The sequence below is a fragment of the Mustelus asterias genome, chromosome 5 (genome assembly GCF_964213995.1).
Source record: "Mustelus asterias chromosome 5, sMusAst1.hap1.1, whole genome shotgun sequence".
Lineage (NCBI taxonomy): Eukaryota > Metazoa > Chordata > Chondrichthyes > Carcharhiniformes > Triakidae > Mustelus > Mustelus asterias.
Window position 1 is genome coordinate 40693153 of NC_135805.1, and position 284842 is coordinate 40977994.

The 284842-nt window shown below is 43.7% G+C and overlaps 1 protein-coding gene across 5 annotated transcripts; it reads left to right on the plus strand.

The window, feature by feature from the left end:
• Positions 1 to 115552: 115552 nt before the first annotated feature.
• Positions 115553 to 235700, plus strand: cyb5r4 (cytochrome b5 reductase 4). 5 transcript variants are annotated; one of them, XM_078212453.1, is made up of 18 exons: positions 115575 to 115787; positions 130766 to 130919; positions 146982 to 147082; positions 169567 to 169651; positions 173903 to 173953; positions 175871 to 175922; positions 178243 to 178300; positions 182245 to 182338; positions 184170 to 184202; positions 184997 to 185119; positions 187572 to 187712; positions 189027 to 189176; positions 203091 to 203238; positions 207917 to 208003; positions 229136 to 229300; positions 230292 to 230325; positions 233058 to 233131; positions 235024 to 235595. In XM_078212453.1, the coding sequence occupies exons 1-17, from the start codon at positions 115728 to 115730 to the stop codon at positions 233118 to 233120; spliced, it is 1599 nt and encodes a 532-aa protein (XP_078068579.1). In that variant the 5' UTR covers positions 115575 to 115727; the 3' UTR covers positions 233121 to 233131; positions 235024 to 235595. The 5 variants fall into 5 exon arrangements, 3 of the variants coding, with proteins under 3 accessions (XP_078068581.1, XP_078068580.1, XP_078068579.1); XM_078212454.1 differs by lacking the exon at positions 230292 to 230325 and having other exon boundaries at positions 115564 to 115787; positions 235024 to 235700; XM_078212455.1 differs by lacking the exons at positions 230292 to 230325; positions 233058 to 233131 and having other exon boundaries at positions 115553 to 115787; positions 235024 to 235700.
• The last annotated feature ends 49142 nt before the right edge of the window (positions 235701 to 284842 follow it).

Genomic DNA, 284842 nt, shown 5'->3' on the forward strand with positions numbered 1-284842 from the left:
GCCCTTCCTCTGTCATCCTGAAAATCTTTTCTTTTACAGTGTTTGCCCATTTCCCAATGATTAGCACTGCTGTCTCACAGTGCCAGGGATCTGGGTTCGATTCCCGGGCTTGGGTCACTGTCTGTGAGGAGTCTGCATGTTTTCCCTGTGTCTGCGTGGGTTTCCTCCGGGTGCGTCGGTTTCCTCCCACAGTCCAAAAGACGTGCTGGTTAGGCACATTGGCCATGCTAAATTCTCCCTCAGTGTACCCGAACAGGCGCCGGAGTGTGGCGACTGGGGGATTTTCACAGTAAGCTCATTGCAGTGTTAATGTGACACTAATTGAAACTGCCTCCACCACACTCTCAGGTCATGCAATTCCAGATCCTGGCCGCTCACTGTGTAAAAAAGTTCTTTCTCATGTTGCCAATCACCTTAAATATCTGTCATCTGATTCTCAACCCTTCCATCAATGGGAAGGGTTTTCCCTCCACTCTAGCGGTTTCATGATTTTGAACACTTCTTTCAAATCTTCTCATCACCTTCTCCTGTCTCATAAACACCCCCAGCTTTTCCAATCGATCTGCATAACTGAAGTGCCTCAACCCTGGAATTATTCTGGTAAATCTTTTCTGTACCCTCTCCAATGTCTTCACATTCTTTCAAATATGTGGTCCCCAGAAGCGCACACAACACTCTAGTTGAGGTTGAACTAGTATTTTAGGGATGTTCAGCACAACCTTCTTTCTTTTTACTCTATGCTACTTTTTAGGATCCTTCTTAAACCACTTTCTCAGCCTGCTCTGCTGCTTTCAAGACGCGTGCACATATACCCCAGGTCTTTCTGCTCCTACATAAAGGAAGGATGTTCTGGTGAAACTTCATAAAACCCAGTTCATCCTCAACTGTTGAATTATGGGCACCACACGTTAATAAGGATGTGACACAATTCGGGAGGTTGCAGAAATGACTTCGAGGAATGGTTCCAGGGATGAAGGACTTTAGTTACGTTGATAAATTGAAGAAGCAAGGGTTTTTTTTTCCTTCGAGAAGGGAAGATTAAGGGGATATTTTATAGAGGTGTCCAAAACATTGAGGGTCATGGAGAACGTAGATTGGGAGAAACTGTTCCCTTTGGTGGAAGAGTGGTGAGCCCATTAGATGGAAAAACAAATATTTTATGCAGCAAGTTGTGGAGGCAGGTTCAACCATAGCTTTCAAAATGGATAATTATCTGAAGAGAAAAATAAAAGCAGGGCTATGGAGAAATAAAGTAAGAAGTCTCACAACACCATGTTAAAGGCTGGACTTTAACCCGGTGTTGTGAGACTTCTTACTGTGTTTACCCCAGTCCAATGCCGGCATCTCCACACTATGGAGAAATGGCAGAGAGTGGGACTTGCTAAGTTGCTCTTTCAGAGAACTGGCCAGGACACAATAGCCCAACTGGCCTCCTTCTGTGCTGTAATCAATCTAGGATTCTATATTTCCATGAGATTATGATAGCTGCATGGAGATAAAAACAGTACTAATCCATCAAAAATCAAAGGGGAGATTTTACCAAAAAAATTCTAAATGTTAAACGATGTTAAATTCTAATGTGAAAATTAGAGAGAATCGCGTCCATATTTTCATCAAGCTCTCAGACACGATCTTATACCACTTAGTGCAAAAAGAGAGGCAAAGTGTGATTCATGCCAGCAGTGGAACGGGACAGTCTGTTCCCACCAGAAAGCCACTGCTCAAAGCTACTGGGCACCATTGTGCATGTGGTGTCGATCTCTCAGTGTTCTGTGAACAAGTATTCATAGAATCCTGAAGATCTGTCACTCCCCAAGTCCCCTGGACATCAACCCCCACCTCCCTACCTACTCCAGATATCGGATATCACCCCACCCGCCTGGCCTGAAACCATGGCAGCCGATTGCTGCCCCGATCCCTTCCACACTGATCACCACCCCCATACCTCCCCACCTTCCCACCTGGCCGATTGCCGCCCCAGCCGATCCCCGATTGCAGAGTGCGCAGCTCCCCCCACCCCCCCCCGACCGCCTGCCCCCCCTTAGGCCCCACACCCTTCAGGCCCCGACCCCTCCCCTTAGGCCCCGGCCCGTGGTACCCCCAGTGGGCAGTGCCAGGCTGGCAGTTCTACCGACCACCTAAGGGGCCTGAATGACCTCTGGTCCCACTGCTGAGACCATTAGGACAAGGACCATATGTGATCCTCTCCGGTGAAGGCCTATGCCGGTGAGGCCACCAAGGCAGTGAGCCTGGAAGATTCCGTCCCATGTTGAAATTCAAATTTAAATATTTAAATCAGCTTTGCACACTTCCCGGGCGGAAGCTGATCACACTGGCTTCACAGTGCTGGTAGTATTGTGAGAGGTGAGAGACTGGGTGCAAACCTAGTTTTTCACCTCTCTCGCAATTTTAACAGCTCACCATGCCGATTGACCGGTGGGGCGAGCCAGTAAGATCATCCTTAAAGTATTTACATTGGTTAAAAACTTTAAAAGGCTACTCGTATTATGTAATACCAGATGATTTATACAAGAGTATAATAAATAAAAAGCTAAATCTGAAACTGTTAACTCTGAAATTCCTCTGATCACTTTTTTTAGAAATAGCACTGATTGCAACAAATCTATGAAATTCCCACATGCAGGCACATATTAGAAGTGCTGTCCAGACCCTACAGGAGAAAGGATCATCTTTTAACCCACTAGAGTCTCTCCCGATTGATCGTTTATAATTGGTTATTTATAATATCGCTTCTCCCTCCTTTTAAAAGGAGTATCGCAGCACAAGTATCTGGAATAATTTTATGCCAGGGTTTCCCTAGCCGAAACACGGGCCTTTTCTTAAATTCGCTTCTCTTACTTTGAACTTAAAATTTGACTTTTGATGCAAAGTGACAGGTGGCTGACCTTCCGATAGGGCTGCTCAATACTGATTCACTGGTCCAGATGTGCCGGGCATGACATTGCAGGCTAACTCACCGCTCTTCCTCCCACCCCTCCACACTGATCAATAGAGTTGCCAGGCAGCAAGAGTCAATCATCAAAGCAACCACCTTAAAACCTATCTTTATACACAAAAGAATGGAATTTTCAGTCACTCTGCTCCAGATGAAAAACAGCGTTTGCAATCCTTTGTACTCCATCCACTCAATTGATACAGTGAAGATCCATTTGACCTCTCAACTGAAGTTGAATGTCCATCATGATTTTATTCTTAATATGAAAAACAGCATGCTGATAACCAATCATTGCAGAAACAGCTTTCCAAATCTGTTGCCACTTAATTGTATTTATCATAGAATCCCTATAGTACAGAAGGAGGCCATTCAGCCCATTGAGCCTGCACCGACAACAATCCCACCCGGGTCCTATCCCCATAACCTCATGTATTTACCCTGCTAATCCCCCTGACATTAAGGGGAAATTTAGCATGGCCAATCAACCTAACCTGCACATCTTTGGACTGTGGGAGGAAACCGGAGCACCCGGAAGAAACCCACGCAGACAGGGAGAGAACATGCAAACTCCACACAGACAGTGACCTAAGGCCGGAATTGAACCCGGGTCCCTGGCGCTGAGAGGCAGCAGTGCTAACCACTGTGCCACCGTGCCCCTACAATTACCCCTTAGTGTCAGTGAGATTAGCAGGGTAAATACATGGGGTTACGGGGATAGGGCCTGGTGGGACTGTTGTCGTCTCCTAATGGAATGACTTATCAGCAAGTTAAAAATCATATATACAACATTTTCATCAGGCAATCTCCAGAAAGAGACAAGCAGAGAGTCTTATCCTGTTACATCCCTTTAATACTGTCAATTTAGGTGGACAAATTTAAGCATGATGGACAAGCAAGTTTACACAAATCATTGCTTGGTCTTGATTATATCATATCATTCAGAACATTTGAAGTAGGTTTGATTGTTCTCTCTGGTAACTGCAGAATCATTGCAACCAAACAAAAATTGCAACGAGATTCCAAGGAGCTAATTTTCACCTTCAGCATGGCAGTAGACAGATATTGCAGGTCGACCGCCCATTAAACAACTTGCCCAGTCAATGAAGAACTAGGTTGGGTGGGTGAGTGGAACATATAGTGGATAATCAATCAGAATTCACCAGTGTGCTGCCTGCACCAGAAGGGAAATTTAACCCCTCCCTCAACATGTTCCAATTACTCCAAGCAAGCTGGATTAAAATGTTCACTGATTCAGGTCACGTGTAGTGGAGTAGGCACAAAGGGCTGAACTGCCTACTCCTGCTCCTTTTTATGTTTGAATAAAACATTTTGCCTTGGATTTAAATATTTATTTGCAACATTTATCACAGTTATTTACTAGGATAGCTCAAAGTGATGAAAGATGTGTTTGTCCATCACCCTTGTGCTCAGTGACCTATATTGGCTCCTGCTCCAGCAACACCTCAAGTTTTCATATTCCCATCCCTCGGGAGAATTCTCCGGCCTCCCAGCCACGTGTTCTTCAGCGGCGGGAGGTGGTGTGCTGTTCATTGGCGGCAGGATTCTCTGGTCCCGCTGCTGTCAATGGGATTTCCCATTGTTGTCACTCCATGCTGGCGGGAAACCCACAGGGAAAGGTGCACTGCCAGCGGGACCAGAGGATCCTGCCGGAGTGAACGACCAGAGAATTCCCTCCTGTATTTTCAATCCCTCCATGGTCTTGCCATTGTCTTAAGTCTGTAACTTCATCCAGCCCTACATCTCTCAGGGATCTTTACTCCAATTATGGCCTCTTGTACATCTCAATTTTCATTGTTCCATGACTACAACAGCCTAGGCTCTGGGTTCCAGAAATCTCTACACAAACCTTTCAACCTCAACTCTGGAATTCCTCTTCACTTCTTTCCTCCATCAACTCACTCTTTAACACCCTACCTCTTTGACAAAACTCTTGGTCACCTGTCCTATCATCTCTTTATGCATCAAATGATTTGATTTGATTCATTACCGTCACATGTATTAGTATACAGTGAAAAGTATTGTTCTTGCGCTATACAGACAAAGCATACCATCCATTGAAAAGGGAACGAGAATGCAGCATGTAGTGTTACAGTCATAGCTAGGGTATAGAGAAAGATCAACTTAATGCAAGGTAAGTCCATTCAAAATAAAAGAAATTACTGCAGATGCTGGAATCTGAAACCAAAAGTGAAAATGCTGGAAAATCTCAGCATGTCTGGCAGCATCTGTAAGAGAGAAAAGAGCTGTCGTTTCGAGTCCAGATGACCTATTGTCAAAGCTTTGTCAAAGGTCCATTCAAAAGTCTGAGAGCAGCAGAGAAGAAGAGATTGAATTAAGGCATTGTTGGAGAGTTTAAAAGAGTTAGAATGAAGTTTTAGAAGCATCGAATGAGAGTAAAAGATAGAATTAGAAGGTATGCTGGGCACAGCTTGCAGGAAGTCGCCTCACTCTGGCACCATCTTGGAAAAAAAATTAGTCTGATAATGCTGCAGCCAAACATCTTGCGGCATTTTTATCAGGTTAACATTGTTATATAAAAGTTGTTAGATGCAGATTTTCTGAGATCTTGCATGTTGAAAGGAACCTTGTCTGCAGCAAACAGGCACCAGTAAATCACCGGAGTGAGGGTCACACACTGTGCATGAAAATAACCATTAATGGTTTTTCAATTCTCCAATCTACTTTTCCTAATAGGAGACCAATAGCTCACTGTGGAGGAGTCTAAAAGTAAGAAAATCATTGGCAATGCTTTAACTGGCAAACAACCTGGAATGTTTCCCCACAGCGAACATTTCCTTTGTTTTATTTGTTTCTCAGTACTTTCCCTAAATGAGCTAAGTTTGTGAAAGAAAGAAAACATTGCACTTTTTTGAAGTTCTGTTTTGTGGGCAAACCCATTGCCAATTTGCACACATCAAGGTGTCCCCTTCTTAAATAAGACAAATGTTCTGTTAATCTGTTTCAGTGATGCTGGTTGGCCAGATAACCTTCACTTGCTCTTTTTCTTCAAGTACTGTAGTGGCTTGAGATATTTTAGTCTTTTACATCCACGAGGTTAGGCCTTGTTTTAATGCCTCACCTGAAATAGGGCACCTCTGAAAACATAGCAGTTCCTTAGCACTGATTAATTCAGTCTAAATTATGTGCTTAATTGCAACAATGGAGTTTGAACCCATAACTCACAAATGAGAAGGCTACCACTGAGTCAAGCTTATCTGAGCACAAAAAGGAGTCAACTTCAGAAGTGTTCCACAAGAACACAACAACACAAGAAGTAGGTGCAGAAGTGGACAGTATAGCCCGTCAAGCCTGCTCCACCATTCAATATGATCATGGCTGATCCTGGACTGCCGCTCCGCTTCACCACTCACTCCCTGTATCCCTGATTACCTGAGAGATCAAGAGTTTGTATATTCCAGCCTTAAATGTATTCAACAATGGAGCATCCACAACTCTCTGGGTAGAGAATTCCAAAGATTCACAACCCTTTCAGTGAAGTAATTTCTCCACATCTCAGTCCTAACTGATCAGGCCCTTACCCTGAGATTGTGTTAAGAAAACATCTGTCACTGTGTCACAGATATAAGAAGGGAGTATGTGTTATATTCCAATGAAGATTTTGTACTTATGATTGGGTTAGGAATAAAATTACAGCAGGATGAAATTGGCACGATTTGAAAGTTTCACAATTTGACATTTGGTTAAGCATTCACCTGGAAGCAAGAGATTAATGATTAACAAAATATATCATCAGAGGAGTGATGGCGTGTGTCACAGTTCACATCAGGGAGTCTAAGTTGCTGTAGCAACATACACTTTAATGTGGATTTTTAAAAATGTACTAGTTACAAGTAAGCTTACATGAACACTGCAATGAAGTTACTGTGAAAATCCCCTAGTCACCACACTTCGGCACCTGTTCGGGTACACTGAGGGAGAATTTAGCATGGCGAATACACCTAATCAGCATGTCTTTCAGACTGTGGGAGGAAACAGAGCACCTGGAGGAAACCCACGCAGACACGGGGAGGATGTGTAGGCTCCGCAAATACAGTGACCCAAACTGGGAGTCAAACCTGGGTCCCTGATGCTGTGAGGCAACTGTGTTAACCACTGTGCCACCATGCCGAGGTATGAATTCTGATAGTAAAACATTCTTTCCAACACATGGCTGACTAGGAATCTCCCCCAATTGTGCAGCCCATGTGTTGGAAAGGATTTGCAGGTTGATCTCCCATTGGCTATAGAGTCCTGGGCTGGGATGCAAGTCCTGATGTGGAGATGCCGGCGTTGGACTGGGGTAAGCACAGTAAGAAGTCTCACAACACCAGGTTAAAGTCCAACAGGTTTATTTGGTAGCAAATACCATAAGCTTTCGGAGCACAGCTCCTTCGTCAGATGGAGTGGATATCTGTTCTCAAACAGTGCAAACAAACACAGAAATCAAATTACAGAATACTGATTAGAATGCAAATCTCTACAGCCAGCCAGGTCTTAAATGTACAGACAATGTGGGTGGAGGGAGCATTCAACATAGGTTAAAGAGATGTGTATTGTCTCCAGACAGAACAGCGAGTGAAATTCTGCAAGTCCAGGAGGCAAGCTGTGGGGGTTACTGATAATGTGATATAAATCCAACATCCCGGCTTAGGCCGTCCTCCGGAATCGGTTGCATTCTTGGACACACGCATCTCCATTAAGGACGGTTACCTCAGCACCTCACTGTACCGCAAGCCCACGGATAACCTCATGATGCTCCACTTCTCCAGCTTCCACCCTAAACACGTAAAAGAAGCCATCCCCTACGGACAAGCCCTCCGAATACACAGGATCTGCTCGGATGAGGAGGATCGCAACAGACACCTCCAGACACTGAAAGATGCCCTCATAAGAACAGGATATGGTGCTCGACTCATCGATCAACAGTTCCGACGCGCCACAGCGAAAAACCGCACCGACCTCCTCAGAAGACAAACACGGGACACGGTGGACAGAGTACCCTTCGTCGTCCAGTACTTCCCCGGAGCGGAGAAGCTACGGCATCTCCTCCGGACCCTTCAACATGTCATTGATGAAGACGAACATCTCGCCAAGGCCATCCCCACACCCCCACTTCTTGCCTTCAAACAACCACGCAACCTCAAACAGACCATTGTCCGCAGCAAACTACCCAGCCTTCAGGAGAACAGTGACCACGACACCACACAACCCTGCCACAGCAACCTCTGCAAGACGTGCCGGATCATCGACACGGATGCCATCATCTCACGTGAGAACACCATCTACCAGGTACACGGTACCTACTCTTGCAACTCGGCCAACGTTGTCTACCTGATACGCTGCAAGAAAGGATGTCCCGAGGCATGGTACATTGGGGAAACCATGCAGACGCTACGACAACGGATGAATGAACACCGCCCGACAATCACCAGGCAAGACTGTTCTCTTCCTGTGGGGGAGCACTTCAGCAGTCACGGGCATTCAGCCTTGGATCTTCAGGTAAGCGTTCTCCAAGGCGGCCTTCATGACACACGACAGCGCAGAGTCGCTGAGCAGAAACTGATAGCCAAGTTCCGCACACATGAGGACAGCCTAAACCAGGATGTTGGATTTATGTCACATTATCAGTAACCCCCACAGCTTGCCTCCTGGACTTGCAGAATCTCACTAGCTGTTCTGTCTGGAGACAATACACATCTCTTTAACCTGTGTTGAATGCTCCCTCCACCCACATTGTCTGTGCATTTAAGACCTGGCTGGCTGTAGAGATTTGCATTCTAATCAGTATTCTGTAATTTGATTTCTGTGTCTGTTTGCACTGTTTGAGAACAGATAACCACTCCATCTGACGAAGGAGCTGTGCTCCGAAAGCTTACGGTATTTGCTACCAAATAAACCTGTTGGACTTTAACCTGGTGTTGTGAGACTTCTTACTGGGATGCAAACCCAGAGCTTCTGGTTCAGAGGCAGGGACACCACCCACTGCAACTCTTATATTGATACAATAGGTTGGGAGAAATGCTATTGACAGGAGAGTTGGTAATCAGAAGGGAATGATTTAAATTAATTGGATAAAACAAAATCCAGCAGGAAGGGAAGAGGAGTTTTTTTTTACACACAGCCATTTGTTGCAATCTGAAAGGGTTGTAAAAATAGATTCAGTTGCAAATTTTAAAACAGAATTGGATGCATATGCTAAAAGGAAAAAGATTGCAGGGCTGAGGAGGAAAAAAAATCAGGGAGTGGGATTAAGTGGATAGCTCTTTCACAGAGCTGGCACAGAAATAATGGGCTGAATGACCTCCTCCGCATTGTTCTATCATTCTATGATCTTGCTTGATTTCTGGGCCATGGTAAACTAGCTCAGATCCATTCTACGCTTCACTGCTTTATTGTATTTTTCAAATAATACTTGCATTTATAGAACACCTTATCACCTCAAACACTTCAAAGTCTGCTGTGAAGAAGAGTCATACTGGACTTGAAACGTTGGGTGGGATTCTCCTGCCGTTCACGCCAGTGGGATTCTCCCATCCCACTGCAGCAAACAGAGAAGTGGCTGAGCACCAAATTCTCAGCCCCCTCTGGCAGCGACAGCAGCACGTGAACTGCCAGAGAATTCTGGCCATTAACCCGCTTTTCTCTCTCCACAGATGCTGCCAGTCCAGCTGAGTTATTCCAGCATTTTCTGTTTTTATTTCAGATTTCCAGCATCCGCAGTATTTTGATTTTGTTTACCTCAAAGTCTTTTGTGCAGCCTTTTGCTTTTTGGAATGCAGTAACTGTTGTTAATGTAGACTGACACTGAGCCACTTTTCTGAATTGTAACATTCCACAGACAGCAGTGAGCAATGCATAGTGGCTCGCCACAGGGCGAGTTATGGCCCCATTGTAGAACTCTATAGATGTACAGCAAATGAGCAATTGGTCTGTCACTCCACCAGCCAAGCAGTGAAAGTGAAAATTACACCAATTTTTTGTTGTTGTTAATTTTGGCCAGGACAGAAAATGGCCTGTGGGAGCTTTAACATCCATTATAACAGTGACAAACTTGGGCTCTCATTCAAAGGCTAGAACCTCCAATAATTACAACATTTCTTCGATCTGCAATGGACTATCAGCTTGGATTTTACATTCCAGGCTTGGTGTGAACAGGGTCGGGAGAGATGGTGGGGGGAAATGGGTGTATACAGTGTTGATCTCTGGGGCTCAAGCCCTAGGGGGAGCCGGGCTCACTGGATGAGTAACCTGCCAATCTGGATGGTCAGTGTCCCTAGCCAATCTCAGTTGACAAGATGAACAACAGCAATCCAAGTAGGATGCACCAGATTCCCAGTCCCTTCTTTCTTGCTTACCTTGTGCTGGGACACATGTGGGACTGTCCTGTTTCTTCACGAGCTTTCTTCACTTCAGACCTGGCTGGAGGCTGCCAGAGTGCAAAGTAGAGTGCCTAGTTCCTCACCTATACCCCCAAAAAGGCCTTCCTAGCCTCCTCCCTCAATGGGGTATGACCCTGGACTGGATTCTCCCTTACCTGACCACCTCCCCCTTGAAGGTGTGTGGCCTACTTCGGAGATAAGCCTTGCTGCTGTCCTAAGATGGCAAACAGGGAAAAAGCAGACATTTTCCACTGTACTGAGCTGATACACGGGTAAAGCACGGTGAAGCCCATATAGCTAGCAACAATATGATGAATTAGACTGCAGCCCACATGGATATCATAGAATCCCTACCGTGCAGAAGGAAGCCATTCAGCCCATCGAGTCTGCACTGTCTCTTACCCAAGGCTTACCCCATAACCCCACATGTTTACCCTGCTAATCCCCCTAACCTAAACATCCTAGAACACTAATGGGTAATTTAGCATGGCCAATCCACCTAACCTAATCTTGAGATTGTGGGAGGAAACCAAAGGATCCTGAGGAAACCCACCCAGACACAGGGAGAATGTGAACTCCGCACAGACAGACAGTCACCCAAGGCCAGAATTGAACCTGGGTCCCTGGTGCTATGAGGCAGCAATGTTAACCACTGTGCCACCAACATTTAATACCGAAAGCCGTTAACCTGACAGCTACACAAGGATCCTAACCTTAAATAGCCTCACTTTAATCTTGGACATTGAGCAGAATCCTGTAGTAAGTGGAGCCCAGTTGATGTTATGTTTTTGTGAAACATTAAAGCTGCAATGATTTAAACTCTGTTGGTTCATCTCTACCTACCAAGCATTTAGTGAACTGGGCCCGGCCTTCCCAGACCTCAGCTCCTCCCTCGACTATGTGGCCCTGATTTCACCTTGCCTGCCAATTGGTTCAAAGAGTGCCTTTCGCAACCTTATAAATGTGATTCTCTCAGGAATCTCAGCTACTGTGAAGTACTTTTCAAGTCAATGTTTTTATGTAGGGAATTCTGACACCTAATTTGCACTTGGCAAGATTCATAAATAGAAAGGACCAGATTCTGGGATTGGAGGTTGCAATTGGATTATTGGGTACTATGAGGTACCTTATAGTTCTGAAATGGAGTTTGTGGCACAATCACACACTTCTGATGCAAAGAGTGCCAGTCAGCAGCTGGGTACAATATTGGTGAGGGAGTGAGTGGCACACACCTGATGGTTCCCAGAAATACGCAGAGTAGACAGATTATAACTTCAGTCAGTGAGTAACATTGATTTGACACCAGTGTTGCCTTTTAGAGCAACAAGCTTTAACCTGCATCCTCTCTTAAACTTACGCACTAAACATGTATTCAACATACATGATTGAGGGGGAGGATTAGTGTGACGGGTGGATAAGGGGCTCAGAAACAGGAGGAACATTAGAACTCATGATTTCTCTCCCTGGCCCTGAGTGGGAGGCTTGAACCTGTGGCCATATGTCACAGAAGGAAGAGTACTACCGACTGAGCCAATCTTACATTCTTTACAATTTGTACTTTTATCTTGAGAACGAAGATTATTGTCCAGTCCAAGTAGAGAAATGTTTTTAACCTTGAAACCTATCTAAAGAGTCTCTGCTGCATCCGTCACTGGAAACAAGAACTGGCAATGTTTCATCTTCAGCACTGTGCTTCCTCACTTGGACAAGTTCAAACTGCTGAACATGTCATATATTTTAGTGTGAAGCTGAAAGTTGGAATCACAACAAAGTTAATCAGGGCTCGATCCCAAAATTTCATTAAGAATTCCATTTGTTTCAGTGACACCTAATGCACACAAGTCTGCATTCTGCCCAAGGGGCCTCCACCAGCTGATCAAAGATAATTACACCTTGTTTCAATTACGAGAATTGGTTCTGACTGTAGATTGCAGATTTATAACAAAGAACAAAGTCTAATGCTTTTTGAAATGATACATATATGCATATACATATATACATATACATATATGTCATATCAATATTGATTTTAGTTTCCTCATTTCATATATTGATGGACAAAGGCTGTGCATCCTGATAAAATTAAGCAAATTCTCAACATTCAAAGCTGGCCGGCATGGTCCCCAACCCCCAGCTCAAAGGTCAGGAGAGAACATGCCCAAGGGAAGAATGGCTGCCCCGCACCATTCATGGGCTGCAAGTTGGCAGTTCAACCCATACCGATAATGCCAGTGGGAGTGGTCACCATTGTAATGGATCTGTGCATGGTTGGAGGTTGGCAAGGAGGGCAAGGGCTGGGATTTGAATAGCCATAGAGAGGAGGAGCCCCCACCAACTGCTAACAGAGAAACCTGCTGGGCTAGCCAGCTGGCATGGTAAACTGGTAACAGTAGGATGAGAACCTTAGGTGGGCATTAATTGTCCTCCTAAGCACCTCAATTGACCTGCTGGCAGATGGGATGTCACGCCACCTCCACCACTGGTAGTATTGCAGTGAGGCAGGGGTAAGTGGATAGGTGTTGGGCATGCCGCCCACTTGATTGAATGAGTTCCATGGTTTTCAAACCTGTCAACGAGGGAGCGTTAAATTCAGCCCTAGGAAACAGATAGGTTTGGGTCAAAATATAAACCGGTGCATGCATGTATGGAACTTGCTTTGAAGAGCTGCCAGGAATGTCCATAAAGTGGTGGCTCCCTTTATAAGATCGGATATCTTTCAGGTGCAAATTGGAACATTAATCCCTGAAGAACAAGATTAAAATTCAATTCCAAATTTTATGCCCCTTCCTGCATTTTGCTCCTGTTCAGTGATACTCCGAGGAGAATCGCATGGGTGAAACCACAACCAAACAATCCGATTGCCTGTACTGTTTGTATCACCAAAACACCATCTTTTGGTTGTTTACCTGGAAACTGCAAAATTGTTCCATAAATCTCAAGCAAGAAGAAAACATCAGGAAAATAAAAACTCACCAAATATGCTGCCAATATGTGACTACAGTAAGTAGTTTCACAATACCAGGTTAAAGTCGAACAGGTTGATTTGGTAACACGAGTTTTTGGAGCACCGCTCCTTCATCACCTGATGAAGGAGCAGCGCTCTGAAAGCTCGCACTCCAAATAAACCTGTTGGACTTTAACCTGGTGTTGTGAGACTACTTACTGTAGTAAGTAGTCTCACAACAAAGTCCAACACCGGCAACTTAACAATATGTGACTAACAATTCCCCGAGTAGATAGGCTGCAGTGGAGCATTTACACTGCAATTGAAAATGGAATCTTCGCTCCCTATATTAAAAGTATAAGCTGGAAAGGTAAACTAGGGATCAGATCAACTATGGGTGAAATTTAAATGGAAAGTCTGAGAATGCATTTCACATCCCATGATCATCAATCATCAAAGTGTAGTGAACGCAATCATCTTTTTAAGTTATATATACACATTTAAAAGTATTCTGCATGACTGATTCTATGGTGTGGCAAATTTACGAAATGAAATTGGATAATAATCCCCTCAATTTAGAAAATAATATGAGAAGCACTTTCCAGCAGAATAACTGATTTTTAAAAAAAGTTTAAAATAAAGCCTTTGATTTGGAATGGAATGCAGGGAAGCTGGCTAATGCAAATGGCCCCTTGGTGATGAACAACAACTCACAAAATGTGTTACGAATTAGGAGCAATTTATTTTTAGGCAAGGCTAATCTTTATATAATGATTTTTCCAAAATCAAGAATAGATGATTGTGAAGCATTTTTTTTCTCTGTTCCAGTGTATTACATTCATGATTGTCAACCTTTCGAGTTTATTTCGCCTAAAAGTACTGAAGCTAGGTTAGGTTGGTGAACTGTCTTTCTAAGTCATCACAGTAGAACTTTCCCAATGATTATACCATTTCAGTGAGATATCTCTGTCCATTTTGTTATGGAGGTCACATTTAAAATAGATTATCAACTCAACAGCAAAGAAATGTCTTTATTTTCTTTCCTTCTCTGCCACTGCCTCTTCCTTATCATTATTGTGCAGTATTTGTCCCCTTATTTGCGGAAGGATATATTGGCCTTGGAGGGAGTGCAGAGAAGGTTCATCAGGTTGATACCGGAGATGAGGGGTGTTGATTGTGAGGAGAGACTGAGCAGATTGGGTTTGTACTCGTTGGAATTTAGAAGGCTGAGGGGGATTTTATAGAAACCTATAAGATAATGAAGGGGCTGGATAGGGTAGAGGTGGAGAGATTCTTTCCACTTAGAAAGGAAGCTAGAACTAGAGGGCACAGCCTCAAAATAAAGGGGGGTCCGTTTAGGACAGAGTTGAGGAGGAACTTCTTCTCTCAGAGGGTGGTGAATCTCTGGAATTCTCTGCCCACTGAAGTGGTGGAGGCTACCTCGTTGAATATGTTTAAATCACGGATAGATGGATTCCTGATCGGTAAGGGAATTAGGGGTTATAGGGATCAGGCGGGTAAGTGGAACTGATCCACTTCAGATCAGCCATGATCTTATTGAATGGCGGGGCAGGCTCGAGGGGCTAGATGGCCTACTCCTGCTCCTATTTCTTATGTTCTTATGTTCTTATATCATTAAGATCATAGAATCTCTACAGTACAGAAGGAGGCCATTTGGCCCGTCGAGTCTGCACCGAACACAATCCCACTCAGGCCCTGTTCCCACAACTCCACACATTTACCCTGTTAATCCCCCTGACACTAGGGTCAATTTAACATAGCCAGTCAACCTAACCCGCACATCTTTGGGCTGTGGGAGGAAACCAGAGCATCCGGAGGAAACCAACGCAGACACGGGGAGAATGTGCAAACTCAACACAGTCACTCGAGGCCAGAATTGAACCTGGCACCCTGGCGCTGGGAGGCAGCAGTGCTAATCACTGTGGCACCATGCCACCAAAATGATGAGACTCAAAACTTGATCCTTGATGGACAAGTTGTGTCATTCTAAATGATTGAGTAGCAAGCTCCTCCCAGTCATTAAGGTCAATGCTGCCGCATTTCAGGGAGAGTTTCTAGTTTAAGTTTATTTATTATCACAAGGCTTACATTAACACTGCAATGAAGTTACTGTGAAAATCCCCCAGTCGCCATACTCCGGCAGCCGTTCAGGTACACTTCAGAGTGTCTTTGAAAGGTTTTTTTCCTTCTCCCCTGGAACATTGGCTATTTGAGAGTGGAGAGAACAGGACTTGGTGGGGGAGACAGTTTTTACTATCTGGACACAGTGTCCAGCCTATGAAGTTGATTCTGCAGATGTTTTGCCTGAATACTTGTGGATCTGGCTCCAAGAAGGACACTAGCATTTGTGTTATGTTTCTCCCATTGGATCCGGAGGCTGCAGTGGAGGCATTGCTAACAGAATTCCTCTGGTTTTCCTATGTGTTGCTGATACACAGTCCAGGTCTCATTACAGTACAGGAGTGTGGTCATGATAACTGCTCTGTTGACTTTTGTTGACTCACTGAGGTCTTTATTGTCAAACTCTCATCACTGTAGTGCATATAACTGGTTAAAACTCAACAAATGCAATGCCGCGTTTTCTTATTTCATTCAAGGGTTTCCTGTCTTTAAGCTTTATAGAAGAAAACTGTTCAATGCTCCTTTCAACTGTCTGACTTTTCCCTCCTAAACTCCAAACATGATATTCTATCTAATAAACTTCGAGAGACAGGATCTACAGGCATTTAGAGATGCAAGGACTGATTAGGGACAGTCAGCATGGCTTCGTGAGTGGAAAATCATGTCTCACAAATTTAATTGAGTTTTTTGAAGGGGTAACCAAGAAGGTAGATGAGGGCAGTGCAGTTGATGTTGTCTACATGGACTTTAGCAAGGCCTTTGACAAGGTAACCGCATGGTAGGTTGTTGCATAAAGTTAAATCTCAGGGGATCCAGGGTGAGGTATCTAAATGGATACAAAATTAGCTTCTTGACAGAAGCGAGAGGGTGGTTGTAGAGAGTTGTTTTTCAAACTGGAGTCCTGTGACCAGCGGTGTGCCTCAGGGATCAGTGCTGGGCCCACTGTTATTTGTCATTTATATTAATGATTTGGATGAGAATATAGGGGGCATGGTTAGTAAGTTTGCAGATGACACCAAGATTGGTGGCATGGTGGACAGTGAGGAAGGTTATCTCCGATTGCAGTGGGATCTTGATCAATTGGGCCAGTGGGCTGACGAATGGCAGATGGAGTTTAATTTAGACAAATGCGAGGAGATGCATTTTGGTAGATTGAACCAGGGCAGGACTTACTCAGTTAATGGTAGGGTGTTGGGGAGAGTTACAGAACAAAGAGATCTAGGGGTACATGTTCATAGCTCCTTGAAAGTGGAGTCACAGGTGGACAGAGTGGTGAAGAAGGCATTCGGCATGCTTGGTTTCATCGGCCAGAACATTGAATACAGGAGTTAGGACGTCTTGTTGAAGTTGTACAAGACATTGGTAAGGCCACACTTGGAATACTGTGTGCAATTCTGGTCACCCTATTATAGAAAGGATATTATTAAACTAGAAAGAGTGCAGAAAAGATTTACTAGGATGCTACCGGGACTTGGTGGATTGAGTTATAAGGAGAGGCTGAATAGACTGGGACTTTTTTCTCTGGAGCGTAGGAGGCTGAGGGGTGACCTTATGGAGGTCTATAAAATAATGAGGGGCATAGACAAGGTAGATCGTCAATATCTTTCCCAAAGATAGGGGAGTCTAAAACTAGAGGGCATAGGTTTAAGGTGAGAGGGGAGAGATACAAAAGTGTCCAGAGGGGCAATTTGTTCACACAGAGGATGGTGAGTGTCTGGAACAAGCTGCCAGAGGTAGTAGTAGAGGCGGGTACAATTTTATCTTTTAAAAAGCATTTAGATAGTTACATGGGTACGATGGGTGTGGAGGGATATGGGCCAAATGCGGGCAATTGGGATCAGCCCAGGAGTTTTTTTAAAAAAGGGCGGCATGGACAAATTGGGCCGAAGGGCCTGTTTCCATGCTGTAAACCTCTATGACTCTAAAGCTTTGCATTTATAATACTTCTCACAACCACCAGATGTCTCAAAGCACTTTACAGCCAATGTTGTATTTTTTACAAATCTAGTCAGTATTTTTATGTAGGAAGCATGGCAGATAACTAGCACTCAACAAACTCCCACAAACAATGTGATAATGAGCAGATAATCTGATTTTTTTGTCACGTTGATTGAGGGATAAGTTTTGGTGGGGTAAAGCCCCCTCAAATTTCTTCAGAATTGCATTGTTAGATCTTTTACATCCAGTCAAGCAAAAATAGATGTTTAACATCACATCCAAAAGACGACACCACCAGCTTTGTAATGCTTATCTAATACGGCATTGCAATATTAGCCTTGAGTTTTGTGCTCAAGCCTTGGAGGTGAATCTTGAACCCAGAAGCGAGTGAGTTACCAACTGAGCCTGCGGTTGACACACAAAAATACTTTTTTGATTTGCTTTATTATTGTCACATGTATTGGGATACAGTACTGTTTCTTGCACACTATACAGACAAAGGATATAATTCATAGAGTACATAGGGGAGAAGGAAAGGAGAGGGAGCAAAATGTAGTGTTACGGTCATAGCTAGGGCGTAGAGAAAGATCAACTTAATATAAGGTAGATCCATTTAAAAGTCTGATGGCAGCAGAGAAGAAACTGTTCTTGAGTTGGTTGGTGCTTGATCTCAGACTTTTGTATCTTTTTCCTGACGGAAGAAGGAAGGTGGAAGAGAGCATGTCCAGGGTACGTGGGGTCCTTGATTATGCTTGCTGCTTTTCTGAGGCAGCAGCAAGTGTAGATGGAGTCAATGGATGGGAGGCTGGTTTGCGTGATGGACTTGGCTATGTTCACAACCCTTAATTTCTTGCGGTCTTGGCCAGAGCCATACCAAGCTGTGATACATCTGGAAAGGATGCTTTCTATGATGCATCTGTAAAAATTGGTGAGAGTCATAGCAGACATGCTTAATTTCCTCAGCCGACTGAGAAAGTAGAAGCATTTGTGGGCTTTCTTAATTATAGTGTCGGCGTGGAAGGATAAGGACTTTTACTATAACATGCATGTATAATATTTCCCTTCTCTCTGTGCCATTATTGCACAATTTCATTCTCCTCTCCTCAAAACCCTTCCTTCCCCAGTATGCCCTAGCTGCGGATTTCCCTCCAGTGTGCCTTCCAACTGCAATATGCTGAATTGGTTAATCTTAGGTTTGATTCATCGAGAACTCTTTTCAACATTAGTGGTGATCCATGTTAATGAGCCACCATTAAGCTTCTAAATTTAATAAAATGGGCTGTCTTTGGAAAGAAACAAGTAATAATCCTGCCTCCTCTGTCCGCCTGCATATTCACCTTCTAATGCTGATCAAGAAATGGCCACTATGTCATCTCAATTGCAGTGTGAGTCCTCAGCTGTATGCATATGAACAAGGAGCAGGAGTAGGCCATTCAGCCCATCAAGCCCACTCTGTCATTTACTAAGAGCATGGCAGATTGGGTAGTAAAATTAAATCTGCATCCCTATTACCCCCCAATAATCGATCACCATACCCTTGCTTACCAAGAATCTATCCACCTCTGCCTTAAAAATATTCAAAGACTCTGCTTCCACCACCTTTTCAGAAAGAGAGTTCTAAAGACTCACAAACCTCTGAGAGAGAGAATTTCACTTCTCTGTTTTAAATGGAGATCTCTTATTTTTAAACAGTAACCATTCATTCTAAATTCTCCCACAAGAGGAAACATCCTGTCTACATCCACACACTGTCAATAACACTCAGGATCTGTCAATTTTTATTAAAGTTTCAGAAGAAGCAAAGAACTGCCTTTGTGGAAGTGTCTTATCTGAAGACATTGGCCAGAATTTTACACCGCCTCCCTCCCTACACCCGCCCTGGGAGGTGGCTGGCAGGTGGGTGCGCATAATGTCAGGTGGGATGGCAGAATGTGTCATGCCCACCACCTACCTGCCTTTGCTGATGCAGAGTAGGTGCTGGGCTGCCCAGCTGCCCTTGACCTAACTCCCAGTGGCGCTGTTGCGAGAGGTGAGTTGCCAGCCGTCTGATTGTGGCGACAGGTCATCCTTCCATATACAAAGGAAAACACGACCTGAGCCATTTATGTAGTACAAGGGTCTGGCATAGAAGGAGTTAATGTGGGATTGGGTGCAATACCGCAAACATCAATGTAAAGGAACACATGACCAAAGTCTAGAGAGCTAGTTCTGAACTGGGACGTGTGTGGAGATAAGCATGGAGACAGCTCGTAACATAGACCACATACTGTATATAGTTACTAGTGGTTAATAAACACATACTGTTAAACTATACAAGACTCAGAACCACTTTGTGAGACCTGCCAAACTACATACAACACCTTATAATATGGCGGCAGCCATCAGAACAACTCAGGCGGCACGGTAGCACAGTGGTTAGCACTGCTGCTTCACAGCTCCAGGGACCTGGGTTCGATTCCCGGCTTAGAAAGAACCATAGAAACCCTACAGTGCAGAAGGAGGCCATTCGGCCCATCGAGTCTGCACCGACCACAATCCCACCCAGGCCCTACCCCCAGATATTTACCCACTAATCCCTCTAACCTACGCATCTCAGGACTCTAAGGGGCAATTTTAGCATGGCCAATCAACCTAACCCGCACATCTTTGGACTGTGGGAGGAAACCAGAGCACCCGGAGGAAACCCACGCAGACACGAGGAGAATGTGCAAACTCCACACAGACAGTGACCCGAGCCGGGAATCGAACCCGGGACCCTGGAGCTGTGAAGCAGCAGTGCTAACCACTGTGCTACCATGCCACCTGAATATGCTACACAGTATGGGATAAATTTTCTAAAACTCTATTTTCCAGGCATTCATTTCAGTGGACAGAAAACGTGAGCCAATCACTCACAGCATTTCAATCAATAATGGCTACCGTGCCGCTTGGGTCACTGTCTGTGGGGAGTTTGCACATTCTCCTCGTGTCTGCGTGAGTTTCCTCCGGGTGCTCTGGTTTCCTCCCACAGTCCAATGATGTGCAGGTTAGGTTGACTGGCCATGCTAAAATTGCCCCTTAGTGTCCTGAAATGCGTAGATTAGAGGGATTAGTGGGTAAAATATGTAGGGATATGGGGGTAGGGCCTGGGTGGGATTGTGGTCGGTGCAGACTCGATGGGCCAAATGGCCTCTTTCTGCACTGTAGGGTTTCTATGATTCTATGAACTCAGAACCTCACAGAAGCAGAGGGAGAAATTTAAAAATTGGAAAATTGAAAAGAGTAACATTCTTACCTGACAAAGTACCAGAAGTGAAGGCACAGAAAGAAATTTTAAAAAACTCTTCCCTCTGCACTTTGCAGAAGAGTCTATTTGATCCAGGGAATCGCTGCTGAGACTTTTCAACATAAACATAAAACACCACTACTGCAGGAGCCCCCCCAAAACCAAAGATTTCCCTTACCAAACCAGTTTTAACTTTTTTTAACATTTTAAACAGTTTTAACATACAAGGACCAAACCTAACCCAGAATTGGGCATCTTAGAAGATAAAATGTTTTAATTACAGGAGTACATCAGGTCAAAGTAGGAAATCAGAAGAAGTCAAGATTAATACGTTTTTGAATACATTTGGTGAACATGCTGATGAAATAATCCTAATGCAGTGCAATGATGAATTCCTAACCAGTTTTGATGAAATATTAAAAGCCTTTGACAAATACATAAACCTTCAAGCTGTGGAATGCACAGAGCTTAAAAAGAGATAGAAAACCCCAGTAAAGCTATGAAAGGAAAATAGGCAATTCGCAAGCTGACCACACAATGTCAACAGAGAGGCAGAGAATATTGCAGAAGGTTTAAAAATAAGTATTTCTGAAAATCCCAACATGTTATCTGAACTGCAATAGTAGATGGCACAGAGCGCCACCTGACTCTGATTGAAGGTAAATTAATAGGGAGAGATTTTCCTAGTAATTGGCAAAAGCTGATAGTGGGCGGGAAAAACAACGTTGAAGCCATCGGTGGCAGTGACGGCTTTCTGCACTATACAGTGCAACATTTTGAAAAAAGGGATCATGTCCCATGATGTATTACTGATAGAACAACCTCTTATTCGCCCACCCCACCAGCAACTTAGAAGTGGGAGGATGAGGGCACCATTTTTTAAGGCTGCCCCAGTGCACAGTGACAAAACCTGTTGACCCTGGAACCCTCAAAGCACACCCCCTGGCATTGCCAGGACATTGCCCAGGCACAGTCTGGACAGGGTCAGGAAGTGCAGGGAGTGCCCAGGCAGTACCCAGGCATGAGCCCCCCCCCCCCCCCCCCCCCCCCCCACCCCCCGAGCACTGCACTCACCTGAACTGCCCTCAGAGACCAGTGGTGATACATGCCATTCTGCTGTCACACAGCCGTGAATGGATTTTTTGATGCTCGGTGTGGTGGGAGGGGGAATGATTCTTGTGTGGGGTCTGATAATGATATTTTCATTCATTATACTTGAACATTGGGAAACACACTCCGTCGCTGATGGCGGGAGTTGTGAAACAAGTGGTTCCATTCTTGAATAATAATCTCCTGCATCAGAGTAGGACAAAATACAGAATGAGCACTGTAGATGGGCTGAGTTTGCTCACCACATGAGGAACAGGATAAACCAATGACCACTGATAACACCAGATGGGGAGTTGAGATAGAATGGTTCAACACCAGAGAATGAAAAAGAAAAATAATTAAAATCAACCAAATGTCAGAATGACCACATCCAAAATGACCTCCTTTCAACAAGTTTACCAAGTACAACAGAGTCTATCACTCCTCCAATTGTTGTAAAGAAAAGATCTGGAAAAATTATAATGCCCCCAGACTGATCCTGTAAACACAGAGACTTGAGGGATTTGGGGGAGGTGGCAGTGGAAGGAATGTAAATATGTTGGATAAACAGGAATACATTTTAACTACATTGGATAAAGACTTAGAGGGAGACGTAGTATCAGGGTCTGGAATAGAAAAGGTTAAAGTGAGACTGGGTACATTACCACCCACCCTGTGATATAAACATGTTGACCTAAGTCTAGAGGACAGTCTTGAACTGGACAAGAATGTATATGGAGGCAAACATGGAGGCAGCTCTGAACTTAGACCTAATACTATACATATGTATATAGCTACTAGAAATTACTTCCTTGACAGAGAGGTGTGTAGAAGCAAGCATGGATTCGGGTCCAGGTTTAGACATAATACTATATCTATTTATATAGCTGCTAGTAATTACTAAACACTTCCTTGACAGAGAGGTATGTAGAGGCAAGCATGGAGTCAGCTCCAACTTCAGATCTAATGCTGTATATATTCATATAGCTACTAGTAATTAATAAACATTTCATGTCAAACTATGAAAGACTCAGGACCTTTTCATGAAACTTACTGAACTATACACAACATTTCACAGCTTGATGATCATAAAACCATGTCTTGGCTTTCTGGCCCTGCGGAGGTGGGCTCACCCCTGCTTATTATTACTTTTATTTTCAATTTAGAACCTTAGAAGTACTGAATGCAGTGTGGTTTCCAGGTTACAAAAAAATATTGAAGCGCTGGAGAAAGCGTGGAAAAAGATTTAGAAACATGCTAGCAGCACGGGCTACAGGGAAGATTGAGCAAGCTGGGGACCTTTACCCTGGAATAAAAATCAAAGACCAAGAGGAGATCTGATGGAAGCATTTTGAATTATGATGGATATGAAAGGATGGATGTGGAGAGATCGTTCTCACTTATGGGTGAGTCCAGCACAAGGAGACATATAAAGATTAGCCACTTAAATTGATCAAATGAAGATTTCAGGAGCATTTTGTTTTTACATAGAGCATTGTGAGAATGAGGAACACTCTTCCACATTCAGTAGCTAATGCAGATAATATTGATGCATTTTAAAGGAGACTTGACGTGTATATAAAGGAGATGGAATAAAAGAAGAATGGGGCAGTGACCAGAGACACTTGTGGAGTATTAATGTTGGCAAAGACCAGTTGGATTGAATGGCCTGGTCTGTGCTATGTAATTCTATGAACATTTTCTTTACCTTTCAAAGCATATCATTTTCTCAGAAGGGTTTGTCCTCATAGAAACAAGAAGCAGGAGTAGCTCATTCAGCCCTTCGAGCCTGCTTCACCATTCATTTTGATCATCAAATTTAATATCCTGCTTCCTCCCCCCACTTCCTCCCAAACCCCTTGGTCCCTTTAGCCCTAACATTTAGCTTCTAATATTTTCTCCATGACAAAACTAAAACTAACTGGCCTGTAGTTTCCTAAGTTCTGTCTCCCTCCCTTTTTGAATAGTATCCAATGGTGGAGCCTAATCATTGCTGAAGAATGCATCGTAATTGTACCAAACCAAACTGTGTACTGAAATCAGCACTACACTGCAGCCTGAATAGTTGCGCAGTTCCTACATTGTGTAGCTGTTTACTAAAATTGTCATCTAAAATTAACCGAGTTTCAAACGTAAGTTTTGACCTGTATTTCCAGATACAGATTGTGCGATTAATTTAAAACTGGCAAGTTTTCTAAGTGGTTTAGCAACTTAATGAATAAATACATAAATGCAGAAGTGAAGAAACAAGAATCTAATTTGCATTGCTTCTTACGGAGAGCGAAAAAGTATATCAACTGTTCCATCTAATGAAATAATCTGATGCCTGCAGTATATTGGGCCACCTACAGGCACCGACTGCATTTTCATTACTGGCTGCACTTGATGATTTCTGAAACACAAATTAAAGGAATTAGAGATAAAATCAATACAAATCAAGCACAACCTGATCCAACAGGAAAGGAGGATTAGAGGTCTGAAATGACAGTATTTATTTCCTTTGACTTATGTGTTAGTGATACTTTCAAAGGGATTAGAAAAAATAACAGTTTGTTCTGCGTGACAGTTTTTTTCTGATTGTTATGCACTGTGTGTGCCTGCCTTGTTTTTTTTTGTTAGTTATTTATGAACAGAGTATAATATAAACTATATATTTATGCATCCGATAGATTTGCTGTCAGTATGTGCCATCTAGGCTTGCAAAATTTAATTTCCTTTCATGACAGGAAATATTGGTCAACTGATTATTGCAAAGGTCTGCCATCCTATGTAAATCTAGAGTGAGTCCTTGACTGCCGGCAATGTCAAAATAAGCCTCCACCTTCTGGCACGCCAGGTTATAGAAAAGGATGCACATATCTAGAACAGCTCTACAAAAGAATGAAGTGCACGGAATTAAGTTACTAAAGAATTGCTCATGCAAATTTTGCCAGCTGCGTTGTGCTACACACAGATGAGCTCATTTCAAAGTCAGAGAGGGACGGTCACGCAAAGCGGAAGAGAAGATATAGTTGCAACAAGATTAACAGCAGATTTTTATGTGAAAGATCTTTTATTCCTAACACTTTGTCGAGACTCTGTCCCCAGTTCCAGCACAGGGAATTTTCCCAGAATATTTTACAATTTTCTGTGAGGTTGTGCTTTTCTTTCTCAAGGGTATAGACTGGTTCTGCATCGCGTTAAATGTTTCTTTAAACATCCTCCACTGTTCTTCAGTTGTTCTCCCCAACAGCAGATTTTCCCAGTTTACTGTGGACAGTCTCAAAATTTAGTAGCTTAATTCCGTGCACTTCATTCTTTCGTAGATCTGTCCTAGATATGTGCGTCCTTTTCCGTAACCTGGCATGCCAGAAGGTGGAGGCTCATTTACCCAATAGAAGATTTTCCCAGTTTACTGTGGACAGTCTCTAACTCATCACATTAAGGTCAGCCTTACCCAAATCTAAAATTAGGTTACTAATTAAATCTGGCTCATTACAAAATCCAATATTGCTTGTCCCCTTAAAAGTAAAGTTTATTTATTAGTCACAAGTAGGCTTACATGAATACTGCAATGAAGTTACTGTGAAAAACCCCTAGTCGCCACACTAGGCCATCACCTCCCCTTGATGGCAGCAGGGAAGAAGCTGTTCTTGAGTCGGTTGGTACATGACCTCGAGCCGAAGTTCCTTGAGCTGCAAGCACTTTCTCCAGATGTGGTCACTGTGGCTCGCAATGGGATCCACCAGCTCCCACATATCACAGGCTGGAAGGGCCAAATGGCCAACTCCTGCTTCTAGTTTCTATGTTTCAACACATCGCCTGCACTGCCATCTCTGATTTAGTTATTTAATTTTTTTAATATTTAAAATATTATTCTCAGGTAGTCCCTTAATTATAATACGCTTTTCTAATACTCTCCCCGCTCATTATTGAAGTCTTGCCTTTCTCTCACCCCAAAAAACACACAAAATGACCAATTCAATGCAGCAAAATTAATTCTAATCCAATTTATTTGGAGCACAACAAAGTACAAAAGATATCATTTTGGCACAGCCTCATAAGAAAATTTCAGCCTGCATTTAATTCTGAAGAGTTCTCCGCGCTCCCCCCCCCCTCCCCGCCGCCCCCCCCGTTTTCCCTTAACTCTGCCACATGTAGCATTTCCCTTTTATGGGTTTCATAATGAGACTGTACAATTTATTTCAGGAAGTCCAAATCAGCCTTAACACCGAACACATAAGCCTAACATTCTCTATCTATTAATATATAAAAAGAACAAAATTAACTAAAGTAATAAATGGGAACAAGGGCATTCAGAAAAAAATCCCAAAACTAAAATAACTTTTGCCAAATACAAAGCAAAAAGACTTGAGCACCTCTGAATGCATAAACTGCAGCAAGGATTGGTTAGGCCGAATGGCTTGTTCCTGTGCCATATGTCCATGTAGCAAATGTTTAAGAGAAGAGCAATATATTGTTTTACGCATATTTTATGAGCCATATATTCAGAAACCTGTTTTCCCCCTTGCTCCCTGCTCTTATGTCCCTATGTTAATGCTGATTAAGTGGACTAACTTGGGATAATATATGATCAACTCAACTTAGGAATGTGAGCCAGCCATTCAGCTCCTCAAGCCTATTCAATCATTCAAATCAATCAGATAATGGGGAAACTGCATACCTTTGCTCCCGATCTCAGTCTTAAAATCTTCAATTCCTCTACCATCCACAACCCTGTAAGGGGAAAATATCAGATTTCTACTACTACAGTGAATCTAGCAATGTTCCTCTAACTTCAATATTGTTCTTGATCTCTTCACCAGAGGAAGTAGTTTTACAATATCTACCATGCCAAACCTTTTTAACATTTTAAATGCCTCAATCAGATCACCCCTCAGTCTTCTATACTCAAGGAATGTAAGCCATCTGTATACATAACCTGTCTTCATAATTTGATGCTCTAAACCGACAGCTTATGTTGGTGAATTTACACTGCTACGCCCCCTTCAAGGCAGATGTGTCCCTCCTGAGTTGTGGTTCCAGAACTGAACACAATACTGTACAAATATACTGTGCAAATAAAGCATAACTTCCAAAAGTTTGCATTACAGCCCTCCTGAAAAATAAAGACCATTTTTGGTGACTTTTCTAACCTGTTTGCTGGCTTTAAAAGAATTCGTGTACTCGGATACCCAAATCTTTGTTCCTCAAATGGTTGTGGTTTCTCACTATTTAGAAAATGTCCTGATATTTTTCCTTGTCCTGATGTGCATGACCTCACACTTGCCCACATTGAATTCTATTCGCCATAGTTTTATCCATGCATTTAATCTATTTATATCTCTGCTTTATTCTCCTAACTTAATGTCATCTGAAAACTTAGATATATAACTCTGCATTCTTTCATCCAAGTCACTAATAAATATCAGATCATCACTGCTGCACGATGGCAAGCAGTGCTGCCCCACAGCTTCGATTCTCGGCTTGGGTGACTGTCTGAGCAGAGATTGCACGTTCTCCCCATGTCTGCATGGGTTTCCTCCGGGTGCTCTGGTTTCCTCCCACAGTCCAAAAGACATGCCGATTAGGTGCATTCGCCATGTTAAATTCTCCCTCAGTGTACCCGAACAGGCACCGGAGTGTGGCGACTAGGGGATTTTCACAGTAACTTAATTGTAGTGTTAATGTAAGCCTACTTGTGACACTAATAAATAAACATAAAAAAACCCTCGTCACATCCCATCAAACAGTGCATGCAGTTTTTATTCCCACTATCTTTCTCCTTCCTCCCAAAACCCAAGTCAAAAGGCTACTTCCAATTATGAGTGCTCTCATTTTTATCAGTGAGGTTTCAAGGTAGACAGAAAGAATTAAAGCCTTTTAAAACTGATTCATTTTTTTCATGGACAGGGGGGTTGCCACAACATTAATGTATGAGTTTAAAAATGCCATATTTGTTGATTAAAGGCAAGTTTTTCGTGCTCATTTGTATCAATCAGCTTCTAAGCAGTCATGGAACGAGCCCAACCATGTTTCTGGCTTAGGGCTCAAGAATTTCTTAACCTTGCATTGGCACACATATGTACTTCATGATCTAAAACCTACCTATCCTCTATCTGTGCTACGTTAAAAATCTTGCTTGCTTTTGAGATGCGAATTGGACACCTAAACTTCCAGTTCAGTAAGAACATGTAATCACTGCAAAATGAAAAGGTGCTACCTGCCACATTGGTGTAGGCAAAGAAAGCTATTCAGTGCCCATGCCCAAAATCAGGTCCTTTGCATCCGCAAATATGAAATCTAGTAGGTACTGACCTAGTGACATCCAGGAAAATGAAGTCCATATGGCAGTGAACTGAAGGTGCTTAAAGGGACCTCTGCAAGCCACTACTAAAAGATACTTATCTGAGTGTGGAACCAAGAGCTGAACATAAAACTATTAGCCACTGTTGGTCTCACATGCCATACTTCTCATCTAACCCTCCTCCGCTCCCTGTTGCCTCAGTTAAATTGCGTTCCCTTACATTTTAAAACAGTTAGCAGAGCGTCTCTGTTGATAACACAACAGTCAAAATTCCAAGCCCCTTCCCCGGTCTCATTGGAACTGGATGTGCCTCAGGGCTACCTGTCCAGGACTGCAGGAACGGATTTTTACACAATTATGTCAATATTTTTATTACTGGGGTAAGACTTTCCTGAAAGACATTCTGCAGTTGCAGTACTCTTGCCACAAGGTGGAGCTTCAGAACTTGAGAAGTGCATGCAAAACAGCCTATTTTTTAAAATGTTATTCCTTTATGAGATTCAAGTGTCGCTGGCAAGACCTGCACTTATCACCCATCCTTACTTGCCTTCGAGAAGGTTGTGGTGAGCTGCCTTCTTGAACTGATGCAGTCTCCGTGCTATAGATACATCCACAGTGCTTTTAGGGAGGAAGTTCCAGGATTTTGACCCAGCAACAGTAAAGGGACGGTGATATATTTCCAAGTCAGGATGGTGAGTTTTTTCAGGTGTTGGTGTTCCTATGTGACTGCTGTCCTTGTCCTTCCAGGTGGTAGTGGTCTTGGGTTTGGAAGGTGCTGCCTAAGGAACCTTGGTGAGTTCCTGCAGTGTGTCTTATAATTGGTATGCAATATTACTACTGTTCATCAATGGTGGAGGGATTGAATGGTTTGTGGTAGGGATGCCAATCTGTCATCCAGACTCAAAATGTTGGCTGTATTCTCTCTCCACTGATGCTGACAGACCTGCTGAGATTTTCCAGCATTTTCTGTTTTTGTTGGAGGTATCCACTGATATATCCAGATCTTGTGATGGTAACCTTGCCTGGAGGTTTCTTTAACTGCTCACAGTGATCTGTGGGATTGTCATTCTTGGTTGCATTTGGGATTTTGACCTAGATGCAATAGGACTGCACAGTAGTTGGGAAGCTGGAATTAATCTGATTTGTCCTCGGTTATACTTCATTGTTGCACTTTTGTGTGTAATGACTTAAACGGATCTTGGTTCAGAACACATTCGTGTCACCTCAGCTGATCGCCACATACCTTCTTTGGGATGCTGGATGTGATCATGTTGTCCCAACTATAAAGTTGGCAATTCTGTGCTTCCATTTTTATTGTGCACATTTAAAACTGCAAGAGCAGATGACCAAAGTTGCTGTCTATTCTCTGACTGAATAGAATGAATAAGAATAGGGAGATTAGTATCCACTGGTCTGTCAAACATGAGCTCTGCCAGCGATCGGACAGTTGCACTTAAATGGCGTTACTCTCAGATGTAACATTGCAATGTGTAGATCTTGCTTGGTCTGTCTACAGCTGAGAATTAGGGATTTCACTGTGCAAATCATTCATGCCGCAAGGCCGTTAGATCTACAGCAAAGAGTAGTAGTGTGATCAATAGCCCACTTCTCACACCAACAAATTGTCCATAATAATCTCTAGAGGCACACCAAATAAACTGAAAATAGAGTGTGCTTGACTTATTATGCAATTATCAAATAATGAGGTACTTGGTAAAGTAGTCGACAATAAAGTCAGTGTCATGGACATGAAAGAGGTTGGATGTGCCTTTGGACCAAGGGTGGGAGGATCTTTATGTGAATGAGTGATTCTTTATGCTTACTTGGCAGGTTCTCTTGACATACCTCACACTTCTTGATGACAACTTTAATATTACTGTTCATACCAGACCAATAGACTGCCTCTCTTGTGAGTCTTCTCATCCCATCTATGCCCATGTATTTGTGGTAAAGTTGTTGAAGAATATCAGGTCGCAAATATTCCATAACAATTATCTGCCTGCCTTTAAAAATGATTCCCTGGGACATGCGTAACTTGCTCCGATAAGGCCAAAACTGACTCACGTGTTCATGAAAAATGTACCAGATCAGTTGATAGACTTACAGTCTCTTGCAAGCATAATGTAGCAGCTATCTTAAAATGCAAATTTTGTCAAAACATTGAGTAATTTAAGGTTAAATCATGAATGTGATAGGAGTAGTTTCTGACTTTGATCTGTCATATGAAGTCCAATGGATTCCAAGAATTGTCACTGGTGACGAGGCATGGTTTTCTATAAGAGCCAACCACCTCATTCCACTCTCCTACCTTTCCTTGTAGTCCTGCAATTATTTGCTCTACAGGTGCTCATCCAATTCCCTTTGGAATCGCATGAATGAATCTGTTTCCACCACTCTCTTTGGCAGTGCATTCCTGATCCTAACCACTCACTACACAAAAACTTTTTTCCTCATGTCACCTCTAGTTCTTTTGCCAATCACATTAAATCAAGTCCTCTGGTTCGCGACCCTTCCGCCAATGGGAACAGTTTCTGTCCAGTGCCCTCAGGATTTCGAAAATCGCGGACAAATGTCCTCTCAACTATTTCTTCTCTGAGGAGAACAGCTCCATCTTCTCCAGTCAATCCCCATAAACTGAAGTCTCACAACCCTGGAACCATTCTCTTAAATTTTTTTTCCACACCTTCTCTAATGCTGTAATAAGTCTTCGGAGCTAGAAGTCCCTTTACCAAAATCCCTTTATTTACAAACTCTAATAGCAGTACACAGAGTGCTTTCAGGTAGCAGTCTATCTCCAGGGGTGTCAGAGGAACTGACACTCCCAGTTAAGTACAAGGAAAAATTTCCCTGATTGGCCCAGCAATTGGATCCTTAATCAGTGAGTTCATACTCCAATAGGCCAATCCCTATGGCCTGACTAAAATCATTACAAATGCTTTCACATCTTTCCTGAAGTATGGTACACGGAACTGGACACAATACTCCAGTTGAGGTAGAACCAGTATTTTATAAAAGGTTTACCAGAACTTTGTTGCCCCTAAGTATATTGTATATCCCTAATTTGATTAGGGATAATCAGCACGGTTTTGTGAAGGGTAGGTCGTGCCTCACAAACCTTATTGAGTTCTTTGAGAAGGTGACCAAAGAGGTGGATGAGGATAAAGCGGTTGGTGTGGTGTATATGGATTTCAGCAAAGCGTTTGATAAGGTTCCCCATGGGAAGCTTTTGCAGAAAATACGGACACATGGGATTGAGGGTGATTTAGTGGTTTGGATCAGGAATTGGCTAGCTGTAAGAAAACAAAGGGTGGTGGTTGATGGGAAATATTCATCCTGGAGTTCAGTTACTAGTGGTGTACCGCAAGGATCTGTTTTGGGTCCACTGCTGTTTGTCATTTTTATTAATGACTTGGATGAAGGCGTGGAAGGATGGATTAGTAAATTTGCGGATGACACTAAAGTCGGTGGAGTTGTAGACAGTGCGGAGGGAAGTGGCAGGTTACAGAGGGACATAGTTAAGCTGCAGAGCTGGGCTGAGAGGTGGCAAATGGAGTTTAATGCGGAAAAGTGTGAGGTGATTCACTTTGGAAGGAGTAACAGGAATACAGAGTACTGGGCTAATGGTAAGATACTTGGTAGTGTGGATGAACAGAGGGATCTGGGTGTCCATGTGCATAGATCCCTGAAAGTTGGCACCCAGGTTGATAGGGTTGTTAAGAAGGCGTACGGTGTGTTAGCTTTTATTGGTAGAGGGATTGAGTTTCGGAGCCAGGAGGTAATGCTGCAACTGTACAAAACTCTGGTGCGGCCGCATTTGGAGTATTGCGTACAGTTCTGGTCGCCGTATTATAGGAAAGATGTGGAAGTGTTGGAAAGGTGCAGAGGAGATTTACCAGGACGTTGCCTGGTATGGTGGGAAAATCGTATGAGGAAAGGCTGAGGGGCTTGAGGCTGTTTTCGTTAGAGAGAAGAAGGTTAAGAGGTGACTTAACAGAGGCATACAAGATGATCAGAGGATTAGATAGGGTGGATAGTGAGAGCCTTTTTCCTCGGATGGTGTTGGCTAGCACAAGGGGACATAGCTTTAAATTGAGGGGTGAGAGATAGAGGACAGATGTTAGAGGTAGGTTCTTTACTCAGAGAGTAGTAAGGGCGTGGAATGCCCTGCCTGCAGCAGTGGTGGACTCGTCAATGTTGAGAGCGTTCAAGTGGTTATTGGATAAACATATGGATGATATTGGAATAGTGCAGATTAGAGGGGCTTTAGATTGGTACCACTGGTCGGCGCAACATCGAGGGCCGAAGGGCCTGTACTGCGCTGTAATGTTCTATGTTCTATGTTCTATATCGCTAAAAGATCCCCTGTGCCTTAGTAAACACTTTTCCAACCTACCATGCTGCTTTCAGCAATTTGTGTACATATACGTACATGCACATATTTGGTCCTGCTCCCTTGTGCTTCCTACCAAAATGTATCACCACGCTAGAATCATACAATGCAGAAGAGGCCATTCGGCCCATCAAGTCTGCACTGACACATTGGAAACATCTGAACTCCCACCTAATCCCATCTGCCAGCACTAGGCCCGTGGCCTTGAATGATATGATGTGTCAAGTGCTTATTCCGATACTTTTTAAAAGGATGTGAGGCAACCCCCCTTCACCACCCTCTGAGGCAGCACATTCCAGACCATCACCACCCTCTGGGTAAAGGTCCCAGCTTTTATCTTGGCATTAGGGTAAGCATAAATTATTGTGCTCCAGGTATGATTCAGTTGACCCACTGAAGCTTTTATGAAAATAAAATTTAAGAACGCAGTGAGAATATAACAAAAATTAACATAACTTTTACCTATTTAAACATGACAAGTTATAATTAACAGCTAGCTATCTATATAGTTCAAATGCAAGCAATATCCCAATAGATAAACATCCTTTTTCAGAACCACTTAGCACAAAAAACAGATAGCTCATGTGGATGCTAGCTTTCCAGCCTTTTAACACGTCTGAACAGAAATCCAGACAGACACCTGTCTTCTGACCCTCATACAGCAACCTCCAGAGATAGATCTACCCCCAAACAACGGAATATCATAGACAGAGACTTATTTCCTGACAGATTCCAGTTCCAAATCCAGAGAGAGAAAGAGAGGCACTGGACACTAACAATTCCAAGCAGCATCTGATTTGATACCTCTGTGTAAGCCTAATCACCTGATTTTTCTGTCAACCAACTTAATCAAGTCCTACTCTGCAAAACCCCAGGGGGAAACACTCAAAACAACAGAACAACATTAGTCTAGATTAAAACAAACATTATAGAACATAGAACAGTACAGCACAGAACAGGCCCTTCGGCCCATGATGTTGTGCCGAGCTTTATCTGAAACCAAGATCAAGCTATCCCACTCCCTATCATCCTGGTGTGCTCCATGTGCCTATCCAATAACCGCTTAAATGTTCCTAAAGTGTCTGACTCCACTATCACTGCAGGCAGTCCATTCCACACCCCAACCACTCTCTGCGTAAAGAACCTACCTTTGATATCCTTCCTATATCTCCCACCATGAACCCTATAGTTGTGCCCCCTTGTAATAGCTCCATCCACCCGAGGAAATAGTCTTTGAACGTTCACTCTATCTATCCCTTTCATCATTTTATAAACCTCTATTAAGTCTCCCCTCAGCCTCCTCAGCTCCAGAGAGAACAGCCCTAGCTCCCTCAACCTTTCCTCATAAGACCTACCCTCCAAACCAGGCAGCATCCTGGTAAATCTCCTCTGCACTCTTTCCAGCGCTTCCACATCCTTCTTATAGTGAGGTGACCAGAACTGCACACAATATTCCAAATGTGGTCTCACCAAGGTCCTGTACATTTGCAGCATAACCCCACGGCTCTTAAACTCCAACCCCCTGTTAATAAAAGCTAACACACTATAGGCCTTCTTCACAGCTCTATCCACTTGAGTGGCAACCTTTAGAGATCTGTGGATATGGACCCCAAGATCCCTCTGTTCCTCCACATTCTTCAGAACCCTACCTTTGACCCTGTAATCCACATTTAAATTAGTCCTACCAAAATGAATCACCTCACATTTATCAGGGTTAAACTGCATTTGCCATTTTTCAGCCCAGCTTTGCATCCTATCTATGTCTCTTTGCAGCCTACAACTTCCCTCCACCTCATCCACTACTCCACCAATCTTGGTGTCATCAGCAAATTTACTGATCCACCCTTCAGCCCCCTCCTCTAAGTCATTAATAAAAATCACAAAGAGCAGAGGACCAAGCACTGATCCCTGCGGCACTCCGCTAGCAACCTGCCTCCAGTCCGAAAATTTTCCATCCACCACCACCCTCTGTCTTCAATCAGATAGCCAGTTACCTATCCAATCGGCCAACTTTCCCTCTATCCCACACCGCCTTACTTTCATCATAAGCCAACCATGGGGGACCTTATCAAACGCCTTACTAAAATCCATGTATATGACATCAACTGCCCTACCTTCATCAACACACTTAGTTACATCCTCAAAAAATTCAATCAAATTTGTGAGGCTGGGTGACTTGCCCTTCACGAATCCGTGCTGACTATCCCGGATTAATCCGCATCTTTCTAAATGGTCGTAAATCCCATCCCTAAGGACCTTTTCCATCAATTTACCAACCACCGAAGTAAGACTAACCGGTCTATAATTATCAGGGTCATTTCTATCCCTTTCTTAAACAGAGGAACAACATTCGCCACTCTCCAGTCCTCTGGCACCATGCCCATGGACAGTGAAGACCCAAAGATCAAAGCCAAAGGCTCTGCAATCTCATCCCTTGCCTCCCAAAGAATCCTAGGATACATTTCATCAGGCCCAGGGGACTTATCGACCTTCAGTTTATTCAAAACTGCCAGTTCATCCTCCCTCCGAACATCTATTTCCTCCAGCCTATTAGCCTGTAACATCTTCTCTTCCTCAAAAACATGGCCCCTCTCCTTGGCGAACACTGAAGAAAAGTATTCATTCATCACCTCGCCTATCTCTACTGACTCCATACACAAGTTCCCACTACTGTCCTTGACCGGCCCTAACCTCACCCTGGTCATTCTTTTATTCCTCACATAAGAGTAAAAAGCCTTGGGGTTTTCCTTGATCCGACCCGCCAAGGACTTCTCATGTCCCCTTCTAGCTCTCCTAAGCCCCTTTGTCAGCTCATTCCTTGCAAACTTGTAACCCTCAATCGAGCCATCTGAACCTTGTTTCCTCATCCCTACATAAGCTTCCCTCTTCCTTTTCACAAGACATTCCACCTCTTTCGTGAACCATGGTTCCCTCACTCGGCCATTTCCTCCCTGCCTGACAGGGACATACCTATCAAGGACACCCAGTATTTGTTCCTTGAAAACGTTCCACTTTTCATTAGTGCCTTTCCCTGACAGTTTCTGTTCCCATCTTATGCCCCCTAATTCTTGCCTAATCGCATCATAATTACCTCTCCCCCAATTGTAAACCTTGCCCTGCCGTACAGCCCTATCCCTCTCCATTGCAATAACAAAAGACACCGAATTGTGGTCACTATCTCCAAAGTGCTCTCCCACAACCAAATCTAACACTTGGCCCGGTTCATTTCCCAGTACCAAATCCAATGTGGCCTCACCTCTTGTCGGCCTATCCACATATTGTGTCAGGAAGCGCTCCTGCACACACTGCACAAAAACTGCCCCATCCGAACTATTTGACCTACAAAGGTTCCAATCAATATTTGGAAAGTTAAAGTCCCCCATGACAACTACCCTGTGACCCCCACACATATCCATAATCTGCTTAGCAATTTCTTCCTCCACATCTCTATTACTATTTGGGGGCCTATAGTAAACTCCTAACAACGTGACCGCTCCTTTCCTATTTCTAACTTCAGCCCATATTACCTCAGTGTGCAGATCCCCCTCGAAGTGCCTTTCCGCAGCCGTTAAACTATCCTTGATTAACAATGCTACTCCTCCACCTCTTTTACCAGCTTCCCTACACTTACTGAAACATCTATACCCCGGAACTTCCAACAACCATTCCTGTCCTTGTTCTACCCACGTCTCCGTAATGGCCACAACATTGTAGTCCCAAGTACCAATCCACGCCCCAAGTTCATCTACCTTGTTCCGGATGCTCCTTGCATTCAAGTAGACACACTTCAACCCACCTTCCTGTCTACTGGTACCCACCCTTGACCTTGATACCTTCCCCAATACCTCACCACCCTCAACATTGACTTCTGGACTACAACTCCTTTTCCCACTCCCCTGACAAATTAGTTTAAACCCCCCTGAAGAGCCATATCAAATTTCCCTCCCAGGATATTGGTGCCCCTCTGGTTCAGGTGCACCCCGTCCTGTTTGTACAGGTCCCACCTTCCCCAGAATGTGTTCCAATTATCCATGTATCTGAAACCCTCCCTCCTACATCATCCCTGCAACCACATGTTTAACTGCACTCTCTCCCTGTTCCTCAACTCGCTATCACGTGGCACCGGTAACGTACCAGAGGTGACCACATGTTTTGTCTTGGCTCTCAGCTTCCAGCCCAGCTCCCGAAATTCCTGTTTTAAATCGCCGTCCCTTCTCTTACCTATGTCGTTGGTACCAATATGTACCACGACTTGTGACTGTTTCCCCTCCCCCTTTAGAATCCGGAAGACACGGTCCGAGACGTCACGGACCCTGGCATCCGGTAGGCAGCATACCATCCTCGAGTCTCTTTTGCTGCCACAGAACCTCCTATCTATCCCTCTAACTAACGAGTCCCCAATAACTATTGCCCTCCCGCTCTCCCCCTTACCCTCCTGAGCCACAGCTTAATTATAGCAATTAGGACCAATTATGCCGCCGCAGTAGCAGCAGAGGCTACCAGCTATAGGCCCAGCAGCACCGGTATTAGAACAAACTGTTAAAAATAAATCCTGAACAGAACATGACTCAAATACATTTCTTAAAGGCACAGTACCATCACACTAGACCCATTCAGAAATGGGAGGGTGTTTCCCCTCAGTGTTTGAGATGATGTGCTGACATTCAATAACAGGGCTGAAATTCTCAGCTTACTCCTGCTGAGACAAGAGTACATATGGAAGTATCAGAAAATAGACTGGGATTCTGCCACATGTGGCATTTATTTTTTTTGTGGGCTTTGTAAGGGACTGAGTACCCGCCCTTCCCTTCCAAACCAGGAGTTGCTGGGGCAACAGATGGGACTCTGCACAAATAGTAGTGAAAATCTGGAACCCTCAAATCCCCATAAGGTGGGGGATTCTGTGTCAATTTAAATTTTTAAGATGGCAATCAATAGTTTTTGTTCAGTGAGGTTAAGAGATATGAAGCAAAGGCGTGCAAATGGAGTTGAGCTACAGTTCAGATATGATCTGCTTGAATAGTGGAACGGCCTCAAGGGGTTACTCTCTTTCTAATATTCCCAAGTCAGAAGTCCTCTTTTGTATCCCTGGAACATTGCGATCAACTTCAGGGCCGGTGATGATCTAGTGGTGTTGTCGCTAGACTATTAATCCAGAAGCTCAGCTAATGTTCTGGAATCCGGGTTCAAATCCCACTATGGCAGATGGTGGAATTTGAAATTACTAACAAAATATCTGAATTAAGAATCTACTGATGACAATGAAACCATTATTGATTGTTGGAAAAACCTATTTGGTTCACTAATGTCCATTAGGGAAGGAAATCGGTCATCCTTACCTGGTCTGGCCTACATGTGACTCCAGAGGCACAGCAATGTGGTTGACTCAGCTGCCCTAGGGCAACTAGGGATGGGCAATAAATGCTGGCCAGCCAGCAACGCCCATGTCCCATGAATAAATAAACACAGCATCATGTTAAGATCATCCACTCAGTAGATACCTGACTAGACCCTGAACCTACACCAGGCAGTACATTTACCCATTAAGTTGTGTGAAAGGTCAGACAGAGAGAGAGAGAGAGACAGAGAGAGAATGGACTGCTGTGATGTCTTTCTTTCCAGCAGTTTCAGAATTGTACTGATAGTGGCCTCAAAGTGGATTGTCCACTTTCCCTTTGAGCACCAGGTGTTGTATGTGGTATGAAAGATCCCAGCTGTGAGATCCAGAGAAAACGCCACCAAAAATGAAAATAAAAGTTAGTGAGAATGTTATACATTTTGGGGCTTTGCATTCATGCTCTGTATTATTTTAATTAATGTGGGTATTAAAAACAGGCCAATACGTTTCAGTTAACGCACCCTGTAACTTGGATGCCAATAATGACTGATAAAAGCAAACAATGTCTTACTGTTTAGGTGCCCTGGTAACTGTAATCAATAACAGTCACTGAATAGATTTAATACACAGGTGCCGGGGAAAATCGCCCTGAAGCCAACACGTTTAAATGTTGTATGATGCTTCTAATTCATCAGCACAAATTGCTCCCTCCACTAGTTGAAGACGTGCAGCCATTAATACTTCCCCTTGGAGTGATGTAGCTCCAAAATCCCCTTTCCACACACAACCCAAATTTGGCAGGACAAAGTTTGCTAATTGCACCGCAGGCTGTTTTTCACAGTTCAAGTGGTCATTGTACAAGAATTAAACGTCTGCCATTATATTTTACTAAAATCCTCGTGAACTGTGAAGTACCTCTTAATCTTGGCAGTTAATTAACTATTTGAAGATATGCAAAGGCCGGAGTTGTGTTTGACTCATTGGCTTGGTAATTGTTTTGCCACACTCGCACGACATAACAGAATTTCTTGCAAGCAGTGATATTTTAAAATTCATTTGATGGATGCGTTTAAACCAGTGCCAAGGAAAGACAATGTAGTCAGCTCCAAAAGGGTTTAGGTTGTGTTAGTCTTGTCCTACAGGGCAGATCCCCAGGGTTTCTTGGCTGACCTGCCCTCTGAAGGCTGAGTCAAAGAAATTCCTAATGGAAACCATGAACTAACAAGACTGATGATAGCTTCCATGCTGATTATTACCCTCTGACAGCTTTCAGGCAGGGATTTGGGAAGGAATAAAAAAAAATCCCATTCTTTCCCCCTTGAAGTTTCATATAATATATTGCAGTGTAACATTTCAGATCATTAATCTTCGGAAATATTTCAGCAGTGCCAGAGGACACAGTTTTATTGGATTGTAATCTTCTATGACATAGCTTGCATGCTAATTTTGATTGCTACTGTGAGGTGACACTAACTGGCCTTGACTAGAAGCCAGGTTAAATTTATAAGCATGTAGGCTACTGGAAAACCTTGATAAATGCAACATATATTTGGCAATCATGGCAATGAAAAATTTGATGCAGTGTGATAATCTGGTTCTTCGTAGCATCTGTGATCTGATTGCTTAGGCTCCTGATGGGGTATGAATGCTGTTTACTAAGGGTAGATGGATAAATTAGCCATAAGACTCGATGGCATCTTGCATAAGCACGTGCAATGATAATATTGCTGTAATGTTTATCAAATAAATTTAAGCTGGGTGTTTTGTGTGTGAAATGAAAAGGTTTTACAGAGCGAGATTTAGGGGCACTGATGCAAGGTGACAGTGTAAGACGGGTCTCTCTGGAATTTACATTTAACTCGGACAGCACAGTGGCAGAGTGGATAGCACTGCTGCTTCACAGCACCAGGGACTGAGGTTCAATTTCGGCCTCGGGTGACTGTCTGTGTGGAGTTTGCATGTTCTCCCTGTCTTACTGTTTAGGTGCCCTGGTAACTGTAATCAATGTAAGAGTTTTAACAACACCAGTTGAAAGTCCAACAGGTTTATTTGGTAGCAAACACCATTAGCTTTCGGAGCGCTGCTCCTTCGTCAGATGGAGTGGAAATGTCCAACCTGTTGGACTTTAACCTGGTGTTGTTAAAACTCTTACTGTGTTCACCCCAGTCCAATGCCGGCATCTCCACATCATGACTGTAATCAATAACAGTCCTCTGGGTGCTCCGGTGTTCTCTCTCACTCCAAAGATGTGTGGGATAAATTGATTGGCCATGCTAAATTGCCCCTTGGTGTCAGGGGGATTAGGAGAGTAAATACGTGGGGTAACGGGGATAGGGCCTGGGTGGGATTGTTGCCGGTGCAAGCTCAGTGGACCAAATGGCCTCCTTCTGCATTGCAGGGATTCTATGATTCTAACTTCAGGCTGTGTTTCGTTTTACTGTTTTAATCCCTCTACCATTGCAGCCTTAGAAATCTTAGAAACCCTACAGTACAGAAAGAGGCCATTCTGCCCATCGAGTCTGCACCGACCACAGTCCCACCCAGGCCCTACCCCCATATCCCTACATATTTACCAACTAATCCCTCTAACCTACGCATCCCAGGATACTAAGGGCAATTTTAGCATGGCCAATCAACCTAACCTGCACATTTTTGAACACCAGGTTAAAGTCCTTGTGATAATGGCCTGGGGGGTGGGATGGGGCGGCGGGGAGGCAGGGGGTGGGGGGGGGGGGGCGGTGCTGGTTTCCAAGTGGCACTCAAAAACAAGGTTGGCAGAGTGGGCGCCCATTGTTGCCAATGTCTGGCACTGAGCTAACCAGCCCGCTGAGGGAGAACCCCAGCCCGTGCTGCCCCCTACCCTCCCCCTGGAGTTAGGTGGCTGTTTGGCACTTAATTCGGCAGGCCATTTCGAAAAAAGAGGCAACACAAGGTTCTTGCTGGCACTCCAGCTAGGTGAGATCTCTGTTGCCCCATTGCCTTCTCTAAAATGCACCCATGTAGCTGAAAATTTGCAACCTCCATCCGTGCCTTCCTCCGCCATTGGTGTGTACTAGCATATGAATGAAAGGCATTAGCAGAGTAGCCACAAGAACAGGCAACAATGCTTGGTAGAATCTTGCATTCCTCGAATAAGCTGAAATGTTACAACTTAATGGAAAATCAAATTAAATTCTGACGTAACTAACAGTTAGAATGAATGTTCCAATGTGCCCTGTGCAAGGATAATGGATGTGGAGCTGATTAAGACACGAGCCACAGCAGACTACCTTAATCAGCCGTCAGTCCCCTATTCCAGCATTATACAAAGTGCTGGAGTATTCATTCTAACAAGGCAAATAGATGTGGCCACTGAAGGAGTGACTGTAGTTTGATTTTTCCACCCCTTAGTGTATTGCTGTTGTTTGTAATTCCACCAATATCTGCTATATTACTGGTCACTGCCTTCCGAAATGTAATCAACACAAATTATCTGCAAATCCCTCATCTGCTCCGTAGCCTCGGACCTTTGCGTTCACTGAAAATGAATTGGGAACGCTTTTGATCGATATGTGCTGATGACACAAACGGAAACCAATTTAAAATACATTTGCGGCAATTCACGAAAGAAAGCAGAATAATTTGTTATTACAAACTGAATAATCACACTTTTGTGACGGTATGTTTTGGACGCCTCGCATTCATTACCTGCCACCTCCTTTAAAACAAATATGCTTGTTAAACAAATTTAAATGTGGTCACAGTCCACTGACTGAAATAAACTTATAATCAGCAGCAGAATTTTAAAGCAGGAGATATAATATGCACTGCAGTTTGCTGGGAGTGTATCACTTAAAGATTTCAAACATTATTAGCAACTGGTGTACTGCACAAAGACAGACCTCATTATCGTTAATAAAGAAATACATCTGAAATTGGTATCCTTCGATTTACTTTAGTTAACATTCACTACCATTTTCAAAATAGAGTTGCCAACTGTCCAAGATTGGCTTGGAGTTTCCACAAATTAAAGATTAATCTCCTGGACACTGCTGTGAGCAATTGAGGAGAAAGATTGTGCAGGAATTAAAGAAATGGTGTGATTTTTTTTAAAAAATCACATTTATCAGTTATAAAATGTGCCGGAGATGGCTATTCAACTGGGCAGTTGAACGCAAGAGGTCACATATAGGTTTCATTTTACTGTCCCCGCTGATACGCACAAACTTATACACGCACGCATCAACAAACATGGATTTAAACCCACACACATCAATCTCTTCCTTCACTCAGAGCTACTGTGTGTTTACTTTCTCTAATTCTTTTCTCAGTTCCCTGCTGAGAGCATGGACATTGCTGGATTGCAAAGGGTCCATATTTTTTTATTCATTTTGTTTTTTGGGACATGGGTGTCGCTGGCTGGCCAGCATTTATTGTAAGGAGTCTAACAACACCAGGTTAAAGTCCAACAGGTTTATTTGGTAGCAAACGCCATGTTTGCTACCAAATAAACCTGTTGGACTTTAACCTGGTGTTGTTAGACACCTTACTGTGTTTACCCCAGTCCAACGCCGGCAAGTCCACATCAGCATTTATTGCCCATTCCTAGTTGCCCAAGGGCAGCTGAGAGTCAATCGCATTGCTGTGCCTCTGGAGGCACATGTGGGCGGCATGGTAGCACAGTGGTTAGCATGCTGCTTCACAGCGCCAGGGACCCGGGTTTGATTCCCGGCTTGGGTCACTGTCTGTGTGGAGTTTGCACGTTCTCCCCGTGTCTGTGTGGGTTTCCTCCAGGTGCTCCGGTTTCCTCCCACAGTCTGAAAGATGTGCTAGTTAGGTGCATCGACCCAAACAGGCGCTGGACTGTGGCAACTAAGGGAATTTCACAGTAACTGCATTGCAGTGTTAATGTAAACCTTACTTGTGATGAATAAATAAACTTTTTAAAAAAAGACCAGGTAAGGACTGCAGATTTCCTTCCCTAAAGGACATAAGTGAACCAGATGAGTTTTTCTAACAATTGACAATGGTTTCATGATCGTCAGTAGATTCATAATTCCAGATTTTAAAAAAAAAATTGTATTCAAATTCCACCAGCTGCTGTGATGGGATTTGAACCCGGGTCTCCAGAACATCAGCTGAATTTCTGGATTAACAGTCTAGTGATAATACCATTAGGCCGTCAGCTCCCACTATTCATGTGCCAACCTCGAATATAACTGATCTCCAGCTTTCCAAGCGTGCAGGGGAACATTGCGGCTTCGCCCCACACTGTTTACATCCAAACCCAATTCAATTTCACTTCCAAGAGGAGGTTTCTGGACTACGATCATGATCGGGAACATAGACCTACTTTCTCCTCGAGAGGAGGATGTCCAGCTGCTAACCCCAGCAGCTCACTTCAGATGTGGTCATTCCTTTTCTAATTATTTTCATTCGCTTTCCTTTTCTTCATGGATCTTCCTCCTTTTGGCCTTTGTGGTTTCGCGAGTCCAGCATTTTTCTCCATGGCTGCTCTAATATGTTAAGTCTTGTCTGTGCTCTTGAGGCTGGTACGAGAAATGGTGTGACTTGAATATTTCTAGCCTCTCATCCTATCATACTGCAGTCTCTACAATAGAATGGGGTGGCATGGTGCCACAGTGGTTAGCACTGCTGCCTCACAGCGCCAGGGACCCGGGTTTGATTCACAGTTTGGGTTACTGTCTGTGCAGAGTCTCACGTTCTCCCCACGTCTGCGTGGGTTTCCTCTGAGTCCTCCGGTTTCCTCCCACAGTTCAAAAGAAGTGCTGGTTAGGTGCATTCGTCATGCTACCCTCAGTGTACCCGAACAGGCGCCGGATTGTGGCGCCTAGGGGATTTTCACAGTAACTTCATTGCAGTGTTAATGTAGGCCTACTTGTGTCACTAATAAATAAACTAAAGTAAAGCATGAGAATTCGAAAGAGCTGAAACAGCCTTCAGATGCCTGCCATTGCAGCGGGAATCTCTCTGTGGCTGTTGTAGTTTCGGTCATTACGTATTTGTAATGATTCTCGAGCCCTATAAGTTAGGGATCAGGTGCGATTTTGCTAGGTAAAGAGGGCTATTGCAGGCTAATACCTAAAACATCAGATTCCTGCAAACCCAATGAGATGTTGGTTAATTTAAATACAGTGCCTATAAATACAAGAAAAATTTTAAATATTTGTGGTGCATATATACTTCTCAGTACTTAAGGTCTGAACACTAGCTCAAAGGGAACAATCAGATACAGGGAGATGATATATAATTAGAACATTTTTCAATTCAGGCAAAAATATGCCATAAATTCAGAATAAAGGACATTTGTGCAGCATAAAGGTTAAAAAGTAAGCACTGTTATTCTACTTAATGGTAGAGAAGGAAAAGCAATCTTTTTTTTTAATCTCGTAACTCCACCTGTTCAACTTGATCAGAGACAACATTGTGATGTTTGAGCAGAAGTACCGGGGTAACCTCGCTATCTTTGCTTCCATTCTCATCTGAAAAGAATATAACTTGAAATTCGTTCAGCCCTACTGATTGAGCTTTCGCTCCTCTGCAGGGCGATAGGTCAAAGGGTTCACGTCTGCTGTTAGTTCACAGAGAAATGCGATCACATAGCAGATGATGAATATTTCACCCGACAGTAACCATAGAAATAGGGAGCGTTGCTGGCATTGCAACCCCGATTCGAAGAAAATAAGAGCTGTGATACTTTGATAGCTTTAAGCAAAGGGAATACATGAACAATTTCGGTTACAGTTTTGCTTAACCTGTAAGGAGGTTTGTTTCTGGTCCTGATGCTACGGTGGTGGGATCAGAGTGCACTTGTATAGTTCCCACTGTGCCAAACTCCTGGGCCTGTCCTAATTAACAGGAGATTTATGAAGCTTCTGCCGCAGCCTGGCTCTGTGAGCTCACCACGGGAAAATCATGGGCAGTAAATTGTGCATCAACAGCCCTTAAAGCCAGATCTTAAAGAGATGTAACCACATTAAAGGCAAGTGACCACATATTAGTGTAAACATCATTGCAGACCTAACAGAAAGTGTAAGTATTTTTTAAAATATGCTTTCATCCTTCTGAAGGTTGGATAATAAAATACCTGGCTAAAACCAGTGAATGACAAAATAATAGGGGAGGAAGGGATGGCATGGTGGCACAGTGGTTCGCACTGCTGCCTCACAGTGCCAGGGACTCAGGTTCAGCTCCAGCCTTGGGTGACTGTATGGAGTTTGCACATTTTCAAGAGGCGGCTGGTGTAGCACTTGGGGCGAATGGGATTAAAGGTTATGAGGAAAAAGCAGGATTAGGCTATTGAGTTGGATGATCAGCCATGATCGTAATAAATGGCGGAGCAGGCTCAAAGGGCCTAATGGCCTTATCCTATCTTCTATGTTTCTATGTTTCCATGTTCTCCCTGTGTCTGCGTGGGTTTCCTCCGGGTGCTCCGATTTCGTCCTACGGTCAAAAGATGTGTAGGTTTGGTTAATTAGCTGTGCTAATTAACCAAACCCTCGTCAGACCCCACTTGGAGTACTGTGCTCAGTTCTGGTCGCCTCACTATAGGAAGGATGTGGAAAAGATTGAAAGGGTGCAGAGGAGATTTACAAGGATGTTGCCTGGATTGAGTGGCATGCCTTATGAGGATAGGCTGAGGGAGCTCGGTCTTTTCTCCTTGGAGAGACGAAGGATGAGAGGAGACCTAATAGAGGTGTATAAGATGTTGAGAGGCATAGATCGGGTGGACTCTCAGAGGCTTTTTCCCAGGGTGGAAATGTCTGCTACGAGAGGACACAGGTTTAAGGTGCTGAGGGGTAGGTACAGAGGAGATGTTAGGGGTACGTTTTTCACACAGAGGGTGGTGGGCGAGTGGAATCGGCTGCCGTCAGTGGTGGTTGAGGCGAACTCAATAGGGTCTTTTAAGAGACGCCTGGATGATAACATATAGCTTAATAGGACGGAGGGTTATAGGTAGGTCTAGAAGGTAGGGATGTGTTCGGCACAACTTGTGGGCCGAAGGGCCTGTTTGTGCTGTAGTTTTTCTATGTTTCTATGTTTCTAAATTGCCCCTTAGTGTCACGGAGATTAGCAGGGTAAATATGTGGGATTATGGGGATAGGGCCTGGGTGGGATTGTTGTCGGTGCAGGCCCAATAGGCTGAATGGCCTCCTTCTGCACTGTCAGGATTCTATGATTCTATGAAACAGCCCTGGCCCTGGACTTCCTTGGATAATTTTCTCCATCTCCCACCATAGTGTTATTGGGAGATCAGTGGCAGTTTAGGGCCGTAGTGTTTTGAAGCATGGAATAACATTTAAACTTCCTGCTTCACAACTAGCAAAGTAAAATGACCATTGCTAGGCGAGGAATGGGAGCAGGCTTGTCTTGCAAATGCAATGTTAGCATTCATGTCGAGAGGGCTAGAATATAAGAGTAGGGATGTACTTCTGAGGCTGTATAAGACTCTGATCAGATCCCATTTGGAGTATTGTGAGCAGTTTTGGGCCCCATATCTAAGGAAGGATGTGCCGGCCTTGGAAAAGGTCCAGAGGAGGTTCACAAGAATGATCCCTGGAATGAACAGCTTGTCATATGAGGAACGGTTGAGGACTCTGGGTCTGTACTCGTTGGAGTTTAGAAGGATGAGGGGGGGATCTTTTTGAAACTTACAGGATACTGTGAGGCCTGGATAGAGTGGACGTAGAGAGGATGTTTCCATGAGTAGGAAAAACTAGAACCAGAGGGCACAACCTCAGGCTAAAGGGACGATCATTTAAAACAGAGATGAGGAGGAATTTCTTCAGCCAGAGAGTGGTGAATCTGTGGAACTCTTTGCTGCAGAAGGCTGTGGAGGCCAGGTCATTGAGTGTCTTTAAGACAGAGATAGATAGGTTCTTGATTAATAAAGGGGATCAGGGGTTATGGGGATGAGAAAAATATCAGCCATGATTGAATGGCGGAGCAGACTCAATGGACCGAGTGGACTAATTCTGCTCCTATGTCTTATGGTCTGGCAGTTGAGGGCAATATCCCTAGAGGATAAGAGTGCAGCCAACCTGGCAAAATGTAGTAGCCAGGGTCAATGCTACAAACAAACACAACAATAATGATATATACAGTGCTTTCAGAGCTAGGGGTAAGTCCAGAAGCTAACTTACCTCAAGGATGTTGTCAACAGTATCAGTTATCATATTTGATGTAAAAGTACACACACAATTCTTATCAATATAATACCACATTTACTGCTGGCCCATACCAAGAACCCTTACAGCTCTTTTATTCCTCTCCTCTTCATTCCACACTCCAAAGTTACTTGGCAAGGCAGAAGCAAAGAGCAAAGAGAAAAGGGGGAAAAAATCTCTGTGACATAGGCAATCAAGCAAGCTCCTGGAGATCACCGTAAATAGTATTACCCGTCCTCCATAATCCATTTGCTTTTCATAACTCAAAGTCTCTGCCAGTCAAAAAGAACTCTTCCACTTGCAGAAAATCCAAACAAATTGCTCAAACCCATAAACAACATGAATTTCTATCACTTCTTTTTTATTCATTCATGGAACATGGGCATCGCTGGCTGGTCAGCATTTATTGCCCATCCCGAGTGCCTTTGACAGCAGTTAAGAATCTACCACATTGGTGTGGCTCTGGAGTCACATGTAGGCCCGACCTGCTAAGGACAGCAGATTTCCTTCCTTAAAGGACATGAGTGAACCAGAAGGGTTTTTCTGACAATCAGCAAAGGTTGCATGGTCATCAGCAGATTCTTAATTCCAGATATTTTTTATTGAATTCAGATTCCACCATCTGCCGTAGCGGGATTCAAACCTGGGTCCCCAGAACATTAGCTGAGTTTCTGGATTAATAGACTAGCGATAATACCACTAGGCCATCGCCTCCCCTAAGGAAGTCCATTATCTGTATTATGGAACCAAATCACCCTGTAGAACACAACCAACATATTTAGATCTAAATTAAATAATAATCTTGCCAACACTGTATAACATAGGGTAAAACAAATGCCCCAGAATTTACATTAGCCAGTGGTGGCTCTTAATTAGAATTGCCCTTGCCCATTTAACTTCCATGGACTTTTTCACAGCACGTTGACATTAGTAGACGGAGGAAATAGTGCAGCACCCTCCACTGGGAACCTGCATTTTTAAAAAAGTAACCGTGTGTCTCCTTAACCAATCAAATTGAAGGTCTGTTCATGAATAACACAGAGTCTGAACCAAGAAGTGTAAATTAGAATAGTAAATTCAAACTCAAATTAGGTACAGGAAGCAAAATTAAATTTGGAAAAGAAATGTTGAATTGCAAGGGAGGGAAAAATGAGATGGAAAGAAACATTTTTTAAAAAAATTAATTTATTTTAAATCTCCAATGACAATTAAAAGTGAAGGGATGAAGCTCTGCACTTGGAATAGTCAATTTTTAGTGCCAGAGAGGCTGTTAGGCAGTAATTAAGACTTAACACATGCTAAAAAAAAAGTTACTTAGACTGAAATAGAAATGCCTCAATTTTCTCTGGTGAGTTTAAGCTGTTCCTACTACAGCAGGCATTATAGTGACATCATCACAAAGATGGAATACAACAAATAATCAGTTGGGCAGCACGGTGGCACAGTGGTTAGCACTGCTGCCTCACAGAGCCAGGGACCTGGGTTCAATTCACAGCTTGGGTCACTGTCTGTGTGGAGTTTGCATGGGTTCCCTCTGGGCGCTCTGGTTTCTTCCCACAGTCCAAAGATGTGCAGGTTAAGTGCATTGGCCATGCTAAATTCTCCCTCAGTGTACCCGAACAGGTGCCAGAGTGTGGCGACTAGGGGATTGTCACAGTAACTTCAGTGCAGTGTTAATGTAAGATTACTTGTGACTAATAAATTAACTTTATTCAGCAAATGAACAATGTGCTCTATAAACTTGTTTTTAATCACATTCATGAAAATGAATTGATACTAGTAAGTACACAATAGAAGTGCATGGTTTGTGGTAAATGGAAGTTAAAGGAGTCTTACGATTTTTTTGTCAGTTGAGTATGCAAAAAAAGACAGGTAGGAATGACTTCTTGCCTGCTCTAAGTATCTTTTGCCTCAAGCACAAAGAGACATATCCTGCAGACATGTTATCCCATTGGTGTTACACCAAGCGTCTCGGGCCACCTGTATGGCATAAAGAGGCCTTTCAGAATTGGGACAACTGAAGTATGCATTTGTCTATTCCATGCCGTGGCATTACTATGCCTCAGCTACAGAACAGGCAGACTTATAATGACACACATTGTTCTTCTAACACAGAGATAATGAGTGCAACATGCTAAGGATGTTTTGGCAAGTGTTTTCCTCAGATAGGGTCTGATCAGCCTCAACCACCTGTGTCTCCTCTCGTACTGACAAGCAAGGGTTTTTTAAGAGAATCCTGCGGTGCACAGCAGGAATCAGCAACACAACCTTGAAAATAGCGTTCTTGGTGATATACTGTCCGAGAATAGACAAGCAAGCAGGAAAAAAAAGGGAGCAAGGGAAGAGACCAGCAAAGTAATAAAAGCTGTCTGGGATTTGGATTAGACACTGTGAAAACATTGTAACAAACTTCCTCACTTCCGCCTACCTCCCAGCTTTCCTGTTTCCATCAGAGTGAGATGTCGGTGCAAGTACATCCTCAAACTGAATCCAGTAGCTCTGATAATCAGATTCACCACTTATGTATGCTCTTTATGCAGATTGGATTGTGTGTCCAGAAGCCTTGTTTATCCAACACAATTTGCCACAGGCTTTGTGCTCTGCTTATCCAGAAACAACTATATGAGGGATTTCTGTCTAATCCATTCTTTTGCATGGTGCCAACAGCTTAAAGCCCCAATTATATGGAATCAGTCCAAATTAAGGGCTCATTCTAATTAACTCACATTGTGCAAACATCATGGAGCTCTTATTCAAATCGAACCCAAATTAAAGCATCCCTCTGCAAGCACATTTAAAACCATTGCTGTTTCATTTTTGGTCATGTAAATAAGGACAGCGAAAATGAAACTGGTTTATAGATTCCATGGTTATTTGTACTGGGCTCCGTTAATGTCCAAACATGTTGTACAACAACAGCTATAGTTAATCTTAGACACAATGCACAAGTGTTAGTCTTTCACTGAAATTGTGGTAAGCAAGTGCACACAAGTAAGGGTTGCATGGACTACTAATGGGTTTGCATAAAATCACATGACGGATATACCTGTGATGAGTAGCATTTTGTTTAATTATCCTGTCCATCACATCATTTGAGAATTTGCTTAAAATAATAGTCTTAAACTAGATATACAGTATTCATTCCTTGACTTTAATTGCTCCAGTGAAGCTGGGTCTAAGAATCCATGGCCAGTGCAATCTTCAACTATGACTTTGTGCAAATCAAATAATAAATCCAGAGAGTTACAGATTGATGTTTAGAAAGGCTAAATTTAATAATCTGATGCAAATTTAGACAGGGAATTGCCAACCCTTTCTTTTTTACTCTGCAGAGAACAACTTTGAAAGATTAAAAAGAGAAATTGTTGGAAATAAGCAGTCAGTACTCGCAAAAGAAATTAGGTCCAGGGCTAACACTTTAAAAGGCAACCATTCTTCAGGCGGCTTTCTTAAATCGTTTTAAAATATTTGCGTTTTAAATTTCATTTACTGTTATTTTTTTCATTTCGAATTTCCATCGTTCCTCGTTTTGTTTTAGCTGAACAGGGTGAGATTTTGGTGCACTGATATTGACTGTGTCCGATTGTTACCCAAACTATCCAATGATAAGTGTGTGCAGAAAATGGATTGCCTGAATAGTGATGAATGTGAAGGAACACAGATTGTTGAAAGAAGATAGCGAGGAAGGACAAGTTTGCGACACATGCAGTACCAAGAATAAGAGTCGATGATTATTTTTTTAAAAACAAAATAATCTCTGCGGCTTTGTTTCATTTTAAAGTCCAAACTGTTCTTTGATTTTTCGGTTAAAAAAAAAGCCGATCCCTCCGATCTCAGTGTAATCGGACAGACAGGTCTGTCCCTCTCCTCTTGAAAAGACCACAAAAGAGGCTGGCGTGAACAGCAGGCAATCTCCCAGCCATGTTCTGACTTCATGTTGGCTGACCACATTTTACCATCTAACCGATGCACATTCAGTGCTGACAAAAGCGTGGAGAATGCTAGTTGAACCTGAAACTGGTGGGGGCCTGACTGTGACCACCGTCCTGGATTAAGTGGGTTTAGTGCGCAGCCAATGCAGCAGACTGAAAAATAAAGTGATGACAGAGGCTGACAGTTACAGTACCTTTTTGGGAGGGGGGGAGGTGGGGGGAGTGTCATGTACAAGTAAATTCATGAGTCAGTCTCTGCTGAAACAGACACAGTTTTGTGACTTTTTCTACGTCCCACTTGTTATTGCAATGCAGGCTGTTCAAAAGGTAAATGTGGTTATTTTTGAAGCCTGGATTTTTTTTTCAATACTATATACCTACACAGGATGACGTTTGTGCTTCTTGATATGTGAGGAACATACACATGAATAGAGATGTGTTTAGCACTGTTGCCTCATAGTGTCAGGAACCTGGGTTCTATTCCCGGCTTGGGTCACTGTGTGGAGTTTGCATGTTCTCTCCATGTCTGCGTGGGTTTCCTCCGGATGCTCTGGTTTCTTCCCACAGTCCGAAAGATGTGCTGGTTAGGTGCATTGGCCATGCTAAATTCTCCCTCAGTGTATCCGAACAATCACCGGAGTGTGGTGACTAGGGGATTTTCACAGCAACTTCATTGCAGTCTCAATGTAAGCTTACTTGTGACTAACAAATTAACTTTAAACTTTAACTTTAAAATGACTCAATTTCATTTTTTGCTACCAAATTTGATCTGTCTCATCTTTTTCACCTCCCTTCCACCGTGAAGTTGTGTGTTCTTTGGAAAGAATGATCCAGGAAATTTTTGAAGCTGGGTATAAGTTTGCAGAAATTGTTTTTTGCCATCAAGACTGAACACTGTCTTTGAAAGTAAATTCTGCAGCCCACTGAAAACAGTGGCACAGTGCTCCGGTTTCCTCCCACAGTTCACAGATGTACAGGTTCGGTTGATTGGCCATGCTCAATTGCCCCTTAGTGTCAGGGGGATTAGCAGAGTAAATATGTGGGGTTACGGGGATGGGGCCTGGGTGGGGTTGTTGTCGTCGGTGCAGACTCGATGGGCCGAATGGCCTCTCCCTGTACTGTAGGGATTTTATGATTCTAAAACCTAAAATAGGAGGACCGACACATTATATTGCAATTTGACCAATCTTTGACACGTCCTTTTGTGTCCAACCATGAAGAGAGGTAGACTGGAGTCCAAAAGCACCCAAAAAGGCAACTATAGCTAAAGTTTTAAAAGTTTATTCATCAGTCAGAAGTAAGGCTTACATTAACACTGCAATGAAGTTACTGTGAAATTCCCCTATTCGCCACACTCCAGCACCTGTTCAGGTCAATGCATCTAACCAGCACGTCTTTCGGACTGTGGGAGGGAACCGGAGCACCCGGAGGAAACCCACACAGACACGGGGAGAATGTGCAAACTCCACACAGACAGTGACCCAAGGTGAGAATTGAACCCGGGTCCCTGGCACTGTGAGGCAGCAGTGCTAGCCACTGTGCCACCGTGCCAAGCTGCGATGTGCAAAGAATTAAAATACTTCCTTTTTATGGAGAATGAAGCTTGAATTGGCGCGATTTAAACATACTGTTTTGAGAACATACCTGAGGCAGTTTGAGAGGAGGAAATCCGTCTCAGTCCACATACTTGAATAAATTTCGCAGATGAGAGACTTTTGAATAATAGAAAGATATTCAGTGATCTATATCACTGAGTGATGCAGCAACAGTTTATATTCCAGATAACTATTTATCTTACCAATTAACCTCTACGCTACCATCCATAAGTTAAATAAAAGTAAGAATATTCCCAATTTTGTACGAGCAACAATTCTGACTGAGTGGAGTGCAATCGTTATTAGCCAAGCTTATGTTATACTCCATCTTGTGACAGCACTGAGCAATGTCAGTTGATATAATATTCGTCAGAAGATTTGTTGTGGAATTTCCCGGTCCCACCAGGGGCGTGAATCAAGGAGAGCAGAAGCGCAAAATTGAGTGTGAGGCCAAAAGTCAAATATCAACTGGCGGGAAAACCCGCTGAAACTTTCGCTTCAGGAATTATATACCAGCTTAATGGCAGGTTTCTGCTGATCCATGTAGCTGATTGACACTTATATTTACATAGAACCCCTGACTCTTCAAAGAGCATCCCAGCCAGGCCAACCCATCCCCCACCCTTCCCTGAAACCCCACACACCCACCATGGACAATCCACTTAACCCACACACCCCTGGACCCCAAGGGGCAATTCAGCATGACCAATCCACCTAACCTGCACGTCTTTGGATTGTGGGAGGAAACCGGAGCACCCGGAGGAAACCCAAGCAGACACGGGGAGAACATGCAAACTCCAAAATTATAGTCACCCAAGGCTGGTATTGAACCTGGATCCCTGATGCTGTGAGACAGCAATGCTAACCACTGTGCTACCCATGTATTAACATATCATTGATGCTCATTAAAACCACAACTCACTGGAATCACATTCCGCCTCTAAGTTAAGTGCCATGCCAGTGGGCGATTAGACCAGTCTGCTTTCTGACCAGATATAAGTGGCATACACCTATCCTCCTTCACTTCACACACAACTTCGAGGTGTGTACAATATTCAAAGCCTACCTTGCAATGCCATCTCTCGCTGCGGCTCCAATTCCTGACTACTGGCCAAGCTGCTCTCTCAGGTGAGAAACCGTTGGGGTTCACAGACAGGGCTGCACTCTGGTGCCCTGGATGGTTGAGGTTCACATTCATAGGCAGGGTTGGAGTGTCCCAGGCGAAAGTGTTGCGGCATGCAGGTAAGGTTGCACTCCACCAGATGAGACCAGGGAGAGGGAGGCAAGAAGGAATAGGCAAAGTCATGCCATGTTGGGAGAAAGTGGATGTGGGTTTGAGGGACATGGAAGGGTGGGAGGGGATGGCAACCGCAGGAATGACTGAAGCTGGCGGAGCTGGAGCCAAACATGGAAGGGGTGCACATAGACTAGTGAGGGGGTGGGTGGAGGTTACTATTGCACCAGAGGGAAGGGGTGCACAAAGACACATAACTAGGGGAGGTGCTGGTCTGAACGAAGTGGGGGGAGTAAGTGTCAGTCAGTCAAGTCTACCAGGGACTGTTGGCAAATGGTCAGGGTTATAAATTGAAGCTAGTCCTGCAGCCACCCTTCTCAAAGCCTCTTTGTGAATGCTCTGTCATGTTGGTGGGGGGGTTGCTCAGGTACCTGCCATCCTTCAGGATGCCCCTCAGCTGGCAGTTGCTTTGGCTCAGTTGGCTGGATAGCTGGTTAGTGATAGCGAGCAACACCAACAGTTTGGGTTCAATTCCCGTTATTCATGAAGGCCCTGCCTTCTCAACCTTGCCTGAGGTGTGGTGATCCCCAGATCAAATTACAGCCTATGATCATCTGGGACTTTACCTTTTTACCATCAGCTGCAAGGGCGTAACTGGGGATAGTACGTATGGCATGAGCACAGTCCAAAGGCTTCCTTTGTTTTTTTATTTATGGGATGTGGGTTTTGCTGACTAGACCAGCAGTCATTGGGTATCTCTAATTGCATGTGAGAAGGTGGATGGAGTGCACTATAAGACTCCTGAGTCAATTCAAGTACCACCCAAGCTGCCTTCTTGGAGTGCCACAGTGGATGTGGTGTAGGTATGCTCACATTGCTGTTAGGGAGGATACTCCAGGGTTTTGATCCAATGATAGCAAAGGAATGGTGATATATTTCAAAGTCAGGATGGTTTGGAGTGAAACTTCCAGGTGGTGGTAGACCCAGAGGCTGAGTTCATATCCATTACAAGGATGTGGCTAGTGTGACCAAAGATCTACCAAAGACATCTCTTGTTTTTGGAGATGAGCGAGAGAATGTGTCGCAGATGCCTTACTTGTCAGGGGATGTGGTAGCTCACAACTGCCACTTTCTTTGAGAGGATCTGATGCACGTGGTCTGGGAGACCATTTCTTGCCAGTGGCTGCAAAGGGGCCCACAACACGGAACCTTTCTTGCAAGTGGCTCATTCCAGGGAACTACTGGGGACTTATCTGACATCTCTCAGTCCTTAACACATAAATACGGATGGGAAGTTATGGGTGCCCTTTACAGTAAGATGCATCATTAAATCCAGTTCACAATGGATGAAGCCAATCAATTCACTGGGTTTGTGGGATTTGTGGCAACCTCTGGCTTTGTGTGAGTGCAGGCTACTATTGATTGTACACATGTCGCTCTAAGAGATTTTTGGCAGCAGCCATTGGCCTTCATCAATAGGAAAGGGCTCCACTCCCTCAACGTGCAGCCGACCTGTGATCAGCAGAAGAAGATCATGCATGTTTGTGCCAGGTTACCGGGAGGTCTCATGACTCCTACATCTGGAGTCACTCCCAGGTACCTCAGATCTTCAAGGGCCCATGGCGCTTACAGGGGTTGGCTGCTGGGTGATAAGGGGAACCCGCAGGAGACTTGAGTTATGACACCAGTGCATTGTCCTCAGAATATCGCGGAGAAGAGATACAAGCAGCATTTTCTGTGACAAAGTCCATCATAGAGCAGGCCACTGGCATCCTGAAAATATGTTTCTGATATTTGGAACGTTCTTATGGAGCGCTGCAGCACTCTCCACACAGGGTGTTCTGTACTATTGCCGTCCGCTGTGCACTGCACAACTTAGTGCCTCAATGGTGAGATCATGGAGGAGGCAGAGATTTCTTCAGATGAGGAGGAGTTGGAAAGGCTGGAATCTGAAGAGGGCCAGAATGGAGACATTCCATGTGAGAATGTGATTGTAGTGGCATGACGCTGAAGACTTGCCAATGACACGCTGATTGCCACTCAGTTCCAGCAGGAGTAAGATCCACACAAGGTGCCAAATATCCTGTCCCTTAGAGGCATTGTAGTGAACAGGACGTCCTTTCCAACCATTGAAATCTCCAGTAAACTCATCTTTCAGCCTGGGACCGGTAATCCTCGTGGATACTAGAGAAGCCGTGTTGGAAAGGTCAGCACCCAAATACTGCATGTGGCACCTGTTCAGCGTGAAAGGCAGCTGTTAGGGAAAATGAATAGATTTAGTAAAAGGAAGTTAGAGCTAATACTCCTGACTCACAGAAAGAGCACATGCTTGTTAAATGTTTGGAGAGCCAGTGAACGTTGTACACAACTGAACCTTTGCACTGACAAACCTTGTATTCCACAAGGACCTAAGTCAACAGAACTCTCCAGCAAGGCCTTGGGAATCAATTTTTTTACTGTTAAAAGGACAGACATTGAATCAGAGTAGATTAACTGTAGCCTCTGCGAAGATAGGAAAACACAGATCATACCTAGCTAGGAGACACTCTTCTTGGTGAACTCTGTACCCGGAACCAAAGACATCCACAGACAAGATTGGAATTTAAACAATGTTATTTGTATCTGAACAACCATGTATAAATATAGTGGAAATCTGTGACATGGCAGAGTGCTGTTTTAGGCGCCTCTTAAGACAGTGTTCTTCCTGCATGCTGAAATAAATGATATTAGCCTGTACCTGAGTCTCCTATCAGTTCATAGACTCCACGACAACACAGCACACCAGCGTGCAAATTGGGTCAACTACACATACCAGCACACGACACTGTCAGCAGCCATTGAAAGGTGGACATGGTTGCAGTGGACATAATGGATTGAGGACATGTGTCTTCACACTCACAAATAACGCAGCTCGGAGCTGATGCCACAAAGTTACATGTCACCCTCTAAGACATAAGAGCACACATCATTTAATTGCCTGTTGATAGACTTAAAAGATTTTTCCACCTAAATGCATGTTCAGGTTCTGACTTGACTCATCTCCCTTTGATGACTCAAGTGGCGAGTGACTAACATGAATTTGCTAAACAGAACATGACCCTGAAATACACAAAGGCAGACTACTGAGCATTGGGAGCGTCGGTCACCCTTGAAATAAGATAGCACATAGAATTACATGCAAGAGGCATTCACGTCCTGAGGCTCTGGGTCATGAAATAAAACTGTATTTACAAATGTTTTGTACATACACAGTGAATGAACACCGATGTCACCAGCGTGCAATTAGAATGCTTTAATTTTATGCACTCTATCATTATGCCTGGATACAGCCTTGACATCCAGATGCACCATAGAAAGCATTCTTTCTGGTTATATCACGGCTTGGTATGGCTCCTGCTCTGCCCAAGACCGCAAGGAACTACAAAAGGTTGTGAATGTAGCCCAATCCATCACGCAAACCAGCCTCCCATCCATTGGCTCTGTCTACACTTCCCGCTGCCTCGGAAAAGCAGTCAGCATAATTAAGGGCCCCACACATCCCGGACATTCTCTCTTCCACCTTCTTTCGTCAGGAAAAAGGTACTAAAGTCTGAGGTCACGTACCAACCGACTCAAGAACAGCTTCTTCCCTACTGCTGTCAGACTTTTGAATGGACCTGCCTTGCATTAAGTTGATCTTTCTCTACACCCTAGCTATGACTGTAACACTACATTCTGCACTCTCTCATTTCCTTCTTTATGAACGGTATGCTTTGTCTGTACAGCACACAAGAAACAATACTTTTCACTGTATGTTAATACATGTGACAATAATAAATCAAATCAAATCAATCAAATTAAATCAAATAGCTAAGGTGGAGGCAACCTGCTGTCTGCTGGGTCTATCTTGGCTGAGTTGACTTTGGCGGCTGTCCTCTAAAGGTCTGGGGCTTATAGGGCCTCCTGCTGTGGGACAAGTGCACCCTCCACAACTTGAGCAGCTAAAACTGATGGGGGTCACAGACAGAGGGGATTAGGATTAGCTGGACACCTTGGCTGTGTCCTGGATGGATGTCTTCAGGGCGTCCGGTAGTTGCTCCACCTCCCTTTGGGCACCTAAGCGTCCTTCATTGACCCTTTGAGGAGGAGCACCTGGAGGGAAATCAAGCTACCCTGCCCCCCTCTCGCTGAGCCACTGATGGATCCCACATATGTCTAAAGTGATGGAGTGCAGGTCTGAGCACAAAGCCTGCAGAAACTGCTGGACCAAGCTCTTTAAGGTAGCTGCCACCCTTCCCATAAAGACCTTGAGGTGCTCAAATGCCAGAGCAACAACATCTGAGAGAATGCAATCGCAGGAACGGTGGCCTAGTGGTATTATGGCTAGAATATTAATCCAGAAACTCAGCAAATGTTCTGGGAATCCGGGTTCGAATCCTACCATGGCAGATGGTGGAATTTGAAGTCAACAAAAAAAATCTGGAATTAAGAAGCTACTGATGACCAGCAGTGGACTGCAAAGTGGAAGTTCTTGCAAATATCACCTGTTTCAGCGTGGAAAGAGATAGATCATGGCCATGATCACCTTTCCCTGGACTGGCAATGCAATTCTCACCCTGATTTGAGGCTGCAGTTAGTGCCTGAATTGGATGGCAGATTGCAAGAGGATCTCCCGGCAAAGTGAAAATATCTGTTTCTCACTGAGGTCCCTCCCTCGACTTCCGACTTCCAGCAGCTAGTGTCATCTCTGCCCATTCTGTCCATCATGCTGTGAGTCAAGTGATGCTGTGAGTCAAGTGGAGAACACGCCACCTCACTCATGACTGGGGAGTGAATGGCTTGTGCAGAAACATCAGGACCAAATTCTTCAACAAGTGTTGCATCACGTCTTGACCAAATCTGGAGAATGCCAAACACTTCAACAACAGACAGTAGAAATCAATCAGTAAATGACGTGAAAATAGTTGATGATCCCTTAAAATGGTGTTGGTTTGGAGACCTTCTTCCTGCTGAGTGTGTATTGAGTTGTGCAAAATTAAGAGAAATCATAGAATCCCTACAGTGCAGAGGGAGGCCATTTGGCCCATCGAGCCTGCACCAACAACAATCCCACCCAGGCCCTATCCCCGTAACCCTACATATTTACCCTGCTATTCCCTCTAACCTAAGCAACCCAGGACGCTAAGGGGCAATTTTAGCATGGCCAATCAACCTAACCCGCACGTCTTTGGACTGTGGGAGGAAGCCGGAGCACCCGGAGGAAACCCACGCAGACACGGGGAGAATGTGCAAACTCCACACAGACAGTGACTCAAGCCGAGAATTGAACCCAGGTCCTTGGAGCTGTGAGGCAGCAGTGCTAACCACTGTGCCACCGTGCCGTTAGGTGTTGGCTGAGGTGTTGAACTCCAAATTGGCAACGCCGTTGCCAAAACAGAATTACCTGCTGATTATTGTTGCAATCTACCCATTCTGCAAATTTCCAGTGAACACTCCATGTTTACATACAACCACTTTACCCAAAATGGTGTCTGCTGCTGCTAGCACTGGAAGTGTGCACACACATTAGAGACAAAAGACACTCATATTGACAAAAAGCCAGGAACTATGGTAACAAATTATGCCGCCATTTTAAGAATGCGAGTTGGTATTGTCGAAGAATCCTCAATGAATTGTCTTTTTCATATAAATAACATAATATTGCAGGAGTTTTACTTCCCTCTAACCTTTGGAACCAAGTTACCGTGTTCCATGTAGAGATTTTAGCCAAAGAGTTTAGCTGTCAAATGCTTTAACTTTTATATGCTAATTACACATTCACTTAGCTAATACCTCACATATGGAAACTTTTTAAACACGGCACTAATACGTGGTAAATTTAGAGACTTCAATTAGACGGTAGACTGTTATTCACCATGGGATGAGTGAACAACGGGTTATTGTTTATTGTCTAAATGCCGCATTGTGGTTACAAACTGCAATCATCTACTATTCCCCATCATTAAAGCTCATTTCATTACAATTCTCAGTAGGTTGTGTGTAATGGAAACGTGGTCAATGGTGCCAGGATTTAAAATAACAGCCAGCGAAAAAAGAAACTCCATACAGTCCCAAAATTGTGATCCACCACTGCAGGGGTGATGGGGGAGTTAGGGTGTTTTGAATTTTGACCATGTATGTCCAGGTGACCATGTCACTGAACACGACAATTTGCAGCAGGAGGGTATTAAGAAGAATAAAGTGAGACTGTGGCGCCAACCAGAATTAGCCTCCTTGTGAAGTAAGAGTTACGTTATGATGAAATTCACGTCAGGCAAAGAAATTTCTGCCCAGCCATCACAGAAGTGAAATTTATGCTCCAACACAAATCTTCGGTTTTAAGCCAGTCAGTGCTGGGAAAAGAAACATTTTACACCTTTCACACACTCTTAGTATCAAAAGCAGTTAGCTAGAGCCTGCTTATACTTAGATTGGTTATCTCTCCAAACTGGAAATGCAGTTTCCTTTTTTCGCCTTGCTCGCCTGAAACATTGATAGTTTCTATGTCATTTCAGAACCAGAAAGTGTCAGAATAGAGATTACGTTTTTAGCAGGACTGGAGGTGATATAATATATAATATTAAGGGGGTTATTTGGCCAAAGGTAGAAAACAAGTGCTTTAAATGTATGTAGAGTGAATCAGACACCCTAAATTCAGATTTAGCACATAGTTTCAGTCTTAAGTTTCAACTCAAGTTTATTTATTTGTGTCACAAGTAGGCTTACACTCACACTGCAATGAAGTTACTGTGAAAATCCCCTAGGCACCACACTCTGGCACACTGAGGGAGCGTTTAGTATGGCCAATGCACCTAACCAGACTGTGGGAGGAAACCGGAGCATCCGGAGGAAACCCACGCAGACACCAGGAGAACGTGCAGACTCTGCACAGACAGCGAACCAAGCCGGGTATCGAACCCTGGTCCTTGGTGCTGTGAGGCAGCAGTGTTAACAGCTGTGCCGCCGTGCCACCCATTTCAGATCACCATAACTTGAACTTGCCCAGATGTGCTGACCATGCAGCTGGGATAGAAATTAGATCAAGCTAGAAAACAGAGGCAGTGATTGGGATGCACAATTAACCCATGTCCATTTATAATGGTGCAGGCAACATGTAACATTTGCGTAACCTGTCCATTTGAATGAAAGCGGTATGCCACCTAACAGATTGCACCCACACTCACTGGAAAGGCAGTGCACAACCAGAGGTGAGTATAGGCCTGGTTGCAAGCCCTCACCCTCACGGCAGATGTGGCACTAGTCATTATTGAAGTTGCCATGACTGAGGCCAACAGTGGGGCTGGAACCAGAGATGATGACAGTGTGTTCCTAACTAATTCACCTCCCCACACTCCACGTTCCCCCTCATCCATAATCTCTCCTGATTTACAGGCTGGAATCTTCCATTTTGAATTTTAAGTTTGGTGAAGGGTGTAGAAGTGAAAGTGATTTCAGCATGAGGGTGGGGGAGAGGGGGGGGGAGGGGGGAAGGACATTAGACCATGCATGATCTTGCACTGTTCAGCTCATTAAATATGCTTCTATGAGGAGCTTGCCAATTTTTACACCGGAAGCAGGCATGAAGTTGCCACCCCGCCGTTACCTCATGGGGTTAAAGTTCCAGACACCTCATTTAAAGGGCACCCTGACAGCTTACATTATCCCTTCCACCTTTGCCCAGCCACTGCTCTATCCTCCCTCTCTTCCTGAGTCTTCCTTCACACAACTTGCACTTCCACCATCCTGTCTCAAGCATAGGCTGCCATTTACAGACACTCTCCATAAAGGACAATGCAGTGCAAACTCATCGTTAATCATGGAAGTCTACCTCACCAGGTGAATGCAACTTATGTGCAGTTGTAATGTGATGTTACTGTATCTTTAAGAGATTTTCCAGTTTCATCTCACAGTCCAAAGATGTGCAAGCTAGGTGGACTGGCCATCCTAAATTCCCCCATCGGTAGGCGGAGCGCGCTGATAAAATCACTTGAGAGCCGAGAAATCAGGATCGCGCCCGATTTCGCGGCTCTCGCGATCTTACCGGAACTGGATTATCCGCACGGTCAGCCTCTCGCCCATTCCGGTGAGAGGTTGAATATATTATTTAACTTTATTTAAATGTTAATTTGCTTCTGCTTAGCAGACTGGCGCTCAATCGTCCTGACTCACTTGCCTTTCTGGCCTCGCCGGGAGATGTTCTCTCCGGCGAGGAAAACACCTGCTTCCCATGAATGGGGAACAGTCGTGTTGCCCTCACCGGTAGAACCAGAGGCCAGTGAGGCCCCCAGGCAAGGGGGAGGCCCCTCGGGTAGTGTCAGCATGGCAGTGCCAGCCTGATAACTTGGCAACGTCCACTAGGCACCTTGGCACTGCCCACTGGGGCAGGGCCTTAGGGGGGTGGGGCACAAAGGGGTGGGGTCTGGAGGGGGCAGGGCCTATAGGACAGGACTTAGAGTGGACAAGGCCTATGGGGGTAGGGCTGGGAGGGGTTGGGGCCAATTACGGGGGGGCAGGGGGGAGCAGGGCCTGGAGGGGGCAGGGCCAGGCCGGGGTGGCCCAATCAAGGAGGAAGGGACAGAGGACTGCTGTGCACTCTGCCTGCGATCAGTGGATGGGAGATAAGGGCCTGATGTCGCTCTGCCTATGAGCGGTGGAGGGAGCGGGGTCTGCTGTTGCTCTGTATCAGATCGATATGGGGAGTGAAGGGGGGCCCCACTGCCTGCAATCGGTGGATGGGGGGGGGGCACACGAACGGGGGTGGCAGGGAGGGCAGTGGGGGCTACCTAAGAATGTGAGAATAGGAGAATGGAAGAAAGTTGCAGAATTTCAGGACCAGCATTTTTATGAACAGTTATTCGGAAAGGCTAAAATAGAAGTGAAAAGTCATCTCTTTCAGGGGTCCTCTCACACATTGGGGTAACTTGGCAATAGAGGATGACGCAGTCGCACAGTGGTTAGCATTGCTGCCTCATAGAACCTTCCAGCCCTGGGTGACTGTCTGCTTGCAGTTTGTACATTCTCCCCGTGTCTGTGTGGGTTTCCTCCGGGTTCTCCGGTTTCCTCCCACAGTCCAAATATGTGCAGTTTAGGTGGATTGGCCATGCTAAATTGCCGGTTAGTGTCCCAGGACCTGTAGTTTAGATGGATTGGCCATGGGTGGGGTTACAGGGATAGAGCGGGGGAGAAGGCCAGGATAAGAAACTCTGTCAGAGAGTTGGTGTAGACTTGATGGGCTGAATGGCCTCTGCTGCACAGTGGGGGATTCTATATGACAGGAATAGGAAAATACATAGACATTGAGGAAGTCTGTAATTTCACCACATAAGCATGTTAAAATACAGGTAGTGAGGTGAGGTGAGGCAAGGGTTTAGCTGTAGGCTGTCATTGTCTTGGTTTTATTTTTATTCATTCATGGGATATGGGCATCACTGGCTTGTCAGCATTTACTTTCCATCCGTAGTTGCCCTTGAGAAGTGGTGGTGCGCTGCCTTCTTGAACTGTTGTTGTTTATGTGGTGTACATACGCCCACAGTGCTGTTAGGAAGGGAATTCCAGGATTTTGACCCAGTGACAGCGAAGGAATGGCGATATATTTCTAAGTCAGGATGGTGAGAGGCTTGGAGGGGAACTTGCAGGTGGTGGTGTTCCCATGTATCGACTGCCCTTGTCCTTCCAGATGGAAGTGGTTGTGGGTTTGGACTGAGTTTAGTTCTTGTCAAGTGCAAAACCAGAATTTATGTTCATGCTCCTTGTTAAAATGAATGAAAGGAAAATGATCGGAGGAGCCAGTGCCTGAATTCCCAGTTTGCAAGTCCAGTCTGCAAAGCTCTGTTGCCAGGAGTGTTGAGTGTTGGAAAAGTCGGAGCCCAGTCTGGGAACTTTGAAATGGGAATACTGATAAGGAAACCAGGCAAAACTACCTTTATGGAAAATTGTGTGTTATTGTGTTCATGTTTTAAACATGGCAAAGAATGGTATTAGTTAAATGCTGAAGCACGCATATACAGCACAGTGTATTGGTGTTAACTATGTGATGTTTGTTTTGTTTGAATGAGATGATCGCCACAAGGAGTTGGTTATAGGTTTAGGTCAAAAATTTTCTTCATTCTTCCCTGCCACCGCACCCACTTCCCCTTCACCTGGAATATTTGATTATGGTGTTTGGACCGAGCAAAAAGAAAAATAAGCTTTTCTTTTGGATCAGAGTATATTTCCTTTCCAAAACTGTGAGGCAGCATTGAGCCAAGATTTCACATTGCAATTGAGCTAATGGAAAGAGTAAAACCACTCCATTGTAATTATAGTGATCATTGCAATTGTAATGGTGAAATAATGTCTGTAATTAACTGTGAACTTTCAATTGGATAAAGGTCAGGATCACCAACCATCAATAGCCAATGAAAAGATTTAAGAGCTCTCGTTATGACTCAGGCAGCATGTGATGGAATGTTGTGTTGTACACAGCTCCCAGAGTCATGTCTTTCCTTCCAGTGCTGAATGAAGGAGCAGACACTGAATCACTTCAGGGCGCTCACTGAATTAAAGAATGCTCAAGTATTGCTGGGGGAAAAAACATGCTAATTGCCCTTATTTCTTAACAGTTTTGTCTTCTCATGTGGCATACCTAGAATAATTGAGAAGGGAAATGTATTACGTGGACTACAGCTCAGCCTTTAACACCATTATTCCTACGAGACTCATCTCCAAACTTCGTGGGTTGGGCTCGGCTCCTCCCTCTGCAAATGGGTCCAAGGCTTTCGAACCCACAGCCCGCAGTCAGCAAGGATAGGCAACAACACCTCCTCCATGATCGTCCTCAACACCAGTGCTCTGCAAGGCTGTGTCCTCATCCCCTTACGATACTCCTTATACATCTCTGTATGGCCAAATTCCACTCCAACTCGATTTTCAAGTTTGGTGATGACACCACTGTTGTGGGTCGGATCTCAACAATGACAAAACACAGTACAGGAAGGTGATAGAGATTCTGGTGAACTGGTGCGACGGCAAGAATCTCTCCCTCAATGTCAACAAAACGATGGAGATAATCACCGACTTCAGGAAGCATAGTGGAGGCATGCCACTGTCTACATCGATGTGGAGATGCCGGCATTGGACTGGGGTAAACACAGTAAGAAGTCTCACAACACCAGGTTAAAGTCCAACAGGTTGATTTGGTAGCAAAAGCCACTAGCTTTCGGAGCGCTGCCCCTTCGTTAGGTGAGTGGGAGTTCTGCTCACAAACAGGGCATATAGAGACACAAACTCAATTTACAAAATAATGATTGGAATGCGAGTCTTTACAGGTAATCTCTCCACTCACATTGTCTGTACCTTTGAGACTTGATTTCTACAAAGATGCAAGAAGGCAGACAAGATACTGAAAGGACGACAGATCACGAACCCACTCAGGTCAACCAATAACACAGACTACGCTGAGGGACTTTGCCGTCGCACCTCTCTCACACTCCTCAACCACCTCATACACCAGCTCTACAGCAAACGCCGCATCCTGGAAACCAATATAGAGTCCATATTCTCAACTTGCGCTCAGAATGCAGACCAGCTGCGAAACTCTGCCAAGCAGATGAGACAACGGAACTACGCCATCTACATGCACACCAAGAACAGGAAACTTGAGAATCTCGGCATCACCACCAGCAGCAACCAAGCCTCCCCTGGTACCACAGTAGAAAACAGTACCACTGCAGGGAAGTCCATTGTCAACTTGTCGGACTTCACACTTCAACCAGATGAAATCGAAGTTCTCAGCCGAGGGCTCAATTTCTGTCCCACCACCAAAATCAGTCTCGCAGCAGACACAGAGGAAAACATCAGGCGAATGAGGCTGCGGGGGTTCTTCCACAAACCCCAAGAGGCCAACAGCGAACACAATGAGACAGCCAATGAACCGGAACAGCCGACAGAGAGATCCACAGTTCTTCATCCAGACACATGGAACAGCCATGGGGACCAAATTCGCACCTCAATATGCCAACATCTTCATGCATAGGTTCGAACAAGACCTCTTCACTGCACAGGACCTTCAACCGATGCTATACACTAGATACATCAATGACATTTTCTTCCTTTGGACTCATGGTGAACAATCACTGAAACAACTATATGATGACATCAACAAGTTCCACCCCACCATCAGACTCACCATGGACTACTCTCCAGAATCGGTTGCGTTCTTGGACACACGCATCTCCATCAAGGACGGTCACCTCAGCACTTCACTGTACCGCAAGCCCACAGATAATCTCACGATACTCCACTTCTCCAGCTTCCACCCTAAACACGTTAAAGAAGCCATCCCCTATGGAAAAGCCCTCCGTATACACAGGATCTGCTCAGATGAGGAGGATCACAACAGACACCTCCAGACGCTGAAAGATGCCCTCATAAGAACAGGATATGGTGTTCGACTCATCGATCGACAGTTCCGACGCGCCACAGCGAAAAACCGCACCAACCTCCTCAGAAGACAAACACGGGAGACGGCGGACAGAGTACCCTTCGTCGTCCAGTACTTCCCTGGAGCAGAGAAGCTACGACATCTTTTCCGTAGCCTTCAACATGTCATTGATAAAGACGAACATCTCGCCAAGGCCATCCCCACACCCCCACTTCTTGCCTTCAAAAAACCGCAAAACCTCAAACAGACTATTGTCCGCAGCAAACTACCCAGCCTTCAGGAGAACAGTGACCACGACACCACACAACCCTGCCACAGCAACCTCTGCAAGACGTGCCGGATCATCCACACGGATGCCATCATCTCACGTGAGAACACCATCCACCAGGTACACGGTACATACTCTTGCAACTCGGCCAATGTTGTCTGCCTGATACGCTGCAGGAAAGGATGTCCCGAGGCATGGTACATGGGGGAGACCATGCAGACACTACGACAGCGGATGAATGAACACCGCTCGACAATCACCAGGCAAGAGTGTTCTCTTCCTGTTGGGGAACACTTCAGTGGTCACGGGCATTCGGCCTCTGATCTTCGGGTAAGCGTTCTCCAAGGCGGCCTTCACGATACACAACAGCGCAGAGTCGCTGAGCAGAGACTGATAGCCAAGTTCCGCACACATGAGGATGGCCTCAACCGGGATCCTGGGTTCATGTCACACTATCTGTAACCCCCATGATTGCCTGGGCTTGCAAAATCTCACTAACTGTCCTGTCTGGAGACAATACACATCTCTTTAACCTGAGCTTAAAACTCTCTCCACTCACATTGTCTGTACCTTTGAGACTTGATTACCTGTAAAAACTCGCATTCCAACCATTATTTTGTAAATTGAGTTTGTGTCTTTATATGCCCTGTTTGTGAACAGAACTCCCACTCACCTAACGAAGGAGCAGCGCTCCGAAAGCTAGTGGCTTTTGCTACCCAATAAACCTGTTGGACTTTAACCCGGTGTTGTGGGACTTCTTACTGTCTACATCAACAGGGACGAAGTAGAAATGGGCAAGAGCTTCAAGTTCTTAGGTGACCAGATCACCAACAACCTGTCCTGGTCCCTCCATTCGAACACCATAGTTAAGAAAGCCCACCAATGCCTCTACTCTCTCAGAAGGCTAAGGAAATTTGGCATATTCGTGACAACTCTCACCAACTTCTACAGATAAGAACATAAGAACATAAGAAATAGGAGCAGGAGTAGGCCATCTAGCCCCTCGAGCCTGCCCCGCCATTCAATAAGATCATGGCTGATCTGAAGTGGATCAGTTCCACTTGCCGCCTGATCCCTATAACCCCTAATTCCCCTACCGATCAGGAATCCATCTATCCGTGATTTAAACATATTCAACGAGGTAGCCTCCACCACTTCAGTGGGCAGAGAATTCCAGAGATTCACCACCCTCTGAGAGAAGAAGTTCCTCCTCAACTCTGTCCTAAACTGACCCCCCTTTATTTTGAGGCTGTGCCCTCTAGTTCTAGCTTCCTTTCTAAGTGGAAAGAATCTCTCCACCTCTACCCTATCCAGCCCCTTCATTATCTTATAGGTCTCTATAAGATCCCCCCTTCGCCTTCTAAATTCCAACGAGTACAAACCCACCATAGAAAGCATTCTTTCCAGTTGTATCACAGCTTGGTATGGCTTCTGCTCTGTCCAAGACCACAATATGCTACAAAGGATCATGAAAGAAGCCCAGTCCATCACTCAAACCAGCCTCCCATCCATTGGCACTATCTTCACTTCCTGCTGCCTCAGAAAAGCAAACAGCATAATCAAGGACACCACACACCCCGGACATTCTCTATTCCACCTCTTCCATTGGGAAAAACCTACAAAAGTCTGAGGACAGGTACCAGTCAGCTCAAGAACAACTTCTTCCCTGCTGCCATCAGACTTTTGAATGGACTTATCTCACATTAAGTTGATCTTTCTCTACACCCTACCTGTGAATGTAACACTACATTCTGCATTCTCTCTTTCCTTCCCTATGTATGGTATGGCTTTGTCTGTATAGCACGCAAGATACAATACTTTTCACTGTCTACTAATATATGTGACAATAATAAATCAAATCAAAATATTAAAATGCAGCTCTGCTGTAATGACATGTCCGATTGCTTTCTGTTGAATGACTGAGAAAGAATTGATATTTATTCTGATGTGGATGCAATGAATGAAGATGTGATCCGTGCAAATCTGCAACTGACCCCCACAAAAAAGCTGTTAAGTGACCCTAGACAAGAGCATTAAGGGTAATGGAATCAAAGTGGATAAATTGAATAAAGATACAGATCAGCCACGTTATAATTAATGACAAAATGAGCTGAAGGGTTGAATGATCTACTCCTGCTCCTGTGCTCTCGACCATTTCTACTTCATCCCCATTGATGTAGACAGGGCCATGTTCCCCACTACGCTTCCTCAAGCCGATGACTATCTCCTTCATTTTGTTGACATTGAGGGAGAGATTATTGTCGTCGCACCTGTTCACCAGATTCTCTATCACTTTCCTGTACTCTGTCGCGTCATTGTTTGAGATCCAACCCACAGCAATGATGTCATCAGCAAACTTGAAATTGGAGTTGGAGCGGAATTTGGCCACACAGCCATTGGTGTATAAGGAGTATCGTAAAGGCCTGAGGACACAGCCTTGTGGGGCATCAGTGTTGAGGATGATTGTGGAGATATGGGAGGCTCTAAGGTCATCTCATTGCTTTCTTTAAGTCTACTCTCTCACAGATCAGTGGGAATGATAAGACACACTCCACTAATAGGACCAGTGTAGAATTGGCACGGATGGTGGACTGCCCTCAACAAATGCCTTCATGGATACCGGAACCTTGTCCTGCAGGAATTAATGTGGCACAACCTGTTGATGTACCTTCATAGGTCTGTGCTTGAAGAGGTCACAGGGGCTTTGACTGAGACACAACTGTGAATTCTTTCCTATATTCCAAACATTACCAGCGTAGTTCACAGAAGTATTAGATTGGGGAATCTGTCACCAAATCAAATATTAGAGTTGAAACCAATAGAAACAGACCACAGTCAGAAATTAAAGTTAACATTGCATCCAGAGAGTGTTCCTATCACTGAATTATAGATTGGGGTCTGAGATGAGATGTATCTTTTGTTTGACACTTGTGAAATAGTTGTTGATTGTGACGCCAAGGGTAGATATTTCCAGAGAGCAGTGGAAGTGGCTGGAAGCAATGTTTATTCCTGAACGAATAACACAGGGAAACTTTAGTTGAAGCACTCTCTAATCATATCTAACGAGACAAATCTGGAAACTGAAGTCTTCTCAGCATCCATAATGTCACGTATTTCCAGGTCAACTTTTGGGGAAATGATTAAGATGTTTGTTCAGTCACCTGCTAATACTTTTACAGATTGACTAATATTACTGATACATGCTTGTGCAATAGGCAAAGAAAAAGGGGTGATTTTTGCTGCAAGGGGGGATACATACATATGCTGGAGCATGGTGGTTTATTTGTTCTCAGGGTGTAGGCAACCCAAGTTGCCTAAACAATTCTGATAGGCTTCTGATTTCTTGGTACAACTGAGTTAAAGTTAAAGTTCATTTATTAGTCACAAGTCGGCTTACGTTTACACTGCAATTAAGTCACTGTGAAAATCTCCTCGTCGCCACACTCCAGCATCTGTTTGGGTACACTGAGGGAGAATTTAGCATGGCCAATGCAATTAGCCAGCACATCTTTCAGACTGTGGGAGGAAACCGGAGCACCCGGAGGAAACCCATGCAGGCACAGGGTGAACGTGCGAAATCCACGCAGACAGTGACCCAAGCCGGAAATCGAACCCGGGTCCCTGGCGCTGTGAGGCAGCAGTGCTAACCACTGTGCCACCATGCCACCCCACTGATTGGCTGGCGAGGGCACTTTGGGAGGTACAAAGAGCAGCAACAACTATTTATGCCACATTTCTCAGGGGTTCTGACCACTCTCCCATCAGACAGAAGCCTAAGAGGATCCCAATGGAATTTAAGGGCCAATGTTTCCACTTAGTTTTACATTGCGTCCTTTAATGCACACCGGCATCATTAAAATTACCCATGTATGAGCTAATTTTAAAATAATTTTAGTGAAAGTAAGTTGCAACATAATCACAATTAAGCTGTTACAGGCTATAATTATTAGATAATTGAACAATGTTTAGTTGGGCAATTTTATGTTTCAAAAATAGCTGAGAACTTGTTTGAAAATAATGGGCATTTAAATCTTAATTATTTTAAATAGCTTAATGGAGCAATCTCATTGGCAGGAATGGCAAAGGAATTTGTATTATAAACTGGCTAATTTGTAGTCACTCGTTCATCTGAGGTTGCTGAATGAATCCACCTGAGACATTGCAGACATTCCCGTAGAGAGGTTCTGGAATGTAGACTCAACAAACTTTGATGCCTCGGGCATTCTGTTCATTAGAGCAGCTCCAAAATCAGTCCAAATTTGGTCGCCGATGTGAAATGAAGTCCATCCAAACTGTGGCAAACTGGAACAAAAGGAAACTGTGTTTCGCACTGATTTAAGTCCAATTGAAATAAAGCTGCAAGGGGTTTCTGTTCTGAATTACTTGGCTCACACTGCATCTTGTAATGAAGCAATCGAAGGAACATCTGCTGACTGACAAATTTTCGTGGGTTATCTTAATTTGTATATCTTAGCTGGATCCTTGCTGGTAGGACACCCCCCAACAGCCTGTCTCCCCACAGAACAACCCCCCACACCCTGCCCCCCCCCCACGCCCCCCCATCACCACATCCCAATCTCCCCCACCTCCCCGCCCCCCCATCAACAAAAACCTCACCAATCCTCATGGGACCTCCTGAATACATCCTTACCCCGACTACACAAATCACCCTGACTACCAAATGTTGTCTGCTGGATGGTAAGGTCATAGCAATCTGTACCTGCTCTATAGGTTCATTGCTTCTTCTAGAGCTGAGCACTGGGTCAAAATAGTGAAGCATCTGAATGCTGTCATTCAATACAAAGCCTGGATTCGATACTCACCATAATATTTGGCAGGCCATGCTTGCTAACCAAGGAAAATTTAGAAACACAATTGGATTCAAATCCAACCCAGACTGATTGAAGTTTCCTTTGTCTGCTGGTGACAGGGGTGGTGATGATATGTGTCCAATGTAAAATGGGTTTTCTGTCATCGTACAACACGATAATAGACAATTTTATTGAGAAATGTCACAGGGTAGCTGATTTGATATGATTTATTATTGTCACATGTATTGGGATACAATGAAAAGTATTGCTCTTGCATGCTATACAGACAAAATATACTGTTTATAGAGTACATGGGGAGAAGGAAAGGAGAGAGTGCAGAATACAGTGTTACAATCATAGCTAGGGTGTACAGAAAGATCAGCTTAATATATGGTAGGTCCATTCAAAAATCTGATGGCAGCAGGGAAGAAGCTGTTCTTGAGTTGGTTGGTATGTATTCTCAGACTTTTGTATCGTTTTCCCGATGGGAAGAAAGTGGAAGAGAGTATATCCAGGGTGTGTGGGGTCCTTGATTATGCTGGCTGCTTTTCTGAGGCAGCGGGAAGTGTAGATGGAGTCAATGGATGGGAGACTGGTTTGTGTGATGTACTGGGCTATGTTCACAACCCATTGTTGTTTCTTGCAGTCTTAGTCAGGGCTGGAGCCATACAACCTGTGATATATCCGGAAAGGATGGTGCATCTGTAAAAATAGGTGAGAGTCACAGTGGACATGCTGAGTTTCCTTAGCCTTCTGAGAAAGTAGAGGCATTGGGGGGCTTTCTTAATTATAGCATCAGCATGGAGGGTCTAGGACAGATTGTTGGTGATTTGGACACTGAGAAACCTGAAGCTCTCGACTATTTCTACTTCCTCACAATTGATGTGGACAGGGGCATGTCCTCCATTACATTTCCTGAAGTCAGTGACTATTACTTTCGTGTTACTGACATTGAGGGCGAGATTATTGTCACCGCACCATTTCAACAGATCCTCTATCTCTTTCTTGTACTCTGTCTCGTCATTGTTTGAGATCCGACCGACTACGGTGATGTCGTCAACAACTGTTATATGTCAGACCTGGGATGCTTAATTCTGAGATTGGAATCAAGATTTATCTTTCCATCAGAAGTGTGGTAGGCAGACATCATTACTGACTCTGACAATTTTTTGTGGGTTATCTTAATTTCTATTTCTTAACTGGATCCTTGCTGGTATTCCTGAACTAACTGGGAGCTTCTGCTTTTGGTTTTAGAGGGTAAGGGGTGGTAGCAAAAAATCCACTCCTGTAGAATTTTTAATTGATGACTGATAATAATGTTCAGCGTGTGCATTGTTCATTGGTTTAGGTTCTGAGCCATCAAATTGGCTGAGGATCCCATAGAATTGAGACTAAACCAAATATGGAGTGAGGAAGGAGACCTTCCTTGAGGTGGCGGGTTGTGGGCTGGCGAAGGAAACTGACCAAGCACAATGTAACCTCCATAATCTTATGTTCAGCTTAGTGCTGCAAGATGTTCAATAGTCTTTCTTGGTCAGTCAAGGTAAGACTTGCTGCCGCACATTCCAAAATGAACAAAGCATTTTTATATCTTAAACCATCTTACCACTCATCTTTGATGAACTTAAAGTGCTTATCAATAATATGAAGGCACTTCCATCTCAGCATTCACAAGTGTTACTTAATTTGTAGCCTTGCATGCAATGCACCCAACGAAACAATATAGTATTCTTACTTGTGTAATAATCACCCCATTATGGTCTGCCCACCTAGCATTACATAACAATCAGAATTTTGTAGAAGATGGTTTAGATCACAAGAAGGGAATTGGTCATGGTCAAGGTTGCTTCCCTCAACTCTAGATTTCTCAACCACATGGGGCAGAAGTCCTTTAAGCGCCCTGTAAGGTTAGTAGAAAGGAGAGTTGGAGATAGAGATGTTGGTAGACATGCTAACTTCACTCATGATGGTCTGATTTCCTTCTTTATCATGCTTGTAAGATCCCACATTATGTTTAACATAGAATGACCCATAACCTCTGAGCTCTAGGGTGTGATTTCTGGAGGGTATCCCAAAGATGCACTGAGGAACCTCCCAGAAGTTCCCAGGTAAGGATTGCATGGCAATTGCCCGGGAAGTTCCAAACTTTCAATGAGCAATTTCCTGCACTGGGAACCATCCAAAAACGTGATTTAAATCACAAACTTCACAAAAGTAGGACCATCCCACAACACACTGTCTCCCCACAGAACAACCCCTCCTCCCACCCAGCTCAGTATTAAACTGTCTGCCCTTCCTGGAATGGGCAGTCGGAGCAGCTGCCAATTTCAAGTGGGAGTCTAGTTCTTAATACACAAATCAGAGTCTAACATAGTTCAATACCATTTCCACCTAATAGTTTTGTGGAGCTACTCTGGTGGAGTATGAATGTTCTACTAATCACACAAAAATATTTCTGTTGGCCTTTTGTGTGCTGTCCCTACATCCACCTCCATCAACCAGGCAGAAGGGATTAGTTTAATTTGGGGTCATGTTCGCACAACATCATGGGCCAAAGAGCCTGTTCCTGTGCTGTACTGTTCTATATCCTAACCCTGACAAATCACTGCCTTCCTCCCAGGCCGGGGCTGTTGGCCAGCTTCTCATAGGAAATGACCTATTTCCCCATCCAATGAACTCCATCGGATTACTGATTTGACATGCTCAGCTTTCCAGATTCACGCAAGTAAAGGCCCAAGCCTCGAAATATCTTAGGCCCCTCAACAACCACAGCAAACGGGAGGCGATAACACCCTGTTCACCGATCGCCCATTTTGTTTCAAATGGTAAGTTCGCCACCCACCTCCCCGTTTCAGTATAACAGAAATCGTTTCTTTCCATCCTGATTAGCAAGCGATTAACCTATATTTTGATGTCACCTTCCTTTAATTATAAATATAGACTAATTTTACTTTAAAACTAAGGGTGCATTTCAATGCCTGATAGATGGAGTGTGAAATGTTAAGTGCCTCAGCAATAATTATCTTCAATGTTTCAACATTAGGAAATTGAGCGTATCATCCTCAACTTTGAGCAACCTTTAGCTAAAAGCATTAAACATCTCCAAAGACACTTAATCAATTGTTTTTGCTCTTTGTGTTATTGCAGTCACTGATATTATTACTGGGCTGTGAATTAGCATTCATTGACATCATTGATCTGGCATGTTAAATTAACAGCAAAGCCACCTGTAAAGCAATACAGTATTCTCTATGCAGCTAAGTCACATTCCTAGCAAAGGATATTAGGCTTTACCTATCAGTTGTGAAGGTTCTTTGACTTAAAATGAGCATCCTAATTTCTCCTTTTGATATTATCGTTGGAGGATTTGTGTGTGCCTTTAATTATTTTGTCCATTTTTTTAACTGCAAGGCCAGTTTTATTCATTCCCAGTTTTGATACATATTCTCATCGCTTTCTTTTTCCCTATTTAACCTTAATCCCATTATTGTTTCTTCTCTTCCGCTGGTCAATATTGTCGATCTATTGAATGAGCAAATTTACCACCAGTCACCAAAGAGATGGACAAATACCAGTCCTGCATACTGATAAAGCCAAAGTCGATGATGCAGAGCAAAGAAAACAAAAAAGAAATTCAGGATATTGAAAAAAAGCAAACAAACATTCCATCCTGATGTGTTTGAACTTATAGTTAGAAACATATGTTCAAACGGTTTGAAAGGGGGGATTGAGATGTCTTGAATTAGATTCACTTGGGCAGTGGACAAACTACTCCAACCAATAATAAGGATGACATTAATAAACACTTAGAGGGGTATAGACTAATTAGTGGCTGTCAACAAAGATTTGTGAAGATTATACTCGGCTAACTTAATTAAACTGTTCAGAGAAAGTACAGAGTGCTGAGGTCAGGGTATTTATATTCTCTCTACGTTTTTTTACAAAATATCATCTTCTATTCAAATGTAATTAGCACACATCTGCTGACATCACTGATGTGTTTGTATACTCCCAACAGCCTTCAGAAGAATGAGGGGGCATCTGATCGAGGTATATAAAATGCTAAAGGGGATTGATAAGGTGGACGTGAAACAGATGTTCTCCCTTGTGGTTCAGTCTAGAACAAGAGGTCATAGATACAGCGTGAGAGGAAGTAGGTCCAAAACTGAGATGAGGAGAAACTACTTCTCTCAGTGGGTTGTGAATCCGTAGAACTCATTGCCTCAGAGTGCAGTGGAGGCAGAATCAAGAAAGAAATAGATATGTTTTGGATGAAAAGTGGCTATGGGGAGCAAGCAGGAAAGTGAGTTGAGACCAGGATAAGAGAAGTGCATCTGGTGTGCTTCTTTGAGCGATCCCTTGGGCCCAGACTCCCAGAATAAGAGCACTGAGAACCTTGGTGATGAAGCCATGATCACTTAAATGGTGAAGCAGGCTCGAAGGGCTGAATTGCTCTTAATTCTTATGTTCCTATATCTTCCATACTATTCCTCAGTTTGCTGGAGCCCTTAAGTATCATTGTTACATTTTGGTGCTCATAATGTACTTGTGTTCCTTTGATATACTCAGAACAAACTATTTGATAATGTGACAATTGTTGCCAAGAATATATTCTCCCATTTTGAGACTAAGTGCGGTGGTGGATGACTCCGGTGGAGTCTTTCTGATTGGCCAGAATGGTGGGATCCTGCACCAGGAACGTCATTAATTATGCACAGACAGGTTCCCCTCCGAATCACCTGGCAGGCTGACAGCTGGTTTGTCTGCCTGTCATCAGCTGGTGGGTTCAAAGGATCCAGCACCATAGTTAAACACCAGTCCATCACACTCGTATCATTCTCTCCAACCCACTTGCCTTCTGGAAAAACTCCAACATGTCAGAAAGCCAGAATCAAAAGGCGAGTAGCCTCAAGAGGAAGGCAGCACCTGCATTCACCACCAAGGTCCTTAATGCTCTTATTCGGGGAGTCTGGGCCCACCGGCATGTCCTCTATCCAAGGGATTGCTCAAAGAAGCACACCAGATGCACTTCTCTGGCCTGGAAAGCTGTTGCCCAGGAGGTTAGCGCAGCTGTCGCCTGCTCACGAAGCACCAACTCGAGTAGGAAGTGGATTAATGATCTCATCTGCTCTGCCAGGGTGTGTCCTCTCTCAGCTCTCTCCAATATTAAACTCTCTGCATGGCATCAGGTACTCTCTTCACAGATCTCACACATTCGGTCACGGGGGACACCTATCAACACACACACTCTCAACAAGACTTTCACAATGCCACCATCCCATCTGTCTTGTTGCTCACACTCCAACCTCTGTCCCTTCTGTGTAGGATTCACCACACACAGGGGACATGCATTTCACCCAACCTCTGCTCCATCCTCTTTCATCACATCTCTTTGTGGATTGTTCCTGCAGGGTACACTGCCCTTGCCCTCCCTGAAGCAGGGGAACACCATGTTTCCAATGATTGTCCTGTGACATGCCCGATGTTCTTCTGCACTATCTCCTTTCACTGACTGCAGACTGTGTGAGGTTCACACAGCACCTGGACTGCCAAACATTGATGACTCCTTTCCATTTGGAGGACAGAACTCTATGAGCCAACCGCTGAACCACAGTGGCTACCTTGACGTAGTTCCGTTTCCAAAGAGGACTTTGGACAACAGTGACCTTCCTATAATGTTGCAACCAGATCTGCACACAGTACTCCAGCTGTGGCCTCACCAAAGTTCTATACAACTCCATCATGACCTCTCTGCTTTTTTAATCTAGATTCTCACCGCCCGCCCGCCACCGAAACCACCAGCAAATCCGCTGTGGGTTGGGAGAATTCCACCCATCATTCTCAATATTAACAGCAAAGTGGCGTTTGCCAATCTCAAATTCTGCCCTTCCCACAGTTCTGCTTTTCTGCTTCATAATCAGACACAGCATCACAGGAACTATCATGCCTTCCAATTAACCATTAACATATCACATCATCAAAAGTCACCGACCTGAAACATTAACTCTGTTTGCCCCTCGACAGATGCTGCCAGAGCTGCTGAGTTCTTCCAGCATTTTCTGTTCTTATTTCAGGGGTGTTCAGCACTTGAAGAATTTTGCTTTTGTGTGAACTTACCACATTTTGCTGAACGGAAAGGGTAAAAGGGAGGATGTTCCTTGAGAGGGCCAGGGCTCCAGCCTACATCAGGGCGGCACAGTAGCACAGAGGGCGGCACGGTAGCACAGTGGTTAGCACTGCTGCTTCACAACTCCAGGGTCCTGGGTTCGATTCCCGGCTTGGGTCACTGTCTGTGTGGAGTTTGCACATTCTCCTCGTGTCTGCGTGGGTTTCCTCCGGGTGCTCCGGTTTCCACCCACAGTCCAAAGATGTGTGGGTTAGGTTGATTGGCCAGGTTAAAAATTGCCCCTTAGAGTCCTGAGATGCATAGGTTAGAGGGATTAGCGGGTAAATATGTAGGGGAAGGGCCTGGGTGGGATTGTGGTCGGTGCAGACTCGATGGGCTGAATGGCCTCCTTCTGCACTGTAGGGTTTCTATGATTTCTATGATCACTTGGTACACCAGCTTGGTGGGAGTCAACACAAGAATGGGCAGCCCGCTTTGCCAAAGGCCATCAAATCAATTAGCAATGACTCAGACTCTTATCTAACATTAAACTCTGAAATCTAGAACACCAAACTATGTCATCATGTGAAGTCTTGTACAATTCCTTCCATCACAACGGATTCAGTTTAGGTTAGATCCCTGAAGGCGGAAAGGCAGGTTAATAGGGTGGTGAAAAAGGCATATTGCACACTCGCCTTTATCAATCGGGATATAGATTACAAAAGCAGAGATGTCATGATGGAGTTGTATAGAACTTTGGTCAGGCCACAGCTGGAATATTGTGTGCAGTTCTGGTTGCCATATTAGAGGAAGGATGCGATTTCACTGGAACGGGGTGCAGAGGAGATTCACCAGGATGTTGCCTGGGATGGAAGATTTAAGTTATGAAGAGAGGTTGGATAGGCTTGGGTTGTTTTCTCTGGAGCAGAGAAGACTGAGGGGGTGATGTGATTGACGTGTTCAAAATTATGAGGGGCATGGACAGGGTGGATAGGGAGCAGCTGTTCCCTTAGTTGAAAGGTCAGTTATGAGGGGACACAAGTTAAAAGTGAGGTGTGGGAGGTTTAGGGGGGTTTTGAGGAAAAACATTTTTATCCAGAGGGTGGTGATGGTCTGGAATGCACTGCCTGGGAGGGTGGTGGAGACGGATTGCCTCACATCCTTTAAAAAGTACCTCGATGAGTACTTGGCACACCATAACATTCAAGGCTATGGCTCAAGTGCTGGCAAGTGGGATTAGGTAAGCAGACCAGGACCTTTCATGCATCGGTGCAGACTCAATGGGCCGAAGGGCCTCTTCTGCACTGTAGTGATTCTGTGATTCTATAAATGGTACCTGAAATATTCTGCAAACTCTGCATTTGGACAAAAGGTTGGAATTCCTGGCATGAAAAGTCATGGAAAGAATGTGCCCAAATCCCTGGTGGGCAAGGCTCTGTACTATGCGTGAAAACTGTTAAGCTCACCAGTTGTGTAACTCCTTGCTCTTTATAAATAAGAGGTTAGTAGATTCCTCAAAATTATTGCTGGCATGAAGGTTGGGGTAACAAAATTGTATGGCTAGACCAGTATACATACTACTCACATTATTGGCCATGTCGGGAGTTTTTTCTGTGTTAAACTACACAATGTAGGCATTGAGTCAATTGAAAAGGAAAGTTAGAACTTGCATTAATGTCAAGGTTTTCATGATTTCAGAACACTACAAAGCACTTTGCAACCAATGAAGTATTTTTTGAAGTGTCATTACGGTTGCAGTGTAGGGATCGCAAGCAGCCAATATGTGCACCAAAGGGTCCCACAAACACAAAAACAGCAAAACATAAATGACCTGTTCATTTTCTGCAATGATATTTGTTGAAGATTAAATGTTGGCCGGAGTTGCAAGAGGACTCTCCTGTGTTTTTTTGAATACCACACTTGAGGTGGCAGTTTGGAGGTTAAGGGCATGAAGTGAGGATCTGCTGGAGACTGAGAGCAAACGTTCTCTGGGGTTTGCACTGGACTATCGGCTGATTCTGGCAAACTGCACGAGTGCACCATCTTAAGAAGGGCACTCACATGGGCATCCCTTGTGATTATCAGAAGTAAATGATCAGGATGTCACACAGTCCAAATTTGAACCATGCCGATCCCCATTCAACAAATTCACTGTAACTCACTGAAACTCAGAAATTAAACTGCAAAGGGGGGCACAGCACCAGAATTATTTAAATGACCAGACATCTGATTTGCAGGTAAGGTAATTCTGTTGCAGAGTCCCCGGAGTGTTTTGGAAGATTTGGGGGTAAGTTCCTGAATTTGACAAAGAGTATTGTTGCATCCCTACGGGAGCTCAGAGGATTTGATAACCTCATAGAGCCATAGAGTCATAGAGGTTTACAGCATGGAAACAGGTCCTTCGGCCCAATTTGTCCATGCCGCCCTTGTTTTTTTTTTACACCCCTAAGCTAATCCCAATTGCCCGCATTTGGCCCATATCCCTCTATACCCATCGTATCCATGTAACTATCTAAATGCTTTTTAAAAGATAAAATTGTACCCGCCTCTACTACTATCTCTGGCAGCTTGTTCCAGACACTCACCACCCTCTGTGTGAAATAATTGCCCCTCTGGACACTTTTGTATCTCTCCCCTCTCACCTTAAACCTATGCCCTCTAGTTTCACACTCCCCTACCTTTGGGAAAAGATATTGACTATCTACCTTGTCTATGCCCCTCATTATTTCATAGACCTCTATAAGATCACCCCTCAGCCTCCTACGCTCCAGAGAAAAAAGTCCAGTCTATTCAGCCTCTCCTTATAACTCAATCCATCAAGTCCCGGTAGCATCCGAGTAAATCTTTTCTGCACTCTTTCTAGTTTAATAATATCCTTTCTATAATACGGTGACCAGAATTGCACACAGTATTCCAAGTGTAGCCTTACCAATGTCTTGTACAACTTCAAAAAGACGTCCCAACTCCTGTATTCAATGTTCTGACCGATGAAACCAAGCATGCTGAATGCCTTCTTCACCATTCTGTCCACCTGTGACTCCACTTTCAAGGAGCTATGAACATGTACCCCTAGATCTCTTTGTTCTGTAACTCTCCCCAACGCCCTACCATTAACTAAGTAAGTCCTGCCCTGGTTCAATCTACCAAAATGCATTACCTCGTATTTGTCTAAATTAAACTCCATCTGCCATTCGTCAGCCCACTGGCCCAATTGATCAAGATCCCACTGCAATTGGAGATAACTTTCCTCACTGTCCACCATGCCACCAATCTTGGTGTCATCTGCAAACTTACTAACCATGCCCCCTATATTCTCATCCAAATCATTAATATAAATGACAAATAACAGTGGGCCCAGCACTGATCCATGAGGCACACCGCTGGTCACAGGACTCCGGTTTTAAAAACAACTCTCCACAACCATCCATTTAGATACCTCACCCTGGATCCTGTGAGATTTAACTTTATGCAACAACCTACCATGCGGTACCCTGTCAAAGGCCTTGCTAAAGTCCATATAGACAACATCAACTGCACTGCCCTCATCTATCTTCTTGGTTACCTCTTCAAAAAACTCAATTAAATTTGTGAGACATGATTTTCCACTCACAAAGCCATGCTGACTGTCCCTAATCAGTCCTTGCATCTCTAAATGCCATCCAGCAATGCCCATCTCTCCATATAAAGACTGCAAGAAGTATAGGAGTACCTCTGGTTTGCAACATGATAGGGGGATGAAACAGAGGCTTAAGTTAGGTGAACCTCTCCACACTGCCCCCTGACACCTTGGAGTCGAATTTCCTCCTCGCTATCAGGCAAGGCAGCCGGTGCGATCAGCGTGTGTGCCCGTCAATGATCTCCTTCCTGTAAGCCACCCACTGTGGTCCTCATCTGAATCCCAACAGCAGAACTCATCTGTGACATCACCCTCCGGTAAATTAACAAATGAATCAACCTTTACCATAGTAAAAGGTCACAACTCTGTTTCTCACTTCAGAGATGCTGCCTAACCTGCTGAGCATTTCCAGCATTTTCTGTTTTTATTACAGATTATTAATATTACAAATATTCCCAATATTTTGTTTGTGAACCGTCCTTTAGCTCTGGCCTGGCTGCAGTCCACTCATTTTCTTTTATTCATTCATGGAACATGGGCATTGCTGGATGGCCAGCATTTATTGCCCATCCCTTGTCAATTAGACTGACTTCAATGCAATACTGATGGAATGCTGCTCTATCAGAGGTGCCAATTCTGAATGAGACATTAAATCAATCAGCCTTTGAACACTAAGGAGCAAAGTGCCGAACGAGCTCTCTTTCGGCGAGAGAAAAATTAAAATGTTATGCCACTTTGAGAAACAAAAGAGGCAAAGTGTGATTCTCGCCAGTTGGGGGAGTGGACAGAGTCTATTCATGCTGAGAAGCTGCTGATGACAGCTAGAGGGCACCATTGTGCATGCGCATGATCTCCCAGTGCACTACGTACAATAGTACACAGATTATATATGTTCACTTTTCTTTGACCTTAGACAACATTATATTAGCTGACCCAAAAGAATCTTACTGGTTATAACATATTGGTTGAGATTTTCCGGCCATTCACGCTCTGCCGATGCGGCAAGTGAGCATGGAGTTTCATTTCGGCCAAACTTCTGTTCACTGCAGCAGAACCGGAAAATTCTGCTGGCGTGAACGACCAGAAAATTGTTTCTTAACGCACAGACTGCAATCAGAAAGGATAGGCAATGACACCTCCTCCATGATTATCCTCAACACCGGTGCCCCACAAGGCTGTGTCCTCAGCCCCTTACTATACTCCTTATAAACGTATGACTGTGTGGCCAAATTCTGCTGCAACTCCATTTTCAAGTTTGCTGATAACATCACCGTAGTGGGTTGGATCTTAAACAATGACAAGATGAAGTACAGGAAAGAGATAAAGAATCTGGTGAATGGTGCAATGACAATAATCTCTCCCATTCTATCAGTAAAATGAAGGAGATAGTCATCAACTTAAGGAAGCATAGTGGAAGACATGCCCCTGTCTACATCAATGGTGAGGACGTAGAAATGGTTGAGAGCTTCAGCTTTTTAGGTGTCCAAATCACCAACAATCTGTCGTGGACCCTCCATGCCGATGCTATAATTAATAAAGTCCACCAATGCCCCTACTTTCTCAGGAGGCTAAGGAAATTCAGCATGTCCACTGTGACTCTCACCAATTTTTAAAGCTGCACCATCCTTGGAAAGCATTCTTTCCGGATGTATCACAGCTTGGTGTGGCTCCTGCTCTGACCAAGACAACAAGAAACTACAAAGGGTTGTGAACATAGCCCAATCTATCACGTAAACCAGCCTCCCATCCACTGACTCCATCTAAACTACCCACTGCCTCGGGAAAGCAGCCAGCATAATCAAGGACCGCACACATCCCAGACATACACTCTTCCATCTTCTTCCATCAGAAAAAAGCTGTAAAAGTCTGAGATCACGTACAACCGACTCAAGAACAGCTTCTTCCCTGCTGCCATCAGATTTTTGAATGGACCAACCATATATTAAGTTGTTCTTTCCCCACATCCTAGCTGTGACGGTAACACTATATTCTGCACTCTCTCCTTTCCTTCTCTCCTATGTATTCTTTAAATGGCATGCTTTGTCTATAAAGCGCACAAAAAGCAATACTTTTCACTACATCCCAATACATGTGACAATAATAAATCAAAACAAATCTTTATAACTCATTTATCTTTATAACTCATTTCGAATTCAAATATTAATATCATTTTGTAACAATATGTTCAATATATATATATTTCTCTTCAAATAAAAAGATTCTTCCTTAAATGCACCTAGATTTTATTAATTTCTCCTTTAAAATTAAAAACTTGATTATCCCTTTAAACTGAAATAAATTCCCTTTTCCTTTGGGTGCACGGAATAGCAACTCATATCAATTTAAATCATCTGATCTACAAACACACTGGGCGGGATTTTACGGTCTCGCTTATTCCCGAAACCGCAAAATCCTGCCCGAGGTCAACGGACATTTCCATTGACCGTCCCTTGCCCGCTCCAGTTCCATGGCGGACGGGGCGGTAAAAGTCCGGCCGTAGAGTCCTGATTGATAACAAATAGTAACAAATCTGAATGAGTTTAAAGCCAACTTTTTTTTAAAAAAAGAAAGGCAAAGCCTTCTGTCCCAACAGTCACAATACTGTCACAAAGATGTTACAGTTGCTTGCTGTGCTGTAGTCTACCTGGTTAAAAACAAACAAACATAAGATTAACTTTGCTTGAAGCCAAATTAACTAGTTCAGTCCATATATAGCTTACAAATTATGAAGCTTAAAATGTTATATATCCCTGCAGGCAGCTGAACTCTGCATTGTAAAAAGAGGTGGAGCTATTCATCTCACTCTGACGATTTCCAAATTGTGCTTTTTTACAATTTTTAAACCCTTTTTATCAAATTAGTTGTTTTGGCACAAAAACAGGAAATGCTGGAAAATCTCAGCAGGTCTGACAGCATCTGTAAGGAGAGAAAAGAGCTGATGTGGCTCTATTTGGTCGTCTGAATGAAAAGTAAACTTTTTTTTAAGATCCAATGAATCGCCTCCAAACTTAAAACAAACTCACACATGAGAACCTATGTCCTGATTAAGATTCCCACATGTTTAATAAAATAAAATTCGAATTGCAACCTTAATCAGAAATGTCAACACAGGTTTATAACTTAAAATGTACATTCAATTACTTTTCCCTTTATCTGGGTAACAATTCCCATTGTGAAATTCCCTTTAAACCCAAATAAAACATAAAAACACATCTGCACCAAATCATTTGTTTTTTTACACACTCTTTCTCTCCGGAAGCTTTCTACAGTGTGCCTGGCATTCTCCATTCACAGTAAGAAGTCTCACAACACCAGGTTAAAGTCCAACAGGTTTATTTGGTAGCATAAGCCACTAGCTTTCGGAGCGCTGCCCCTTCATCAGGTTAAATAAACCTGTTGGACTTTAACCTGGTGTTGTAAGACTTCTTACTGTGTTTACCCCAGTCCAACGCCAGCATCTCCACATCATTCTCCATTCACACTGTTTAACACCTTAAGACTAAATCAAGACTATAGAAATAGCATGTGTTTTTTAAAAAATAAAAGCAAAGAAATAAATTAAACTATGTGAGTCTCAGTTCTTTCTTCTTTAACTCTTCTTCCTTTAAGGCACCTTTTCAAAGAACTGTAAGTAAAAACTCAAGAAAAGGTGACTTTTAGAGCAGCCTCACACAGCAATGGGGAGACAAAGGAAGTCTTTAAATGGCTGCTTACAGATCAATCAAAGTGACAAAGCTTACAATCACAGCCATGCTGTTCCTAAGTACCATTGCTCATTAATCCCCTGGAACAGTCCCATCTTTATCTCTCTTTCAAAAAAAACAATCGCATTCACTCCTTAACCAACAAGTGAAAACAGACAGAACCAGACCACATAGAAAATCACTCAGACACAGGAGTTACAAATATCTCTATAGCTGACGCACACACTATTTCCCTTTTTCAGTTTCACATTGTAAAATTATAAATTAAAATGTATATTCAATTACTTCTCCCTTTACCTGGGTAACAATTCCTCTTGTGAAATTCCTTTTAAACTCATAAGTGCTGAAACAAAACTTAAAAACACATCTGCACAAAATCATTTGGTTTTTTTTAACACACTCTTTCTCTCCAGAAGCTCACTGCGTAAAACTCACTGTGGGTTCTTTCCAGCTTAACTTACTCTAACCCTTATTTTTAACTTCAATGTTTAGTTTATTTCTCTCACCTTCTCTGTATACACAAAAAAATACCTACAGCTGCAAATCTAATCAATTAAAAACACTAAATTGTAACACCCATTTTACGTGTTTACTGAGCTGTAAATAGATACTGATAATTATAGTTTCACCTTTTTCCTCCTTGTCCCTGTTTTAGGAATCCCACCACTGGTTCTGCTTAGCTGGGGAGGTCTTCTGGATTCCATCCTTGCTTTCTCATTTTCCATTAGTTTCTTTTTTTAATCTGTTATAACTTTGGTTATCGAGCCTTCCAGTCCTCACTCATTCTTGTTTAGTCTGGACATGGTTATGTGGCCTCTATCCTGCACTCCAGCAGTTCTGACTTGTTTGTCTCCCTGTGTGGCTGTACCTTGCCTGCTGCCTAGGGATGGTTCTGACCTGCTTACTAGTGGCCCGCAGCTAATTGTGCAGAACCTGCTTCTGCACCTTCAGCCAACTCTCAGGTTCGCATCTCTATGAACTGTATCAAATGGTCAACGGACTTACACTGGCTAAAGGCATTCATCTACCTGGTGCGTCCAAACAACTGGGGTGGGATTCTCCGGCCACCCCCGCCCCAAAACCAGAGAATCAATAGACCTTTGCGTGGTCGGACAGGAGAATTACCCCCTGATTTGATTTGATTTGATTTATTATTGTCACATGTATTAACATACAGTGAAAAGTATTGTTTCTTGCACGCTTTACAGACAAACATACCATTCATAGAGAAGGAAACGAGAGAGTGCAGAATGTAGTGTTACAGTCATAGCTAGGGTGTAGAGAAAGATCAACTTAATGCAAAGTAAGTCCATTCAAAATCTGACAGCAGCAGGGAAGAAGCTGTTCTTGAGTCGGTTGGTGCGTGACCTCAGACTTTTGTATTTTTTTCCCAATGGGAGAAGGGGGAAGAGAGAATGTCCGGGGTGCGTGGGGTCCTTAATTATGCTGGCTGCTTTGCTGAGGCAGCGGGAAGTGTAGACAGAGTTCACATTGGTTCTTCAGTCGCTGGTGGAAACCCAATTCGCAGCATTAATGTGGAGTATCTAAAGATACTCAACACAGTGCCAGCTGTAGGTAAAGCAATCAGATGTTTATACAATAAAAGTTTGCATACAGGGGAATGTTCTGTCAGAATGCTTCAAGAAGCAATTTGAAGATACAGTCTTTGTCAGTTATTTATACCATCTTTGTGACACCTTATCATCAACTCACCATGTTCTTATCTTTTACGTCTAATTCAGTACATCTGCAATTACAGATGAGTTTAAAGTGAATCACGAACTTTACCTTACCTATTCTGACAATTTACTACTTTATCTAGTCATCCGCTTATCTTGGACTGACCCTGGTCATTCATTCACTTCCTAGTCTGACAAGAAGCTCACATCCCTTATTACGTCCACTCTACTGTTTTTTTTATGGCAAATACTTCCAAAACTTCTACCAACAATTTGGTCAAGATTGGGGAATTCCAGGGTACAGCACTTCAGTAACCTACCTGTCACAGATCCATCTGTCCATGACAATATTAGTAGGAGTGACCACTTACAATCCTTATGGAGATAAAGTCCTGTCTTAATACTGAGGACACCCTCCAGTGTGTTGTGTGACACTACCACCATGCTAAATGGGAAAAACCTGAACAGGTCTAGCACTGCAAATGTCCATGTGGGCCATCAACAGCAGTATAATTGTACTCAACTACAATCTGTAGCCACAGGTCCAGTCATCTCCCTCACTGTGATCTTCAAGTCCTGGCTTAATGAGAAGTATATGAGAGCATTCCAGAAACAGCACCAGGAATACCTAAGATGTTAACCAGGTGAAGCTACAGGACTTCATGCATGTTAAAATGTAAAACAGCAAGCCAAACTGATGCAAAATGATCCCATAACTAACGATCAGTTCAAAGCTCTGGTGTCCCGCCACAGCCAGTCATTTAAGGTGATGGGCAATTAAACAACTAACCAGAGAAGAACCTCCACAAATATCCCCATTCACAATGATGTTGGAGCCCAGAACATCAGTACAGCACAGTGGCACAGTGGTTAGCACTGCTGCCTCACAGCGCCAGGAACCCAGGTTTGATTCCCGACTCGGGTCACTGTCTGCATGTTTTCCCCTTGTCTGCGCGGGTTCCCTGTGGGTGCTCCAGTTTCCTCCCACAGTCCGAAAGACGTGCTGATTAGGTGCCTTGGCCATGCTAAATTCTCCCTCAGTGTACCCGAACAGGCGCCGGGGTGTGACGACTAAGGGATTTTCACAGTACCTTCATTGCAGTGTTAATGTAAGCCTACTTGTGACACTAATAAATAAACTTTAAAGTTAAAAAAAAGACTGAATCAGTTGCAACAATCTTCGGCCAGAAGTGCGGAGTGGATGATTCCTCTCAGCCTCTCCCTGAGGTCCCCAGCATCAGAAATGCCAGTGTTCAGCTCATTACATTCACTCAAGGAATGGCTGAAAGCGCTGGCTACAAGAAAGGCTATGGGCCCTGCCAACATCCCCACAGTAATACCAAAGACTTGTGCTCCAGACAAACCTCAGCCTTAGTCAAGCTGTACTAGTACAGCTACAACACTGACACCTACCCAACAATGTGGAAAATTGCATAGCGTATATGCTATCCACAAAAAGCAGGACAAATCCAATCGACCAATTAATTCCCCTTCCTTCAATCTACCTTCAACTATCAACAAAGTATTGAAAGCGTATCACCACCACCTAATCAAGAGCAATTCAGGATAGGGAATAAATGTCATGTCAGAATCACATATCAAAAACAAATTGATAAAAATTCTATTTGAAAATTAATATTCTCTAAGATTCCAACGAACTTATTTAATTTCTTTACAAGTATTGAATTGTAACATTTGTGCATTTTTAATCTACGTTAAATTAGTAAACTGCTATCAAATTAAACAGGAGAGATTTTTAGGTCTGTTCCCAGGTACAACAGATTGCCTCATCTTTGTGAATATCAGAAAATCAGGTCCATTCAAATTTACAGAATCATGCTAATCTCCCCTTCAATCATAGGCAGACATTTATGTGTGAGCCTTCTGAGAGTTCATTTAAATAGATACCACAGTGTTCAGTTAGCAGTCAATTTTTTTTTCATCTAACTTCAAATTTGGGTCCTTTTCCAGACAGTTTTAGACAGAATTCATTGACCCAGATCTTCTGGGTCCCTGTGTGGTCAGTGATCTTCACATCTCCACATCTGCATCTCTGCATCTTCACATCATGGTCAATGATCAGACATGCTCTGGAGGATGCACCATGGGACCCTTTGGGAGATCCAACACGAGGACTCAGTGGGACTTGCCCGGGAAGTTTCAACTTCTGATGGACAATTCCCCAGCATCCAAAACCCACTGAGGCAGCATGGTGGCACAGTGGTTAGCACTGTTGCCTCACAGGGCCAGGGACCTGGGTTCGATTCCCGGCTTGGGTCACTGTCTGTGTGGAGTCTGCACATTCTCCCCGTGCCTGCGTGGGTTTCCTCCGGGTGGTCCGGTTTCCTCCCACAGTCCAAAGATGTGTGGGTTAGGTTGATTGGACATACTAAATTGCCCCTGGGATGTGTAGGTTAAAGGGATTAGCGGGGTAAATGTGTGGAGTTATGGGGATAGGACTGGGGTGGGATTGTTGTCAGTGCAGACTCGATGGGCTGAATGGCCTCCTTCTGCACTGTAGAGTTTCTACGATTTCTTTCTATGAAAAATCTCCAAGTCTGAGTTAGAGTCTTGTGATTGGGGACTCCACAATTAAGGGGACAGATAGGAGGGTCGGAACTAAAGGTAGGGACTCAGGGTTGGTGTGTTGCCTACCAGGGGCTGGGGTCCGGGATGTGTCTGACAGGGTATTCAGGACTCTTAGGGGGGAGGGAGATAAACCACAAGTTATTGTACATGTGGGGACACACGACATAGGGAGGATAGGGGAAGGGGATATTAGGCAGGGATTTATGGAGTTGGGGTGGAAACTAAAGGCCAAGACTGACAGAGTGGTTATCTCTGGACTCTTGCCTGTACCACGGGATAGTTTAGAGAGGAATAGGGAGAGGGAAGGTTTGAATTCATGGCTGAGGGGATGGTGCAGGAGGGAGGGGTTCAGGTACTTAAGCAATTGGGGCTCGTACTGGGGAAGGTGTGACCTCTATGAGAAGGATGGTCTACACCTTAATCAGAAGGGGACCAATATCCTGGGGGGTAAATTTGCTAAGGCCATGCAGGGAGGTTTAAACTGATTCGGGGGGGGGGAGGGATCCTGAGTAGTGGGGCTGAAAGTGAGGGATGCATGGATGGGGACTGCAATGCACGGCATTGCAGAGGTGGGGTGGAGCAGGGTTTGAAATGTGTATACTTCAATGCCAGGAGTATTCGCAATAAAGTGGGTGAACTTGCAGCGTGGATCAGTACCTGGGACTTCGATGTTGTGGCTATTTCAGAGACATGGATAGAGCAGGGGCAGGAATGGATGCTGCAGGTCCCGGGGTTCAAATGTTTTAGTCGAAGTAGGGAAGGAGGTAGAAGAGGGGGAGGGGTAGCATTATTGGTCAGAGATTGTATCACAGTGTCAGAGAGGAGGTTTGATGAGGACTTATCTGTTGAGGTAGTATGGGCGGAGATTAGAAATAGGAGAGGAGAGGTCACCCTGTTGGGAGTCTTTTATAGACCTCCTAAAAGTTCTAGAGAGGTTGAGGAAAGGATTGCGGAGTCAATCCTGCTTAGGAGTGAAAGTAATAGGGCAATTGTTATGGGGGATTTTAACTTGACTAATATTGACTGGAATTGTTATAGCTCTAGCTCGTTAGAGGGGTCAGTTTTTGTTCAAAGCGTGCAGGAAGGTTTTTTGACTCAGTATGTAGACAGGCCAACTAGAGGTGAGGCTATATTGGATCTGGTGCTGGGAAATGAGCCAGACCAGGTGCTAGACTTGGAAGTTGGTGTGCATTTTGGTGATAGTGACCACAATTCGGTTACGTTCACCTTAGTGATGGAAAGGGATAGGCATGAACCTCGGGCCAGTGGTTTTAGCTGGGGGAAGGGTAATTATGAGGCTATTAGGAGAGAATTAGGAAACATAGGTTGGACTAGGAGATTACAGGGACTGGGAACGTCCGACATGTGGAGTTTTTTCAAGGAGCAGCTACTGCGAGTCTGTGATAGGTATGTCCCTGTCAGGCAAGGAGGAATTGGTAGGGCTAGGGAACCGTGGTGCACCAAAAAAGTTTCTTTGTTGGTTAAAAAGAAAAAGGAGGCTTATGTTCGGATGAGACGTGAGCACTCGGGTAGTGCACTAGAAAGCTTTAGATTGGCTAAGAGGGAGTTGAAGAGCGAGCTTAGAAGGGCTAAAAGGGGACATGAGAAGACTTTGGCGGATAGGGTTAAAGAGAATCCTAAGGCGTTCTATAGGTATGTCAAGAACAGAAGGTTGGTTAGGGCAAGTTTAGGGCCAGTTATAGATGGCAGAGGGAAGTTATGTGTGGAACCGGAGGAGATTGGTGAAGCATTGAACCAATATTTCTCTTCGGTGTTCACGCAAGGGGACATGAATATAGCTGAGGAGGACACTGGGTTGCAAGGGAGTAGAATAGACAGTATTACAGTTGATAAGGAGGATGTGCAGGATATTCTGGAGGGTCTGAAAATAGATAAATCCCCTGGTCCGGATGGGATTTATCCAAGGATTCTCTGGGAGGCAAGAGAAGTGATTGCAGAGCCTCTGGCTCTGATCTTCAGGTCGTCGTTGGCCTCTGGTATAGTACCAGAAGATTGGAGGTTAGCGAATGTTGTCCCATTGTTTAAGAAGGGGAACAGAGACTTCCCCGGGAATTATAGACCGGTGAGTCTCACTTCTGTTGTCGGCAAGATGTTGGAAAAAATTATAAGGGATAGGATTTATAGTTATTTGGAGAGTAATGAATTGATAGGTGATAGTCAGCATGGTTTTGTGGCAGGTAGGTCGTGCCTTACTAACCTTATTGAGTTTTTTGAGAAAGTGACCAAGGAGGTGGATGGGGGCAAGGCAGTGGACGTGGTATATATGGATTTTAGTAAGGCGTTTGATAAGGTTCACCATGGTAGGCTTCTGCAGAAAATGCAGATGTATGGGATTGGGGGTGATCTAGGAAATTGGATCAGGAATTGGCTAGCGGATAGGAAACAGAGGGTGGTGGTTGATAGTAAATATTCATCATGGAGTGCGGTTACAAGTGGTGTACCTCAGGGATCTGTTTTGGGGCCACTGCTGTTTGTAATATTTATTAATGATCTGGATGAGGGTATAGTTGGGTGGATTAGCAAATTTGCTGATGACACCAAAGTCGGTGGTGTGGTAGACAGTGAGGAAGGGTGTCGTAGTTTGCAGGAAGACTTAGACAGGTTGCAAAGTTGGGCCGAGAGGTGGCGGATGGAGTTTAATGAGGAGAAGTGTGAGGTAATTCACTTTGGTAGGAATAACAGATGTGTTGAGTATAGGGCTAACGGGAGGACTTTGAATAGTGTGGAGGAGCAGAGGGATCTAGGTGTATGTGTGCATAGATCCCTGAAAGTTGGGAATCAAGTAGATAAGGTTGTTAAGAAGGCATATGGTGTCTTGGCGTTTATTGGTAGGGGGATTGAATTTAGGAGTCGTAGCGTTATGTTGCAACTGTACACAACTCTGGTGCGGCCGCACTTGGAGTACTGTGTGCAGTTCTGGTCCCCACATTACAGGAAGGATGTGGAGGCTTTGGAGAGGGTGCAGAGGAGGTTTACCAGGATGTTGCCTGGTATGGAGGGGAGATCCTATGAGGAGAGGCTGAGGGATTTGGGATTGTTTTCGCTGGAAAGGCGGCGGCTAAGAGGGGATCTTATTGAAACATATAAGATGATTAGAGGTTTAGATAGGGTGGATAGTGATAGCCTTTTTCCTCTGATGGAGAAATCCAGCACGAGGGGGCATGGCTTTAAATTGAGGGGGGGTAGTTATAGAACCGATGTCAGGGGTAGGTTCTTTACCCAGAGGGTGGTGAGGGATTGGAATGCCCTGCCAGCATCAGTAGTAAATGCGCCTAGTTTGGGGGCGTTTAAGAGATCCGTAGATAGGTTCATGGACGAAAAGAAATTGGTTTAGGTTGGAGGGTCACAGTTTTTGTTTTTTTTTTAACTGGTCGGTGCAACATCGTGGGCCGAAGGGCCTGTTCTGCGCTGTAATGTTCTATGTTCTATGTTCTAGAGTCGGAGATTTTCGATGGTGCCAACTTAGTTAGCAGAATAGTTACCCCAGACGTGTTAGATGGGAAAAACGCATCTAACTCCTGGTTAACTGTATAACTGACATACCCACTGACCCCCACCCCCTGACTGTCCCCACCAAACCCTCTGATAATTTGACCCCACACTACCTTTCAACCTCTATGACCCACAGACCCGCACAGCCCTCTGATTCCCCACCGGCCCTCAGCATGGCCTGGGCTAACTTCACTGCCCTATCACACTACTCATCTGGTACACTACCACCCTACCACCCTCTCACTCTACCCACCTTGCCACCTACCACCCTCTCACCTACCACCCTGTCAACTTACCCAGCTGGCACCTTAATCATCTGACAGGTGATTGCCGCTCCTTGGAAGATCCATTCAAACAGCAAGTGCAGATTTGTGAAATGCTCTGTCCCCTGCTGCCTATTGTAGTTTTCTGGTTAACTGGCAGGAAAGTTAGAAAATGCTGCCATCCTGTGGTAATCTAAGGTATCTGAATGATAGAATTTTTAAACCGATCCACTGTAAATTTATATTGAGTAAAGTTGGTAAGATACTTGTTGGTGTAAACATGAAGTAGATTGTGACTCGTCATTATGAAAATTGAGCCCATTATGCCAGTCAATCAGAGCATGGCTGAGCTGTAAATCAACTCCATTTGTCCTAATAAACCTTGGTACACTTACTAATTGAAAAACGATCAATTTTGGTTTTGAACATTTTATTTGAGTCTGTGTTCACAGCCTTTTACATAGACCTAAAATGAATATTGGTATTTATGTTCCAATCAGGCCTCCTCATCTAACTCTATCAGCCTCACTCTCTATTCCCTTCTCCTTCATATGCTTATCCTGCTCCCTCTTAATTGCATCCATACTATTCGCCTCAACCATTCCTTGCGGTAGCGAGTTCCATGTTCTCATCAATCTGGGTAAAGAAGTCTATTTTGATTTCCCTATTAAATTTCTTGGTAACTATCTTATGTAAATGGTCTCTAGTTTTGCATTTGGTGGTGTGAGATCCAAATTTTCACTGCCCTTTGTGTAAAAACGTGCTTTCTAACTTCACCCCGTTTGGTTTAGATCTAATTTAAAATTTATGCCCTTTGTTTTAGGTGCCATGGTGGGTTTCGAATCCCAGTCCCTGGATCATTACCCTGGGTCTCTGGATTACTAGTCCAGTGAAAATACCACTGTGCCACCATAATATAAAAGCAAAATACCGTGGATGTTGGAATCTGAAACAAAAACAGAAAATGCTGAAAAGCCTCAGCAGGTTTGGAGATTTTCCAGCATTTTATGTTTTCGTTTTGGACCACTATGCCTCCCAATTAGCTCATTTTCTACCCAGCTCTCTAAATCCTGATTGCAGGGCCAGATCCCCCAATCCTACCTAAGTCTTTGGTACCAATGTGGACAAAAACCTCTGGCAGTTCATCCTTCCCCAAAAGAATGTCCGCTCTGTGACATCTTTGACCCTGACACCCAGTGCTGGATTTAGGCATAAGCTAAACAAGCTAAACAAGCTACAGCTTAGGGCCTCACTATCCGCAGGGGCCTCACAAAATTTCAGAAGGTTTACAATGAAGAGAACATTTTAGAGCGGATACCAGAAAAGAAAAAGAAAGCACCAGCTTGAAGAGCAACCCAAAAAATTACCAAAATTACCAAAATCTATGAGAGATCAAGCCGCCAAATGATAAATATGTAATCAGTAAATGCATTCATTTGAAAATAATTTGTATTTTTCACTTTAAATACCTTGCTATTAAATAATTAAAAGGCATAATTATGTTTTCAATTTTTTTGTGGCGACCCAAGGTCCTGTTTTGGTACGCACCTTTGTGAGACCTTTTGGTATAAATTTTTAACAAGGGGCCTCCAAGCTTTATATAGCTTAGGGCCTCACCAAGTCTAAATCCGGCACTGCTGGCACCAGAGAGGAAACATATCATCCTGAAATTACAGCTATAACCACAGAAACGCCTGTCTGTTCCCCCAACTAATGAATGCCCTCTCACTACTATACTTCCTTTCTTCTTCCTCCCCTCCTGTACAGCCAAGCCACTTAGGGAAGGCGATGGCCGAGTGGGATTATCAATAGACTATTAATCCATAAAACCCAGCTAATGTTCTGGGGACCTGGGTTCGAATCTGCAACAGCCGATGGTGGAATTTGAATTCAATAAAAAACATCCGGAATTAAGACTCTACTGATGGCCATGGAACCATGGTTGATTGTCGGGAAAACTCATCTCGTTCATTAATGTCCTTAAGGGAAGCAAATGCCCTTACTGTCCTTATGGGAAGCAAATCTGCTGTCCTTACCTGGTCTGGCCTACATGTGACTCCAGAGCCACAGCAATGTGGTTGGCTCTCAACTGCCCTTGAGCAACTAGGGATGGGCAATAAATGCTGGCCCAGCCAACGACACCCATGTCCTACGAATGAATTTTTAAAAAACTCATGGTCCACAAATGTGGCTCTGACTGCACTCCTCTGAGTAGTCAGCGTCCTCAGCAGCTTCCAAACAGAAAACTGATTTGTAAGCAGGACACCAGGAGCCTCCTGTGCCACCTCCCTGGATCTCTTGATCTTCCTGGTGATCAGCAATTTCTTTTATGCAGCAAGGCCCCTAAACTACAGTGTGGGCGCCTCTCTGAATGTGCTTTCCATGTAACTCTCAGCCTCACGGATATGCCACAGTAATTGTAGCAGCCACTCAAGCTCTGAAACACAGAAGTTATTTCTTCGTAGCTGGCAGCATGTCCTGCACATCTGGCCATCTAAGACATTGGCAGTGTCAATGAATTCCCACATATTGCAGGACATGCATTCTACCTGACCGAGCTGGCCTGCCATTCCTTAACTTATCTCCCCTACATTAACTTTAACTTATTTTGGATGACTTATGTTGCTTTTTTGTTGTACATTTACAACAATTTAAAGACAGTCGCTAACAGCAGTTTCTTTTCAACCAATGAACTTATGGTTTTCCTGTGACTTTGCTATTTGCTTTTTCTCACTTTCCTTTCAAACTCAATGCAGGCCAGTTCTGAACACTTGAATGGTCCCAGTGACGAACAGGTAAGTGCCATAGGCTTGAGCCTTGGCCCCAATTAATATTCCCCCTACTCTGGGCTTCTTCCTCACAGCTCTGCTGTCTCTCTGACTCCTAGGAAATTTTGAAACGTTGGATTTTATGCATTTGCATTGGGAGTACAAAGATGTATCTTTACATTTACTACTTAGATCTATTTTTTTTAATGCTTTTTAACGCTTAAAAAAAAAGCCATGGATCATAATGCAGCAAGCACCAAAACTGAAAACAATAGGATTGAATTCAATAAATAAATACCAAAGCTTTGTTTTAAAAGTCTGTAGAGGAGGTCTTGTGGTGTGCTGGGCAGTGTCCCTGTTTCTGAGCCAAAAGCTTGATGGTTCATTCCCACTCCAGGACTTGATAATTTATTATTTATTTATTAGTCACAAGTAGGCTTAAATTAACATTGCAATTAAGTTACTGTGAAAATCTCCTAGTCGCCACACTCTGGCGCCTGTTTGGGTACCCTGCGGGAGAATTTAGCACGGCCAATGCATCTAACCAGCAAGTCTTTCAGACTGTGGGAGGAAACCGGAGCACCCAGAGGAAACCCACGCAGCCACAGGGAGAACATGCAAATTTCACACAGACAGTAATCCAAGCCAGGAATCGAACTTGGGTCCCTGGCGCTGTGAGGCAGCAGTGCTGACCACTGCACCACCGTACCACCCAAGATGGCCAAGGAAGGTGTTTTTATAATATGGTCAAACAAGGATCAACTTATAAATCCTTCCAACATAAACCAAAGATAGACAATAAGAGTGGGACACATTCCTAGTCAACAATGAGATAGAAAGAAAGTTGGATGCTGAAACATCACTATCCCTAGCTCCAGACTACAACATGCATGTAAAAGTCTATGGCTGGAAACTTACAGCTGTTCATGCCGGCAGGATTTTCTGATCCTGCTGCAGTGAACACAGATTTGGCTGTGCGCCAAATTCTCCGTTCTCGCTGCAGCGGGAGCGGGGCATGAACAGCCGGTAAGGAGAAGGTACAGGAAAGATTTACCAGGGTGTTGCCTGTTATGGAGGGCATTAGCTATGAGGAGAGGTTGGAGAAACTTGGTTTGTTCTCACTGGAACCATGGAGGTTGAGGGGCGACCTGATAGAAGTCTACAAGGTTATAAGGGGCATGGACAGAGTGGATAGTCAGAAGCTTTTTCCCAGGGTGGAAGAGTCAATTACTAGGGGGCATAGGTTTAAGATGCGACGGGCAAGGTTTAAAGGAGATGTACGAGACAAATTTTTGACAGAGGGTGGTGGGTGCCTGGAAATCGCTGCCGGGGGAGGTAGTGGAAGCAGATACGATAATGAATTTTAAGGGGCGTCTTGACAAATATATGAATAGGATGGGAATAGAGGGATACGGTCCCTGGAAGGATAGAGGGTTTTAGTTCAGTCGGGCAGCATGGTCGGTGCAGGCTTGGAGGGCCGAAGGGCCTGTTCCTGTGCTGTAATTTTCTTTGATCTTTGTTCTTTGGATCAGTTTGGTGCCAACAACAATGGGCACCATTGTTACCAATAACAGTGGGGTTTGATCCCCATTCTAGCTGGGATGGATTTGAGATGTGCCACCATGCCCCGGTCATGGCACTGTGGGTTGGACTGGACAGAGAACTGAAGAAGATTAGCAGGAGGGTAAGAAAATCAGGGGAAATCGTCAGTTACAGGTAACGTGATGTATCTTGATTCAACGCAGAGGGAATGAAATATAGAGCAGCAAATCTGCAGCTGGGAAGGAACAAAACCGAAAAGTTCATAATAGCAATGGCCAAAGCAACATCGTAAGAAGTCTAACAACACCAGGTTAAAGTCCAACAGGTTTATTTGGTAGCAAAAGCCACAAGCTTTCAGAACAGGCTGTTCCTTCGTCAGGTGGGTGGGAGTTCTGATCACAAACAGGGCACAAAGACACAACCGGGATCTTGGGTTCATGTCACACTATCTGTAACCCCCACAACTTGCCTGGATGTGCAAAATCTCACTAGCTGTCCTGTCTGGAGACAATACACATCTCTTTAACCTGTGCTTAATGCTCCCTCCACTCACATTGTCTGTAATTGTGTCTTTGTGCCCTGTTTGTGATCATAACTCCCACCCACCTGACGAAGGAACAGCCTATTCCGAAAGCTAGTGGCTTTTGCTACCAAATAAACCTGTTGGACTTTAACCTGATGTTGTTAGACTTCTTGCTGTGTTTACCCCAGTCCAACGCCGGCATCTCCACATCAAAGCAACATCAACAGAACAGAGGGAAAGAGATTTAAATGGAGGCATTGGATGTAAGAGTAATAAGAGAAGCAGGTAAAAGAAAATAAGAACACATTAGTTCTTATCTTCTAAGCTTTACAAATCTTCTGAACACTACCAAAGGATTAGAAGGTAACACATGGTACATTATGACCCAAGAGAGGACAAATCTAGTCTACTGTTCAGTATGGACATTTGCACCAATCAATATCTTGCATTGTTTGTTAGGTTATTGTTTCACCTGATAATCCATTTTTATTTCGGATGGGGCAGTTTTTGTGCAGTGTGTGCAGGAGGGTTTCCTGACACAATATGTGGATAAGCCGACAAGAGGTGAGGCCACATTGGATTTGGTACTGGGAAATGAACCGGGCCAAGTGTTAGATTTGGTTGTGGGAGAGTACTTTGGAGATAGTGACCACAACTCGGTGTCTTTTGTTATTGCAATGGAGAGGGATAGGGCCGTACGGCAGGGCAAGGTTTACAATTGGGGGAGAGGTAATTATGATGCGATTAGGCAAGAATTAGGGGGCATAAGTTGGGAACAGAAACTGTCAGGGAAAGGCACTAATGAAAAGTGGAACTTTTTCAAGGAACAAATACTGGGTGTCCTTGATAGGTATGTCCCTGTCAGGCAGGGAGGAAATGGCCGAGTGAGAGAACCATGGTTCACGAAAGAGGTGGAATGTCTTGTGAAAAGGAAGAGGGAAGCTTATGTAGGGATGAGGAAGCAAGGTTCAGATGGCTCGATTGAGGGTTACAAGTTAGCAAGGAACGAGCTGAAAAAGGGGCTTAGGAGAGCCAGGAGGGGACATGAGAAGTCCTTGGCGGGTCGGATCAAGGTAAACCCCAAGGCTTTTTACTCTTATGTGAGGAATAAAAGAATGACCAGGGTGAGGTTAGGGCCGGTCAAGGACAGTAGTGGGAACTTGTGTATGGAGTCAGTAGAGATCGGCAAGGTGATGAATGAATACTTTTCTTCAGTGTTCACCAAGGAGAGGGGCCATGTTTTTGAGGAAGAGAAGATGTTACAGGCTAATAGGCTGGAGGAAATAGATGTTCGGAGGGAGGATGTCAAAGAACAAAGAACAAAGAACAGTACAGCACAGGAAACAGGCCCTTCGGCCCTCCAAGCCTGTGCCGCTCCTTGGTCCAACTAGACCAATCGTTTGTATCCCTCCATTCCCAGGCTGCTCATGTGACTATCCAGGTAAGTCTTAAACGATGTCAGCGTGCCTGCCTCCACCACCCTACTTGGCAGCGCATTCCAGGCCCCCACCACCCTCTGTGTAAAAAACGTCCCTCTGATATCTGAGTTATACTTCGCCCCTCTCAGCTTGAGACCGTGACCCCTCGTGATCGTCACCTCCGACCTGGGAAAAAGCTTCCCACTATTCACCCTATCTATACCCTTCATAATCTTGTACACCTCTATTAGATCTCCCCTCATTCTCCGTCTTTCCAAGGAGAACAACCCCAGTCTACCCAATCTCTCCTCATAGCTAAGACCCTCCATACCAGGCAACATCCTGGTAAACCTTCTCTGCACTCTCTCTAACGCCTCCACGTCCTTCTGGTAGTGCGGCAACCAGAACTGGACGCAGTACTCCAAATGTGGCCTAACCAGCGTTCTATACAGCTGCATCATCAGACTCCAGCTTTTATACTCTATATCCCGTCCTATAAAGGCAAGCATACCATATGCCTTCTTCACCACCTTCTCCACCTGTGTTGCCACCTTCAAGGATTTGTTGACTTGCACACCTAGGTCCCTCTGTGTTTCTATACTCCTGATGACTCTGCCATTTATTGTATAACTCCTCCCTACATTATTTCTTCCAAAATGCATCACTTCGCATTTATCCGGATTAAACTCTATCTGCCACCTCTCCGCCCAATTTTCCAGCCTATTTATATCCTGCTGTATTGCCCGACAATGCTCTTCGCTATCCGCAAGTCCAGCCATCTTCGTGTCATCCGCAAACTTGCTGATTACACCAGTTACACCTTCTTCCAAATCATTTATATATATCACAAATAGCAGAGGTCCCAGTACAGAGCCCTGCGGAACACCACTGGTCACAGACCTCCAGCCGGAAAAAGACCCTTCGACCACTACCCTCTGTCTCCTATGGCCAAGCCAGTTCTCCACCCATCTAGCCACTTCTCCTTGTATCCCATGAGCCTTAACCTTCTTAACCAACCTGCCATGTGGGACTTTGTCAAATGCCTTACTGAAATCCATATAGACGACATCCACGGCCCTTCCTTCATCAACCGTTTTTGTCACTTCCTCAAAAAACTCCACCAAATTTGTAAGGCACGACCTCCCTCTTACAAAACCATGCTGTCTGTCACTAATGAGATTGTTCCGTTCTAAATGCACATACATCCTGTCTCTAAGAATCCTCTCCAACAACTTCCCTACCACGGATGTCAAGCTCACCGGCCTATAATTTCCTGGGTTATCCCTGCTACCCTTCTTAAACAACGGGACCACATTCGCTATCCTCCAATCCTCAGGGACCTCACCCGTGTCCAAAGAAACGACAAAGATTTCCGTCAGAAGCCCAGCAATTTCATCTCTCGTCTCCCTGAGCAGTCGAGGATAGATGCCATCAGGCCCTGGGGCTTTGTCAGTTTTAATGTTCCCTTAAAAACGGGTCAACACCTCCCTCCGAGACACTCCTGGTTAACACGCCCCTCTCCTTCGTGAATACCGATGCAAAGTATTCATTTAGGATCTCCCCTATTCCCTTGGGTTCTAAGCATAATTCCCCTCCTTTGTCCCTGAGAGGTCCGGTTTTCTCCCTGACAACTCTTTTGTTCCTAACGTATGAATAGAATGCCTTAGGATTCTCCTTAATCCTGCCTGCCAAGAACATCTCGTGACCTCTTTTTGCCCTTCTAACTCCCCGTTTGAGTTCTTTCCTACTCTCTCTGTATTCCTCCAGAACTCCATCTGTTTTCAGTTGCCTGGACTTAACGTACGCCTCCCTTTTCATTTTAATCAGATCCTCAATTTCCCTGGTTATCCACGGCTCTCGAATCCTACCTTTCCTATCTTTCCTTTTTACAGGCACATGCCTATCCTGCAGCCTTATCAATAGTTCCTTAAAAGACTCCCACATGCCAGACGCGGACTTACCCTCGAACATCCTCTCCCAATCAACATCCACCAATTCCTGCCTAATCCAGCTATAGTCAGCCTTCCCCCAATTTAGCACCCTGCCCGTAGGACAGCACTCATCCTTGTCCATTACTATCCTAAAGTTAACAGAGTTGTGGTCACTATTTGCCACATGTTCCCCTACCGAAACTTTGACGACCTGACCGGGCTCATTTCCCAGAACTAGGTCCAGTATAGCCCCCTCTCTAGTCGGGCTATCTACATACTGTTCCAAAGAACCTTCCAGTATGCATTTTACAAATTCCTTCCCGTCCGGACCCCCAGCTCTAAGCACTTTCCAGTCTGTGCCAGGGAAATTAAAGTCCCCCACTACAACAACCCTATTTTTTCTGCACCTATCCAGAATCTCCCGACATATCCTTTCCTCCACTTCCCGTGGGCTGTTGGGTGGTCTGTAGTACACCCCCAGCATAGTGACTGCACCCTTCCTGTTTCTGAGTTCCACCCACAGCGACTCAGTACATGACCCCTCTAAGTTGTCTACCCTCTGCACCGCGGTAATATGCTCCTTAACTAATATCCTTAACTAATAACTGTCCTGGCAGTTTTGAATAAACTGAAGGTCGATAAGTCCCCTGGGCCTGATGAAATGTATCCTAGGATTCTTTGGGAGGCAAGGGATGAGATTGCAGAGCCTTTGGCTTTGATCTTTGGGTCCTCACTGTCCACGGGAATGGTGCCAGAGGACTGGAGAATGGCGAATGTTGTTCCTCTGTTTAAGAAAGGGAATAGAAATGACCCTGGTAATTATAGACCGGTTATTCTTACTTTGGTGGTTGGTAAATTGATGGAAAAGGTCCTTAGGGATGGGATTTACGACCATTTAGAAAGATGCGGATTAATCCGGGATAGTCAGCATGGATTCATGAAGGGCAAGTCGTGCCTCACAAATTTGATTGAATTTTTTGAGGAGGTAACTAAGTGTGTTGATGAAGGTAGGGCAGTTGATGTCATATACATGGATTGTAGTAAGGCGTTTGATAAGGTCCCCCATGGTCAGCTTATGATGAAAGTGAGGAGGTGTGGGATAGAGGGAAAGTTGGCAGATTGGATCGGTAACTGGCTGTCTGCCCCTTATTGCCCTTGAGCCACCTTTATCAACTGCTGCAGTCCACCCACAGGGACACCCACAGTGCTGTTAGGGAGAGAGTTCCAGAATTTTGACCCAGTGACAGGGAAGGAATGGTGATATAGTTCCAAGTCATGATGAGTGTGCCATGGAGAAGAACTGGCAGGTGATGATCTTCCCATGCAGCCACGGCCCTTGTCTATCCAGGTGGTTGTGGTCACAGGTTTGGAAGGTGCTGGTGGAGGAGCCTTGGCGCATTGCTTCTGCGCACTTTGCAGAATGGACACATTGCTGCCACTGTGCATTTGTGCTGCAGGGACTGAATGTCTCAGGTGGTGGATGGAGTGCCAGTCAGGTGCGTTGCTTTGTCCTGGATGGTGTTGAGCTTCTTGAGTGTTGTTGGAGCTGCACTCATCCAGGCGAGTGCAGAGTTTTCCATAGCACTCCTGACTTATGCTTTGCATATGGTGGATAGGATTTGGACATCAGGAGATGAGTTACTCGCCACAGAATTCCAAGCCTCTGACCTGCTTTTGTAGCCAATGAGTGCTTAAATAAGGATGAAAAAGTAGAGGTGGTTCATTCAAACATGTTGTCTATTGCACAAAGGATTTTTATTGATGCGGATATCTTTTGAGCACAAGAATTAAGGTGTGACATGTTGGAGCCTGTAAGTGGGATTTCTGGAACTTGTCTTCTGATCATTTCATAATGCTTTTTAGAGCTATGTAATTTAAATAAATTCTATTTAGATTACAAGTGATAATCTCATTGACAGATTTAGGTAGCATTTATGAGCCATTAAAGGGATTGAAGCTTAAGCAGTTTATAATAGTTGACTGAACCTCAAGATAAGACTACTGCGGCTTTTATTATTTTGTAACTGCGATGTTCTTGAGTGTATATTTTCTTAGCAGTAATTGCCATTGAATAACATGACATTTCATTGTCTGTACAGCTGATGATTGTGACATGATCATTAGTTGTCGTGATCTAGACCTGATCTGATGAGGATCTGATGATGTCTAAAAACTTGGTCAAAAATGCAGGATTTAGAGAGTGTCTTAAAGGAGGAGAGTTAAGTGCAGAGCTTTAGGGAGGGAATTCCAGAGCTTATAGCCGAGGCAGCTGAGGATCTCGCTGCTTATTGTGTGGAGAAGGAAATTAGGGATGCACAAGAGGTAAGAATTGGAGGAAGGAAGGGGAAAGTTTTGTAGTGCTATTGGGATAGAGCTGAGGAGTGGGACTAATTGGATAATCTTTCAAAGAGCCAGCACTGGGACAATGCGCCCAATGACCAGCTTCTGTGCTGTAAATGCAAAAATGGATTCAGAGGAGCTCTTTCTGTCTCTCAAAGATTGTTTAAGTTTATTTATTAGTGTCACAGGTAGGCTTACATTCACACTGCAACAAAGTTACTGTGAAAATCCCTTAGTTGCCACACTCCGGCACCTGTTCAAGTACACTGAGGGAGAATTTAGCATGGCACCTAACCAGCACATTTTTCGGAGCACGTGGATAAAATTCACACAGACACCGGGAGAACGTGCATACTCCACATAGACAGTGACCCAAGCTCGTAGGCAATCTTGCATTGCCCGTGGCAACCAGTAAGGCACACAAGGTAAGGCATGGCAGCCTCCGCAAGAGCATGTGCGGACCTCACGGAGGGGCTCGAAGCCAAGAGATGGGTACTTCGAAAAGCCCCCAAAAAATTAAATTCCCTGATTTGTCCAGTCGCTCAGAGAGAGGACAGCTGGAGCAACATGGCAGGAGTGGGTGGGCAGTAGTGTCGGTCAATGGTTTGTGGATATCTCTCCCTCGGAGCAGAATTTTCAGGAGTAGGGTGGAGGGGAGGTGCCTGAGGCATGTGCCCACTTGTGAATTCTAATGAGGTACCTTCCCACTGGGCATTGGCAAGGCTGGAGGCTTGATCTGCACATAGTGATCCATGACCTGAGCAAATTCAAAATCTTTATAATGAAGCTGCAATCCAGTGGGACAGATGCCATGCCCAGTTTGACTCTTTGTGAGCTCCCTTGTAAGTGATGCTGCCACAAAACATTCTGGCCTCCATTCACATTGCCACATTTGCAAGGGTGCAGAAGAGTTTTGAACACATGCCAATGCAACAGGTGGCTTTAGAGCTCAGGGGGCGGTAAGGCAGAAATGGTGTATTGATCTAGATTACTAAAATATGTTCAGAGCCAGCAATCTAAAATTAGATTTTTAAATTCAAATTTGAGGAGTAAAACATTTTAATGCTAAAATGAAATTGGTCAAGTTAAGTGAATGGCTTTGCTATTTAAAAATGTGATGATTGGAAATACAAATAACTGTTGATATATTAAACATAGTTACAGTAAAACAATTGATTTTGACATTCATCAGAGCTCATTCAGTGAGAAAATGGTCGCAATTCTAATTAAAGCAAACACACACCTATTCTGCAGTCTTCTTAAAACAACACGACAAATCAGGCTCGATTAACATTACAATTGTTTACTCGTGATACATTGCTTCTATTCACATACATGTTAAAATTGCACTTCGTCATAAACAATTTGTAATGGGGGTATTTTTCATAGATATGCAATTTGTTTTTGAATTTTATTAGTATCGCACGTATGTTTCTCACAATCCTGACTTGGAAATATGTTATCTCACTGTGGCTGAGTCAAAATCCTGGAACTCCCTCCCTAACAGCACTGTCGGTGTACCTACGCCACAGGGACTGCAGCGGTTCAAGAAGGCAGCTCACCATCACTTTCTCAAGGGCAATTAGGGAAGAGCAATAAATGCTTGCCCAGCCAGTGAGGGAATGAATGACTAAAAAAGGATAAGGAGTTGGGCACAGTATCATTGGTCGAATAGGTAAACAATTGATGGTGCAAAATGGACACGGAATCAGTGGTGCATCCACGCCTAGTCTGCCAAATATTCAATTACTCTCCCAGTCCCTTGCCCCCATATGTTGAAAAAGGGATTCTAGAATATGGCCAGCAGTTCCCTTCCTTGGCAGCCAACTCTCTCAAAAGGCCAGTATTGACGAGGAGGTCCAACATTGAACCAAAGTGCGCTAACTCAGCATTCTACAAACTATGGGAGCGAGTATTTGAGAACAACAAACTCTGCATGTCAACCACATTAACTGTCCACCAATCCTCTGGCACCTCCCCTGTAAGGTGGAGATGCCGGTGTTGGACGGGGTAAACACAGTAAGAAGTCTCACAAAGAATGCGTTCGCATTCCAACTATTATTCTGCAAATTGAGTTTGTGTCTTTATATGCCCTGTTTGTGAACTGAAATCCCATTCACCTGACGAAGGAACAGCGAGTGCTCTGAAAGCTAGTGGCTTTTGCTACCAAATAAACCTGTTGGACTTTAACCTGGTGTTGTGAGACTTCTTACTGTGTTGACCTCTCCTGTAGCCAGAGAGGAATTAAAAATTTGGGTCAGAGTCCCTTGCCTCCCACAGCAGTCTGGGACACAACTCATCCAAACTGTGTCAAACTGTTCAAGAACCTCACAGACCATCTCCCAAATTCTGTACCTACATCTTCATTCTCCCGAGGTTTTTTTAAATTCATTCGTGGGACATGATAGTTGCTGGCTTACCAGCATTTATTGTCCATCCCTAGTGGCCCTTGAGAAGATGGTGATGAGCCGCCTTCTTGAAAAGCTGCAGCCCACGTGCAGTGGGTTGACCCACAATGCCCTTAGGGAGGGAATGCTAGGATTTTGACCCAACGACTGTGAAGGAACAGCGATGTATTTCCAATCAGGATGGTGAGTGGCTTGGAGGATAACCTGCAGGTGGTTGTGTTCCAATGTATCTCCTGCCCTTGACCTCCCAGATGGAAGTGGTCGTGGGTTTGGAAGGTGCTGTCTAAGGATCTTTGGTGAATTGCTGCAGTGCATCTTATAGATGGTATATACTGCTGCTACTGAGCATCGGTGGTGGAGGGAGTGGTGTTTGTCAATGTGGGGCCAATCAAGTGGGTTGTTTTGTCCTGGATGGTGTCAAGCATCTTGAATGTTGCTGGAGCTGCACCCATTCAGGCAAGTGGGGAATATTTCATCACATTCCTGACTCGTGCCTTGTAGATGGTGGATAGGCTTTGGGGAGTCAGGAAGTGAGTTACTCGCCACAGTATTCCTCTGACCTGCTCTTGTAGCCACTGTATTTATGTGGGAGTTCAGTTGAGTTTCTGGTCAATGGTAACCACAAGGATGTTGACAGTGAGGGATTCAGTGATGGTAACACCATTGAATGTCAAGGGGCAGTGGTTAGAGGGTCTCTTATTGGTGATAGTCATTGCCTGGCATTTGTGTGGCACGAATGTTATTTGCCACTTGTCAGCCCAAGCCTGAATATTGTCCAGATCTTGTTGCATTTGAACATGGACTGCTTCAGTATCTGAGGAGTCGTGAATCATGCTGAACATTGTGCAATCATCAGCAAACATCCCCACTTCTGACCTTTTGACGGAGGGAAGGTCATTGATGAAGCAGCTGAAGGTGGTTGGGTCAAGGACATTACCCTGAGGGACTCCTGCAGAGATATCCTGGAGCTGAGATGACTGACCATCCACAACCATCTTCCTATGTGCCAGGTATGACTCCAACCAATGGGGAGTTTGCCCCCAATACCCATTGATTCCAGTTTGGCTAGGGCTCCTTTATGCCATACTCAGTTGAATGCGGCCTCGATGTCAAGGGCTGTCATTCTCACCTCACCTCTGGAATTCAGCTCTTTTGCCCATGTTTGAACGAAGGCTGTAATGAGGTCAGGAGCTGAGTGATCTTGGCAAAACACAAACTGGGCATCACTGAACAGATTATTACTGGGCAGGTGCTGTTCGATAGCAATGTTGATGACCTCTTCCATCACTTTACTGATGAGAGTAGACTGATGGGGCGGTAATTGGCCAGGTTGGATTTGTCCTGCTTTTTGTGTACAGGACACGATGCGAAGTATTCATTTAACATCCTCTGGCTCCACACACAGATTGCCCCCTTGGTCCCCAATGGGCCTACTCTTTACCTGGTTATCTTTATCCTCTTAATACGCTTACAGAATATCTTGGGATTCTCTCTAATCTTAACTGCCAGTGCGTTCTCATGCCCCCTCTTTGCTCTCCTAATTGCTTTCTTGAGCTCCCCCCTGCACTTTCCATACTCCACTAAGGCCTCTGCTGACTTGCTCTCTTTGTACCTGCCAAAAGCCTCTCCTTTCTTATCCAGACCTGAATATTCCTGGACATCCAGGGTTCTCTGGGCTTGTTCCCCTATGTTTCACCCTAAAAGGAACATGTTCAGCCTGTACTCTCTCCATTTTCTTTTTAAATGATCCCCATTGCTGTCCTGTACATTTTTCCACAAGAAACTGTTCCCAGTCTACTTTGGCCAGATCCTGCCTTACTTTAATAAAATCTGCTTTCCCCATCTTTTTCCTTTTCCAGAACAAACTTAAATTGTACTGTGTCACTATCACTAAAATGCTCCCTCAATGCCACCTTGAACGCCTGACTTTGTTCCCCAGAATTAGATCCAGCATTGCGCAACTCCTTGTTGGACCTTCTACATATTGAAATAAAAAGCTTTCTTGAATTCATTTCAAGAAATCCACCCCGTCCACACCCTTTACACTATGACTATCTCAATTAATGTTGGGGAAGTTGAAATCCCTGAATATTATTACCCTGTTATTGTTATTTTATACACCTCAGCGTTTAACCGCAGTATCAGGGCACTTAGAAATCTTAATATAACTAGGCAGAGCCAATATGATTTTATGAAAGATAAACCATGTTTGAAACATTTGTTAGAGATTTTTGAGGATGTAATTAGCAGGGCTATAAAGGGAACCTATTGTAATATAGGTTCTTTGGCTGTCTCAATGATGAGATCTTGAGATGTACATATTTAAACGTGAACAGTTTATTGGTAGTCTTTAATTATTTACCAATCCAGGTTACTATCATGCATGATGCTGCCTCCATGCAGGTTGGCTGCTTCCAGAATGTTCTCTCTGAGTCTTGACCAAGTGACTCTATCCCTCACGTTGTCGGTGCTGCTATTCTCCAGTCCCACATGAAACTTTGTTTTGCTGACCATCTTTACATTATAATGGTAGGCACACAGTATCACAAAAGCAACCGGTGGATGAGTAATACTTTTCTATCTTCAAAAGGGTGCCACCAGAAGGGTGGATTTTGGTTTTAATTAGAACACATTATGATATTCATGAAGAGTTATATATTATAGTGGTTGTTTTGTTTCTTGTTTGTAATTGATAAAAGTTGTTGCTAATTTTCTTACTATACATGTTAACTATATTCTTAAATAAACTTTGTTTGATAAAAGCTCCCTAGTGGGTCACTTAAATCATACCTGAGAAGGGTGCCACCCCATCTGACAAAGGAGCTGTGCTCCGAAAGCTTATGGTATTTGCTACCAAATAAACCTGTTGGACTTTAACCTGGTGTTGTGAGACTTCTTACTGTGCTTACCCCATTCCAACGCCGGCATCTCCACATCATGACCAGAAAGGTTGCCAGTCACACGATTGGTGCTAATATGGATAAAGGTCCGAAAATTGAGTCATACTAAAAGGATCATTTTCAAGTTGACAGGCTGCTCCATTGAGAGTGCAGTAAGAAGTTTAACAACACCAGGTTAAAGTCCAACAGGTTTAGAGTGAGTGCCACAAGGAACAGAGCTGAATTCACAGTGATTTACAAATTATACCAGTGTTATGGTTCAGGTCAGAAACTCCAAAGTGTTTTATGAAGCCTGCCTGAACCACGAGTTTTGCATCTTGAATTTGGCTGGGATAAGCATGAGATGTTTGACTTCAGGTATGATTTAAGTGACCCACTAGGGAGCTTTTATCAAACAAAGTTTATTTAAGAATATAGTCACCATGTATAGTAAGAAAATTAGCAACAACTTTTATCAATTACAAACAAGAAACAAAACAACCACTATAATATATAACTCTTCATGAATATCATAATGTGTTCTAATTAAAACCAAAATCCAATAAACAAGACATTTTAAACAGATTTATCACTGCACAGGCTAAAGCTCACTTAATACTGGTGTTGTACCTGTTAATTCTCAGATACTTTCAACCAGTTTGCTTACTCCAAGGTTTTACCCCAGTGCCCTTATTTGCAAGATGGACAAAGGACAAACACAAGTAAAGGTTCAACAAGTTTATTAATAATAACACTATTAACCCTTAAATTACCCACATAAAACATGAGGATACCCCAGATTCAAGTGTACTACCCGCAAGATGGTTTGGTTAAACTGCAGGCTTGATTGAGTCCCTCTGGTCCGTCGTCACAAAGATGAGTCGCGATGGCAGCTTCTTCTTTCCTTCCTTCTCTGGTCAGTCTTCCGAATGGTCAGGGCTGCCTCCCTCGTCGAGTCTTCGCTGCTGGTCTGTCTGAAAGTGTTCCTTTATCCCCTTGCCTGCTTGCCTTTCCAGAAACTTCTCTGGCTTCTGGCCAATGAGGTCCCAGGAGGGGGTTCCAATACCCAGTGGGTTTCTTGATGTCTGCCTGACAGGACACCAGGGTCCACCCCCCCCCCCCCCGTGTCCATCTCCATGCTGTTGCTTACGTGTAACTGCAGGAACTTTCGGTGACAGAAAGTCTGGCCCGATCTGGGCTTCTAACAATAGGACGGTGCATTTCAATGAGGTGCAATTATCTCCTGCTAAGTGCAACGACCTTTGATGGGTGGTTGATGGGTCAGGCCCAGACATGTTTGTGTATTTGTACAATTGGCCAGCCCGAGGTTTGACTGTGTTTGATTTTAATATGCCCAATTCTTTAATTTAGGATATCCAATTTTATCAGCCTTGAAACTAGGCCCTGTTTATATCACCACACTGAAATCCCGTTCCCTGGGTTGAATGCTGATTTAAAATGATCTTGAAAACACAGAGCAGCTTGTGATCTTCAGCTCCCCAAAACACAGATTTTTACTGCAAGATGGCAAACAAGATGTGCTTTCAGCTAACTGGTAAAACTTTCAAAACAAAAACAGAGAGAGAGACTTCTTTCAACTAAGGCTGTGAGCGGAGAAACACTGACTGTGGGAGCTGCAGAAATCATGATTTTAAAAAAAAATCTCTTAAAGGGACATTAACGTCACATCAGTGACTTCGATGAAGAGACCGAGACTATTTCTAGAGATTTTGTTTCCTTATGTAGGGAAGCATGTACTTTCCTTATAGAGGCTACAGGAAAGGTTCACTGGATTGATTTCTGAGAGGATTATCCTATGAGGAAAGGTTGACTGCAGGGGGGCTATCCTCTGTAGAGTTCAGAAGAATGAGAGATGATCTCACTGAAGCATATAGGAATCTGAGAAGACTTGACAGGATAAATGCTGAGATCTGAAATAAAAACAGAAAGTGCTGGAAAAATCCAGCAGGTCTGGCCGCATCTGTGGAGTGAGAGTCAGAGGCCTGAATTTTCAGGAAGGTGAGCGTTCACCACCTGTCATCCTGAGAGTCAGCGGGAAACTCATCCAAGCCGACTCTGACAGGCCCACTGTCATTTCGTGCTCAGTTGAGCTCCAGTTGGCAGCAGGCAGGACTACCATCTGTTCTTGGACAGAGGTCCCACCTTGGAGATCTGCTGGCCAATCAGATTGGCCGATAGCTCTCCAACCCCTCCAGAAGTGGTACTGCAGCACCATGCCTGAGACCAAGTCCCTGGCCCGCACTTCAGTTAAGTACCAGGGGTCTTGGGAGAGGGGAAGTTAGGGGATGCCCTGGGGAGTTGGGAGGGAGACGATCTTGGTGTCGATGGGTAGGCCTTGGGGTAGCGAGAGATCGAGCTGCCAGGTCCGTGAGGGGAGAACGCATCCTTCCTGCCCAAGATTGATGGTAAAAATGTTTTCAGCACCCCACTCTGAGTCATCGAGTGCCTGTCAGCCTAAAAATTGAGGCTGGGTGGGAAAAGGCCTTTATGTGATCACTGAGAATGTAAAATCCTGGCCAGAGTTGATGTTTCAGGTCCAATATGATTCTTCTTTGGAACAGCTGTTTACCTGGCTGGAGAATCTCAAACTCAAGGTCGATGTAATTTAATGCAGAGAAATGTGAAGTGATTCATTTTGGTAGGAAGAATGGGGTGAGACAATATAAACTAAAGAGTACAAACCTAAAGGGGTTACAGGAGAAAAAGGTGCATGTGCATAAATCATTAAAATTGCCAGGGCAGGTTGAGGGCACAGTTATAAATCTTACAATATCGCAGGGGGACATCATAGCATCATGGGAATGTCACTGAACTAGTAATCCAGAGAAGCAGGCTAACACTCGGTGGACATAGGTTCAAATCCCACCACAGCAGCTGGTGGAATTTATATTCATTCATAAATCTGGAATTTAAAACTAGTCTTAGTAATGGTGATCATGAAATTATCATTGTCATAATGACCTCCTGGTTCACTAATGTCCTTTAGAGGAGGACATTCCTTTCCTCTATCCATATTCCATTGTCCTTAAATGGTCTGGTCGACATGTGTCTCCAGACCCACAGCAATGTGATTGACTCTTAACTGTCCTCTGATTTGCTCAGTTCAAGGGAAATTAGAGATAGGTAACGAATGCTGGCTTTACCCACATCCCATGAAAGAATAAAGGGGAAAAAAACCCTAACTTGATCAGGAGGGGCATAGAATAAGGAAATTATGTTAAACCTGTATAAAACACTGGTTTAGCTTCAACTGGCATATCACATCGAGGTATGGGCACCACACTTTAGGAAGGATGTGAAAGCATTAGAGAGAGTGCAGTTTGCTTACTCCAAGGTTTTACCCCAGTGCCCTTATTTGCAAGATGGACAAAGGACAAACACAAGTAAAGGTTCAACAAGTTTATTAATAATAACACTATTAACCCTTAAATTACCCACATAAAACATGAGGATACCCCAGATTCAAGTGTACTACCCGCAAGATGGTTTGGTTAAACTGCAGGCTTGATTGAGTCCCTCTGGTCCGTCGTCACAAAGATGAGTCGCGATGGCAGCTTCTTCTTTCCTTCCTTCTCTGGTCAGTCTTCCGAATGGTCAGGGCCGCCTCCCTCGTCGAGTCTTCGCTGCTGGTCTGTCTGAAAGTGTTCCTTTATCCCCTTGCCTGCTTGCCTTTCCAGAAACTTCTCTGGCTTCTGGCCAATGAGGTCCCAGGAGGGGGTTCCAATACCCAGTGGGTTTCTTGATGTCTGCCTGACAGGACACCAGGGTCCACCCCCCCCCCCCCCCGTGTCCATCTCCATGCTGTTGCTTACATGTAACTGCAGGAACTTTCGGTGACAGAAAGTCTGGCCCGATCTGGGCTTCTAACAATAGGACGGTGCATTTCAATGAGGTGCAATTATCTCCTGCTAAGTGCAACGACCTTTGATGGGTGGTTGATGGGTCAGGCCCAGACATGTTTGTGTATTTGTACAATTGGCCAGCCCGAGGTTTGACTGTGTTTGATTTTAATATGCCCAATTCTTTAATTTAGGATATCCAATTTTATCAGCCTTGAAACTAGGCCCTGTTTATATCACCACACTGAAATCCCGTTCCCTGGGTTGAATGCTGATTTAAAATGATCTTGAAAACACAGAGCAGCTTGTGATCTTCAGCTCCCCAAAACACAGATTTTTACTGCAAGATGGCAAACAAGATGTGCTTTCAGCTAACTGGTAAAACTTTCAAAACAAAAACAGAGAGAGAGACTTCTTTCAACTAAGGCTGTGAGCGGAGAAACACTGACTGTGGGAGCTGCAGAAATCATGATTTTAAAAAAAAATCTCTTAAAGGGACATTAACGTCACATCAGTGACTTCGATGAAGAGACCGAGACTATTTCTAGAGATTTTGTTTCCTTATGTAGGGAAGCATGTACTTTCCTTATAGAGGCTACAGGAAAGGTTCACTGGATTGATTTCTGAGAGGATTATCCTATGAGGAAAGGTTGACTGCAGGGGGGCTATCCTCTGTAGAGTTCAGAAGAATGAGAGATGATCTCACTGAAGCATATAGGAATCTGAGAAGACTTGACAGGATAAATGCTGAGATCTGAAATAAAAACAGAAAGTGCTGGAAAAATCCAGCAGGTCTGGCCGCATCTGTGGAGTGAGAGTCAGAGGCCTGAATTTTCAGGAAGGTGAGCGTTCACCACCTGTCATCCTGAGAGTCAGCGGGAAACTCATCCAAGCCGACTCTGACAGGCCCACTGTCATTTCGTGCTCAGTTGAGCTCCAGTTGGCAGCAGGCAGGACTACCATCTGTTCTTGGACAGAGGTCCCACCTTGGAGATCTGCTGGCCAATCAGATTGGCCGATAGCTCTCCAACCCCTCCAGAAGTGGTACTGCAGCACCATGCCTGAGACCAAGTCCCTGGCCCGCACTTCAGTTAAGTACCAGGGGTCTTGGGAGAGGGGAAGTTAGGGGATGCCCTGGGGAGTTGGGAGGGAGACGATCTTGGTGTCGATGGGTAGGCCTTGGGGTAGCGAGAGATCGAGCTGCCAGGTCCGTGAGGGGAGAACGCATCCTTCCTGCCCAAGATTGATGGTAAAAATGTTTTCAGCACCCCACTCTGAGTCATCGAGTGCCTGTCAGCCTAAAAATTGAGGCTGGGTGGGAAAAGGCCTTTATGTGATCACTGAGAATGTAAAATCCTGGCCAGAGTTGATGTTTCAGGTCCAATATGATTCTTCTTTGGAACAGCTGTTTACCTGGCTGGAGAATCTCAAACTCAAGGTCGATGTAATTTAATGCAGAGAAATGTGAAGTGATTCATTTTGGTAGGAAGAATGGGGTGAGACAATATAAACTAAAGAGTACAAACCTAAAGGGGTTACAGGAGAAAAAGGTGCATGTGCATAAATCATTAAAATTGCCAGGGCAGGTTGAGGGCACAGTTATAAATCTTACAATATCGCAGGGGGACATCATAGCATCATGGGAATGTCACTGAACTAGTAATCCAGAGAAGCAGGCTAACACTCGGTGGACATAGGTTCAAATCCCACCACAGCAGCTGGTGGAATTTATATTCATTCATAAATCTGGAATTTAAAACTAGTCTTAGTAATGGTGATCATGAAATTATCATTGTCATAATGACCTCCTGGTTCACTAATGTCCTTTAGAGGAGGACATTCCTTTCCTCTATCCATATTCCATTGTCCTTAAATGGTCTGGTCGACATGTGTCTCCAGACCCACAGCAATGTGATTGACTCTTAACTGTCCTCTGATTTGCTCAGTTCAAGGGAAATTAGAGATAGGTAACGAATGCTGGCTTTACCCACATCCCATGAAAGAATAAAGGGGAAAAAAACCCTAACTTGATCAGGAGGGGCATAGAATAAGGAAATTATGTTAAACCTGTATAAAACACTGGTTTAGCTTCAACTGGCATATCACATCGAGGTATGGGCACCACACTTTAGGAAGGATGTGAAAGCATTAGAGAGAGTGCAGAAAATATTCAGGAGAATGGTTCCAGGGATGAGAAACTTCAGTTATATAGATAGATAAAGCTGGATCTGTTTTCCTTGAAGGTAGGAGGTTTGATAGGAAAGTATTCAAAATCATGAGGTGTCTGGGCAGAGGAGATAGTAAGAAACTGTTGGTGAGAGGATCAAGAACCAGAGGGCACAGATTTAAGGTAACTGCAAAAAAAGGCAATGGCGATATAAGTGAAAATTTTTTGCACCAACAATGAGATATGGAATGCACAGCCTGAGAATGTGGTGGTAAGAGGCTTTCAAAAGGGAATTGAATCATTAACTGAAAATTAAATATTTTGCAAGAAGACTTGGGGAGTGGCCCTAGTTGAATTGCTCCTTTAGAGAGCTAGCATGGTTCTGACCGGCTGAACGTTCTTCTGGGCTGTAATGAGGGTGGCACAGTGGTTAGCACTGTTGCCTCACAGCGCCAGAGACCCGGGTTCGATTCCCAGCTTGGGTTGCTGTTTGTGTGGAGTCTGCACGTTCTCCCCGTGTCTGCGTGGGTTTCCTCTGGGTGCTCCGGTTTTCTCCCAAGGTCTGCAAGACGTGCTGATTAGATGCATTGGCCATGCTAAATTCTCCCTCAGTGTACAAAGAACAAAGAAAATTACAGCACTGGAACAGGCCCTTCAGCCCTCCAAGCCTGCACCGACCATGCTGCCGACTTAACTAAAACCCCCTACCCTTCCGGGGACCATATCCCTCTATTCCCATCTTATTCATGTATTTGTCAAGACGCCCCTTAAAAGTCACTACCGTATCCGCTTCCACTACCTCCCCCGGCAACGAGTTCCAGGCACTCACTACTCTCCGTGTAAAAAAATCTGCCTCGTACATCTCCTTTAAACCTTGCCCCTCGCACCTTAAACCTGTACCCGGACAGGCGCCGGAGTGTGGCAACTAGGGGAGTTTCCCAGTAATTTAATTGCAGTGTTAATGACACTAATAAATAAACTTTAAACTTAACCATTATGTGATTGAGAGACTACAAATCCCATCATGCCATTCACCACTGCGCATGCCCAGTGACTTCCTGGGGGCCGAGCGCCGGCACCGAGTTGGAGTGAGCGCTGTCAACCCGGGAGTTGGGGGGGAGGAGAGAGTCAGTGCGCCGGGGGGCTAAACTTGTGGGTGGATGGTCCTCCCCCGTAGCCTCCGGTCTCTTTACGACAATCGAAGGTGTTGCTGAAGGGGCCCCCGAGATGTCTCAGTTCCCTGCACCCGGTTCCCAGCAGCGGGCGTCCGCGGGCGGCAGGAACAAGGTGAGGCGGTCGGGGAGGGGGTGGGGGGTGGGTGGTGGGTGGGGGAGGGGAAGTCGCCGCCGCTGCTCAGCTGTCAATCAAGCCGGGCCGCGCTGTCACGTGCTGCTCATTCAAGGGGCTTGTGCCAGCTGCAGGGGTTGCTCTATGCTGACAGCTCCAACTCAAGCAAGGGCCAAATTACAGTGTTAGATTAAACAGAGAGGCCCCATCAAAGGAATGTCCTCCAGTGTGGTTTTGCTCTGTCACAAATTGTGCTCTGTTCAAATTGCATTCTGTTGCACACTATTGAAATTTCAGCTCGCATTTTGGACAAGGGTCCTACTTAAAACATTTACCATTTCACCGGTGGCGCAGTGGTTAGCACTGCTGCCTCACAGCGCCAGGGACCCAGGGTTCGATTCCAGTCTTGGGTGCCTGTGTGTGGAATTTGCACGTTTTCCCTGTGTCTATGTGGGTTTCCTCCCACAGTCCAAAAATGTGCAGGTTAGGTGGATTGGCCGTGCTAAATTGCCCCTCGGTATCCCATGATGTGTAGGTTAGAGGGATTAGTGGTGTACAAATGTGTGTTTATGGGGATAGGGCCAGAGTGGGATGCTGTGTTGGAGAGTTGGTAAGAAGTTTAACAACACCAGGTTAAAGTCCAACAGGTTTATTTGGTAGCAAAAGCCACACAAGCTTTCGAGGCTCTGAGCCCCTTCTTCAGGTGAGTGGGAATTCTGTTCACAAACAGAACTTATAAAGACACAGACTCAATTTACATGAATAATGGTTGGAATGCGAATACTTACAACTAATCCAGTCTTTAAGAAACAAAACAATGGGAGTGGAGAGAGCATCAAGACAGGCTAAAAAGATGTGTATTGCACATTTGGAGAGTTGGTGCAGACGCAATGGGCCGAATGATGGCCTCTATAGATTCTATAATCCTCTGAATTCAAGAGTATGGACTTCTTTAAAAAATCATCTTTTACTATTAACGCTGAAGAACGTACGTGCAAAAGCAATTAATAATGCACTAATGTCCTTACCAATTTAATGTTTTGCTGGTCAAGCGACACTTCCTTTTTAAGGTGGCATAGCTGTGCATAATAACTGTGGTTGGCAAAGCCAGCAATTATTTCCCGTACTTCGATCATGGTCTGGATTTTGTGGTCTCAATGATAGCGGCGTTCACTGACACCGACAGTGACACTGACAGTGTTCACTGTCATTACGTCTCTGATATTGATAACAACAGCTATTTCTGGAATCCATACATGAGTACCGAAACAGGGATATGCAGAATGAAAGTGATTTACTGCAGATGCTGGTGTGACAATACTGTGCTTTGATTTATTTTATGTTTAAGGCAGGACTGCTTTAAGATTCAGTGTGGTTTTTTTCTACAGTCGGTTTGTCTGGAAGGAATACAGCAGATGCTGGAAAGCAGAATAATTTTAGCCATGTTTATTCAGAAAGCTTAATGAACTTCTGTTTATCAAAGAAGAGGACTCTTGGGATGTTTTCTTGATTTAAAGAAATGGAATGATTAGTTGGGTATACAGGGTCATACAGTCATTTGATATTAGAAGTGGAAAGAGCTAAGTTTGTAGCTGGGAAAAACAGTCTTCTGAGTTCAGTTGCTGAAGAGGGCAGTTTAAAGATAGAAGCCTACAAGCAGCTCTCGACAAAATCTCTGGAAGTTCCAAAGCTGCCAACCCAAGTCAAAGCAAGTATGATAAATACTGTGGATGCTGGAATCTGAAACAAAAACAGAAAATGTTGGAAAATCTCAGCAGGCCTGACAGCCTCTGTGGAGAGGGAAGCAGAGCTGACAGCCTCTGTGGAGAGAGAATAGAGCCAGTGTTTTGAGTCTGATGATACTTTGTCCAAGCTAAAGACAAAGAAAATAGGATGAGATTTATCGTGGGGGGGTGGGGGGGAATGCTGTAATTGATAGGAATGGCATAAACAAAAGGACAACGAAAATGTAAATGATGAGGACTAGGAATGGTGCTAAGAGCGTCCATTAAAAGATCGGAATGTGTAAATAACAGAACAAAGGTGTAGAGTACAGGAATGTGGCAGATGGCTGTAATGGGTGGGAGAGGGGGGTGAAACAAGATGGAAAGCAAGATATTAGAAGTGGAAAAATAAAAATATAAAGTAATAAAAATGGATGAATGAGATGAAAAGAAGAATTGAAATAAAAATAAATGTAAAAGGAGTGGAGGTACAGGAGAGAATTCATGCTCTGAAGTTACTGAACTCAATGTTCAGTCCCAGAAAGCTGTAAAGTGCCCAGTTGGAATATGAGGTGCTGTTCCTCCAGTTTACACTAGGCTTCACTGGTACATTGCAAAAGTAAGAAGTCTAACAACACCAGGTTAAAGTCCAACAGGTTTATTTGGTAGCAAATGCCACTAGCTTTCGGAGCTGCCCCTTCGTCAGATGGAGTGGGAGATGTTTGTGAGCACATTTATGAGCACATCTCCCACTCCACCTGACGAAGGAGCAGCGCTCCGAAAGCTAGTGGCATTTGCTACCAGATAAACCTGTTGGACTTTAACCTGGTGTTGTTAGACTTCTTACTAGTTTACCCCAGTCCAACGCCGGCATCTCCACATCATGACATTGCAAAAGGCCAAGGACGGACATGTGGACAGGAGAGCAGAGTGGTGTGTTGAAATGGCAAGCAACAGGAAGGTCTGGGTCCTGCTTGCTGATGGACTGGAGGTGTTCCACAAAGCAGTCACCAAGCCTGCGTTTGGCCTCTCCAATGTAAAGTAAGTCGCATGCAATAGACCGGATTAAAGGAGCTGCAAGTGAGGTGCTGTGTTACCTGAAAAGAGTGTTTGGGCCAGAAGATGGTGAGCAGGGAGAAGGTGAAGGGGCAGGTGTTGAACCTTCTGCAAGTGCATGGGGAGGTCTTGGGAGTGATGGAGAAGTGGACCAATGTGTTCCAGAGGGAACGGTCCCTGCAGAATACTGACAGGGGGACTGAGGGGAAGATGTGTTGTGTGGTGGCATCATGCTAGAGTTTGCAGAGATGGCAGAGGATGATCCTTTGACTCCGGAGGCCAGTGCAGTGAAAAGCGAGGTTTGGGAGGACCCTCTCCTAGTTTTGGGAGGGAGGGATAGGAGTGAGAGCAGTGGCCCAGGAGATGGGTCAAAGCAAGAATGCCTGGATTGCTAGCTTTTTAAAGAGGGGTTTAAGTCTGAGAAAAATATTGCTTGATTGGAACTGAATAGTAATACGTTAGTTGAGTTTGTTTCTTTCATGTTTAAAGATTGTCCAATGGTTAAAGAGTTAAACTGTTTTGTTAGAGGTGTATTTAAACCGTGTTATGGATAAAGCTTGTTTTGATTTTAAAAATCCCTAATTTGTCAGTGGAATCACTTCTTCGGCAACACATCCTTTCCTCGCATTTATACCAAAATAGAAAAATTGTTGGGGTCTAGTCTAGCTTCATAATATACCTTGGGGTTTCTGATCTGGCACCCTAACACTGGAAAATCTCTGCAGGTCAGATCTGCATCTGTGGGGAGAAAGCAGAACTAACATTTCGAGTCTGGATGACCCTTTGTCGGAGCTATCAGAGGGATAATCAGAAGTTGTTCTCGTTGATTCTGTGCTTCATTGTATTGATTGCTGGAGTAGGCTCATGGGGCTGTATGGTCTATATCTGCTCCTGTTTCCTGTGTTCTCATGCTTCTCAATAGAGCACTCTGTTGAATTTCCTGCAGGTGACAATATTGAGAAATCAGGAAGCTAACCAGAACTTTTTATTAATTCGCAGGATGTGGGTTTCATTGGCTAGCCCAGCATTTATTGGCTATCCCCAATTGCCCTTGAGAAAGTGGTAGTAAGCTCCCTTCTTGAACTGCTGCAGTCCATGTGGTGTAGGTACACCCACAGTGCTGTTCGGGAGGGAGTTCCAGGATTTTGACCCAGTGACTCTAAGATCATTGAAATTTTTTGAAAAAGGAGGCATAACAAATTTTTTAACGTACTAAGTCACTACTTTTGCTGAACAATCTCTGGTTTAGGAAAACTACATTTATTACCTTTTCCATAGTAAACATTCCATAGCTTATTAATTCATTGAAAGTTTGTTTTATAGTATTTCAGCTCCACCTCTTCAAAATGTACAAAGAGTGAAAGATAATGTAGTGCATTTTCTTGGTTTACATCTGGTTTGCTGCCTGTGAGAATTGATCAATGTGATTGGCTGCCTACCCTGCTTGATGATGTCATTGTTTCTGGGTCCCCTTGACTTGGTGCCAGATTCAATTAACATTTTTAAAAAGTGAAATCCATTCCACATAGAGACCGTCAGATCTTTTGAGGTTAATGGCAAGCCACATTACTTTGACCACAAAATCCAGGCTAATGAGGTTGTGCTGCTGCTTCCACTGGTCCCACAAGGTGATTTTTATTGGCAGTTCCAGACGCAGCAGTGCTCAGTGTCAAATGTGAATTCTACTGGCAGATTGGTTTTCTGGCTTCGATGGGAAGAAACTGCACAAGAGCTACAATGCAGAGAAGACTGTTGTGTGTTTTTTATTCTTTATTGAAAATTTGAGTAGTTGCATCTTTGTGACTGGATGTCCAGCTTGGATTATCTTTCACTTATATCACCAAAACACTTTATTCTATAGTTATGATTAAAGTAGCTGCATTTATATTTTCTATACGATTTATTTGCTAATTTGAATCTCTCAGTTGCCTCCTTTTCAGGCTGAAAGCTGAAGTTTCTCCTGTCTTCTCTTGGAGCATAATCATTGACAGAATTCAATTTATTGATTCTTCTCAGCCCGACAGCCACAATTTACAAACAACAGTATTGACTGTGAACCACTCAACCAACTGCAATGTCAGGAAATGCAGCCTCGGTTCCCCATTCACCAACAGTCTGACAATGTCTTACCTCCCACACCTTACCTACTCCCCCCGCACCCCTGGCCCCCTCAACTCTCTATTCACTGAGAGTCTCGTACTTTACGTTTTCTCTGTCAATGACCATCACAGTATCCGCTTGGCCACAATGCAAAAATAAAAGCCACCACAAAATAAACATCCCAAATCATAGTTATTATTAAAACATACCATTTGGAAGCAAAAGTCAACTAATTGCCCTTCCCTTTCTGTTTGTGTGCTCCAATGCAGTGCTACTCCACTGGCTGCATCATGGCTCGTAGAAGGTTTCTGTCTTTCACTGGGTGATGTGGAGATGCCGGCGTTGGACTGGGGTAAACACAGTAAGAAGTTTAACAACAGATTTATTTGGTAGCGAAAGCCACAAGCTTTTGAAGCCTTCAGCCCCTTCCTCAGGTGAGTGGGAATTCTGTTCACAAACAGGGCATATAAAGACACAAACTCAATTTACAGAATAATGGTTGGAATGCGAATACTTACAGCTAATCAAGTCTTTAAGATACAAACAACGTGAGTGGAGAGAGCATCAAGACAGGCTAAAGAGATGTGTATTGTCTCCAGACAGGACAGCCAGTGAGACTCTGCAGGTCCGGGCCGGCTGTGGGGATTACAGATAGTGTGACATGAATCCAATATCCCGGTTGAGGCCGTCCTCATGTGTGCGGAACTTGGCTATCAGTTTCAGCTCAGCGACTCTGCGCCGTCGTGTGTCGTGAAGGCTGCCTTGGAGAACACTTACCCGAATATCAGAGGCCGAATGCCTGTGACCGCTGAAGTGTCCCCTGGTGATTGTCAAGCGGTGTTCAACCACTCGACAATCACCAGGCAAGACTGTTCTCTTCCTGTTGGGGAGCACTTCAGCGGTCACGGGCATTCGGCCTCTGATATTCGGGTAAGCGTTCTCCAAGGCGGCCTTCATGACACACGACGGTGCAGAGTCGCTGAGCAGAAACTGATAGCCAAGTTCCGCACACATGAGGACGGCCTCAATCGGGATATTGGGTTCATGCCACACTATTTGTAATTCCCACAGCTTGCCTGGACCTGCAGAGTCTCACTGGCTGTCCTGTCTGAAGACAATACACATCTCTTTAGCCTGTCTTGTTGCTCTCTCCACTCACATTGTTTGTATCTTAAAGACTTGATTAGCTGTAAGTATTCGCATTCCAACCATTATTCTGTAAATTGAGTTTGTGTCTTTATATGCCCTGTTTGTGAACAGAATTCCCACTCACCTGAGGAAGGGGCTTCAGGCTCCGAAAGCTTGTGGCTTTTGCTACCAAATAAATCTGTTGGACTTTAACCTGGTGTTGTTAAACTTCTTACTGTGTTTCACTGGGTGAGACAGCAGATTCCTTGCTGGATGAATTTGAGCTGGCCCGAGAAGGATTGGCTTTGAACTCCAGAATCTCGGCATGGATGGCAGTACTCTGGACTGGCTGACTGGCAACAGGAAGGTCACTGGTGAAATTACAGTAATGGAAGGGTGCTTGCTGTCATCCTGAGAGGGTTCAGCAAGTGACTGATCCATAGGATCAGGATCACTCACCTGATGAAGGAGCAGTGCTCCAAAAGCTCGTGATTCCAAATAAACCTGTTGGACTTTAACCAGATGTGACTTCTTACTGTGCCCACTCCAGTCCAACGCTGGCATCTCCACATCATGGCTACAATCCACAGGGTCACTGCTGCAGCAGTACCTTAACAAACCTAGCAATCTGGGTGGCATGGTGGTTAGCACTGCTGCCTCACAGCACCAGAGACCCGGGTTTGATTCCTGGCTTGGATCGCTGTGCAAAGTCTGCACGTTCTCCTCGTGCCTGCGTGGGTTTCCTCCGGTGGCTCCAGTTTCCTCCCACAGTCTGAAAGACATACTGGTTAGGTGCATTGGCCGTGCTAAATTCTCCCTCCGTGTACCCGAACAGGCGCCAGAGTGTGGCAACTAGGGGAATTTCACAGTAACTTCATTGCAGTGTTAATGTAAGCCTATTTGTGACACTAATAAATAAACTTTACTTTAACTTTACTGTTCTTAGTGGCACCAAGTTGAACTTGCATGGATGAAGTCTGAGGTTCCACTGCATGACCCAGACTTTGGGTGCCTTCTGTTTGTGTTGTGGCTGAAGAATAAACATCAGCAGCAGATGCTGCATCGTGGTTGAGTGCTCATGAAAAAACAAACACAAAATATTGCAGATGCTGGAAATCGACAATGTAAAAATACATTTCCAGAAATACTGAACAGGCCAAGGAGAGTCTGGAGATAAGAACTTGAGTCAACATTTCAGGTTGATGATCTGTCATCAGAGCGAGAAAACATTAGAGATGTAACAGTTATTCTAGTAGAACTATGTTCTCTGGTTCTTCCCAATCTGTTAAACTGGAATAATTGATCGCTTATCCAATCCTTTAATTACTTTACTGACCTCTGCCAAGTTTTTTCTAGATCTATTCTCTAAAATCCAAGGTCCTTGAGCGTTTCTAGATTGCTGAGGTTATTTAATCCGGGAATACGTCTTGTACCTCTCCTGTGAATCTTTCCCAAGGTCACCATATCACCCACCATGTGAAAGGAGCAAAAATAGGTTTTTACTTTTTGGCCCTCCAGATGCAGTCTGATGAATGGTACATGACAACATGAAGTCCTTTTGATTTGCGCTGAATGACTTAATAGAATAATTAAATTTATTAGAATTAATTAAATTAATCTGTGTGCTAGCTACAGATTCTCAACATTGGTCATGATTTGAATGTTTCCGAGGTCTCTGTGCTCCCCCAACTCCATCATACGCTCGATTTTTGTTCCACCATTGGGACTGTGTCTTTAGCTGCCTCGGGCTGAAGCTCTGGAATTCATTCCCTAAACGTCTTTTCCACTCCACCTCCTTTCCTCCTTTTAAGACAAACCTCTAAACCTACCCCTTTGACCAAGCTTTTGGTCATCTGTCCTAATATCTCCTATGTGGCCTGATTTCAAAGAGATATAAACATCCCAGAAAGAATTGTACAACAAGATTTCAAGTTTCAAGATTTTTGATGCTTTTAGTTTGTTTATTGCAGTATTGACTAAATATTACTTAGGCAGTTGATACTTTAAGCTACAGAAAAGGCATTTTCACCATTGTGATGCTACTGTGCCTTTAAGAAATGTTTTTTTAAATCATATTCTCTGCAGTTTGTAAGCAGGATTTTTGCTTTCATTGCGGCACCAGCTGTCAGCTAAAAGTCCTTTAATTGCTGCTTCAATGGTTTAAATAGGGTTTTGTTTATTTTTACTCTGGGCCTCAGGTACTTTCTAGGATTTGTTTTATGACCCTGCATTGTTAGGTGGGGGGGAAGAATGATTAACAGGTCAGGTGACAGGAACTTTTTTGTTTTCAGTTTTGAGCTGCTGTTTTCGTTTAGAAGGTGGTTGGACATCAGACTGAAAAGTAGTGTTTCTCTCTCTGTCTCCATGGTGTTGGAAATTCGGCTGGCTAGCTGGAAGCAAGGCTTCTTGCCTTCCTGGAGTGGAAATTCTGCTGTTGGTGGTTTGCTAGCTAGTAACTAGAGTATTTGTCTCTCCCTGGTGGTTTGAGAAGTGGTTTTGACTTCAAGCTTGTCTGTGTGTGTATCATGAGGGCTGCTGGAAGTTACAAGGCTGGGAAGTCAGTGTTTCAATTCTCCAACCAAGGGACTAAGTTCCAGCATCACGCGAGCATTTGTATTTTCTGTGCTAAACCTGTGGCAAGGGTTTTGTTTGGGGAACGGTATTTAGCTGTGAAGGTTCATACAATATCATAGTTGTTTTTTTTCCTTGTTTGTAATTGGTAAAAGTTATTGTTATATGTTAACTGTATTCTTAAGTAAGCTTTGTTTGATAAAAGCTCCCTCGTGGATCAGTTCAATCATACCTGAAGTGAAACACCTCATGCTTACTCTAGCCAAATTCAAATTGCAAAACTTATGATCCAGATAGACTTCATAAAACATTTTGGAGTTTCTGGCCTGAATTTTAGCACTGCCGTTTCACAGCGCCTGGGAGTCGGGTTCGATTCCAGCCCTGGATGACTAACTGTGTGGGGTTTGCATGTTCTCCCTGTGTCTGTGTGGGTTTCCTCTGGTGCTCCGGTTTCTTCCCACTGTCCAAAGATGTGCAGGTTAGGTGGATTGGCCATGCTAAATTGTCCAAAGATGTGCAGGTTAGGTGGATTGGCCATGCTAAATTGTCCCAAGATGTGTAGGTTAGGGGGATTATCAGGGTAAGTGTGTGGCGTTATAGGGACAGGGCAGGCAGTTGGGCCTGGATGAGATGCAGAGTTGGTGCAGACTTGATGGGCTGAATGGCCTCCTTTTGCACGGCAGCAATTCTATGAACTCTTTGAAGCATCAAATTCCTAAAGGACTTCATAGGGTAGATTCTGGATGGATGTTTTACTCTGATCTGGGAATCTGGAATGAGGGCTCAGAATTTAACTTATGACTGAGACAAGAAGAAATGTCTTTAATCTGAGGTTTGTGGATCTTCTGAGCTCCCTGATGTTAAGGGAGGTGTTGATAAATCTAAGGGGGTACTCCAAGAATGAAGGAATGTAGGAATAGAATATAACATAAGAACTAGGAGCAGGAGTAGGCCATCTAGCCCCTCGAGCCTGCTCCACTATTCAACAAGATCATGGCTGATCTTTTCGTGGACTCAGCTGCACTTACCCGCCTGCTCACCATAACCTTAATTCCTTTACTGTTCAAAAATTTATCTATCCTTGCCTTCAAAACATTCAATGAGATAGCCTCAACTGCTTCACTGGGCAGGGGATTCCACAGATTCACAACCCTTTGGGTGAAGACGTTCCTCCTCCACTCAGTCCTAAATCTGCTTCCCCTTATTTTGAGGCCATGTCCCCCAGTTCTAGTTTCACCTGCCAGTGGAACCAACTTCCCTGCTTCTATCTTACCTATTCCCGTCATAATCTTATATGTTTCTATAAGATCTGTCCTCATTCTTCTGAATTCCAATGAGTATAGCCCCAGTCTACTCAGTCTCTCCTCATAAGCCACTCCTCTCGCCTCCGGAATCAACCTAGTGAACTCCTCTGTACCCTCTCCAGTGCCAGTATACACTTTCTCAAGTAAGGAGACCAAAGCTGTACACAGTACTCCAGATGTGGCCTCACCAGCACCTTATACAGCTGCAACATAATTTCGCTGTTTTTAAACTCCATCCCTCTAGCAATGAAGGACAAAAATTCCATTTGCCTTCTTAATTACCTGCTGCACCTGCAAACCAACTCCTTGTGATTCTTGCACAAGGACACCCAGGTCCCTCTGCACAGCAGCATGCTGGAAATTTTTACCATTTAAATAATAGTCCATTTTGCTGTTATTCCTACCAAAATGGATGACCTCATTTACCAACATTGTACTTCATCTGCCAGACCTTCGCCTTCACTTAGACTATCTATATCCCTTTGCAGACTTTCGGTGTCCTCTGCACACTTTGCTCTTTCACCCATCTTAGTGTCATCTGCGAATTTTGACACACTACACTTAGGTCACTGGACACAGGTGAGGTCCCAGAGGATTGGAGGATAGCCAATGTGGTCCCGTTATTTAAGAAGGGTAGGAAGGATAACCCGGGTAATTATAGGCCGGTGAGCTTGACATCCGTGGTGGGGAAGTTGTTGGAGAAGATTCTTAGAGATAGGATGTATGCGCATTTAGAAAGGAATAAACTCATTAACGATAGTCAACATGGTTTTGTGAGAGGGAGGTCATGCCTCACGAACCTGGTGGTGTTTTTTGAAGAAGTGACCAAAATGGTTGACGAAGGAAGGGCCGTGGATGTTGTCTATATGGACTTTAGTAAAGCGTTTGACAAAGTCCCTCATGGTAGGCTAGTGAAAAAGGTTGGATCCCATGGGATAAAGGGGGAGGTGGCTAGATGGGTGGAGAACTGGCTTGGTCACAGAAGACAGAGGGTGGTAGTGGAAGGGTCTTTTTCCGGCTGGAGGCCTGTGACTAGTGGTGTACCGCAGGGCTCTGTATTGGGACCTCTGCTGTTTGTGATTTATATAAATGATCTGGAAGAAGGAGTAACTGGGGTGATCAGTAAGTTTGCAGACGACACAAAACTGGCAGGACTTGCAGATAGTGAGGAACATTGTCAGAGGCTACAGAAAGATATAGATAGGCTGGAAATTTGGGCAAGGAAATGGCAGATGGAGTTCAATCCTGATAAATGCGAAGTGATGCATTTTGGTGGGAATAATGTAGGGAGGAGCTACACGATAAATGGAAGAACCATAAAGGGTGTAGAGACGCAGAGGGACCTGGGTGTGCAAGTCCACAGATCTTTGAAGGTGACGTCACAGGTGGAGAAGGTGGTGAAGAAGGCATATGGCATGCTTGCCTTTATAGGACGGGGCATAGAGTATAAAAGTTGGGGTCTGATGTTGCAGATGTATAGAACGTTGGTTCGGCCGCATTTGGAATACTGCGTCCAGTTCTGGTCGCCACACTACCAGAAGGACGTGGAGGCTTTGGAGAGAGTACAGAGGAGGTTTACCAGGATGTTGCCTGGTATGGAGGGGCTTGGTTATGAGGAGAGATTGGGGAAACTGGGGTTGTTCTCCTTGGAAAGACGGAGGATGAGGGGAGACTTAATAGAGGTGTATAAAATTATGAAAGGCATAGATAGGGTGAACGGTGGGAAGCTTTTCCCCGGGTCGGTGGTGACGTTCACGAGGGGTCATAGGTTCAAGGTGAAGGGGGGGAGGTTTAACACAGATATCAGAAGGACATATTTCACACAGAGGGTCGTGGTGGCCTGGAATGTGTTGCCGGGCAAGGTGGTGGAGGCGGACACACTGGGAACGTTTAAGACTTATCTAGACAGCTATATGAACGGAGTGGGAATGGAGGGATACAAAAGAGTGATCTAGTTTGGACCAGGGAGCGGCGCGGGCTAATTGTTCCTGGTTTCTCGTTTCAAGGCTTCATTCTACGATCATCTTGCTGGTGCCAGTACAGAGTGAGACTGCGGATAGTTGGGAACCTGTCTCGGGGGCAGGGGATTCATATGGTGTTCGTGGAAGTGGAAATGACTAGGGTTGGGAAGCATTTTCCGATCGGGGCCATTGTGATCTCCTGGACTCGTTTCGATCGCCTCAGGGGGTCGGAGAGGAATTTCCCAGATTTTTTTTCCCCATATTGGCCCTGGGGTTTTTCACTCTGGGTTTTCGCCTCTCCCTGGAGATCACATGGTCTGGAATGGGGGGGTGGGGGTAAGTTAATAGGTTGTAATGAACAAAGCATCGTAGCTGTGAGGGACAGCTCGGTGGATAGGATATTGGTATGTAGATAGGCTGGAAAATTGGGTGGGGATCCTGGATTCAGGATTCAATCCTGGACCGGGGAGCGGCGCGGGCTTGGAGGGCCGAAGGGCCTGTTCCTGTGCTGTATTGTTCTTTGTTCTTTGTACACTTGGCTCCCAACTCCAAATTATCTATGTAAATCGTAAACAATTGCGGTCCCAACACTGATCCCTGAGGCACACCACTAGTCACTGATCACCAACCAGAAAAACATGCATTTACCCCCACTCTTTGCTTTCTATTATTTCCTTAGATATCCATGGCTGATGATCTCTTTTTCTTCAGTCCTTCCTTATCACTGGTATATACTTTTGCTGAGCATTTTGAAAAATCGCTTTGAAAGTCTTCCATTGTTCCTCAATTGCCCCACCGTAAGTTTTTGCTCCCAGTTAACCAATCCTCTATTCATGCTAATGCATTAACCGTAACACTGTGCACCTTTATCTTATGCAGCAGCATGGTGTGGCACCTTGTCAAATGCCTTCTGGAAATCCAGATACACCACATCCACAGGTTCCCCATTGTTCACTGTGCATGTAATGCTCTCAAAGAATTCCACCAAATTAGTTCAACATGACCTGCCTTTCATGAACCTATGCTGCATCTTCCCAATGGGACAATTTATATCCAGATGTCTCGCTATTTCTTCCTTGATGATAGATTCAAACATTTTCTTTACTACAGAAGTTAAGCTAACCGGCCTATAGTTACCGCCTTTTGTCTACCTCCTTTTTAAAACAGTGGCGTCACATTTGCTCTTTTCCAATCTGCAGGAACCACCCCAGAGTCCAGCAAATTTTAGTAAATTACCACTAGTGCATTTGCTATTTCTCCCACCATCTCTTTTAGTACCCTGGGATGCATTCCATCAGGACCAGGAGACGTGTCTACCTTTAGCCCCATTAACCTGCCCAACACTACCTCTTTTGTGATAGTTTTTAGGTCCTCACCTGCCATAGCCGCCTTGTCATCAATTTTTGGCATGTTATTTGTGTCTTCCACTGTGAAGACGGACACAAAATACCTGTTCAATTCCTCAGCAGTTTCCTCATTTCCAGTTATTACATCCCCCTTCTCGTCCTCTAAAGGACCAATGTTTACTTTAGCCACTCTTTTTCGTTTTATATATTTATAGAAACTTTTGCTCTCTGTTTTTATATTCTGAGCTGGTGTACTCTCATTCATCTTACTTTTCTTTATAGCTTTTTTCGTGGCTTTCTGTTGACCTTTAAAGATTTCCCAATCCTTTAGTTTTCCACTAATCTTTGCCACTTTGTATGCATTTTCTTTCAATTTGATACCCTCCTTTATTTCCTTAGATATCCATGGCTGATGATCTCTTTTTCTTCAGTCCTTCCTTATCACTGGTATATACTTTTGCTGAGCATTTTGAAAAATCGCTTTGAAAGTCTTCCATTGTTCCTCAATTGCCCCACCGTAAGTTTTTGCTCCCAGTCTACCTTAGCCAACTCCTCCCTCATCCCATTGTAGTCTCCTTTTGTTTAAGCACAAGACACTGGTATTGGATTTTAACTTCTCACGCTCCATCTGTATTTTAAATTCAACCATACTGTGATCGCTTCTTCCGAGAGGACCCCGAACTGTAAGATCATTAATTATTCCTGTCTCATTACACAGGACCAGATCTAGGATAGCTTGCTCCCTCGTAGGTTCCATTACATACTGCTCAAGGAAGCTATCGTGGATACATTCTCTGAGTTCCTCCTCAAGGCTGCCTTGACCGACCTGGTTTGACCAATCGACATGCAGACTAAAATCCCGCATGATAATTGCTGTACCAGTTTTACATGCATCAGCTATTTCTTTGTTTATTTCTTGCCCCACTGTGATATTATTTGGTGGCATATAGACTACGCCTATCAGTGACTTTTTCTCCTTACTATTTCTAATTTCCACCCAAATGGATTCAACCTTTTTTTTCCAGCGCAGGAGGGTGGAGTTGTGGTATAACTAAGATCAGCCTTGATCATGTTGAATGGCCGAGCAGGTTCAAAAGGCCAAATCGCCTACTCTAGCATCTATTTCTCTGATGTTCGAAATGTATGTTGTTGCTATTCTCAAATCTGTCTCCTGATGACCAGAACAGGGAAGTGCTGCAGTCTAACCATAGCCTAATGTTATTTGATTCCCCAGGCTTGCACTCTGCTGATCTGAATACAAAGTGATAAAAGATTAATGCCTCGGGAATAACTAAATGGTTGTAATTAAATCAGAGTTAAATTATAAGAACATGAATGTTTGAAGACTCACAGGGACCTGGGTTCGATTCCCGGCTTGGGTCACTGTCTGTGTGGAGTTTGCACGTTCTCCTCGTGTCTACGTGGGTTTCCTCCGGGTGCTCCGGTTTCCTCCCACAGTCCAAAGATGTGCGGGTTAGGTTGATTGGCCATGTTAAAAAGAATTGCCCCATCGGGTCCTGAGATGTGTAGGTTAGAGGGATTAGTGGGTAAATATGTAGGGATATGGCGGTAGGGCCTGGGTGGGATTGTGGTTGGTGCAGACTTGATGGGCCAAATGGCCTCTTTCTGCACTGTAGGGTTTCTATGATTCTATGACTCAGTATCATCATTATTGGATATGTGCTGTCTTCCAGATATTAAATCTTTTTATAATTATCTGAATTTTCAGGTGAGAAAAGTGCCGTTTCTAAGATGTCTTTATTAAACTGTTCTTTGCATCCCTTAAAGGTGCAGCTAAAGCCAGGTCGAAGTCTCATGGACTGGATCCGTCTCACAAAGAGTGGAAAGGATATGACAGGGCTCTGTGGAAGACTTATTGTGGTAACAGAGGAAGAACTGGCTAAACACAACAAGAAGACTGACTGTTGGATGTGTATCAGAGGTAGGGCACGAGGAATGCCAGCTTAAAGAGACATCAGTTAAAGTAGTGATTTGAAAAATGTGGAAGATAGCTTCTGTTAAACAATGTTTAACAATCATGGACACAGTTTACTTAAAAAGAAAAAAGTGTGTCAGTGATCAGACATTTGAGGAGAAACTCGCAATTTTAAGTTGAGGTCAATCCAACTGAGTGATGATCCAACATGTTGAAGTGGGTCTCTTGGTGGTTCCATGATTGTCCTGGCATAAAGTAGGTCCAGAGACGGTCAAGCGTTCACTGTTTTAAGTGGTAGGGATTGTATGAGTAACCGTGACTATGAGTTTGTCAAACCATCTGAAAAACTCACATGTATATTAAACAGGGATACATTTCTGTACTAGTATCTCTGGAATAGTTTCAGCCCTACATTTGATAACAAATATTTAGTGCAAACTTTTTATGGGTCAATTAATTAATTTTTAAAAAAATTGTTTAAATAATTTTGTAAATGAACTAAAATAAATATTCAAGACAGAATGCCTGAATTTTGAGGTTGCTTGGGATAACTAAATGATGAATGCCCATTAGACCTCACTTGTAAACTTCTTGTTTTGACTGTGAGGGAGGGAACACATTACAATGTAGCTGGGTTTCTTTGTCCTTTTCCCATTAAATTATTTCAGACAACTCGTGTATATGAGTCCCAGCTTGCCAAGTCCTACAAAGAATATCCAGTCCTCTTAATATCCCAGTAAACTGTTGCAATATAGAAAAGACAATGAACAGAAAACCTGGTTTTAGTTAACATCACATGCCGAACCTATCACAGAATGTATTTCAAAAGTACTTTCACTAATTTACTTTAGAAAAGGTGACCTTGCTGTCCCTACCTCTTCTTGCCGATATCTGACTTTAGCCCCACTCCAACCTGGATGACTCCTGACTTCTAAAATAAAAGCAAACTGCTGTGGATGCTGGAAATATGAAATAAGAAAGTGGTTGAACAACTCGGCAGGTCTGGCAGAATCTGTAGAGAAGTAACTCCTAATCTGTTTCTCTCTCCACAGATGCTGCCAGACCTGCTGAGTTTTTTCAGCACTTTCTATTTTTATATTAGCTCCTAACTTTCCTCCGAAGGGACCTAACTATGAACAGATTTTAGTTAATCCCGATGCCATTATAAAATTTTTAACTAACCCATGAATTGTTAAATAACTCCATTTTTTTTCTGGATAATGAATTCTAAGAGTTTGACCACAACTTTCATTCTACCAACAAGTCTATTATTATCTCCCTCCCTGGTCAATTTTTCTTGTCATTTCCTCGAAGAACTCAATCAAGTTTGTGAGACAAGATCTCTCCTTCACAAAACCATACTGCCTATCGCTAATAAGATTATTCTTTTCCAGACGTGAGTACATCCTGTCCCTAAGAATCTTCTCCAATAATTTCCCCACCATTGATGTAATTAAGGATATTACCTCATCTAACTATCAGCCTGATGGCAAGCTTTGGTGATTTGAGGATGTAGTTAGGACACTGAACAAAGAATGGTACAGCACAGGAACAGGCCCTTCGGCCCAACAAGTCTGTGCTGACACAGATGACTTTCTAATTTAGTATTTTCTTGCCTCTACGTGGTCCATATCCCTCTATTCCCTGCCTATTCATGTATCTATCCAGATGCCTCTTGAACGTTGCTATAGAATCTGCTTCCACCACCTCCTCCAGCAGCGCGTTCCGAGCATTCACCACCCTTTGTGTGAAAAGCTTGCTCCTTACATCTCCTTTAAACTTTCCCCCTCTCACATTCAACCTATGCCCTCGAGTAATTGACCCTTCGACCCTGGGAAAAAGACTCTGACTATCCACTCTATCCAAGCCTGTCATAATCAGGTTCCTCTCATCCTCTGACGTTCCAAAGAAAACAATCCAAGTTTGTTCAACCTTTCTTTTTAGTCCATGTCCTCCAAACCAGGCAGCATCCTGGTAAATTTCTTCTGCACCCTTTCCAATGCATCAACATCCTTCCAGTAGTGTGGTGACCAGAATTGTACACAATACTCCAAATGTGACCTAACCAAAGTCTTATCCAGCTGCAACATGATTTTCCAATTTCTGTACACAACGCCTTGATAGATGAAGGCCAGCATGCCATTCACCTTCTTAACCACCTTGTCCACCTGAGTTGCCACCTTTAGGGAACTGTGGATCTGCACGCCTAGATCCCTCTGTATGCTAATGTTTCTAAGGGCTCTACCATGAACCGTATATTTTCCTTCTGCAGCAGATCTTCCAAGTCTCATCACCTCAAATTTGTCCAGGTTAAATTTCATCTGCCATGTTTCGGCCCAGGTCTCCAGCCGATTTATATCCTGCTGTATCCTCTAACACTCCTCACTATCAGCTACTCCCCCAATTTTTATATCATCTGCAAATTTACTAATCAGACTACCTACATTTTCCTCTAAATCTGTTATATATACATTACAAACAACAGAGGCCCCAGCACTGATCCTTGTGGAACACCGCTTGTCACCGATCTCCAGTTAGAAAAATATCCTTGCACTGCTACTCTCTGCTTTCTATGCCCAAGCCAGTTTTGTATCCATCTTACCAGTTCACCTCAGATCCTATATGACTTCACCTTCTGTATCAGCCTGCCATGAGGAACATTATCGAAGGCTTTACTAAAGTCCTTGCATACAACATCCACTGCCCTGCCCTGGTCAAATTTTCTTGTCACTTCCTCAAAGAACTCAATCAAGTTTATAAGACACAACTTCCCCTTCACAAAACCATGCTGCCTATCGCTAATAAGCTTGTTCTCTTCCAGATGCGAGTACACCCCGTCCCAAGAATCTTCTCCAACAATTTCCCCACCACTGATGTAAGGCTCACAGGCTGTAATTTCCCAGATTGTCTCTTCTGCCCTTCTTAAACAGAGGAACAATGTTAGCTACTCTCCAATCCTCTGGTACCTCGCCCGTGGCTAAAGAGGATACAAAGATTTTGGCCAAGGCCTCAGCAATTTCTTCCCTCATCTCTCTCAGTATTCTGGGATGGACCCTATCTGGCCCTGGGGACTTGTCCACTTTAATGTTTTTCTAAACTTCCAATACCTCCTTTTTAACTCAACATGTCCTAGAATGTCAACATCCTCCTTTCTGCACTCACCATCCACCATATCCTTCTCCTTTGTGAATACTGATGCAAAGTACTCGTTAAGAACCTCATCTGGCTCCACACAGAAATTCCTTCCACTGTCCTTGAGTGGACCTACCCTTTCGTTAGCTAGCCTTTTCCTCTTTATATACGCATAAAAAGCCTTGGGATTCTCCTTAATCCTGCCAAGGATATTTCATGGCCCCTTTTTGCCTTCCTAAATCCCTGTTTAAGCTCTTTCCTGCTATCTTTGTTTCCTCAAGGGCCTTATCTGTTTTCAATTTCCTGAAATTGATGTATGCCTCCTACTTCTTTTTCACTAAGCTCACAATCTCTCTTGTCATCCAGTGTTCCCAAATCTTGCCAACTTTAGCCTTCATTTTTACAGGGACATAGAGTCATAGAGGTTTACAGCATGGAAACAGGCCCAACTTGTCCATGCCGCCTTTATTTTTTTTAAAACCCCTAAGCTAATCCCAATTGCCCGCATTTGGCCCAAATCCCTCTATACCCATCGTACCCATGTAACTATCTAAATGTTTTTTAAAAGATAAAATTGTACCCACCTCTACTACTACCTCTGACAGCTTGTTCCAGACACTCACCACCCTCTGTGTGAAAAAATTGCCCCTCTGGACACTTTTGTATCTCTCCCCTCTCACCTTAAACCTATGCCCTCTAGTTTTACACACCCCTACCTTTGGGAAAAGATATTGATTATCTACCTTGTCTATGCCCCTCATTATTTTATAGACCTCCATAAGGTCACCCCTCAGCCTCCTACACTCCAGAGAAAAAGGTCCCAGTCTATTCAGCCTCTCCTTATAACTCAATCCATCAAGTCCCGGTAGCATCCTAGTAAATCTTTTCTGCACTCTTTCTAGTTTAATAATATCCTTTCTATAATAGGGTGACCAGAATTGCACACAGTATTCCAAGTGTGGCCTGACCAATGTCTTGTACAACTTCAACAAGACGTCCCAACTCCTGTATTCAATGTTCTGACCGATGAAACCAAGCATGCCGAATGCCTCCTTCATCACTCTGTCCACCTGTGACTCCACTTTCAAGGAGCTATGAACATGTACCCCTAGATCTCTTTGTTCTGTAACTCTCCCCAATGCCCTACCATTAACTGAGTAAGTCCTGCCCTGGTTCAATCTACCAAAATGCATTACCTCGCATTTGTCTAAATTAAACTCCATCTGCCATTCATCAGCCCACTGGCCCAATTGATCAATTGGAGATACCTTCCTCACTGTCTACCATGCCACCAATCTTGGTGTCATCTGCAAACTTACTAATCATGCCCCCTATATTCTCATCCAAATCATTAATATAAATGACAAATAACAGTGGGCCCAGCGCTGATCCCTGAGGCACACTGCTGGTCACAGGCCTCCAGTTTGAAAAACAACTCTCTACAACCTCCCTCTGGCTTCTGTCAAGAAGCCAATTTTGTATCCATTTAGATACCTCACCCTGGATCCTGTGAGATTTAACTTTATGCAACAACCTACCATGCGGTACCTTGTCAAAGGCCTTGCTAAAGTCCATGTAGACAACATCAACTGCACTGCCCTCATCTACCTTCTTGGTTACCCCTTCAAAAAGCTCAATTAAATTTGTGAGACATGATTTTCCACTCACAAAGCCATGCTGACTGTCCCTAATCAGTCCTTGCTTTTCTAAATGCCTGTAGATCCTGTCTCTCAAAATACTTTCCAACAATTTACCCACCACTTCTTTTGTCACCCCCTCTATCTCGCCTGAAGCTTCTAAATCCTGGAATGCTCGGCTGCCAGTCCTGCCCTTCTTTCTTCTAAATCTCCATAATTGCCACATATTTGTCCTGAATTGTTAACAACTGAGTTTTAAAAGACTGCCTCGTATTGGATATGTATTTACCCTCAAATAGCCGCTCCCAGTCTACATTCCCTAGCTCCTGCCTAATACTGTCATAGGTAGCCATTCCCTGGTTTAGTCCTTTCACTCTGGGATTACCTCTATCCTTTTCTTCAAGTATCTTGAAACCTATTGTGATCACTGTTCCCAAAATGGTCTCCCACTAAGATATCAATCACCTATCCGGTCTCGTTTCCCAGAACCAGGTCTATGATAGCCCCTTCCTGAATTGGACTATCTACATATTTGCCTCAAGAAGGACCCTTGGACACACTGAACAAACTCTGCCCCGTCCAAGCCCCTGGCACTAAAGGAATCTCAGTCTGTAATGGGGAAGTTAAAATCGCCCATCACAACAACCATGTTGTTTTTACATCTTCCCATAATCTGCTGACATATCAGTTCCTCCACTTCACACTGGCTGTTGAGAGAGCTGTAGTACAACCCTAGCAGCGTGATTGCACCACTCCTGTCGTTGAGTTCTACCCATATGGCCTCACTGCATGATCCCACCATGGTGTCCTCCCTCTGTGTAGTTGTGTCATTCTCCCTAATCAGTAAAGCAACACACCACTTCTTTTGTCACCCCCTCTATCTCGCCTGAAGCATCTAAATCCTGGAATGCTAAGCTGCCAATCCTGTCCTTCTTTCTTCCAAATCTCCGTAATTGCCACAATATCATAATTCCATGTAGTAATGCAAGCTTAAAGTTCATCCGCTTTTCCTGTCATATTCCTTGCGTTAAAGCAAGCACACCTTAGACCATCTGTCCTGTCTAGTTTTGTACACTCTCCCTGTATTTTATTTCTCTTAGCCTTACTGGACCCATTCATTGAGTTCTCCACAGTCTCTGCACTCTCTGGCCTTGTGCTGTGGGTCCCACCCCTCGCCTTGTTAGTTTAAATCCACCCAAACTGCACGATCAAATCTCCCCGCTAGGATGTTAGTGTCCTTCCAGTTAAGGTACAACCTGTCCTTTTTGTACAGGTCCCATCTGCCATGGAAGAGATCCCAGTGGTCTAAAAATCTGAAGCCCTCCCTCCTGCACTAACTCTGAAGCCACTTATTAAGCTGCGCTATCTTCCTATTTCTTGCCTCACTACCATGTGGCATAGGGAGTATTCCTTTGAATACAACCCTAAGATCCTGCATTTCAGCTGACTTCCTAACTCCCGGAACTCATTTTTCAGGGCCGAATTTTCCCTCCTACCTATGTCATCCGTTCCAATATGGACCACAATTCCTGTCTGTTCACCTTCCTGCTTCAGAATGCCCTGTGGCCGCTGAGAGACGTCCTTGACCCTGTCACCAGGGAGGCAACAGACCATCCTGGAGTCTTGATCGCGGTCACAGAAGCGCCTGACTTGCCCCTTACTATTGAATCCCTGTCTACCATTGCATGCCTGCACTTTGACAGTCCCTGCTGCACAGCAGAGCCAGCAGTGGTGCCACTCTCCTGGCCACTGCTGTCATCGTCCTCTGATACGCTGTCCTCCCCTACAGCATCCAAGATACTGTATCTATTTGAGAGCCCCCCTTAGGGGGACAGTCACTGTTTGTGACTGTCACTCATCTATCTTTCTCAACCTTGGGTGCGGTCACCTCCCTGAAACTTCTGCTGTTGCATTTTATTGAGTCTGACTTCCAGTGTTTGCACAACTTTTTAAGTTTTCTATTTTTAAGTATAGGTATGTTAACATTTTGCTCCTGCTTTTGCATTTTAGCCTGGATTCTGTATTTGTATGATTAATTTAATGCCATTTCGAATGTGTACTTTTTAGAGCCATTCCAAGCACATCTGGTTTTACCAAATCTGTACTCATTCCTTTTATTCCCAGTTCCCAGTATTTATCCCTGACATGTTTTTAAACTTGGGGTCTGACACTAGGGTCAATTTAGCATGGCCAATCAACCGAACCCGCACATCTTTGGAGTGTGCGAGGAAACCGGAGCACCCGGAGGAAACCCACGCAAACACGGGGAGAATATGCAAACTCCACGCAGACAGTGACCTAAACCGGGAATCGAACCCGGTCCCTGGTGCTGTGAGGCAACAAGCAGTGCTAACCACTGTGCCACCGTGCTGCTATGAACCTGTCTGTTCCCATTCAGGAACTGCCTGTCTAGCTGTTTATTTCCAAAGTTTTTCTTTTTATTAATGCTTTAGTTTATATGATGTAATATGATTTTGAACTGCCCTTCTCTGGCAGGTATTAATACTGTAGTCGAAATTATTTAAAATTTTAACATTGCCCCATTATATGCGTTATACCAGCCATCGCTTTTGTTTGTAAATTTTTAAAACACTGTTCAAAATCTTAGAATGTTATGTTGGGGAGTTTGAATTTGTGCTCTCTGGAGTACTAGTCCAGTAGCATAGCCACTAACAGTATCACACCAACATGAACTTCACACAATATAAACCTTCCCAAGACTTCCACCCTGATTTATATATTTGTTTTTACCTTTTCCCAGTGTTTTCATTCAGCATTCATTCAATTGTAATAACCCTAGGTTCCTCTTTACTGCGTGGACTTCATTAACTTGCATCCACCAGTACTCAATTCACTGATGCACCTAATGTTCCTTCTGAGCATTTATATCACTAATCCTTTATGACCACTTGCTGCCATCAAAGTTTTATGTATAATTTCTGTGCCATTTGATTCGCCATCTTTCTCCAACAATACATCGCTTGATTTAATGTGTGCAAGGCCACAAAAAATAAATTTGTTCCTTTTAACTTTGTTGAATTTGGTGGAAAAATATTGATTTGATAGTGCAAGTTTGAAAGATTTGAAAATGCGATTGAGGGATGTATGAAATGGAGGTCTGTGGGTATTATACCTGCCTCTGAACCAAAATCTGAGTTTGAACCCAACCCCAGAACTTGATGGCCAAGAGATGTGTGTTCATAATACAGCCAAAATAGGTTTGAGTGTTCGCCTGCAAATCCTTGCAACACACACCAATGGTAAATCCTTCCAACTTACATCAATAATAGGAGCGGGAGACATTTCTACTCATCCATGTGATACCAATTACTATTTATAGGTCCAGCATGCTTGTTGCCACAGTAACTCTGATTCCCTGTGCGAATTGCAACACAAGGGGTTTTCAACTCTCCTGGAATGCCAAAGCTTCTCCTGGAATTGTCACCAATCTCCTGGTGGCAACAGAAAGCTTTCTGGAAGATTTTAAAACAATATTATGGGTAGCAAGATAGCGCAGTGGTTAGCACTGCTGCCTCATACCGCCATGGACCCTGGTTTGTTTCCAGCCTCGGGTGACTGTGTGGAGTTTGTACATTCTCCTTATATCTGTGTGGGTTTACTCTGGGTGCTCCGGTTTCCTCCCACAGTTCAAATATGTGCAGGTTAGGTGGATTGGCCATGTTAAATTGCCGTTTAGTGTCAGGGGACTAGCTAGGGTAAATGCATGGAGTTATGGGGATGAGTCCTGGGATTGTGGTCGGTGCAGACTCAATGGGCTGAATGGCGGCCTCCTGCACTGTAGGATTCTATGATTCTATGTGCAGGTGAGGTGCATTGGCCTTGTGAAATTGCTCCTTAGTATCCAAAGATACGTGGGTTGGCTGGTTTGGCTATGCCGTAGGGTTAGGAGGATGGGGTTGAGGGGTGGGCATGGGTGGGATGCTCTTTGGGCGAGTCCGTGCAGACTTGATGGGCCAAATGGCCTCTTTTGGCTCTGTAGGGATTCTATGATTCTATTCTATTTCATTGATGCCATTGAATTAGTTAGGCCATTTTGGTCAACGAGCATCATTATCTTCCCAAAGCAGGAAGGAGGACCCTGCAGAAATGCCTCGTTAATGTAGTCTCTTTCCCCCCTCAATCATTGCACATCAATATCGGTAAGAGAGGTGGGGCAGGACTTTTGTTAATGTATCTCAGTTATTAAGCCAACTCATAAACGTAGAATTTCTCTATCTTTGCATGGTGGAGAGTGGACTGCAGCTCCCAGAGGACACTGTGACCAGGTGGGAGTTTGGGGGAGGGAACGGAGGTGTGACTTGTCAAGCAAAGGTGGCGTACAGGGTGAGAGTAGTGACTGGCTACAGCTGTGACAGAGGGCAAGTAGCAGCTTGGCTGAGATTGAAAGTTGTTTTGTTGCTGATATTTCCACTATCTCTCCCGCTCCTCCTCCCCCAATCATTGCACATTGATGGCAGTAAGAGAGATGGTGCAGGATTTTTATTTGTGTATCTCTATTTATGTTCTCAAGCCAACTCCTAAACCTAGAATCTGCTCGGGGCTCGCTGCCGGCTTTACCTGACATCTCTTCCGCTGACACCTCTCGAAATTTGTCCAGCCAGAGTTGGCAACCTTAGTAACACACCACCACATCTGATATATAAATGTCAGGTATAGGTTTCTCTAGGGCGGACTGTACTGTGGCATTTTATTAATAACGTGTACCTGTGATCTAAACAGTGAACACAAGGGGACATTTGCAGACCGCATTATAATTTGTCAGAATCTTGAATTAATTATTGAGAATTTTACAGATATTTACAAGGTGATGACAGAAAATTTTCAACATGCCCTTCATCTAATTGAATTACAGACCAGAGAGCGTATAGCAATATTCCTCAGCAGCAAATATGTAATTTAATTTTCAAACATCAAGCTATTAAAATAGTTGCAATTTTCACTGGGCTTGACTGGGACATTTAGTAAACTGTCTTAATTTTTCAGTTGAACAGCAAAGTCTTTGGAAAAAGTGGGCAAAAGAAATGCTTCAAAATATTTGTATTTGTGAGAAAAATGTTTGCAAAGGAAAAAAAAAGTTTTGAAATGAAATAGAAAGTGGATGTAAGCAAGATCTGACATGTTTGTCAAATGACATCCTGGGAGCGGTAGCATTATTTCCTAGTTGTAGATTTGTTTCTTAGAAGCCGTTAATAGGGAAGAAAACTCAAGGTATAGTATTGGAGTGAAAACAAGTCGATGCACAAGCTGGTACTTTGGATCGTTTTGTTCCAGTGGCTGATCTGGTTTTTTTTGTCTCGAGTTGAAAAATGCAGTGTGCCGTAAGCAACATGTTGCTGTGATCAGTTTCAGTAATAGTTGGGTTGATCCCTGTTCATAATCCCCTGCAGGTTGGAGCATTCTCGCTGATTCCAAGCAACACCAGCCCCTCACATTCAGAACTGCTTTAGCTTTCTCTCTGCCTTTATGTGGTAAATACAAATTTGTGAAAGCTGAAGTCATCTTTTAAATAGCGGATGACAAGTAGTCCTGATGATTGACTGTCATGTTCTGTCTGAATACACTCCTGTGAAGCCCCTCGGGATGTTTTATTCCATTTAAACTTGCTCTACAAATGCAAATTAAGTAAAGCATTGTTAACTTCAGGAAATATGTACCATGAAATATAATTCCGGTCAGCTTGTAATATTAAACTGTTACTTTAAATATTTGTTTAACAATTATCCCGTTGAACACATATATTCATGTGCAAGACTGAATGTACAGCAGGGGAGAGGGTGGGAGTCGACAGCAAGCACAAGGGTGGCTCTCAGCTGGTCCCTTGAAGAGGCTTGGCTCTCAGCAGGTACCTCGATCAGACACTGCTGCGTGCCCACAAGCAACCCCACACAGGTTTGTCTGTCATGCTGCCTGCCACAGAGAGGGTACAAGATTCTGCCCAGAGAAAGTTATGATCTGGATTTCATTGCCTGAAAGAACGGTGGAAGCAAATTCATTAGTAAATGAATACATAATTGAAAAGGAAAAGCTAACAGTGCTCTGGGGAAAGAGCAGGAGAGTGGGGCTATTTGAACAGCACATGAGGCACTGTGCGCCATCCGCAGCAGCAGAATTGTATTCAACCACAATCTGTAACCTCATAGCCCAACATATCCCCACCTGTTTCAATGAAGAGTACAGGAGGGAATGCCAGGAGCAGCACCAGGCATACGTGAAAAATGAAGTGTTCACCTGGTGAACCACAGTATAGGATTACTTGCGTGCCAAACCGCAAAGGAGCATGCGAAAGACACAGCTAATTGATCCCACAACCAATGGATCAGATCTAAGCTCTGCAGTCCTGCTGCATCAGTCATGAATAGGGGTGGACAACTAAACATCTAGCAGGAGGAGCAGCCTCCACAAATATCACCATCCTCAATGGTGGGGGAATCCAGCACATCCATGTAAAAGACAAGGCTGAAGTATTTGCAACCATCTTCAGTCAGAAGTACTGGGTGGATAATCCATCTCGGCCTCCTCCTCAGGACATGAGCATCACAGATGCCGGTCTTCAGCCAATTCAGTTCACTCCATGTGATATCAAGAAACCACTGAAAGCACTGGATATTGCAAAGGCTCTGGACCCTGACATCATTTCAACAAGCGTACTGAAGACTTGTGCTCCAGTCAAGCTGTTCCAATGCTGCTGCAAAATTGCCCAGGTATGTCCTGTCCACAAAAATCCAACTACTCCATCAGTCTACTCTTGATCAACAGCAAAGCGATGGAAAGGATTGTCGACAGTGCTATTAAGCAACACTTGTTAAGCAATAACCTGCTGACTGAGGTGAGAGTGACTGCCCTTAATATCAAGGCAGCAATTGATTGAATGTGGCATCAAGGAGACCTAGCAAAACTGGAGTCAATGTGCATCAAGGGAAAACTCTCCATTGTTTGGAGTCAGATTCAGCACTCTGGGAGGTAGGCGTGCTTTCTCGAGGTTAATCATCTCAGTCCCAGGACATTGCTGTAGGAATTCCTCAGACCCAACCAACTTCAGCTGCCTCATCAATGACCTTCTCTCCATTGTAAGGTCAGAAATGAGGATGTTCGCTACTGATTGCACAATATTCAGCACCATTTGTGACTCCTCGGATACTGAAGCAGTCTCTGTCCATATGCAGCAAGACTTGGGCTGATAAGTGGCAAATAAGCACAAGTGCCAGACAATGACCATCTCCAACAAGAGAAATTCTAGGCATTGCCCCATGATATTTAGTGGCATTACCATCACTGAATTCCCCAGTATCTACCTTCTGGGGTTACCATTGACCAGAAACTGAACTGGAGCAGCCATATAAAAACTAGCTGCAAGAACAGATCAGAGGCTAGGAATTCTGTGCCGAGTAATTCCACTTCGGACTCCTCAGTGTCTGTGCACTGTCTACAAGGCACAAAATAGGAGTGTGATGGCATACTCCCTCTTGCCTGGATAAGTACAGCTTCAACAACACTCTAACTCAACATCGTCCAGGCCAAAGCAGCCTGCTTGATTGGCACCCCATCCACCACCTTCAACATTCAGTTGCTTCACCACTGACACACAGTGGCAGCAGTGTGTACCATTAAGAAGATGCACAGCAACAACTCATCAAGGCTCTTTCAAAAACACCTTCCAAATCCATGACCTGTGCCACCTAGAAGGTCAAGGACAGCCGATGTATGGGAAAACAAATACCTGCAAGTTCCTCTCCAAGCTCCGTCCCATATCCTGGAATTCCCTTCCAAACAGCAGTGTAGGTTTGCCTATACCACATGGACTGCAGTAGTTCAAGAAGACAGCTCACCACGAGCGTCTCAATATGGGGGGAGATTTTCATCCCCATTCGTAGTGGACACAAATCCTGTTATGGCTGGAAACTATCGCAAGAGGGCCAGAACGAGATTTGCACCTAGGAGATTACCAGTGAAGTTTGATTACCATGGATTAACATATATTTAATTATTTAAAAATGTCTTTACGCTGGTGCTTCGGGGTTCGCTGTATGTACACCCAGCAGCATGACATCATTTTATGAAGCTTTTAAAAGATGTTAAAGATTAATTTGTAGAATAACATTTGCAGAGCACATTTCTCCCAAAAGATTTCTAAGTGTTGTCTCCAGTGGGAAGTGTGGTGCGATTCCTGTTGGGTGGATCCCAATCGCAATCCATCCACACTTAGACTTTTTTTTGGAGTCTGGGCAACTTGCACCATGAAAGAGATTTGCGGGACCTAAAGACACCGGTAAGACCAGCTGCTCAGAGATCGGTGTTTTTATTTTTAAAGGGTATCCCCGATTTCAAAGTAAAGTCAAAGGTTCCTCCCCCCTGCCCTGTCCCTGTGGACATCGCAATCCTCTGCAAACATGAGGAACACAAGCAGCCCTTGACCACAGAGGGGCAACCACCTCCAACGCTGAATGTCTGGGTCATCCCCCCCACACCCCTACAACATGCAGTCATCAAGGTGATGCCCCCCACTCTTCAAATCCATCCTTTCTGGCATCTGATGACACCCCGCTTCGGAGTCACCTAAGGCCCTACTACTTTCGGGCCTCGCCCATTTTCAGGCACCCCCTTCAGGTCCTGTTCCTTGCCAGTGCCAACTTGGCACTGCCCCTGGCACCCTGGCAGTGCTAACCTGGGTCATCACATCTGGCCTCCGGTTTTGGAGTCCAGTAGTGATTCCTGCCAAGTTCACATTACGCCGGCGGGTGGGAAAATTGCAGGGGCCTGGTGAATTTGGCTTCAGTAAGAAGTCTCACAACACCAGGTTAAAGTCCAACAGGTTTATTTGGTAGCAAATACCACAAGCTTTTGGAGCACAGCTCCTTCGTCAGATGGAGTGGATATCTGTTCTCAAACAGTGCAAACAGACACAGAAATCAAATTACAGAATACTGATTAGAATGCAAATCTCTACAGCCAGCCAGGTCTTAAATGTACAGACACTGTGGGTGGAGGGAGCATTCAACACAGGTTAAAGAGATGTGTATTGTCTCCAGACAGAACAGCTAGTGAAATTCTGCAAGTCCAGGAGGCAAGCTGTGGGGGTTACTGATAATGTGACATAAATCCAACATCCCGGTTTAGGCCGTCCTCATGTGTGCGGAACTTGGCTATCAGTTTCTGCTAATTTGGCTTAAAGCAGAATCTGAATATGTGAATGAAGCTTTAAATATGCTAACCTGGAAACCAGATTACCTCACTGATGGGGGGGGGGGGGGGGGGGAGGAGGGAGGAGGAGAGAGAGAGATATCTCAAAATTAGTTTATCCCCAGCGCAAATCGTGTTATTGCCTTGTCATGAAAGTCTCTGGTCATAACTGGATTTGCAGCTGCGCAAGGGGGGCTGGAGAATCACCCCTGTGGTATTTTTATTGTTCGTTCAATTCTCTGGAGTTTCGAAACAGCAGAGAAGGTAAATAACATTTTAAAAGGGATTGATAGAGTAAATGTAGATCAAATGTTTCCTTTTGTGGGGTAATCTAAAACAAGAGGTATATGTTGAGAGGCAGTGGATTTAAAACTGAGATAGAGTCATAGAGGTTTACAGCATGGAAACTGGCCCTTCGGCCCAACTTGTCAATGCCGCCCTTTTTTTTAAAACCCCTAAGTTAATCCCAATTGCCCGCATTTGGCCCATATCCCTCTATACCCATCGTACCCATGTAACAATTTAAATGCTTTTTAAAAGATAAAATTGTACCCACTTCTGCTACTACCTCAGGCAGCTTGTTCCAGACACTCTCCACCCTCTGTGTGGAAAAAATTGCCCCTCTGGACACTTTTGTATCTCTCCCCTCTCACCTTAAACCTATGCCCTCTAGTTTTACACTCCCCTACCTTTGGGAGAAGATATTGACTATCTAGCTTTTCTTGGCCCTTCATTATTTTATAGACCTCTATAAAGTCACCCCTCAGCCTCCTACGCTCCAGGAAAAAAAAGTCCCAGTCTATTCAGTCTCTCATTATAACTCAATCCATCAAGTCCTGGTAGCATCCTAGTAAATCTTTCCTGCACTCTTTCTAGTTTAATAATATCCTTTCTATAATAGGGTGACCAGAATTGCACACAATATTCCAAGTGTGGCCTTACCAATGTCTTGTACAACTTCAACAAGACGTCCCAATTCCTGTATTCAATGTTCTGACCGATGAAACCAAGCATGCCGAATGCCTTTTTCACCTGTGACTCCACTTTCAAGGAGCTATGAACATGTACCCCTAGATCTCTTTGTTCTGTAACTCTCCCCAACACCCTACCATGAGGAGGAACTACTTCTCGCAGAGGATGGTGAATTTGCAGAATTCGCTGCCCCATAGCCGGTGGAGTCTGAGTCATTGGTTTCAAGAAGGAGATAGTTATATTTCCAAAGGGTGGCACAGTGGTTAGCACTGCTGCCTCACAGCGCCAGTGACCCAGGGTCACTGTCTGTCTCTGTGGAGTTTGCACTTTCTCCCCGTGTCTGCGTGGGTTTCCTTTGGGTGCTCCAGTTGCCTCCCACAGTCCAAAGATTTGCAGGTTAGCTTGATTGGACATGATAAATTGACCCTAGTGTCAGGGGGATTAGCAGGGTAAATGTGTGCGGTTACGGGAATAGGTCTGGGTGGGGTTGTGGTCGGTACAGACTCGATGGGCCAAATGGCTGCCTTCTGTACTGGAGGGATTCTATGAATGTTTATGAAAATATGGGTTAAAGGGATATGGGGAGGTGGATTTGAGACCAGGGAAAGATCAGCCATGATCTGATTGAATGGCGGAGCAGGCTTGAAGGGCTGAATTTGCTTACTTCCTGATTCCTATGTTTCATTTTATATATATATATTTCTCTCACCATAGAAAATTATATGAGACCAGAAATTTATTCTGTGCTTCACCCCCATTCTGCTGTGGATTTGCCAGGCAGTAACCCAAATAAGCAGTGGTGATTTCAGACTGCATTTCTAACACCTACGAATTCTCCAAACAGTAGCTTGATATGTTTTGTTCCCTTCCTTGGGAGAAACTGTGCGATGTTGAATGCTTCCTTTAAAGAGCTGTTTGACCAGTAAGCATTCACTAAGTTGGTCAGCTTTGACAAATATTTGGCACACGAGTATGTTGTATCGAATCTGCTTTCTTTGACCTGTTGTTGACTAGCATCATTTCATAATAACTTGCTTGTAAATATTGCTTTGCAGTGGGCAATTACTAACAGAGTAGTGTTCGCCACATGTGCCTAACTCTTAACAATTCATCACGTTTGCCTTTGTAGGCATGGTTTACAATGTGACACCGTATTTGGAATATCATCCTGGAGGAGAGGAGGAGCTTATGAGAGGTGCAGGAGCTGATGGAACAGAATTATTTGATCAGGTGAATTTGTCAACTGGAAGATTATTTCAGATTAATTTCTCAAATTTTGGGATTGAAATCGTACGTGTTTTTTTTGTCAGTCATTTGCTGCAAATGGAGTTGTTGGGGCGGGGGGCAGTGATTTTTGACCACAATAAACTCTGATGGGGGCCTGAAGCTAAGAATCATATCTTCACACGTAATAGAGCCTCAACACCAATCCCAGGACCATCCCGCCAGAGTCTCCACTCAACTGTTGCAATTGTTCCTCTGAGCCCATGACTCCCAAAGTTTAGGAACCTTTCCATTGCAGCCTCTGAGTCAGAAAGTGCAGAGTCGGACTGCACTCAGATAGTCCTGCCAAATGCAGACTGGAGCACCAACTCTGAATTCCGGGTTGACGACCAGTGATAATGCACCCAGTGGATTTGGGTGAGGACCTCCTAATTACAGGTGGGTGAGAGACTTGTAATCCACCTGTCATGTAGTAATAGCTAAATTGGTATTGAGATGGTTACACCTCAGGAGGGAGCATTCCAGTGAATCCTTCCAGTGTTACACAGTTCTCGCCACAGGATATATGTGCAGATGCAAAAAATTCATAAACCCATATTTTTCATTTTAAAATGCAAGGCAACATTTTTATCCCTTAACAGCTATCTAACAACAGTGTGACAAAATCAGGATTTTGATGACCTTAGATCAGAGAAGCTTTGATTGATAAAGTAGCTATTATTGTTTCTCTACCTGAATCCAGCTCAAATAACTAATTGCACTGTTAATCTGTGGAAATGCAAGGTGGCTGTCTCAAATGGGTACTCATTGCCACTGCCCAGAAAGTGACTAAGTTATCCTTGATGGCGAGGTCTGACTGTTTTGCAATGTAATATGAATGTGGGTTAACAGACAAGAGGATCGTCAAATTCGGATGGCTGAAACCATTAAGGAAAGATGGTAGAATCCCCAAATGAATATCCTTCCCTCAGGATGTGCATTCTTTTGTAGTTTGAGGCTGCCTATGGACTTCTAACGCAGATCTATAATTTGAAAGGTTTCTCAAGGGAAAATCATAGATCTAATCACTTAGCTTCAGTTCCATCCAGACATCTGTTGTTAATTCTTTAATTATCAAAAAGATTTGCATGAACTCCCTTTTGATTTGGTACCTAGAAAACCATACTTTCTACTATTAATATTTCTCTCCTGTGAGAAAGCTGCTTCATTCCCAGCTGCGAAGAGATTTCTGGGAAGGAAAACAGTAACTATTCCCTTTTGACCCAGTTCAGATTAAAAGCTCAACTGACTTGCTTGAACAATCATCTTTGAAAATGTTGGTTCTTTTTATATAAAAGCATGGTTTTCTGATCCACTTCTGGACTCGAATGCAGATTCTCTACTCAGACATCTGTCTCTCAGTATTGTGCTGTAGCACTTGAGGACTGAGTCCCTTTAGTTATGCTATTAGTGGTGGGGCTTTATGCTGCATAAAATGTCCAGTTATTTGCTGCTAATTACACCCTTCCTCCCTGAAGTGAGGATAAATTTGAATCTGATGACTTTCTGATAGTTGCATTTATGAAGAATGAATTATTCATCAAGTTCTTTTATAAGGTACAGGTGCAAAACAAAACCACAGAAATGAGAAACGAGAAGAGTGAAGAAGTGGTTTTTAAAGTAGTTAGGCCCCTAAGGAGCAGAGGGCGAAGCAGAAGACTTCGAGGAGGGAATTCTAGAACCTAGGCAGTTGATTGCATACTCGACAGTGGATGTTGTGAAAGGTAATTGGGGAGATGGGTTGGGGGTTGTGGTTGAATACACAAAAGGCCCAAGTCAAAAGAACAGCAAGTCAGCTGGAGGTTGTTGGAGATGGGGAGAGATAAGGCCTGAAGGCATTTAAACATTTAGATTAGAGTTTAAATTAGAGGCATTGGGTGACTGAGGATAGGGCAGGTAAGTGAACAGGATTTGGTGCAGGATAGGATGCAGGAAGTTGAATCATGGATGAACTGAAGTTCATGGAGAATGCAGAATGGAAGACTAGGCCAGGAAAAACTTTCAAAATAGTTGAAACAAAAACAGAAAATGCTGTAAAATCTCAGCAGGTCTGACAGCATCTGTGGAGAAAGAACAGAGCTAACATTTTGAGTCTGTATTACCCTTAATCAGAGCTGCTCTGACAAAGGGTCTCCAGACACAAAACATTAGCTCAGTTCTCTCCACACAGATGCTGTCAGACCTAAGACCATAAGACCATAAGACATAGGAGCGGAAGTAAGGCCATTCGGCCCATCGAGTCCACTCCACCATTCAATCATGGTTGATTTCAACTCCATTTACCCGCTCTCTCCCCATAGCCCTTAATTCCTCGAGAAATCAAGAATTTATCAATTTCTGTCTTGAAGACGCTCAACGTCTCGGCCTCCACAGCCCTCTGTGGCAATGAATTCCACAGACCCACCACTCTCTGGCTGAAGAAATTTCTCCTCATCTCTGTTCTAAAGTGACTCCCTTTTATTCTAAGGCTGTGCCCCCGCGTCCTAGTCTCCCCTGTTAATGGAAACAACTTCCCTACGTCCATCCTATCTAAGCCGTTCATTATCTTGTAAGTTTCTATCAGATCTCCCCTCAACCTCCTAAACTCCAATGAATATAATCCCACGATCCTCAGACGTTCATCGTATGTCAGGCCTACCATTCCTGGGATCATCCGTGTGAATCTCCGCTGGACCCGCTCCAGTGCCAGTATGTCCTTCCTGAGGTGTGGGGCCCAAAATTGCTCACAGTACTCCAAATGGGGCCTAACCAGTGCTTTATAAAGCCTCAGAAGTACATCCCTGCTTTTGTATTCCAAGCCTCTTGAGATAAATGACAACATTACATTTGCTTTCTTAATTACGGACTCAACCTGCAAGTTTACCTTTAGAGAATCCTGGACTAGGACTCCCAAGTCCCTTTGCACTTTAGCATTATGAATTTTGTCACCGTTTAGAAAATAGTCCATGCCTCTATTCTTTTTTCCAAAGTGTACGACCTCGCACTTGCCCACGTTGAATTTCATCAGCCACTTCTTGGACCACTCTCCTAAACTGTCTAAATCTTTCTGCAGCCTCCCCACCTCCTCAATACTACCTGCCCCTCCACCTATCTTTGTATCATCGGCAAACTTGGCCAGAATGCTCCCAGTCCCGTCATCTAGATCGTTAATATATAAAGAGAACAGCTGTGGCCCCAACACTGAACCCTGCGGGACACCACTTGTCACCGGTTGCCATTCTGAGAAAGAACCTTTTATCCCAACTCTCTGCCTTCTGTCTGACAGCCAATCGTCAATCCATGTTAGTACCTTGCCTCGAATACCATGGGCCCTTATTTTACTCAGCAGTCTCCCGTGAGGCACCTTGTCAAAGGCCTTTTGGAAGTCAAGATAGATAACATCCATTGGCTCTCCTTGGTCTAACCTATTTGTTATCTCTTCAAAGAACTCTAACAGGTTTGTCAGGCACGACCTCCCCTTACTAAATCCATGCTGACTTGTCTTAATCCGACCCTGCGCTTCCAAGAATTTAGAAATCTCATCCTTAACGATGGATTCTAGAATTTTGCCAACAACTGAGGTTAGGCTAATTGGCCTATAATTTTCCATCTTTTTTCTTGTTCCCTTCTTGAACAGTGGGGTTACAACAGCGATTTTCCAATCCTCTGGGACTTTCCCTGACTCCAGTGACTTTTGAAAGATCATAACTAACGCCTCCACTATTTCTTCAGCTATCTCCTTTAGAACTCTAGGATGTAGCCCATCTGGGCCCGGAGATTTATCAATTTTCAGACCTTTTAGTTTCTCTAGCACTTTCTCCTTTGTGATGGCAACCATATTCAACTCTGCCCCCTGACTTTCCTGAATTGTTGGGATATTACTCATGTCTTCTACTGTGAAGACTGACGCAAAGTACTTATTAAGTTCCTCAGCTATTTCCTTGTCTCCCATCACTAGATTACCAGCGTCATTTTGGAGCGGCCCAATGTCTACTTTTGCCTCCCGTTTGTTTTTAATGTATTTAAAGAAACTTTTACTATCATTCCTAATGTTACTGGCTAGCCTACCTTCATATTTGATCCTCTCCTTCCTTATTTCTCTCTTTGTTATCCTCTGTTTGTTTTTATAGCCTTCCCTGCTGAGATTTTTCCAGTATTTTCTGATTTCAGAATCTGCAGCAAGTTCTATTATCGAAGTAGTTGAGTTTGAAGATGATGGGTATGTAAATGATAAATAGGCTGAGAGGGGAGGTAGCTGTAAATATTGCAGAAATTAAACATGAAAATATTTTTGATAGGAAGGATATGGGGTCAGAAGCTAATCTTGGGTGGAATAGGATACCAAGATTGCAAATGGTCAAAGATGTTGGATTCTTTTGAATTGTTAGAAATATCAACTTTAACTACTGACATAGCGTGAACAAAAATAATTCAACATTTACACAATGAAAATTGGAGGTAAACATAGAAACTAGAAGCAGGAGTGGGCCATTCGGCCCTTTGAGCCTGTTCCACCATTCATCTTGATCGTGGCTGATCATCGGATTCAATATTCTGGTCTGCCTCGCCCCTTCCTCCCATATCCCTTGATCCCCAAGAGCTATATCTAATTTCTTCTTGAAATCTGCCAACGTTTTGGCCTCAACCACATTCTGTGGTAGTGAATTCCACACATTCACCACCCTCTGGGTGAAGAAATTTCTCCTCACCTCAGTTCTAAAAGGTTTACCCCCTTCTCCTCAAACTATGCCCCCTAGTTCTGGACTCCCCCACCATTGGGAACATTCTTTCTGAATATACCCTGTCCTAACCCTGTTAGAATTTTATACGTTTCTACGAGATCCCCTCTCACTCTTCTGAACTCCAGTGAATATAATCCTAATTGACTTAGTCTCTCCTCATATGACAGACTTGCCATCCCAGGAATCAGCCTGGTAAACCTTCGCTGTACTCCCTCTATAGCAAGGACATCCTTCCTCAGATAAGGGCACCAAAACTGCACACAATATTCCAGGTGTGGCGTCACCAACGCCCTATACAATTGCAGCAAAACATTCCTATCCCTATACACACATCCTCTCGCTATGAAGGCCAACATACCATTTGCCTTCTTTACTGCCTGCTGTACCTGCGTGCTTACTTTCAACGACTGATGCACGAGGACTCCAAGATCTCGTTGATATCCATTTCTCTCAATTTACACCCATTCAAGTAAAAATCTGTCTTTCTATTATTGCTACTAAAGTGGTCTTGTGATGCAGAAGGTAGCGTCCCTGCCTCTGAGCCAGAAGCTCCAGATTCAAGCCCTACCATAGGAATTGATGACCAAGGAATGTTTAAAGTTTAAGTTTATTTACTAATGTCACAAGTAGGCTTACATTAACACTACAATGAAGTTACTGTGTGGCCACACTCCGGCGACTTTTCGGGTACACTGAGGGAGAATTTAACATGGCCAATGCACCTAACCAGCACTTCTTTTGGACTGTGGGAGGAAACCAGAGCACCTGGAGGAAATCCACACAGACATGGGGAGAATGTGCAAACTCCACACAGACAGTGACCCAAGGTGGAAATTGAACCCGGATCCCTGGTGCTGTGAGGCAGCAGTGCTAACCACTGTGCCGCCATGTGAGTTCTAATGCAGTCAAATAGATTGAGTATCAATCTGCAAATCCTTCCAACTCTCGGCCGTGGCAGGCTGTGAGAGTGGGAGAGATTCTTGTTCGGTGATGTGTTGGAAAGAACATTGGAGTATCTACCATTATTATCCATAGCTCCAGACTACAACATTCAGTACATACTACACAGCAACTTGGACTCCCTGGATGAATTGTTAACGTAGCACCACTGCCACCATAAAATTATATTTTTAATAAACAATAATTGTTTGAGTTCTGAAGTCTAATTTTGCACTCAGAATTACCCAAAATTAAAAATTCAGCATTTGGAAATAGTGTAAATCTTAACTTGAATCCGAACAATCTCTCAAAATTCAAATTAATTCTAAAACTGCTTGTCAAGTCACTGGGAAAAATCAAGAAATTCAGAAATCCTGTTCCAGCATGAGGAAGATACTTGCACTGATAGAGTCACACTGAAGAACCTTTAGAAATATTTTGCACTGTACATACTCAGACTGAAGCATCCTGAGAATGAAATGCACAGGTGTCGTTGATAACTGTGCAAAATTTGGGAAAGATTTATTGACCCTTAAGTCTCAACTTTTGAGAATGAATGTAAAAACATAAAAGAAGCAGGAGAGACCATTCGACTCTGAGCCTTCTTTGTGCCACTGTGGGCGGCACGGTGATTAGCACTGCTGCCTCACAGCGCCAGGGACCCGGGTTCGATTCCCAGCTTGGGTCATTGTCTGTGCGAGGTCTACACGTTCTCCCCATGTCTGCATGGGTTTCCTCCGGGTGCTCCGGTTTCCTCCTGCAGTCCGGAAGACATGCTGGTTAGGTGCATTGGCCGTGCTAAATTCTCCCTCAGTGTACCCAAACAGGCCAGAGTGTGGCGACTAGGGGATTTTGACACGAACTTCATTGCAGTGTTAATGTAATCCTACTTGTGACACTAAGAAATAAACTTTAAAACTTTTCTAATAAGATTTGCTACCTCAAATTCTACTTTTGTACCTGTTCTCCATAATCCCTGATCAAGTATCTATAGATCTCCATCTTGAATAGAATAAAGGATGGAGCATCAACAACCCTTGAGTATACAATTCCACAGAAAAGGGATTGTACAAGGTCAATTTGCAGAGTTCCTGCTTCTTTCTGTAACAGCCTCACCTCTTAGTTGAGCACTCACCATGAGAATAAACGCCAGTGTATGGGTATTTTTGGATTCATTCTCAGGATGTGGGCATTACTGGCATTGGTACCATTCGTTGCCCTGACAAGGTGGTAGTGGACTTGCTACTTTATACTGGCTTGCTAGGCCACCTCAATGGACAATGAAAAGTTGGTCACGTCACGAGTCACATATAGGTCAAACCTGTAAGGATGGCAGATTTGCCTCCCTGAAGGACATTAGTGAGCCAGTTTGGAAACATAGAATGTTTTTACTTTATGGATTTAATGACCTGAAATGACCAATAAGAACATAAGAAGAACATAAGAAATAGGAGCAGGAGTAGGCCATCTAGCCCCTCGAGCCTGCCCCGCCATTCAATAAGATCATGGCTGATCTGACGTGGATCAGTACCACTTACCCGCCTGATCCCCATAACCCTTAATTCCCTTACCGATCAGGAATCCATCCATCCGCGCTTTAAACATATTCAGCGAGGTAGCCTCCACCACCTCAGTGGGCAGAGAATTCCAGAGATTCACCACCCTCTGGGAGAAGAAGTTCCTCCTCAACTCTGTCTTAAACCGACCCCCCTTTATTTTGAGGCTGTGTCCTCTAGTTTTAACTTCCTTACTAAGTGGAAAGAATCTCTCCGCCTCCACCCTATCCAGCCCCCGCATTATCTTATAAGTCTCCATAAGATCCCCCCTCATCCTTCTAAACTCCAACGAGTACAAACCCAATCTCCTCAGCCTCTCCTCATAATCCAAACCCCTCATCTCCGGTATCAACCTGGTGAACCTTCTCTGCACTCCCTCCAATGCCAATATATCCTTCCTCATATAAGGGGACCAATACTGCACACAGTATTCCAGCTGCGGCCTCACCAATGCCCTGTACAGGTGCATCAAGACATCCCTGCTTTTATATTCTATCCCCTTCGCAATATAGGCCAACATCCCATTTGCCTTCTTGATCACCTGTTGTACCTGCAGACTGGGCTTTTGCGTCTCATGCACAAGGACCCCCAGGTCCCTTTGCACGGTAGCATGTTTTAATTTGTTTCCATTGAGATAGTAATCCCATTTGTTATTATTTCCTCCAAAGTGTATAACCTCGCATTTATCAACGTTATACTCCATTTGCCATATCCTCGCCCACTCACTCAGCCTGTCCAAATCTCTCTGCAGATCTTCTCCGTCCTCCACACGATTCACTTTTCCACTTATCTTTGTGTCGTCTGCAAACTTCGTTACCCTACACTCCGTCCCCTCCTCCAGATCATCTATATAAATGGTAAATAGTTGCGGCCCGAGTACCGATCCCTGCGGCACGCCACTAGTTACCTTCCTCCAACCGGAAAAACACCCATTTATTCCGACTCTTTGCTTCCTGTCGGATAGCCAGTCCCCAATCCACTTTAACACACTACCCCCAACTCCGTGTGCCCTAATCTTCTTCAGTAGCCTTTTATGGGGCACCTTATCAAACGCCTTTTGGAAATCCAAAAACACCGCATCCACCGGTTCTCCTCCATCAACCGCCCTAGTCACATCTTCATAAAAATCCAACATGTTCGTCAAGCACGACTTTCCCCTCATGAATCCATGCTGCGACTGATTGATCGAACCATTTCTATCCAGATGCCCTGCTATCTCCTCTTTAATAATGGATTCCAGCATTTTCCCTACTACAGACGTTAAGCTGACCGGCCTATAGTTACCCGCCTTTTGTCTCCTTCCTTTTTTAAACAGCGGCGTAACATTAGCCGTTTTCCAATCAACCGGCACTACCCCAGAATGCAACGAGTTTTGATAAATAATCACTAACGCATCCACTATTACCTCTGACATTTCTTTCAATACCCTGGGATGCATTCCATCCGGACCCGGGGACTTGTCCACCTTCAGTCCCATTAGTCTACCCAGCACTGCCTCTCTGGTTACATTAATTGTATTAAGTATTTCTCCTGCTGCCAACCCTCTATCGTTAATATTTGGCAAACTATTTGTGTCCTCCACCGTGAAGACCGACACAAAAAACTTATTTAAAGACTCAGCCATATCCTCATTTCCCACTATTAACTCCCCCCTCTCGTCCTCCAAGGGTCCAACATTCACTCTAGCCACTCTATTCCTTTTTATATATTTATAAAAACTTTTACTATCATTTTTTATATTAATTGCTAGCCTAGCTTCATAGTCTATCCTTCCTTTCTTTATCGCTTTCTTAGTCTCTCTTTGTTGTTTCTTAAATTTTTCCCAATCACTTGTTTCTCCACTATTTTTGGCCACTCTGTACGCAGCTGTTTTTATTTTAATACTCTCCTTTATTTCCTTCGTTATCCACGGCTGGTTCTCCCTTTTCTTACAATCCTTGTTTTTTGCTGGAATATATTTTTGCTGAGAACTGAAAAGGATCTCCTTAAAAATCCTCCACTGTTCCTCAGCTATCCTACCTGCCAGCCTGCTCTCCCAGTCTACCTTAGCCAATTCATCCCTCATCCTATCATATTTCCCTCTGTTCAAACAGAGGACACTGGTTTGGGACCAAACTTTCTCCTCTTCCATCTGAATCAGAAATTCGACCATATTGTGGTCACTAGACCCAAGAGGGTCCTTCACAATAAGATCCTTAATTCTACCTACCTCGTTACACAATACCAGATCCAAAATAGCTCGTTCCCTCGTCGGTTCCGTAACATGCTGTTCAAGGAAACTATCCCGACAGCATTCTAAGAACTCTTCCTCCATTCCACCCTTACCGACTTGAGTCTGCCAGTCAATGTGCATGTTGAAGTCCCCCATGATTATTGCCGTTCCGTTTTTACACGCATCCCTTATCTGCTTGTTTATAGCCCTCCCCACCTCAACATTATTATTTGGGGGCCTATATACCACACCTACTAGTGTCTTTCTCCCTCTACTATTCCTCATCTCTACCCATAACGATTCCACGTTTTGTTCCTCAGAGCCTATGTCATCCCTCAGTACTACCCTGATATTATCTCTTATTAATAGCGCGACCCCACCACCTTTTCCTTCCTGTCTATTCTTCCTAAACGCCTGATACCCCTGGATATTCATCTCCCAGTCCTGGTCACCTTTCAGCCACGTTTCTGTAATGGCCACTAGATCGTACCCACTCGTGCTGATTTGCACCATCAACTCATATACCTTGTTCCGAATGCTTCGTGCATTCAGGCAAAGTGTCCTTATTCCAGCTTTTATCTGGACCCGCTTTGATGAGTCGCGAACACCCTCTCCCTCTACTCCCTTATCTAAATTACCGCCTTCATTCACTTGCACCCTCTCCTCTACCATTAATTTTGTAATTCCCCTTACCCCTGCATCCTCCACCCCATCAATTAGTTCCTTGATCCTAGTCAACTCTTCTAGCTCCCCTCCCCCCAACCTATCTAGTTTAAATTCTCCCCAGTAACTTTAGCCAACCTACCGGCCAGGATATTGGTCCCCGTGTGATTCAAGTTCCACCCGTTTTTTGTATACAGATCACCCCTGCCCCTAAAGAGGTCCCAATGGTCCAGGAACCTGAATCCCTGCCCCCTGCACCAGTCCCTCAGCCACACATTCATCTTCCACCTCACTCCATTCCTGCCCTCACCTTCCCGTGGCACAGGCAGTAATCCTGAGATTACTACCTTTGCTTTCCTCTTTCTCAGCTGTCTCCCTAATTCCCTGTACTCCCTTTTCATGACCCCTTCTCCCTTCCTACCCACATCAGCGGTACCAATATGTACCGCTACCTCAGGCTCCTCTCCCTCCCACCTCAGGATTTCCGGGACGCGACTAGCGACATCCTGGATCCCGGCCCCAGGGAGGCAGACCACCATGCGAGAATCCCGCCTACCTCCGCAGAAACGCCTGTCTGTCCCCTTCACCATCGAGTCCCCGATTAATACCGCCTTCCTCCTCTTTTCCTTAGCCCTCTGAGTTACAGGGCTGGACTCCACTGCGGAGACACGGCCACTGCTGCTTCCCCCAGGCGGGCTGTCCCCCCCAGCAGTACTCAAGCAGGAGTACTTGTTGTGCAGGGGCAAATCCACTGGGGTGCTCTCAACCACCCTAGCCTTACCCTTCCTGGCCATCACCCACTTGGCCTCCTCCCGTTGCCCTGGTGTGACCACCTGATGATAGCTCTTGTCTATCACCTCCTCATTCTCCCTCATCAGCCTAAGATCCTCGAGCTGCAGTTCCAGCTCCCTAACACGGTCCCTCAGGAACCGCAGCTCGACACACCCCTCACAGATGTGGATGTCCGGGAGGCCAGATGCCTCCAGGACCTCCCACATCCTACACTGGGAACAACACACTGGTTTCACACTCATACTGGACACTTTATGTCAAGTAAGACAGTGAAAAGTTAATAAGAGTGTAAGGAAACAAAAAAATAAATAATTAATTAAAGTCAGAAAACCCACTCTCTTACCCTCAGCCTGCTCCTGGGAACAAATCCCTGATATTAACAACTGATATTAAACCCAAACAACTGAGATTAAACCCAAACAACTGAGATTAAACCCAAACAACTGATATTAAACCCAGAACAACTGAGATTAAACCCAGAACAACTGATATTAAACCCAAACAACTGAGATTAAACCCAAAACAACTGAGATTAAACCTAAACAACTGATATTAAACCCAAACAACTGATACTAAATCCAAACAACTGATATTAAACCCAAACAACTGATACTAAATCCAAACAACTGATATTAAATCCAAACAACTGATACTAAATCCAAACAACTGATATTAAATCCAAACAACTGAGATTAAACCCAAACAACTGATACTAAATCCAAACAACTGAGATTAAACCCAAACAACTGAGATTAAACCCAAACAACTGATACTAAATCCAAACAACTGAGATTAAACCCAAACAACTGAGATTAAATCCAAACAACTGATATTAAATCCAAACAACTGAGATTAAACCCAAACAACTGAGATTAAACCCAAACAACTGATACTAAATCCAAACAACTGAGATTAAACCCAAACAACTGAGATTAAACCCAAACAACTGAGATTAAACCCAAACAATTGATACTAAATCCAAACAACTGATATTAAACCCAAACAACTGAGATTAAACCCAAACAACTGAGATTAAACCCAAACAACTGAGATTAAACCCAAACAACTGAGATTAAACCCAAACAACTGAGATTAAACCCAAACAACTGAGATTAAACCCAAACAACTGAGATTAAACCCAAACAACTGAGATTAAACCCAAACAACTGAGATTAAACCCAAACAACTGAGATTAAACCCAAACAACTGATACTAAATCCAAACAACTGATACTAAATCCAAACAACTGATATTAAACCCAAACAACTGATATTAAACCCAAACAACTGATACTAAATCCAAACAACTGAGATTAAACCCAAACGACTGAGATTAAACCCAAACAACTGAGATTAAACCCAAACAACTGATATTAAACCCAAACAACTGAGATTAAACCCAAACAACTGACATTAAACCCAAACAACTGAGATTAAATCCAAACAACTGAGATTAAACCCAAACAACTGAGATTAAACCCAAACAACTGAGATTAAACCCAAACAACTGATATTAAACCCAAACAACTGATATTAAACCCAAACAACTGAGATTAAACCCAAACAACTGATATTAACCCCAAACAACTGAGATTAAACCCAAACAACTGAGATTAAATCCAAACAACTGAGATTAAACCCAAACAACTGATATTAAACCCAAACAACTGATATTAAACCCAAACAACTGATATTAAACCCAAACAACTGATATTAAACCCAAACAACTGATATTAAACCCAAACAACTGATATTAAACCCAAACAACTGATATTAAATCCAAACAACTGATACTAAATCCAAACAACTGAGATTAAACCCAAACAACTGAGATTAAACCCAAACAACTGAGATTAAACCCAAACAACTGAGATTAAACCCAAACAACTGAGATTAAACCCAAACAACTGAGATTAAACCCAAACAACTGATATTAAATCCAAACAACTGAGATTAAATGATCTTGACCAATTGGGCCAGTGGGCTAACGAATGGCAGATGGAGTTTAATTTAGGCAAATGTGAGGTGATGCATTTTGGTAGATTGAACCAGGACAGGCCTTATTCAGTTAATGGTAGGGTGTTGGGGAGAGTTTCAGAACAAAGAGATCTAGGGGTACATGTTCATAGCTCCTTGAAAGTGGAGTCACAGGTGGACAGAGTGGTGAAGAAGGCATTCGGCATGTTTGGTTTCATCGGTCAGAACTTTGAATACAGGAGTTGGGACGTCTTGTTGAAGTTGTACAAGACATTGGTAAGGCCACACTTGAAATACTGTGTGCAATTCTGGTCACCCTATTATAGAAAGGATATTATTAAACAGAAAAGATTACTAGAATGCTACCGGGTCTTGATGGATTGAGTTATAAGGAGAGGCTGAATAGACTGGGACTTTTTTCTCTGGAGCGTAGGAGGCTGAGGGTGACCTTATAGAGGTCTATAAAATAATGAGGGGCATAGACAAGGTAGGTAGTCAATATCTTTTCCCAAAGGTAGAGGAGTGTAAAACTAGAGGGCATAGATTTAAGGTGAGAGGGGAGAGATACAAAAGTGTCCAGAGGGGCAATTTTATCTCAGAGTGGTGAGTGTCTGGAACAAGCTGCCAGAGGTAGTAGTAGAGGCGGCTACAATTTTATCTTTTAAAAAGCATTTAGATAGTTACATGGGTACGATGGGTATAGAGGGACATGGGCCAAATGCGGGCAATTGGGATTAGCTTAGGGGTTTTAAAATAAGGGCGGTGTGGACAAGTTGGGCCAAAGAGCCTGTTTCCATGCTGTAAACCTCTGACTCTATTCTAATTAAAACATCTACATTTCAACAAAGATGTAGTATCCACTAATCTTGCTCAAAGCAAGGATTCAAACAACCGTTTTCTAATTCTGCAAAATACAGATAATAGTGCAGCTGCTACACTGTCCATTAGTCCCTTTTTAGGACAATGGTTTAAACTGCACTGTCCCAATTATACTACCATTAACACTTATTTTTTTGTGTCAGGCCACTCACTGTAGAACCTTTTAGAACCTCTCATTAATCCTTTATTTGATCAAGCTCCTGGAGCATTTTGTCAAGAATGAGTACAGTAAGGATTGTGAACTGTGATGGTTTTATCCACCTCTCTATAATTAAACTTTCAACATATGTTTCGCTGCCAAATAAATTTTGGAACATTCAGTTGTAGAATCACAGGAAAATATAGCACAGAAAGGCTTTCTGGCTCTTTGGTAGAGCTATTTAATTAATCCTACTCCCCTGTTCTTTCCCCATACCGTGTAACATTTTCCCATGAAGTATTTATCTAACCCTCTGCTTCGCCCATCCTTTAAGGTATTCAATCCAAATCACAACAAAATCACCTTGAGTCATTGCCCTATGGTTATCAGTCTCTCTGCTGCAGCAAACAGGTTCTTCTTATTTACTTTATCAAAACCCTTCATGATTTTGAAGGGCAGTAAAAGCTGGCCAGCCAGCAACACCCATTTCCCACAGTTGAATTAAAAATATCTCGTAAATCTGTCTGTACCTTCTCCAATGACTTAATAAAGTTTATTTATTAGTCACAAGTAGGCTTACATTAACACTGCAATGAAGTTACTGTGAAAATCCCCAAGTCGCCACACTCTAGCGTCTGTTCAGGTACGCTGAAGGAGAATTTAGCATGTCCAATGCACCTAACCAGTACATCTTTCGGACTGTGGGAGGAAACCGGAGAACCCGGAGGAAACCCACACAGACACGGGGAGCACGTACTGCCGACTCCACACAGACCACGCCGGGAATCGAACCCAGATCCCTGGCTCTGTGAGGCAGCAGTGTACCACAGTGCCGCCCTATATCCGTCCCAAGGTGTGATCTATCGGCCAAGATCAAATGGACAAAATCCCCTTCTTTCACAAAGTGGTTTTCTCTTCTTCAGGATGACAATGCCATCCGTCAACACTGGAAAGAACATTTTCAGCAACTCCTCAACTGAGAATGCACAGTTACAGCTGATAACTCTCCAGGCTATTGTCCAGTACCCTGTGGTAGAATCCATAGAGGAACTGCCATTAATGGGAGAATTACAACAAACAATCAAGTGGATGTAAAATAACAAAGCCTGGGGCCTGGATAATGTTCTAGATGAGGTCTTCAGCGCTGGCCGATCTTTATTCATGTGCACAGGGGGAGAAAAAACTGCCCGCTGACTTTAGGAATGTGAAAATTGTAACTGTCTTCAAAAAGGAACACTATCCATGCTGTGAAAACTATTGAGATATTTTCCTCTTGTCCATAGAAAGAAAAACCTAATGTGCATTCTCCTAAATCACCTACTTCCTATGCCTGAGAAAATTCTCCCAGAAACACAGTGTGGCTTTGACCTTCCAGAAGAAACATTGACATTGTCTCTTCTGGCCTCCCAGATTACCAGGATCCACTACAGTTCCACAGTAGACACCATCTCTCTGGCCCTAAACTCAACCCTCTAGCACCTGGATAACAAGTACACCCATGTCAGACTCCTATTTATTGACTACAGCTCAGCCTTCAACAGCATTATTCCCACAAAACTCATCTCCAAACTCCATGGCCTGGAGCTCGGCTCCTCTCTCTGCGACTGGATCCTAGACTTCCTAACCCACAGACTGCAATCAGTAAGGATAGGCAACAACACCTCCACCACGATCATCCTCAACACCGGTGCCTCACAAGGCTGTGTCCTCATCCCCTTACTATCCTCCTTATACACCTATGACTGTGGCCAAATTCCCCTTCAACTCAATATTCAAGCTGGCTGATGACACCACCATAGTGGGTCGGATCTTAAACAATCTCAACTATGAGACAGAGTACAGCCTGTCCTGGTCCCTCCATGCCGACACTTCTTAGAAGAGAAATCTTAGAAACCCAACAGCACAGAAAGAGGCCATTCGGCCCATCGAGTCTGCACCGACCACAATCCCACCCAGCCCCTACCCCCATATCCGTACATATTTACCCACTAATCCCTCTAACCTACGCATCCCAGGACACTAAGGGCAATTTTAGCATGGCCAATCAACCTAACCCGCACATCTTTGGACTGTGGGAAGAAACCGGAGCACCTGGAGGAAACCCACGCAGACACGGGGAGAATGTTCAAACTCCACACAGACAGTGACCCAAGCTGGGAATCGAACCCAGGTCCCCGGAGCTGTGAAGCAGCAGTGCTAACCACTGTGCTACCGTGCCGCCGCTTTAGTTAAGAAATCTCACCAATGCCTCTACTTTCTCAGGAGGCTAAGGAAATTTGACATATCCACTACAACTCTCACCAACCTTTACAGATGCACTATAGAAAGCATTCCTTCTGGTTGTATCACAGCTTGGTGTGGCTCCTGCTCTGCCCAAGACCGCAAGAAACTACAAAGGGTTGCGAATGAAGCCCAATCTAACACGCAAACCAGCCTCTCATCCATTGACTCTGGCGACACTTCCCGCTGCCTCGGAAAAGCACCCAGCACAATCAAGAACCCCACGCACCCCGGGCATACTCTCTTCCACCTTCTTCCATTAGGAAAATAGGACAAAAGTTTGAGGTCACATATCAACCAACTCGAGAACAGCTTCTCCCATGCTGCTATCAGACTTTTGAATGGACCTACCTCATATTAAGATGATCTTTCTCTACACCCTAGCTATGACTATAACACTGCATTCTCTATGTACGGTATGTTTTGAATGTATAGCTTGCAAGGAACAATACTTTTCACTGTGTAGTAATACATGTGACAATAATAAATCAAATTTTTTCTGGACAAATTCAGGTGGAAAAAGTCAAGAACAACATTATTACATTCATTGAGCTGAGCAAAGCATTTAACTCAGTAAATTGTGAGGCTCTGTGGATTGTACTCCAAAGAATTGGATGTCCGAGAAATTTAATCACAACCTTGAAGTTTCTTCATGATGATATGACTGCAACTCTCTTGAGTGCAGGATCTGGATAGACACACATTCAAATTCTGGACCAGGTGCAAGTGAGACTGTGAGATAGCCGCCACACCTGACCGTGGTTATTCACCTCATCAGTGATCAGCTACCCTCTAGTGTCGGTATTAAATATTGTCTCGATGGAAAACTCTTTAACCTCTGTTACCTCCATGCCGTAGCTAAACTGACCACCATAAATTTACATGTTCTACAGTTTGCAGATGACTGCAGCGTCATTTCCCACTCTGCGCCTGGTTTGCAAGGCACTCCTGATTTCTTCACTTCTGCTTGCAAGAAACTTGGCCTGTCCTTGAATGTTACCAAAACAAACTTCCTGGTCAGCGAAATATCCCACTTCGCATATATGTTGAAGGAAAGGCTCTGGAATATGCTGTACTGTTTCTGTGGCAGCCAACTCTTTTAAAAGGCCATCAGTGATGAAGAGATCCAACATTGCATCAGCTACACCAGCCAGCTCAGTCTTCTACAAATTGTAGAACAACAGAGTCAGACAATACAGAAAAGGCCCTTCGGCCCATCAAGTCTGCACCGACAATAACTATCACTCAAGTAGCACGAATCCCATTGACCAGTGGGCAGCACGGTAGCACAGTGGTTAGCACTGCTGCTTCACAGTGCCAGGGACCTGGGTTCGATTCCTGGTTTGGGTCACTGTCTGTGTGGAGTCTGCATGTCCTCCTCGTGTCTGCGAGGATTTCCTCCGGGTGCTCCGATTTCCTCCCACATTCTGAAAGACATGCTGGTTAAGTGCATTGACCCGGACAGGCGCTGGACTGTGGCGACTGGGGGAATTTCACAGTAACTTCATTGCAGTGTTAATGTAAGCCTTACTTGTGACACTAATAAATTAACTTTAACTTGTCCCATATCCTTTGAATGTTATGATATTTCCAAGTGCTCACCGAAATTCTTTTTAAAGGTTGCGAGGATTCCAGCTTCCACTTCCCAGGCAGTGCATTCCAGATTCTTACCAACCTCAGTGAAAAATATTTTTCTCAAATCCCCTCTGAATCTCCCGCCCCTTACCTTAAAACAATGCCCCCCTCAACCAAAAGGAACAGCTGCTTCCTATTCACCCTGTCCATACCCCTCATAATCACATACACTTCAATCATGTCCCCTACTTAGCCTTCTCTGTTCTAAAGAAAACAATCCAAACCTATCCAATCTCTCCTTATAGCTCAAGTCCTCCATCCCAGGCAACATCCTGGTGAATCTCCTCTGTACCCCCTCTAGTGCAATCACATCCTTCCTATGGTGAGATGACCAGAACTGTGTACACTACTCCAGCTGTGGCCTAACTAGTGTTCTGTACAGCTCCAACATTACCTCCTTGCTTTAATAATCTATGCCGCCACTGATAAAAGCAAGTACCCCATATGCCTTCTTAACTACCCTATTCACCTGCTCTTCCACCTTCAGGGATCTGAGAATAAGTACACCTCTGAGCTTCCCAGTGTCCTGCCATTGATTAAATACTCCCTTGTCTTTTTACACTTCTTCCAAAGTGCACCACCTCACACTTACCAGGGTTAAATACCATCGGCCACTAGTCTGACCATCTGACCAACCCATCTATATCTTCTTGTAATCTAAGACGACCTTCTTTATTAACCACCCTACCAATCTTGGTGTCATCTGCAAACTTACTCATTATTCTCCGCACATTAACATTCTCTACCATTTATGTATATAACAAGCAATAAGGAACCCAGCACTGAACCTTGTGATACACCACTGGACACCGGCCTCCAGTCACTTAAACAGCCTTTGTGTCCTATTACCAAGCCAGTTTCAGATCCATCTCACCGAGTTTCCTTGAATTCCGTGTGCACAATCAGTCTCCCAAGTGGCAGTGAATGTTTGACAATAAGATCTCCGCAAGTCAACAGAAGTCATAATGTACAGAGCAGTTACCATCACCATATCCTGTAGTGTAGTGAGACCCAGAGTGTGCATCATAAGAGCACGGGAGAAATTCCATGGGCGTTGCTTCTGCTGTTTCAGATTCATTGGAGGACCGTCCAGTACATGTTGGTGCCTTCTTGAAGCCAACTCCACACACATTCAGGCAAAACTCCTGCAAAATCAACTTCAATGGCCAGGTTCTGTTTTCTCAACTCTCAAATGGCCGATGTTCTGGGAAAGGCAAAGGAGATGCTTCAAAGACTCTTGAAGCTCTCCATGAAGTGAGGCACCTTCACGTGTGGTCAGCTTTCAGATGAATAGCAGCTAAAAACGGAGGGAGCTCTGGAGGAGTACAAAGAAAGTAGGAAAGTACTCAAACGGGGAATTAGAAGAGCAAAAAGGGGTCACGAAATGTTCTTGGCAGACAGGATTAAGGAGAATCCCAAGGCATTTTATTCATACGTTAGGAACAAAAGGTTTGTTAGGGAAAAAATCGGACCTCTCAGGGACAAAAGTGGGGACTTATGCTTGGAGCCCAAAGAAGTAGGGGAGATCCTAAATGAATACTTTGCGTCGGTATTCACAAAGGAGAGGGATGTGTTGACTGGGAGTGTCTCTGAGGGGAGTGTTGAACCGTTGGAGAAAATCTCCATTACAAAGGAGGAAGTGTTAGGTTTGTTAGAGAATATAAAGACTGACAAATCCCCAGGGCCTGATGGAATCTATCCAAGGCTGCTCAGGGAGACGAGAGGTGAAATCGTTGGGCCTCTGACGCAAATCTTTGTCTCGTCACTGGACGCAGGTGAGGTCCCAGAGGATTGGAGGATAGCCAATGTGGTCCCGTTATTTAAGAAGGGTAGGAAGGATAATCCGGGTAATTATAGGCCGGTGAGCTTGACGTCCGTGGTGGGGAAGTTGTTGGAGAAGATTCTTAGAGATAGGATGTATGCACATTTAGAAAGGAATAAACTCATTAACGATAGTCAGCATGGTTTTGTGAGAGGGAGGTCATGCCTCACTAACCTGGTGGTGTTTTTTGAAGAAGTGACCAAAATGGTTGACGAAGGAAGGGCCGTGGATGTTGTCTATATGGACTTTAGTAAAGCGTTTGACAAAGTCCCTCATGGTAGGCTAGTGAAAAAGGTTGGATCTCATGGGATAAAGGGGGAGGTGGCTAGATGGGTGGAGAACTGGCTTGGTCATAGAAGACAGAGGGTGGTAGTGGAAGGGTCTTTTTCCGGCTGGAGGCCTGTAACTAGTGGTGTACCGCAGGGCTCTGTATTGGGACCTCTGCTGTTTGTGATTTATATAAATGATCTGGAAGAAGGAGTAACTGGGGTGATCAGTAAGTTTGTGGACGACACAAAACTGGCAGGACTTGCAGATAGTGAGGAACATTGTCAGAGGCTACAGAAGGATATAGATAGGCTGGAAATTTGGGCAAGGAAATGGCAGATGGAGTTCAATCCTGATAAATGCGAAGTGATGCATTTTGGTGGGAATAATGTAGGGAGGAGCTACACGATAAATGGAAGAACCATAAAGGGTGTAGAGACGCAGAGGGACCTGGGTGTGCAAGTCCACAGATCTTTGAAGGTGACGTCACAGGTGGAGAAGGTGGTGAAGAAGGCATATGGCATGCTTGCCTTTATAGGACGGGGCATAGAGTATAAAAGTTGGGGTCTGATGTTGCAGATGTATAGAACGTTGGTTCGGCCGCATTTGGAATACTGCGTCCAGTTCTGGTCGCCACACTACCAGAAGGACGTGGAGGCTTTGGAGAGAGTACAGAGGAGGTTTACCAGGATGTTGCCTGGTATGGAGGGGCTTGGTTATGAGGAGAGATTGGGGAAACTGGGGTTGTTCTCCTTGGAAAGACGGAGGATGAGGGGAGACTTAATAGAGGTGTATAAAATTATGAAAGGCATAGATAGGGTGAACGGTGGGAAGCTTTTCCCCGGGTCGGTGGTGACGTTCACGAGGGGTCATAGGTTCAAGGTGAAGGGGGGGAGGTTTAACACAGATATCAGAAGGACATATTTTACACAGAGGGTCGTGGGGGCCTGGAATGTGTTGCCGGGCAAGGTGGTGGAGGCGGACACACTGGGAACGTTTAAGACTTATCTAGACAGCTATATGAACGGAGTGGGAATGGAGGGATACAAAAGAGTGGTCTAGTTTGGACCAGGGAGCGGCGTGGGCTAATTGTTCTTTGTTTCTCGTTTCAAGGCTTCATTCTATGATCATCTTGCTGGTGCCAGTACAGAGCAAGACGGCGGATAGTTGGGAAACTGTCTCGGGGGCAGGGAATTCATATGGTGTTCGTGGAAGTGGAAATGAATAGGGTTGGGAAGCATTTTCCGATCAGGGCCAGTGTGATCTCCTGGACTCGTTTCGATCGCCTCAGGGGGTCGGAGAGGAATTTCCCAGATTTTTTTTCCCCATATTGGCCCTGGGGTTTTCACTCTGGGTTTTCGCCTCTCCCTGGAGATCACATGGCCTGGAATGGGGCGGTGGGGGTGAGTTAATAGGTTGTGATGAACAAAGCATCGTAGCTGTGAGGGACAGCTCGGTGGATAGGATATTAGTATGTAGATAGGCTGGAAAATTGGGCGGGGATCCTGGATTCAGGATTCAATCCTGGCCCGGGGAGCGGCGCGGGCTTGGAGGGCCGAAGGGCCTGTTCCTGTGCTGTATTGTTCTTTGAATACACATAGCATGTGGCCCTACCACTGCAGAGGTCGAAGGTACAGTAGTAGTTATATTTCTGGGCTAGTAATTCAGAGGACTTCGACTTAGTTCCTGGAGTCCTATGCAGACAATGGGCAGCAAGACTTCTCCACCAGTCCATTGCAATCTCTTTCACATCAGCCCACATGGCGTCCTGCTCTTGAAGATCCTCCTTAAATGTACTTCACCAGGTCGTCTTTGGCTGTCGTCCACTTCTTCCATCTGGTGGTGTTCATTCTACTGCCACTCTCGCAGGGCATACATCCAGGAGGCCTGGACTTATAATCCATAGATTGTAAATTTAGTTCCCACTGCTTGTGAATTTGAATTCAGTTTTGTTTTTAAAGGTCTGCAATAAAAAGCTGGTATCAGTGAAAATGATCATGAAGTTATTGGATTAAGTTTACTGACTTCAGGCCTAAGTTATTGTCTTCTACTTTGTACCTGTTTCTCCAATCCTCTGCACTTGAAGCTTGCTTGCCACACTATTTTACTGCTTTACTCATCTACTTTCACACCCTCTTCTGTTTTGATGGAATTCACATTTCGCAACATTGAAACGCCCCCCACCCCCCCCAGCTTTCTATTATCGACAGAAAAGAGCTCCAATCTGTTCAGCCTAATGATAAGCATATTCTATTAGTTCTGGTAGTATTTCAGTGAATTTTCTTTTTCATTTTGTCCAATGCCTTTTTATTATTTTCAAAGTACGCATATCCATGACTTTTCCCATTCATTCTTGCTTCAAGAAAACTCTGCTGCAGGAAATAAAACCCATCATTTATTTTTTTGTTATGTCCTGAATAGTCTTTCATTTTCCTTAAATAATCTGTCTTTTCATTTCAGGATTTTGTTAAAAATTCAGAATTTTTTTTAAAAATGATGAAATATACTGCAGACAAATACATGCTAATCTTAGTAAACCAGTTAATCTGACCATTTTCTTCAAATTTCAGATTCACAGCTGGGTCAACTCCGAATCCATGCTAAAGGAATGCCTCGTAGGGAGAATGGCTTCAAAGCCTAAACCTGTTGCGAAAGGTAACTTTCACTTTCTCATTACGTTAGCAAGTGAAGCATCCTCAAAGTAAAGCCATGGCATAAGAAGTAGACAGAATGAACAAGTATGTGTCCTGTTTGGCATTTCTGCCAGTTGGCCCATGAAGTAACGGAATTTTTGGCCCAATTTCCCACTGACACCCAAAGCAGCAAAGGAGGGAAATCTATTTCTGAGTCTTTATGCCAACAGCAAGCGTGTTTTCTACATTAAAACTCAGCTTCAATTCCTGCCTTGGGTCACTATCTATGTGGAGTTTGCACTTTCTTCCCGTGTTTGTGTGGGTTTCCCCTCTCAGTCCAAAGATGTCCAGGTTAGGTTGATTAGCCCCCCGTCACCCCCACCCCTCTGAAATCGTGGGGTCCGACCACCCGCGGCACTGCTGTCCTCCTCCTCCCCCCCCCCCCCCCACCGATCGCTGCAAAATGGTAGCGGGCCCTGTCTCCCCTCCCCCCACCAATCACTGCAGAGTGGCAGCAGGCCTCCTCCTCCATTAGCTCCGCCCCCACTGACCCCTCCCCCATTAGTGGACATTGCCCAGGTGCCAGTGTTGCACTGCCAGTCTGGCACTGCCCAAGGACCCCCCTTTACCTTCGGCCTCCCCCGGGTCCTCAATGACCCCCATTTCCACCGGTGAGGCCAAGTCGACTGCTACCCGTTCATGGATAGCATGTTTATTCCTCACTGGCGAGAACCTTTTCCGGCAATGTCATAAAGGGGGGCCGAGCCCGGGCGATTGAGCACCGGGTTGGCTAATGGCAATGAAATGCTTATTTAAACAAATTTTCAATAAATTAATCTGCCTCTCGTCGATTGTAAAATGGCGCTGGTCGCAAAAATCACTGCTAATCGCTCTACCCTCCACTTTACGGGTGCAGCATGATGGTAAAAACCTGCTCTTAAGTGTCAGGGAGATCAGCAGGGTAAATACATGAGGTTACGGGCATAGGGCCTGGGTGGGATTGTTGTTGGCACAGGCTGGATGGGCAGAATGGCCTCCTTCTGCACTGTAGGGATTCTATGATTCTGTGGATTCTATGATTCTAAGCATAGTTCACTGTTGTCATGGAGGAAACACAGCAGCTAATTTGTGCACAACAAACTCCCACAAACTGTAATGTGATAATTATATAATTTTTTTTGTGATATTGATTAAGGAATAGATGTTGACCAGGACACTATCATTAATAAAGTAAGTTGTCGGTAATACAGTTGATTTTTTTTTTGAAAAATCATCAGGAGACATGTAGCTTTAAATTGGAAGGAAACTTGAACAGTTGAATGAGTGTTTTCATCACTGCTGAAGCTCAGATCATCTTTAAAACTTTCCTTCTATTAATATGCAGCAGAGCAGCCTATTACTGCAGGAACTAATGACGTGGTTATGTGTGCTAGCTTTTTGCATAAATAATGATAAATAAGAATGCCGTTCTCTGCACCGATTAGCTTAAGTTTAAAGTTTATTATTGTCACAAGTAGGCTTACATTAACACTGCAATGAAATTACTGTGAAAATCCCCTAGTCGCCACACTCCAGCACCTGTTCGGGTACACTAAGGGAGAATTTAGCATGGCCAATGCACCAAACCAACACATCTTTCGGACATTGCTCGGACGCTGTTGGATGTCGTAGTGGCCAGAATATAAGCGCACGGATGTACTTCTGGAAAAGGCTCTGGTCAGACCCCATTTGGAGTATTGTGAACAGTTTTGGGCCCCATATCTAAGGAATGATGTGCTGGCCTTTGAAAGGGTCCAGAGGAGGTTCACAAGAATGATCCCTGGAATGAAGAGCTGTCATATGAGGAACGGTTGAGGACTCTAGGTCTGTACCCGTTGGAGTTTAGAAGGATGAGGGGGGGGGGGGGTCTTATTGAAACTTACAGGATACTGTGAGGCCTGGATAGAGTGGATGTGGAGAGGATGTTTCCACGAATAAGAAAAACTAGAACCAGAGGGCACAATCTCAGGCTGAAGGGACGATCCTTTAAAACAGAGATGAGAAGGAATTTCTTCAGCCAGAGAATGGTGAATCTGTGGAACTCTTTGCCGCAGAAGGCTGTGGAGGTCAGGTCATTGGGTGTCTTTAAGACAGAGATAGATAGGTTCTTGATTAATAAGGGAATTAGGGGTTATGGGGAAAAGGCAAGAGAATGGGGATGAGAAAAATATCAGCCATGATTGAATGGCAGAGCAGATTCGATGGGCTGAGTGGCCTAATTCTGCTCTGAAATCTTATGGTTGTTGCACATTAGCTGATCAGTGTAGATTTTCAGCTTTGCAAACTTTGTATATGCTTGCTCTCTAGATGTTTCTTCCCTTCACCGCGTTTTGTTCTCAATGCTTTGATCAATCTTCATTTCCACTCTCTCTTCCATTCGCCCACCACAAGAAGTAGAAACAGGAGTGGGCCATTCAGCCCCTGAAGCCTGCTCCACCATTCAAGCTCCTTTAAGAATCCTGTATGTTTCAATAGGATCACGGCTGACCCGACATTCCTCATGTTCACTTTCCTGCCCTTTCCCCCTAACCCTGGATTCCTTATTGATCAAAAATCTATCTAAATAGACAAAAGGGGTGGGATTTTTCTCCATCTCCGCAGGTCGTTTCGTGGCAGAGGCAGGCGGTGTGGATCTTCTGGTTCTGCCGTTGTCAACGTGGTTTCTCATTGAATGCACCCCTCTCTGCCAGGAAACCCACGGGAGGGGTGTGCAGTCGGTGAGACTGTAAGATCCCAGCGGTGTGAACAGCAGCAAGATTTCGGTGCAGGACTCTGCCAACACAGCCCTCTGTCACAAGGAGTTTCAAAACCCTCAACCCTCTGAGAGAAGAAATTCCTCCTCATCTCAGTCTTAAATTGGTGCCCTTTATTCTGAGACAATGCCCCCTGATCCTGGACTCTCCCATGGAAATATCCTCCCAACATTTACCCTGTCAAGCCCTTTCAGAATCCTATATGTTTCAATGAGATCATCTCTCATTCTTGTCAATTCCAATGAATAGAATTCCAACCTGTTTATCCTTTGCTCATAAGACAATCCCTCCATACCGGGGATCATTCCATTGAGCCTTGTCTGAGTTCCCTCCACTGAAATAATATGCGGAATTTTCCCCCCAAAATTATGTGCCATAAAAAGTCTGAAAATGGGAGTGTTCCACACTGGCCTTTTGAGTGAGCTCGGCGCTGCAATCTTCCGACACTGTCAGTTTTTCTGACAGCTGCGAGCTTTGAGTCGGTTGGGGAGGACGGAGCCTAAGTATGGCAGGAAGGCCAGCCTCAGAGCGCTCGGCGCCTCGATCTGACAGTGAACTGAGGGATTTTCACCCATCATCCCGCCCCACCCTTCAGCGGCAACATTGCTACTCCCAACACCCCGGGTCTTCGGCATCAGGACCCTCCCGATGAGTCCCCTGGTGGATCCTAGACATGCCACCCCCACCCCCCCATCATGACCCCCTCCACAGCAGTCCCTTGTGTGATACCTTGTCAAATGCCCTCTGGAAGTCCAAATACAAAACATCTACTGATTCCCCTCTATCCACTCTGGTTGAGACTGCCTCGAAATTAGTCAGATGCAATTTCCCTTTTTTAAAATTTAAAGTTTTAAGTTGATTTATTAGTGTCACAAGTAAACTTGCAGTAACATTGCAGTGAAAATCCTCTCGTCACCACACTCTGCCTCCTGTTCAGATACACTGAGGGAGAATTTAGCATGGCCAATGCACCTAACCAGCACGTCTTTCAGACTGTGGGAGGAAACCAGAGCACCCGGAGGAAACCCACACAAATACGAGGAGAACGTGCAAGTCTGACAGTCAGACAGTGACTCAAGCCGGGAATTGAACCCGGGTCCCTGGCGCTGTAAGGCAGCAGTGCTAACCACTGTGCCGGGTCAATGGAATGTGATCACTCAGTCATATTGCAACTGGACAGTACAATTGGTAACACTCCCACCCACATGCAGCCATGTGACCTTTCGGGTGCAGCAAAAAACAGTAGATAAAACCCCTCGACCAATTTGAAGGAAAAATAAAATTCTGGGAAATTCCTTCTTTCATACCAATGACACGGTGAATTTTGATGTCACGTTGCTTTTATGTTATACTTTACAGATGCTGTTACCCGAATTAACAACTTGTATCTTGCAGCAATAAAATACTATGTGCATTTTCTGTTTTGTTGCTTTATTGCTTGTGAATTTGTGCTTTACTTTATCTTTCTTTTTTCCCCACAGTTTTTGAGAATCAATCGGGTTTAAAAGTGCCAATGCCGGCACCATTAAATGGTATGTGAAAAAGAACCTGGTACCAATCATCAATTCATCATTTTTGTTGTGCCTAACTCCTGTTTTTGGACTTGACGTTGTTGCCCCACTCACTAATTCTAATAACGGAAGGCAGGTTTTGCATTCTGAGTGGTCAGTGTAGCTTCCCAGAATTCTTTGTTCTTGCTTTCCTTTTCTCCTTCATAGTTTTTCAAAATTGGTTGCCAAAATTGTTTGAAAAGAAAAAGAGGTCAAGTTTCAAAGCTTTATTCGGGTAAAATATATATGGAGATTTAAAAAAAGAACTGGTGTGTGAGTGAGTGCATGTGCATGTGAATATGTGCAAGAAGAAGAGGAAAGTTCATAGTGTCTTGACCTGGCTGCAAACTGCTTTGGAATTGCACATCTTGAAGTTGTCAATATATGGCTGGCATATGGGAATATGATATTCTAATCAACCCATAAGGGAAGACCTTACATAATTTTCATTTTCTCCTTGTAAGGCCTTGTACAGCAAGGTTGTAACATGGAGGGGGTGTGGATTCTCTGACCTCCCCACGGCATGTTCCTCCTCAGCGAGAGGTGGCAAGCCCCTGCCACCGTCAATGGGATTTTCCATTGACTGCACCCCATGCAGCCGGGAAACACTGGGTGTGCCTTCGGTGGGACCAGAAAATCCCACCGGCGTGAACAGCCGGAGAATTCCAGCCTTAGTGGGGTTTTTTTCCTCCATTATCCATAATAAATAGGTTTTTTTGCCCTCACCACCTCAATGAGAAATTCTAGAACTATTGTCCACTACTATGTTAGGACCAAAATAAAATACAATGGATCCTGGAAATCCAAAGTAAAACAGAAAATGCCAGAAACACTCAGTCAGCATCTGTGGAGACAGAAATTGAGTGAACGTTTCAGGTTGATGGCCTTCCAGCCGAACTTGCAGAGCTTCCACAAGTTCTGTTTAAAGGCCACTGTCCTGAAGTATTGGGGATAATTTTAGCCCCAATAAATGGATGAACTTGATACGAGTGGGAGGTGATTAATTTACAAACCTCCAAAATCTTCCCACTTCCAATTTTAACCGACCCAGGACAAAGGATGGAGCGATCATCCAGCCTCTAGGGAAAGGTAGTCAACGGTGACCATAGTAAAGTGGTTGACTCTTAAATGGCCAATGTGCCACTTAGTTGGATCAAAATTGCTACAGCTTTCACCATGTGGATGATGATTCACTACCAACTTCTTGAGGGCAATTAGGGATGGGAAATAAATGCTGACCTTGCCAGTGATGTTCAGATCCTCTGAATGAATTTTTATAGATCCTCTGAATTTTGGGCCGCAAATTTCTGACTGCTCACGCCAGATCTTCTGGTCCTGCCGACGGCGCACCCTTGCTGCAAGTTTCCCAATGGCATGGGGTACAGTCAATGAGAAATACCATCGACAGCGGCGGGACTGAAGATCCTGTGGCCACGAGAAACACACTGGGGAGGCCAGAGAACCCCCCCCTTGGGGTCATCTCTAGGCCTCATGACAATGACAAGGTTGTCCAATGGGTTGCCATCTATCGTAGCAGTACAGGCACAAGTCGATCTCCGGGCAGTTTTAGTTTTCGCAATGGGGGTTACTCTGTTTTTGACTAAGCCACTTAAGGCATCTGGCTGCTTTACATAACTGCAAATGAACCGTTATGGGTAATGTTTGGCGTTAGCTCATGGCGATACAATAGTTGTCCTTTGCAGCAACCAATCATCTACTCATTAGCTGACCTGTGCTGGCAAGGAAAATGGCATCGGAGGAATTCAGGAAAACCAGCTCCATATAATAATTGACTGGCATTGCCATCTGTTAGAATCTGAGCAGTGTTCCCATAAGAAATTATTTTCATAGCTCTTCTCTTTAAATGGATTATAGTGTAATCTTAAATGTTTTTCATAGGCACAAGTGTTCCAGATAGGTTTGAGAAACAATCCAAAGATATTCCCCTAAGGTAAGGGTTATATTTCTTTTGTTTGCAACTTAACTGGTGCCAAGTCTTTGCTGCTTTGTGGCTTAAGTGACCTGCTATACCGCTGCCTGTAGTTTCAGTATTTTACATCCACAATATCTTAAAGATCTTTGCTAAAAAGTGATATTAGTGGATGAACAAATGAACAGAATATAATGTTTGGCATTCTTCGACTTGCATAGTAACAAAGATATTAATCTGTATGGTCTAACTGGCTTAGTTACTCTATTCAAAGAGTGAATGCAAAAAATGTTGTACGAATCATTAAACCATTACAGGAGATCATTTGACCTATCACTTGTGCTTGCTGTCTGGGCGGGCAATCCAATTTGGACTATTGTTCTGTTCTTTCCCCATGTCCCTTTGTAAAAAAAAAATGCAAATAATCATTTCCATAAATTTTCAAAGCTGCTATGGATTGTGAATCCAATGCAGTTTCTGGTAGCCCTATGCGTAAAAGTCCAAGTTCCTGACTTTGTAATTTGATTGATCTTAAATTTATGCCCTTGAATTCCTGGTTCATTGACCAGTGGAAATCATTTTTCTGATTTTTTTTTTCTGTTTTTGCCATTGAAGGTTTTAATATCTATATCAGTTTTTGCCTTAACCTTATTTTCTCTTGTCTGTCTCCATAACTAAAGCCTCTGACACATGTATCATCTTTGAGAATCGCTGATGTGCATTTCCATTACCTTGATGTCCTTCCAAAAGGAAGGTGTCCAGTTTTGGGCACAGTAATCAAATTGTGGTCCAGCCAGTAGCAGGATCAGTTTTATTATCCATCTGTTGATATTGTCAACAGTGACTTCAGTACCCTTCACTGCTCATTACCCTTGACAACCATAAGGGACTTTGTGGAAATTGCAACAGGAAATGTACATATGATATGATAATACCACAATGTTGAAAGCTGTACAATGAAATGTAGAAATTTACCTCAAGTTACACATTGTCATAAATTTTTCAGGAAGCAAGAAATGCAACATCATATTAGTATTAGATATCTGATGCGGAAATAGTGCAAAGGTATAGAGGTTTTTTGACTTTTGATAAATGTGATAATCCCCATGATATGTGTGGAGAATCACTAATTGGCCTCCCAGTTGTCTCGTTGAATACGAGCTCTCTGGGGATTGGTAATAAGCCAAGCAGGTGGAGCTTGTATTCAACAAGCCCAACTGGGAGGTCAGTTAGTGATTTCCCCAGCAGATGATGGGAGTTATCACAAATAATCAAATAATAAGGCAAGAGGAAGATCGAATGTAAATTTTTGAAGGAGTTCACTGCTTCCTCAAATAGCTGTTCTCAACTTCCAAGAATATTCTTCCCATAAATTTGTAGTTCCTGTGGTTTCACTTCATTTTTGTAATCTGGTTCACACCCTGTCTTTTCAGCTTTTAATCATGAATTCAGTACTGTTTGCAGTATTTATACAAATGAGGGTGGGCATTCAGTCAATTCTTCCAAAAGTGAAAAGCCTATAACCCCTAATTAAAGTATAGAACTGGCTTTTCAATGATCTTAAGGTTTCATCACCAATTGATCAGAAGTCCATTTCAAGTACTGGAAACACTTTCAAGTGAAGGCATTCTTTCTGACATCAGTTATTTTTTACATCCATTCTCTGTGGGTTTTTCTAGTTTTCTGTCAGTTCTCTGTTCTTTGAGCACACAGATGTTACTCACTCATTTTGATTTGACTACAAAAACGTATTTTGGATTTTGAATTTTAAAATGTTTTAACATCAACTCTAATTGTTTGTTAAAAATAATGTTAGCAATATGGATATCACTAGCAAGGATAGCCGTTCCTAATCTATCCCAAGGTCTGAATGATGGTTTTCCTTGAAATACATGGCAATTTGATAAAGCAGCGTGGTTTTGTTAGGCCAGTTCAGAAAGCAGTTAAGACTCAACACCCTTGGAACAGGATGACTGCGTCATATATGGGTCAAACTGGGTAAGGAGGGTATGTCTTCCTCGCTAAAGTACAAATTTGCCTTTCATCACTTGAATCTATGACACTCGAAGACCTGCACTCACGGCCCACCATGATATCGAGCTTTAAGTTTGCCTTTTCTCTATTGTTTGGTATCGTGCATCTTCTGCTGAATGTTCTCTGTCACCTTTTTCACACAAAGGATCCCCAGCTGCCTCTTTTTCTAGTTTTTCCATTCCATGTCCATTTTTTGAGGCTATGGATGTTACTCACTCATTTCAGTTTGATAGTGAAAATGTATTCTGAATTCAAAAGGTTTTGTCATCCACCTCAAATTGTGTTTTTGTTTTAACAATTTTACCAGACATGAATGGTTTCAAACAGAGGATACAATCACAGTTATTATATACACCAAAAAGAAGGTATGTGCTCAAAAATAAAACCACTGGCAGAAATGCCATTTGATAGATGAAGTGTGATCTTAACTGATGGCAATAGTTTTGCTTACCACAGGCGTGTCAAGCATTCTGTAGGACGTGGGCGAAGGAGAACGAAACTCGGACTTTGAATAATACTGAGGATCTGTTTAATTTAACAATTAAGAAGCCAACTATCATCCCTTTGAATTGTGTAACTAAATGTTTAACAAGCTGTGCAAACCTTTGGTAAATTAAACTTTTGAAATAGACTTTGATAAATTTTAACATTAATCTTAGTTTGAGCACTGTTGTGTTGCTTTCAGCAAAATATGGCAGATGAATTATTGCTATATCGTGCTGTCCAAGAAATCTTGCAAGTAAATCCAGAATTTATAACTTGTGGAATTGAATTATAGACAACTGCTTACTTAGTTAAAATTAAATGACTTTGAAAGAACCTGCGTTGTACTGGAAATCATAGATTCAATTTGTTATTGGTATCTCATTGTCCACTCGTGTCTACTTCAAAATGTTCGTGTATATGCATGTATGTACAATCCTCTTAAGTCTGTGACAGTTGTTCCACTTAGCTTTTCTCCCATGCTAAAATATTTAGTTTGATTTTAATTGCCTCTGAATGCAACATTTTGTCTCCAAGATAGTTGTTGCTGATGCCTCCTTAACTCTGAGTAGGCACAGAGAACATCACCCTGAGACTTCTACAACATTCAGATCAGGTTTTCCTTATGATGAATTATTTTTGGATGTATTTTAAAATAGATTTTGTCTTCAGCTAGGTCCTCTATGGTCTCATCACTGGTTCTTATTGAGCCACCACCAGATACCATCAAGTCCCTGTCTCAGTTGCCAAGCTGTTCTGCCTCTAAGTCGCAATTGTAATTATTTTTACATTCATTTAAGCTCGAACTGGCTTTGTAGTTAAAGTGGCAGTATATTTACCAGTGAATAGAAGGAAATGGGTAGGGAGAGTATGAGCATAGTGGGGAGCAGAAACGCTGTGGATGGGAGCTATAAAAGGAGGAAGTGCGGAGGGGGAAATTGGGTAGCAACTGGTGGGTAAGATGAAGCAGAAGAGAGAAATGTTAAGGTGGGGGGGGGGGGTGAACCCAGGGTAAATAAATGTCACTGGCTACCAATTTTCTCTATGCCTTACTCTGTTGGAATAATGCCAACCCTCAACTTTCCTATTTCAGTAGCTCCCCCACTTCCCCCTCCCAACTTACAACCATCAACACTTTCTTTCCTCCCTCCCGGTCTCTTTTCTTTCGTCCTTTCCTTGGCCCTCCTATCCTCCATCCCTGCTCCTCTTTCAACTCTGCAACCTCCCTCTCCCAAACATATTTATCCCGTTATCCTAAACACCAGATGAAATCTTCATACAGCTGTCCAATCTCAGTAGTTTAACCATAGTCTTAGCAAACTGCAGGATTTCACTGTAGTTCATCAAAATGGAAGGTCCCCCTCACTTTCCCAGTGGGAAGCGCATGCTAATGTTGAAAAACAGAACAAGTCATAAAATGAGAGAAAAAGAAATCTGGGTAAATCAAGGGAATATTAAAGAAGAAGGGAGCAGAAGGGAAGGAGCAGTAAATCCTTGATGCCTGCCCTACCCAAGTGCTCCAAAATGCCAGGAATCTACTCCTACCCTAGTGCATTTTGTCTATTCTTTTTCAGAAGATTCCTGGTGTCTGAAATGGGAGAGAAGGTTACGGGGTCTGGCAGCAGTGAGGAGGGATACCTGGGCTAAACAGCACGGCAGCAAGATGTATGGGATTTCAAAGCTCTGGAGGAGCTTTTGGAGTTTGGTAAAGCGGCCAGCATATCCTCTGACTTCTGTGTAATGTCATGGGAGGTCAACTAGTTGATATTGTCAAGAATCTGTATCTGTAAAGCGTGTGTTTTGTGTCACTATTAATTCTGTACACTTTTCATGGTGTGTAGTTTTCTCGTCACTATTTCTGTCGCTTTCCGGCTTTCCTATTTGAGCACTGATTCAGTTCCCTCAGGAGTCTTCAAGCTGGGTGACAGTCTGCCACTGTTTAAGTTTATTTATTAGTGTCACAAGTAAGCTTACATTAAGACTGCAATGAAGTTCCTGTGAAAATCCCCTAGTTCTGTATTTTTCCCTGTTTAATAAGATAAACATGTGATCACCTTACGCCTGTGTTCTTTCATCTCCCCACTCTCTGCACATACATTCTTTTTCACACATTGCCTCAAACTTCTTTACTTTTAAATTGTTTGATGCCCTTTTATCCACCATATTTTTGTTCTTTGTTCTTTTTTTACTGTTCACTGAAATTCCAGGGCCAGAGTTTGGCCACTGAAGCTGGTAGCTCGAGATGAGAAATTTCCCAACTTGCCAGAACAGTTTCAGTACAAATGTGCCCTGAATTGTGCAATTTTCACTCCAGGGAGCGGGTGCAGGATGGAGTTGTGCCCGTCGGCCACTGAAGCAGGGCGCAGGTAGCCAAGGGGGTGAGCAAGTGCCCCTGATAGAAAACCCCCTTCAGTTTCCACAGTTGCTTCAGAAGCCTTTCACCCAGTTAGCCCCTCACCCCTTTTGGGAGACTGACATAGTGGTAATGTCACTGGCTAGTAATCCAGAAGCCTAGGCTAATCTCTGGGAACAAGAGTTCAGTTTATGGAATTTAAATTCAATTAATTAATTAATCTGAAATTGGAAGCTAGTAATAGTGACAATTAAACTATCATCAATTGTTGTAAGCTCCCATCTGGTTCACTAATGTCCTTTAGGAAAAGAAATCTGCTGTCCTTGCCCGGCTTGGCTTGCATGTGACTCCAGATCCACTGCAAAATGGTTGACTCTTAACTGTCCACTGCAATGCCTTAGCAAGCCACTCAGTTCAAGAGCAGTTAAGGATGGGTAATAAATGCTGACCTGATAGCGATGCCCTTATCCTTTCAAAGAATGAAGAAATCCCTCACACCCACCCATCTCCATGACCCCTCGCACCTACCCACCCCCTGAGCCCTCCTGACCTACATGCTTATTTACCCAAAATGCACAGAACAAATGAGCCACACAATAACAATGCTGAGGGAAAAGAAACACCCATTCAGAAATCTTCTTTGGAAAAAAAATGCTATGCTTATAACCCTATTAAAATGTCAACCAAGCACGTAAGCCACAACCACTTTACACTTGATAATCTTGTCCAAATAAATATTGAAACATTGACAAAAGAGATCACGGAACGACTTACTCTAACTACATAAACATACCAAATCAATCAAAGACCAACAATCTATTTCAGTTGTCAAAACAAAATCCCTGCTGAGCAAATATATTTGTCAGTTGCAGCTCTCAGCCAAGATTTCATAATGAGCACAGTTGGAGAACCCGGATATCTGGCCATCTGTTTCTACAGAAACAGTTTCTACCTGTGTTCAGTGCATTTCAGATCACAACAACTCACTACCCTTATTAAGTATTGCTTTTTTAAAAAATTGCGTTCAGGACATTGGTGACATTGGCTCAGGTGTTTTACTGCCCATCCTCAATTGTTTTAGTTTGCACAGCAGGTTATCTTGCTAGGCCATGAAGAGTGAACTGCTGCTTGGACTTCAATCACATTGAGGCCAGATTGGGTAGCGATGACAGAATCCTTTCTCTGACAGACTTCAAGTGCTTTAGTTAAGTGTTTATAATAATCAGCTTTAATGATCACCTTTTCTGGTACCAACTCACAAACCACACATTCCTTTCAAAAAGAGAGGAAGGAATTTGATATGATTATGATTTACATAATGGTACCAGTAATTGAAATGCTACTTGCATGAGAAATGAGCAGTTATTCCACGTATATATAAATCTGCTTATTTAAATTCTTATTCTAAACCTATTAATTGTGGGGAGCATAGAATTTGTGGCAGTTCTTAATTTGTGAAAAATTCTTTCAAAGGACATCAACTCAGATTCCGTGATTGTAGAGTTGGAAAGTGGTGTGTTAAGAACAGAAGTTCGTCAAGAAGAATATTCTTATATCCTTCACCTTGGTATGTAGGTGCTTCACTTGGTTAACGAAATCAGAAAATTAGATGAGTGTGTTCATTCTGTATGTTCATTATTTGTCATTGATATTGTACTTTTGAAGGCTTTGCTAATATATTGCTGAAAATTTGTCTGTTTAAAATTCAAGCCTGAATTTGTTCAATGTTGCACGCTTAAAGCTCAGATGGGTCAGCACCAAGTTGTGAAATAAACGGATTAAGCTATTTTAAAGAAAACCATTCCCTCCTGTTGTTCTAAATATTTTAAAAACGAAAACTACAAGTAGAATTTTTTTGTGATAGCCTAAATTAGAAGAAAGTAGGAGATGTTAAAACAGGGCATGGACTACCTCCGGCATTTTTGATGATCTTGGAAATTTTTCTTTGTCCACTCACCTAAAAATATGGGATCTTAAGAAGAGGATGATGACCCATGCAAGTTTTGTCACATTTACCAACGGCCTATAATGTAGTGAAACATCCTGACGAAATTCCACAGAAGGTCAGCTTAACCTCCATTTTGAAGATGAAATGCGTGAGCTCCTTGTACCTCAGGTTAGAAATTAAGATGGACGGGATGAATATGGAAGGTTAAAGAAGTAAACTTGCAGTGAAATGGGGGAATTTGATGTTGTCCTTGATTCTGGAGTAAAAAGGGAATTTAGCCATGAAGAATTCAAAGCCATGTTACCTGAAGCAGAACCAAAGAGAATGATAAACATTGAAATCTCCAGCCAGGGGATTAGAGCAGAAAGGAATTGATTAGATCTCTTTTTCTGGAGAAACATTTGAAAATTTCGCAAGATATGAAATTGAGAGCACTAGAAACAGTCGGTTAAAATGAGAGAGAAGTTGTTTACAGCGAAAGATCATCAATGACAGATAGTTCAATGGAGCAACATCAGTGTTAGATGGAAGGGATATCCTTTGCATCTATGTCAGGTTTCCAGTGGCAAAGTGATGGAAGATGTAATTGGTAATGCTGTTAAGTAATCCTTACTCAACAATAATCATTGCACAGTATTTGGGTACCCATTCTCAACTCCTTACTGAGGAGGTCTGCCTGCATGCAGCAAGACCTGGCCTGGCAACACTCAGGCCTGGCCTGGGAAGTAACATTCATGCCACACAAATGCTAGGCTGTGACCATCCCCAACAAGAGAGAAGCTAACTATCTCCCCCTGACAGTCAACTGCATTACCATCACCTGACATGTTAACATCCTGGGAGTTACCATTGGCCAGAAACCTAACTGAAACACCCAGATTACAAGAACAAGTCAGAGGCTAGCTATTCAATGGAAAACTCATTTGCTGACTCCCCAAAGCCTGTCCACCATCTACAAAGCACGAGTCAGGAATATGATGGGATATGCTCCATGTTTCTGCACGATGCAACACTCAAGAAGCTCGATACTGTCGAGGACAAAGAAGCCCGTTTGATTGGGATTTATCCTAGCGTGCCACTCAGTTGTGAAAACAATCGCTGTGCAGAAGATGCTTCATCAGCGGTTTAAGGCAAACACAGATGGGTCATCAATGTTTCCTTGCCAGTATGGCTCACAACCTGAGAACAAATAATCAGGCTAAGATTGGGTCATTTGTCACTCACCACATTGATCTTGGAATCTTTCCATCTAATATCTGGCTTGGTTCCATGCAATGTCTTTCACCCATTCAGCCAATGGGAGCATAAATGCACTCAGTAGTTCACAGCATTTAGCCGACATTCCAGTGTTTTGATGTCAGTTTGTCATACGTATAGATTTTGTTTTGCTTCAACTGTAAATGTTTTAAAATATTTTCTAATACTAACAAAATACCTCTTTCTTATATAGAACTAAGTCATGAAGTACGAGAGGTAGTTTCTGGTATGTAGAATTTTAATAATATTGCCTGTTTTCAGGTTGTAGTGAAATTATCATTTAATGTTGTTCATACTTGAAAATATTTTTGCATTTACTTCCTTGCAAGATAATTGCCCGTTTGCATGTATATCTCTTTGAACATCTCATTTGTACTAATCTCGGAAAATGCATCAATAAAAGGGCGGCACAATACACAGTGGTCAGCACTGCTGTCTCACAGTGCCAGGGACCCAGGTTCAATTCCGGCTTCATTCTCCCCATGTTTGCATGGGTTTCCCCCGGGTGCTCCGGTTTCCTCCCACACTCCAGAGATGTGCGGGTTAGGTTGATTGGCCATGCTAAATTGACCCTAATATCAAGGGGATTAGCAGGGTAAATGAGGGTTGTGGGAATAGGGCCTGGGTGGGATTGTGGTCGGTACTGACTCGATGGGCCGAATGGCCTCCTTCTGTACTGTAGGGATTCTATGATTCTAAAATATCAATATATTTTGGAAGCTCTCCATTGTTCACACGAAATACAAGGACAATTTTCTGAGTCCATAATGTCGACTTTGGTTTTATCCTGCCCATAACACATATCAGTAATTTAGACAGGGATTTCCCAGGTTTTCTGTTAAATTAGCCTTAAAGTTCACGTTCAACAAAAGGGTGTATGTTTCTGATAATTACAACTTTGTCTCCAGCCTAATGATGCATTGGGAATTTAATGCAGTCCTCCTATACTGTTCTGCTTTCTGTTAAATACCATTTTCTATATGTCCTGCTTAGTATAAGTAAATTGCATTTTTTTTTAAGTGCACTGCGCCAGTAAGGTGGGAAAAATAGAAGTGAGCCTGAAAAAGCTCAACAGTGCTCTATGGAGTGACCTCGGAAAACCACAGGAACATCATAACTCGTACAAAAAACGTACTGATGGAGGTATGAATATGTATAATTGTCCCATTTGAACAATATTTTGTAAGATGTAGGGGGTGGATTCACTGGGCCCCTCAGCCGCTGGTGGGAAGCCTGACAGCCCACTGAATTAGGCATCAGAGCTAAGAAGGGATTCACAATGGGTGTCAAACCTGACCTGATTCACCTGATGTGGAGATGCCGGCGTTGGACTGGGGTGAACACAGTAAGAAGTTTAACAATACCAGGTTAAAGTCCAACAGGTTTATTTGGTAGCAAATACCATAAGCTTTATACCATAATCTCACCAGCTGTTCTGTCTGGAGACAATACACATCTCTTTAACCTGTGTTTAATGCTCCCTCCACCCACATTGTCTGTACCTTTAAGACCTGGCTGGCTTTAGGGATTCGCATTCTAATCAGTATTCTGTAACTTGATTTTGTGTCTCTGTGCACTGTTTGAGAGCACATTTCCACTCCATCTGACGAAGGAGCAGCGCTCCGAAAGCTTATGGTATTTGCTACCAAATAAACCTGTTGGACTTTAACCTGGTGTTGTGAGACTTCTTGCTGATTCACCTGGCCAGGCCCGATCAGGTTCTCGCCCGTTCTGGTGCAGTTTGACAAGACATTGACGGACAGTTGAATGGTTTTTGCACGGTATACAGTGTTTATCTTTCCCTTCACAGTTGAATACCTCTGTATTATCCCCACCATTGTTTAAGGGAAGTGTTTACACAAAAGAGGAACTGAGAGCAATTAGATGCTTTTGAAGTTGCCTCAAAGGATTTCCAAACATCTGTGCTCTCTAAGAAGACTGACACTAGGAATAAATGTAGAGTTAAATATATGGGGCTGAGTGAGCAGCTGTGAAGAAGGGACACCTCCCTCCCTACACCCCCTCTCCCCACCGAAAGTGACTTCTCTTGTCAGTCAGAGGACTTGAAAGGGACCTTCCAACACCTGCAGCCTCTGACAGAGAGAAAGAGGATCCCTTTCTGCAGAATGGAGTGGTGCTGTGATTTGGAAGCCTGCCAGGTCTCCAAGGCATCTCCACATCATGACTACCATTGACATCGCAAACTGCCGGCTCCAAGTGGAGAGGATCTCCAAGAAGATCGCACATATCGACACAGACATCAAGTTTCTACAAACATGCAAGAAAGCAGACAAGATACCGAAAGCCGGCATCTCCACATCAGGTCTCCAAGGGACATGGAGATTAAAGTGACCAGGCCACTTCAATTTTTTCACAGTCCACAGACCAGAATGAAGACTTCGATTATATGGATGTCTGAAATCACCATGCCAAGATTGATATTCAGGTTTCCCTAGCTACAAGACCCCAACCCAGGGGAGGTCAACCCCTTGTTCCCAGCCCGAGCTCACCCAAATCCCAGGACCCTTGGGGGATGCTCTCTGCAGCCTGGCAGCATCAGAGGGGTATATTTTATTTTTATTTCACACTTGCCTCCTTGACCTCCCCTCAGCGCCCAACGTGCTAAGTCCACATTGGTCATGACCAGCACCAAAGCCTGCCTGGTGCAGATCCCACTGGCGAGGTGGGTGAATGACGGCAGGAGGGCATTGAATCGGGCTTCAAGCCCGCTAATGACGTTTAAATTGACACTTTTGTATAATCATCATGTTCTGCTCTGCTCTGGTCAGGAACCTGATCAGAGCCAGCGGGACGGGTCGGGTGGATTAGAAAAGTTTCAAACGGCAGCAATCCGGTTTTAGTGATGATGCCCTATTCAGTGAGCCATTGGGATTCCTGCCAGGACTGGTGATTCTCTCCCCACCCCCAGTAAGGGATTAATTCACCTTATTTTATCATTCAGCGCAAGATGGACAAGAATACTAAGTCTAAGAAATCTAGCCCTCCCCGTTCAGGTTCCAACATTGATTAGTGCCAAGGGAATGCATGAGACCACCCTCTACTTCAACACTTCCTCCCTTCCTCAGCTCTCTACCTCATCCCACAGCACTGCAATCTCCACCCCACGTTGGGCAAGGAGGTGGGTCCTGCATCCACCCTGGCCAGGAGAAGGATCGCACTCCATGCTGTTGATGGTAATCTGATCCACACTGGCTATCCAGCCAACTGAGCCAGCACCAAGTGTGTCAATTTCTCCATGAACATGCCTCTTTGCCATTGAGGACTGTAATTGTTGGTAGTAATTAAGCCTACAGGCATTGAAATATCAAATAGCATGACATGACGCAAGCTGCACTGCATATCTTCCACAACATGTTACAGTAGTAAACCGTTATAATGGGCATCACTTTGAGAGAATTAAGGAATGTAGAGAAGTGTTCTTATTGCATACAGATTTATATGAGCAAGTAACCAATTTCAACAATGTAACAAAAAATATGAAAATTGGAGGGGGAAAATGAAATCAAAGTTAATAATACTAGTAATTCTGGTATTTTTAAAAATGTCTTTCTTCCCTCCCTGTCCCAACCCTTAGATCTTTCTTACCGGAAGTGCACCTTGCTGTCAAAGGTGGATGTGTCACATGACACAAGATTGCTGTGCTTTCAACTACCTCCTGGATGTTATATGACAATACCTGTTGGACAACACATTTATCTCAAAAGTAGCATTCAAGGTACAACAATATACAATGACATGTATTCATCACTGCTGAGAGTATGTAAACTAAATGCAAAAGAAGTACTTGCATGAATTAGGAGAAATAATTTGTAAATCTATTTTGTGTAACATCTAAGGTGCAAAGGTTAAACATGAAGGTGTATGTGTTAAATAGTTCCTTTATTATTAGGTATCCTTTTAACATAAATCTACCTGCGAACCATTGATCCACTAGAAGGATGTGCCTTTCCACTACCGGGGAATTGCCTACACGGAAAACAATGTGATTTTTGCTTTTATTCGCAAGCAATCATTTATAAATCACATTAAAATCTATTAAGACTCTATAAACTGTATTGTGAACAACTTTAATGCCTCCTGCCCTCCTCAAGCAAAATGTAAGATTTTCCAACCACTTTCATCAACAAATGCTTGATCTTAGCAGGGCACTGCTGTGATTACCTTCCTGGTGTAGTACATTTTCATTTCATCCCTTTAGCCCTGATCCAACAGCAGTGAATCATGCTGGTGTAATGTTGGCATGATGACCCTCCCTAATCCACTATTTTAAACGTTTGGATCTCGGATGATCGCGGAGTCAAAACAAATCCTTACCTGGTATCCATGTGGTTCCAGCAGGAGGCATGGTTTGCAATTTAGTGGGGAAACGGTGGTGCAGTGATAATGTCACTGGACTAGTAATTCAGGAGCCCAGGTTAATGCTCTAGGGACATGAATTTCAATCCCATCATGGCAACTGGTAAAACTTAAATTCAATTAATAAAATCTGAAATTGGAAGCTAGTCTCAGTAATGGAATTGTAGAATGGGTTACAATAAAGAAGGAAATCATTTGGCCCAATATCTCTATGCCAGCTCTCTGCCTTTATGCAGTTATTATATGCCACCCTCAGACCATTTACTTGGCCTGACCTACAACAATATGATTGACTTTTAACTACCCTCTGAAATGACCAAACAAGTCATTCAGTTCAAGATTAGGGATGGGCAACAAATGCTTGCCTTGCAGTGATGTCCACATCCCATGAAAGAATTTTAAAAACATCAGTACTAAGAATTACGACTAGACATTGACCATCCCTCAACATGGAAACACCATGGACATAGTCCACAAAACTGTTGTCCAAGGGCAAAGAAGAATCAAGGGGTCCCTTCTCTCCAAGGCCCGGTGACATAAAACATTGCCTTTTCCATGGCTGTTAGTAAATATGTGGTTTGTTCTAATTGGACCAGAATGACATCTTTGACTTCAATTGCTCGGCCAAGATGTGATTTTATTATTCTACCCTTTCATTTTTCTCTTCTCCTAGATGTTGAAGTCGTTAGGCCGTATACCCCTGTGCCGCCATCTTTGTATGCAGAACCGAACGATGGTGGTCTGACCTGTACAAATATCTATTTAATGATCAAAATCTACCCTGATGGATTGCTAACACCACTTATTGACAAGCTTCAAGTGGGTAAGAGAATGGATTTTGGCTTTATTTGCTTGACCCTACTGTTGTGCCGATAGATGAGATGCAGATTAATTAATTGCAATAGTTTTCATTTGCAAAGTTCTTGTATTTTGCCTGAACCAGTGACTCAACAGTTCAGGTTGCATCAGAATTAGGAAGCTAATTGTGATTTGATTAATCGGCTAAAAGAGAGTGGGTAGTGAGTGTGATTAAACATGAACAAATAACTGCAGGGAGTGATTTATGGTTACTCAGCTTAGATATTGTGAAATTGTGTTAGACAATTAACAAATGACTGGATGGAAAATTAATGTTCCCAAAGTTTTCTGATTTTAACAAGTAATCTTCATCACAATCATAAATATAATTTCAAATGAAATATTTTCTGGGTTTAGTTATTTTTTTTTAAAAAAGTTCTTCACAGAATTCACCTGACAGTCATTGATTCAGAGCAGGAATCTTTGGATGGGATTTTCCCGCCCTTCTTGCCAGCAGGATCTTGGAGAGGCGGGTTTCCCGAGTGGCAGGGTGAGTGAGCCACGCAAAATACCAACGACATTGACGGGACTGGATGATCCCGCTGGCAGCCAATAGCGAGCCTTCTCCGCCGTTGGAAAACATGCCGCGTGGGGGATAGAAAATCCTGCCCCGTGTGTTTCCTGCATTCATACAGTGTACTTGGAATTGAAGAACAAGTTTCTGGTTCACACAGGCAGACATCAGCAAAATTAAATCCTAGAAACTACTTAATCAAAACTACTAACCGCTTCCTTCTGAAAATAAACTCCATTTACTTTTATCCTTGCGTAGATTAATTTAGTCATTCTAAATCAGCACCCATAAGACAGGAAATCTGAACTGAAATAATAATTATTGCAAGTGCACAGTTGGCACATGATCTGTAAAGAGAAAAGTCAGTATAATGGTTCAGATGTATGCTATTTTATTTCAACATGACTTGTTTGTTATATTTGATGTAATTTAAGGCCACCGAATCGAACTGTGAAAATATAACCAATTGCTAATTTAATCTTATGCGTATTCTTTGATATTTATTTCAATATGTTACAGTCTATTGGTGCCTGCTTCATATATTTTGTGTTTGGATGGTACAAATTGTTAATGTTTACGGTGGTAGAAACTTTTATTTTTCTCTGTAGAGGAATATTAATTAAGTTATGGCAACGTGTGTCTTTGTGAGGCTGAGACTTTGTTAACAATAGTGTGTCAGCAATGTATTGTGACCTACCTTAATGAATCACTAATTTTCTGAAGCAACTCTCAATCACTTGCACCAGTGTAGCTGTAAAATGTTCATGATTCAGCTATGTCGTATATTTTTACCAATGAAATGATTGAATTGCAATATTGAAAAGACTGACATCGCAATGAGTGCAGTTCTTCGTAAGGAAAACAAGTACATTAAACAAAGGTAGAATTAGGCTTCCAGGGCCAGAGAGGTTGATCAGCAGTTATGACTGAGTGCACTGTCAAAAACCCAGCTACACCTCATTAACAAGGCATAACATTTACGGGGTTCAACAGCAATATTGTAGAATAAAAGAGAAGGTTCTCATCAATTCAGTGATTTCTAAAACAAGCATACTGCTAGAGGAAAGATACAAGGAAAACAAATGCAACTATAGGCTGGCTCCCCTGGAGCCGATGGCGTGCATCTTAGCCTCTTAAAAGAAGGGACTGCAGGGATAGTGGATGCATTGTTGTAATCTTCCAAAATTCCCTAGATGCCAGAAAGGTCCTAGTGGATTAGAAAACCACAACTATAACATAACATCTCTGTTCAAGACAGAAAGGAGAAAAATACAGACAATTTAGCCTAACATCTGTCAATGGGAGAATGTTCGAGTATATAATTAAAGAGGCTGCAGCAGGATATTTAGAAGATCAAAATTCAATCAAGCTGATTCAACATGGTTTTCTGAAGTGGAAATTGTCTGACAATTGTCTGTTCTTTGAGAATATAACAAGCAGCATGGATAAAGGAGTATTGTGTATTTGGATGGCCAAAGGATATTCTAGAAGGTCCTACATTAAAGGTGTGCAAGACAAGAGCTCCTGATTTTAAGGTGATATTTTAGAATGGAAACAGGACTGGCTAACTAACAGGAAATAGAGTTGGGATTAACTGATAATTTCAGGATGGCAATCTGTAACTAGTGCAATACCACGGTGATCAATGCTGGAATCTCAAAATATTTATGATCCATATTAATGACTTGGATGAAAAAGCTAACTGTATTTTAGGCAAATTTGTGGCCATACAAAGATAGGTAGGAAAGTAACTTGTGAAGAAGATACAAAGAGTTGGCAAAAATGGGTGGAATGGTGGCACAGTGGACAGCACTGCTGCCTCACAGCGCTAAGGACCCGGGTTTGATTCCAGCCTTGGGTGATTGTTTGTCTGTGGAGTTTGCACATTCTCCCTTTGTCTGAGTGGATTTCTTCCTGGTGCTCCGATTTCCTCGCACAGTCCAAAGATATGCAGGTTAGGTGGATTGGCCATGCTAAATTGCCCTTTAGTGTCCAAACTGTGTAGATTAGTGGGATAAATGTGTAGGGTTATGGGGAGAGGGCAGAGGGTGGGCCTGGGTAAGATGTTCTGTCAGAGAGTCGGTGCAGACTCGATGGGCTGAATGGCCTCCTGCATTCTATGAAAGGGATATAGGTAGATTAATTGATAGAACAAAAATTTGACTGATGTAGCATAAAGATGGGAAAATGTGAGGTTGTCCACTTTGGCGGGAAGAATATAAAAGATGAATATTGTTTAGATGGAGAGAGACTGCAGCTGAGGTTTCGAGGCTCGAGGTCACCTAGAAACATGAATCACAAGCTATTATGCAGGTACAATAAATAATTACAAAGAACAGTACAGCACAGGAATAGGCCCTTTGGCCCACCAAGTCTGTGCCGACATAGATGCCTTTCTAATCTAATATTTTCTTGCTTCTACCTGGTCCATATCCCTCTATTCCCTGCCTATTCACGCATCTATCCAGATACCTCTTGAATGTTGTTATAGAATTTGCTTCCACCACCACCTCCAGCAGTGTATTCCAGGCATTCACCACCCTCTGTGTGAAAAACTTGCCCCTTACATCTCTTTTAAACTTTCTCCCTCTCAATTTCAACCAATGCGCCTGGTTAATTGACCTTTCAATCCTGGGAAAAAGACTCTGACTATTCACTCTGTCCAAGCCTGTCCTAATCTTGTAAACCTCTATCAGGTCCTCCCCTCATCCTCTGATGCTGCAATGAAAACAATCCAAGTTTGTTCAACCTTTCTTTGTAGTCCATATCCTCCAAACCAGGCAACGTCTTGGTAAATCTCTTCTGCACCCTTTCCAATGCATCAATATCCTTCCAGGAGTGTGGCGATCAGAATTGTACACAATATTCCAAATGCAGCCTAACCAAAGTCTTATACAACTGCAACATGATTTTCCAATTCCTATACTCAATGCCCTGACAGATGAAGGCCAGCATGCAATACGCCTTCTTGACCAACCTGTCCACCTGAGCTGCCACCTTCAGGGAACTGTGGATCTGCACGCCTAGATCTCTCTGTATGCTAATATTTCTAAGGGCTCTACCATTTACTGTATGCCTTCATTCTGCCGTAGACCTTCCAAATCGCATCACCTCACATTTGTCCGGGCTAAATTCCATCTGCCATCTTTCGGCCCAGGTCTCCAGCCGACTTGTATCCTGCCGTATCCTCTGACAATCCTCCTCACTATCCACTACTCTCCCAATTTTTGTATCATCTGCAAATTTACTAATCAAACCACCTACATTTTCATCCAAATCATTTTTATATATATATAATTACAAACAACAGAGACCCCTTGCACTGATCCTTGTGGAACATCGCTTGTGACAGATCTCCTGTTGGAAAAGTATCCTTCCACTGCTACTCTCTGCTTTCTATGCCCAAGCCAGTTTTGTATCCATCTGTACTGTACTGTAGGGTTTCTATGATTCTATGATCTTACCAGTTCACCTCAGATCCTATATGACTTCACCTTCTGTATCAGCCTGCCATTAGGAACCTTATCGAAGGCTTTGCTAATGTCCATGCATACAACATCCACTGCCCTGCCCTACCCTGGTCAAGTTTTTTTCTCACTTCCTCAAAGAACTCAATCATAGAACCATAGAAAATTACAGCTCAGAAACAGGCCTTTTGGCCCTTCTTGTCTGTGCCGAACCATTTTTTGCCTCGTCCCACTGACCTGCACTTGGACCATATCCCTCCACACCCCTCTCATCCATGAACCCGTCCAAGTTTTTCTTAAATGTTAAAAGTTTACCACTTTATCCGGCAGCTCATTCCACACTCCCACCACTCTCTGCGTGAAGAAGCCACCCGAATATTCCCTTTAAACTTTTCTCCTTTCACCCTTAACCCATGCCCTCTGGTTTTTTTCTCCCCTAGCCTCAGCGGAAAAAGCCTGCTTGCATTCACTCTATCTATACCCATCAAAGTCTTATACACCTCTATCAAATCTCCCCTCAATCTTCTACGCTCCAGGGAATAAAGTCCCAACCTATTCAATCTCTCTCTGTAACTCAGCTTCTCAAGTCCTGGCAACATCCTTGTGAACCTTCTCTGCACTCTTTCAACTTTATTTACATCCTTCCTGTAACTAGGTGACCAAAACTGTACACAATACTCCAAATTTGGCCTCACCAATGCCTTATATAACCTTACCATAACACTCCAACTTTTATACTCGATACTCCGATTTATAAAGGCCAATGTACCAAAGGCACTCTTTACGACCCTATCCACCTGTGACGTCACTTTTAGGGAACTCTGTACCTGTATTCCCAGATCCCTCTGTTCAGCTGCACTCTTCAGAGTCCTACCATTTACCCTGTACATTCTACTTTGGTTTGTCCTTCCAAAGTGCAATATCTCACACTTGTCTGCGTTAAATTCCATTTGCCATTTTTCAGCCCATTTTTCTAGTTGGTCCAAATCCCTCTGCAAGCTTTGAAAACCTTCCTCACTGTCCACTACACCTCCAATCTTTGTATCATCAGCAAACTTGCTGATCCAATTTACCACATTATCATCCAGATCATTGATATAGATGACAAACAACAATGGACCCAACACCGATCCCTGCGGCACACCACTAGTCACAGGCCTCCACTCAGAGAAGCAATCCTCCACAACCACTCTCTGGCTTCTTCCATTGAGCCAGTGTCTAATCCAATTTACTACCTCCCCATGTATACCTAGTGACTGAACCTTCCTAACTAACCTCCCATGAGGGACCTTGTCAAAGGCCTTGCTGAAATCCAAGTAGACAACATCCACCGCCTTCCCTTCATCCACTTTCCTGGTAACCTCCTCGAAAAACTCTAATAGATTGGTCAAACATGACCTACCACGCACTAAGCCATGTTGACTCTCCCTAATAAGTCCCTGTCTATCCAAATATTTGTAGATCCTATCCCTTATCACACCTTCCAATAACTTGCCCATCACCGACGTCAAATTTACTGGCCTATAATTTCCCGGATTTCTTTTGGAACCTTTTTTAAACAACGGAACAACTTAAGCCACCCTCCAATCATCCGGCACCTCCCCCGTGAATACTGACATTTTAAATATGTCTGCCAGGGCCCCTGCAAGTTCAACACTAGCTTCCCTCAAGGTCCGTGGGAATACCCTGTCCGGTCCTGGGGATTTATCCACTTTATCCAATCAAGTTTGTGAGACACGACCTCCCGTTCACAAAACCATGCTGCCTATCACTAATAAGCCTGTTCTCTTCCAGATGTGAGTACATCCTGTCCCTAAGAACTTTCTCCAGTAATTCCCCCACCACTGATGTAAGGCTCACAGGCCTGTAATTTCCCAGATTGTTCCTCTGTTTAAGAACGGCAGAAGAGACAATGTTAGCTACTCTCCAATCCTCTGGTACCTCGCCCATGGCTAAAGAGGATACAAATATTTTGGCTAAGGCCTCAGAAATTTCTCCCCTCACCTCTCAATATTCTGGGATAGATCCTATCTGGCCCTGGGAACTTGTTCACCTTAATGTTTTTCAAAACCTCCAATACCTTCTCCCTTTTTATCTCAACATGTCCTAGAATGTCAACATCCTCCTTTCTACACTCACCATCCATAACATCCTTCTCCTTTGTGAATACTGATGCAAAGTACAATTAGGAAGACAACTGGTGCGTTGGTATTTGTTATAAGGGCAATGAATATAAAAATAGGATTATCTTACTGTCGGGCACTATTAAGACGATACCATAGTATTGCGCAAAGTTTTGGTCTCCTTATTAAAGGAGTAATATACTTACATTGGAGACAGTTCAGAGAAAGTTCACTAGGTTGATTTCTGGGATGAAGGAGTTCTTCAAGGAAAGCTTAAGCAGCTTGGGCAGACAGGTGCTAGCATTTAGAAGAATGAGATGCGATCTTATTGAAAATTCTAAGAATGGATTTGATGGGTCTGAGAGAGGAAATTTAGATCGAGGGGGCAGTTTCCAAATGAGGGGTCTCCCACTTAAGATGGGAGTGAGGAGAATTCTCCCAGAAGGCCACTAATCTTCAGAACTAATTACCCTAGAGAACAGCAGAGACTGAGCCTTAGATTTTCAATCTACGGGTTATGGTTGCGGGGGGTGGGTGGGATTTGTGGCCACGATCAGATGAGCCATGATCTTAACTGGATGACAGAGCAGGTGCAATTCCTACTCTTATTTCTTAAGAATTGTGTTGTTATTTCCACCTTTAACTGCGTATGCGGGATTCCAGTTATTGCTGCCAGTTTCATTGATGTAATGATAGAGAACGCTGACAGTTTTGCCATAACAGCAAAATCCAGGCCAATATTTAACTCTGATGTGGAGTTGCCAGCGTTGGACTGGGGTAGGCACAGTAAGAAGTCTCCAACACCAGGTTAAAGTCCAACAGGTTTATTTGGTAGCACGAGCTTTCGGAGCACTGCTCCTTCATCACCTGATGAAGGTGCAGCGCTCCAAAATCTCGTGCTATCAAATAAACCTGTTGGACTTTAACCTGGTGTTGTGAGACTACTTACAATATTTAGCTCAATGCCTGCGACATGAAGCCTGACCTATGAAATGTTTTGTTTCTAGATTCAACAGTAAATACAGGATGGCCTTTTAAAGTATTATGGCCTTTCTGTCACTGAAATGTTGTTTTTAACATCCCAATGCAAGCTGAGAATGCAACAACAACCATTGCCTTAATAAATTGTTCTCATTACTTCCCATTGATATATTTTCCATCAAATTCAGCTAATAGTGCCTGTATTCCTTTGAGCCTTGTTTTTTTTTTCCAAGAGTCGTTTGTTTTCTGATGTTGCTGTTCAGCTCTTCTCATTAAGTACTAATAAATGAGAGAACTTGCATTTAGTGGAGTTTTTTCATATGACTTGCGTCCAAACAATCAGTGCTGCAGTTTAGAATGCTTTAGAATTCATTATGGCCATTACATCCTATTCTGAGTAGAAATTGACATTTCAAAAAATACGTACTCCAATTGTGCATAATATATAACCTTCTGACGAGCTTACCCACCCATGCACTGCCTGGCTGGGCAGCTGTTGAGGGGTTTGCCATCAAAACATCTGGTTTTGGGAGATGCTTCACAAGATCATGGAATGGTACAGCACAGAAGGAGGCCATTGAGCCAGTCCATGCTGGAACAATTCAGCCAGTCTCGCTCCCCACTCTTTCCCAGTAGTCCTGCTTTTTTTGCTTTTCCTTCGGGTATTTACCCATTTTCTTTTTGAAAGCCATGATTGAACCTGCTTCCGCCACCCACTCAACCAGTGCATTCCAGATCGTAACTACTTACTACCCAAAAAAGGTTTCTCCTCTTGTCGCCTTTTTGTTTCTTTTGCCAGTAGCCTCAACTCTGTGTCCTCTATAGTTCTTGATCTTTCCACCAACCGGAACAGTTAGTTAATGGTATTCCGATATTCAGAAATGGAGAAATGAACAAATCCAGGGAGCTGTAGACCGGTTAGATTCACATCAGTGCTAGAAAGAATATTGGAATCTTAATGTGAACATATCATAGTAAAACATCGGCAAACTACAAATATAAGAAAGAGTGGTCGACACGGATCACAAAATGAAATCTCATTCTTGACCAACCATATCAAATTATTTGATGAATAGAAAGACTAAACGAGGGTAATGCAGTCTGCGTAATAATCTTAGATTTTTGCAAGACCTTCAACATGAGGAGAATCATAGCTAAGGTTGAACAGGGAAACATAGCAAAATGGATCGCAAACTGGCCCCAAACGATCAAAAAATCGTAGGGGTTAAAGATAGCTCTGACAAAAAAAAAGGGCAAGTGGTGTCAGTCACAACTTGCATTAATGATTTGGACTTGCGGATTGGAAGTTCAATTTCAAAATTTGGATAAAACACCTAATTAGGGAGTGCAGTTAATACAAAGGGAAAAGGTGACAATTACATGAAGACATTAATGAGCTTGTAGAGTGGGCATGACAAATTAATTTCAACATAGATAAGTGTGAGGTGGTGCATTTTGGGGTAGGAAGACCTAGGAGGCCACATACTGCTTGAATTATAGGAATCAAGTAGAATAGAAGCACCAAGGATTCTAGGAATACTGATAAACACATCACTAATGTAGCAACATAGGTTATTAAAACAGGCTGTTTTGGATCTGGTGTTGTGTAATGAGAAGGAATTTATTGGTGAGAGGTGGCTTGCCAGAGGGCTTTAACATAATTAAAGGGTGTGCTAGGGAAAATGTTTCCACTTGTGGTGGAGTCCAAAACAAGAGGTCATAAATATAAGGAAGTCACTCATAATCCAGTAGGGAATTCAGGAGAAACTTCTTGACCCTAAGAATGGTAAAAATGTGGATTATTTTAAATTTGTTGATAGATGTATAGGTGGAGGTGGATTAGCTATGATAAGCATGCAGGATTATGAGGTAGATGTGGGGGTGGGCTGGGTAAGATGCTCTTTGGAGAGTCAGTGCAGACTCTGGATCGAATGGACTCCTTTTGCCCTGTAGAGATTCCATGGTTCTATGTTATGGCATAGCTGGTTCGGCCAGCATTTATTGCCCATCCCTAATTACCCTTGAGAAGATGGTGGTGAGCTGCCTTCTTTAACCGCTGCAGGTATCTGTGGTGTACGTATACCTACAGTGCTATCAGGGAGGGAGTTCTGGGATTTTGACCCAACAACAGTGAAGGCATGGTGACATAGTTCCAAGACAGGATGGTGAGTGGCTTGGAGGGAAGCCTCCGGGTGATGGTGTTCCTATTTGTCTGCTGACCTTGTCCTTCAAGATGGTAGCAGTCATAGGTTTGGAAGGTACTGCCTGAGGCTCCTTGATAAATCCCTACAGTGCTCCTTGTAGATAGTACACACTGTTCATTGGTGGTGAAGGGGCAATGGTTAGAATCGTCCATGTTGTCACCCAAATCTTGATACTTTCGAGGTCTTGCTGCATTTTGACATTGGCTGCTTCGGTATTTGAGAAGTCACAAATAGTACTGAACATTGGTGCAGTTCTGTACAATTCTGCTGTTGCTGATGGCCCACAGTGCCTCATGGATGCCCAGTCTTGAGTTGCTAGATCTGTTCACAGTCTGCCCCAATTAACATGATAGATAGTGCCAAACAACATGATGAACAATGTGCTACAAGAAGACATAGTTGAGGTGAATAGCATAAATGCATTCAAGCCCCATGCTATTTAGATGCTGCCTTCTCCCAACACTTCATACTCCGGTGGGATTTTTTATAGCAGACGACTAGGGGTACAATCCTGGCATAAGAACTCAGAGTATGCCTTGTGGAGTTTTGGGATAGCTACAATACACAAAGGATGACATTTAACTGAAAAACTAGTGGAGAATCGAGTAGATGTTTGAGGCTTTGAGTTTAAAAAATATATTAGTTTGTAGAATTGACCAGATATAACACTATTGCCGAAATCTTGCTGGCATTTTACGCCGGCGGGGTTTCCTGATGACAAGGGGTGCGTTCAACGGGAAAGCCCATTGACAAGAACGGAACCAGAAGATCCCGCCGCCAGCAAGTGGCATAGCACCTCCCATCACCGTGGGGGGAAAGGAAATCCCACCCTATCTCTTTTCAGTCATTGACTTTTCTGTGTTTCTGTGTTACAAGTCAGTGACAAGAAATGATGGTGACTGATGGGTAAGGTGACCTGAATATTACTGTTGTGAAAAGTCAGCTATTTGCATAATGGGCTGAATTGACAGATTCAGAAGAATATTCTGTCAATTTTACTTAACATTTCGTTCATGGGAGTTAAATTGCAGGAAAAATGAGACTGGGATAATATGTGAGTCATATTTTATGCCTTTGGTGCATTATGTACAAGCATACAGATTTCTGTTAATTCCGTATAACTTGTTGCTGCAAATCTGTTTTAGCATGTTTTCAGCTGCAGTAATTAATGTCATGCTATTTGAAATAATATAGTATTATGAATCTACTTCAAAAGCAAATAGGTAATCTGTGCTTTAAAATGAGGCTGTGAATTAATTGCAGTTAACGTTTGCGATCATCAAATTAAATTTTTGTGATTAATGTCTTAACGTGTTAAGACTAAAAGTTAAGAAAATCATGCCAGGTTTCAAAACTAGGAGCTATGACGCTCAAAACCATGTTTTTCAGAGACCACTTCCTTTGTTTCCAAATTAAAAATACAAAATTATTTTACCTGATGCTGGTTTGGAAAAACATGGGAGGCATGAAGTCAGTTTGAGTGGAATTCCAAAACGCAAGAGGAAGAGGGCATTGGTGGGCATTGTTTATGTCAGTGGTTGTGGTATGGGTTAGTGTGTGCGTCGGAAAGTTGGAAGCTCATGCGGGGTAGGGTTGGAACACTGATCAAGGGGGACTTTAGTCTTCCTGTGGACTGAGTGGACTAGATGTAGAGTGATGCTATGGAAGGAAAGTTGTGGAGTATGTGCAGGGTGACTTTTTGGATCAGTGTGTCAGGGAAGCGGCTGTGAAGTCAACCATTTTGAATCTGATGTTGTACAACGAGGAAGAGTTTTTTGATGATCTTGTGGGCAAAAAGCCCCTTGGAAAGAGTGAACGGATGTAGTTTTCTGTTGAGCTTGGAGGAGACTTGGTTGGATCCAAGGCTGGATCTTGAATCTGGGAAGGATGGGTAGAATGATTCGGGGGGGCCTGATTGGGTTGAGGTAATTAGAAAAGTGCATTGCAGGATGTGATGGTGGACAGGAAGCGGCTGGCATTTTGGAAAATTAAGATATGGTTTGAGGCAAATGTGCATTCCTTTTAGGCACAGGAGCCCCAAGAAGGAGTTGTCAAGACATTGGAGATAGTGTTTGACCAAAAGAAGAGACCTGTTACTTTGCCAGGAAGAGTGTTGGGGCCTGAGGATGGGAGGATTTTAGAGTTTGGTAGTGGAGGTCCAAGAGGTTGATGAGGAGGGTAAGAGGAGAGTCGACTTGCAACAGGCATGGAAGCAATTGTAGATATTTTTGTGGGTATGTGTACAGGAGGAGATTGGTCGTGATGTATGTGAGCCCATTGGAGGGAGAGACAAATGGTGGGTTCACACCTTCTAAGTGAAGAGGTTTCTCCTCATCTCAGTCCAAACTGACCTACCCCGTATCCTGAGACTGTAACCCCGCAGTCAGACGAAACAACATCCCTGCATACAGACTGTCCAGCCCCGTTGGAATGTTATGTTTCAATGAGATCCCCTCTCATTCTTCTAAATTCCATTGAATACAGGCCCAGTTGACCCAATCTCTCTTCATATGACAATCCTACCATCCGAGGAATTAATCTGATGAACCTTCGCTGCACTCCCTCATTGTTAAGTATATCCTTTCTTAGATAAGGAGACCAAAACTGCATATAATATTTCTGATGTGGCTTCACCAAGGCCCTCTACAGCTGCAGTAAGACATCTTTGCTCCTACACTGAAGACTTCATCAATGAAGGCCAACATACCATTACCTTCCTAACTGCTTGCTGTACCTGCATGCTTAGTTATAGTCACTGGTGTACAAAGACACTCAAGTCCCTTTGTACATCAACATTTCCCAATCTATCACTATTTAAATAATACTATGCCATTCTGTTTATCTGCCGGAGAATGGATAACTTCACAATTATGCATATTATTCTGCATCTGCCATTTATTTGCCCACTCACTCAACTTGTCTAAATCACCTTGAAGCCTCTTAACATCCTCCTCACCACTCACATTCCCACCAAGTTTTGTGTCAGCGAAGTTGAAAATATTACTATTGGTTCCCTGATGTAAATTGTGAATAGCTGGGGCCTAGCGCTGATCCCAGCGAGACCCCACTAGTCATTGCCTGCCACTTTGAAAGAAACCCATTTATGTTGTGCAGAGTTTTGGTGGGGCCACAATTGGACGAAGCAGTGAGATGACTCCATAGAAGGACCAAATTGTGGGAAGGCATTGATTTTCATTGGCTCTCTCGCTCTCTCTCGCTGAGGGCCGAGGACTTAATATCTGATTTTCTTTTTGATGCATCAGCAACTGAGGCTTTCTTGGCATCTGTAAGGGATTCTTCAAAAATGGCAGCTGGGGCAACCTCCTGGGTGCCATCCCACCACGGTTCCTATCTTGGGTCCACCAATTGAGATGGCAGACCTATCTCTGGCACAACATGGAGGTGGATTTTTCCGGAAGCAAAGAACAAAGAACAATACAGCACAGGAACAGGCCCTTCGGCCCTCCAAGCCCGCGCCGCTCCCTGGTCCAAACTAGACCATTCTTTTGTATCCCTCCATTCCCACTTCGTTCATATGGCTGTCTAGATAAGTCTTAAACGTTCCCAGTGTGTCCGCCTCCACCACCTTGCCTGGCAGCGCATTCCAGGCCCCCACCACCCTCTGTGTAAAATATGTCCTTCTGATATCGGTGTTAAACCTCCCCCCTTCACCTTGAACCTATGACCCCTCGTGAACGTCACCACCGACCTGGGGAAAAGCTTCCCACCGTTCACCCTATCTATGCCTTTCATAATTTTATACACCTCTATTAAGTCTCCCCTCATCCTCCGTCTTTCCAGGGAGAACAACCCCAGTTTACCCAATCTCTCCTCATAACTAAGCCCCTCCATACCAGGCAACATCCTGGTAAACCTCCTCTGTACTCTCTCCAAAGCCTCCACGTCCTTCTGGTAGTGTGGCGACCAGAACTGGACGCAGTATTCCAAATGCGGCCGAACCAATGTTCTATACATCTACAACATCAGACCCCAACTTTTATACTCTATGCCCCGTCCTATAAAGGCAAGCATGCCATATGCCTTCTTCACCACCTTCTCCACCTGTGACGTCACTTTCAAGGATCTGTGGACTTGCACACCCAGGTCCCTCTGAGTATCTACACCCTTTATGGTTCTGCCATTTATCGTATAGCTCCTCTCTACATTATTTCGACCAAAATGCATCCGGATTGAACTCCATCTGCCATTTCTTTGCCCAAATTTCCAGCCTATCTATATCCTTCTGTAGCTTCTGACAATGCTCCTCACTAGGAGCATTGGAGGCTGTGTCATGAAGTGGAATCGTTCCCACCTCCAGTGGCAAACTCCAGTCCTTGGTATCGCAGAAGTACTCACAATTGACAGTTTGGTTTGGAGATTTTTTTGTACAATTCAATAAAATAAAGCAAACCAAGGAGGTAGGCGCAGAAATTATATCAATTTTTGTGAGATTAAACTTTTAATAGAGATTAATTAATCACAACTTTTCTCAATAATTTGACAGGGATTTTGTTAGTTCAGAAATAACTAGCAATATTAGGCTTAGGTAATGCTTTTTCTCATGAATTTGTTTGTATATTTTATCCAAAGGAGACTGTGTATCTGTGAGTAGCCCAGTAGGCAACTTCAAACACTCACAACTTGCAGGAGTAACTGAGCTCATCTTGTTGGCCGCTGGTACAGGCTTCACTCCAATGATCAAACTAATAAACTGCAGCTTGAAAATGCCTTCTTTCAGGTGAGTTTGACCAGTGTGATCTCTGACTCTTTTTCTTAAATTAAGCTGTAATTATTTTCAGGTATTAGGAAATCTTGCTTTTATGTGTTTCACTTTATTCAGAACAACATGGATGTGAGATTAAAATCCAGTGGCCCAATTCACATCTTCGGTCTTAAATCCAGCCTCTGTGAATCCAGAGATCAGAAGATCTGGGCCAATGTAACCTCTTGACTATTAGTCAATGTGTTGATTGTTTTTTGATGACCTTGTGGTCAAAAGGCCCCTTGGAAAGAGTGACCGGATGTAGTTTTCTGTTGAGTTTGGAGGAGACCTGGTTGGATCTAAGGCTGGATCTTGTATCTGGGAAGGATGGGTAGAATGATTCAAGGGGCCTGATTTGATTGAGATAGTTAGGAAAGTACATTGCAGGATGTGATGGTGGACAGGAAGCGGCTGGCATTTTGGAAAATTAATGTATGGTTTGCAACAAATACGGCTTTTAGGCACAGGAGCCTCAAGAAGGAGTTGTCAAGACATTGGAGATAGTGTTCGATCAAAAGAAGAAACCTGTTACTTTGCCAGGAAGAGTGTTGGGGCCTGAGGATTTTAGAGTTTGGCAGTGGAGGTATCATGGTGTTGCAGAGAGGAAGCTGAAACTAGTACAGTGCTGAAAAGTTTATCACCATATTCTTAAAAAGTGTGATGACAGCATATCCTAAACAGTACAGAACAGGGCTCTTGTTGCTTCTTAATTACTGGCTCAGTATCTTCTTCCTAACCAGCCTTGGAATATCTCTGAAAGGGGTGGGAGTTCAGAGATGGTAATCACATGGAGTGAATCCTTTTGGCTGGATAGGGATCCCAGGAGGAGGCTGAGATAGGCCATCCACTCAGCATTCCATGCTTAAGGTCCTTGCAACTGCTTCAGCTTTGTCGTTTGCACTGTTGAGCTAGGCTGCACCATCACTGAGGGTGGGAATGTTAATATAACCTCCTCCTCAAGTTAGTTGTTTGTTGGTCCACTGCCATTTTCGACTGGATGCAGCTCGACTGCAGAGCTTTGGTCTGATCTGTTCCTGTGGGATCGATTAGCTCTGTCAGTAGTGTGCCCCTTCTATTTAGCATGTTCTATTCCTGTGTTGCAGCTGCATCAGTTTGGAACCTAATTTTTGGGTACAGCTAGTGCTGCTCCTGACATGTTCTCCTTTGCTCCTCATTGAATCGGGGCCCCACAGGGGGTCGGGGGGGGGGGGGTTGGTGGTGCCCCCGCCCCCCCCCCTTCCCCCTGGGGCATGATTTACTCCAGTTTTCCTGCGAATTCAACACTTAGTGTTTTTGGGACAATTCCGTCCATGGTATCCATTCAGTGAGGAAGGGAGGCTTAACATTTCAGGAAGATGGCCTTTTATCAGAACCGGTTTTATTTCCAAATTTTATTTAAAAATTGACCCATGCAAGGGATAATGTTTTCTAAAACTTGGCTGCTGCACAATCTCACCCAGCAGTAAATTTTCCTGATATGTTCCAGTGCTAATCTCATCAAAATTACATTAACATTGGGATGGCACGGTGGTGCAGTGGTTCGCTCTGCTGCCTCACAGCGCCAGGGATTCAGGTTCAAATCCAGCCTCAGGTCACTGACTGTGTGGAGTTTGCACATTCTCCCCATGTCTGCATGGGTTTCCTCCAGGTGCTCCGGTTTCCTTCCACAGTCCAAAGATATGCGGGTTAGGTTGATTGGCCATGCTAAATTGACCCTAGTGTCAAGGGGATTAGCAGGGTAAATGTGTGGGGTTGCGGGAATAGGGCCTGGGTGGGATTGCGGTCAGTACAGACTCGATGGGCCCAATGGCCGCCTTCTGTAGTGTAGGGATTCTATGAACAGGAAGGTGACCTTTCATCAGAACCAATTTTATTTCGGAATTTTTATTTAAAAAGTTGACCCATGCAAGGAACAGTGTTTTTTAAAACTTGGTTGCTGTGAAATCTCACCCAGCAGTTAATTTTCCTGATATGTTCAAATGCTAATCTCATCAAAATGACATTAACACGGTGGCACAGTGGTTAGCACTGCTGCCTCACAGTGCCAGGGATCCTGTATAGTAACTCACATGAATGACACTGAAACCAAAACCCCAATTATGCTCAATTACCATTTTGCGATATAAGGAGGATAATGGAAGTAACTAGGCAATCATCTGTCTAACAGCTGGAAAGACCATATCATGTCTCCGTGCCGTTGATTCTGTGATAAGCTATATAAGAGATTCATGTATCTTTTAATTTTAAAATATGTTCTTGCAATTCCTCTATACAGTTGCCAGAGATGGGTTTTATCATACTGGAAATACTATGAAGATCACCCTGAAATTTTCATGTGGTTCCCAAAGGAATGGTGTAATGCAGTCAGACATAATTTCCATGTCCATCCTCCCCCCAACTATTCTAGGAACACTTTATTACTAAAGTAAATCTCTATGTTGAACACAATTTTACATAAAACAAAAGAACACTTCACGTGCTCTCAATTTTCCCCATTCTCTCAACACTTTTTAAAATTTTGCTCTCTAATATATTTTATTGCAACCTTGTCCTATTTAAAAGCCTTTTTTTACTTTTATCCTTCTACCTTCCTGCTCCCATTATCAAATTTGGAATTGACAGCATGTTTTCAATACATGGTTTTATTTTTGCCGTCAGTTGAAAGTCCGTATACTGGGGGTTGACATGGAAATGTTTTTGAGCGATGAGGGTATGACCTTGTTATGGCAGTCCACTAATGATTCTTCAATGATATACTGCTGCTGCTTGTAGCTACTCCTACCAGGAGATCTGCTGTTATGCTATATCACCATTGTCTGCCTTGTGCCACTCTCGCACGTCCGCTGTAGCTCGACTGCACCTGAACTGTAACTTCCGTCATCCACTTTATGATTAGATTGACTGTTCTTTCTGCTGCCCTTGACTTTGCGCCCCAGAAGAGATCACTGTAGCTTCTCAGCTCTGATCAAATGGCTGAACTACTGACGTTTTCTTTCCTGGATATCAATTTTTAGAATTTTGTTTTGCTCTTGCAATTCCAAGCACCTCTTCATTGCTCTTGTGATCAGTATATGAAATTTTAAGCATACATTTTCTCATCCATATTTCAAAGATCTTTAATTTCCTCCCCAAGTTTCATGATGCTCAGAAGTTGAAGTACATTGCATAGCTATCAGTTGAAGGAAGTGTATTTATTGCAATGATTAGAAGGACTCCCTCTTCCTCAACATGCACTTGTCAATATCCATAACTATAACTAACAGAAACCTATTGCGAAGATAGTGAACTTTTTTTATTATCGGATGTCACAAGTTGAATTTTTGTCCACCAACACTGAGCAAACTGGAAGGCGTTCCCTCAATTCCATCCACCCGCCATTTTTGCCAGGTTGGGAAATGTAGCGGGTTGTGACCTGACACTCGCTCAATAGTTATGCAATGTATTTCAACTTCCTGAGTATCTTATTCAAATAAACAGATGTCGAAAAACCATTTCAAAGAATGATACGCTATGACGGAAAAAACTGTCAATCAAGCAAAGCCAGTAGTCCCTTTAACATTGTGTAATTGATTGCATCAGTCAGTCTTGGAACTCAGCCAAGCATGAAGCCATTTGGCAACTGTGTCAGTAGAAATAGGCTGGACAGATGGCCAGACGTCCATCTGATTGATAGGTGTATGCGAATGTAAGAGGGCAAATGTTTTCAAAGGGATTTTTAAACAGCTGATATTTACATTATAATTCCATGAGCATTTCAAAGACTTGCCAGTGTTATAATATGGTGCATTGATTGTGTGTATAGTTCATTCTGCGTGAGGGGGCATGGGAGACATGAAAGGACATGGAGGTGGATGGGTGGGAAGAAGTTGAATGATGAAAGCTGGAGGGCCTAACAACTAGAAATAAAACTGGGCCCAATGTCCACTAAATGGAGCCATGCCCTTTAATGCATGAGCCTTGCCATTGACTTCTCTCCATTGCTACTTGGGCCTGCCTGAGGAAGCAACAGACCCCACTCCAGCCTGTATCTGTCTTCTGAAGACTGGAATACTGGGTGAATGGGTTGACTTTTAGAAACCAGTAAACAATGGATCGAAATGGCCCAAACAAGATGAAAATAGGGCCTCACGTTTGCATTGAGGGCACAACGCAGTCTCGAATCAGATGTCTTTTTTAAAGTTTATTTATTATTGTTACAAATAGGCTTACATTAACACTGCAATGAAGTTACTATGAAAATCCCCTCGTCACCGCACTCTGGCACCTGTGATGTGACTTTTTTCACATTGCCTCAACAACATACTCCAACCTAATCTGAATTTATCCCTATCCAATCAGCCTTGCCGGTTTAAAATATTGCACTGTTGAGATGGGTGTTGTGAATTAAGAATTGGAATTAATGTGCAGCAGAGGGAACAGTTAAGAATGACTTGTCATTCTTTGTTCTCTACTCCCAAGCGAGATATATCTGACTTCTCATTATTCTTATTGAAAGAACAGGAACTGCAAATTGCCTTCTGGAGCACTGCATCCCCCAGTGGGCTGCTATTATTTAAGCTACCCTTTTTTGTCAATCAAACAACCTTTTGTAAAATGCTGATTATAATTAGATGTACAAGGTAACTTTTTTATAGGTGCTTTTGTTTTATTTCAGGAAAATCCGATTGAAGTTCTTCAACAAGACAGAAAAGGATATTGTATGGAGGGATTTGTTAGACCAGTTGGCCTCAAAAGACAAACGGTAACATAACCAAAGTTTCTTGGACAGTCAAATTAAGTTTGAAGTTTATTTATTAGTGTCACAAGTAGGCTTACATTTACACTGCAATGAAGTTACTGTGAAAATCCCCTAGTCGCCACACTCCGGCACCTGTTCGGGTACATTGAGGGATAATTTAGCATGGCCAACCAGCACGTCTTTCGGACTGTGGGAGGAAACCGGAGCACCCGGAGGAATCCCACGCAAACACGGGGAGAACGTGCAGACTCCGCACAGACAGTGACCCAAGTCGGGAATCGAACCCGGGTCCCTAGCGCTGTGAGGCAGCAGTGCTAATCACCGTGCGGCCCCAAGGGTGACAAATTTCTGTATTTCCGTGGGTATGAGATCAAACGGAAGGCCAGGACCTGTGATTTCTTGTTACATTGTAACATCGACCATTCTTGTTTATTTTAATGAGTATACAAGAATAATGTTCTTTTGTTATCTTAATGATGCTGTTATATGTAAATGTTGTAATGCCCAGAACAGAAAAATGAAAGATTACTTCCAGATTAAAATGTGTAAATATGAAAAATTGTTCTATACCAGAAACGTCTTGTACTCTAGTTATGAACTAGAGTATACTAACATCTAGCCCTTGAGTTACTGTATCTTGTTTCACGACTATCAAAATTCTTATGAAGAACTTTTAATCACTTGAAGCTTTCACAGCCTTAAAAAAAGTACCAGTATATTTCAAATAATATTGCTCACAGATGAAGATGGGAGAGAGACTGATCAGGAACATCAGAGGTGGCCCAGTCGATGGCTTTACCCCATCTGCATCAATTGGCATGATCTGTGCAACTCAATTCTGAATTTCAAATTGTTTTATTCTGCTGAATGTTATCACTTGCAGAAGATGGTTAAGAGTTATTCAGTTTCAGGAATATTTTAAATGCGAAATTTTCTCTTTTAGTTAGAAAATTGCACAAGTAACTTAAGATACCTAAACAAAATTTCAGATCAAGCCAATGGGGTGAAATTGGGTCTTATTTCATACCTATCTCCAGCATGAAATGGGGCAAATAAAAACCAGATTTGAGTCCCGTGGCAATATTCATGCAACTTCAGTGGCCACCATGAGCAGCATTTGTTTCCAGCATTACAACAGAGGTTGCATTTCAAAAGTACTTAATTGGCTATAAAGCATTTCAAGATGTTTTAAGGGCATAAAAGTTTTACATAAATACAAGTTCATTATTTTTTGAGGCTCCTTGTGTGCTAATGAGGGATCTAACACTTGCCTAAGGCCTCCCTCCAGAATTGGTGAGAAACTGAATGAATTGGCATTGCAGTTTTTAGTCCCTCTTATAGCCTAATTTAAAGGGAGGAACCAGCATACATTATGTTTCAGTTCTTTTGAACTTGCTTTATTATACAACCAGGAGGAGTATGCATACTCCTTCTAGCTCCATCGCGCGCTCTCCATTTGACCCCATTCTGTTCATTGCTCCCCACCTTGCAAGATCTGCAAGAATTGTTGACAGTACAGATGGCCCAAATTGCTCAAGAGGAACAGTGAGCTGTCCTATTAGATCATACAGGTGTCACAGCTCACCATAATCATTCAGATGATGTCCAAGGCACAACTTTAAATGAATCTCATAATTATTCTCATTTGGCAAGACTTGCACAGTGCAAAGCACAGGTCTGCAGGAAATGTTAGGACAATATATTCTGGAGGGAGGGTTTATTGAACTCAGGAGTGTGGTTTCAATCATAAAAATTCAGAACCAAACAGATCATTGTGCTCTGTATCTGAATTTATTTTGCTTTTTGTTTCATTACTGTAGTCTCTGAAAAGTACTATCATAACCAATATCAATCGTATCTGTAGTATTGATAAGCTTGATAGCTCAATATTCTATTGTGTGCTGAATCTTTATCTGCAGACCAGAAATCTATGACTGCCAAGCCTTTCATGTAACAAAAGATCTTCAACCTATTCAATAGAATGCATGCCAAAAGACATGGCCAAAATATATGACGCTGCTCGGTAACTGAAAATTACATATTGTAGTCTCCATATTCCACTTCAAATATTACTCTCCCAGAGAAAGGTTCTTGGCCCATTACATACAATTAAAAGATGATTAACATACTGCTTTGCTATAGTCCTGATTGCTGTTTAGTTTCGCTGCAAAATAAAATTAGATTCATACAGTGCGAGAGTGCATTCTAAATTGCAGATAGAAAGGTACCAACAGTAATTATTATTGAAAAAGAATGACTCATTGCTAGACTCATTGAACAGGCAGCACACATTTTTCATGTTGTTTAAAAAGGTGAGAATTGTGTAAATTAATCAGTGCTAGTTTATTTCAGTATGGAAATTAGTATGGTAGAACATAGAACATTACAGCACAGTACAGGCCCTTCGGCCCTCGATGTTGCGCCGACCAGTGAAACCAATCGAAAGCCCATCTAACCTACACTATTCCAATATCATCCATATGGTTATCCAATGACCATTTAAATTCCCTTAATGTTGGCGAGTCCACTACTGCTGCAGGCAGGGCATTCCACGCCCTTACTACTCTCTGAGTAAAGAACCTACCTCTGACATCTGTCCTATTTCTATCACCCCTCAATTTAAAGCTATGTCCCCTCGTGCTCGCTATCACCATCCGAGGAAAAAGGCTCTCACTATCCACCCTATCTAATCCTGTGATCATCTTGTATGCCTCTATTAAGTCACCTCTTAACCTTCTCTCTAACGAAAACAACCTCAAGTCCCTTAGCCTTTCCTCATAAGACCTTCCCACCATACCAGGCAACATCCTAGTAAAAGTCCTCTGCACCCTTTCCAATTCTTCCACATCCTTCCTATAATGTGGCGACCAGAACTGTACGCAATACTCCAAGTGCGGCCGCACCAGAGTTTTGTACAGCTGCAACATGACCTCCTGGCTCCGAAACTCAATCCCTCTACCAATAAAAGCTAACACTCCGTATGCCTTCTTAACAACCCTATCAACCTGAGTGCCAACTTTCAGGGATCTATGCACATGGACACCGAGATCTCTCTGCTCATCCACACTACCAAGTATCTTACCATCAGCCCAGTACTCTGTAATCCTGTTACTCCTTCCAAAGTGAATCACTTCACACATTCCCGCATTAAACTCCATTTGCCACCTCTCAGCCAGCCCTGCAGCTTATCCATGTCCCTCTGTAACCTGCAACAACCTTCCGCACTGGCCACAACTCCACCGACTTTAGTGTCATCCACAAATTTACTAACCCATCCTTCTACGCCCTCATCCAGGTCATTTATAAAAATGACGAACAGCAGTGGCCCCATAACAGATCCTTGCAGTACACCACTAGTAACTGAACTCCAGGATGAACATTTCCCATCAACCACCACCCTCTGTCTTCTTACAGCTAGCCAATTCCTGATCCAAACCACTAAATCACCCCCAATCCCATGCAATAGCTTACTATGGGGAACCTTATCAAATGCTTTACTGAAATCCATATACACCACATCAACTGCTTTACCCTCATCCACCTTTTTGGTCACCTTCTCAAAGAACTCAATAAGGTTTGTGCGGCACGACCTACCCTTCACAAAACAGTGTTGACTATCCCTAATCAAATTATTCCTTTCTAGATGATTATAAATCCTATCTCTTATAATCCTTTCCAAAACTTTGCCCACAACAGAAGTAAGGCTCACTGGTCTATAATTACCAGGGTTGTCTCTACTCCCCTTCTTGAACAAGGGGACAACATTTGCTATCCTCCATTCTTCTGGCACTATTCTTGTAGACAATGACGACATAAAGATCAAAGCCAAAGGCTCTGCAATCTCCTTCCTAGCCTCCCAGAGAATCCTAGGACAAATCCCATCCGGCCCGGGACTTTTCTATTTTCACACTTTCCAGAATTGCTAACACCTCCTCCTTATTAACCTCAATCGCGCCTAGTCCACTAGCCTGTATCTCAGTATTCTCCTCGACAACATTGTCTTTTTCCTGCGTGAATACTGACGAAAAATATTCATTTCGCGCCTCTCCTATCTCTTCAGACTCCACGCACAACTTCCCACTACTATCCTTGACTGGCCCTAATCTTACCCTCGTCATTCTTTTATTCCTGACATACCTATAGAAAGCTTTAGGGTTTTCCTTGATCCTACCTGCCAAAGACTTCTCATGTCTCTTCCTGGCTCTTAACTCTCTCTTTAGGTCCTTCCTGGCTAACTTGTAACTCTCAAGCACCCTAACAGAGCTTTCACATCTCATCTTTACATAATTCTCCTCCTTCCTCTTCACAAGAGATTCAGCTTCTTTAGTAAACCACGGCTCCCTTGCTCGACCACTTCCTCCCTGCCTGACAGGTACATACTTATCAAGGACACGCAGTAGCTGTTCCTTGAACAAGCTCCACATTTCAATTGTGCCCATCCCCTGCAGTTTCCTTCTCCAACCTATGCATCCTAACTCTCGCCTAATCACATCATAATTTCCTTTCCCCCAGCTATAACTCCTGCCCTTCGTATATACCTACCCCTTTCCATCGCTAAAGTAAACGTAACCGAATTGTGGTTACTACCACCAAAGTGCTCCCCTACCTACAAATCTAACACCTAGTCTGGTTCATTACCCAGTACCAAATCCAATGTGGCCATGCCTCTTGTTGGCCTATCTACATACTGTGTCAGGAAACCCTCCTGCACACATTGGACAAAAACTGACCTCTCTAAAGTACTCGAACTATAGCTTTTCCAGTCAATATTTGTAAAGTTAAAGTCTCCCATAACAACTACCCTGTTACTTTCACACCTATCCAGAATCATCTTTGCAATCCTTTCCTCTACATCTCTGGAACTTTTCAGAGGCCTATAGAAAACTCCCAACAGGGTGACCTCTCCATTCCTGTTTCTAACCTCAGCCCATACTACCTCAGTAGACGCTTCCTCATCAAACGTCCTTTCTGCCACCGTAATACTATCCTTGACTAACAATGCCACACTTCCACCCCTTTTACCAGCTTCCCTGCTCTTACTGAAACATCTAAACCCCGGAACCTGCAACAACCATTCCTGTCCCTGCTCTATCCATGTCTCCGAGATGGCCACAACATCGAAGTCCCAGGTACCAACCCATGCTGTAAGTTCACCCACCTTATTCTGGATGCTCCTGGTGTTGAAGTATACACACTTCAAACCACCTTCCTGCCTGCCAGTACACTCCTGCGACCTTGAAACCTTATCCATGACCTCACTACTCTCAACCTCCTGTACACTGGAGCTACAATTCAGGTTCCCATCCCCCTGCTGAATTAGTTTAAACCCTCCCGAAGAGCATTAGCAAATTTCCCCCCCAGGATATTGGTACTCCTCTCGTTCAGGTGTAGACCATCCCATTTGTAGAGGTCCCACCTACCCCAGACTGAGCCCCAATTGTCCAGGTATCTGAATCCCTCCCTCCTGCACCATCCCTGTAGCCACGTGTTCAACTGCTCTCTCTCCCTATTCCTCTCCTCACTGTCACGTGGCACGGGTAACAAACCCCAGATAACAACTCTGTTGGAATGAACTCTGGGGAATTAGAAGGGCAAAAAGGGGTCACGAAATCTCCTTGGCAGACAGGATTAAGGAGAATCCCAAGGCATTTTACTCGTACGTTAGGAACAAAAGGGTTGTCAGGGAAAATATCGGACCTCTCAGGGACAAAAGTGGGGAATTATGCTTGGAGCCCAAAGAACTAGGGGAGATCCTAAATGAATACTTTGCGTCGGTATTCACAAAGGAGAGGGATGTGTTGACTGGGAGTGTCTCGGAGGGGAGTGTTGAACCGTTGGAGAAAATCTCCATTACAAGGGAGGAAGTGTTAGGTTTGTTAGAGAATATAAGACTGACAAATCCCCAGGGCCTGATGGAATCTATCCAAGGCTGCTCAGGGAGACGAGAGATGAAATCGCTGGGCCTCTGACGCAAATCTTTGTCTCGTCACTGGACTCAGGTGAGGTCCCAGAGGATTGGAGGATAGCTAATGTGGTCCCGTTATTTAAGAAGGGTAGGAAGGATAACCCGAGTAATTATAGGCCGGTGAGCTTGACGTCCGTGGTGGGGAAGTTGTTGGAGAAGATTCTTAGAGATAGGATGTATGCGCATTTAGAAAGGAATAAACTCATTAACGATAGTCAGCATGGTTTTGTGAGAGGGAGGTCATGCCTCACTAACCTGGTGGAGTTTTTTGAAGAAGTGACCAGAATGGTTGATGAGGGAAGGGCCGCGGATGTCGTCTATATGGACTTTAGTAAAGCGTTTGACAAAGTCCCTCATGGTAGGCTGGTGCAAAAGGTTGGATCTCATGGGATAAAGGGGGAGGTGGCTAGATGGGTGGAGAACTGGCTTGGTCACAGAAGACAGAGGGTGGTAGTGGAAGGGTCCTTTTCCGGCTGGAGGCCTGTGACTAGTGGTGTTCCGCAGGGCTCTGTATTGGGACCTCTGCTGTTTGTGATTTATATAAACGATCTGGAAGAAGGTGTAACTGGGGTGATCAGTAAGTTTGCGGACGACACAAAATTGGCAGGACTTGCAGATAGTGAGGAGCATTGTCAGAAGCTACAGAAGGATATAGATAGGCTGGAAATTTGAGCAAAGAAATGGCAGATGGAGTTCAATCCTGATAAATGCAAAGTGATGCATTTTGGTAGAAATAATGTAGGGAGGAGCTATACGATAAATGGCAGAACCATAAAGGGTGTAGATACGCAGAGGAACCTGGGTGTGCAAGTCCACAGATCCTTGAAGGTGACGTCTCAGGTGGAGAAGGTGGTGAAGAAGGCATATGGCATGCTTGCCTTTATAGGATGGGGCATAGAGTATAAAAGTTGGGGTCTGATGTTGCAGATGTACAGAACGTTGGTTCGGCCGCATTTGGAATACTGCGTCCAGTTCTGGTCACCACACTACCAGAAGGACGTGGAGGCTTTGGAGAGAGTACAGAGGAGGTTTACCAGGATGTTGCCTGGTATGGAGGGGCTTAGTTATGAGGAGAGATTGAGTAAACTGGGGTTGTTCTCACTGGAAAGATGGAGGATGAGGGGAGACTTAATAGAGGTGTATAAAATTATGAAAGGCATAGATAGGGTGAACGGTGGGAAGCTTTTCCCCAGGTCGGTGGTGACGTTCACGAGGGGTCATAGGTTCAAGGTGAAGGGGGGGAGGTTTAACACAGATATCAGAAGGACATATTTTACACAGAGGGTGGTGGGGGCCTGGAATGCGCTGCCAGGCAAGGTGGTGGAGGCGGACACACTGGGAACGTTTAAGACTTATCTAGATAGCCATATGAACGGAGTGGGAATGGAGGGATACAAAAGAATGGTTTAGTTTGGACCAGGGAGCGGCACAGGCTTGGAGGGCCGAAGGGCCTGTTCCTGTGCTGTATTGTTCTTTGTTCTGTTTGTTCTAGCCCTAAGCTTCCACCCTAACTCCCTGAATTTCTGCCTTACATCCCCATCCCTACCTATGTCTGGTGCCTATGTGAACCACGACTTGGGGCTGGTCCCCTTCCCCCTTAAGGATATCGAAAACACGATCCGAGACGTCATGGACCCTGGCACCTGGGAGGCAACACACCAGCCGCGAGTCCCTCTCGCTCCCACAGAATCTCCTATCTATCCCCCTAACTATGGAGTCCCCAATAACTAATGCTGTACTCCTCTCCCCCTTCCCTTCTAAGCAACAAGGACAGACTCTGTGCCAGAGACCTGTACCCCATGGCTTACCCCTGTTAAGTCACCCCCCCCCCCCCCCCCCCAAACAGTATCCAAAATGGAATACTTGTTATACAGAGGAACAAGGGATCCAGGGGATCATTGCTCTGACTGCTTCTTGCCCCTTCTAGCCGTCACCCACATATAATCATTTCTAGGAGTAGCTACCTCCCTGTAGCTTCTATCTATAGCTGCCTCTGCCTCCCGAATGATCCTGAGTTCATCCAGTTCCAGCTCCAAATCCCTAATCCGGTCTTCAAGGAGCTGGAATTGGGTGCACTTCCTGCAGGTGTACTCAGCCGGGACATTAATGGTGCCCCTCTCCTCAAACATCCCACAGGAGGAACATTGCACTGCCTGCACTGACATCCCTACTAACTTCCCTTACTAAGAACGAAAGAGAGAAAAAAAAAAAGCTTACCTGCTCTCACTCCGAGTCTTTTTTTTGAGGAGGGGGAGGGTGGGAGACTCTACACGTGTAGAGCCTCGGGTTTCCTCCCCGTTCAAATTTATTGAGCAAAAAAACCTTCCCAGGCCTCTCCGCGGCCTACTTCCAGTTTCCTGCTTCCTGCTGCACGGGAAAAAAAAACGCGAAAAGGTAAGGTAAAAAATCAAACTGTCTTACCCTCAGCTTCCCTCACTTGAATCGCTCCCTCTCTGCTTGCTCCGGTCGAACAATGAAGATTGCAGTAAACGTATAAAGTTACTCCCTCTGTCCATCTCTCCCTCTGTGTCTCCCTTTCCATCTCCATCTATTTTAAGCTCTTCCTCTCTCCCCTTCACCAGCCCCTCCGCTACATTCTACCTCATCCTCTCCCCTTCTTCCTCTCTTCCCATATCAATCACCTGTGCATCATCTCAATGCTTTGCGACAGCCATGTGGGATCCTGGCCAATTTCCTACTTTTCCAGTACTTGGCCGTGAGTCAGCAAACCAAGTGATGGCCAGGCTGAATCTCATGAAAAACTGAGACCAATGAATGGAGTAACACCAAATGTCACAGAGATATCTGAATGTTAAGGCATCTGACACAGGAATTGCCAAACTTAAGCTGGAATCCACATGAAATGAGTTGGGGCTGGCCATGAGTGCTTAAAAAGAGATGTGGAAGTGAGTTTTAGCAAAAATGTCGGGCAGGATCTTACCAGAATTTGGCAGGGTGTCAGTTCTTGTGAGAAAAGTGGTGTGGAACTCTCCAGCTCCACTGGCCTGTTTTCTCTCCAGATCTTGTCCCGTTAACTGTCAAATAAAATGAGTGGGTAGGGTTTGCACCGTTAGCCTGGCAAGGCAGAGGCTCCCGACTCCACTGCGTAACTGAAAGAAGCATTAATCTCCCCTCCCTGCCACCCCCCCCCCCCCCCCGCCACCCCACTCTGCCACAGACAGATCTGTGCACCCCCCCCGCCCCCCACCCCCATTATAGCTGGCATCGCCACCCCCTTCTTCCCCCACCTCCCTCACCATGATCATTGCTGGTATCCCCATCTTTCATAGTGACTCCTTCCTCTCCCCCCCCCCCCCCCCCCCCCCAACCATCACAAATAGATGAGTCCTCACACGTGAGTCTCCTCTATGGCCCATCCGAGGCTCACCTTAGCACGGCCATGTTGGCACTGCCCAGGGTTGGTGAGGGGGATCTTTAATTGTAGGGGGATCCTCAGGACAGGTTCCTGTCTGGGTGGCTTCACGTCGGCAAGGTCCAAAAATCTAGTGAGGGGGCAGATCTGGTGAGGGGGATCTTTAATTGTATTTAAATTCATTGAAATGAATGGAAATAAGATTCTCGCTCATTATGGGAGTGAACCTGATTATGTCGCTGGCGAGGGGTGGCAAAAATTGGAGATCGCGATCTCGCTGGCGAGATTTGTCATTTCCAGGTTTTGCCGGATCCTGAGCCCCCGCCAACAATCTCGTGGACAGAGCATGCGAGCTCAAGATCCCACTCCTTATCAAAAACAAGGGGAAAAGATAACAATGAAGCTCTCTGATCCACTCTTCTCTCCATATAGTTTAACACTCAAACTTTCCAGATAAGTATACTTCCTTTTCAAATGCAAGGTTCCAAATAACGCATAAATCCAATTTTGCTTCTTGTATTTTTATTCTGTACTTCCTGTTACGAAACCCCAACATTCCAATAGCCCCCTCGATAATCTTTTTGCACGGACAAGCTAGTTTTTAATGATGTAGCTAGATTCTTAAATATCAGTTGGTGCTTTTCCTATTTCTATTTCTACCTGCCAGTCTGTCTTTGTGCAAATTAAGAGAATCCTAAGCGTTGAGTTCAGAATTAAAATCAGGCAATTTGGAGAAACATTTGTTAGATTTGACCAATACTACTACAATTTATGCATACTGTTAGGATAAGAAGTATATGAAAGAATGACACATTAGGATGTACCATCTCAAGAAAAGAATTATTACCCTTCAATTTTAATATTGATATCGGTGAATCATATTGCAGAAGCTGTCCATGGTGGAGGCTCATTCAACTGGCTGGAGAAAAGCTGTCCGCTTGATTCTGAAAGAAGAATAGCTGTAATAACGTTTTAGAAAGTGCCCGAAACAGACCTTTGCCGAACATGCCTGTTTCGTACCAAATCTGGATGCGCGAATGCGATGGTAAAGGGGGAACTGCTGGTAAAGTTTAAATGCATTGACGTAAGTTTGACGTCAATGCACTTAAATGGGCGTCACGCCTGTTTCGGTCACGGTGACAATTGCAGCCATTTTCGGGCCTTGGTAAAGTGGGAATCTGCGTGGACGGGGGCGCAGATCGCGCTATTCGCCTCACATCCAAGTTTACCACGTTTTCACATCCGAAAACTGGCGCAACGCAATAGTAAAAACGTCCCCTTAGTGTTGCAAAATGTGTAGGTTCGGGGGATTAGCGGAGTAAATACATGAGGTGACAGGAAAGGGTCGGATGCTCTGTTGGAGAATCAGTGCAGACTTGATGGGCCGAATGGCCTCCTCCTGCACTGTAGGGATTCTATGATTCACTATTGCTTGCACAAGTAACATTATACTAGGGAAAGTATAGAAATATTTTTTTAACTATTCTAAAGAGTTTCTATTTGTTCAGATGTCAAACAAAGCACATATGACTGCAAATAAATATGTAAGGTGTGTATTGGTTGCTCAATTGTCCTAAGGCCATTATACTTCAGCAAAATTAGCAACTTCAATACAATCAATCTTCTGGCACAGTATCAAATCATTCCAATTTCAGCAAGAGAACTTTGAATATCTTAAAAGGTAGCCCAATACACTAAGCATTGATTCGTATTTCAACATAGGAATTTTCATTAAGTAGGTGAGGAAACACTGAAGATAGTTATGATGGTTCCCAGTCATTATGCAATTCACCTGTTAATTAGCGCATTCAGAGCACACAGTAGAATGCAGACTCAATTATGTTTTTTGAGAAAACATGCCAAACTACTTTTATTCATTATTGTAAAAATACACACTGCAAAGGCAAATGTTTGAGATCAGTTTTTTACACTCAAAGTTAAGGGGTTGATTTACAGGGGTAATATTTTTGAGGGGCTTACTTTCAGTTGAAACACACCCACCGGCACACCTAGCATGACTCTCGAGCTTTCTTTCTCCCTTTCTCTATCTATTAAGGAGTACCTTTCATTTCCCCACCTCCCCCCCTCCTCCTCCCCCCACCCCCTCCACCCCCCCCCCCCCCCCCCCACACACACACACACACACACACACACACACACACACACACACCATACCCCAGAGAGATGGTACTTGTGATTTCAACGTTGCTTGGAGACGAGGAAAGGGAAAGCAAAAGAAAGGGTCATGCTATTGGAACATGTCACGCTGACAGCTCCCAGCCCTCAACCTAGACCTTGACGATGCTTTCATTATGTAAAGTTCACTGTGAACGCTGACCTCTGCATCCTCTTTCCCATTTGCAATATTTATTACGCTTGTCCAACCTGTCAGTTTCTCCCCTCAAAGATTAAAATCAATCTTCATTCTTCCTGCCTTAATTGACAAGTAGGAATTGGAAGCAATATGGCAAGAGTAACCTTGATGAACAAGGAATTAAGGTTTTTGATGTGATTGTAGAGATTCTACTTTGATTCTGAAATTTTTGGACTTTGATCCCTGAAAAAATAGGATTGACTTTTATGAGAGGCCTATGAAAAACTATGATTTTTTTTTTAGGCCAAGAATCATGGGGTCAACTTTTACACAAGTATATACAGTATATATCTCTATTAAAAACCTTACATCTGTGCACACTACCTGTCAGCTATTCTCAGAAAGTTTTCCCAAATCCACATTTATCATGATGTGGAGATGCCGGCGTTGGACTGGAGTAGGCACAGTAAGAAGTCTCACCTGGTGTTGTGAGACTTCTTACTGTGCCCACATTTATCATGAGGACTACAGCAATATGTTCCATTCTAATTGTCAACTCCCTGCTCTACCCAGTGATATTGTGTCCCGATTGGCAGGGGGGGTGTAACTGCACTGTGACAAGTCAAAGCATGTTTCGATTGTAAGAGCATAGGTAATAGAAATATAAAAATTACCATCTCCAATGGGAGAGAATCTAACCATGCCCCTTTGTCTGTCAGTGGCATTACTATTAATGGTTCTGCTATCTTGACCAATCACACCAGCTCCCACTCCCCCTCACCACCCCAGCAAAGTAAACCTCAAACTTGTTTGCTTAAATTCTCAACTAAAATAAATTTTGGATTGTTAAAGGAACTTGGTTAGCTTGTCTGGGTATAGACTGATCCTGAAATTAAATCTTCTCCCACCTAGAAGTTTTCAAACCAGCAAAATGATCTTAGGGTAGAATATACCTAATGGTATATTACAGCAGAATAATTTGTTAAGTTTACCAGTATCAGCACTTGGAATCTTAACTTAGAATTCTAGGGTATTATCATTATACGTCGGCTTGTGAGGAGATTAATATGAGATTGCAACTCTTTTATACTTGTTTATGAGTATTTCTTGTATATTGAAGATTATACCATTTGAATAGATGGTAATTGAAGCTAGCTTTTAGATGACAATTCTACATAAGATAACAATTTTCTGGCCCCATTGATACAAGTGCAAATCCTGTTATTGCCAGAAACTCTTGCAAGAGGGCCATAATGGGATTTGTGCCTAAGAGATCTCAGAATGAGATATTCACCTCCCCCACCCCCCCCCCCCCCCCTCCCTACCAGTGGCGTCATCGGGTCATGAACGTGATTACCATTCATTTAAATGTATTTAAATATTCAAAACCAACTTAATGCCATATCTTCCAAGAACATCATATTTCTCACCCGCCAGTGTGACATAATGCAGGTAGGAATCACTACTGGTCTCCAAAAATAGAGACCAGATGTGATGACCACGCCGGGGCTCGGAGGCCATGTAGCCCCCAGGTGGTCAGGAACATGGCAGGGCAGTGCCACGGAGTGGGACCTATAGGGGATAGGGCCTTTAGGCGACCTCATAGTTGAGATTCACTAAATGTTGCGGGATGGGGCGATGGGGGGGCCCAATACTGGCGAATGGGAGGAGGTTGGTGGGGGGTTGCACAAAACCAGCGATTAGAAAGGGCGCGATCTTTTACTTGGATTTGGGATCGGGCCACCCTGGAGCCAGGCTTGCTGGTGTCTTTAAGCCCAAAAATGCGGACAAATATTAATTCTACTTGCAATCCAGAATATATTTTTGAATGGTGTCTCTGTCTCAACCTAGGGGATTCTAATTTAGAACTTGACACTTGTGTTCAAAGTTGGCTGGCTGACTGTCCACAAGATTTGCTGTCCTTTTAAGAAAATTCTAGCTGAGTCCAAACAAGCTTCCATTGTTTATTGTTCACTGCAAAAGCAGGTTTAAGTCTTACCAGCTTAAGAATTTTTGGAGGCCATGTTGTTGTCTGGGATATGCAGGTGGCAGGTTGGTTCGCTACCCTCAACAATAGGACAATCCAAGGTCTTGTTATGAGTTCCTATAGTTTCTGTGGTTTTTGACAATGATTCAAATGATTTAATTTTTTACATTATTAAGCCAGTTAACATCTCAATTTCTTTATTAAATGTGTTACTTCCTTTACATTGCTATTGCTGAATCCCTCACTATCATCATCCAGGGGGTTACCATTGACCAGAAATTTAACCGGACCAGCTATGTAGATAGCTTGTATACAGGCGTAGATTTTTTTTTATTCGAGCATGGGATGTGGGCGAAGCTGACTCGGCCAGCATTTGTTGCCCATCTCTAATAGCCCTTGAACTGAGTGGCTTGCTAGGCCATTTCAAAGGACAGTTAAGAGTCATAGAATCCCTACAGTGCAGAAGGCCACCATTCGACCCATCGAGTCTGCACCGGCTACAATCCAACCCAGGCCAGATTCCCGTAACCCCTCATATTTGCCCCGCTAATCTCCCTGACACTAGGGTCAATTTAACATGGCCAATCAACTTAATCCGCACATCTTTGGAGATATCAACCATATTTCTGTGGGTCTGGAGTCACATGTAGGTCAGACCAGGTAAGGGTGACAGATTTCCTTCCCTGAAGGGCATTAATGAACCAGATCGATTTTTACGACAATTGTTTCATGGTCATCATTAGACTTTTAATTCCAAATTTTTACTGAATTCATATTTCACCATCTGCCATGGTGGGATTTGAACCTGGATCCCCAGAACATTACCCTGGGTCATTGGATTACTAGTCCGATGACAATACCACTACTCCAGCCCCTCCCTAGGTCAGAGGCTAGGAATTTTACAGTGAGCAACTTGCCTCCTGATTCTTCAAAGCCTGTCCACCATCTACAAGGTAACTGTCAAGAGTGTGATGGAAGACTCTTCATTTGCCTGGATGAGTGCAGCTCCAACGACATCCTGGACACCATCCTGGACAAAGTTGCCTGCTTGACCACTGCCTCATCCACCATCTAAAGCATTCACTCCCTCCACCACTGTGCACAGCTGCAGCCGTAAGTACCATCTATAAGAGCACTGCAGCAAATCATCAAGACTCCTTCAACAGCAGCTTACAAACCTGCGACCTCAACCACTTAAGAGCACGAGAACAACAAATGCATTGGAAAACCACTACCTCCAAATTCCTGTCCAGGTCACACACCATCCTGACCTGAAACTATATCTGTGTTCTTTCACTGTCATTGGGTCAAAATCCTGGAATTCCTTTCCTAACAGCACGGTGGGTGTGCCTACACCACATGGAAAGCAATGAATGAAGAGGGCAGCAGACCATCATCTTCTGGAGTGCAATTAAGGATGAGCAATAAATGCTGAACTTTCCAGCAAAACTGACATCTCATGAACAAAAGGTTTCCTTGATCAAATGTTTTTGGAAGTCTACATCCAGTCTTTTTCCTTTAAATGGTCAAAGTGGTTCACTAATCTCTTTTAGGGAAGGAAATCTGCCTGGCCTACATGTGACTCCAGACTCTCAAAAATGTGACTGACTCTTAAATGCCCTCTGAAATGGGCTGGCAAGCCACGCAATTCATGGGCAATTAGGGATGGGCAACAAATGCTGGCTTTGCCAGCAATGCCTCAAAAAGTTTAATTATATTGGATAAACATGACCTATCCTTTGCAAGTTTTTTTATTAGTTCTTGGGATATGAGTGGCACTCAAAGCTCACTATTTATTAACCATTGTTACACTCAAGTTGTTAGTAGTCAATGGTAATGTGGAACTCTAGACCAGACTCGATGGAGGTGGCAGGTCCCATTCTGAAAGACATTTGTGAACCACATGGGTTTTTCTAACAACCAGGAAGCTTTCATGGGGTTTTTTTTCGTCCATAAGCTCCTGGATTTATTGAATTATATTTCACAGCTTACTATGACCCAATCGTCCACTAAGATTTGTATTCCTAATTCTATCAGGATCAGCAATAAGCTTTTATTTTAGCATCCAGCAGTTTCTTTACTGTTGATTTGAGGCTAATTGGTTTATAATTGCCAAACTTTTTCTTTTCTTTTTTTTTGAAAAAGGTTGTTAGCATTTGCCATTCTTTAATCCTTTCGTCAACTCCAGTCTCCAAAGAACGTCATAATTAGTGCCCTGCTATTTTGTCATAAGAACATCAGAACTAGGAACAGGAGTAGGCCATCTTTCAATAAGATCATGGCTGATCTTTTCGTAGGCTCAGCTCCACTTACCCACCCGCTCACCATAACACTTAATTCCTTTACTGTTCAAAAATGTATCTATCCTTGCCTTAAACATTCAATGAGGTAGCCTCAACTGTTTCACTGGGCAGGGAATTCCACAAATTCACAACCCTTTGTGTGAAGAAGTTCCTCCTCAACTCAGTCCTAAATCTGCTTCCCCTTATTTTGAGGCCATGTACTAGTTTCACCTGCCAGTGGAAACAACTTCCCTGCTTCTATCTTATTTATTTCCTTCATAATCTTATATGTTTCTATAAGATCTCCCCTCATTCTTCTGAATTCCAATGAGTATAGCCCCAGTCTACTCAGTCTCCTCATAAGCCAACCCTCTCAACTCCAGAATCAACCTAGTGAATCTCCTCTGCACCCTCTCCAGTGTCAGTATATTCTTTCGCAAGTCATCATCCTTCCTCGATATCCTGGAGTACAGGTCATGATGTCTCAGTACTTTCATATGGTCTGTTCAAAACCCATACTTGACTGAGCCTCCAGCGCAGAATTTGAAATCAATTAAAGTGGATAATTGTGCAATCACTGATTACTCAAGTGGTTTGCAAAACTATTTCCTGATGCTGTCATTTACAGTCCAACTACTTGGCAAAAAATAGCAAGAGGATTGCAAATGTCACATCTGAGCTTCCAAACACACTTTGTAAGAGGAACAGCAAAATGTGATTTCAACTTATTTTGATAAAATGAGCAATACCATTCACTGTCTGACTAACACCATACCACACGTGGGACTGGGGAGAAGGCGCAGGTCTGAACTTTGGTGACCACCAGTTGAATTCAAGCTTCTCTGTGGTCAGTGTTTGCTACTCAGTAGCCAGGGTGAGCTTGGGGCTCCCAGTGCCACTTTCTGTTGTTCTTTACCCATGGGAACAGACCACTGTGTATCAGCAAGGTCAAAGAAACCATCCTGTTATTTCTCTAAAACTGTCCATCAATGTATGCTGAGGCTGTTCGGCGATTAGAGTCCATTTAAGGTGAATCATTTTGTATACCAATCTTAATCTGAAGCACTGAGGTTTCCATTGCAGTGAGCATTGTTTCTATGGTTCTCAGTGGGCGCACCCAATGATTCACTGGGCTGAAGAAGTGCAAGATTCTCTTCATCGATTATGTTTGATATGGCCATGATCGGGATATGACTGGATTGTGGCACAGTTGAATTCTGCCAAGTGAGATACCAGAGAGACGGTGGCCCTGATTTTACTGAATTTGTGCCATTGTAATGAGACATTTGTATCGAAGTGCCAGATTTTCATCACAAAAGGTTCCAGGAAATTATGGGATAAGGGATTTGGCCCACTTCACAACTTTCTGGGATGTTGCTATTCTCCTAAGTAGTGAAAATTTAATTAACGCATCTTCACCCCTCTAAATTGAATAGCGATCACGATTTTGCTGCTGGTGGGAAATCAATCTATAATAAGCAGTTACACAGCAAAATACTGACTTATTCATCAATCACACAGATGGTATTTAGCTGTACATTGGTGGAGGCGGTGCAGCAGTTGGCACAGAGAGTGGCACTGGGGAGCTCCAAGCTCACCCTGGCTGCTGCTAATTACTCTAAGCCGCGTCTGGCTACCTTCTGGAAATATGCTGAGATGGAGCTGAGTCCTCCAACTCCTGGAGAAATCCCAGCGGCTGTTGAAAGCTTCAAGGGCCTTGTGGCATCATTTGAGGCGGGGCATTGCAAACAAACAACTCTAAAGGATGCTCTGAGGAACACGCTTGTGGCCACGGAAATTGTGATGTAGATTTACATTGGCAAGGTCATTGGTGAACAAGCCTGATTGGATATCATGTCTGAACCTTATCCTGTGTTGGACCAGCATTCTACTGGAAATGAATATTTCAAATTAAGTAAAACCATTATTAGGATTTTTTTTTAAACCTAGCAGAAGTCAATGCAACAAATTAGGGCACACACAACATCAGACTTTTCCAATTTATTTAGCTAATGCAAATATAGTTGACTTTCAGACATAATAGCTGGAGAGAAAGCATCCTTTTAATAGAATTTAATTTTAAAATCCATTTATTGTTTGCAACAATTCACTGATCTCTTATTCCTTAACAGGGTCAGTTCCCATTTTTAACACAATATAGATCCAAATATATGTTTCTTTTGGAATTCATATTGATAAACACATTCCATTCTACATCAGTGGGATACCACATCAATATTTTGTAAATAAATAAATGTGAAAATAGTTTATTTTTGAGTTAAAGATGGCTGTTATAGATCATGCAATCTGAATTTAAATGCAGAAATATCTGAGAGATTCATTATTAATTAATTACTTCATGCTGATCTTGGATTGAATTTCAAGCATTTTCCTGCAAAACATGGGCAGCATGCTTTTAAATGAATTTGCCACCAACATCTCAAAATGATTGCACCCAACAATTAGCACAGGCACCTGCAGATGCATGTGCTTCCCATATTCCACCCCGGAAATATTTCCACCAACTGGTCTGTGGTAAATTTGCAAAAACAGGAATCGTGGGTGACGAGCACATTCGCAAACCAGAAAACAATGTTATCATTAAGTGGATGAATGGTACTGTTTAAGTGATCAAAATAGAAATTAACTCCAATCCCAATGGGCATTGGCTGTGTCACCTCTGATACACCACTATGCTCAATCTAACACATTGTAATGTCAAAAGACAGGAAAATATCGAGTACTTATCACTGGTGAAGTTGGCGCACTCGAAGCCTTAATCTGTGGTCTCCATCACCCATCTCTCCATTACAGAAAATCTGTCGCTTGTTCCCATTCAGATATACCCCACCACCTACCCAACCACACCCAAGCTTTCTCCCATAATACAGCGCTGGACAGGTGCTGAAATCAGCAGCCTGCCTGACATATTTAAATAGATACTCAATTGTTACCAAGCAAAATGACCCCGATAATATGCTGCCAACATTATGAAACCTTTGGTGTGGGCATCCTGATTTTAAAAAAAACGAATTCTTCAAAGGATGGCAAGGAAAAGGGGGTTTCTATTTTTGGAGCCTACCCTTTTGTGGAATTGTGGGGTGAGGGGGGGGGGCCTGCCCCTACTTCTACCCACCAGCAGCCTTAAACCTATCTCCCACACCCACTGGCTCAATCCTGACCTGCCCAAACCTTCCCTTTCCAAGACCCCAGATTTACCTGTCTCGGGACCTATAGGTCCTCTTGCTCCTCGTCTTGTAGTCTCAGCAATTCCCACTCGTGCATTCTTGACACTGCCAGGAATGATGGAGCTGCAAGTCAATCAGATTGGTGGACAGCTTCTGAGGGCAGGAATTCCTATCCAGTAAGGGGCAGAAGTCCCACACAACCTTTGTTTAGCCTCAGTTTGTTACAGCTGAGATGTGGGCTGGTGTGGAGCAATTTGCCCCCCACCTCCCTCCATCCACACACCTCCCCCGCCCCCCCACCCCTGTAATATTCACCCATGGTGAGTGAATCTGTAACAAAAAGATTATCGTACACATAGGGGAAAATTTAAATGAATTCCTCAAAGGGCCTTTATAATATGAAATGTATTACTATTGAAACCCCTAATCACCATATTTGAGGAGAAATTGTGCAAAAGCAGGAAATTTATGCTGAATTTTGGTTAGGTCCTAAGTTGGAGTATTGGATCCAGTTCTGGCCACTTCACTTTAGAAAGGATATGTAGATAGAGTCACTTACAGCACAGAGGGAGGCCATTCAACCCATCAATTCTGTGCTGACTCTCCACTGAGTAATCTAGTGAGTAACACTCCCTACATTCTCCCTGTGGCCCTGCGAGTTTATTTTCTTCAAATGCCCATCCACTTTCCTTTTCAAAATTGTTTTGTTTCTGTTTCCACTTGCTGCATAAAAAGTTCTTCCTCATATTCCCTCTGCATCACTTGCCTGAAACCTGTGTTTTGTAGTGCTTGTCCATCGGCTAATGGGAACTATTTGTCCTAGTCTACCTTGTGCAAATCAGTCATAATCTTGTAAACTTCTGTCAAATCTCCCCTCAAGCTCCTTTGCTCCGAGGGGAACAACCCCAGCTTCTCCAACCTAACCTTGTCACTAAAGCCCTTCGGCCAGTGAACCATTATATTAAATTTCTTTTGCACCCTCTCAATAACCCTCACGTGCTTCCTGAGGTATGGTGACTAGAATGGGATGTAATACTCCAATGAATGCAACTAAGTTGGGGCCCCACCAGACCTTTATAAAGGTTCAGCATAACTTCCAAAGTCCAAAATCCCATGAAGGTTACAAGGAAAGAGCCAGCAAAGAGAAGGAAAACACGTTCTTTAGCTGGGGCGTGAGCACAGAATTTGAAAGTTCGAATTCACGTACTTCGGGCAACATTATGGATTACAATTCACACCTCCTTAGAATAACGTAAAATGTAGTTAATTCTGGGTCACTAATATCTTTAAGAAACTGCTGACCTCTGACATCCTGGATAAAACTTGTTATGATTGGCATCTTGAAATTATACAATTTATTCTTTTAAAATTCCTTAGTCCTTTTCTTTTAATGGATATACTAGCCATTTATTGTAAACAGGCTATTGCCTCTGTGGAAGTCAGCAACCAAGCAATTGTTCATAAGCACACTGCGTTTGTATGTTGCTCTTTGCTCAATATAATCATAGAAATCATAGAAACCCTACAGTACAGAAAGAGGCCCATTCGGCCCATCGAGTCTGCACCGACCACAATCCCACCCAGGCCCTACCCCCATGTCCCTACATATTTATCCACTAATCCCTCTAACCTACGCATCTCAGGACTCCATAAGGGCAATTTTTAGCATGACCAATCAGCCTAACCCGCACATCTTTGGACTGTGGGAGGAAACCGGAGCACCCGGAGGAAACCCACGCAGACACGAGGAGAATGTGCAAACTCCACACAGACAGTGACCCAAGCCGGGAATCGAACCCAGGTCCCTGGAGCTGTGAAGCAGCAGTGCTAATCACTGTGCTACCGTGCCGCCCCCAGTCCTACAGCTTATGATCCTGAAGCAACTGATCAGGCAGCAACAGTTGAAAAATAGGCTATAATTCCTATGCTGTGCAGCAGAAAATAAGAAAAAGTACTTAAACACTGCATTACAGCAAAATCTGACTCAAATACATTGTATAAAATGCCTTTTTATTTGTTTCCTTAGGTTTGAGGTTGAATATATCCTGTCGCAGCCTCACCTCGAATGGGCAGGGAAACGGGGAAAGGTTAAAATGTCCCTTTGTTCCGAATTTTTGACTGGACGCATTGAAGAGTTGAAAACACTTGTGTGTATTTGTGGTCCACCCGCCTTCACCGAGCAAACTGTTGGGTATGATATTCTGCTTCTTCAAATTTCCAGAGTCTGTTTTTACTTTTAACCCAGTGCCATGGTTTACTTATTTCTAAAGTTTTAGTTGACTCATTATAGCCTTGTGTTTCGACCTGCTTACTGTTTTGCTGACAATCCCATTCCCCTCCTTGATGGTCGTCTTGGACAGAACCAGATTGTTCACGTTTCAGCAACCTATACAACACTGATCCCATCCGATGATCCGACTTGGTAACATCACCTACCTCCACCTATTACCTCAGCCGGCCTACTGCTGAAACCCTTACCAATGCCTTTGCCATCTTTAGCCTTGGCTATTCCAATATAAAAACTGAAAATGGTTGATAAACTCAGCCGGTCTGGCAGAATCTGTGGACAGTGAAACAAAGTTAACATTTCAAGTCCATCATTTAGAATCAACATGTTAGCTCTGTTTCTCTCGCCACAGATTCTGCCAGACCTACTGAGCTTATCCGCCATCTTCTGTTTTTATTTCTGATTTCCAGCATCTGCAGTGTTTTGCTTTTATTTGACTATGCCCTTGTTGTCCAACCCGCCTCTCATCCTCCATCTCATAAATTTCAACTCACCCAAAACATTGCCAGTCTATATCCTATCTGACAATAGGTTCTGCTGGCCTAATCACCTCTGTTCTTGCTCATCTACATTGGCTGCTAATCACACAATGTCTCCTTGATTTAACACAACCTGATTTTTAAGAATTGCTGCAAAAGCTTTTCAATTTTATGCTGGGAAAAATATAGCTGAAATAGAGATGGTTCCTTTTGTTGCTATCAACATGTTACAATTCAAGATACTGATACATGTTTGACCAGAAATTGTTGGTGTTTTATCATTACCTGATTGTTTTGTTTTACTAAGAGTATTTTATTACAAAATATTCAGACTTTATTACTTTTCCTCTGTAATTTCTCACTTTTTATGCTTACCTTTTTTTTCTTGTCTCCATTTATTTCCTTTTTCTGATTAGCTCCAACGCTACGTGCCTTCAAGTCCTGTTATTGGTATTTAGTATTCAGTTCTGAGTTGCAATGTGATATGTGGAACAAACGTTGATCAGATACTTGCTAAGTTATAAATCATACATCATTCAACCATGAAAAGATGGTGTTGGGAGGGAGACATCTTAATAATTCACATCTGTAAATTCGGGATGATTTTAAAAAGACAGATGAATAGCTTAGATCTGGATCCTATTAGCATAATAAAATTAAATTATGTCTTTATGAAAGGTTGGTCTAATTTCAATTTGTTTGTTTTGATTTTGTCTGATGTCTTGCATATAAAGTTTCAGAGCTTTATATTATTTAAAGTGTGCATAAGTTAATTTTTTTAAATACCAGATTAAAGATTTTTTAAAATCTTTAATTAAGATTTTTCAATGCCACCTCCATCCCCACAGCCTCCCCCCGCCCCCCCTCCCCCCGGCCCCACACAACACTTAGTTCAGTTGCAGCCCTTCACTTCTGAGTTAGAAGGGCAAGGATTCATGTCCTAATCCACAACGTGAGCACATAATTTAGATGGGGACTTTAATGCAGTGCTCCTGGCGTGCTGCACTATTGGAGTTGTTGTCTTTCAGATGAGATGTTAAACCCATTGGTTTTAATTTTGCTAAGGTGGCTTGATGCTGAACTTTGTCGAATGCTGCTGTGCAGCATTTTGGTACGTTGAATGGTTATTAAATGTGCCATGCAAATGCAAGCCTTACTTTCTAGAAATAAAGCTTAGAGGATGCGACATGATGAACATTACTGAGTCATGACTGCAAACTAGTCACTTTTTGGGAATTCCAGATTATAATGTCTTTAAAAAGGAGAGGGAAACTGAGAGAAGAAGATTATGATAATACTATTACAATATTATTCTGATGGGATTCAGATATAGGGAATCAATCTGCACAGATTATATAATTAAAATTGAGGGGGAGAAGAGGTCTTAAAAACTAGTTGTCTACTGCCTCCTGATAGCAGCAGTGAAGTGGCAGAATGTATTAATTCAGAGATTAGTGAGGCTGTAGTAAAAGCAGGGATATTTTGGTGGGAGATTTAAGGTTTTATATGGATTAGGAAGAGTGGAGTCACTCAAGTCAGAAAGGTCATGAATTTGGATCAATATGTTGCAGAACCAATAAGAGGGCAGACTCGGCTAGATTTAGCAAAGATCAAGGGCCAGACTTCAGTTAACGTTAGCAATCAGAATATGACATAGATCTGAAAAAGAGAAATGTAACACGGTTTCTAAAAGTAAATTTTGGTATTGCTATCTGAGAAACAGACTAAAAACAGCAAACCAGTGAAAACTCTTATCAAGTAAAATTGCCAATGAATAGTCAGAGGTGTTCAGAATATTTTTTGCTTAATATAGGACCAATGTATGCCTCTAAGAGGCAATATTTTACTTGCCACATAAAACAGCCGTGGTAACAAAAGATTGTGAGATAATACAAAGGAAAGAGCTTACAAAAATGCAAAGCATCCAGGGGACTAGTAGACCGACTTGCAAAGGAAGTCAAAAAAGATGGAAAAAGGAATTTAGATAGAAATTTGCAAGGAATGCCAAGATTAACAGAAAAACGTTTTATAAATAGAGAAAACAGTGGGGAGTCCAGGATATTATGGAGCCTTTAAAAACAAATGGGGGTAAAATTACAAATTAAAATAAGGTCAAAACAGATTTCAACAAGCTTTATATTGAGTCAGTCTTCACAGTAAAATAGGATAATATACTGTACCTGAGATTCTAGGGAATGTGGGAATGAATCATGGACTTGAACTCAATGTAAGCAATAAAACAACATTAGCAAACAAAATAAGGTTGACAAATAGAACCTGAAGTTTTCCACACCAGGATTTTAAAGGAAGTTTAAAGAAACTGGACCAGCCTTATAAAGACTGCAGCTACAAGATCAGGTCAGAGGCTGGGAATTCCACAACAAATAACTCTCCTCCTGACTCCCCAGAAGATGTCCATACACCTGACTTGTGCCTTGTAGTTTTAATAGGATACTCTTAACTTTCCTGGATGAATGTAGCTCGAAGAAGCTCAACACCATCCAGGCCAAAGCAATCTGCTTAAACATTCACTCCCTCCACCATTGACGCACAATGGCAACAGTGTGTACTATCTAAAAGATTCACTGCAACAACTTACCAATGTTCCTTTGACAACATCTTCCAAACTGGCGACTTCTAACACCTAGAAGGGCAAAGGCAGCAGACGCATGGGATCACCACCACCTGCAAACTCCCTTCCAAGCCGCACACCATCCTGACTTGTAACTATATTGCTGCTCTTCCACTGTTGCTGGATCAAAATCCTGGAACTCCGTTCCTTCCAGAACTGTCGGTGTACCAGCAGCAGATGCCAACTGTGGTTCAGTTTGGCGACTCACCACCACCTTCTCATGGGCAATTAATTTTGGGCAGTGACACCCACATCTCATGAAGGAATAATAAAAAGGGCACTTACCTAATGAACCTCGTCCATTTTGTCTCCTTTAACTCACCAGATTTCCTAACGCCTCAGAAACAAGGCCTGCAGATGTTAATAGGAAAGGTTTACCTAAAACGGAGACTGCACCCTCCTTGGGATATTTTAGTGACATATCTGATCAGGCTGTCTATTCTACATTATTTCCATCTCTCCAAGGTCATGGAAGCTGCTTTTTTCATTTTGTTCAAAATGCTTTATTTCTGTCCTAAACAGTTTATATCTTATCTCCTTTATTTGGTAGGTTATATTCATACTTGAGTCTAAACAGCTTGTGCTTTACCTCTGTTCCTGCTTTTTGACGTAACAGACTTTTCAGTGAGTGGCCTTGTTTGGAATTTCTAATCTTTTTAAACTTATCAACAATAAATGAATGAACTCCCTTGAACCATATTCAACACCAGTTTGTCTCTCCTGATTGTACTGAGTTGGCATTTTAGAAAGGATTTAACATTTAAAGCGCATGGGATTGCGGGTAATGTCTTGAGATGGATTGAAAGTTGGTTAGCAGATAGGAAGCAAAGAGCTGGCATAAATTGGTCTTTTTCTGATTGGCAGTCAGTGACTAGTTGGGTTCTGCAGGGATCTGTGCTAGGACCCCAACTGTTCACATTATATATTAATGATTTGGAAGAGGGAACTGAATGTATTATCTCCAAATTTGCAGATGATACAAAGTTGGGTGGAAGGGTAAGCTGTGAAGACGATGCAGAGATGCTTTAGCGTGATTTGGACAGGCTGAGTATGTGGGCATCTACATGGCAGATGCAGTATAATGTAGATAAATGTGAGGTTATCCACTTTGGTAGCAATAATAGGAAGGCAGATTATTACTTAAATGGGTGTAAATTGAGAGAGGTGAATACTCAACAAGCCCTTGGAGTCCTCGTGCATCAGTCACTGAAAGTAAGTGTATAGCAGGTATAGCAGGCAGTAACGAAGGCAAATAGTATGTTGGCCTTCATAGTGAGAGGATTTGAGTATAGGGATAGGGATGCTTTGCTGCAATTGTGTAGGGCTTTGGTGAGACCACACCTGGAGTATTGTGTGCAGTTTTGGTGTCCTTATTTGAGGAAGGATATCCTTGCTATAGAGGGAGTACAGTGAAGGTTTACCAGGCTGATTCCTGGGATGGCAGGTCTGTCATATGAGGAGAGACTTAAATCGGTTAGGATTATATTCGCTGGAGTTTAGAAGAGTGAGAATGGATCTCATAGGAACTTATAAAATTCTAACAGGGTTATACAAGATAGATTCAGAAAGAATGTTCCCAATGGTGAGTGGGTCCAGAACTAGGGGTCATAGTTTGAGGATAAGGAATAAACCTTTTAGAACTGAGGTGAGGAGAAATTTCTTCATCCAGATGGTGGTGAATGTGTGGAATTCACTACCACATAATGTAGTTGAGGGCAAAACGTTGTCTGATTTCGAGAAGAAATTAGACATAGCTCTTGGGGCTAAAGGGATCAAGGGATATGGGGGGGAAGGGAGGATCAGGATATTGAATTTGATGATCAGCTATGGTCAAAATAATGGCGGAGCAGGCTCAAAAGGCTGAATGGCCTACTCCTGCTTCGAGTTTCTATTTATATAGGACAAACTAATCAATGTCACATTGTTTCATACTCTCAAGCTGCCTCTCACACTTGCCAACCATGAACTTGTGCAGAACCTGTCTTAATTGGTACAAAAATAACTTTGCTTACCTTTTCAAATTTGTGCTAGATTTTTTTTTCTCAACTCCATTTTAAACATTTTCTGGTGCTACTTCCTTGTTGTATTAAATCTTTTAAAATAATCTTTTGTACATCTTGAATTCAGTCCAGACTTGTGGATGAAGTTTTCCTTCTGTATGAAATGTGCCTTGAGTGGAACTGTTCCTTGCGATTATAATTGCACAATAGGAATTTTTCATTGTACATAAATTCAGAGAAAATTTGTCAGTTTTGCTCATTCTGATGCCTGGCGTGGAAAAAATAGAATTGCCCTTCAGGAGTTGAGCAGAAGTGGGAGGCTTTTACTCTTGTGTTACAATTCTGGCCCAAAACTGGGAGTACTTGATGCTAAAATAATGTGGAAAAGAGTCCCATTCCCCTGATAGTGTCTCTGCTGAAACTACAGAGCTATCACCACCCTTGTAATGTTTTGATCGTTCTATATAATAGAATATTCTCTGTATTAATTTCTTATGACGTTGTATGTCCCTACAGCTTCTTTAAACAGTTAGGATTGAACGATGGAGAGATTCATGCTTTCGATGGATAACAGCCAATCAGCGACATTTCTGCAACATTGAAGTCATTTTTGATGCAAATGAAGAAAGCCTGCTGAGCAGGTTCAACTGAAAACAGTCTTTGTTAGACATAGTACTGTGCTATGCTTAACTCCTGCCTTAGCTTAGGTTTGTTTGCAGCCTTTGATACAATTATGATGAATGCATTCAGGTTTTTAAATGAACTTGCACATCTGATTTATACTCATGAGAATGATCTGATTGCACACAATTCAGTATTTTTGAACAGCTTAAGTTTATTTCCTGTATTGTGTTAAATGTGTAAGTAGGTTTTTATTAATAGTACCTGTTGTAACAGAAGATGAATATGATGTATTATGATAATGCAATACTCTGTGACCTCAGACAGATTTCTACTGTATTCTGGAAAACTACTGAAAACGGTAGATTATATTTTGTGAATAATTTATAACCGTAATGTTCCCTTATTGAGCCTGGAGTATGCACTGATATCTATATCTCGTATGCAGGCTGTATAAAGTGACTCTCAAATGAACGATTCAATTATATTATTTCTTGAAAAATTATAATTTGAACATTTATAATTTTTTTAAAGAGTACAATAAAATATTTATGCAAATCTGAACTGATTTACCCTTTATGTCCAATATTTTCCACAAATGAAGAATGCACGCTTTCATGCAGTCAGTCATATAGTTATAATTGAAACTTGGGATCAGTTGTAGTGTAACATGTAGTAACTGAGTGAGAGGGCATCATTTGAGACCTCGACTCTTCATATAAAGCTCTACATTTCAACTGTGCTTGCAAAGTGAATACCAAAGTTGAGGAAAAATAAATTTTTGATTTGATTTGTTATTGCCATATGTATTGGTATACAATGAAAAGTATTGTTTCTTGTGCGCTATATAGAAAGCAGACCATTCATAGAGTACAGGGGAGAAGGAAAGGAGAGGACACAGAATTTAGTGATACAGTCAAAGCTAGGGTGCAGCGAACGATCAACTTAATGTCAGGTAAGTCCATTCAAAAGTCTGATGGCAGCAGGAAAGAAGCTGTTCTTGAGTCAGTTGGTACGTGATCTCAGACTTTTGTATCTTTTTCCTGATGGAAGAAGGTGGAAGAGAGAATGTCCGGGGTGCATGGGGTCCTTGATTATGCTGGCTGCCTTTCCGAGGCAGCGGGAAGTGTAGACGGAGTCAATGGTAAATGTGTTTTTAAAAAAACATAATTGAAGCACATTTTTGCTGTTAGTATTACAATTCCAGACTAGCGGATGAAAAGAGATGAGACCAGCAGAAGTACAAATGAGCCTCCTGTATAACACCGAAAATGCTGAATGGAGTGGCTGAGTTTTACTTGTTCAACTCAGCCACAGACGCACAGAGTTACGAATATTAATTGAACCCTTGGGCTAGATTAGTTATTTTCAATCCAAGCACACCCGTCCCAAAAATTCTGCATGACGAAATGTAGCAGATGTTGGAAATCTGAAATAAAACCAAAATGCTGAAAGCGCTCGAGCAGGTCAGGCAGCATCTGTGGAGCGAGAAAATGAGTTAAAACGCAGAAAGTTTGAACTGGAATCAGGAGTCTAAAGACGGGTGAATTTCTAGGTCCTGACTCTCCATCTCTGTGTGGTAAGAGTCCCAGCAAGATTTCTTAGGGATGGCAAAATACTGGCCAGGAAGTGTACTACCCATCCAATTAAGTATGGTGTGCGGGGTCCCAAGGCTGGAGGGCCAATAGCAGGCTGTTCAGCAATAACACTTTGGCAGGTTATTTCCACTTACAATGGAAACAAGAACTAGGGGGCATAGCCTCAAAATATGGGGGAGTCAATTTAGAACAGAGTTGAGGAGGAACTTCTTCTCCCAGAGGGTAGTGAATCTTTGGAATTCTCGGCCCAATGAAGCTGTGTAGAGGCTACCTCGTTAAATGTGTTTAAGTCACAGATAGATAGATTTTTAACCATTAAGGGAATTAAGGGTTATGGGGAGCGGGTGGGTAAGTGGAACTGAACCCACTATCAGATCAGCCATGATCTTATTGAATGGCGGAGCAGGCTTGAGGGGCTAGATGGCCTACTCCTGCTCCTATTTCTTATGTTCTTATGTAGTCCCACTGTACGACTTGGGAGTTATGCACGTAAGAGAGAGGCTGCCCAGAATACAACCCTGGCTCAAAAGACTAACTTTTACTTTGTTTTTAGAAATCTTGGAGGAACAGAGTCACAGGACCGCTAATTAGATTTTACAACAAAAAAAATATTATTGAACGAGAAAAGGTTGATTATGATCCAATACTCCCTTGCATAGTAGTTCTTCTCTATTAAAACAGCAGCTTTTTCACCATTTTTAACTTTTGGGAGAGCTGCTTTCTGCAGCTGGGTGTCGCTAGGGTACTAGCAGCTTCTCTCCTGCTGTACTCAGCTATCGTTGTACTGTTTTTTCCCTTTGAGGTATCCAGTTTCTTAAAATGTCGAATCTATTGACTTATTGGAAATGGAAGGCGATTGCACGGTGACACAGTGGTTAGCACTGCTGCCTCACAGCACATGGGACCCGGGTTCAATTCTAGCTTCAAGTGACTGCGTGTGTGGAGTTTGCACATTCTCCTGGTATCTGCGTGGGTTTCCTCCGGATGCTCCGATTTCCACCCACAGTCCAATGATGTGCGAGTTAGGTTGATTGGCCATGCTAAATTGCCCCTTAGGGTCAGAGGGACTAGCAGGTTAAATACATGGGGTTATGGGGATCGGGCCTAGATGGGATTGTTATCGGTGGCCTTCTGCATTGTATGGATTTTGTTATGCTATCTCAGTAACACCTCAGACCAGGCTTTTAGCATATAGGTGCAAATTATATTCTTGTCACTCCACTTTGAACTCACTCCTACAATTCTAACACCTATTTCTAGTCCATAGTCCAAAGAAGTGCAGGTTAAGTGGATTGGCCATGGTAAATTGCCCCTTAGTGTGCCAAGATGTGTAGGTTAGATGGATTAGCCATAGTAAATGTGTGGGGTTATGGGAATAGGGTGGTGGAAGAGGGCCTGGATGTTCTGACAGAGAATCAGTGCTACTCGATGGGCCAAATGGTCGCCTCCTACACTGTAGGAATTCTATGATTCTAAATGCCACTGTTCCACCCCTTAACCACTTAAGTCAACACTTGTTTTTCTGCTGCTACGCTAATTGGCAAATCACAGAACTCCTTCAAACAAATGCAATCTTATCAATCCCATTCTTCACTTTGAAAAAATCTGATTTTTCATAATTTTACTCAATTCTCAAATCTTCCCTTTACTCCACTATCCTGATTAAAAGTTATGGTTGGGGTGAAGATGTACTGAATTATAGTTAATCTTTTATTGGTTAAAAAATGTTTTATTCTTTTGTTAGAAGTTCATCAGCATTGTCGCTGGACTAGTAATCCAGAGATCCAGGGTAATGTTCTGGGGACCCTGGTTTGAATCCCACCATAGTAGATGATGAAATTTGAAAAAGCTGGAATTAAAAGTCTCATGATGACCATGAAACCATTGTTGATTATGTTGATTAAGAGGAGATTATGAGGTTGATTGATTATGAGGAGAGACTGAGCAGATTGGGTTTGTACTCGTTGGAATTTAGAAGGCTGAGGGGGGATCTTATAGAGACCTATAAGACAATGAAGGGGCTGGATAGGATAGAGGTGGAGAGATTCTTTTCACTTAGAAAGGAAGCTAGAACTAGAGGGCACAGCCTCAAAATAAAGGGGGGTCAGTTTAGGACAGAGTTGAGGAGGAACTTCTTCTCTGAGGGTGGTGAATCTCTGGAATTCTCTGCCCACTGAAGTGGTGGAGGCTACCTCGTTGAATATGTTTAAATCACGGACAGATGGATTCCTGATCGGTAAGGGAATTGGGGGTTATGGGGATCAGGTGGGTAAGTGGAACTGATCCATTTCAGATCAGCCATGATCTTATTGAATGGCAGGGCAGGCTCGAGGGGCTAGATGGCCTACTCCTGCTCCTATTTCTTATGTTTCTTATGTTCTTATTGTCGATTGTCATAAATACCCATCTGATTCACTAATGTCCTTTAGGGAAAGAAATCTGTTGTCCTTACCAGGTCTGGTCTACATGTGACTCCAGAGCCACAGCAATGTAGTTGACTCTTAAATGCCCTCAGGGATGAGCAATAAATGCTGGCCCAGCCAGTAACGCCCACATCCCAAGAATGAATTAAGTGAAACATGACGCCGCCCTGACATCAATGTTAGCACCTTCAGCTGCTTCATCAATGACCTTCCTTCCATCATGAGGTCAGAAATGAAGATGCTGACTGACAATTGCACAATGTTCAGAACCCATCACAACTGCATGGAATCTCTGCAGTGGAGATGAGGCCATCCAGCTTTGCATCGTGACGAGAGCCACAGGTCCCTTGGTACGTGCAGAAACTCGGGTCATATGTTTTGCTTATTGGTTTTAGCGTGGAAGATATTAGCGAGACACTAAATCTAAATATTGGTGTTAATTAGCTGCTGATTCAACTATCTTCTCAACAAACTGTGACCAAGTATCTTTTAATTTTTTTTAAAAGTTTTAATTTCTCTGGGTTGTTTCTCGCCCGAATAGCATTTTACCCAGACCAGCACCCTACTCTATCCCCATAACCCCATGAATTTACCATGGCCAGTGCACCCAACCTACACATTTTTGGATAATAAGGGGAAATTTAGCATATTCAATCCACCTAACCTGCACATTTTTGCATTGCGGAAGGAAATCGAAGCACCCAGAGGAAAAACACGAGGAGAATCACCCAGGCCGGGAATCGAACCCGGGTCCCTGGTGCTGTGAGGTAGCAGTGCTAACCACTGTGCCACCATGCTGCAGATATTGAGCCAGTCCATGTCCGACAGCAACAAGACCTGGACAATATCCAGACTTGGGCTGAGAAGTGGCAAGTAACATTCACGTCACACAGCCCCCAATGAGAGAGAATCTAACCACTGCCCCACTGCCATTGACATTGCTATTGCTGAATCCTCCACAATCAACATCCTGGAGTTGGTTCTATTGATCAGAAACTGAACTGGACCACCCATATAAACACTGCAGCTACAACAGCAGGAATCCTGCAAAGAATAATTCACGTCCTGACTCGCCAAAACCTATCCACCATCTACAAGGCACAAGTCTGGAGTGTGATGGAATACCCTACTTGCCTAGATGAATGCAGCTCCAAAAATACTCACGAAGTCCTGACACCATCCAGGACAAAATAGCCTGTTTTATTGGCACCCCATCCACATATATAGCACGAAATCCAAGGGCTGTCTGGAAAAGCAACAGAATGGGAATTTTCACATTTCAATTAATGATGTTTCTCTCTGTTGTACCAAAGTTACAACGCATTCACACTCTCCACCACCAACGCACAGTAGCAGCAGTGTGTATCATCTATAAAATGCACTGCAGGAACTCACCAAGGCTCCTCAGCATCTTCCAAACTCATAAGCAATACCATCTAGAAGGGCCAAGGACAGTAGACAAATATCATCTGAAATTTTCCCTCCAAGTCGTTCACTATCTTGACTTGGAAATATATTGCCGTTCCTTTACTGTTGCTAGGTCAAAATCCTGGAATGCCCTCTATAACAGCACTGTGGGTGCACCTACATCATGGGGACTGCAGCAGTTCTGGAAGGCAGCTCACCACCGCCTTCTCAAGGGCATTTTGGGATGGTTAATAAATCTAGCCTAGCCTGCAAAGCCCATATCCCTTGGATGAATAAGTAAATAAAGCAAACTTTTGCCAACTTTTTACTCAATAGGTCCTTTAATAGCTAAGAATAATCCATGCAGAATTGTGCTCCACCTTAAGGCTGAAATGGATGTCATTTGCACTAATTGCTTCATTGTTAAATAAACTTTCGATTCAAATTATTTTACTTAATGATATACAAGTTGGTCAAGCAGGTACTCCACAGATATTCTGATGACTCATCCCATCATTCAGCATCTTCCATCAGTCTAGTCAATCATCCCAATTGCTTCCATGAGTGCCCAATTGTTTCTGGAGAATAACTTGCTATCTCATCACTAAATCCCCTGTTACATTAAATCTATCCTTTGATATTTAATCCTGACATTTTCTTTCTCTCAGTGATTCCCATCTGCCTTCTATTGATGTGCATTCAGCACAGTACCATCAAGGTAAATTTACTTTGGGCAGGGGGATTTTCCACCCCCTGTTTTTGGTGGGCAGAAATGGTGGAGGAGGTGGGGCATCAAGGGAGAATCCCAAAATGGCTTTTACGCCAGTGGGATTTCCTTGCTTGATTGTTTCCACACACCCCCCACTCCCCCTCACCACTAATGGTGTAATGGTTATCCCAGAATAATACATTTTAATATAATTAGTGGGCTTACCCACTATAATGGGGAGGGCCTAGTGGTATTATCACTCAACTATTAATCCAGAAACTCAACTAATGTTCTGTGGACCCAGGTTCGAATCCCACCACAGCAGATGGTGGAATTTGAATTCAGTTAAAGAATATATCTGGAATTAAGAATCTGCTGATGACCATGAAACCATTGTTGATTGATGGAAAAACCCATCTGGTTCACTAATGTCCTTGAGCGAAGGAAATCTGCCAACCTTACTTGGTCTGGCCTACATGTGACTCCAGATACACAGTAATATGATTGTCTCTCAACTGCCCTCAGGCAACTTGGGATGAGCAATTAATGCTGAGCGGCCAGCGACACCCACGTCCCACGAATGAATAAAAAAAACCCACGTAGGAAAGAACCCACCCCCCACCGCACCCCCCCCCCCTCCCCCACCCATGGCGATGTGATGGCACATCAGCAGAGTTTACGATGGGTTTTTAAAAATGTGCAACTGGTGAACAGAACCAACTGGCGACGCACAGCCCCTGGGGGAGAAGGTCAGGCCTGGGCCATATCCTGATCAGTGCCAGCAGGAAGTGCCATGGGTTCCATGTCCATGGGAGTTGGATACCATGATAGTAGGGAGGTGGTGGTGGGTGGGTTTGGTGGTGAAGGTGTGGTTCAATATTTCAGAGGTTAAAAGTGGCATCCCAATCTGTCAAGAGGTAAGGTTGCTGGCCAGCATGATGGCATGGGACCCACTTCCTTGATTTTCTTTGACTACGTGTCAAAAAATATGACAGGAAAAGCTCGCATTGCAGCCAATAGGCTTCAGCTCATTTTTCTTGTCTGAGTTGGCATCATTAAAAATGAGAAAGTTCCGCCCATTTTGGTTTTTCACCGTACTGAAATACTTCCATTCAAATAACCAAAAGAGAAAACGCTGGAAAATCTCAGCAGGTCGGGCAGCATCTGTAAGGAGAGAAAAGAGCTGACATTTTGAGTCCAGATGACCCTTTGTCAAAGCTAAAAGGCACAGAAAGTGGGAGATATTTATACTGCAGGGTGAGAGAATGAAACATGAGTTGTAGCCATAGCAACCAGGGGAAAAGACTGCTAATAGCTGTCCCCAAAGAGAACAAAGGGTGTGAATGGCCAAACAGCAGAGAAGCTGTAAGCTGTGCCAGATGGAGATGTTGGGGAAGGAGGGGGAGGGGGGTGGTTAAGAAATAATGTAAATGTTAAAATAAATAGCTGCTTGGTATACAGAAATTGCTAAAAAGAGAGATCTGTTTCCAAATTTTGGCTTGCGCCCATTGGGACATTTCAAACAATCACAATTGAAAAGGGGTGCTGATTAGTTGGCTTTCTCCATGTCAATGCCTCAGCCAATTAAAGTCATTTCACAAACCAATCAGCACTCCTGTAAATTGTTGTGATCCTTTGAGATTTGGTGTTCTTGTGTTTGTCCTGATGAGTACAAAACAAAAAGCTTCGACAACATGTCCCCGACAACATTTATATTGAAGTTAAAATAAATATAAAAAAATAAGGAAAACGAACACCGAGAAGTTAAGTTTTATGACTTACGGTTCAGTAAAACATAGTCGGAACAGTTTTCCAAATTTGCAGCCATATTTCCAGATGGGGTTGATTTACACCGAGTGGGCATTCACTATGACAACCTGCTTTTATGTCTGATTCAAAATATAGATTTCATGTCTGGTTGTTTCACATAAGGTAGAGGTCTCACATGACATTTGGATGTATGGTATAGATTTCATATCTGACATATTGATGTTAGATCTCATCTATGATCTATTCTGATGTTTGATTTGGATGTCAAATATGTTGGGTGGGATTTTCCGGCCGCAAACTCCCCAAGACTTGAGGACTCTGGGTCTGTACTCAATGGAGTTTCGAAGGATGAGGGGAGATCTCATTGAAAATTACAGAATACTGAAAGACCTGGATAGAGTGGACGTAGAGAAGATCTTTCCATTAGTAGGAGAGGCTAGAATGTGAGGGCAAAGCCTCAGATAAAGGGATGACCCTTTAGAACTGAGATGAGGAGGAATTTCTTCAGCCAGAGGGTGGTGAATCTGTGGAATTCATTGCCACAGAAGGCAGTGGAGGCCAGGTCATTGAGTGTATTTAAGACAGAGATAGACAGATTCTTGATTGGTAAGGGGATCAAAGGTTACAGGGAAAAGGCGGGAAAATGAGGTTGAGAAATATATCAACCATGATCGAATGGCGGAGCAGACCCAATGGGCCAAATGGCTTAATTCTGCTGCTATGTCTCATGGTCCAAGACCAGAAATCCCCACCCATGGTCAGCAGACCTTTAAATGGTCCGCCGGATTTTCTGTCCCACCCGCTGCAATTCCTGCGGCTGTTGGAACCAGAAAGTTTTGCTCGATATATTCTGTTTCTGCATAATTGGTTTAATATGACCAGACTTTTTGTACCTCGGAGCCTTTCATGTAGTTCCACCATTAGTGCATTTGTTTTTCTTTCTTGCATTCTACCCTTTGCAGAAAATACTGAGGGTGTATGTTACAATGATACAAAAGAGCAAGGTCGCCAGTTTTATTCTCCCTCATAAGAACATAAGAACATAAGAAATAGGAGCAGGAGTAGGCCATCTAGCCCCTCGAGCCTGCCCCGCCATTCAATAAGATCATGGCTGATCTGACGTGGATCAGTACCACTTACCCGCCTGATCCCCATAACCCTTAATTCCCTTACCGATCAGGAATCCATCCATCCGCGCTTTAAACATATTCAGCGAGGTAGCCTCCACCACCTCAGTGGGCAGAGAATTCCAGAGATTCACCACCCTCTGGGAGAAGAAGTTCCTCCTCAACTCTGTCTTAAACCGACCCCCCTTTATTTTGAGGCTGTGTCCTCTAGTTTTAACTTCCTTACTAAGTGGAAAGAATCTCTCCGCCTCCACCCTATCCAGCCCCCGCATTATCTTATAAGTCTCCATAAGATCCCCCCTCATCCTTCTAAACTCCAACGAGTACATGGCTGTGACCACACGAGAATACCCTTTGGCAATGTACCAGAGGGTGCCATTGGAATGTTAAGTTAGTGACAGTCAAGACCTTCAGGAAGGAGGGGAGCAGAGAAATAGGAAAACATTTCCTCAGAGAGAGGTTTGTTGCTTTGCCTCAGGAACTGGGTTGAGGCAGGGACCATTGCTTCTTTTAAAGGGAAAATGAAATAAGTATCTACAGGAGAGGAAGGTACAGAGTAATGGGGACAGAACAAGGCAGCAAATTAATTTTGGATCTCTTCAGCAAAGAGCAGGTACATCTACAAAAGACCAAATATCTTTCTTCTGCGCTGAAAGCTTTTATAGTTCTATGATTGCAAAAATAAATTGAGAAAACTGAAGGGGGCACAATTTGCAACATCAATTGTTATGTGCTGAGAAATTCTAAGCCCAGCTGAAGCATCTTTTTTTTGTTCCATTACATTCACTCTGTCTAAAACACAGTTCATGAAAACCATTGGGCATCGGTGAGAAAAATCAAAAGCTGAACTTGAAAGACAGTGAGCTCAAGTCTCAAGAGAAATAAGTTTAATCTACCTTGGTGTTGAAAGAGTGATTTGAAACGCAGGAGCAAAAGGCTAAATTCACACATCAATTCTTCCAGAGTGGATAACGGAGACCGCACTGTTCCTTTTTCTTTGGCCCATTAAAGTTAATACACAGAAATGAGGTGTTTAAATACAGGATAACATACTTCACGATATTTTCCATCCATTGAAATTAGTCGGCAGAGCATTCATACAGGACATGCTGTTCTCCATACCTAAAGGCCTAATGTTTGCTCTTGTCTTTAAAAAAAATTACATCTGGGGCATAAATGTGTAAATATTTCATATAGTGAATGTCAAGCTGTATCAGTACTGTTTCCATTTCATTTTAACAGCACTGTTAATCAAAGGAACATAAAAGGAGAAAGAACCTTTTTCCAGTTACCTCAGACTGCAACTTTCATCGATAAAAATGGTCCATATTAAACACTATATAATGTTGACTAGGTACAACTTGCTAGCTCATAGCAAGTTGTACTTAGTTAACGTCTTTAGATGTGGCAGCACAGTGACACTGTGGTTAGCACTGCTGCCGCACAGCGCCAGGGACCCAAATTCAATTCCTGCCTTGGGTCACTGTCTGTGTGGAGTTTGCACATTCTCCCCATGTCTGCGTGGGTTTCCTCCGGGTGCTCCGGTTTCCTCCCACAGTCCAAAGATGTGTGGGTTAGGTTGATTGGCCATAGTAAATTGCTCCTTAGTGTCAGGGGGACTAGCAGAGTAAATAAGTGAAGTTACGGGGATAGGGCCTGGGTGGGATTGTGGTCGGTGCAGACTCAATGGGCCAAACGGCCTCCTTCTCCATGTAGGGACTCTATGATTCTATAGAAAGGTTTGCTTTATCCCTTAAATCAAAATGGCACTCTATTGAGTTTTGTGGGAGATAATTCTGCTTTCTGAAGTATGTGCAGGTAGGGCCTCCAAGTGGGGGATGAAGCTGATAAAGTTGTGCATTGGATTTGTTTTGTTTGAAGACCAGCAGAAAGGAACTTTTCCAAGATGGGCAACTGTACTGCTCGACAGCAGTACTAATTGAGAACAGAGGTCTCAGCATTCCAGATTGGAAACCTATCTGATTTAATAACTAATGACTAGAACAGTGGAAATGCGCAGTGCCCTTTGGCAGCGACTTCTCCGATGTACACTCCCATTGAACAAGTCAGCTCCTGGAAACAAGTCTCAGAAAATGTGCCTGACAAAATTGGCTACAAAAGATCCAAATGATGCAACAAAGTAGGTGAAGCAGTGTCACCAAAGGTAAGAGAGGAGGAGATTGAAACCATGGAATGAAATTATGTATGTGTCTCGGTTGAAGCAGCAGAGATGCAGTAAGGTCAAGAACAAAAGATCTGTATTTTTAAATTTCAGATTTCCAGCATCTGCAGTAATCTGCTTTTAAAAAGACATGTTTGATATTTGGCATGTTACAAATGGAATCACAAGTAAACAGCAGGAAATATTTTCTGATCGAGGCTTGTATAAAGGTCATTACTTATGAGAGGATGTTGATACTTAATGGAAAAATGGAAGAAAAATTAGAAGTAGTGCAGAGTTAATGGTTTGTCCATCATTGTCAATGATGACAGCCTGTGATTCATTTCCAATTTAATATTGGGTGTGCATTCTCATATGATTTTCAAGTTCAATGTTCATGAGTAATCGTATCTCACACACACGCCATCCCATGTCACGTTGATCTAAGGACTGATTTGTCCTTCATTTTCACTGGGCTGTCTATTCTTCAACACTCTGGGTATGACATACTTCAAGTTTTGTCATGTAATTGTGAATCATCTCTTGCCACTTTTTCCTGTCACAAGCATTGTGCTTCCCTGTGTCAGTTGGATTCACGCAGAACTTCACAATGGTCTTTGGCGCAATCCTTGTATCTTGAACTGATCACCACTAAAGTGTTCACCAAACTTCTGCTCAAATTGAATAAATTCCTGAAAGCCGACCATCAGGCATTCAAGCTAAGTGACAGGCCCTCCATACTTCTGCCTTTATTTGTGCCTAAGACAGGTATATTTACTCTGCAGAGGACTTTAGTAAATAATTTGTTTTGATTTATGAGAAACTGTGCCTTTCTTTTATTCATTCATGGGAGGTGGTTGTTGCTGGCTCGGCCAGTATTTATTGTGCATTCCTAGTTGCTCTTGAGAAGATGATGAGCTGCCTTCCTGAACTGCTGCAGTCCATGCAGTGTAGGTACACCCACAGTGCTGTTAGGGAAGGAGTTCCAGGATTTTCACTCAGCGACAGTGAAAGAACAGCGACGTGTTTCCAAGTCAGGATGATGAGTGACTTGGAGGAGGAACCTCCAGGTGGTGTTCTCCAGTGCCTGCTGCCATTGACCTTCCAGATGGTAGTAGCCATGGATTTGAAAGGTGCTGCCTAAGGAGCCTTGATGCACTCCTGTAGTGCATCTTGTGGATGGTACACATGGCTGCCACTGTTCATCGATGGTAGAGGGAGTGAATGTTTGTGGAAGGGGCAGCAATCAAGTAGACTGCTTTGTCCTGGATGGTGTCGAGCTTCTTGAGTGTTGTTGAAGCTGCACCCATCCAGGCAAGTGGGGAGTATTCCATCACACTCCTGACTTGTGCCTTGCAGATGGTGGGCAGGCTTTGGGGAGTCAGGAGGTGAGTTACTCGCTGCAGGATTCCTAGCCTCTGACCTGCTCTGGTAGCCACAGTATTTATATGGCTCGTCCAGTTTAGTTTCTGCTCAATGATAATCTGCAGGATGCTTCTGGGGGGAATTCAGTGATGGTAATGTCATTGAATATCAAGGGGCGATGTTATTGGAGATGGCCATTCCCTGGCTCTTGAATGGCATGAAGGTTACTTGCCACTTGTCAGCCCAAGTCTGGATATCTGCATTTGGAAATGAACTACTTCAGTCTCTGAAGAGGTACAGATTATGCAATCATCTGTGAACATCCCGACTTCTGACCTAATGATGGAAGGAAGATCAGCTGCAGATGGTTTGGCCTAAGACACTACCCTGAGGAACTCCTGCAGCGACACCCTGGAAGTCGCCTGAATCAGTTAGCAGTGTATCATAGTCATAGAATCCCACATTGCAGAAGGAGGCCATTCAGCCCGTCAAGTCTGCAAGACCTTCCAACAGAGTATCTTACGCAGGCTCTCTCCCACCTGAACGGTGTTTCCTATGTTGATGAAGCTAGTTCAGTTAGCGTTTTCCCTCGAATCGCAATGTATGTTTCCTAGGGACAGGTTAGTATTTAACTTATTTCTTCCTCAGACTGAGGCTGAATTCCTTTAACACTTCTCAAAAATGGCCAGAATGTATTGGCGAGGCTCTTCTGTGTTTCACAGTAAGAAGTCTCACAACACCAGATTAAAGTCCAACAGGTTTATTTGGAATCACAAACTTTCGGAGCGCAGATCCTTCCTCAGATGAGGAAATCTCACCTAAAAATCTAAAAAGAAATCTAAAATCTCTGGTGATATCAATGAGTTAACTGGTCAGTACAGGGTCAGCCCTGGCTGCTGTTGTTGTGGTTGCACACCAGGGTTCCAGGTTTTTAGACTCTTTTCTCCAGCCAAGTTGAAGGCTCAAACCCCACTGAAAAGCTGGTGATGCTCAAGAGGCAGCAGCAAGCACAAAAAGGAATGGAGCCTAAAGGAGCCAGGGAAACAGCTTGAAAGCAGGAAAATAAATAGAGAGAGCATGGCGATTTTTTAAAAAAGGCTGAGAATGTTCATGTATTATTATTTTTCCTGTTAAGTCTTAAACAGAGGGCACGAACAATTTTATTTTGACAGGGCTGCCAGTTACAAATGTTCGAGCAATCTGGCCATTTCGCCCAAACACATCACCTAACCATCCTCCCCTCTCCCCACCCCAATCTCTGCCCTCACTCCCTTCAAAGAGCTTTGGGGCGTTTTGCTGCATTAAAAGTGCATATAAGTGTAAGTTAATTTATTAGTGTCACAAGTAGGCTTACACTAACACTGCAATGAAGTTACTGTGAAAATCCCCAAGTCGCCAACTCCAGCGCCTGTTCGGGTACACTGAGGGAGAATTTAGCATGGCCACTCCACCTAACCAGCACGTCTTTCAGACTGTGGGAGGAAACCAGAGCATTCGGAGGAAACCCATGCAGATAATATGCAGACTCCACACAGACAGTGACCCAAGCCGAGAATCGAACCCTGGTGCTGTGAGGCAGCAGTGCTAACCACTGTGCCACGGTGGCACCAACTGATCCATAGCTCTGCTGTGACTTGGCAGAAGTTCTCTTTTAACAATAGGGGAGCATTGTTTTATCAAGCACATGCTGCTACCTCAAGCACGACAACTATTGGCAACCGATTGACAATGATGAAAGAGTATGCATTCAAAATCTGGCACTGAAACACGATTCTCAAAATGCCTTCAAACGCAAATTCAATATTTCAGGAATTTTACATTTCTAAATTATTAAATCTTAACAACCATGTTGTTGTCAGTAGTGTTAATGATAACCAATGATCTAATACAAATCCTATTAGCTGAGAATCTTCTCATTCATGGATGAATAAATGACTTATTCCCTTTGCCCACAGAGTTCCCCTTGGGGAAATATATACATCAACTACAGAAATGTCACCAGATTCTTTTAGTGGGGTGATCAAAGTGTCAGCAACAGAAGTTTCAACATTTAAGACGGTTAATCAGTTTTCTATTGAGGAGCCCAAAGCCACCTTTTTCGATAATCCTCATGGAAAAAGATTGTACTTGATAGTTTTGTGGTTGTAAACACTGCTGTGTGTTTCTCAATTGACCTCCCTTTAAGGAATACTGGACAGTTGCTGCATTCTAGTAACATTTGTGTTACAATCCTTAGTCATGGTGAAGTATTAATACAACTTAGAAAACCATCAAGACAGTTGCAGAGTATGAAGACGTATGTAGATGAAGGGTTCAATTTCTGGTAGAATAGACTTGCTCTGGAATAAATCAAGCTGACAACTGGCATGAAATTATACTTTTCACATTTTGCACTTGCGGCATAATCTGAAAGGAAACTTGTTATAGCCAAAGCTGCAACAGTTGAGTGAATACCTCTTCCCCTGCTGTGTAACATTACATGCTTCTTAACTGCAGTGCTTTACTGCAGAATCAGGGCTGAATTTACTCTGCCTATCCAAGTGAAGCTAAGTGGGTGTAAATTAAAGTTTGCTCATTTTAAAACCTTTTTAGATTCAATTTCTCTGTGCTCCCTGTCAAAGGCTTCCTGTGCTGTTCACTGAGTAAGTACATTGCCTGGCGGTGTACTGAGATATGCAGACCATAGAGGAGCAGGTCTTAGCCCCTCAGTCTGTGTCAAGCTGGTTGTTCTCTGTGGCTGAGGAAATAGGCGTGCGAGAGTTCACTTTAGTCTTCATGAGTTAGGAGGAGAAAAATCAAGCCAGCAACATAAAAGAAGTTTGCAAGAGTATTTTTTTTAGATATATAAAGGGTAAGAGAGAGGCAAGAGTGGACTTTGGACCCCTGGAAAATGACGCTGAAGAAGTAGTAATGGGGAGCAAAGAAATGGCGGAGGAACTGAATAGGTATTTTGCGTCAGTCTTCATGGTGAAAGACACCAGTAACATACTAAAACCTCAAGAGAGTCTGGGGGCAGAGGTGAGTGTGGTGGCCATTACTAAGGAGAAGGTGCTAGGGAAGCTGAAAGGTCTGAAGGTGGATACCCCAGAGTTCTGAAGGCCCAAGACCGCAAGGACCTACAAAAGGTCGTGAATGTAGCCCAATCCATCACGCAAACCAACCTCCCATCCATTGACTGTCTACATTTCCCGCTGCCTCGGCAAAGCAGCCAGCATAATTAAGGACCCCACGCACCTCGGACATTCTCTCTTCCACCTTCTTCCTTCGGGAAAAAGATACAAAAGTCAGGTCACGTACCAACCGACTCAAGAACAGCTTCTTCCCTGACTTTTGAATGAACCTACCTTGCATTAAGTTGATCTTTCTCTACACCCTAGCTATGACTGTAACACTACATTCTGCACTCTCTCATTTCCTTCTCTATGAACGCTATGTTTTGATTGTATAGCACGCAAGAAACACTACTTTTCACTGTATGTTAATACATGTGACAATAATAAATCAAACCAAATCAAAGGAAATAGCTGAAGAGATAGTGGAGGCATTAGTGGTGATCTTTCAGGAATCACTGGAGTCAGGGAAGGTCACAGAGGACTGGAAAATCGCTAATGTAAAACCCCTGTTTAAGGAGGGAGGGAGGCAAAACATGGGAAATTACAGGCCGGCTAGCCTGACATTGGTCATTGGTAAGATATTAGAGTCCATTATTAAGGATGAGATTTCAGAGTACTTAGAAGTGCATGGTAAAATAGGGGGAAGTTAGCACGGTTTCCTCAAGGGGAGGTCATGCCTGACAAATCGGTTAGAATTCGTTGAGGAGGTAACGAGCAGGTTAGACAAAGGAGATGCCAGAGGATGTTGTCTACTTGGATTTCCAGAAGGCCTTTGACAAGGTGCCGCATAGGAGGCTGCTGAGTAAGATAAGAGCCCATAGAGGCAAGGTACTAGCACGGATAGAAGATTGGTTGACTGGCAGAAGGCAGAGAGTGGGGATAAAAGGGTCCTTTTCAGGATGGCAGCCAGTGACTAGTGAAGTTCTGCAGGGGTCAGTATTGAAACCACAACTTTTCATTTTATACATCAATGTTCTAGATGATGAAACTGAGGGCATTGTGGCTAAATTTGCAGATGATAAAAAGATAGGTGGAGGGACAGGTAGTATTGAAGAGGTGGGGATGCAGCAGAAGGACTTGGACAGGTTAGGAGAGTGGGCAAAGAAGTGGCAGATGGACTACAAGGTGGGAACGTGTGGGGTTATGCACTTTGGGAGGAAGAATAGAGGCGTAGACTATTTTCTAAATGGAGAGAGAATTCAGAAATCAGAAGTGCAAAGGGACTTGGGAGTTCTAGTTCAGGATTATCTTAAGGTTAATTTTCAGGTTGAGTTGGCAGTTAGGAAGGCAAATGCAATGTTATTCATTTCAAAAGGACTAGATTACAAAGGCAGAGATGTACTGCTGAGGCTTTATGTGGCTGTGGTCAGACTACATTTGAAATATTGTGAGCAATTTTGAGCCCAGTACCTAAGGCTGACCTTGGAAAAGGTCCAGAGGAGGTTCACGAAAATGACCAACCCCTGAGGCACACCACTAGTCACTGGCTGCCATCCTGAAAAAGACCCCTTTATCCCCACTCCCTGCCTTCTGCCAGACAGCCAATCCTCTATCCATGCCAGGATCTTACCATTAACACCATGAGCTCTTAACTTATTTAACACCTTTTCAAAGGCCTTCTGGAAATCTAAATAAATCACGTCCACTGGTTCTCCTTTATCTAACTTCCTTGTTACCACCTCAAAGAACTCTAACAGATTTGTCAGACATGACTTCCCCTTGACTCAGTCCTATCTTATCATGCACTTCCAAGTACTCCACGATCTCACATTTAATAATGGACTCTAAAATTTGCCAATGACTGAAGTCAGGCTAACCGACATATAATATCCCGTCTGCGGCCTCCCTCCCTTCTTAAACAGCGATGTTGCATTAGCTACTTTCCAGTCCTCTGGGACCCTCCCTGCCTCCAGTGATTCCTGAAAGATCACCATCAATGCCTTCACACTTTCCTCAGCTATCTCTTTTAGAAACTTGGGATGTAGTCCATCTGATCCAGGTGACTTATCCACCTTCAGACCTTTCAGTTTCCCCAGAACATTCTCCTTAGTGATGGTCACTACACTCACCTGTGCCCCCTGATTCTCCTGGAGCTCTGGCATCCCACTGGTGTCTTCCGCCGTGAAGACTGATGCAAAGTAAGTATTCAATTCCTCTGCCATTTCTTTGTTTCCTATTATTACTTCTTCAGCCTCATTTTCCAAAGGTCCAATGTCTATTTTTGCCTCTATCTTACCTTTTATATATTGAAAAAACTCTTCCTATCTTCTTTTATATTAGTAGCTAGCTTATACTCATATTCCATCTTCTCCCCCCTTAGTGGTTTTTCAGTTGTCCTCTGCTCGCTTTTAAAGGCTTCCCAATCCTCTGGCTTCCCGCTAATCCCTGCCACTTTGTATGCTTTTTCTTTTGCTTTTATGCTGACCTTAACTTCCCTCATCAGCCATGGATGCCTCGTCCTCCCCTTGGCATGTTTCCTCCTCCTTGGGATGAATTTCTGTTGTGCTTCTCGAAGAACTCTCAAAAACCCCTGCAATTGCTGTTCCACTGTCTTCCCTGCTCGGCTCCCTTTCCAATCAACTCTGGCCAGCTCCTCCCTCATGTCTTTGTGGTTTCCTTTATTTAATTGTAATACCGTGATTCCAGCTTCTCCCTCTCAAACTGCAGGGTAAATTCTATCATATTGTGGTCACTGCTCTCTAAGGGTTCCTTCACCTTAAGTTCCCTAATCAAGTCTGCCTCATTACACATCACCAAACCCAGAATTGCCTGTTCCCTAGTAGGCTCTGTCACAAGCTGCAAAAAACCATCTTAGACATTCCATAAATTCCTTTTCTTGGGATCCACTACCTGCCTGATTTTCCCAGTCCATCTGCATATTGAAGTCCCCCATGATTATTGTAATATTGCCTTTTTTATATGCCTTTTCTATCTCCTGATTCATTTTTTGCCCCACATCCTGACTACTGCTAAGGGGCCTGTGCACAACTTTCATCAGGGTCTTTTTACCTTTGCAATTCCTCAACTCTACCCACAGAGATTCTATGCCTTCTGATCCTATATCACTTCTTGCTATCGCTTTAACTTCATTCCTTACTAACAAGGCAACCCTGCCCCCTTTGCCCATCTGCCTGTCCTTTCGATAGGACACATATCCTTGGATATTTAGATCCCAGCCCTGATCCCCTTGTAGCCACGTCTCTGTGATGCCCATAACATTGTACCGGCCAATTTCAATGTGCGCAACAAGCTCATTTATCTTGTTCCGTATACGGCACGCATTTAGGTCCAACACCTTCAGTCCTGCATTGACCACCTCCCTTCTCATACTTGTCACTTTTGCTCTGGCTGAGGTTAGATTCCTGCCACCTTCTACACTCCCTGTTCTAATACGTGGTCTAGAAACTTTACAAACTTCTCCTGAGCCCTCGGCTCCTTTAACTATTTGGAAGTCCTCAACATTAACCTGCACTTCTCCCCTCTCCTTTAACTTTGATTTTCTAATTCTCCATACAACTGAACCCCCCCACTATATAGTTTAAAGCCCTATCTACAGCCCTAGTTACACGATTCGTCAGGACTCTGGTTCCAGCACGATTCAGATGAAGACCGTCCCATTGGAACAGGTCCCCTCTTCCCCAATACTGGTGCCAATGTCCCATGAATTCAAACCCATTCCTCCCACACCAATCTTCGAGCCACAGACTTACCTCCTTAATCTTATTGACCCTGTGCCAATTAACTCGTAATCACAAGAGTATTTACATAAATATGAATCTTTTGTTTTACCCTTATATTAGCCTAAGAGACAGTTATACCTTGCACTTGTGAACATCATGAGGGAAGGGGTAATAGGAGAAACAGAGCAATTAAAAGAGGTAATAGATAATGTGGCTCACTAAATTAAATTAAAAGAACATTAAAAATAGCAGCCGAGAACAGCAAGCAGAGACTGCTATGTTTCCATGGAAACATAAACTAGGCACCTTCATTGGAATGCGATAAGATACAACGGGTAGGAATCTCTAAATGGAATCATTAGACCAAGGACAATGTAAACGATGCCCCCTAGCATTGCCATCTGGTGGTCTTGTTTCTTTAATGGGAAGGGGGAATCGTTGGCCAGGCCAGCATTTATTACCCATCCCTAATTGCTTTTAAAAAGATAGTGGCGAGTTGCCTTCTTGAACCGCTGCAGTCCATGTGGTGTAGATAAATACATAGTGCTACTAGACAGGAGGTTGCAGGATTTTGACCCAGCAACACTGAAGGAATGGCAATAGGGTTCCAAGGGGGAGGCAGTGACGCAGTGGTATTGTTGCTGGAAATATTGGATGCATTGGTGGTCATCTCCCAAAATTCTATAGACTTTGGAGCAATTCCTACAGATTGGAGGGTGACAAATGTGGCCCGACTATTTAAAAAGGCAGAGAGATAAAAATGAAGAATTGCAGGCCGGATGGCATGAAATCAGTGAGGAAGATGCTTGAATCCATTATAAAAGATGAGATAACAGAAAATTTGGAAAGTATTAATGGGATTGGAGAAAGGCATGGGTTAATGAAAGATAAATCATGCTTAACAAATCTACTGGAATTTTTTGAGAATGTAACAAGTAGAATAGACATGGGAGAACCAGTGGATGTGGTTTATCTGGACTTTCAGAAGGCTTTTCATAAGGTTCCACATACGAGGTTTGTGGGAAAACTAAAGCAAGTATGATGAGGGGTAATGTACTGGCATGGATCAAGAATTGGTTGATAGCAAGAAAAGAGGGAGTGGGAATAAATGGGTATTTTTCCAAGTGGTAGTCAATGGCTAATGGGGTACAACAAGGATCAGTGCTTGGGCCCCAGCTGTTCATGATATATATAAATGACCTGGATGAGGGAACCAAATGTAACATTTCCAAGTTTGCTGATGACATCAAACTGGGAAGAATTGTAAGTTGTGAGGAAGATGCAAAAAGGCTTGAAATTAATTGAGATAAGAACAAAGAACAAAGAACAGTACAGCACAGGAAACAGGCCCTTCGGCCCTCCAAGCCTGTGCTGCTCCTTGGTCCAACTAGACCAATCGTTTGTATCCCTCCATTCCCAGGCTGCTCATGTGACTATCCAGGTAAGTCTTAAACAATGTCAGCGTGCCTGCCTCCACCACCCTACTTGGCAGTGCATTCCAGGCCCCCACCACCCTCTGTGTAAAAAACGTCCCTCTGATGTCTGAGTTATACTTCGCCCCTCTCAGCTTGAGCCCGTGACCCCTCGTGATCGTCACCTCCGACCTGGGAAAAAGCTTCCCACTGTTCACCCTATCTATACCCTTCATAATCTTGTATACCTCTATTAGATCTCCCCTCATTCTCCGTCTTTCCAAGGAGAACAACCCCAGTCTACCCAATCTCTCCTCATAGCTAAGACCCTCCATACCAGGCAACATCCTGGTAAACCTTCTCTGCACTCTCTCCAATGCCTCCACGTCCTTCTGGTAGTGCGGCGACCAGAACTGGACGCAGTACTCCAAATGTGGCCTAACCAGCGTTCTATACAGCTGCATCATCAGACTCCAGCTTTTATACTCTATACCCCGTCCTATAAAGGCAAGCATACCATATGCCTTCTTCACCACCTTCTCCACCTGTGTTGCCACCTTCAAGGATTTGTGGACTTGCACACCTAGGTCCCTCTGTGTTTCTATACTCCTGATGACTCTGCCATTTATTGTATAACTCCTCCCTACATTATTTCTTCCAAAATGCATCACTTCGCATTTATCCGGATTAAACTCCATCTGCCACCTCTCTGCCCAATTTTCCAGCCTATCTATATCCTGCTGTATTGCCCGACAATGCTCTTCGCTATCCGCAATTCCAGCCATCTTCGTGTCATCCGCAAACTTGCTGATTACACCAGTTACACCTTCTTCCAAATCATTTATATATAGCACAAATAGCAGAGGTCCCAGTACAGAGCCCTGCGGAACACCACTGGTAGTCATGATGTGGAGATGCCGGCGTTGGACTGGGGTAAACTGGGGTAAGACTGGGGTAAGTGTGGCTTTTGCTACCAAATAAACCTGTTGGACTTTAACCTGGTGTTGTTAAACTTCTTACTGTGAACACCACTGGTCACAGACCTCCAGCCGGAAAAAGACCCTTCGACCACTACCCTCTGTCTCCTATGGCCAAGCCAGTTCTCCACCCATCTAGCCACTTCTCCTTGTATCCCATGAGCCTTAACCTTCTTAACCAACCTGCCATGTGGGACTTTGTCAAATGCCTTACTGAAATCCATATAGACGACATCCACGGCCCTTCCTTCATCAACCGTTTTTGTCACTTCCTCAAAAAACTCCACCAAATTTGTAAGGCACGACCTCCCTCTTACAAAACCATGCTGTCTGTCACTAATGAGATTGTTCCGTTCTAAATGCACATACATCCTGTCTCTAAGAATCCTCTCCAACAACTTCCCTACCACAGACGTCAAGCTCACCGGCCTATAATTTCCTGGGTTATCCCTGCTACCCTTCTTAAACAACGGGACCACATTCGCTGAATGAGTGGGCAAAGACATGGCAGATGAAGTACAATGCAAGCTAAAGTGAAGTTATACACTTGGGTGTGGAAAACAGAAAGAAAGGCTATTATTTAAATGAGAAGTGAAGACGTATGAAGGGATCTGGGTGTCCTTGTACACCACTCAATGAAAATGGAGAGGCAGGTGGAGCAAGCAGTGAGGAAAGCAAATGATATCTTGGTCTTCATTGCAAGAGAATTTGAGAACAGAAGTAAAGATATCTTACTGTAGTTATACAGAGCCTTGGTGAGACCGTACCTGGAATATTGCGTGCAGTTTTGATCACACTACCAAGAAAAGATATACTTGTCATAGAGGGAGTGCGGCAGAGGTTCACTAGGCTGACACAGCGTTGGTGGGACTGTCCAATGAGGAGAGATTGGGTTTGACTGGGCCTGTATTCACTAGAATCTAGAGGAATGAGAGAAGATCTGATTGAAATGTATAAAATTCTAACAGGGCTGGACAGACTAGGAATGTTTTCTAGTCTAGATTCCCCAATCTGGGGAATCTCGAATCGGGGACACAGTCTCAGGGTAGGGGGTAGACCATTTAGGGCTGAGATGAGGAAACAATTCTTCACTCAAAGAATAGAGAGCCTGTGAAATTCTCTGTCACAGAAGGCTGTGGAGGCCAAGTTACTGAATGTATTCAAAAAGAGATTGATTTTTAAAAAGATTTTAATGGCATCAAGGGAGAAAACGAGGAGATAGCATTGAGATGAGAGGATCAGCCATGATCATATTGAATGGCAGAGCAGGCTCAAAGGGCCAAATGGCCTACTCCTGCTCCTAGTTTTTATATATAGCGCTGTACTTGCAACCTTGATTAATGATAGCTATCTCCAGAAAGAAGCAAAATGCTAATACATGAAAACCATGCCACCGGTAGAGCTATTTTGGAGCACACGTTACGCACACTCATGCAATGTTTCCATTGATTAGAACTCCGGAGCAATTATGACAGCTTCACAGTTTGTCCATTAAAATAAAAGAGGACAGGCAGCACTTCGAGAGGGACCAAGGATGTATAAGTAACCAATAAACGCCAGTCAAACAAAAATCTAAAGATCTTTTTTTATTTGAGTTCATTGATATTATGCTGAATGGCTAAAGGGATCTGCCTGAAATGAGAACTTGTGCAACCTTCTTGAGAGGAAGAGCCCTCTGCTGACCCTTCTGCCATGCCCATGGTGCTGGGTCTCCAGGTGACAGCAGTTTCTCCAGAGGATGTTTGTGATGTGGTTAAAGCCCACTCTCATGGAAATGACCCTGTATCTGAAATCCAGCAGTCGCAGCCACCTCTAAGTACCTAATATTTGGTGTTACTCATACATTCCCTAGGATGACTCTGTTCTGTGCTTGAGGGGCCCCACCAGAGAGATCCCCAGAGATACCTGAAACTCCATGATTCTCTGCGTGTTAACCTGGCTTCACCAACATTTTTTAAGTTTACTGGTCACATCATGATACTGGCATTTCCTCACATGTTGCCCTCGTCAGCCTTAATTTTCTAAGCATGGCTACTAAACAGAGCACATTTCTGAAAGAGGTGACAATTGACAAAGCAGATCAACAGCTGCTAAGCTCTCAGCACTTGCTTCCCTGTTTTTTTTATTCATTCGCGGGACATGGGCATCGCTGGCTGGCCAGCATTTATTGCCCATCCCTAGTTGCCCGAGGGCAGTTGAGAGTCAACCACATTGCTGTGGATCTGGAGTCACATGTAGGCCAGACTGGGTAAGAACAGCAGATTGTCTTAAAGGACATTGGTGAACCAGATGGGTTTTTCCGACAATCGATAATGGTTTCATGGTCAGCAGTAGATTTTTAATTCCAGATTTCTTTTATTGAATTCAAATTCCACCAGCTGCCATGGTGGGATTCGAACCCGGGTCCCAAAACATTAGCTGAGTTTCTGGATTAATAATCTAGTGATAATACCACTGGGCCATATCCTTATCCTTATCCAAATCCTCATATGAAGGATTAATAATGATGCGTGTAATGGTGCCTATACCTTAACAGTTCTTTTAATTAATGGTATAACTTCTTCCTCATCTTCTCCTAACCAAGGTCCAAACCTCACTGCTTGAACACACTTTCTATTTTCAGAGAGACCATTGAAATTGGAATAACTCAGGATGCAGAATAAATCTCTTGATCAGGATTATCTCAATGGCGTCCAAATGAGTAACCTTATCCATTTGCTGTTAAGATTGCTCCTGGAATTGAATGACCGACTGAGATGATCAATAGTCCTTTGAAACAAATAGAAATGGGGCTGCACAGTGGCACAGCGGTTAACACTGCTGCCTCACAGCGCCATGGAAACGGGTTCAATCCCGGCCTCGGGTCACTGTCTGTGTGGAGTTTGCACATTCTCCCCGTGTCTGCATGAGTTTCCTCCGGGTGCTCTGGTTTCTTCGCACACTCCAAAGATGTGCAAGTTAAATTGATTGGCCATGCTAAATTGACCCTAGTGTCAGGGGATTAAGGGTAAATATGTGGGATTAGGGGAATAGGGCCTGGGTGGCATTGTGGTCAGTACAGACTCGATGGGCTGAATGGCCTGCTTCTGTACCTTAGGGATTCTATGGATTTCAGCCTCTGAAGACTGGGAGGGAACTAGACTCGTCAACCATGGGAATTAACACAGAGGAACTCTTTAGACTGTGGTCAATAGAGTTTGGTCAATGATATAATGATTTAACATGATTATGCGATCGTATATCCTTACAACTGAATACAACCCATTGAATTGACGTCATCTGCTTGATGACTCCCAGAACCCTGAGCTTCACAATTCACTGGAAGGAAGTTTACTCGTACCACAGCTCTGGATTGCTTCAAAGAGGTTCTAAGCATCAACGTGAGGGTTTACTGATTTCACGGAGCAGCTACAATTAATTTTGCTGGATCCTGAGTAGAAAATGAACAACAAGTAGGTTCTAGCTTCAGTCATTTATGGTTTCAGCTGCTGAGGTGAGGTTAGATTTGCCATGTCATTTACCATTGGGTTTCCAAGATCACCAGTCAGACCTGGTCCCAAACCTCACGGTTGACAGTATGGTTTTAAGGTTGAGCATCTTAACCTAATATTAATATTCAGACTATCAGGCACTCCAGTATGATTGCCACTTTGTAAAAGTGATGTGGAGATGCCGGCGTTGGACTGGAGTAAACACAGTAAGAAGTTTAACAACACCAGGTTAAAGTCCAACAGGTTTATTTGGTAGCAAAAGCCACACAAGCTTTCGGAGCTCTTAACCCCTTCTTCAGGTGAGTGGGAATTCTGTTCACAAACAGAGCTTATAAAGACACAGACTCAATTTACATGAATAATGGTTGGAATGCGAATACTTACAACTAATCAAGTCTTTAAGAAACAAAACAATGTGAGTGGAGAGAGCATCAAGACAGGCTAAAAAGATGTGTATTGTCTCCAGACAAGACAGCCAGTGAAACTCTGCAGGTCCACGCAACTGTGGGAGTTACAAATAGTGTGACATGAACCCAATATCCCGGTTGAGGCCGTCCTCGTGTGTGCGGAACTTGGCTATCAGTTTCTGCTCAGCGACTCTGCGCTGTCGTGTGTCGCGAAGGCCGCCTTGGAGAACGCTTACCCGAATATCAGAGGCCGAATGCCCGTGACCGCTGAAGTGCTCCCCAACAGGAAGAGAACAGTCTTGCCTGGTGATTGTCGAGCGGTGTTCATTCATCCGTTGTCGCAGCGTCTGCAGAGTTTCCCCAATGTACCATGCCTCGGGACATCCTTTCTTGCAGCGTATCAGGTAGACAACGTTGGCCGAATTGCAAGAGTATGTACCGTGTACCTGGTGGATGGTGTTCTCACGTAAGATGATGGCATCTGTGTCGATGACTTCCCCGGAGCGGAGAAGCTACGGCATCTCCTCCGGAGCCTTCAACATGTCATTGATGAAGACGAACATCTCGCCAAGGCCATCCCCACACCCCCACTTCTTGCCTTCAAACAACCGCACAACCTCAAACAGACCATTGTCCGCAGCAAACTACCCAGCCTTCAGGAGAACAGTGACCATGACACCACACAACCCTGCCACAGCAACCTCTGCAAGACGTGCCGGATCATCGACACAGATGCCATCATCTCACGTGAGAACACCATCCACCAGGTACATGGTACATACTCTTGCAATTCGGCCAACGTTGTCTACCTGATACGCTGCAAGAAAGGATGTCCCGAGGCATGGTACATTGGGGAAACTATGCAGACGCTGCGACAACGGATGAATGAACACCGCTCGACAATCACCAGGCAAGACTGTTCTCTTCCTGTTGGGGAGCACTTCAGCGGTCACGGGCATTCGGCCTCTGATATTCGGGTAAGCGTTCTCCAAGGCGGCCTTCGCGACACACGACAGCGCAGAGTCGCTGAGCAGAAACTGATAGCCAAGTTCCGCACACACGAGGACGGCCTCAACCGGGATATTGGGTTCATGTCACACTATTTGTAACTCCCACAGTTGCGTGGACCTGCAGAGTTTCACTGGCTGTCTTGTCTGGAGACAATACACATCTTTTTAGCCTGTCTTGATGCTCTCTCCACTCACATTGTTTTGTTTCTTAAAGACTTGATTAGTTGTAAGTATTCACATTCCAACCATTATTCATGTAAATTGAGTCTGTGTCTTTATAAGCTCTGTTTGTGAACAGAATTCCCACTCACCTGAAGAAGGGGCTAAGAGCTCCGAAAGCTTGTGTGGCTTTTGCTACCAAATAAACCTGTTGGACTTTAACCTGGTGTTGTTAAACTTCTTACTTTGTAAAAGGCCAGCATTCTACCTGCTAAGAGTTCCCCTGATGTTCAGTTAAACAGCCCGTGGTGCACGGTTTTTCAGCAATGTTGAAAAGCAAAATTGTAAATTCAGGCGCAGCATAGTGGCACAGTGGTTAGCACTGCTGCCTCGCAGCGAGAAAGAATCCAGGATCAATTCCGGCCTGTCTGTGACTGTCAGTGTGGAGTTTGCACATTCTCCCCGTGTTTGCGTGGGTTTCCTCCAGGTGCTTCCGGTTTCCTCCCACAATCCAAAGATGTGCGGATTAGGTTGAGTGGCCATGCTAAATTGCCCCTGGCATCAGGGTAAATATGTGGGATTACAGGAATAGAGCCTGGGTGGGATTGTGGTCGGTGCAGATTCAATGGGCTGAATGGCCTCCTTCTGCACTGTAGGGATTCCATGGAGACAGAATGGACGAGATGCTCTCCCTGCCTTTTCTGTTCCTCGCAGACAAGTATCTACTGTGGCATTAAAAGCAGATACAAGTGGGATGATTCCAAAAAGGAAATGGAATAAGAAATGCCATGCCAAATTGCTTGGCAGTAGAGATTGCATTATGGACAGAATTTCACAATGAGATGTTATTCAAGTGCTAAGTTATATAAACACATTAAATGTAACCTCACCAGTTGTTCCTATATGTGTTTGTATTAATAGTAAAAAAGAATGAGTCATAGGTGTCCCTGGGAAATGAGCATTGACATGGAGGATGATTTATTTTCTCATTTTCTCTTGGTGTTCCTGCTTTATTAAATTAGTGCAGTTAGTAACCCGGTTCAGACTGTTTTTTTAAACGGGGAAGGCTGAGACATTAAAAACAAGCTTGTCAGTGCCCTTGCACAGAGTGCCATCTTGCTCTGAATGCTTGGCACTCTAGGTAAGTGTGGGAGTTCAGGAAAGGGGGGGAAAGGGTATTGCTGTGTCTTGTTTGCTTTACTGTGTCCACAGGTCAGTGGGGCAGGTGCAGGCCAAGGCAGGAGAGCTGGGGCATGAGCTGCAGCAGCACCACAGCATTGAGTGAACACATCTGTGTAATATCACAGGTAAGTGACTGATAGGTGAGTCTTTCTCTCTTCTACCTTTCTGACTTTGGAAATGAAGGCTCGGTAGGAAAAACAGAAAATGTGGAAAGTAAAGATTAGTGGTATAGTAAAAACAAGTTGAAATTCTAAATTAAATAAATTTAATTAAATAAAATAGGGACCATGTCTGCAGCAAATGTTGGTTCCTGGAGGAGCTTCGGCTCAGAGTTAGTGAGCTGGACTCTGAGCTTCAGACGTTGCAGGGAGGGGGAAAGTTACCTGGATGTTGTGTTTCAGGAAGAAGTCACACCCTTTAGATTAATTTAAATTCTGCAAGTGGTCAGGGAGGGTGTGACTGCAATTGAGGAGGTCGAGGAATCCAAGCGATAGCACTGCAGGAGCCTCAGCCCCCACCCTTGTCCAACAGGTTCCTGTATGGACAAAAGCAGGGACTGTAGGGAAGATGAGCAAACTGACCACGGCACCATGGTTCAGGGAGCTGTTCAAGTGGGGGGAAAAAATTACAAATGTAATTGTAGTTGGGGATAGTATAGTCAGGGGAATAGGCACTGTTCTCTGGAGCCAAGTCTTGAAAGCTGTGTTACCAGCCCGGTGCCAGGGTTCGGAACATCTGCTCTGGGCTGGAGAGGAACTTGCGGTGGGAGGGGGTGGATCCGATGGTCATGGTGCATGTAGGTACCAATGACAGAGAGAGAATGAGGAAGGAAGCTCTGCGTAGGCAGTTTGAGGAGTCAGGCACTAAACTAAAGAACAGAACCTCCAAAATTATAATTTCCGGATTATTACCTGAGCTGCATACAAATTGACATAAAATTAGAGAGATGAATACGTGGCTTAAAGACTGGTGAGGGAGAATGGCATTAGTACTGGGGAAGGTGGGGGCTGTACCTTTGGGATGGCCTACATCAGTAGGAATAATTTTAAAAGTTCAGTTGTCCCCATTTTAATTCCTGTCCCGCTGTATAATTAGAGCATCAGTTAATCATTTGAATACTTTACAATATAAGCATCTTCCTGAACATTTAAAGGAGAAAGGCTAGAGAGTTAACATGTTGACAATATATTGCCTAATCATTTAGCAGCATTACGTAGAAACATAGAAAAACTACAGCACAAACAGGCTCTTCGGCCCCACAAGTTGTGCCGAACATATCCATACCTGTTAGGCCTACCTATAACCCTCCATCCTATTAAGTCCCATGTACTCATCCGGGAGTCTCTTAAAAGACCCCATTGAGTTTGCCTCCACCACCACTGACGGCAGCCGATTCCATTCGCCCACCACCCTCTGTGTGGAAAAAGTTCCCCCTAACATTTCCCCTGTACCTACCCCCCAGCACCTTAAACCTGTGTCCTCTCATAGCAGCCATTTCCACCCTGGGAAAAAGTCTCTGAGAGTCCACCCGATCTATGCCTCTCAACATCTTATATACCTCTATCAGGTCTCCTCTCATCCTACGTCTCTCCAAGGAGAAAAGACCAAGCTCCCTCAGCCTATCCTCATAAGGCATGCCACTCAATCCAGGCAACATCCTTGTAAATCTCCTCTGCACCCTTTCAATCTTTTCCACATCCTTCCTGTAATGAGGCGACCAGAACTGAGCACAGTACTCCAAGTGGGGTCTGACGAGGGTCTTAGATAGCTGCATCATTATCCCCGGATTCCTAAACTCAATCCCTCGATTGATAAAGGCCAGCACACCATACGCCTTCTTAACCACCTCCTCCACCTGCAGGGCCAATTTTAGAGTCCTATGGACCCGGACCCCAAGGTCCTTCTGATCCTCTACAGTACTAAGAGTCTTTCCCTTTATATTGTACGCCTTCATCCCATTTGACCTGCCAAAATGGACCACTACGCATTTATCTGGGTTGAAGTCCATCTGCCACTTCTCCGCCCAGTCTTGCATCCTATCTATGTCCCTCTGTAACTTCTGTCATCCCTCCAGACTATCCACAACCCCACCAACCTTCGTGTCGTCGGCAAATTTACCAACCCATCCCTCCACTTCCTCATCCAGGTCATTTATGAAAATGACAAACAGCAAGGGTCCCAGTACAGATCCCTGGGGCACACCACTGGTGACCGACCTCCATTTAGAAAAAGACCCATCCATACCCACTCTCTGCCTCCTTTGGGCAAGCCAGTTCTGGATCCACAGGGCAGCAGCCCCTTGGATCCCTTGCCCTCTCACTTTTTCTAGAAGCCTTGCATGGGGGACCTTATCGAACGCCTTGCTAAAATCCATATAAACCACATCTACCGCTTTCCCTTCATCAATGTGTTTAGTCACATTTTTGAAGAACTCCACCAGGCTCGTAAGGCATAATCTGCCTTTGACAAAGCCATGCTGAGTATTTTTGAGCATACTAACCCTCTCTAAATGCTCATAAATCTTGTCCCTCAGGATCTTCTCCATCAGCTTACCAACCACTGAGGTTAGACTCACTGGTCGGTAATTTCCTGGGCTATCCCTATTCCCCTTCTTGAAAATAGGAACCACATCCGCAATCCTCCAATCCTCCGGCACCTCTCCCGTCTCCATCGACGACACAAAGATCATCGCCAGAGGCTCTGCAATCTCTTCCCTCGCCTCCCACAGTAACCTGGGGTACATCCCATCCGGACCCGGCGACTTATCTATCTTGATGCCATTCAAAGATTCCAGCACAACCTCTTTGTTAAAGTCCACATACTCAATCTTTTCAGTCCACCGCAAGCCCGCAGTACATCCATCATTACGTTAGCAAGCTTCATCAAATCACTCCAAGTCAGTTTGATAAATTCTGTTCTAGATCTGATTGACCTTTCTGTTACATCTCCAGCCTCAGGGGATACCTCCTCAGCTTTTGGAGGGAACCAGACTCATCAACCATGGGAATTAACACAGAGGAACTCTTTAGACCATGCTTAATAGAGTTTGGTCAATGATATAATAATTTAACATGATTATGCAATCATACATCCTTACAACTGATGCAACCCATTGATTTGACTTCATCTTCTTGAAGACCCCGAGACCCCTTTAGCTTCACAATTCACTGGAAGGAAGTTTACCCGTACCACAACTATTGATTGCTTCAAAGAGGTTCTAAGCATCAATGTGAGGGTTTACTAATTTCACAGAGCAGCTACAATTACTTTTGCTGGATCCTGATTAGAATCTGAACAGCAAGTAGATTCTAGCTTCAGTCATTTATGATTTCAGCTGCTGAGGTGAGGTTATATTTGCCATGTTACTGCCGTTGGGTTTCCAAGATCACCTGATCTCAAACCTCACGGTTGACAGTACGGTGAGACACCCACTTCCCTTTTTAGGATGCCTGCCATATTTTGTTCCACTCAGGTACTTAACAGGCCAGTGGCTGGCCTGCCCCTTCAACCCTTCGCCTGGGATCAAGGACAGGGAGGGAAGCCCCGCCTGCCAAGAGCTGCCAACCAATCAGAGGTCGGCAGCTCTTCTGTATTCATCAGTGCCACCAGAGAGGAGGTGGCTGCTGCCAGTATTACATCTGCTTGAGGCTATAGATTGAGGAGGGCCCCAGGCATAGATGAGTGATGGCAAGAGTGGGGGCTGTGTGTGAGGGGGGGTTGCAGGGGAGAAGATGACCAGGATGGTAGAAAGCAAACTAGTTTGACCTTGATTGGCTGGGTAGAGACTGGGAGGACATTGCCCCGGGCTGGGGTGTCTTGAATTAATAGCCATAGTCTCAAAAAATGAGGCAGTATTTAGGACTGCAATGAGGAGAAAATTCTTCACTCAAGAGATTGTGAATCATTGGAATTCTGTACCCAACAGAGCTGTGGATGCCTCAGTAATTGAATATATTCAAGACAGGGATCGGTAGACTTTTTTGAATGCTGAAGGAACCAAGGGATATGGCCACAATGAGAGAAGACTGATTTGAGATATAAAATCAGTCATGATCATATTGAACGGTGAAGCAAACTTGCAGGGTGAGTGGCTTACTCCTGCTCCTATTTCTTATGCTCTTAGTTCTTATTTCTTAGCTAGAACTGACTTTTTCTCATTTTGGATATGCTCATTTTCAGCATTATAGAATGCATGCTTTGCGCTCACGATCTCTTTGCCAGGCCTTTCACTTAAGCTGTTCTATATCATCTGTGATCATCCTTCAGTGCTGGTCAACCTGTCCTCCCAGCCAAAGACCAGTAAGCTCTTGGCACAAAATGTCTCAAATGTGTCCGATGTGTGCTTTCTACAGCGTCCAACTAACAGGAGGGTTGGCTGGAAACTAGTCTCATACAAATAGATTGTCACAATCTATTCTGTCTGTCTTCTCCCCCAGAGTAGTTTCCATAGTCAATTCAAAAAAAGTTATTGATTAATGGGGTGGAACTTGCTGAAAATCACTAGCATATGAACAACCTACACTATTAAATCAGCCAGTATTAATTGAGGACAATAAGCCACGAGTTGTGCATCTCCAGAACTTGCTGATCGTGTTTGCCACTCCACTCTTTGCTTTGCCCCTCTGTTATTTGTAAGAACATGCTGGAATTTCATTGCATTGGTTGGACATTAATTGCCCATTTGCTCATTACAGGAAGCTAAATCTAGTAACAAATGACTTAAATCTCTTTTAACAACATGGTAAATGTGAATTAATAACAATCAATCTCCTTGGCCCAGAATGAATGGTGGAGTCTCATTCCTTCAGTTAGCGAATTGTTGTTGGGAGATTCTAAAAATGCCCTGTTTAATTATTTTCTTACTTTTGTCCATCTCTCTTTCCCACCCCCACCCCCTTAATGCAAAATGTATTTCCTTCTCTTTGTTTCTCTTTCTGTACATAATTTAGTTCTGACACCCTGTTTTCTGTCCCTCCTGTATATTAAAAGTTAAAGTTTATTTATTAGTGTCACAAGTAGGCTTGCATTAACACTGCAATGAAATCACTGTGAAAATCCCCTAGACGCCACAGTCCGGCGCCTGTTTGGGTGCACTGAGGAAGAATTTAGCATGGCTAATGCACCGAACCCGCACATCTTTGGACTGTGGGAAGAAACCAGAACATCTGGAGGAAACCCACGCAGACACGAGGAGAATGTGCAAAGTCCACACAGAGAGTGACCCAAGGTCGGAATTGAACCTGAGTGCTAACTACTGTGCCACCGTGCTGCCCAATTAGGGGAATGAAATCGGTCACATTTTTCTCCGACCCCTTTAGATGATCAAAGCTAGTGCTGGAGACCACAGTGATTCTGATTTACATGACAGGATAGGTTACCCACCTCTTGTACGTGATGGTCACTAACTCAGTGAGGTTCTGTGCAACGATTGTTCACAGGCAATTCTGAAAATTATGGGCCTCTCAGCCAGTCAGATTCAGTTGCACCCAGAAGATCATGAATGTATTGTTCCAGATACGTGCACTGTGGTACCGAAACCTTTTAAAACTGCATTGAATGAGACATTGCACATGTCGTGAAGTAGCAAGAACAGGAACAATTCTGAGCTATTATTTACTCTTCAAGCATTGACTAGCTCTTCCAGCTATCACAGAAACACATGCATCTAGATAGAGACCCTTTTCTATAATAGGGGTTCACTCTGATCTGTGAATATCCTACAAATAACAGGAAGAACTGGAAAGCAAAAGTGGATGAGTCAGAATCTGTTAAAGAGAAAATATGTATCATGCCTTCCCTCAGAATTGAACAAAGAACAAAGAACAATACAGCACAGGAACAGGCCCTTCGGCCCTCCAAGCCCGCACCGCTCCCCGGTCCAGGGTTGAATCCTGAATCCAGGATCCCCGCCCAATTTTCCAGCCTATCTACATACCAATATCCTATCCACCGAGCTGTCCCTCACAGCTACGATGCTTTGTTCATTACAACCTATTAACTTACCCCCACCCCCCCATTCCAGACCATGTGATCTCCAGGGAGAGGCGAAAACCCAGAGTGAAAAACCCCAGGGCCAATATGGGGAAAGAAAATCTGGGAAATTCCTCTCCGACCCCCTGAGGCGATTGAAACGAGTCCAGGAGATCACAATGGCCCCGATCGGAAAATGCTTCCCAACCCTAGTCATTTCCACTTCCACGAACACCATATGAATTCCCTGCCCCTGAGACAGGTTCCCAACTATCCGCAGTCTCACTCTGTACTGGCACCAGCAAGATGATCATAGAATGAAGCCTTGAAACGAGAAACCAGGAACAATTAGCCCGCGCCGCTCCCTGGTCCAAACTAGACCACTCTTTTGTATCCCTCCATTCCCACTCCGTTCATATAGCTGTCTAGATAAGTCTTAAACATTCCCAGTGTGTCCGCCTCCACCACCTTGCCCGGCAACACATTCCAGGCCCCCACGACCCTCTGTGTAAAATATGTCCTTCTGATATCTGTGTTAAACCTCCCCCCCTTCACCTTGAACCTATGACCCCTCGTGAACGTCACCACCGACCCGGGGAAAAGCTTCCCACCGTTCACCCTATCTATGCCTTTCATAATTTTATACACCTCTATTAAGTCTCCCCTCATCCTCCGTCTTTCCAAGGAGAACAACCCCAGTTTCCCCAATCTCTCCTCATAACCAAGCCCCTCCATACCAGGCAACATCCTGGTAAACCTCCTCTGTACTCTCTCCAAAGCCTCCACGTCCTTCTGGTAGTGTGGCGACCAGAACTGGACGCAGTATTCCAAATGCGGCCGAACCAACGTTCTATACATCTGCAACATCAGACCCCAACTTTTATACTCTATGCCCCGTCCTATAAAGGCAAGCATGCCATATGCCTTCTTCACCACCTTCTCCACCTGTGACGTCACCTTCAAAGATCTGTGGACTTGCACACCCAGGTCCCTCTGCGTCTCTACACCCTTTATGGTTCTTCCATTTATCGTGTAGCTCCTCCCTACATTATTCCCACCAAAATGCATCACTTCGCATTTATCAGGATTGAACTCCATCTGCCATTTCCTTGCCCAAATTTCCAGCCTATCTATATCCTTCTGTAGCCTCTGACAATGTTCCTCACTATCTGCAAGTCCTGCCAGTTTTGTGTCGTCCGCAAACTTACTGAGCACCCCAGTTACTCCTTCTTCCAGATCATTTATATAAATCACAAACAGCAGAGGTCCCAATACAGAGCCCTGCGGTACACCACTAGTCACAGGCCTCCAGCCGGAAAAAGACCCTTCCACTACCACCCTCTGTCTTCTACGACCAAGCCAGTTCTCCACCCATCTAGCCACCTCCCCCTTTATCCCATGGGATCCAACCTTTTTCACTAGCCTACCATGAGGGACTTTGTCAAATGCTTTACTAAAGTCCATATAGACAACATCCATGGCCCTTCCTTCGTCAACCATTTTGGTCACTTCTTCAAAAAACACCACCAGGTTCGTGAGGCATGACCTCCCTCTCACAAAACCATGTTGACTATCGTTAATGAGTTTATTCCTTTCTAAATGCGCATACATCCTATCTTTAAGAATCTTCTCCAACAACTTCCCCACCACGGACGTCAAGCTCACCGGCCTATAATTACCCGGGTTATCCTTCCTACCCTTCTTAAATAACGGGACCACATTGGCTATCCTCCAATCCTCTGGGACCTCACCTGTGTCCAGTGACGAGACAAAGATTTGCGTCAGAGGCCCAACGATTTCACCTCTCGTCTCCCTGAGCAGCCTTGGATAGATTCCATCAGGCCCTGGGGATTTGTCAGTCTTTATATTCTCTAACAAACCTAACACTTCCTCCTTTGTAATGGAGATTTTCTCCAACGGTTCAACACTCCCCTCCGAGACACTCCCAGTCAACACATCCCTCTCCTTAGTGAATACCGACGCAAAGTATTCATTTAGAATCTCCCCTACCTCTTTGGGCTCCAAGCATAAGTCCCCACTTTTGTCCCTGAGAGGTCCGATTTTTTCCCTAACAACCCTTTTGTTCCTAACGTATGAATAAAATGCCTTGGGATTCTCCTTAATCCTGTCTGCCAAGAACATTTCGTGACCCCTTTTTGCTCTTCTAATTCCCCGTTTGAGTATTTTCCTACTTTCATTATACTCCTCCAGAGCTCCCTCCGTTTTTAGCTGCTTGGACCTAACATACGCCTCTCTTTTCCTTTTGACCAGTCCCTCAATTTCCCTGGTTATCCACGGTTCTCTAATCCTACCCTTCCTATCCTTCTTTTTTACAGGCACATGCTTGTCCTGTAGCCCTAACAACCGTTCCTTAAAAGACTGCCACATACCAGATGTGGATTTACCCTCAAACAGCCTCTCCCAATCAAGAGCTGCCAATTTCTGCCTGATCCCAATAAAGTTAGCCTTCCCCCAATCCAACACCTTACCCTTGGGACACCACTCATCCTTTTCCATCACTATCCTAAAGCTAACAGAATTGTGGTCACTATTTGCCACATGTTCCCCAACCAAAACTTTGAAGACCTGACCGGGCTCATTCCCCAGCACCAGGTCCAGTATAGCCCCCTCTCTAGTTGGGCTGTCCACATATTGTTCCAACGAACCCTCCTGTACACATTTTACAAATGCCTCACCATCCAGAGTCCCTGCCCTCAGCGATTTCCAGTCTATACCAGGGAAATTGAAGTCTCCCACTACAACAACCCTATATTTCCTGCACCTATCCAGTATCTCCTGACATATCCATTCTTCCACTTCCCTTGGGCTGTTGGGGGGCCTGTAGTACACCCCCAACATAGTGACTGCGCCTTTCCTGTTTCTAAGCTCCACCCAGAGTGACTCGCTACACGACTCCTCCGAATTGTCCTCCCTCTGCACCGCTGTAATATGCTCTCCAACCAATACTGCTACTCCCCCACCTCTTTTGGCCCCTCCTCTGTCTCGCCTAAAACACTTGTACCCTGGAATATTCAGCTGCCAGTCCTGTCCCTCTTTCAACCAAGTCTCTGTCACCGCAACCACATCCAAATTCCTCGTGCGCATTAAGGCCCCAAGTTCGTCTGTTTTACCTGCTACGCTCCTTGCATTGAAGTATAAGCACTCCAGACCCCCAGGCTCAGTGAGGTCGTCCTCCCCCAGAGTGCTCTTCTTTTTTGCCAGCCTTGTCCCAGCCCCAAGCTCGTCCCCAGCCACCACACTTATAGACCTAATAGTTTGATCCCCACCCCCCTGCCATACTAGTTTAAACCCCCCCGAACTGCATTAGCAAAGCTCCCAGCCAGGATATTTGTGCCCTTCCAACTTAGTTGTGACCCCTCCCTCTTGTACAGGTGCCATCCTCTCCTGAAAACCTCCCATTGGTCTATGAAAATAAAGCCCTCCCTCCTGGACCAGTCCTTTAGCCAGGCATTCATTTGAACCAACTCCCTATTCTTATCCTCACTGGCACGAGGCATTGGGAGCAGCCCAGAGATGGCCACCCTAGTGACCCTACTTTTTAACCTATTTCCCAACTCCCTGAATTGCTCTCTTAGGACCCCCCTACTCTTCCTATCTACGTCATTTCCACCAATGTGTATAATGACATCCGTTTCTTTATCTTCCCCTTTTAAAATGCCTCCTATCCGCTCGGAGACATCCGTGACCCCAGCACCAGGTAGGCAGACTACCATCCTGGAGTCCCGTTCGCCCCCACAGAATCGCCTGTCTGTCCCTCTAACTGACGCATCCCCCACCACTATCGCTCTCCTAACCCCTCTCTTCCCTTTCCGGGCCACAGAGCCTGACTGTGTGCCAGTGACCTGGTCACTAGACATTTTGAAAAAAAAAGATAAAATGGGGAGTGGAGAGATCGATATAGAGAGAATAAAATACTCTGCAACGTGTTTAATACGAGGTAAGATCATCAGTGAAATGGTACAGAAATATAAAGAAGGCAATTTTTTTTACAGCTAGTGGCTAAGGTTTTTTTTAACCTTTACAGCAAAGGTTAAAAAAAACACAATTGCGACCCACAAAAACAAAAATACAAGAAATGTCTAAAATGAAGAGGGTGATTTTGACTTTGGTGGTGTGATCCTGGGATAGACACCAATTATACACCTCACCAGTTATCCTCTCCACTAAAGAAACGGGTGAAAAATCAAGTGGGCTGTATAGCGGGCAGTTGTCTGTTCTCATCTCCTTTCTAGCATAGTCACAGAGCTAAAACCGGTCCTCAAAGGAGAAAAACAAAATACTGCTGCTGGTATCTAAACTATAGAAAATACATCAGCACTGTTACCAGAACACTGCAATTTCAGACTTACTTCAATTTCAGCTTTAATCATAATGTAGGAAACAACGTGAAATAGTGTCACATAAAAACTGGGGTTGCTTTGCTTGAAAACATGACAATATTAATTGATGCCAGAAGATCATTTTACAATTGCATTGCTTGTTCTCTGCAGTGTGCACTCTCAGGGAATGCAGGGCAGGGATACAGGACAGGAATACCACAATCATCCCTGAACTAGTAAGAAAAATGAGTGTCAAAGAAAATCATTGTTAGTGAAGACCTAAAGATTGGTTTTCCTGAACCTTGCCCACAGAACCTGCACAATTCCCCAGACACAACGGTCAACTAAAAAGGGATGGCCACTAGTGGTGAGATTTTTTCCGATATCAGTAAAGTCCGATACCAGGTGGGAAAAGCAGCATTGAGCCCACTGACGGCAATGGTGGCTTTTCACGCCATACAACGCAACACTCAGTGCAAAAAGAAGGCAGGCAGGGGGTCATGTTATATCGCTGGTGGGCGACCCACCCTGCCATCACCTGATACGTACGCCATTTTTAAAGGCTGCCCCAGTGCATAGTGAATAGCACACCAGGCAACAACCTTCACTCAGATGCAGTCCCTGACACCCACTCGTATAACCCTAGCACCATCCGCTCTCCCCTTGAGTGCGAAGTCGCACCACGAGCACTGTGCTCACCGCTGAGCTCCCCTCGGAGTGCACCTCAGCAGGTGCACACCTTCTGAGACCAGTCATGCATCGCGCTGTTCTGGCGTCACGCCACTGAGTTTGTATTCAGTTGGCATTGGGACTATAAGGGCATTGAGCGTGGGTGGGGGTGGCATGAGTTGGCATGGATGGGAAATGGGTGATGAGTGGGGTAATGGGTTGTGAATGGGTGAGGGCTAGAGGACCTAATATTTAACAAACAACTTGCGAGGTTTCGGCACTTAACAGTCCCTGTAACCACCTCTGTTCTGTGACTAAGGCACAGTGGTCCAAACTTCATCTCAAACCTGCCCTCCCACAGCAAAAATTGCACCATTTGAGGCACTTTTCCTGATGTGGGTGCAAAAATCTGGTCTGAAATCAGCATCCTACACCCAATGTGTCTTTGAAATGTAGATCTGACCCTGTTAGAAACTTAAATAAAAGATTGCCTTGATATAGTGAAATCCATTATCAATGTACATATCCCAATGTGTTCTGTAGGAGCGTTATCAGACAAAACTTGATACCAATCCACATGAGGAGATATTATTAGGACAGGTGACAGGAAGCTTGGTCAAAGAGGTAGAGTTTTAAGGAGCATCCTAAGAAGGAGAGAAAGATAGAGAGGCAGAGAGGTTTAGAGAGGGAATTCCAGAGCTTAGGGCCTTGGCAGCTGAAAGCATTTCTGTCAATAGCGCAGCAATGAAACTTGTGGATGCACAAGAAATGTCAGAATTGGAAGAGCGCAGTGATCTACTATGGCTGGAGGAGGTCAAGAAAAGGGCCTTGGATCTGAACCTGTACCAGAAGTGATTGCATCCAACTTCTGAGCCTCCTCATTGTTGTCTTTGGACAGAAGGCTTCAATCCAGCATGAACATCTTTGCCTCGGCTTCAAACAAAGATTCTACTTATCTTTTTAGATCTCTCTTTGGCTTGCTGCTTGTCCTCTTTAGATACTTTGATCTGAAAAGCTCCAGGCGCAATGGCTGCATGGTGGCACAGTGGTTAGCACTGCTGCCTCACAGCACCAGGAACTGGGTTCAATTCCTGGCTTGAAACACTGTCTGGGTGGAGTTTGCACATTCTCCCCGTGTCTATGTAGGTTTCCTCCGGATACTCCAATTTCCTCCCACAGTCCAAAGATGTGCGGGTCAGGTGGATTGCCCTTCATGTCGGGGGACTAAATAGGGTTATGGGGTGGGATTGTGGTCGGTGCAGACTCAATGGACCGAATGGCCTCCTTCTGCACTGTAGGATTCTATGAACTTTTTATGGCACCTCATATTCTCAGGCGAAACTACAAGTGAATTGGAGGAAAATGGGGGAGTGTGGGTAAAGATGTCAGGAGTAACCCCTTACAGCTCTTTCCTATACCTGCCCTTTGCTTTGCGGTTGGAAATGCAGGTGTTCTGTGCTTACTTATGTGACGATACTGTGCCTTTAAGAAATGTTTTTGAGTTATGTTTCTGTGCAGGCTTTTTTTAACAGTCTGTTCTAACATTGGTACCACTGGATCTGTAACCGGCAGCCTCTATTACTGCAGCAACATAATCTGTCCTGATTGCTGGAATGTTTGTTTTAAAGTGGTCGGATGCTGTTCTGTTGATTTTAGTGTTTTCCCCTGGGATTTAGCAGAGTAGGGCTTGATTAGGTTGATTGATAGAAAAATCAAGTGACTGGGTGGAGCTAGGCTTACACAGTGAAATCATGCTTAGTCTGCTGCTTGTGATCTTTAGGGATAGAGGTCTCTTTCTGAAGGTGAAGACTGGAATCTGCAAGGAAATAAGTCTCTTTCAATGAGATTCTTCTGTTTAGGGATGAATCTTTCTCTGGAGGTTGTTGTATGAGAGTCAGAAGGCAGGTGTCTATCTGTATTTCTGTCCAGAGGTGTTAAAAGGCTGGAAATCTAGCATCCACGTGTGCATATCTGTTTTGTGTTAATTTTTTAAAAAGGATTTATGTCTATGGGGCATTGCTTACATTGGAACTATAGAGATAGCTAGCTGTTAAGAATTACACCTTGTCATGTTTAAGTATTTCCAATTGGTAAAAGTTCTGCTAATTCTTTTTGGTATATTTTGTGTTGTTAAAAACAAAATTTGTTTTAATTCAAGCTTCCTAATAGATCATTTGAATCATGCCCAGAGTGAAACACCTTATGCTCACCCTAATGCCACAATCAAAAGGATTAGACAGGGTCTGGGCTAACTTCATAACATACCTTGGAGTTTCTGATCTGGTCCCTAACCTTAGGAAAAGCCCATTATTTCTGGGACCACATAACAAAGATGGAAATCTCTGGACTTTTCCCCTTTCCCCTTTCCACCGTTTGAATTTCCACTCCTTGGGTTCACTGGAATGAGCAGCATGGTGGCACAGTGGTTAGCACTGTTGCCTCTCAGCACCAGGGACACGGGTTTAGTTCCGGCCTTGGGTTATGGTCTGCGTGGAGTTTCCATGTTCTCCCTGTGCCTGCGTGGGTTTCCTCTGGGTGCTCCGATTTCCTCCCACAGCCCAAGGATGTGCGGATTAGGTTGATTGGCTATGCTACATTGACCCTAGTGTCAGGGGGATTAGCAGGGTAAATGTGTGGGGTGGCTGGAATAGGGCTTGGGTGAGATTGTGGTCAGTGCAGAATTGATGGGCTGAATGACCTCTTTCTGCACTATAGGGATTCTATGATCATTTATTCACCCTCTTTCATACATATATAACAGGTTAACTCAAATACCCGGGAGCAAAGCTGAATAACCGAGTCAAATCTCAGCACAAAATATATTTTTTCTTCAATTTACTGGTGAAGACAACTGGTAAACTTTGATATATTTTCTTATCTGAGTTGTTCTTTCATCCAAACGCTCACAGCGCTTGACTAGAAAGTTGTAGGAGGTAAGAAGAATTTTAAATTGAACAGCAAATGGTGATGCTGCTGCTGTTTACTGACAACAGTGTGAAAATCATACCCTGGGCTACAAGTGTTACTCCTCCAAAAGACAATTTATTCATAGCTGGATAGTGATCACTGCTTTACAACTTTTCACTATTATAGGATCCTGAGTAGGGATAGAAAACAGTCATTCCCAGAGAGGAACATAGGAATTAGGAGCAGATGAAGGCAAATTCAGCCCTTCAAGCCTGCTCCGTCATTCAATCAGATCATGGCTGATCTCTCCCTGGTCTCAAATCCACCTCCCCACCCTGTTCCCCATATCCTCTTATCCTTTTTTTTATTAGTAATATATCTATCTCCTTTTTGAAACCATTCAACAATTCAGACTCCACCGTGCTAATGAGGCAGCGAGTTCCACAAATTCATCACCCTCTGTGAGTAGTTCTTCCTCATCTCAATTTTATATCTTCCAATGTTTGTCTTAGAACAAATACACCACTTGCCTGGCGGCACGGTGGCACAGTGGGTAGCACTGGTGCTTCACAGCACCAGGGTCCTGGGTTCAATTCCCGGCTTGGGTCACTTGTGTGGAGTTTGCATGTTCTCCCTGTGTCTGCGTGGGTTTCCTCCGGGTGCTCCGGTTTCCTCCTACAGTCCAAAGATGTGCAGGTTAGATGCATTGACCAGGCTAAATTCTCCCTCAGTGTACCTGAACAGGTACCAGAGTGTGGCGACTAGGGGATTTTCACAGTAGCTTCATTGCAGTGTTAATGTAGGCCTACTTGTGACTAATGAATAAAACTTATCAAAATTATAGCAGTACACATGACCAAAAAAAAACCTAAAGCAGCAAGCAGCAAAGTACTTTGTTAAAATAAAAGAATGATCTAAAATTAGATGGAAACATGTACAACCATTGTATTTATTCTGATGATTTCAGCTATGTATTTTATCATTGTTTATATACCGGAATCTGCAGCAAGCTAAAAAATTCCAACAAGTAGTCACACCCACCCAGGACAAATGGTAGAAAATTCTCGACAGCTTGTCCAAAATGTCCTGATATGGACAGTCAGGTAAAGCTCTTCGAAGCTGTTGTAAATCTGGAAAATTGTCCCTTAATGTCCGCTCTCTCTGCATAATCGCCCAATGGTTTCATGTTGTGAGAACACTTCCAACTCTGAGAGGCTGGAGATCCACACTGATTCCTTTGATTGGACACTGTCAGAATCCCCAGGGAAATGGATAGAATTGCCATTTAACTTTCGCTGGGGATTGCTGTTCATCTCTTGATGCAATTACAGCAGCAAAAGCTGGTGGGGCCCCTGTGGCATTTCAGTCCTTGGGGAATCTACAAGTGACAATTAATGTGTATAATTTATTTATAGTATTTGTTCAAACAACAAATATTTTATCAGGTAAAAATTCTCAGGGTAACATCACTCATCCAGAACCAATACAAAGGACTTCTAGGTACGCGTTTAAGTTTCAGTGCTGCTTTTTTCTCCTTCTTATTTCTGTCCTCACAAAGGGTGAGGGTTAACTTCTAAATCCTTACACCCACCAATAGCTGGTGGCAAGAGCAGGAGGGTCAGCCAAGTGATGGAAACAATCCTTAGCTCCAGGCTGCAAATGTATGTTGTCACATTAACTCGGACTGCTTGGGGCAGGGGAGGGAAGGGTGGTGGTTAGCTCAGGTGGCTGGTGTGGATCAGGTTGGGACACAGTTGTAAACCCCCCGGGAGCGACGGCTTTCCAGCTGAGTTGTATTCGGCTTTGTGGGACTGGATTGGCCCAGATCTGCTGGAGGTACACGAGAGTATGCTTCTGGACGGGTGCATGTCAGAATCCCTCACCTACATTACCCTCATCTCCAAGCGGAAGGTGGAAAGGGAAGAAATTAGAAATTGGTGACCCATCTCACTGTTGAACGTGGATTATAAAATTCTGTCCAAGGTCATTGCCATTTGGATCAGGTCTGCTCTGGAGTTGGTGATCCGCCCTGACCAGACCCAGCAGGAAGATCTCTGATAGCCTCCTGTGACAGGGCTGTGGATACCTACCTCATCAGCCTGGACCAGGAGAAGGCTTTTGACAGGATGTCACACACCAACATGATGGATGTGCTCTCCAAAATGGGGATTGGGAGGGAATCTGCAATTGGATCCAACTGCTTTACACAAACATAGAATCATAGAATCATCATAGAAATCATAGAATCATAGAAACCCTACAGTGCAGAAAGAGGCCATTCGGCCCATCGAGTCTGCACCGACCACAATCCCACCCAGGCCCTACCCCCATATATTTACCCACTAATCCACGCATCTCAGGACACTAAGGGCAATTTTTAGCATGGCCAATCAACCTAACCCGCACATCAGTAGAGTAGTTTCAATCAACGGGTGGGAATCAGAAAGCTTTCCAATTAAATCTGGCATCTGGCAGGGCTGTCCTCTCTCCTCTGTCCTGTTTGTGTGTTGCATAGAATCCTTTGCCGAGTTCATCAGGAAGGACCCGGGCATTAGACGAGTGATGATCCCAGACAGCGGACGCACTCAAGTCAAAGCCTCAACATCTGCCACTGGTTCGAAATGGCCTTGGACGCCAAGGTAAATCATGGCATGAGCGAGACCATGTTCTTCGGAAATTGGGCTGACCGACCCCTTGTCCCCTCTACCATTCATCAAGTCATACGGCCTGAAGTCGCTGGGGATATGGTTTGAAGGGACAAGGCATGTGTTAAAAGCTGGAAGGAGTGAGCACATAGAACATTACAGCTCAGTACAGGCCCTTGGGCCCTCGATGTTGCGCCGAAGGTCCTGTACCTGAGTAGGTACAATAAACCACAAACTGGGCATGCAGGCGTGATGTTCCTTCTCCATTGCAGGTAAGAACCTGGTCATCAGGTGTGAGGCACTCTCGGGGTTGCTGTATGTGACGCAGGTCTGGCCCATTCCTCACTCCTGCATTGTGAAAATCACACAAGACATTTTTCGCTGTATCTGGAGGTCAAAAATGGACCGCATTACTAGGGATGCGATGCACATACAAGTAAAGGGGGAAAAAAGTGTGCCCGACATCCTAATCCTGATGGCCACCTTAGTGTGTGTCTGCATCAAGCCATACACGGATCCTCAGTACACAACCATCAAGTGTCACTGCTTGCTGAGGTTCGACGTGTCCCCAGTATTGCATTTTTGATTTGATTTGATTTGATTTATTGTCACATGAATTAGAATACAGTGAAAAGTATTGTTTCTTGTGCACTACACAGACAAAGCATACAGTTCATAGAGAAGGAAAGGAGAGAATACAGAATGTAGTGTTACAGTCATAGCTAGGGTGTAGAGAAAGATCAACTTAATGCGAGGTAGGTCCATTCAAAAATCTGATGGCAGCAGGAAAGAAGCTGTTCTTGAGTCGGTCAGTACGTGTCCTCAGACTTTTGCATCTTTTTCCTGATGGAAGAAGGTGGAAGAGAGGGTGTGTGGAGTCCTTGATTATTCTGGCTGCTTTTCCAAGGCAGCGAAAAGTGTAGACAGAGTCAATAGATGGGAGGCTGATTTGTGTGATGGACTGGGCTTCGTTCACAACCCTTTATAGTTTCTTACAGTCTTGGGCAGAGCATGAGCCATACCAAGTTGTGATACATCTGGAAAGGATGCTTTCTATGGTGCATCTGGAAAAGTTGTTGAGAGTCATAGTGGACATGCCAAATTTCCTTAGCCTCCTGAGAAAGTAGAGGCGTTGGTGGGCCTTCTTAGCTATAGCATCAGTGTGGAGGGATCAGGACAGGTTGTTGGTGATCTGGGCACCTAGAAACTTGAAGCTCTTGACCATTTCCACTTCGCCTCTATTGATGCAGACAAGGGCATGTTCTCCTTTACGCTTCCTGAAGTCGATGATTATCTCCTTAATCGATGAATATGGATCTGGCCATGCTCCTGCGGAACGCTCCAAGTAGTTGGACTGTACCGTACCACCTGTTCTTCGTGGAAAATTTGATGCAAAGAAACATCTTTGACCTCAAGTCTATGAGGAAGTGGTCTGTATGTAATGTTCTAGAGGCCCTATGGGAAAAGGTGATGGTGGATCCAATTGGATGGTTCCCTGAGTAAACTGTCAGAGTCATTTGACAGGATATCTCATCACCAGAAGTTTCAACCAAGCACCAAGATCTAGCTTGGCTAGTGCTGAGAAAAGCCCTCCATGTCAGATCCTTCCTACATGCCCAGAGTCTCAATCCATCTGCACATTCCCCGAGGTAGCTGTGGTGGGGATGAGACTGTTGTCCAGCTCCTTGTAGAATGTGCCTTTGCAAATAAAGTCTGGAGAGAGATGAGGTGGTTTTTGTCAAGGTTCATCCCGAGCAGCTCTATGGTGCAGGACTCTGTTCCCTTTGGGCGGTTCCCAGCGACACACTCTGAGACAAACACTAAATGTTGCCAGAGGATCATCAACTCAGTGAAAGATGCTCTTTGTTTTGCCTGAAACTTGTTGATCTTCCAGTGCAAAGAATTGTCGTTGACTGAATGCTGCAGACTGGCACATTCCAAAGCCCAGGACTATGTGCTGAGGGACGCACTAAATCCTGGGGCAACTGTCGCAGAGACGCAACAAAGAAACTCACTGTCTAAGACCTTTCAGCCACAGTGAACTGAGAACCCCTCGTGCTGTCTGACTCATTGAATGTACGCAGTGAATATTATTGTATTGAAGCACCTCAAAGTGCAAGTTGTTGTAAGTAGACAACTTAAATATCTTTGCACTGTTTGAAATGATCATTTTGAAATGTCTGCAACATTTCCTTGGCTGTACTGAAGCATCTCAAGAGTGTAACATGATCTATGTCGAGAACCTAAATATTACTGCACTATGCCAATTTGTAATGTTCTTTCAAATATTTCATGAAGTATATTTGTGCAAAAAAATGGTGTGTGATTGATCCATCTGAGTTGGATTCAGGGCCTGCCTCCTTGACCTACCCGCGGTGCAGGGTTGTGGTGTTGTGCATCAGGCCTGTCTCAGAGCAGAGAACTGGGGAAGATGATTTCTCTCCTCTTGCGTTTTCTGAAATGATACATCAGTTGAGCAGCTGAGACAATCAGCGGAAAGCAATAAGAACGGCCCAGAGACAAGGTCTCGTTATTATGTTTTCCTCCTGTGACTGTGGAAGAGCAGATCCTTCCATTATTGTATAATATCAAGACTGAGATTGGAAACTCACCGCATGCAGTATTTGTGGATGTTCATCTGTATTCTAAAGTTTAAGTTTATTTTATTATTGTCACAAGTAGGCTTACATTGACACGGCAATGAAGTTACTGTGAAAATCCCCTAGTTGCCACACTCCGGCGCCTGTTCGGGTACACTGAGGGAGAATTTAGCATGGCCAACGCACGCCTTTCAGACTGTGCAAGGAAACCAGAGCACCCGGAGGAAACCCATGCAGACACGGGGAGAACATGCAGACTCTGCACAGACAGTGACCCAAGCCGGGAATCGAACCTGTGTCCCTGGCGCTGTGAGACAGCAGTGCTAACCTCGACAGTATATTGGAGTAACATGCTAACAGTTACAACAAGTTGTGTTTCTATAGCGCCATCCTATTTGAATAAGACCAAAGGGCCAATGAATCAACAACTGTCCTGACATATTTTCATAACTCCTTGTGTCACAAAGGCTGCAAATTAGGTGGAAGAATCTGCCTTGAAGAAGTCAGTAAGAGTGTTCACCCCAGTCCAACTTTGGCATCTCCACTTGAAGAAGTCACGCAGAGTTGGAATGCTAACTCTGTTTCTCTCTCCACTGATGTTGCCAGAGCTGCTGAGTTTTTCCAGCCTTTTCTGTGTTTTATTTCAAATTCGGCTGAGGCCTGCAGTGAGCTGGATCCCTGCCTTACTCCTGTGGGACATCCCAAACAATTAAAAGGAAATATTTTTGCTTGATCCCTCATGTACCTCTAATCTCTCTCTCTCTCTCTAGTAATCTTTTTTCCTTTGCACTATTTGATTGATAACACTAAATTTCTCCTCTCAACTTTTGTTTTGTTGCTTTTAAGCCCCATGCACTGTTTACATGATCCAGTACCTGCTTTGCATTTTCAGTATGTTGGAATCAGGTGTCAGCACATAGTTAGCTTATCAAAATTTGTGGCTTCAAGTTCCAGCCCAGCAGTCAAGCAAATAATCTAGGCTGACACCCACCGTGATATTCAAGGGCCATACAGACTCAATACATTAAATCTGTTTCCCTCTCCACAGATGCTCCTGCTGTATTTTTATGCAGCATTTTCTGTTCGTATAACAGTGTTCAGCACAAGACTGTTTGATCACTATCCCTCGTATTCTATTGTGTGTGGCCACGTAGTTACCTAGCAATCTAGTGAGTATAAGTTTGAAATACCTTCTTACATGATGAAGGGAGATCTTCGATGGAGAGATGAACACTGAATAAGGTCCAACAAATATACTTTTGATGAAATTATTTATTGTGCACAAATTAGGTAAAGAAAGAAAAAGCTTTCCTTGCCTGTCGTCTCAACAAATTGACTTAATAATCACTGCTTCACCAGCTTTGGCTGTGTCAGCATCAGAGACTAACATCCGTATTTCAACATTCATGAATGAACTGACAGCCCGTTACATAGAACATAGAACAGTACAGCACAGAACAGGCCCTTCGGCCCATGATGTTGTGCCGAGCTTTATCTGAAACCAAGATCAAGCTATCCCACTCCCTATCATCCTGGTGTGCTCCATGTGCCTATCCAATAACCGCTTAAATGTTCCTAAAGTGTCTGACTCCACTATCACTGCAGGCAGTCCATTCCACACCCCAACCACTCTCTGAGTAAAGAACCTACCTCTGATATCCTTGCTGTATCTCCCACCACGAACCCTATAGTTATGCCCCCTTGTAATAGCTCCATCCACCTGAGGAAATAGTCTTTGAACGTTCACTCTATCTATCCCCTTCATCATTTTATAAACCTCTATTAAGTCTCCCCTCAGCCTCCTCCGCTCCAGAGAGAACAGCGCTAGCTCCCTCAGCCTTTCCTCATAAGACCTACCCTCCAAACCAGGCAGCATCCTGGTAAATCTCCTTTGCACTCTTTCCAGTGCTTCCACATCCTTCTTATAGCGAGGTGACCAGAACTGCACACAATATTCCAAATGTGGTCTCACCAAGGTCCTGTACAGTTGCAGCATAACCCCGCGGCTCTTAAACTCCAACCCCCTGCTAATAAAAGCTAACACACTATAGGCCTTCTTCACAGCTCTATCCACTTGAGTGGCAACTTTCAGAGATCTGTGGATATGAACCCCAAGATCTCTCTGTTCCTCCACAGTCTTCAGAACCCTACCTTTGACCCTGTAATCCACATTTAAATTAGTCCTACCAAAATGAATCACCTAACATTTGTCAGGGTTAAACTCCATCTGCCATTTTTCAGCCCAGCTTTGCATCCTATCTATGTCTCTTTGCAGTCTACAACAGCCCTCCACCTCATCCACTACTCCACCAACCTTGGTTTCATCAGCAAATTTACTGATCCACTCTTCAGCCCCCTCCTCTAAGTCATTAATAAAAATCACAAATAGCAGAGGACCAAGCACTGATCCCTGTGGCACTCTGCTAGCAACCTGCCTCCAGTCCAAAAAATTTCCATCCACCACCACCCTCTGTCTTCGATCAGACAGCCAGTTACCTATCCAATCGGCCAACTTTCCCTCTATCCCACACCTCCTTACTTTCATCATAAGCCGACCATGGGGGACCTTATCAAACGCCTTACTAAAATCCA

What these genes read in the sequence shown, in the direction of transcription:
- cyb5r4 (XM_078212453.1), top strand. Translation starts at nt 115,728, where the DNA reads ATGTCTCAGTTCCCTGCACCCGGTTCCCAGCAGCGGGCGTCCGCGGGC. An exon ending in TCCAAAGATATTCCCCTAAG is followed by an intron (nt 175,923 to 178,242) that starts GTAAGGGTTATA and finishes CAATTTTACCAG; the next exon opens with ACATGAATGGTTTCAAACAG. An exon ending in TTATATACACCAAAAAGAAG is followed by an intron (nt 178,301 to 182,244) that starts GTATGTGCTCAA and finishes ATTCTTTCAAAG; the next exon opens with GACATCAACTCAGATTCCGT.